Source organism: Parasteatoda tepidariorum, chromosome 11 (assembly GCF_982258835.1).
Source record: "Parasteatoda tepidariorum strain Cologne lab strain chromosome 11, Ptep-v5.0, whole genome shotgun sequence".
Taxonomy (NCBI): Eukaryota; Metazoa; Arthropoda; class Arachnida; order Araneae; family Theridiidae; genus Parasteatoda; species Parasteatoda tepidariorum.
In genome coordinates, this window is record NC_141765.1 from 32,242,007 (window position 1) to 32,459,628 (window position 217,622).

Genomic DNA, 217,622 nt, shown 5'->3' on the forward strand with positions numbered 1-217,622 from the left:
AAACATATTGATATTTTCGAAAAAATGATTGAACTAAACTTCAAATAAATTCCTCCTTGCAAAAAATTATAAAATATTCACTAAGTGCCCGCCATTATGCTAACTATAATAGGTATGCTCTTAACGTAGCATAATTTAGATTAAACAAATGCTTCTTAAAAGTATTGAGTATTTATCTCTTCTAATCTAAGGGTATTTTAGAAGAATTTTACACTTACTGTGTAATCTGAAACAAGTTTTAAATGAATTCCTCGTTAGAAAAATTATTAAAAGAAATTCGCAATTGAACCTCCATTATGTTAACTACATGTATGCTTTTAACGTAGCATGGTTTGGGCTAAGCAAATGCTTCTTGAAAATTTTGGGTATTCATTTCTGCACATCTGTGTGCTTTTTTGAAAAATTTTAAGCTTACTTTGTAATCTGAAATAAGTTTCAAATGAATTCCTCATTTCAAAAAATTATCAAAAATTCGCAAAGTGTCATCCAATATGTTAACTATAAAAAAGCTCTTAAAGTAGTTTTTTTTTTTTTTTTTTTTGGAGTAAACGAATTTTTCTTAAAAATTTTGAGTGCTTATTTCTTGACATATTTGGGTATTTTCGAAAGAATTAGCACTCAGTTTGTAATCTGAAAAAACTTTCAAATGATTTTCTCACTGCAAAAAATTTTTAAACAGTCGCAAAATAAATTCCGTTATATTAACTATTTATATGCTTTTTACGTAGCATAGTTTAGACCAGAGGTCGCCAAAGTGGTCTATATGGACCCCCAGGGGTCTATCTAACATAAGCCATACATAAGCCATACATAATAAGCCATACATGTAACATAACGATCTGAGCCAGGGGGTCGATCTGAACCGGAAGGGTCGATTGGTCGAAGGATTATCAGTATTTTTCAGATATGTGACAATTAGAAATAAAAGAAGACTTGGAAATATATACAGGTAATTTTCAAAAATTGAGCAACGATTTTAAACTGCATTTTGTTGATTTAGAAAACATTGACATCCCTGATTGGATTATGGATGGTGTTTTTTACACTAGGGAACGCTGCAAGCTCGGTACCTCTTAAATTTCAGGGTTACTGTTTCCGTTCTATTTTAAAGCCATTTGGCATCATTGTGCTTTGAGATTCTTGCAAACAATGTATTTGATTACTTATTACTTGTGTTTACAATGCTAAAAGTGTTAGCACTAACGTAAGATGGTGCACAGCTTGCAATAAGAACAAACAGTAATAAACTTATGGTAAGAGGCCATATAAAGACTGCCAAAAATGCGAGTTATTCAAAATCTAGCAACCATGTCACCTTTTTTCAACAATATATCTCTAAAAAAACTAAAACAAATTTTCACTTCAAACTCACCAGAATTACATATTAACATTAATATCTTATGAAATATGGCAGATTTGAGCTCAGAAATTATCTAATTTATTTCTTTTATTGAAAACAAAATTATACGTTTGAAAACATCGCCTATCAGAATAACATGTAATAAGCAGCTGCAAACTTTTTAACCGGAACTAGAGTAGGTGCCGAGCTCGAGATTGTTATTGTTTACATTTCAATTATTGTTTACAAACACCATCCATTGTGCAATTTTCTGCTCAAATTGAAAAGGTGGACATCAACCTGCAAGATGAGCTTGCTGAATTATTATGGGGATTTGAAGCAAAGACGCTTTTTAAAAATTTAACAATAAGCAAATTTTGGACAAATATAAATATAATGCAAAAATATGTAAGACTTTACGAAATAGCTCAGTCATTTATGATAGCATTTCCAAGTTCCTATATGGTTGAAGCCGGTTTCAGTCACGTAAATTCAATCTTAACTAAGAACAGAAATAAATTAAATGTGGAGTTTCGAGAGGATTTAAGATTAAAATTGACCAATTTTGAACCCAATATAACGAACCTTGCAGAAAAAAAACCACCAGGCACACCCATGTCATTGATTAAGAAGCAATAAATCCGTAGTTACTTTACTTATTATTTCTACTTACTTATAATTACTTATTATTTCATAAATATTAAGGTATTTATATTTCAACATTAATATATTTTTCATAAAACTATTGTTACACTGTGTACTATTACTTTAATAAATGTTCAAAATCATAAAATAAATGTACAAACAGAGTATCTAATAGAGTTTTATTTTAATTAACAGAAAATTACTTTTATGGGGGTCGATGGAGATTTCGAAAAATTATGTAGGGGTCAATGATCAAAAAAGTTTGGCAACCCCTGGTTTAGACTAATCAAATGATTCTTAAAAATTTTGAGTATTTATTTCTCTTCTACTATGGGTATTTTTAGAAAAATTGGCACTTACTTTTTATCTGAAACTAGTTTTAAATAAATTTCTCATTGCAAGAAAATTATAAAAAAATTCGAAAAATATCCTCCATTATGTTATCGATAAATATGCTCATACCGAGAGTAAACAAATCTTTCTTATCAATTTTGAGTACTTATTTTTTAAAACATATTGGTATTTTTGAAAAAAGATACGCTCACTTTGAAATCTGAAGCAAGTTTCAAATGAATTATCCTTTGCAAAAAATTCACAAGGTGTCCACCATTATGTTAACTATATAAATGCTCTTAACGTGGCATTTTTTAGAAGGTGGCATGGTCAAGAAAGCGTTCAATATTTACAAAATGCCTACAGATGTGAAGAAATAATTTTTTTAATTTCCCAAATTTTTTAAGAAGCATTAGTTTAGTCCAAACCATGCTATGTAAAGTGCGTATAGTTACAAAAAAAATTGGAGGACATTATGCGAATTTCTTGTAATTTTTTGCTCTGAGGAATTCTTTTAAGACTTTTTTCAAGTTTTTTCAAAAATACCCATATATGTGAAGAATCAATTACTAAAAATTTTTTACGAATTATTTGTTTAGTCTAAACTATGCCACGCTAATACATACGATTTTTTGGAAAGAGGAATTTATTTGAAACTTGTTTCAGATTACAAAGTAAGCGTTTTTTCTCTCAAAAATGCCAATATTGTTCAAGAAGTAAGAACTCAAAATTTTTAAGAGGGGTTTGTTTACTCACGTTAAGAGCATATATGTGTAATTAACGTAATGAAGAACAATTTGCGAATTTTGTTTGATTTTCTGCAATGAGGAAATCATTTTAAACTTGTTTCAGATTATAAAGTGAACGTCGCTTTTTTTTTTTTTTTTTTTCAAAAATACCAATATGAGTCAAGAAATAAGTTCTTAAAATTTTTAGGAAGCCATTTTTAGTCCAAATAATGCTACGTTTTGAGCATGCATATAAAAATAAAGGTGACACTTTGCCAATTTCTTGTAACATTTTCCAATGAGAAATTCTTTGCAACTTGTTTCAAAAATTACAAGGTAAGCCTCAAATTTTTCAAAAATACCCATAGATGGGAAGAAATAAATGCAAAAAAGTTTTTAATAAGCATTTGTTTAGTCAAAACCATGCAAGGTTAAGATCATATATATGGTTAATATTGTGGAGATTATTTTGCTGATTTCATATAGTCATTTGCGATGAAGAATTCAATTGAAACTTGTTTAAAATTTGTTTGAAGCGCAAAGTTTTCAAATATACCCATAGTTGTGAAGAAGTAAATAACCAAAATGTTTAAGAAGCATTTATTTAGTCCAAACATTGCTGCGTAAAGAGCCATGATACTACATTTCTACTAAGTGCTTATCAGTGGAGTTGAATTCATACTGAAGAAGTGGGTAGCGCTCATCCTATAGACGGTCCTATATATCATCGCTCCCATGTGGGGTGAAGCGCTCATCCGTACTTTAGTAAGAGATGTCATCAACTCTAAAAGTGGGATGCTACACTCATTTTCCTCCTTCTTACGCCCGATTCTTGCAATAATCAAAGGAGCTATTTTTTCCGTATAAAGCAGCCATGTAATAACTTAACTATTATTATAATATTAAGCTAAGTATTTAACATTAGGATCCCTTAATGTTATTTATATACTTTGAGTTTAGCATTTTACCAATCCCTAAGATTATTGAAAAACTTCGTGCATAACAATTATCTTTGAAAATAGATTTATTACATGTTTGGCAGAGAAAAACATAGCTGCTTCGATTAATGCAAGAATCAGACACAAATGTGTCTAATTCTTGCACTAATTGAAGCAACAGCATTCTCTCTAATGTGAAAAATAGTGAGGAGCAAACTATATTAAACTATTGGTTGTTCAAATTTCATTTGGCTCTTACCAACAGTTTGCAAATCTGGACTTAACTTGTTATTGCACTAAGTCTTTCAATTGTGCAAATCAAAAAACAAAAGCACAACTTAATTCCCTGAAGATAATTTCAAACAAAAAAAAACTATGATTGCTTATTACTTTTTGTTAATTTAATAATAATCGAAAAAAATTAAATTTCATAGTTAAATTAATTGCCTAATCTAAAACTGCGTGTAGTTATACATCAAAGTTCAAAATTTAAAATTAATCGGTTGGGCAATTCTCCTTAATTTTTTTTTCATTTTACTTTTAATTTAAAAATAAAGTAGATGGACAAAGAAAACTATAAACGAATGAAATTAAATGCGCTCAAAGATTTCAATTTACTGCGTTCCTAAATAAACCTTAGGGGCCTATTTTTTCTAGATTGCTTCTTCTCCTACATTTTGATATTATTTCCCTTTTCTTATATCTTTTTATTCACTTACAGACTTGTTTTTTGGCCAGGTGATAAGAAACTTTAGTAATTAGATTATTCAGAATGATGTAACACGCAAGAACTTTTTTTCAATTTTCTGGTAAGTGAGTTCAGGTGCATAAGTTATCATTCAAATATAGTCAGAGAATAAGCTTTTCTGTGAGTTTTAACATAATTTTTCCGTTCCTATTTATTTTGCACATTTCTTCTGAACTTAGTAAACATATTGTGTTGTTTTCTAAATCAGTACTTGAGTAAACTCCAGAAATTTAATTCGTTAATTGAAAATAATAAAGAAACAGAATTGAAAATTCTGAAGAAAATTATAATGTTTTATTTTGTTATTTAAATATTCTACGATATTGAAATATTTCATCTATGTAAATATCTTGATATTTACTATCGTAAAATAACAATATGACTCAAAAATTAATTTACATACAGATTCAAGTAGCCTTTTTCATTAGATTTGAAACTTAGACCTTCTTTTCAACTATCATAATGTTTTGAATGCATTTTGCTAGACATAAGAACTTTCGAAAGCAGCTAAGAGAAAACTGTATTTTCATGTCAATTTTATTCTAGAAAAACTAACCCGCATATGAGTCCAACGAAATAAAATTCTCAACGAAAAGAAATACTTATCTTCGTGTTATCAGCTTTTTATGTCCGATACACTCTGGAATTATTTAGATTTTGATGAGTTGGAATATTTGTTATTTATACAATTTTTAAGCTCATATTTTGAGTAATGGGATTGCAGATACATATATCTGTAATCAAAAAACTGAATTTAGATAGTAACGAAATTTAGATAGCAAGATGCGCATTCATCATTCTATTATTCGTTTAAAAGATTACATTGTAAATTTGGCCAGAAATGTGTGGGTAGTTCTCAAAATATCGAATTATAAAACAGATTTAAATTTAAGGTTTTGATAACATTTAGGTTTAAATTTAATTAATGGTAAAATCTTGTGAGAAATGGAACGCTATTCCGGAAATTTAATCTGAATATTTCTGAACAGCGCTTTCTGGAAAAAACACCTTTTTATTAAAACAATGAAATTCTTTCGTTAAAGAACGAGTTCTTTTTTCTTTCTTTTTTTTTTTTTTTTTTTGCTCATATTTGCATACTGTATTTACGTTTGAAATAGTGATTATTTTTTAAGATGCTTAAAGAGCAGAGGATTAAAAATGGTGAAAATCAATAACTAAATGAAGAAATAAATAATATGCTACAAGAAAAATATTAATAGGTCATATTTATCAGGTCATATTAGGAGAGATAGATGGAAGGATATTTTAAACAACATTTTAGTTAACTTTTCCAAATCAAATTTAAAATGCAAGTATCAGAAAGCCATTTACAAATGAAAACCCTCAAAAAAATCTTTTTTAAAAACTTTTCAAAATGAAAGAATATTTTACATAACATTCTGTAGGCATATATTTCAGCGTTTTCAAAAAGCAACTTAAAATCTTCAGTCCTCGTGCTCGCCAAAAATATTAAACAAAAGATATAAAAAGTTATGTAAAACTTCGTGGTGTTGTATTATAATTATAAACTTGCATTTGATAAATTAGTTTCGTTACACTTCGTTTATGCCGTGATATTAATTTTCTTAAGCAGATAAACGGCTCACTACCCATTAGAATTTATAAAATACACAATTAATAGTAAATTTGCGTTAAGTTTTAAATGCAGTCTTAATAATTAATCTTCATAAAATATCAAGCCTGTTAATACTTCATCTCGTAAACACAACATGAGCGGAGGGATGCAGTGAATATTTCACGGTTCCGTTTTATTTTAAAATCATGTAATTGTTTTATTTTATAACCATCGTTGAACAGCCGACCCAATTTAAGGTTTGCGACTACCAATGTTCAATTCCGTAGCCTTGTAATTTTGAACTCAATCCAGTAAACAAAGGTAATCCTGGATCAAGTATTGTGAGAGATTTGCTTTCGTGGAGGATATTTTAAAGGGGCTATTTGCGTTACATGGAGAGGAAAATCATGAAAACCTCCCACGGTCAGCCTGACGGCAAGGGGATTCTAACCCATGATCCGTCTACTACTGAGGATATTTTTTGTCAGCACTGTGGTCAGTGCAAGCCGGGTGCGGAATTCGTATCGACCAGCCATCGATGGGATTCAAACCCGGTTCACCTCATTGGAATTAACCATCCATAAAAAAATCTACACTAAACTCTGCTATGGTTAGCCAAACAGCCAAAACCCTCCAATCCCTGATTCGTCTGCAACGAGGAATTCATTCTGTTATCAGTGTGCTTTGTTTACAAGAGGCGATTAAATCAGCATTTCCCGGGATTAAAATCAGCATGAATCTCGTATATGACGTTATTGTTAATAAAATTCCTGGTATAAATAATTTAGAGCGAATTGAACGAAAAAAAAACATTTATTTATTTTCTGAAGCACTGAGAACGAAGAAAAATTTAAATCATTTTTCTTTTTTCTTAATCAACCCAAAACAATTCTTGGTTAACTGGACGATGAAAAGGCAATGACAATCCAACGAAATAGTTAGCACCAGAGTTGTGAGTTTTTTAGACAAACTGTTAATTTGAAAGTTTGGAATGGAATCTGAAGATCTTTAATAAATAAAAAGCAAACGCCATTAATACCATCGCTGAACTCATTTGCGAGACATAATTAAAAAAATATATGAATAAAAAATCCAAAAAACAGCCCACACAGCCGAAGATCGATGATTCCGGAAACGTGCAAAAAATATTATAATTTTGTCATGAATTATAAAAAAAGATATTGAAAGTTCACAAAGCGTTTTATAATAAGTTCATAAAGCGTTTTTATTTGCTCTCAAAAGTAGCTGAGTTATTAATAAAACTTTTCAATTTTATTTCTGATGCATACCAAAAAGGTTAAAAGAACCTATTAAATAACTTTTTTCGATAGTACAAAAATATTTTAACATCATTTACGGATAAATTAATTTTATTTATTAGATTTAGAAAGCAGAAACTAAATAAAGATGAAGGGCTTTAGGCAACATAATGATAAATCACATTTTCAAATCGCTCAAGAGAGTTTTTTTTTGGTGAATAATACAGCTATTACCTCCGGTGGCTGAGTGGTAGCGATTCGCGCTCCCCTGCCACAAGTCTTGGGTTCGATCCTCGGGCCGGGCAAGGCTGACTCAGAATTTCATCCCTTCAGTAGGTCGATAAATGAGTACCAAGCATGCTTGGGAATTAAACACTGGGGGTTCCACTTTCGACTGACCACCTGACCAAAGCATCTGCTCCTGCACCCCAGAGCCCAAGGTCAAGAAAGCTGAGATGGGCACAGTAGACTTAGCCCTCTATGGGCTGGCGCGCCACTGATTTTAGTTTAATACCTTGATTTCTATGTAGGTAATATAATATATGCGTGTATTATGCTGCTTAGTGGAAATTCCGGAAACTTGTGCCTAGTTGGAAACAATAATAAAAACTTAGCGGTGTAGAAATATCACCTTTGGAAAACATGTGGTTTATCACTATATAGCCTAAAGCCCTTCAATTACATATGATGGAGAGATTAAAATTTGATTCATCTTATATTTTATTAATGAAGGGATATCTTTAAGTAATATGTTTTGAGATGATTCAGTCTTCTATCGGAATTAAAAGCTTGTCTCCAAAAGGCGAAATTTTCTGTGTTTTCTTTTCCATTATATTTCGATTGTAACATACCAGAAACAAAATATTTTCGGTAAAATGTCATAAAAACATTTTTGAGAGCATATAGGTGTTATAAAATGCATTTGAAAACTGAAGATAAATAAGAAACGATAGTTTATTTTGGGTGGCAAAAATTTAAATTTTCATGAAATCTGCGTATTGTCCTAGCATTAAAATAATGTGTATAAAAATAAATCTGTCACGTATGCATAAAATAAGTATTTTTTTCTTGCTTTTCAAATGTTAGAACTTGGTAATATTTGTTAAAATAATCTCCAGTTTTCTCCCTGAATTTTCTGTAAAGAATGAAAAAATGAAAAAATAACATAATGCGTATTTACTTCATTTAATACATGTATTATTTTAAAAAATGTTTTTTTTTTTCAAATAGTTTAATGTAATACAAAGCTAGAAGCATTGTTCGAAATTAATTAGAAATTATTCTAAAATGTGAGATGAGAGATTTCGTTTCCCATTCCTATTTTTTTTACTATCATATTATTACTATTATATTATTCCCTTTTGCTATTTATGTATTCCCAAGTCAAATTAAAGTTCATGAAAATATAAATAAATAAGAATAATTCATTATAATATCGGAGTTCGTAATAGCGAGAGAACAAATAATCTGTAATATCTAAACTAAAAGTTCGTCATCAAAATTGTCAAAAAAATGTTTAACAAGTCTTCAACTTGTTTTAATTTACATCAAAAAAATCTTTTAGATCAAAATTTTGAAAACTTTCAAAATAAAACAGTTACAGTTAGTTTCGCCAAAACAGTAACAAACTTTCGATTCTAATAACGAAAACTGATATTCTAAGTCCAATTTCTTACCGAATTCAATTACAATCTTTTTTAGTTTGACCCATTCAGTAACTAAATTCTTCAAGGCCGAAGTTAAATGAGTTTAAGAGAGTCTTATTTTATTTAAATAAAGTTGTTTCCTCGAGTGTTTCCAATTTCTCTAATTTCTCTTTTCCCTAACATAAAGGTTTTCCTCTTTTAAAGAGGCGGCTCTTTCCCATTAGAGTTAACCATTCGACGTTTACAGCTGTTTTTTTTTTCTTCATAATAGTTAAACTGTTGAGTAAACAGATTTTGCCCTTCGTTTAATGTGTTATTCTTTTCTTCCTTTAAAACCCTTACTTCACAAAAATAACACGTCAAGTTTTACGTCGATTTTAGTTTTAAAGCATTACAGTCTTGTTGGCGTTTTTAATAACAGTTCTATTTTTGTGTACTGGAGTAGATAATTATTCTGAAAATAAGTTGAAAGAGTTTGTGTTTTATTTGTTTTTCTTATTGGTTACTTGAATAAATTATGCTACGGATAAAAACATTCTAATTATAGCTATAAACTACACAATTTCTACTTCGTAACCTTCTAATATCTTAGCATCTAAACTTAATATTGAGAAGATAACAAGTTTAGAAATGCAGTTAAAGAATTTCATTAAGTGAACTATATTTAACTTTTAGAAAAAAAATTTAAAAAGGGATTAAAATAAACTATGATATTTTTAATTAAGGATCTGATTAGTTAAAAATTATGAAAAACTTTGCATAAGAGGTAGCTTTAAAATTAAAGTTTATATTTAATCTATTAATAGTATACACTTGCCTGGCAGTCCCAACACTGATATAGTTTTTTTAAAGTTAAAAATTAAAGCTGAAGTTAAAGCTTGAAATATAATGTGTATTGTAGATATTGGCTTCGGGCTTTAACCGATTGGTATTGGTAATTCGAATCGGGTAACTTTAATTGGATTTAATTCTTGGTTTTTGCTTCATTTTTACTTTCTCCGTAATATATAGAAGCTATTCAATTCTTCGGTATAAATTTAAATACAAAGAAGATTATCTATACATTACCACTTCATCGAGTAAATAAATTTACAAACAAAATTTCCGTTAAAATTGTATTTTATAAGAATTTAAACTACGAACGTGGGGGAATAAGATCAAAAACTCATTTCACATTCTTTAAAAGGGAAAGAAAAATGTAATGTCTGCAAGTACTCTTATCCCAAAGCTAAAACTTGGAGATCTGAAGTCAGTAAAATCTCGTTGAACTTATCGACAAAAGTTACAGAACAGTCTGTAAAGACATGAGAAATTTAAATTCTTATATTCAGTGGAGATTTTATTTAAAGTTTTTCTGGTTCCTTTGGACAATGTGAAAAAAGAAATCTATTTTCTTTCTTTTACATGCACTGATTGTAATGCAAAAAATAAACACAATCTACAATCCAAAATACTGCATAAATAAACAGAGAAATCTAAAGAATATATAACATTTTAGAAATACGAAAAAGTTAATAAAAACTTTCTAGTAGCATTTCTATTTACAAAATGAAATGTCGAATAAAAGAACGATTTTATTTTTCAATTTACATTAAAATATTTGATTTATGTTTCTGAATGTCTCATGAATATTGCAAAAACTTTTCAGATGGCTTCAAATACTATTACAAATATCATTATATGGAAGCTAATAACAATCGTCAATATATTTACAGGATGTTTTTTTTCGTATGAAGAAATATTCAAAAACATGCCTACAAAACCATTAAAGAAATACGTGAACAACAAAAAATGAATACTTCATAAAAGCCAGACCCATATGTTTAACTAGTCGACAACAAAAGCATTCCTACTTAATGAATAAAAGCATGTGAAACAAATAACACTTATGTGTGCGTATATAAAGTAAACTTTTATTATTTTAGCTTTCACTTAATAATTGAATATTTATAATTTGATAAATGCAGTACTAAATTAGGGGCTTTAAATTGCTTATCTATCGTAGTGGTCACTCACATTTTGCTTCAACAAGATAAAAGCTAATCCTGAAATAATCTTGCGAGTTAATTTTCAGTAATGATTCTTACGTAAATAGCATAAGGGCAACTCAATCACTTAAGTCCCGCAGTGGACTGATCGTTAAAACACGGTTCCCGGCAGATCACCGAAGTCAAGCATCACTGGCTGCTGTCAGTGTGCGGGTGGGTGACCACTTGGATCAGTCTGCGTAAGGACCGAGAGTGCGCGGTATTGGTCCTCGTTAAACTGTTCTACCGTAAAGTGCTCGACTTCGCGTGCAGGTCGTCGGGCTACCGAAGCGGGGGTGCCATCCCCTCTTCAGAGGATCTAAATTGTGATGGCAGGTCTTCGGATCATACTCAGGGATGCTTCCCAGACCGTCGCCAATAGCCCATTGTGCAGCTCTAGTGCGACGTAAATGAACTACAAACAAACAAACAATCACTCAAATGTATTGATTTCATTTTTTTCGAATCTTTACACGACATTGGCCAAGATAATGTCTTTAAATAATATTAAAACGTTATAAAGCAATTTACTCCCATGGATCAGCAAAACCAAAGTTCCATTTTTGTTTTTTTCTTTTTAACTGTAACTTATTTCTAACTTCCTTCCTATACGCTTTTGTCTGTTTTAAAATATTTCATTGAAGTTATTTAGGTAGTTTATTTATATCAATTCAAGTATATTAACGAATAATAATTTAATTCATGGAATTCATAAACGAATAATAATTTAATCGCATCGAATCAAATTCTCAAAACTTATTTTAGACTTATGAAAATCTTGTTATGTGTAAGAAAAATGTAAGCAATCGTAGTAGGAAATATATAGGCGGCTGAGTTCAGACTGATTTCGGTTTTATTTTAAGCCGGATAAAGATAATTAAATAAAATTAATAATTCCTTCGTAATATTTATTTTATTTTTAATGGATTATTTTCAATAAACGTTCATTCGTCATAAACGGCTTAATTACACTGGTGGACAAAATTAAGACAACATCAGAATTGGACACAGCTTCAATGGGCTAATGTTCTCTTCACCGATGAGTCCAGATTCAGTCTACAACCTGATTCTGGACGGTTATTGATATGGAGGGAACTTGGAACCCGATACCATCCCAACAACATTATCGAAAAGGACCATTATGGTGCTGGATGACTCATGGTTTAGGCAGGGATCATGCAAGAAAACCGCACACCGTTCCATGTGTTTGACAATGGTTCCGTGAATGTCCAGAGATACAGGCAGGAGGTCCTAGAGCCCTATGTGCGTCTTTTCAGGGGCGTTGTTGGCCCTGAGTTCATTTTTATGGACGACAATGCGCGACCACATAGGGCTCTCATGGTTGATGAGTATCTGGAAAGCGAGGATATTCAACGAATGGATTGGCCAGCCAAATCCCCTGACCTGAATCCTATTGAACATGCTTGGGATGCTGTTGGGAGAGCTATTATTGCGATGCGCCAACCTCCCCCCAGAACCATTCTGGAGTTAAAAATTGCTCTGGTGGAAGAATGGGAGGGTCTTCCACAAGTCCTCCTTAACTTCCTTATTAACAGCATGCATACTCGTTGTGCATGCTGTCTGTCTGTCAGGGGTGACCATACACCATACTAGAGGCAAGACACACTGTACAAGCCTCACTTTTATTGTCATCTTTATCCTTAAGTTCAGACTACATTGGATTTATTGGCAATAGGTCTTGCCAGTGAATGTTCATTTTTGTTTTGCATACTTTATTATCATGGAATAAGCTATATCCATACCAAATTTCATTTATTTATATTCAGTAATTTTTGAGATATTTGGGAAAATGTCTTCCATCTCTTAATTTTGTCCACCAGTGTAGTTTAAGTAATGGGGCCATCAATCGTGAGAGCTGAGAATTTGTCATATTTTTCTGCTAAGAAGCTCTGTGCTGCTTCTATCTATGCGTTAATGAGAGTTTCGTGTTCCAATAGACCATGGAATATAATAAAGATTAATAGTTTAATCGAATCGAATAAAACTCTCAAAATTTATTTTAGACATATGAAAATCTTGAAATGTGTAATGAAATTGTAAGCTATCGTAGTATGGAACACATGGGCGGCTGAGTTAAGGCAGATTAAGGCTGCATATTAAGCCAGCTAAAGATTATTGAATAAAATTTATTAATTCCCTTTTAATCTTAATTTTATTTTTAGTGGGTTTTTTTTTCAATAAATATTCATTTTTCATTAACGGTATTGGGTAAAAAACTAAATGTTCTCTGTAGAACAAGAAGAAATTTGTGCTTCATTAAAAGAAACGTAGATTTTAGTTACAATTTAAAAATTGATTACATAACGGAAAAATTATTAAAAATTAAATAAATTAGAAATAAATAAAGCAAACAAAACAAAAGAAGACTGATACGAAAAATAAATAATAAACACTGAGCTTGCGGGGTTTTTTTCTCTTTCAGTGCTTATCTTATTTTTCATGGGTTACTTTTAATAAATGTTCATTTCTTATTTACAGTCTTCTCTAAGACACTAAATGTACTCTATAGAACAAAAAGAAATCTGTGCTTTAGTACAAAAATGTAAGTTTTAAATACAATTTTAAAATTGATTTTATAACAGATAAATTGATTTAAAAAAAAGATGTATCCCCTAACATTGTACTTAGCCGTTTTTATTTTCCTCCTTTTAGTGCTTTTTCACTCTTAATGTATCATTTTTTTTAATAATTCCACATTTCTCATTAATATTATTTATTAAAACTAGATATTTTATGACTGAATATACTCCAAGGAATGTATTCTTCTTTTTAATTCTCTAAAGACGCATCTTTCTTCGTAAGCATAAATTATATTTACTTAATTTTAGCATTTTAGAAAACACTTAGAATTTAAAAATAAAACGCTGGAATAAATTTCCCAGCAATGACAAAATTGATATTTATTTACGAAATAATCGTCTAGCACGAACTGCCATTTATCAATGGTGACGTTTTATAGCCTTCAGATAATTTGTTTAATTTTTTACTCTATTTTTCCTTTTATCTTCTCACACACACACACACAAGTTCACAAGTGATTTTCAGTAAAATGTTTAGAAATAGAACATTTATTTCAACAATAAAGGATACAAAGTACGCGTGTTAAATGGATCTACTTAATTTTATTGCATTTGTCTCTCTTTTTTGTGGTATGCTTGTCACACATAATTTGAGTAAATAAATCTAAATGTTTTAAATAATTTTTTATGTGTGTATTAAAGAGAGTTTCAAATTTTCTTTAACAGTAATATTTTATGAAAATAAATATTTTAAACTCTGTCGTTGTTTAGACATCAAGTTTATTAATAACCTTTCCTTTCATTATTTAATTTACGAATTTCACATGAGACCATTCAAAACATTATTATTTGTTGTGGAAGACATCATAAAATAATATTATGCGCATTTTGAAAGATTTGCGTGTAACTTAGTTAATAGCAGGGCAGAAAAAGTTTCTAACTTTATAAACATTCTCAACATACAAAAACTTTTTTTAAATGTTCGATAAACTCTTTCATATACTCCAGTAAGCGTAGAAATGTTCACTTTTGCAACAACTAAATAATTTCATTTGTTTATGGATCTAAAATATCTCATAAATATTGCGAAATCGTTTAAAATGGTTTCAAGTACTGCGACGTAGAAAATGCTGTGTTGCCTATGTTTATTTTACTCTGTCAGAATTGTAATTTTAAAATTACGATAAAATAGCCGACAGCAATCAGCCAATCCAATTAACCATAAAGTTTATGGTTAGGAACATTTATTTTCCTTTACGGATTTGAAATCCTTTAAAATTAGTATGGTTTAAAAAAAATATTTTAAAAAAAATTTTTAAAAACTTTAATGCACCGTTTTGTAAACATTTACAATTAGCATGATTTCAAAACCGTAAAAAAATTTAACTGTATATTGGCGTTAAGTTATGTTAGGCTTTTTATAGATAATGGTCATTGAAGTTAAGCTGTGACTGACTTTTTTTTAATCAAGCGAACCGTAAAATATGACTTCGTTAGTTCACGTAGTGGGGCCATCTATTGTGAGAAATGAGAAATTCTAGACTTTCTGTGCTAAGCAGTTCTGCGTTGCTTCTATCTATGCGTTAATGAGAGATTCATATTACAATAGTTCGTGGTCACCAATTGAGGAATGCGGACCACTGGAAACTTCTCATGTGTTGAAAAAATGAAGAAAGTAGGTGAAGTGTCAACGGTGGGATTCGAGTCCCTGTTCAGTAGGTCATAAGATAGATTAGCCCACTCGGCTGAAGTGTCTGCCCAGTTGCGAGATACCAGATGGCCTCATAAAGTGCTTCCCACACACTTATTACTATAAAATCATGAGATAACCATTGTTATGTTAAGCATCCGATGATGCTAAAAAATATATATAAATTCGTAATCCTTATCACATGCCTTATCTTCCAGTTTTTGAAGAATGTGAGCTCGGTTCTCAATGATTGGGGGCATAAAATCCTTGTCGCGGAAAAAATACTGGTGAAAACAGTCAATAAACAATTTTTCTCACATTAAACAGTTTGAATACAATCTTTTTTATGGTTATTTAACTGTTGTGATTAAAAATGGCGAACTGACAATTAAATAAATTGTTATTTAACCATTTTTCTAAGAAATTTTTAGCATTGTAAATCAAGCTATTCTGTTTAAAAGAACACCTGTTGGTGCTATATTTTATTTTAATAACGACGAATGATTACACATCAAAACCACTCTTCCTCTTAAATATGAGATTTGACTGCTTCATTCTACCTTGTACACCATATGATAGTTATCTGTGAATTTTTAATACTTTTTATGAAGATTTTTTCAAAATTTTTTTATCCCAATTACTATTATGTCAATAAAAATATGAAATCATTACTTTGTTAATTGTATGGAAAATTTGAACATTTTATGTGCCACGCCAAGTATTCATCAAGATTATGTGCCAAGAATACATCAAGATCAACGCTTTTAGAAGTAGTGCTTATTGAACTCAAGCAAGTTCTTAACATTTAGAGAAAACAAAATATGTTTAAAATTAATATCATCTAATTTTAAATGTTTTTTTTTTCTTTTTAAAATTGAAGTTTCTATTTTTACAGGGAAAACATAAATTTTCAAAGCAATGTTTATCTTAATGAGAACAGGTATAAACTATCTAATCAAGAATTAAAACGATCTAATGAAGGTATTAACATTACTTGCATGGTAATTCAATTAAGATGAATGTTTTAAGACTTCGTAAAGCAGCTTATTAATTTTTCCTTCAATTTCCCGATCACATTGAAAGGCCAACTTATTCCGGAAGTATTTGATGTTGCATATTATGTGAGTAACGCATACGTGGGAGGATTTTAGAACTCAGAAAATAGCTATTGGAGAGGAGGAAGGTATTCAAATCGATTAAATGTAATACACATTACAAACTCTCATTATATCCGTGTTTTTAAATTCTTTATATTGATTATTCGAAACAATATTCTACGATATTTTGAATTAACATATCATTTATCTTACATAGCGTTAAAATATAAAAGATATTCGAATCTCGAATCAACGAATTACTTATTTTGAATAACGTTTAAAGTTATAAGGAGTTCGAATTTCAAATCAGCGTTTAATTTATGTGAAATAACATTTAAAAATGTATAGTTATCACCTTCTCCCTATGTTCTTAATGTATAAGTTGGATTCTTTTAAGTCTGATTACACAAGGGAACAATTTTTTTTTTTTTGTTGCATGAGATTTTTCAACAGATCTTGGATACTTTCGTATCGCTAATTTCAACTTTGCACTCGATTTCTCTCACCAAGCTATGGTTCTTTTAATTACATTTTTATCTATTTTTCTGTCGAAAGTACAAGTTTAAAAACGTTTTATGTAACAGGGGTAAACATAAATGTTGCTACAAACTTCTAGGGGAATTAGGGCTCGTCACAGGATTATTAAAAGGTATCTTATTAAAAGGTATACTTTAGGTATCCATGCCCATGAATGTCGTCATACTCCACTAGGGGCACTTCCCTGTGAACTGTTTCTTCGTGTGTTTCTGAGCAGGTCATAATAAGGAAGAGCTCCTAGCCACGTTCGACAACATTTCCAGGCATGGGTTCCTATGCAGTTTCAAATCTGTTGATATGCCCTAACTCTCCTAGAAATTTATCGCAACATTTAAGAAACCCCATGCTATATACAATGTATTTAAACTTGTACATTTCGTCAGAAATTTGTTAATAATGTCATTTTAAATTTTTTCATTTATTGTCATTTTAAATTCATAATTTGTCCTTTCTTTAGTGTGGTTATTTCTTTGGTCTTTTAATTACAATTACAAAAATGTGTGGCAATTAAATTATAAAGTTATTGCCACAAATGAGCTACATTTTGACCAGTTTCTTTCGAATAAGTAATGATTGTTAAGAATATTTTAAGTTTTTAATTTATTTAAAAAACTGCCGATGTTTTTAAAGAATTTGTACTGCTTTCTATATTAAACTGATTGAGTATATCTTCGAGAAGATTTGAAATATTGTTCCAAGTCTTATAAGGCTGAAACTTCAAACTTTTAAAAACAATCTCTGTCTAAATTGTATCAGATAGAAACTTATTTAACCAACATAGACTAGCGTAAAAGACAATGTGAAAAGACATATAAGTATTGTACATAAATGGACTTATAGTTTGTCTACGGTAAGAACTCCCCCGCCACAAAGTCTGAGGCCGTCTGCTGCTATGGAAACAAGAATAGCGCATTTCAGAGAGGGTAGCTTCAATGATAGCTTATATAGGAAATATATCAGTTTGACTGACTCAGCCGCCAGTGAGAGACTTATTTAATCTGATTCAAGAACTTTTTAAGATTCGTATGGATATTTCTTTTACTTAAAGTAATGCTCTTTACCCAATCGTTTGCTATTTTTTAAATACAAAGAAAAAAAGAGAAAAAATTTAACATATTCTGACATTAAGAGTAGTGCAGGTTTTTTTTATGCTACATTTTAATTTTGCTATTTATTATGAATGCTCACTATTTGCGCTATTTATTATAAATGTACATTGGTTTTTAGATGTTTTAATTTCTGAATTTACACATTTTTTAAAGCAGTTAATTTCTTTTATTAGTTAAATTTTCTGGTAAAAGCGAAACGCTTTAACTTATTAACTCTAAATTTAAAAGGTGATAAAAGTTTTGCTCAAGGTAGAAATAGTTCATGTTATCTATTTTCAACGATTTAATCGATTCATTATAATGTTTTTAAAACTCTTTGTTCGTTTTGATATTGTGTACTCTTAAGTGCAGATATTTTAATCGATAATATTTAGTTTAAATAACTTATTTAGGTAATATAAATGTTAATAACTATGTTTTTTTCCTTTCCATTAAAAATATTTTTTTGGTGTGAAAGGGAGTATTTTATACACAGTTTCTTCGTCGTAAATAATGCGTAAAATAAATAAATAAAAAATAAATAAGTGAAAAATAAATAAAAAAAATAAAATAAATAGGTAATAAGTTGTAGCGCAATGTATTTTTTATTCTTCATTTACTTATTTATTTATTTTCATTGCGGAAAAGAAGTTACCTCAACTAGGATGAAATCAAAAATTATCAACGATAATTTTTTATCAACACTCATTGAACCATCTGAAGCTATCTACGTTTATTTTTAATCACGTTTTCTTATCTTTATTTTAATGAAGCCTGTATAAATTTTCTCACCAATCATTAAAAAAATAATTCTAACTATTTTCGATGAAAAATAGAAAAAGAACTTACACCAAAAAAAAATTTGACAATCTTTTCCGAAATAGAAACTTTTGAAAAAGTGAAAAGATTAAAAAAAGGAATCGAACGCTCTAAGTCAGGGGTGTCAAACTCGCGGCCCGAGATGAACATTTTTGTGGCCCTGTCAATATATCCGAAGCAAAGTAAAAATAAAATAGAAATGTGAATTAGAAACGAAACCAGCATATAAAATTGTAATATACTTTATTTATAAACTATACGGATCATTTTAAATTGTCCGCTCGAAAATGTAAAATTCGAATTGGCTGAAATGGAGTCCGTTTCACACTAAGCTATCAATTAGATAGTGCATAATCAGGTTTATCCTATTATAGCGAGGTAAGTTGGTTATCTTGCTCCAAGGTTCTCAATCAATTCTAGGATTTGAAAGAAAAAATATGTCAGTTTTTACAAACTATAAATCAAGATACAAGCTTGTTCTCCGATCAAATATGGTTGCAAGATTTATCTTTTATAGTTGATATAACCAAACACTTATCCGATTTAAATTTATTGTTACAAGGCAAGGATCAGATCATTACGAACATGCTTCACATAATTAAAAAAGCATTCAAATGTAAGCTATTTCTTTGGGAAAGGCAACTGAAAAATGAAGATTTAAAGCACTTCCCAACGTGCACAAGAACTAGTTTAGATGATACAGTATCGTATCAAAAATACGCAGAAAAAAATTTCAAATCTTAGAACAGAATTTGAAGCAAGGTTTAAAGATTTTAATTCTTTGGAAGACAAATTTTATTTGTTTTCTTCGATTTTCTCAATAAATATAGACTCAGTACCCAGTTATATGAAAATGGAAGTGATTGAGATTCAGTGCGACTCAAATCTGAAGGCAAAATTCATTGAAGTGGGTGTACCTAAATTTCACGAATATTTACCGGCAAGGTTTGAAAATACTCGAAAATTCGCGTATGAAATTATTTCCAAGTTTGGAAGTACTTACCAGTGAGAGCAATTATTTTCTGTTGTGAATGGAAATAAATCTCCTGTCTGAAACCGTATTAATAACGCTCACGTTGGGTCAATTTTGAAAGTAGTCTCGGCCAATAAAATTTCTCCCGAAATAGAAAAGATAATAGCAGAGAAGAGATGTCAAGTATCAGGACGTAAACAATAATTAAACATTATGTATGTTTATTACAATTCAAAATAAAAATATTTGCTTCTATGAACATTAATTTTTTTTTTGCGGCCCACCTGAAGTTAAGCATTGTTTATTTGGCCCAAGTTAGCTTTTGAGTTTGACACCCCTGCTCCAAGTGATGTTTCAGGCGCGAATGCTCATTTTTCTTCACTCTAGGGCTAGCACAATAGACCGAAGAAAAAGATTCCCCTTCCTCTCGCCAACCCGAGCCAAAAACCTGTTCCAAAGAATGACACACACCCCTATTCGAAATAGTTATACTTCATTACAATAGTCACCGCCACAGATCCAGATGAATGGCTAGGGGAGTTCTTACTTTAGACAAACTATACTTTAGCTTCAGTTCCATAAATAAGAACCTTTCTCATCTTCTAAACGTCAAGTGAAGGTAGAGAAGTAAAAGAACAAACACATGTTAAATGGCTTAACTAAAGGGGACAGATAAACAATTTTGAACAAGGAAATAACTAAGGGGAAATAAGAAACAGATATGAGAGGATTTGGCGAGAATCCAAAGGAGCAACAAATTAAATTAAAGACTTTCAAATATTGGGAAATGGTGGAGCTTACTAAACTAAATTATTAGAATTTTTCAAAATGTAGAATAACTTCCAAATGTCAAGTTTGGAAGGTGAATCGCAGTGTTGAATGATTTTAATAAAAGAAAACTCAAACCTGTGATTTGAATTCCAACTGTGTCGAACAATATAAGATCGGTTAATGTCCTGATTTCGGATGTATCTTTCCTGTTCTTTAAGTCGAAGTTTAAGGGTGCGTTTAGTTTGTCCTATCTACACAAGACCACGTTTACACGAAATTAGATAAATACTCCAGCTATTAATACCAGCAATAGGGTCTTTAAGATTGGTGAAATTTACTTTATTAACAAGGAAAAAAATGCCTTTAAACTCAAAAATTTATTCAAAATTTTAGCAATTTGTCAACTGATTTTCGAAAAATAAGGTAAAACAATCAAATTGTTAAAGTTCGATTTGGAAAGTTTAGTAGATTGCGATATTATTTTATAAAGGTGGAATTTATAAAACTACAGCTATAGCTTTAGTTTACTTAGCACAAAATATACCCTATCCTTTGTTGGACAAGACATTAGCGTTAATTCGCACAACAGAAAAGTTGAACTTTTATATAATGTTTAAAAACGTACATCTTAAGTCGTTTCTCATGTTAACAGTTTGTTAATGTTTCCTTTAATATCCAGTGAGAAGTTAAATTCATTCCGGAAATCTCTGATATTGCATATTTTGCGGCTTATTATCATAGGTGTAGGAAGTTATAAAATTTAGGGGAATCATTAAAGAACAGGAAGAATTTGAAGTGCTTAAATGTTACGGACGCTATATGATTGCATCGTGTATTTGCCCTTTATATTAATATTCGAAAAACTCATTTATTTGAAACAAAGTTTAAAATTACTCTCATGGTATTATATTTAGGAAAATTTCGATTCTGATAAGAGTTTCGTTGTTGTGCATTTTATTAAAATTACAAAAATTTACAACAACTTTTATTACAATACAAATGTAATTGACTCAAAAATGTGTGTTTTTCTCTTTGTACTTAGTGATCACATATTTAATTAAACAGATATGTTTATTTTTACAGTGCACTACATGTTTAGAACTACAATCAAATTGGTTAATTAAAAAGCCAGATATTTTGCAGTTTCAAGTAGCCTCTTGCATTCTCCTTTACGTTAGTTCTGCGTAGAGCATTTACCACGAAACAACTTCCGTTTTCCATAAAATTTGCGCAGAACTTACAAACGGGAGTGAGCGGGATAATACGTGAAAGTTCAAAATCTTTCTAATAATTACTAGAAATTAAACGCATCATCCTACAAATATAAGAAATTATTTGCTAGAAGTAGACTTATGATAACTTCTTTCACTTACCAAGCTCTTTCTCCAAGATGCGGATATTTTTAATTACTATTATTTTTTACTTATCTGTATATTTATTATTTCTTTTAGCAAGGGACGATGTTTGAAAATAAGGGTTTATCTTTTAACGAATTAAAACGATAAGCGCATTTCAACCCAATATGCTCCTCTTGCATACGAAGTATTACAGTTTCAAAAAAATATGATGAAAATTTGATGTATCCGTTAGTACAAAACACACGGTTTTGAAAAAGTGCCAATTACACAGGGTTCGTACGGTCCATCAAAAATTTAAATTGTGGTGTCGATTTTCTAAAAAAGTAGCCACAATTTGTTTTTATTAGCTACATCTTAAAAATTGAAATTTCAATGCTTTAGATTCTCCACTAGATATACTGGGTGGTCATAAAACAACTTGGTTTACATGTAGCCCTCTAGCGGCCGGTTTGTTCAAACGATCGAAATTAGATTTTAGATTTAGTTATTCAGAGGTATGAGCTCAAGATTCTAAGAACGGTAGCAAAGTGGTGCACACGGTTACTTTTATAGATCCAAAAACTTAAAATTTTCGAATAGCTACGCCCATTTTTTCGTCGCAAAATGTTTAGCACATGCAGAAACCTTAAACAGTGCTGGAATGGTACGAGCATCACAAAAAACGAACAGACTATACATGATGCACAAAAATCAACTTTGTTCATATCCAAACAAACACACAATCATTGAGCACAGAGAAAATTTGAATATGAGAGAGTTAAGATTACAATAACTGATAACAACACAGATCAAATGAAAGGAGAAGCTTATTTGAATTAGAACTTTTCTCAAATGGTGCCATCACACAAACCTGGCAAAGTTTGTGAATTGCACACGCAATACACTCTAGGTTTGAGATATCTTCCGAACCAGAAATCCACAACAGTGATGTCGGGGGATCACGGAGGCCCCGGAAATGGAAAGTGACTTGAGATGACACGATTGCCAAAATGCTGCTCCGGTCCCTGCGAAAAAAACATTGGGATGCTGACCCTGCGAACAGATATTGAAATAAGTTGATTTGAAAATAAAACAAAGTCTTGTGAAACAGAACCAAACCGTTTGTGAAAATAAAACAAAGACATCGTTTGAATATAATTCTGGATGGAAAAAAAGAATCTTTCGAGAATTTCTGGAGAAAAGAAAATCAATTAACATTGGTAATGAATACGAACTAATTAAAATATATCTTTTTTCTGAATTTTATCACGTCTTTATCTTTTAAAGGGGGAACTTCGTTAATGTCTCCTAAAACTTAATTCATTCAAATAATGAAGGAATTTTTTTTTCTTCATTCTCTTATCAATATTTCCTTCACCAAACTTTTAGGATATAATACTCGAAAAATGTTGACGAAAATGTACGGAAACTAAATGTGTGAAACCTAAAATAGCTATTTCTCTTCTTAAAATAAAATTCTCACAGCCAATGACGAAATTATTGACAAAAATGAGTCATAAATGGATATATTTTTTATACATATAAATGTTATACATATAAATGTTGTATACATTTTCCTTTTTACATTGTCTTAATAATTCATAATATATTTTGTACTGTTACTGGTAAGATACACATTAAATATAATGCATTCAAAAATATTTGAAACAATGACTCTGACATAATAAAAATGCTAAGTTTGAAATTTCTGTGAGCGTTAAAACTCGCTTTGTAAACAACGTGAAAGTAGGCTCATATGTTTGTCTATAAAAACTTAACAGATCTTGAGAAACGTTATAAAAAAATTTTAAAATTCTTTTAAAATGATTTTCAATCAATTTATTTTAAGAAGGTAATTCTGTGATAGTTCTCCCTCTCTCCTTTAAAGTTGTTTTTAACTCATACATTTTTTTCTCTCTATCGATGATGTAAAAAGAAAAAAGGATCCTTTCCTTTTTTTACTTCATTTTATTTTTACTTAAATTTCATTTCTTCCCTCTTTTTTCCTAAACTATACTACCTAAAACTACTCTGAATGTGATAAAAGAAGTTTGAGTAAACAATACAAAATGTAGTTTTTATTAGACTTTAAATGTTTTTATTAATTAATTATTTTATTTACTTATTTTTTAAATTTTTAGTGAAATTCTGTAGAGTTTTTTACTCTATTTGTTTTCAGTAAAACGTTCAAAACTCTAATTATTGTAAAAAAATATCTTTTCCGGGAAAAAAAACTTTAAATAAACGTGTATTATTTTTTAGTGAAAATAATCACATTATATTGTCCTTTACAAACATAATCCTTTACAGGACAATTCGCACTTTTAGCATTTTTCTTTTCTATTTAAAACTCAAACCATTTTATTAAAATATTAAATCGTGCTTAAATTATAACTGCTTAAAGTAAATAATGCATTTAATATTATATGTTTAAATTTAAAGCACTTCTGTTAATACTTATATTAAATATTAAGGTATTTTTTAATTGATTTTCGATAAAGAAATAGTCATTTTCCCCTTCAGTTATATTCCATTGAAAATTGTTTAGGTGAAAATGTTGAACCTTTGGGACCAGTGTGCAATATCTTCGACTAGCAAGTAGCAAATTTCAAGTTTTAAAAAAAAATCTGATTAAAGTTTATAAAAAAAAGTAGTAAAAATCGTCCTTTTTTAAGTGGTTCTCCAAATTCCGATATTTTTAATACGTTGTTATTACGAGAAATAAATTTCAAATTAGAGTTATCATTACTTGATACTTCGATTAACGACGATTCGATCTTAAAACCATGTCTTTTTCCGATCGTTTTATCGGCAGCTATTTAGTGCTTTCTCAGCCATTTCCGCGTTATTTTTGAAACTCTATTTTTGAATTGCGATGCTATTGCAGCATGTGAATTTCAATTTTGAGTAGCAATTTCTTTTTGACTTGATTGGTCTACGACAATTCCTTTGTGAATCCAGGCCGTATTCCAATAATATTTTTTCGATAGTTATTTATCATTTTACCTCTTGGTTTCTCAAACTCTGATATTTTTAGCGCGATGTTAATACGATGCCCGAAGTTCTAATTTGAGTGATACATTGATCCACGTCGTTTTCTGATTGTTATATCGCCCATTCTTTTAGTTACTTTTCGTTTTTACAACCTTTTTCCAATAGTTTTCCAAATTCCAATGATTTAAATAATGTTTTTAATAATGTTATTTTAAATTATGTTATTTTGAATAATATTAATGTTTTTACTACCTCAGAATTTCAAATTTATGTAATCAGTTTTTGAAGCATTCAATTCGCGACGATTCCGTCGCAAATCCATATCGATTTCCATTCGTTTTTCGACGATTCATTTTCTTTTATTTTTTAGCCGTTTCCTCATAGTTTTTCAAATTCTGATTTTTTAATACGATACTATTGCGACACCTAAATTTTGAATTTAAGTAATCACCTTTTAACCCGTGTTTTTTTTTTTTTTTTTTTTTTTTTTTCTTTTTGTCTACATCGCTTAACTGCTATTTTTCTCAACTGCTACATTTCGTTTTTATGATTTTTTTCCCATGGTTTTTCAAATAACAATATTTTTAATGCTATATTATTTCAATACGTAAATTTCAAGTTTAAGAAATCCCCTTTTGACGCTCTCACTTCGCGACGATGCTATCATTCATTTCCCAATTTGTTTCAACAATTATTGTATTTATCTTTTTACGGCTATTTACGCATGGACTTTAAAATTTTGGTATTTTAAATACGGTATTTTACTACCGGCAGAATTGGAACTGCGCATTTGAGTAATAAATTTTTGATTCACCCATTTTGGGACCATTTCTTGTAAATTCATATTGTTCTTAAGCTCTCGATGATTAAAATGCAATATTATTACAATACGCAAAATTTTGATGAAACCGTTAGAATTTCGCACATTTTAAAACAGTCTTGTAAAATGCCTCAAATTCATCACAGTAATAAGTTTTATATTAAAAAATGTTAAAAGCTATTATTGGTCCCTAATGCCATTATGCAATTGTAAAGAATACAATGTGCCATTTATTCTTTCCTAATCAGTTTCGTGCGCTCTGCCATCTTTATGGTTTAAAAAAAAACTCTAGACGGTAATCCATTTTTTTTATGCTGAGGTTGTACTATGAAAAGACAAGAAAAGTCATGTGGTAAGCGTAATTTGGAAAAAACATAAAATTTAGTTTACTGTAATTGGATATGATCTAAATAAAAAATTCTTGTTAAAACTGCAAGAGACTAAATACTTCAAATCTTAAAAGTGGAACAATGCTTCCAGAACTGTGTCGTACTAAAAATGATCTTCTTTTCTTCATCTAGGAATATAGCAGTTATTTCAGCCCAAATCTCATCCATAATAAAACTAAAACTGAATTCCACAAGCAAAAATTTATAAATCTTATATTTTGTTAAATTAGTCAAATCAAGATAATAATTTCGATATAACGAAACTTATATAGACGTCTTGTAGCATGAAAATAGTATAAAACTGTGTTATATGAACTTTTTTGCGAATATAAATATTTAATACTAACTATTCAGTAATCGCTTTATTGCAATATTTCAATCGGTAATGATTATGTTGCATTTTCTGCATAACAAAATTTATTCCGATGACGCATTCAAAAATGCTAGCATAAAACCCTGGTTTTGCCAGTAATATTTTTAACGCTAGCAAACATTGCTACTGGTTTTAAAAAATGAAATCCAACCTTGCTTGGGTCATTTTTCACACTATAATTTTTATGGACCATTATAGTCACATTTACAATCTAAAGACGACATTTAAACAAAATTTTAACGTTTTCCTGTGTAACATATTTTTTCAGTACTATTTGAAAATAAAAATATGTCAGTCATTTAAACAAGAAATGTCAAACTGTTCCAAGAAACAGCAATATGTTATTCCAAGAGACAGCTTTATTTTAACCAATTTTATGCTACAAACATTTATTTTTTTAGAAACTAAATTTTAAGAAAAAATTTATATTGTAGATGCATTACAAAAAAAAAAGTTCTCAGTTTAAGCCTAATATATTAAAACAATGTAGAATCCCATTGTTTGCAGCAAACATGACCAACATACAAAACAGATAATTTCCTACAACCTTTATAGTAACAAGACAGGTAGATGTTACTGTTACGTTAATATACTACGTTCTCCAAGTGCTATGTAATTTTTTTGTTTTTTTAAGAGTGAAGGAAGATTAATGAATATTAACAAATTAGAAACTTTATTAAGAGTTAATTAAACTAAGGAATTTAGTTTGTTTTGAGGAACAGAAGCTAACCGTTTGAGAAAGAGAAGAAAGAAATACTTGAACCCAAAAACATACATGTCACATTGCATGTCATGGAACAAGTTCACTTCTTCCAAATTCATAATATGCAAATTAAAATGAAGTTTATATATATATATATATATATATATATATACTATATATGCTTCAAATCTTTTTGTGTTGTTCCTGTATCTAAATCTTTTTCTTAATTTATTTATTATTCAAAACTAAATGCTTTCTCACACTTTAATATTCACATCCTGTCTTTAATCTATTTTTGACTTCAAGTTATGCATTAATTAACATTTTATAGTTTTCCCTTTAATGACTATGAGAAACAGATTTTTCCCTTGACCTATTTAATAAACCAATTTTATTTTACTTTATAACCGTCGTTGAACAGCCTATCCAATTTTTTATGGGTGTACGACTACTATTGTTCAACTCCGTAGCTTTGTACATTGTTCATTTGCGTTCGTGGAGGACTTTTTGATGGAGCTTTTGATGGAGCATGGAGAGAAAGACCCCGAGAACCTCCCACGGTTAGCCTGACGGCAAGGGGACTCTAACCCAAGATCCGTCTACCACTGAGGATATTTCACGTCAGCACTGTGGTGCGGAATTCGTATCGACTGGGATTCGAACCCGGTTCGCCTCATTGGAAGGCCAAAGCTCTATCCCTGAGCAATCGCTGCTCTTAATAAACCAATTGTGATTACTCAGGTTTTCCTATTTCCGTAAGGCAAAGGATCATAACTGGACTATTTGCAATATTTTCCCTAATTTTTATATGAGAGCACTTATATCACATGGATGATCGCTCTCTGTTAATAATGGATAAATAAATATTTATGTCCTCTTCCCCTGCCTAAGACCTGTTTTTATTCTTTCTCTCGGCAACAGCTTTAGAAGTCGTCATGATAAAGGGGTAGGGTAGAAGAGGCACGAGTATAAATTATGGGGCGGATATAAATTATGATGTATGATGTGGAGCATTCGCACGGGTATCTAGATGATGCACCTAACCAACAATCTCGTGTTCATACAAGAAAGAAACAATATTCTATCAATGTCCTTGGTTTCATCGCAGCTGATTTAAATTAAAGCTCTTCTAATTGTGACGATAGAAATTTGTGCTTCCCTAACTTTGTGAAGTGAAGTGTATGAGGAAGCGTCTGAAGATTCTTGCGTTTATGCTTGAGAGAAGCAATGTTCATGTTGCGAAACGACTTCCTCGCAAAGATTGCTTTAGTGCTTTATAATCGGAAAACGTGATTTCACGGAGAAATAAAATAATAAAGGTATAAATAATAAAAGTATAAATAATAAAAAAATGAATACTCCGTGATTTCATGGAGAAATAAAATAATAAAAGTTCTTTGTGTGTATGCGGAGTTGTTGGAAAAAAGGTACTCAAATAAAATACCAAATCTCAAATAAAAAAATTAATATATAACGTTTTCAGCTGGTTTTGAAAATAGTATAAAACTCGTAAAAGTATGGAAAATGATATTTTTGTGTATTTATTGTTTGCTATAATTTATTTTTGCTTCCATAAGATGGTTGTATGCTAATTTCGGACATATTTCTTTTCAGTTTTAACTATTCATAATTATTGCTTTTTCTTTTAATTTAATACAGTCTAATGCATTTCCTCAGGGAAATTACGTTTGATTATCAGTTTATTCATAATTTTAAATTTTTATTAAAACAAAAGTATCTGATTTATAAGTTTTGATTTTGTTTAATACATATTTAGTTTATTCACATTATTTAGTAAATTTGTTTATTTTTACAATTCGAAAATATTTTAAAAATTTATTACCATTATTGAACTTCTTTTTTCTTCTCAGAAAACTTCTTATCTTGATTAAGTCTAATCCATTATTATAATTAGTATGGAATTATTATCTATTTTATTGTTTTATATGTTACAGTACATATAATTTAATGATTTTATAGTAAATTTTAAATTTTCGTTTTATTATCGTGCCTAAGAAAAATAAGTAATTTAAATATTTGAATTTTTTTCCTTCTAAATGAAATATTTAATAATTGAATTTTTTTTAATATTTGAACGAAGTGGCAGAATTTATAAATTAAATATGAAAGCATCAGAAAATGTTAAAACTAGTACAAATATTTTTTAAGATAAATTGAACAAATGTTTGCAAAATTTAAATTTTAATCAAGATAAACCCGAAGAAAAACCAGACATTTTAAATTTTGAGTCGGACATTAGTGTTCAGTTCACCGCCCGACTTGGACATTTCAATATACAAACCAAATTTCTTTATTGCTGAGAATCAATTTCAGCATAAAGAAAGTGACCAAATACAAAATTGACAATAGTATCCTGATATACTGAAAATACGTTCAATAAAAATGAAAACATTAAAAATGACAAACAGCAGATTTTGATTAATAATACTATTTTTTTTTAACGTCGACACAGTTAGTACTTTAAATATAAGCCCAACGAAAATTTTTGAAAAATTTCATGTCTAAAAAGAAAGTGCAATTAAACTTTACTGTTCTGTAGAGAAGAGTGTCCTTTGTAACCTGGAAGTTATATTTTACTCAGTTAGTCGTCTATAATATTTTATTGACACTTTTTGTACTTGGGACGGTAATTGCACAAAAGCTGGGGACACGCTCAAAATTATGTGTACAAGTGAATATATGAATTATTCTAAAAATACTTGATGTACAATCATACTATACTAGAATATGTATTTATTTGTCTCTGTATTACTTTCATAAGTGATAAATATATCATAATATAATCATAATTCAGAAATGCGTGTTGAGGACATGGAACGGTAACCACATTTTATCTACATTTTATTTATTTAAAAATATATTATGAATACGAAAAGCGTCTGGTGCGTATATTTTTAGACTTCAAGACGGAATAGTTAACGAATTGAGAAAATAACCCCCAGTAGCAACAGTCGTCGAAAGTATTTAAAGTCATGATTATACTTTATCCTGAGACATATCCCAAGGAATGATCACCACATCCTTTAAAAAAATAAACCAATCCTTATTTTCTCATATCTAAAACATTTAAAATCCTTCTCTTCTGTAACCAAATATAATTCAGTTGAATAATTTTAAGCGTAGAAATTTTTGTCTCACCAAGACATTCTTTCAATGCTTCGGAGGTTAACTTTTGCTGTGAGGTCATTTATTGGTTAACATCATACTTCGAATAAAAATCATGCTAATGTTACCTTCAGGTTTTTATAAATTGTCAATATCTCAAAGTACTTTACTCAAACAGAATTAAATTCACATCTAAAATAAACAACTATCTTGCATATAAAAAAACTGACTGCAGAAGACTCTCAGAAAAACCGATTTAAAATTCGAACTAAGATATTGGTATTTCGAGGCATAGTACAGTGCCATTTTACAGCAATCTTAATAAAGTGTTACATTGAATCACGTTGAAGTAGAACGACATTATTATGTAATCAAATTTAGGATGGATTAGTTAACAAGATAAAATGGTTCAACTAGGCATTGGACCGTATTAAGATTTCATCAAACTTGAGCTATACTATCGCTCAATATCCTCCACAGTCCCTAACAATCTACTTATTTTGATTCTAAAGAAATTCGCTATCGAATACTTGTTTCATCTAAACTAACCTAATGCTTATTTCATAATATTTAAATTGCCTCAAGCATCTAAAGTAAAAAAATTTTATCAGCAATTCTAACCTTTCAATAGTTCTTTATAAACAGAAATTTCTTAATTAATCGTTCAGTCAAAAATTGTTTAACAACAATTCGAAATCCTGCGGTTACGAAAGAAACTGTTTGATATCTATTAAGGTGTGCAGAAAAAAAAAAGACACAGAAAATTCTAGTTATCATCGAAAACATAACACGGTTGAAGGCAACTACATCAATACCGATAATGAGCTGTCTCCCAAAATACAACCATTTGATTACAGATTCGATGGAGCGTTCAAAAAGAGTGGGCAGTAGTCAATAACGGCACAATTTCGGCAATAATGTTTGGCAAATGTCCTCAATTAATCTATTTTTGTAAAAGAAGAACTGGGATTCTCATAATCGATTCAGTATTGACAGTCATCAGAATGACTCAATAAACAAGTTTACCCAAACTTTTCGCTCCAAAAAGTAATGTTTTTCTTTGTATAAGTGTTTCTGATAGATTTAAAATCTCTTTGAACTAACTGTATTAAATTCATCAATGATCAATTAATAAAATACAATTTTTTTTTCTCTTCTATATATGAATAAGGAGTTGGTACTTTTTTATCCTTTCAAACGTTAACAGATTACAAACCCTATATATGCCAATTTTTTTTTACTATATGAATTAGGAGAAAGCATAGTTAAAACTTAATTAGACATCTGAAATTTGTCTCTTTCGAAAAGTGAGCTTTAACTAAAGATGGAATGGGTGGAAAAAAACCAGTTTGAATACGAAAAAAAGATGGTTTTGGGGGTAGGAATTTTTGAAAATTGCTGGTTTTATTGCCAATTGTTTAAATCGGCAATCAAAACAGCCCATTTGCATTTTTCAACGAAAAAAGCAGAAGCCTTTCGCAAGAAGCATTATGGTTAAAGGTTGAGTAACTTTTTGTAGTTTTTTAAATTTCTGCTTTATCTCTTATTTTCAAAAAAGCCATTCTGCTTTTTGTCATTTTTTTAATATTTTATGTTAGCAATTTATTAAAATGTTAAACTTTCTTCCGTAATAATAATATATACTTCATAATCTAATATTTTGTGGAAAATGTTTAGTTTCAAAGTTATTATGTTTAGTAGCTTTTTAAAAATTCATAAAATTAAGAATAATAAATTTAAAACTGACTTGTAATAAAGTATTGGACGATTTTTAAAGTGTTTAGTGAAAAAACTACATTGAAAACCATTACTTTTTATTATAATACAGTTGTTACGTTATATATATATATATATATATATATATATATATATATATATATATATATATATATATATATATATATATATATATATATATATATATATATATATATATATATATATATATATATATACAACATATATATATATGTTGTATATATATCCAGAATTAATCACTGAAACATCAGAGTTTTTCTGCTGATTTTTTGCATCACTAACTTTAAATGCCATCTTAAATTTTCAGAAAAAGAGATCAAAATAGTGGTGCGGTTACTTTATTACTTTATTTGCTTACTTTATTTTTGTCTCATTAGAGGTGCACAGTGGGCTATTGGCGACGATCTGGAAAAGAATCCATAAGGATGATTCGAAGACGTCATCAAAATTTTGATTCTCTGCAGAGGGGACGGCTTTCCCGAGTTGGAAACCCAACCAAAATTTCCTGTGCACGAAGTCAAAAACTTTACGATAGAACATTTTGGCCCTTCGCATAGAAACAAGCATCGATATCGCACACTCTCAGTCTCTTAGCAGGCCAGTGATGATCTACTTCGATAATCTACTGGAACAATCAGTCCACTGTGGAACTAAACATAGCTATCTAGAAAAATGAAAAACTGTTCTACGGGTATTTTTTACACTGAATCAAATAAGACCATAACCCAGATAACACAACTAATAGTTTAGAAATTATTAGTGTTTTATGCCTAAAAAGCACAATTTTTGACTTATTGCGATTTAGGCAACCAGGAAATTGCTATTTAAACAAGTAAAGTAATATCTTTTTTTTACGCTAAATTGAATGAAATCAGAACCAAATTTATTGTTTCCCTAATTTAAAAGTATTGAGCATTTTATGAATCAAAAATGTAATTTTACACTTATACTTCCTTACGTATTAAATCATCACAAATTCAAAAATATGTTCAATTGAATGTTGGTTTTGATCTCCATCGATTCAAGGGGGAAAAATAATGTGTAGGAAACAATACATCTTTCGTCTTAGATAATTTTATTTTCTTTACCTTTTGTTCGATTTTCACTCCCCTTTGCCCCTCAATAATCTCAAGATTATTTGAGTGTAGGGCTTTTTCTTTTTGACGTCTCAACTGACCGATTGGGGAAAAGATACTGTAAAAAATGACAGTGTATCTTCACACCAAAAATGGGGGCAACTACTTTACATCAAAGTAGTGTAGTAATATACCACACATAACTTTGGATTCTTTGAGTTTCCTAGAATAGTTCCTACACCGTAAAAATTTTCATCTATCTGAACAACAAAATGGTGGCAACTACTTAAATATCCTTATTACATATCTAAAAACATACATGCATTTTCTTATAAACGAACTTTAGTTTCTTTAGAGGAAAAGCAGCATTGATGACAACCTTAAACACTATCCAACTCATTATCGATTGTAAAGAATTATAAACGAAATCAAAACGCACCAAAATTGGAGTTTTTGGAAGCAAAAATATTTAACGTATGATGTAAAGGCGAGTGATCTTGGTGTAAACTTTTTTGCATATTTTGTTTTTAGTGCTTTCGTACAACCTTTAAATTGTATATGAAAGCTCCATTTGCTGCTAACTTGACAAAAAGTGCTCCTTCTCACAAATTTTAGGGTTGTTTAACTTCAAATTCGGAAAAATACTACACCACTGTTTTTACAATATAGTGTAGTAAAACACCAGCAATGTTTTTTACACTTTTTGGCTTAAAGTGGCTGTCATTATTCTTAATATTCAGTAACATTTAAATTTACAATTACTGTAAGATATGATACACGTAAATGTTAGGTAAGTTATCTTTACGATACAATGTAAAAGAATCATTTATTTAGGAAGCATATACACTGTAAAAACTGTTTTGTAATACCTATCCCCTAATTTGGCGTTAAAAAACTCCACAAATTGTGCAAATGATTTTTATTTCAAGTCAATACCAAATAGAGCTTTCATACATACACACTTCAAAAGGTGTAGTTAAATCTTAACTCCAATAATTAATAACGATTACACCAATCTGCAGCTCGTTGGTCATGATGGTCAATTTGGCAAATAATTACTGTATATTTAAACTATTTAACTAAAATGCTTGAATGGAATTATAGTAGTATAGTGCCCAAAATTAAAAACGGACCATCCTGAATAATTTTTAATTTAATGATTGGATCGCCATGTTCTAGGACTGAATGATTCGAGGGGGTAACCTCAAATATGATAAATAATTAGTGCTGACAAAAATTTAAGTCGCGAAATCAGTTACAAAAAACGCACTTTCTTTAAAAAAACATACCTTTTTTTCTGGTGGATTCGGATTTCTGACACCCAAAATACCAAGTAGTCCCAATGTGGGAAATATGGACCCAATAGGTTGGTCAGGAGAGCTGTCCAATTAAATTATTGTTAATTTTGCTTCTTGGGTATTTTCGCATATCTAAAAAACTTTTTAATCGAATTTTTTTTCTTTTAATTGCACAATTATAAAATTTGTTTATTCGAAGATTATTCCATGCAAAACGTATCTTTTAGTAAGCATTATATACTATTTATTATTTCATTTAAAAAAAGTTTAAAAATTTTTACGTAGACAATTTTTTACATCAATTTAAAAAATTTAATTTTTTATAACAAAACATAAAGTTTGCGCAAAGTCAGTCGAATAATTCTATAGACAGTGAATGTTTTGCAAAGTCAGTCGAATAATTTTATAGACAGTGAATTTTTAGAATGCGATTTTCTTTTTAAATTTGATTTCCCAGGTACTATTCTACCGATTTCTCTCAAATTTCGTATTTTGCCCTGTGAAATTACCTTATTTAAAATGATGTAAAGAAATTTGTACCTTACAATTTAATTTTTTTATTGTTATTAAATAAAATTAAAAGGAATTACGAAAAATTAAATTTTACATTGAATTATCTTTGGATAAACAAATTTTATAATTGTGTGGTAAATTTTTTCAATTCACTTAAAAAGTTCTCGAGGTATAGTGAAATAAAGAAAAAGTAAAATTAACATTAAGGGGTCCAAATTTTGTACTGCTCTCCTGACCAAACTATTGGGACCATATTTCCCAGATTGTGGCTACTCCCCTATATTTTGAGGGTCAGAAATCCGAATCCGTCGAAAAAAGGTATGTTTATTAGGAGAAAGTACGCTTTTGTGTCTGATTTCGTGGATGAAAATATCGTCTACCCTAATTAATTAGAATATTTCAGGTCACCCCCTCGAACCACTAAGATTGAATCCCAGAACGTGAAGATCCGATCATTAGATCAAAAGTTATTTAGGTTGGTCCGTTTATTTTTGTGCGCTCTGTACACGCTTTAAACGTATAATAAATACTTTTGGATTATTAGTAGAAGTTTAAGGGCAAATAACTGTACAATTTCCCAATTTCAAGATTGTTATGTGATGGCGGTTTGCTTACGGGCAATGTGCTGGCGAAATGCAAGTTCCTTTTGTTGGATAGAATTGACAAACTGGTCATAGTATACTTAATATCAAGTAACTTTCAATCCTCTTTGATTGATAAAAAAAAACATTGATTTTCATGCAAAAATATGCCTAACATATTTCCCAACATTTAAGAACCAAATTATTACCTCAATGAATAGAAATCATTAATATAATCGGTAATCCTCTTATATCACAACCTTGAATTGCATGCTGAATAAAATCTAGCTTTAGAGATTCCCTCTTCATCTGCCTAACACATTAGCATCATGTTCTAAAACAGTTACATGGTTGCAAATTGTTCTCAAAATCAGAAGGCGGGAACAAATTTGTGACATTTTGAAAAAGGGCTACTGATTTCAAAACTGAAATTTGTCATTACCATACCATTCATTAAGTTTTAATGTTATGGAAAAATCAATTCGAATTTCGACATTAGTATTATACAGGGTGGCAAAGGGAAACTGAAAAGTTTAAAGTAGCGTAATTTGCACAATTGAACACAGGAAGGCCGGGATAGCCTGATTGGTAGGACGTTGGGGTCATGTTCGTGAGAACATGAGTTCGAATCCCGCTAGGCGAAGAATTTCCGCGTATTAAATGGTGACTGGTACACGTTAAATCTGTCAGAGTCACAAAGACCTCGAAGTTTCCATAACAAATCAATACCTCTGGATGTACTGAATTGGAGATTGATCGTTCTCTGGTTCAGGTGAAAATTACAATCTATGGATGAATGAATGGAGTATGACTGGGTTCTCGCTGTGAAATGGGCTGAGACATGTGTGTGGCTGAAGTCCTATTCTTAGTCATAGATAGCCCTACTGATAAAAAGAGAAGCGCACCCTCTGTCTTAAACATTTGCTTGATTTCCAACACTCTTGCTGGTATTGACAAATAGCATAAGCAGAGCCGCGATGACTCAGTGGATAGAGCGTTCACCTTCCAATGAGGTGAACCTAGTTTGACGATTGCTGGACGATACGAATCCGCATCCGACTTACACCGACCACAGTGCTGACGTGAAATATCCTCAGTAGTAGACGGATCATGGGTTAGAGTCCTTTTGCCATCATGCTAACCATGGCAAGTTCTCGTGGTCTTCCTCTCCATGCAACGCCAATGCGGGTTAGCCCCATCAAAAAGTCCTCCAGGGTGTCGAATTTCTATCAATACTTGATCCAGGAGTTACCTTGTCTTCTCGATTGGGTTCGAAATTACAAGGCTACTGAGTTGAACATTAGTTGTCGTAAACCGAAAAATTGGGTCGGCTGTTCAACGACGTTTATTAAATAAAATAAAATGACATAAGTTACAATAAGAACAACAAACACAATCTAACAATTTTATTGACGAAGTGCATGAACACAATATGCCCTTTATGCTCCCCTACCAAAATGTCACAAAATGTAAATTTCTTTAAGAGGGCAATGGTAAGATATGCTCCCTGCAGCGTTCACATTTCAATAGCCTGTTGCAGAAACTCCAGGAAGTGTCGTGTAACCCATCTTTTCAATGGCTCAGCTCCCTGGCTTGCAGCTTTTGGAGCTCGTTCCAAAATGTGTCGACGATACCGTTAGAAAACTAACAAATGTTTAATTGGTGTTAATTCTAAGAGAAGAATGGTGACATTCCATCATTTTCTTTTTGTACAGAACAAATTATTTTGCGTTGAATTAAAATCTTTTGAAATCAAACTGTTCATTTTTAATACGAAATATTTTCCAACGCTGCAGCGACAGTATTTTATATTAACTTCTTCATCAAAATAAAAATTCAAATAAAATATGCTTGCAAAAATTGAGAATTTCATTGGTGTATTTTAAGAAGAACAATCAAACCAAATTCAGTAAAAATGTTTCCTAAGTATCTAAACTACATGAATTAATTTTATTATTCTTTAAGATTTTAACTATTTTCATTTCAAATTGTTTTTCTGATAGAACCTTTTTATGATATTATTATACAATAATTATTAATATATAATAATTATAATAATTGTTATATTATACATTTTGATTATAGAATTATTGCTAAATAAAAAATAATGACGTCACATTAAAACCATGATCATTCGAAAGGCCAACAATTAAATGATTATTTACTTTCCAAAAGTAGAAGAAATTTTGAGCGAATCTTCATAAGCTCCGTATCACAGTTGAGTGTCTTCAAGAAGTAAATAGAGAGTTTATATTGGATTTTTTTTATTTATATATAATGGTACAATATAAATGGTGTACATGCACTTTCGTCCTTAAAATATTTCCTTTCTGTGTTCATTTTTGCAAATTACGCTACATTACAATTCCCCGTACCTATTCAGAATAATGGAAAATTCATTTTCTGGCTCACGATATCTTAAATTTTGTTAGCATGATTTGTTTGTTTGTTTAGTTTCGTAATCGAGAGAAAAGCAAAACTGATATCCAAATCTAGTGAATCACAACATTGTGGAAGATGGGAATAAAAACATATTTGATTACTGTAAGAAAATTAAAGGTGTCTGTAAAAATTTATGGAAAAAAATTTTAATATATTGAAACCAATATATATATATATATATATATATATATATATATATATGTATATATATTGAACTCCTTGTTAAAAATTAAAACATACCCATAGGCACCTATTAATATTAGGTTTAAACGAGAAAAAAGCTATAACCAAATCTGGCGTATCAAAATTTAGAAAATCCAGAGCAGAAACTTTAAAAACAATTTCATAGTGGAAGAGAAATTTACCGTGTTTCAAAAAAAAATTGTGAATGTTTTTTTTTTTTTAAATTAAGAACATTAATGAGGCAATTTATTTAAAAAATTCAAAATTTTCGTATCAAAAAAATATTATCAAATAAATTTAAAATATTGAAAATGGAGAAGGAGAAATTTTATTTAAACATAGTGTTCATTACAAAAAAGTATTTTTTAAATAGAGTAATTTTAAAAAATATTTTTTTTACAAAACTTAGGAAATTGAATATGGAACGAAAAAAAAATTCACAAAAATGAAAACACCTTTAAAAATAACTTTTAAAGCAGTTTTAAAATATGAGAACGAATATTGGGGTACGGGTAGAAATTTTTTTTAAAAGAGCAGAATTCTCTCCAAGAAGCAAGTGGTGAACAAGAAACAGATATTTCCTCCTCTACTAGTATGAGATAAGAAAATTTAAAGCTCTTAGAACGGATTTTACAAGCATATATTTCTTAAATAGATTAGGAAAATAGATTAGGATTGTCGTGTCTTTACGATCAGTCTACTGCAGGACTAGTAACCAATGATAAGATTCTAGAAACTGGAAAAAATTTTAAAACTTCCGATGTATCCCTTTGCATGTGTTACGTCTGCAAGGCGACGTATGAATAGGTTTAATATTAAAAGAAGTTTGTTGTTGCGATTTGTGATTAAATTTATACATAATTTTACCATTCATATGAATTTTGTGCAGTTTGTAAATTCTAAAATGTCGTGAGCCTTCAATCAGTTAAGGAAAATTAGCGTAGTGATATAAATTCGGCGTAACGTTCGCCGTGTTTCGAGTGCTATCCTTTATTTGGCTGTCTGTGTCGCCTTTGGCTATTTTTTTTTTTTTTACGGTAGTACATTTTTATGCATGTGGAGTTTCTGAATTCCTTTGTTGTTGACTTCTTTGAAAGTTAAAGTGAAAGAACTTGTTATATTGTAATTTACTGGATGGAGCACTTTTTCAAGCTTAGGCGTAAAAATAAATCAGACGTAGTAACCCGGAAGTCTTACGGCGAATTGTAACCCCTAACGCCATCTGTGCCTTAGGTTTTGTTGAAAGAACCATAGAGTTGAAATAGGTGTTTTCTACACTTGCGAACGCTACAAGCTTTGGCTGCCTATACTTCCTGGTTACTGTTGTTGGTGTATTTTGAAGCCATTTGGCTCACAATGTGATCATTGCGTTTTGAGACTCTCTTGAGTAGTATTTCTTGTATACCTGTATCTGTCTGTTACCTGATTTATCATTTGTGCTTGAAAGAAGAATCATTATAAGAATAGTTCTTTGAAGACCTGTCATTTCAAGATGTAAAAATTGTAATTTGAAGAAAAAATTATTATAAAACACTTCTTACCTTGTAAACAATATACCAACTTCGAAATTTAAACCTAAATGATAATTTGTGAAATAAACTTAATCTCGCTGCTCGAACAATATGCTAAAACTAACGTATGATGGTGTACGTTCGGCATCAGGAACAACCAATAATAAACAAACAAAAAGAGGCCAAATTAGAACTGCCAAAAAAGTGAATTCTTTCTAAATCTAGCAGCATGTCACCTTTTTAAATAATACATCAGATAGCTGAATAGCTAAAACAAATTTTCTCTTTAAACGTTCCAGAATTACTTAATATCATTAATATCTTTTAAAATACAGAAGATTTCAGATCAGAAATCATATAACTTATTTGTTTTACTAAAAACAAAATTCTCAGTTTGAAAATATCGCCTCACAGAATAAGCTGTAATAAGCAATTGTATACTTTCTAACCAGAAGTAGAGCAGGTCAAGAGTTCGAGATTGTTGCTGTTTACATTTCAAGAACACAAATACCATTGACAATTGAAATGGGCTACAGATGGAGTAGAGCAGAACTCTCTCCCTACGGCAAAACTTCACATGCTTTCACCATTAGCGTATAGAAAGTCATAGAAGAAGGAAGTGCGTAAGATTCCCTCTTAATTTTCAAGTAGATTAAAAACTTTTAGTTAGGAAACTAAATGGAACTGTGAACTACATTGAACATAGTTCCAAAAGAAAGCGGCGTGGAAATTTCAAAAAATATTTTTGATAATTAAATACGAAAAATATTAAGAAAGGAGAAAATATTGTAGGAGGTGGTGAGGGAAGGAGACAGGATCAAGTCATGGATCCGATCTCTTCCCCAGATGGCGCATTCAAGCGTTGTGATCGCAAATCTATGACAAGGTTTACATCTGAGCTATTTATACGAAAGTTTTCTTAACTTTTGGTCAATTAATCGGTAAAATCATTAAAGAATCAGCTTTGAGTTAAAAACTTTGAAATATGTTGGGATTTTTATAAAAATTACTAAAAAAATGAATAAATTGTAATATTTGAAAATTGTGGCTTATAAGACACATATGTATATAGTGAATATTTAAATTTAAAGAAATAGACAGCTGGAAGCTTCCCTCACAAGCCGTCGCTTTAAATTTGATTGTTTATTTACACTTCTACAAACTGAGTTGGCAAAGCAATGTGCAAGTTATAGATTTTGAAATGCTCTTTCAAAAGTTGTTAAGAATATGAATTTCGCTTTAACTTTATTGCTCTCAGATCACTTATTTGTCTCTAAAATATTTCCTTCTGCACTTTAATATAAAAGCAAGTTTTCAACTTATCATACAACAATGTGGTTTTTATATCTTCTCAGTTGGCTAGGAATTGTCATCCAAATTAGCTTTATAATTCTATCTGTTGGTGAGAGACTTTAATTATTATCACATTAAAGAAGTGTATTTTGTCGGTCATTCTAGAATCCGAAATCAGTTTCGAATTTAGAATCTGATTTCGTTTTTAACTAAAGAGAGTTTCCGTACTAATTATTAAATACCACATTATATAGACATTTATTATAAGAACTGAAAAGTTATGATTTCCTTATAGTAATGTGCGGCAGAATAATCGCCAAGTCTTGATAACTTCCGGGTGGCGGCTCATGAGAAACTGAAAAAAAAAATATCACTGGCATGGTCCAACTTGAAGGATCTAACTCTTAGCCACCCCATTTAAGGGGATGTTTCAGTATCGTGATCTGTCACGCCAACTACAATCACCAAGGTCGCTGTCTGGAAGTTGCCAATACTTTACGACTACTCTGCCACAGATCACAATACAGAACTCTCCCCTGGTTAAAGTTCTACATGTTCTTTTTAAAAAAAAGGAAAAGAAAAATTCAAGTTTGAAACCCATGTGGTGCCTTGACGATGGTAACTGGCGTGACAGATCACGAGACGAAAATATCCCCAACTTAGCTTATTCTTGTAGAAATTTTATAATTCTTAAAACTTTATGCTTCTATTTTAAGTAGCTGAAAATTTAAAATTAAGATAATCTCTTGTGTAACAGGCAAAGATTTTATACCAAAATTCTGTTTGTTTTTAGCAAACTTATTTATGTAACGACTGAAGGTTTTCAAAATAGCTTATAAATTTAGAACTCCCTACTCTTCCCTAAAATTATTAAAAATTAAATATGCATTGGAATAAAGTTACTAAATATTTGCTTATTTTATTTTTTTTAAAAATAAGAAAGAAAGAAAGTCACTGTATTTTTCAAATAGAAAATCAGATCAAATGAATTGAAAATTTAATTTATAAATCTCATTGGAGTTATCATAGAAACATAATTCTGGTTTCATTATAAGTAATTCAGAAAGATGCCAAAAGCAAACATGAAAGGAAAGTGCTGTATTTCGTAACTTAATGTAAAATCAGACAAAAGCATTTTACGCTTGAAATTTATAGCATTGGAAGGTTTATATTTAAAGCTGACATTCGAAGGCTCTTTCAAAATACCATTTGCAGTAAATCCTTATTTTTTTTTTTTTTTTTAGAGAGAACAAAAATTTTTTAAGTTTGTAACTATTATTTATTTGTTTAATTTCAGTTTTAACAATCATGCTCTTGTGAAAAATTATGATTTATTTTGTTTTGATTTTTCTCTATTACATTTTAAAGTAGGGTTTTTCTTTTTTCCACATTAGCATATTCAGAATTTTTTAGATGAATTATCTAACTTAATTTTTTTATGCCTTATATGTTTTGAATAAATTTAATGCATTTATAAAATATTGTTAATTATTTTTTTCTGATGTTTTGAATAGATATTATTTTTTACAGCTGCTGGTCTTTACTATATTGCTGAACTGATTGAAGAATATACAGTCTTCACTTGCAAAGTCATTAGAATACTAATCTTGGTAATAAGAGTGAAATACGTATTTAAAAAAAATTGAATTACTTTCTTTTTAATTGTTCATGCTAAAGGTTTTTATATTTAAAAAACAATGAATGTTTTCATTAAATTTATATGTATAGAGTAAAATTTACAACTCTTAGTTTTAGCTAGTTTTGCCTAACTGGTAAAGTTAATCAGGATATTACAGCAAAGAACCCTCTATATGTTAATGATCGCTATTCATTTAAAGTTAATTAGACAGGGTATTTATGATTACTTATCCTAGTTGAAAATTTTGTGATTATTAATATTCATCATATTCAGGACTTATCATGGAAATATATTTTAACTATAGTTATCAATATTTATGATATATCAAACATATTGCTGCAGTGTATGCCGCACTTCCAATTTTAGCCACTATTAAGGGAAAATCAGGCATTTTAAGCACAAACTAAAAAAAAAAAAATTGGCAGCAGCGTAATATGCCGCACTTCCAATTTTATCCACTATTAAGGGAAAATCAGGCATTTTAAACACAAACTAAAAGAAAACAAAATAAATTTTGGCAGCAGCGTATCACATAGGAAAGCTAGCTTAGTCTTTCTAAGGTAAAACGTGTGAGCTCAAAATCTCTCATACAACTTTAGAGGCAATAACAGCATGGTGTAAAGAAAGAAGTCGGAACTGCTAACTGGCTGCAGTTGAAAGGATAGGAATGAAAGTGAAATGCCTTGCATTAATCACGTGATGCTGGTGACCTCATTAATAAGAACAGCAAGAATTTTTATCTTCTCTTCTCTCGATTAGCATGGTTCACCCACCTATTCACTCATAAGATCAAATCTCAAAAAGGAGATCGAGGCAAAACACAACACACCGATTATGTGGCTCTGATGGCCTCATCAATAAGAACTGGAAAAAAAAAATTCTTTTCATCTTCTCTTCTTGGCGAACGTCCGCCACCCACTCCTAAAAACAAATTTTTGCAGATGTGAGTTTGAACCTCCATTCAAGCTTTGTTTCTTTCGCTCATTGCATGAATTTTTATTTTCTTTATGCAATTGCTTTGACTTGAAATGCATTTTTTTCCATATTCCCAAAACACAGACATTTAATTTTTTTAAAGTTGTAAATTTGAATTTGTTGCACATTCGTAGTTTACATCATACAGTTCATGTCACTCAAAAATTTGTCCTACCCTGCCATATTTTAATTAAAAAATTATTTGTTAAAAATTAGAAAATATATTATTTTCTGAGCAAATTAATATTGGTCCACTAATTTAAAAAAAAATTTGTAAGCATTTATATTTTATTAAATCCACATTCATTGCGTAATTCTCATCCATAGGCTGTGAAAAAAAAATGGAATTGTAAGACAGGCCACACGGATATGCAGCATGTCATGATAATTTGATTTTTAAATGCATCCATCCAACCATGGTGTATCTACTTTAAATTATTGTAATGATTTCACTAAAACTTAATGCATAGCAGGGTGCAAATGAAAAGACATAGAAAAAAGTGTAAATATGTCTATCAAACCTATATAAAAAGAGCCTCTGATACCCTATATGATTTGGTCAAAATTTCATTAAATTTTTTAATCTTTTATTTCATTACATTTATTTTTACAGGTAACTATGGCTGTGTATGGAGGATTATTTTTATTTGAAGATTTCCCAGCTTCCATGATACTTTCTGGTCTTGTTAGTCAAGTGATGCATTTTTGGGTGCTAAGAACATTTCCATTCTTTGATTTAACATCATTGCCATTTATTGGCGCTGTTGGTAAGTACTGTGGAAATAAGTAGTTTCCATTTATAAACTTTAGTGTTTGAGTTTATTTTTCAGATTCGTTTCCAGGAAGGAAGTGAAGGGAATTCAAGAAACAAGCATTCAATCAATGTGACGTACGAAATCGTTATCTATAAAAGAACGAACAATTTCTTCTTTCATGCCGGTGGAGAGGGATGAGCCGCCAACTCATCGTTTGAGTCTTTGGCCGATTGTATGATGATCCGATATTTATATTTGTATATTCAATTAGAATTTTAGATTTAAGTTAACCATTGAAAGTAATAATAAATGTGTTCCAGTTTATTTGTGTACGTCATGATTTTTAGCCAACTCTGCTTTGTGAGTTAAATCCACAAAGGTTATGGGCCTTTGCCCACCTCAACGCTATTTGCCAACGTCAACGCCTTTGCCCACCTCAACGCTATTTGCCAACGTCAACGCTATTTGCAAACGTCAACGCCTTTTCCCACGTCAACGATATAGATTCATAAGAAATTCTATCTGGGAGCTGAAAGATTTATTTTAATAGCAGGAAGAAACCAAGTTTTGAATATGGAAGGAAATTCCGAATCAACGAACTTAGCCTTTCCCAAACTTGGAGCATTCAACTACGATAGTTGGAAGTGTGACATGAGAGTGGCTCTGATGGATCGTGGAAGTTGGGAATTCGTCGGTGGAGCTGAACCCCCACCACCACCTGTAGACACTGCTCCAGAATCAGTTAAACAGAATTTCGAGATAAGGAAAGCTAGAGCTTATTCTACAATATATCAAGGTGTTGAACGTCAATTTTTGAAGTTGATTCAGTCTACGACAGATGGAAGGAAAGCTTGGGACATTCTAAAAGAAAATTTTGAACCTAAATCAAGAGCAAGAATTGCTGGCCTGGTAGATGAATTTTACGAATTGAAATTTCAGCCAAATGAAGAGGTGATTGGAATATTCTGTCAACGAGTTCGAGATAAAAGTGCACAGATTAAAGAAGCTGGATTCGAGATTCCCGAACTATTAGTATGTTTCCAGATAATAAGAAAACTGCCGGAAGAATATGACAATTTAGTACAGATCTTATATCGTTTAAAGGATTCGGAATTTACAATAAATAATATTGAGAGTCAATTGATCAGCGAATCCGGAAGAATCCAACTAAAAGCTCGAGATAGTGGGTTCGATTCAGTTACAAATGCTTACTTAGCTAAAACAGACATAAAATCATCAAGAGAAAGGAATTTGTCGAAGCACGAAGACATTCCACACAGCGGAAGCGGTCTGGGCCGGAGAAGTACACAAGAAACTGGATACAGACGAAACTTGCAGAGCAAAGGATATCGACCTAAAGGTATGGGGCCGTGTTTCAACTGCAATAAACAAGGTCATTATTCAAGAGATTGCAGAGCAAGCAAAACTGCAAATAAGATGCAAGATCGTCAAAGTGTGAGGCAAAATCCCGCTACTGGTCTTTTTTATACGGATATTGAAATTAACGAAGAAGTTGCCTCGGTCGACAGCACGGAACTGGATTTAGAAGAATGGCTTATTGACTCAGCAGCAACATCCCATTTCACGAACAGACGAGAATGGTTCGAGACGTTTAGACCTCTGAAGAAAGCAAAAGTACTCGTCGGGGATAAGAACAGTACATCAGAAGTAGAAGGGGTAGGTGACATAATTTTTTATGTTAAAGATAACGACAGATTCGTAAAGCTTATATTAAAGAACGTATACTATGCTCCAAATCTACGACGCAACTTAATAGCTGGATCTAATATTGATATAGCGGGATATAAAATTGTTTGGCAAAATTCAAAAATGATAATCTACGATAACCGTAGCAGATATTTCTTCAGTGTACCTAGAATAGATAAACTCTACATTGTGAAAGGATTACCTGACAAACGTAAATCTGAAATACTTAAAAATGAAATTAACGCTGCATTAGACGTAACACTGTGTCATAGGAGATTTGCTCACCTGAATGACAGTCTTGTTAAGCACATGAGTAATAACAATGTTGTAAAAGGAATTGAGCAACTTAAAGGTAAATCTGAAACTTGTATTACTTGCAAAGTGACAAAGTCTACCCGAGCATCTTTTAAAAGGAATTATCAACGTCTAACAAATAAAGTACTGGATAAGATGCATATGGATTTGTGGGGACCTTCTCCAACACCTTCAATGGGTGGAAGTCGATATTTTTTGTCGATAATAGATGATTTTTCCAGAAAAGTGGAAGTTTTTACTGTAGAGAAGAAAACAGAAGTTTTTAAATGTTTCAAAACATATCTCGTAAAATCTGAAAGAGAATTAAACTGCAAATTGAAGTCAGTCAGAACAGACAACGGAATGGAATTTTGTCACGCAGAGTTTGAAGATTATTTAAACAATCTGGGAATTCGAATAGAGCGAACTTCAACTTATTCACCAGAACAAAACGGGATTGCAGAAAAATTCAACCGTGACGCAGTTGAAGCTGTTCGAGCATCACTTCACGATAGTGGACTAAATGACCGATTTTGGGCTGAAGCTCTATATATGTACGTTCATGTAAGAAACCGAAGTGAACACAAATTAACAAATGGATTAACACCTTTTGAAATTTGGAATGGATACAAACCATCAGTTCGACATCTAAGAATATTTGGTTCTTTGGCATTTGTTCACGTACCCAAGGTAAAACGCAACAAATTGAACAAGACATCAAAACTAGGAATCTTAGTTGGCTACGCAACAAGAACGAAGGGTTATAGGATCTATATTCCAGAAGAAAGAAGAGTAGTAGAAACTATTCATGCTAGTTTTGACGAAACGAAAAATGGAGTAGAGACATTATTTGGGAAGAATAAGAAGTGTGAATACGTAAGATACAAAGACAGCTACCAAGAACAAGTGTTAGACAATAACGAAGAAACTGTTACAAAGAAAGAAGAAATGCTACCAATAAAAATTGAAGAGTGGAAAAGAGTTGAAGCACCAAGAAAATTAAGTTCAAGAATAGATGTTTACTATTACCCACCTTCTAGCAAAGAGAGACTTCGATCAACTATGGACGTAGAACGATTTTGTGCTAAGAACGGATTAAAGTTCCAACCCGAACTATTTTCATTTAAGTCGACAAGTCCAAAGCAAGAAGATAGCGGAGATTCATCGACGGATTGTGTAGTTCAAGATTTCGAAGATATTTTTGAAGACGAAGTATACAACTTGGAATCGCCTAGAACGTACGAGGAAACCCAAGAATCAGCCGACAAGGATAAGTGGAATAAATCCATGGAAGATGAAATTCAAATGATGAAAAATCGTAAAGTATGGGATTTAGTTGAACCTCCAGAAAATGCAAAAATCATCGGAAGCAGATGGGTGTATAATGTGAAGCGAGATGATAAAAACCAGATAAAGAAGTTCAAGTCCCGGCTGGTAGCTCAAGGATTTAAACAGGTAAAAGGAAAAGACTTTTCTGACATTTTTTCACCTGTAGTAAATTTTTCAATTATACGATTTCTATTCATTTTATTAGTAAGTTGTTTATGCTGGAAATGTGTACAACTGGATATTAAAAGTGCTTATTTATACGGTAATTTAAGTGAAACTTTATATATGTCTCAACCGAAAGGATTTGAAGTTAAAGGTAAAGAATATATGGTTTGTAAATTAAATAAAGCTATATATGGTTTAAAACAAAGTGGACGACAGTGGAATATTGAGTTAGATAATACTTTAGGACAACTAGGTTTTGAAAAACTACTTTGGTGTAATTGTGTTTATAAATTAAAATCTAAAGTTATTCTTTTGGTGTATGTCGACGACATAGTATTATTTGGGGAAGACCAAAACAAAATTGATGAAGCTGTTGATTTACTTAAAAGTAAATTAGAAATTCAAGATTTAGGCAAATTGAAATATTTGTTAGGTGTAAACTTTGAAACCGTAAATGATAGGGTTTATTTACATCAAGTAACTTATATTGAAAAGTTAATGAAGAAATTTGAAGAATTACCTAAAACTTTTGTAAATTTGCCTTTAAAACCTGGAATTAAATTACCACCTAAAGTTAACGAAGAAGAAATTTTTGAAACAGATTTAATGAAAAAATTCCCATATAGAACTTTGATTGGTTGTCTTTCTTTTATAGCTAATAGAAGTAGACCTGATATTGCTTTCTCAGTTAATATTTTATCGCAATATTGTAATGGTTATTCTTATCAACATTGGAATATAGTTGCTGATTTATTAAATTATGTGTTTAATACGAAAGATTTAAAAATTAACTTGTCAAGTGTAAATCAAAATAACTTAGTAGCTTTTTCTGATGCTAATTGGGGATGCCATTTAACCAACAGATATTCATCAAGTGGACATATAATATATTTTGGTGGTGTACCGTTCACTTGGAAAACAAGTAAACAAAAGTGTGTAGCTCTTAGTTCTATGGAATCCGAATTTATCTCACTTATAGAATCTGTTAAAGAAATTATTTGGTTTTCAAGAGTTTTAAATGAATTGAATGTATTAGAAAATATGGAAGTACCAATTCAACTCTGTGACAACAAAGCTGCAATTTATTTCTCCAAAAATTCGATTGAAAATGTGAAAACTAAGCACATAGACGTAAGATATCAGTTTATTAGAAATATGTTAGAAGAAAACTTATTTAAATTGGAGTACATCTGTAGTAAAGACAACTTAGCAGATTTTCTCACGAAACCTTTAAGTAAAGAAAAATTTCAGTATTTTATTGATAAAGTTTATAATGGGGCCGAATGTGGAAATAAGTAGTTTCCATTTATAAACTTTAGTGTTTGAGTTTATTTTTCAGATTCGTTTCCAGGAAGGAAGTGAAGGGAATTCAAGAAACAAGCATTCAATCAATGTGATGTACGAAATCGTTATCTATAAAAGAACGAACAATTTCTTCTTTCATGCCGGTGGAGAGGGATGAGCCGCCAACTCATCGTTTGAGTCTTTGGCCGATTGTATGATGATCCGATATTTATATTTGTATATTCAATTAGAATTTTAGATTTAAGTTAACCATTGAAAGTAATAATAAATGTGTTCCAGTTTATTTGTGTACGTCATGATTTTTAGCCAACTCTGCTTTGTGAGTTAAATCCACAAGTACTTCTTATAATGTTTAAAAATTATCTTCTCTACACTTAATTACAGTTTATTACTTGTGAAATATTCAGGGATGTGCTCAAAGGTTAGGGTGTTTCCCTAAAATGTGATTTTTTTTTAACTGAAATAAATATTAGTTTTTATTATTTTCTGGAGTCTTATTGATGCATATAAGCAAGTTGTATTGGCCCAAATTTCTATTTGAAGGACTTATGTGCATATCAAATTTAAAAATATAAACAGACTCTTAAGGAATTAGAGTCAAACCATTGTTTGTGTAGTTATCTGTTTCATATCAAATCAAATTCTATCCATGCTAATTTCAGTTCAAATTTTGGTGTGAGTACTAAAGAAAGTATTGTGTTATCATTTTTACTTTTGCAATAGATAATTTAATCTGAATTTGCAATATTATCAATTGCAAATTCAGATTAAATTATCTATTGCAAAAATAGAAATGATAACACAATATTTTCTTTTACAAACAAATATCTACTTTTACAAACGAAATTATTGCAGTTAAGGTAATAAAACATTGACAAAAAAGATTAGTAGATTCAACTGAATTATGTGCTAGGCTGTTATTACCCCAGAAAAAATAGTAGAAATACCAGTTCATATCTACATTGTTTTCAGGAAAAGCAAAATATCCTTGACTACCAAGACTTATTATTAGCAGTCATTACATATACACAAGACTATTTCTTTTCTTTGGAAAAATAAAAAGTGGTGTATAGTTAAAAATAGTAAAAGCTTTTGCTATACTTTTTAACAAATCTAGAAATTAAATGCTTTTATTTCCAATTTTTTCTCTTTTCCTGGGATATAAACAGCCCTGTGTGTGGGACCAATAACGTTATTGGTAAAAGATTATATCCATTCAAAAATGGGTATACTAGGAAATTCCAAGATAAAGTGTCAGATATATAATAGTTTATTTTAAAGAAATAGGGACAAATGACACACCGAAATGTTCTAGACAGCTCAAGTGACTTGCAGAAATGTTCTGGGCCCCCCAAAAATGGAAGACTAGCACGTTATTATCATTTGCAAGTAAAGTAAAAGACTTTCAGTAATTGCAATCAAGGAAGAAATAAATGAAATTAGACTCACTCTGGTTTCAGTTGATAGGGTTAAAGGGCGACTACGTAGCACAGACTTAAATGGCCAAATATCTTACAAAAACCACTCTTAAGATGTACAAAAAAATTTAATCATCATGAGTGAGCTAAGAAACATCAAGCAAAATTTTTTAGAAAGCAAGTTTATATTGTTAATTGGTGATTATATGAAAGGGTTGTAGAATGAATGTATGAAAGTTGTTGAAAATGACAGTATAAAAAATGAAGGTGTAATTCTATGATTTGGATAAGTTTTGGGAGAGGTAGGGTAATAATAAAGTCAACTAAGAACAAAAAGATGTACCTCAATATCATAGTTCATCATGCAGTTCCCTCTAAAACAAAAAATATTGGAAGAAGTGTTCATTTGTCAACATGAGGACATTATTTTTAAACCAGGAAATCTAGCATTCGATCATGGATAGTCTATATGAAGGAAAAAAATTAGAGAAAGGTATATTGAAATCAAAAGTGTTAAAAGTAGTTTCTTCAGTTTGAAAGACTAATGAAATGTGTAATTAAAATTATGAAATGTGTAATTTAAAATTATAGACTAATTTTTTTTCCAGGTTTTGTTATTTTTGATCATTATTTAGCCTTTCGATATTTCTCATCTGTGTACTACCCATTTTCACAGGTAAGCTTCTATCATTTCAATTTTGTTATTTTATTTGATTTCAAACTCAATTTCAAAGCTAAATAAATGCATGCATAATATTGATGTTAAAAATAATTGGTTAAAATTTTGATTCAAAATTGGGGATTTTGACTTAATAACAAATATTCTACTGAAATTATTGTATAGAATATTATCTATTTTTCTATAAATTTTAGGAAACTTATAAATTTGGAGTGGGGTTAGAAGTGCCCGAAATTTCATCTCTTTTTTTTATACCAATGGAAAACATAAAGTATTATTTCTATTTTAACATCAAAATGTTTTAACTACTATTGTTGGAAATTCATTTTATCAAAGATTAGATTTCAATATAAAAATGATTTTATAAACTTTTTTAGGCTTAAGTCAATAAATTTAATGCAATCTTAAATCTTGTGGTGAAATGAATCAGGACAAATACATCAATATTTAAACTTAGTTATTTTATTACTTGATTAGTTTTCTAAATGTTCAAATGTCTAGATGTTTTTTTTATTAGGTATTTTGTATTAAATAAAATCAAACCTACTAGTAAAATAACATAGTGTATAATAAAATTTAGGATGATTTTGGAAGAAATGGCATTAGTTTTAATAATCATTGACAGAATATAAATGAATGCAAATCTTTATGCTTGAACCTTATCAGTAAAAAATTAAGATGCCTTGAATTACTATGTCTCTACCTTAAAGTGAGAGAATAATTTTATATTTGTTTTTCAAATTCCATTATTAGGACTTTTTCATAGTGGACATTATCTTAAATTCCTTACAAACGCTAAAAGTCCAACTATTTCCATTAGGGAAAAAATGTGAAAGGGCGTATGTCAAAAGTAAAAAATATGGAAGAAATTCATAACATATTATGATTATTTTTCTTTTAATGAAACATTATTCCATATACTACTAAAAAAATTTTTTAAAAAAAGACTTTTATGTTATTTATATATATATATATATATATATATATATATATATATATATATATATATCAAGGAGTTTTTTTTTTATCTTTACTTATTTTGAAAAAATGAATTAATGTTTTCTAACAAAGAGATAGCAAATTTTACTCAAAAATTAAATAATTGATTGTGAAACCAATAGGGAATGGACTACTATTAAAACTAAAGTTTTCAATGAAGTGAGTGATAAATTATTTGAAATAAAATTAGTCTAAAATAAAGAATAAGTTACAATAAGACTTAGAAGAACCTTTAGGGTTTTTGTCTTCTTTAATTTATAAAATTTCTGATATATTTTGAAAGTACATATAAGATTTTTTTGTCTTCAGATGGTAAATACTTTTTGAATTACTGCTATTTGTGCTAATTAAATTTTTTGTTTATATTTATTTAAAGAAAACCTGATATAGCAAATAGTTACTAATGTGCTGTAATACTTGTAAATAAATTGTATTCATTTTTTTTAAAAAAATATTAAAATCAAAAAATTGGGATTTAAATCCAAAGCAAATTTTATTAAAATCACAATTCTGGTGATGCCATATTTTATGCTTGAACTAACTTAAAATGACTAATTTATATCTAAATAATTCTATGATTTTTATAAAAGACTATCTAAGTATACTGTGTTGTTTTTAAGTGATGAGGAAATTTTAAACACGTTTTCTTACATATTTTTAATTTCACTGCCACTAAAAATATTGTTGAGAGCCAAAACTTCTAGATTGGCGGCTCTGTAAATCTAACAATTTTGACCATCAAAAATCATTAACAAATTTTAATTCCGAAAATCTCTGTGACAGAATCGCGGTGACACTGCGACATTGTCGCTGAATTCTTGCAGAAAGATTTTTCCTGTGGGAAATAAAAAAATTTGGTTTTCTTTTCTGTAGAAATTTTCAAAAGGTTTAATCTTCAGAATTATTTTCCAAAGATGCTATTCTTGTGCATGGGAGTGGAAAAAATGCTTATAATTTTTTTATTCTCATTTGAGAATAATGAAGTAAAAATTTTAGTTTTCTAATTTGTTTTAATTTAATTTTTTTGGCAGTTATTGCTATTGATTTCCACTCAGTTTTTAAAATCCGATATTTTTAATGATATTATTTATTACAACAGCTGAATCTTGAAATGAAAACACTTATTTGTAACCCTCTTTTTAAAGAGTTCGATTTGCATAATTTCGCCATCAATCTTTTTTTCTTTTTTTGGTAGTTACTACTATGGATTTCACTATTTTTTAATTTGATGATGACTTGCAAAAAAAGAATATCTGCAGATTGTTCTTGTAGAATGGAGCTTATCGATACTTATTCAAAGCTGTTTAAAAAAAATTATCTATTTACTTTTAACATAATCTTTCATTTTTAGGTTCTAGCCTACTTCACTATTTGTTTGTGGCTTGTACCATTTGCGTTTTTTGTTTCATTGTCTGCAAATGAAAATATCCTACCCACAATGGCTGAAACTAGACCACTGAATGCAGGTAATGGAACAGTTATGTTGATTCAATTTAAAATATTTTACATTTACTCTCTCAAATGGGGTTACTTTGCCCACTCTCTAAAATAAAATGTGAGTGGCATGAGGCAGTTACTTATTGGTCTTTGAGTGCTCTGTTTATAATCAAGGCTGTTAGTTGTACTGTTGGCAAGATTGAGGCAGGCATGTTTCCATTTAGTGATGGCTTGTCACAGTAAAAATAATTTTGTAACATGACAGTTGAGTAAGCTTAACAACTTTGATCTGTGAAGCTCATAGCTTGTAAGTTATTCATTTCATTGGATGGGTATAACTAAGAAAATTTTTGTATCTTAATTTACATGCAATATTTTTTGAATCAAAATATATTTAAACACCATAACTGAACTCTTATAAGTATTTGTTCCCAAATGGTACTCTTTTTTCTCCCAAAATCCGTCTTTTGGAATGAATTCCATTTTGATGTTTAAATAATGTTAAAATGGTGTTGTAAATGGTTAAAGTATAAGTGTTATACATTTGACAGCTCCAAAGTGTTTTGCTTGGGATTTACTATAACATCATAGATTTAAAGAGAAAAACTAGTTCTTATTTTATTGTTGAACAAATCAACTTTAAAAAAAAAAATCTAAAATTACTAAAAAACACATTTTCCTTAAAATTGCTGTAAAAATTTAATTATCAAAATTTAACTTAGTCTTGATTTGAATCTGTTAAATGTAGTTGAAAATTTGAAACAATAATGCATTATTTTGAAATAATAATATCAATGAATTTCAAATCTAAATGTGACATAAAGTCCCATATTATGAAAAAACTTCGGTCACTTTACACATGTTCCTGTATTAGAAATGACTTTAAGTGTTTGTCCATAAATGATGTTACACTTTTCTTTTTAAATGTTTATGTCCCCCCTTGTCACATGTCTCTTTATATTACTTAAAAATACTCTAGTAGTTCAAAAGCAAAAGCCATGTTGTAAAGCATATTTCAAATCCATATTTAAATATTAACTTTTTGTTTTAATGACATTTGTGAATGTAATGATAATGAATGGTCATTTAATAATTCTGATTATGAAAAATAAAAAAATACCAATTGGAAAAGATTTTAAATGTGTTTTTTTTTTTTAACTAAAGTGTGGGATGCCACATTTCTTGTTACCCCCTCCCACCTGTCATAAGTGGTTAAAACTTCATAAACTTTCTCCGTCATTTATGGATGGCCCATAACTATTATTCTAAATTATATATTTTTGTATTTTACTTTTTTGATATTTTAACTAACTGTGAAATATTATTATAGAATATTTTATTAAATCAGCTGTAGTTTATATGTATAATGTAAGGAAAAATTTTATGTGAGGTCATATTGGATTATATGATAATAAATCATTTGCAAACTGAAATTATAACTGAAACTGATTGAGAATATTTATAAAAAAGCTTAAAATCTGAGTTTGTGCCATGAGAATTTTAAAGTTTTTTTTTCCTTCTCTTGTGTATTGTCATGTAATTACTTATTGTGCCTGACCTGATAGCTTTACTAATTATATCAAATAATATGAAAAATCATTATTATCCATTTTTGTTTTGCGTGTTTGAACAAAATTAAATTCATATATTTAGTTTTTAAAAAATATTTTGCAGATGAAAGTGATGTTGTTACAAATTACTTTTCCCGTCGAAGTAAGCGGTATGGATTGTTGTCTTTCTTCAATTACGCAAAGGAGAGTATTTTACCTCAAAGAGTCAAAAAATCTTTCTAGTCTTTATCAAGATATTTCAGCTATGTAAAATTTAATTTATTCCTGAGATATTTTATTGTTTGCAAATTTAAAGTAACTTTTTTATATGGAAAAAAATTTTTTTTTACTTATTGTAGTAGCTGTTTATGTTTTTTATTGTTTATTTGCTGCCAGATACATTTGTTATTAAAATACTCTGTTTCTAAATGCTCTTTTTTCAGTTAATATTGAAACCCATACATTTGTGATTCTGTTTTGAAACTTGTTCAATTTACTTGGTTTCAAGTGTAAATTTATCCAAGTGTGAAAATGAACATTCTAAATAATCGATTCATGTAAATTTGCCATTTATTTCTTCTGTGATTTTACACAAATCTGTGTAGTGACATACACAAATAACATTTTCAAGAACTCAAAGTTTAGTGATCAGATACTCATTTATTGAAGACTGATGCTCATTATTTCCAAGGTTGTACTTTGATTTAACTTAAATGGTTTTGTTGAATACTGAATGTTAATATTACTTTTTTAAAAGGAACGTGAATTAATGTTCTGTTTTCATTCATTTCTGTATTGTAAAATAAAGAATTAAAACTCTTCTTTGTCTCTTCATTTATTTAATTAAAATGTTAAAAAGGCTATTGTTTTAGTGCAAAATATCGTATTTTATAATTCAATTCGAAAAACTTAAAAATTGGTATCCCTAGGAATATTCATTAAAGGAAGAACTTTTAAGTTTTATATGAAATATTACGCAACTTACTTAAATATTAGGAAACTTAATTTTTGAAACTCTTAATTCATTTTGTTTGTACAATAATTTCCAACAGTATTGAATAAATTTTTTAGTATTGAATAAAAATTAATGCAAGCAATTGTTCTAAAATATTTTATGAGATTCCTGAATCCATGCTCTAAGTTTCTATAAATTGTACAAATCTTCGTAAGTTTATGAATTAACAATGAGAATTTTTTTTTTTGCTTAAATATTCTTGAAAAATCTTCAAATAAAAATTAACAATGAGCTCATAAAAAAAATTTTTTAATTAGAGTTAATAAAATATGTAATGAAGATGATTCTGACTCCTTTTTAAGGATTTATGTAAAATTGGCAATTCTACTATATTTAAATAGTTTGTTTTTTTTTTAGCAGTTAATGAAAGCATGTACTACAGTATAAGTGAGGAAATGCTGCTAACTCTGAGAAATCTCCTTGTCAGTTTTGAACAGCCAGTAGTTTAAGAGTTGGGTGTATTCAGTATTTTTTTTTTCTTTTTTAAATTTGAATTAAGTGTGTTCTCAGTTAAAGGTTTAGTTTTTAAATTTTCAAAAAAGAGAGTTTGAAACTATAATAAATTGGCTTGTGAGAAAAGGAAACTTATGCACACAAATTTTTGTGCTTAATCTTTTTAAATAGATTGGTGGTTTTATAAAAACAGTTAAGATATTGTTTCTATAGTAATTTGAGTAATAATGTGATAAATGTAGTTTGAGAAAAAGCACTTCTTTTTTTAAGCTGAAATATATGTTTTTGGAGAGAAAAAAAAGATTAAATTGTTATAATTTAAAAAACTGATTCTAAAGGTTTCTTTTTTCAAAAGTATTATTCAAAAACTGCTAACTCTGATTTATATCGTATCTTAAAAGAATGTATGTATTTATTGTAATCTGTTTATATATTGCCAATACATAGTAGGAAATTATTAAATTCATTGGTGGTAATACTAATTTTTACTAATAAAATATTAATACTCTCTTTTTGACTTTTAGGAAGAAATTGACAGGACTTAAAGCAAAAATTTAAAAATATTGTTAAATCTCGGTTTTAGAATTTTTCTGATTCAGCAAAGAAAAAACATTTCCTATTTACTCTATGTTCAAAAAAACCTTTTTACAGCATAAATCTATGTCATTGCATGCAACAATATTACTCATACTTCCAAAATTTGATGAAAATTAATAGACTTTGAACTTTTTATTTTAGTGTCAAAATATCAATGATATTGAGAAAAGTAAAAAAATTATGCTATCTATTATATGTTTGCCATAATGGCTCTCACACCTCCACTTTGATTCATACATATAAAGCTATGCGTGGCTATAACTCCTGAAATTTGATCTTAATATATATTGTTTTTCAGTATAAAGAAAGCTATCCATAACCTTTTTAGAAGTAAGTACACTATGCCTACTAAACAGGCTAGATTTGCAATTTTTCTATGAGCAAGTTAACTTCACATAATTTTTGCATTGTTTCAAACTAAATGTAGTCTAAGAAAGCAGAAAGTGTGTACTAACATCTAAAAACTAATTTTTCATTAAATAAAAGTTTTGTCAAATATGAAATTCACTATTAACTGCAATAAAGACAACAGCTAGTATTTTTTTTTTTTTTTAAGTGATAAGTTTTGAACATGTGGTATATAAATTTTCAACAACATACATCAAAGATAGAAGTGTAATCAAGATTGGTGGAAACTTCATAATTTATAATGCTGTATTGTTTTGTTCAATTTAGCACGCATATTTTAAAATGACTTATTTTTAATTAATTATAAGTTGACAAGAGATAATAATCACCTGGAACAAAGAAGCTGGGTTAGGAAACTTGTTACCTCATCTGCCACAAGGGTGTAACAAGATTTAAGGTTAATGGTACATTGTAGTTTAAATTATCCAACATCATGCAAGTCAAAGCCGGTAGTGTATATCTAATACACAACCCCTCTGAAACCAAGCTTCAAAAGCACATCTTATGTTAGTCATATAGGTAAGTCAGAAAATTGCTGTAAAAAATTCTAGTCTAAAATAAGGCTTGGATGTTGCCCATGTAAATGAATGTAAACTTAATGGCCAGAAAAAAATAAAAATATCTAAAGTATGAAAAGCCTTTGGTTCTATGCCATACAGATTTCTGAGAGACTACTTATAAAAATTTACTACATGTAAGAGGAAATACTATTTAAAATTTTTCAAAAAAAAATTTAACTTGTACACATGCAAAGGAACGTTAAAATTATTTTTTGAAATTGTTCCGGTTCCTCATGAGAGAATGGGTGTTGTAATAAACAAAAAATACCTATGTATAACTAGTAAAATTTAACGAACTTTTTTAAGTTAAGAACATGAGCTCTAGCAAGAATAATTTTCCCTTGGGAAGTAAAAAATTTTGGGGTTTTTTTCAGTAGAAATTTTCAAAATATTTTTTTTTCTCTCGAATCATATTTATAAAATGCCTATCTTGCCATCAGAGGTGAAAGAAATACTCGCGATTTTTCTTCTCTCTTTTATAAATAATAAAGTAAAAAATTTTGGTTTTTTTTTCTGTAGAAATTTTTGAAAGATTTTTTTGCAGAATTACTTTCAAAAGATGCCTTTTTTGTGTATTGAGAAAGAAATACTCATTGAAGAGAAAGAAATACTCATGAGTGTGTGACTAATATGTTTCTTGCGATTTTTCTACTCTCCAACTTATTTGGCCGGTATCTGAAATTTCTAAATTTCATATGAAATTGGAGGCTCTTTTTCCTACTATAGTGACTAATTATAATGACCCCAAAATTTTCAATACAGTTTTTTTTTTCTTCTTCTTTAAACAAAAGTTAAAGAGCTCAAGTGTCAAAACACCGAATTTTCGAAGAAACTTTCGTTTTTAGAAAATGTTTACGCTAAAACACACAAGATATTTTTTAAACCTATAGATTACGAATAAGAATAATGCGCTTTTTTCCCTTTTGTTTAAGTTTAAATATCTAAATTCAAGAAAACAGCGCATGAATGTGTGACTAATATGTTTCTCGCGATTTTTCTACTCTCATTTATGAATAATGAAGTAAAAAATTTTGGTTTTCTTTTCTGTAGAAATTTTTGAAAGATTTTTTTATTTTTCTGTAGAATTTCAAAAAATGCCTTTTTTGTGTATTGGAAGAGAAAGAAATACTCGTAATTTTTCTAATTATTGATGGTAATGAAAAATAAAAAGTAATTAAATAAAATATTTCGATTTTCTTATCTGTAGAAATTTTCGAAAGATTTTTTTTCTCAGAGAATTAGTTTTTTTTTTTTTTCTGCAGAATTAGTTTCTAAAGATGCCTAATAATAAAAAAATTTGGTTTTCTTTTCTGTAGAAATTTTCTGCAGAATTAGTTTCTATTTTACTAAAGATGCCTTTCTCACGCATCCATCTGAGCGAAAAGAAATTCTTGTGATTTTTCTATTCTCATTTGAAAAATTCGACATTGACTGGCTTCAACTATAATTTCAATTAGATAATATCTATAAATAAAAAAATCAATACATATATTGGATAAATATATAATTATAATAATAAATATATAATATATTATTATAATTATATATTTATTAAATTTATATTTGTAATTAAATACATATTATAATTATAATAAATATATAATCCAATATATATTGGTTCGCAATATAGCGAACGTTTCTAAATAGTTCTAGAAATCGTTCCTTCCTTCCTTTTTTTTTTTTTTAAGAACACCATTTACATTTTTATAAAATTTGACTGTGAGTGAGGATTTTGTTACGAATTCAAATTTGTAGCAAAATAATGTCCCTCTTTATTTTTATTTTGGTTTAAATAAAATGGATTCAATATTTTTAAATCACGCATTTGAGTCTTCACTTTATAGATACTTCCTATTAAAAAAAATTTTATTAGAATAGATATTTGCCAACTTATTTAGTCGCTATCTGAAATTTCTGAATTCTACGTGAAATTGGAGGCTCTTTTCCGACTTTTTCCTACTATAGTGACTAATTATAATGACCCCAAAATTTTCAATGCAAATTTTTATTCTTCTTCTTTAAACAAAAGTAAAAGAGCTCAAGCGTCAAAACATCGAATTTTCGAAGAAATTTTCTTTTTTAGGAAATGCTAACGCTAAAACACACAAGATATTTTTTAAAGCTATAGATTACGAATAAGAATAATGCGCTTTTTTCGCCTTATGTTTAAGTTTAAATATCGAAATTTCAAAAAACAGCTCATGAATGTGTGACTAATATGTTTCTTTCTTTTCATAGAAATGCAAATGCAGTCATGAATGCTTCTTTGAAAGTTTAGCTCACTTTTCCCTTGGCCGGAAAAGAAAATCTCTGATGTAAAGCTTGTTGTGCACTAGAAATAGTTTTGCCTTTTTTTTATTTTTATGAGGTGAAAGAGGAATTTACGGGCACATTCAGTTCCAGTTTAGAGAAGAATATATATATATACAGTAGGGAACCGATTATCCGGAACGATCGGGACCATCGCTATTCCGGATAACTGATTTTTCTGGTTTTCAGAATCGCTACAAAAAGCCGTTTTTTTTATTGCTAAACCCAACTAAAAAAAATTTTTTTCGGAAATAATCTTAAAAAGAAGAAAAAATGGTGAAGTAATACACTAATGATTATTTCCAAAATTATGGTAAGGTAAACATCTTTCAAAAAAGAAAAAAAAATCCTAAAATCTCATGAGGAAAAAAAAAAAATTTTTTTTTTTAAATGGCGGGAAAATTTATCGAATTTCGTTCCGGTTTTTTGGTTTTCCGGTTTTCTGATTTCCGGATAACGGGTTCTGTACTGTATATATATAAATATATATATATATATATATATATACGTATATATATATATATATATATATATATATATATATATATATATATATATATATATATATATATATATATGTATGTATATATATATATATATATATATATATATATATATATATATATATATATATATATATATATATATATATATATATATATATATATATATATATATATATATACATAATAAACAAATAAACTTTCTTTCATAGTAAAATCAACTAATAATTCGTAATCAAATACTTTTAAAGTGAACACTAGGACTGGGTGATATTAGAAATTATATATCGTGATGCATCGTCAGTTTTGCATCACGATATAGTATTTTTAAATTTCATTTACTTGTAAGGCTGCAGATTTCTATCAAAACTTCATACTCAGATTGATTTAAATCAATTTATAAATTTGAAGATATATATGTTTTGCTTAAGAAAGATATTAAATAAATTGACTACAATGTACAAATCTTACTTAAAATATTTATTGAAATGTTTGTTTAGAAATTCATAATACGAGTAAAACAAAGAGTTAAAAACTTTTTTTAAAGCGTTTTTTACAAATTAATATTTTCTTGTACTATTATGCATAAATAATTACATATTTATTAAGTTCGATCGTAATGTTCAATTTCTAAATGAAACGTTGAAAATTATTTGTATGTTTAAAAAAAAGTGCTAAATAAATTTTAGAAAAAAAAAAACGCTTTTAAAACATTATTTTTTATTATTATCATTTCAGTTATTATAGTTCTATTATAGTTCATTTACGTCACACTAGAGCTGCACAATGGGCTATTGGCGACGGTCTGGGAAACATCCCTGAGGATGATCCGAAGACATGCCATCACAATTTTGATCCTCTGCAGATGGGATGGCACGCCCGCTTCGGTAGCTCGACGACCTGCACGCGAAGTCGAGCACTTTACGGTAGAACGGTTTAACGAGGACATACCGCACACCCTCGGTCCCTACGCAGACTGATCCAAGTGGTCACTCACCCGCACACTGACCGCAGCCAATGATGCTTGACTTCGGTGATCTGCAGGGAACCGTGTCTTACCGTCAGTCCACTACGGGACCTTATCATTTCAGATAAATAATTAAATTAAATTAAATAACGACCGAATTATGATCGAAAAACAAAGTAAGATTGAATTTCTTAAAAATAAAAAAATTGTGATATTCGATAATATATTTAGCTAATTAACAAATAATATGAAAAGAATATTTTAAAAAAAAAATTATTATACTCTCTAATAAAACAAAGTGCTAAACGATTTAAAAAAATGAATAAAATACGCAAACCTTTCAAATTTTTTTGTATAAACAAAGTTGATTGACTTATCTCCAAATCCAAATGACAAAAATAAATTTTGTTTTAACTTTATTTCTAAAAATAAAAACAACAAGATTTATAAAATTAAAATCAGTAATAAAAACTCATTAAATTATTAGAAGTTTCATGCAAAAAGTTTTTAATAAATTAAAAGAAAGTAAAAAAATAACCTAACAAATTCAATTCTTTATAGGCGCCTAAATTAGATTGCCGATAATTTTCACATTTAAAAATAAAAAGAACTTTTTTTTAAATAAAACTTATCTAGTTAATGAAGAAACTCTTCTTTATATATTCTTTTCAATAATAGATTGCCTTCAGTACAAGGTAACATCGGCGATCACGAAGTTAGTCCCACTGAAAATAATCTACAAGAAAAATCGCGACAAAGAAAAGAAAAGTTAAGAGGTGCGAAAAGGAACATGCGATCTAACGATATGTGTTCTCAAAACTCTGATTCTACAGCTCACCAATCAAGGCCATTTCAACATAACGAAGCGAACATCGTTTTCCACAGCGCGAGTTGACATCGGAACGTAAGAGAAGAGTCTTATATCGCTATATCGTTATCTTATAACCTTGCGTGTCTTATATCGCTATATCGTTTTGCGCTCGTTGTGTTTACTCGACGGCTTAAATCAGATATCTGATGCATCGCCTTAAATGAAATTCGCTGTATCGTCTTGCCGATATATGCGTTAAATCGATATGTCTCGATACATCGATTTATAGCCCAGTCCTAGGAATTTTTTATACAAAAATAATCTTCGTTTTAAAGTTTATTAAAAAAAAGAAAACATTATTTAAATTGTATAAATTTCATTTCCTTCAATTTCCTTTCCTTTCGGAATTATTTGCTCGTTCGAATATATTAGCAATTGTTTCCAAACTTTTCAAAATTCATTTTATTTTTTAGAATACCTAGAAATCACTGGTAATTTTAATTTGAAAAGCAATGTTTTAAATTCTAGCAAATTCTTAAGCGACGCGACAAATTCTTAATTTTAAAGGACACAAAAATTCATCCCTCTTAAAATTAAATTTACTTTTATATTATGGTACTCTATATTTCTGTAGGGACCTACTATTTCTCGCACTAGATGGCAGCTCTACATAAAAGTAGACTGTAGTAAAGTAATTCTAATAATTCAAATTAATTTTTCAAATAATTATTTTAAAACAATTTTCTAAATTAAGTAAAAAGTTTTATTAACTTTAAAAGTGAAAATACAATTTATTATCCATTTTTATATTTTATAATATTCTATATCAGAACTATTTCAAATAAACACTTACTATAAAAAATGTGTAATAAAAATATTTTTTTACGCCAATAATAAGATAAACCACGAAAATAAGGTAAACCTTAAAACCGTATTTTTGATGCCACCGGGAAGTAAGACCTTCTTTTCCTCTTAGAAGTTCCTTATATCTACAGTTGCCAAACGAAAATAAATATTTTTTTTTATTGAAGACGAGTTGAGTGGTCCTACTTTCAAAATTATATAATATAAATTTTTTCTTGCCAAATTTTTTCTCTATAAATAAATTTTCGCATTTAAAAGTAACACTTTTCCTCTATAATTATTAACAATACGAGGTTCATCAATATAATAATTATCAAATTATTCATTTTTTTTATAATCGTTATCGGTAATTGATATAGATCACATGATGTTTCCTCTAAAAAATTTATTATTTATTTCTGATTGAAGTTTCTTGTTGTAATTTTTATTTTCGTATTACATTTGATACTATCATGGTAAATTATTTGCTGTTCTATCTAAATGTATTGTTTCATTTAATATAAAATATTCTATTATATATTTATTTCTAATTTCTTTTGCATAATAATAGGATTACAGATAATTTTATTTCTTGTTTACATTCTTTTTTACAATAAATTTTTAGTTCGTTTACATTTTAATAAAATGTAAATGCTATTTATTATCTAAGATTCACACAATATTTAACGCAGTTAAAATTTGTTTAGTTGTCAATTAGAATATCTCCTTTTTAAAAGTACACTTAAGTCAGATCTTCTGACAAATTAATTTATATTTTCGATTTCGTCTATTTTACTCATACCACTACAAACTTGCGTTTCAATTTAAAATGGTAAATATCAAGTAATAGTAATTTCTTGTAGAAATAGTAAATCTTTTTTTGGAAACAGTTCAGTTTGTTTCATTTAAGGGATTATTAAAACTTTGTGACCTTGTGCTGTTATAGAATTAAGATTACTATTAAGAAACTTACATTCTAAGGAATTCAAAGCCTTCATTTTTTATATTTTATCAACTGCCCTGCCGTATAATGAAAATTGTTTCAGAATCTTAAAAGCAACATTGCAACCAACAAAATAATTCTCATTGTTTATGTTCACTTCAATACACATAATAATTAAAAACATCAGAATGCAATATCAATTCATCGCAATATCAAATTTTAACTACGATGAAACTCAACTCTTAGCTTTGAGGAAACTGTACCCTAAGTTTAGAAAAGCGTAGGTAAGATTTCATTTTTATTGTAAACTAAACAGAACATTGAAAAAAGTTTGTATGTGTTGATTGTTTTGTGGGGATAATTTCTGTTTAGGAACCTGTGCCAACACTGTCGCCAATTCATTTGGCAACAATTTTGCAATTTTATGCAAGGAGGCATAATTGCCAAAACTTCTAGGCATATGTGCCGTGAAAAACTCAAAAAGAATTAGAGATGGGGACCGACTCAAGAAGTATAACTTATAGCACCGGAGCAAACCTATACATGCTTTTTTTTTCCCCCTTTAATTTTTGCGAATTCTAAACTATTTTGACGGTTACAGTTGATACAAATAGATAGTGATACAAAAATATTACCTTATATTTAGAAACTAGAAATGACACCACAGAATAGGATAAATTAATAGCCACTATTAAAAATTTTAATTTTTTGCAAATGGATGAATGGGGGTAATATCTTAGATTTATGGGTAGCTTTAATGTACAGGATATTCTCAATTATCCAGTCTTCGTACTGTCCAAAATGTAGAATGAAAAATAGTAGGGAATGTTAAAATGGTCATCTATACACATTGACTCTTCTTTGTCGTAACTTTTTATTTTATAATATGTTGTGTTTTTAATTATATGAGAGAAGGGATGGGTTGTTGAACATTTCTATACATTTTATTAACCAGTCTGCCTTTCGCCACATTTGACAGGATACTCATAAGCTTACTGTAACTTCAATAACAGATGAGAAAGTTTATTAGTGTATTTTGTTCCTGCTTATGTAAATGAAGTAGATTTGGAAAATGATAAGATGTAACATGAAATTCGAAAAACTAGGTAAATTTTGCTCTTATGAAATTCTAAAAGAAAACCCTTGATAGTTTCATTTTTAATTCTTTTCCACCACATTGATGCTCGTTTGTAATCACATGTAGTATTATGTTTGATTTTAATATATTGTCCCATATTTCATCTCTCTAGTCTTATGAAGAAGAGAGTGCTGCTTATAACTCTAATTATGTAGTTGGATCATATAATAAAGATTTTGAATATGGATCTGATGAACCTGATGCTGAATTTCATGGTTCTGATTCTGAAGATCAGAAACCCAGGATTTTGCTCATGGGTCTAAGAAGGTACATCTTCTTTGAGATTTATTTATACTTATATTTTTATGTGTTATTCTTAAACTCATGGCAGTTTAAATTCTTGATTTTTTAGGAGTGGCAAATCATCGATTCAGAAAGTAGTATTTCATAAAATGTCGCCAAATGAGACATTATTCCTAGAGAGTACAAACAAAATTGTAAAAGATGGTAAATTTTATTTATTAAAATTATTATATCTTTAACTAAGAAAATACTATCCTCTGATTTATTTCAAATTTTTTTCTTTTAAAAATAGGTAGGTTATGGCATTTATTTTTTTGTATTAAATTTTAATTTTTCGGTAATTTTTATTTTATGAATTGATAAATTGCAATTTAAATAGAGAATTATTAGCTCATATTTTTTAATATTGCATTAAACATCACATTAACTTTGGTTTCTAAATGAAGTAAATTTATTATTATTTTTTACTCTTTTGTTAAAATTCATGTCTTTACTACTATTTGTTAATGATCTTTTTATTTTTTATGACTTTTGTGCTGTAAATTTAATACACTTATTCCATTATCATGATTTGCTATAATTTATAATTTCCTGTGGTGGTATTAAATTATGACCTCCTTCTAACTTTCACTCTTTCCGAGGAAGTATTTCCCAAGCGGTAGTGACAGACTAATATAAGTGCAATTGTAGATAAAGTAAACATTTCACAATTGCCATTTTCATCTCATTAAATTAAATTTGCAAATCCAAGAATTAAAAAAAATACATACAATTCATTACTACTTTAAATCTAAATGTGAAATACTGTGGAGAATCCGTACAGAGAGATATGAAATACTACGGAGACTCCGTAGATGGTTGTTAGCAGCTACGGTTATATGTTAAATATTTTCTTAGAGCATTGTTGTATTTCATAAAAAAAACTTAGTTAAGAAATAATTATTTAGATTTACTTTTGATCCTTTCTAAAGGGACTATCAAATTTTTTAAACATAAACAGTTCTACGGTTCGAAGGTGATTTTAAACTTTAAATATGTCCCTAGAGTTTTAATACTTTTATGCCAGTAACTTTAGAATCATATTGTTCGATTAAATAAGGACATTATCAATGAATATTTAGGTTTCAGGGTAACTTTTACTTAATGTCTAGAGTTTGATCATATTCTACTATTATTTAAAACAATAATGAGAAAAAAATTTTATTTTAATTTTGCAAAACTTTTAATTCTGCTTATACTTTTTAGATGTTTCCAATAGTTCATTTGTCCAATTCCAAATTTGGGATTTCCCTGGTCAAATAGATTTTTTTGACCAAACATTTGATTCAGATATGATATTTGGTGGGAGTGGAGCACTTGTGTTTGTTATAGATGCTCAGGTAAATCTTTTTTTTTTTTCCCCCTGATTAAAAATGCATGAGATATGTTTCTTTTTATGCTTAATTCATTTTAAGCTTCATATTTATTTCTTATTTGTGCAAAGTTATTGAGTTATATCAATCACATTTGAAAATATTCAAAAAGCTCTTCTTTTGACTTTTATTTGCTTGTTTTCCTGTTAATTGTTATTTATTCTTCTTGTAGAAACTAATATTAAATTGCAGTCTAATAAACAACTAGTTTTGTGCTATATTTAATCTTTATTAATTTTGCTTTTATGTGTGGTATTTATGAAATGGTATAATATTTAAGTATGTGTAAGTAAGGAAATCTGTGTAAGTGATTCTGTGTAAATATTTTTTTGTTTAAGTAAGAAAACTGTTCCCAAAATTGAGCAAAAGCTCTATTATTAAATAACATTTTATGTAGATCATCCAGACTAAATTACTTACATGATATTTTAAAAACTAATGCTATTTTATTGATCTAAGGATGAATACATGGAAGCCTTGGATAGGCTGAAAATGACAGTTGCTCGTGCTCAGAAGGTGAATCCAGAAATAAAATTTGAAGTTTTCATTCACAAAGTTGACGGACTCTCTGATGACCATAAAATAGAAACCCAAAGAGATATTCATCAACGAGCCCACGATGATTTAATTGATGCTGGGTTAGATAATGTTAATTTAAGGTAAATAAGTTTAGAGCATTTTTAAGTTGATCTATCACAATTGTAAAATATTTCATTTGTATGATTCAGAATCTCCTTATTAAATTACATAGTTAGATAATATAAGCGCCCGCTGTGCACGGGTACATTGGTGGTGATTCTCCAATTTTGCAGATATTTTTTGATATTTATTGTAATATATAAAAATAAGTATCCGCGCGCTCAAAGAATAAAAACTGGAACGGGGGTAGGGGTGGAGAAAATACGAGCAGACAATCAATCATGATTTAGGCAAGGTAGAAGAAAATCATTGTTCAGTTGTATGCATACTGCTCCCAAAGAAAAAAGATGAAACAGCCACTTCAGCCCAAAGATTGGCGATCCCATAGTTGTCGGTTGAACCTACGATCAGCTAGTTTTTACAACTCAACTTGGCGCAACTATCGTTTTACAACGAGAATAAATGATTGCGGTAGCAATAACAAATCCTTTAATGAAATTTCGCTTGGAGCAAAATTTCTAATATTACTTAATATGATAATTACTTTATATGAATGCAGTTCTGAAATTTCCTATTTATGTTAAAAACTATTAATTAATATTAATTCTTGTTAAATGTTCTTAATGTTAATGTGCATCTATATATAGATTTTTTTTTTTGTCAGGAATAAATCAAAAATTTTAATGGTTCACTGTTTTTGTATATTTTAAAAAATTATTTATCATTATTTTTTTCTTTCTTTTAGTTTCTACCTTACAAGTATATATGATCATTCAATATTTGAAGCTTTTAGCAAAGTTGTCCAGAAATTAATCCCACAGTTACCTGCTTTAGAAAATCTCCTTAACATATTTATTACTGTAAGTATTTCTTTTTTCTAATGTAAACTCTTGAATGTAAAATGCTTGTACTACTAAAAGATGTCAATTAAAAAATAATTTTTTTCTTTATGATAATTGTTAAATCTTTATATTTTAATTTTTTTTCCGACTGTTTGAAGAATGTTTTTAATTACTAATCAATTTTTATTGTTAAATTATTTTGGATTATATATTAGATCTTTTTCTTTATTTTTTTTTATATTGAAGTTGAAAAGTAAGAAAAAGTGGAACAGATTTATCAGGCATCTGCACCCTATGTTTTTCTTACTAACCACTTTTGACACATTCCTATTGAATCCACTTTTGTCACATGCCAAAACCAATCAAATATTCCAACCCTAATAAATTCGAGGTTCACTTTTCTTAGTCATTTTTTTAGTATAAAACATGCATTGTATAAATAATTTCAGATCTATAACAAATATTAGCCCCCAGGCAACTGTTTCATTGTGTGTCTGTTCCCAGTGTCAAAAACTGAATAAAATATAGCAACCCTTTAAAATTAGAAAGTTCGCTTGTCTTGCTGTCAGTTTTAAGCAGCGTAGGGTATACCAGGCAAAGGCACTTTTCCTTAAAAAAAAACCCATCTATGTAGGGTATACAAGGCAGTGATACTTAACCTTAAAAAAATCTTCAGCACTCAACCGTAAAAAAGCAGCATAACTAAACAACTTAAAAACATCAACCTTTAGTCTAAAACATCGGCACTTAGCCTTAAAAAAAAGTAATGATTTTTACCTTTCATAAATTAAAAGTACGGCAGGTCTATAACAAATTACTGTCCTGAAGTAAAAGATTAATAAAGTATCTGCTTAAAATTAATTAAAAATTACAATATAAAATCCTCCAAAATATAAATATAAACTCATCTCACTTCTTGAGAGTAATCCAATTTCTAGAAATCTTATTCACATAATTATTTATAAGAGCAATTCACAAATATTAAAAATCTTCTATTTGATAATATCATAATTGATCAAACCAATCCACAACGCACAAGACTTTGAAAAAAACTACTAACCATAACAAACTTCAATTTCTGCATCAAAATATCCGGAAAACTACTAACCTCATCCCTATCTTTAAAAAAAAAACCTAAATACATTTAAAAAAATCCTTCATTCAAACTCACAAAATGAGACTCAAAATCACTTCAATAAACCAAAATGTCTACCAAAACAATCAGTCCGCAAAAACCTAACGTCACGCAAAATTTAATCCTAAAACTATAATTTGTTAATTAAATAAATTCCTGCTGGAAATGTTATGTAAGTTAACAAACAGCAATGAAACACTCATTATGTCAATCATCTTCTCCCACCTGCGCTGTCCATCAAATCCCTCCGTGCACTATGTCAAATGTTCACCTCCAATACAATCTCTTTTCTCCGATCTGCATTATTTCAAAGCTGTTATAAACATTAACAAAACTTCAATTCTCCAATTCAGTCTCACCTACACCATTCTATGCGTAGGATTCTCCTATGATTCCGTTTACATCTCCGTGATGACTATGTTCTAACTAACACCAGATTATTATCTGTTGTCAAACTTGGCAATGAAAAAAAATCCTGAAAACAGGTACAGAGGTCTCCCAAATCAGTACCGAAAAATATGTAAATAAGTAATTCAAATTGGCTAATTAAAATCTTAACATTATCATAAGTTTTAAAAGTTACGTTAAGTTTTGCATACTTCAAAGGGGAAAAAATTTTGTTTCATGTATCTATGTATTTTCAATTTTCTTTCTGATGTAAAAGCAAATGTTTTACGACCCTTTATTTATTTATTTATATATATATATATATATATATATATATATATATATATATATATATATATATATAATATTACTTATTTTCGTTTTATTTACTAAAAGTCTACTACTTTGTCAGACCTACCTTTAAGCGTGTGTATGGTAATTGTTAAATTTTTTAACTTTGTTATAAACATAATGATAATATCTGGGTAGTACCAAATAGATGAATGGTGCAAGTTGTAAGCATCTTTATGCATCAGTAATCTCACTAAAATTTTATTGAATAGTTTATTTTTACTATTCACTACTTTAATATGCATCACTAGGTTTTTCTGTTGTATGCAATGACAAAAAAAATTAGAATTTTTATTAAAAAAAAGGTAGTAAAGGGAAATCTAATGATGAAAAATATATTGTTACAGTAAAGCCTTGCTAAATTTTTTCTCATGGGTCCATTCATTGAAAATGATTGATGCAGAAAAATGACTAACACAAATAATATAAGATTTTGAATAATAACTTGAAAATGAATGGAAGATAATGAAGTAATGAACTTGAAAATTAATAAATTTTCAATATGTATGATTAGCACCAGGAGTAACTGTTTTTAAGAAAAGCTTTTGTGGCAAGACCGTTAAAGCAAAACGATACATAAAGGAAACAATGGATCAAGGTTTGACTCAGCTGCTGTGTTTTAAAAGACTTAAAATTTCTCATGCTTTCTAGCTACATATGTGTTTTCTTAATATAATAGGATTATACTTAAATTTTAAATATGAAGTACACAAAATGAAATAACTTTTATAACTCTTATCTTTAATTTATTTTGATTATACTTCTCCTGAAGGTTTGTTGTCATTGTGAGTATTTAGAAATTTAATAAGTGTAATAAATTTCATTATTAGAATTAATTTTTAGGTTAAATCCAGCAATTTTATTTTTCATTTCTAGTATTTTTATTTGCATTGTGTAAAATTATTCAAACATACCAAAACAAAAATTCTAATTGATTTCTAGAATAGTGCTATTGAGAAGGCATTTTTGTTTGATGTTATCAGTAAAATCTACATAGCTACTGACAGTACTCCTGTAGATATGCAGTCATATGAGCTCTGTTGTGACATGATTGATGTTGTAATAGATATTTCATGTATCTATGGGTAAGTTATTTCTAATCAGATCATGTTTATAAATATTTTTTACAACAAGAAATATGCTAATAACTGTTTGACTTTCTATTATTTTAAATACAAATTGGATAAAAAAAATAATTTATCTTAATGTGACATGTAAAAATCATTTGGCATAGGTCTATTTTGATAGTTAAGATCTTCTCAAATGATAACAATATAATGTGTTGCTATATTTTGTTTAAATATGTATCTAAAAAAATTTAAAAAGAAATTTGAAAATTTTCTTATTGGTGTGATTAAAGACTAAATAATAATAATAAATCTAATTAGATATTTCAAATTAAGAATTTGATACTTAAAAATGTGCCTCAGAGCTTTGAATCTGTAGAAAGTTTTGACAATTTTAGTCTTGATGGGATTTTTTTTTTTTTTTTTTTACCCTCTTGACTTGTAATTCAGATTTCAAATTAGTTTTCCAACTTTTCAATCTTACAGCTATTAGTGTCACTTCTTTGGGAGTGTAAGTTATAGGTCCAAATATTTATTATAGAAGCAAATTATCGTTTAAATTTAAAAATCAAAAGAAAATGTTTATACATGTTGTAAGTTGTTGTAAACATGTTATAAGTTTTTAAAAAAAAAATTTATCTCATTTATTTAAAGTTTCATGGATTCCTTTTTTTTTTTTAAAGGGATTTAAATTTTGACGAAAAAAAAGAAAGAAAATATGTTTATTCTACCTAAATAAATTATTAAAAAAAATACATTTAATTTTTTTTCTCAATGAAGTATTTTATGGTCTATATTATTGTAAGGTCGAATGGTAATTAAATATGTATGTATGCTTGTAAAGAATTGTGTATTTTATGTAATATTTTCAACTTGTAAAACAAGTTAAAGTTTCTTGTTTTAATATTTTCAAATAAAGTAAATTTTAACTCTAAAATTCAATCCTTATTTATTATTACAAAAAATATTTGTATCATTATACAGTCAAATTATTTATATAGAGAATAAAGAGTACCTAGAAAATTCCCTCATTAAATCAAGGTGCTTGTTACACCCAACTTTACAAAAAGTTAAGTTTATAGTGTGTAAACATAATGGCTTACTTTTATTGATTTTGATTTACTTTGAAGGGGGGGGGGGAGAAATTGGGAATTTTATTTTTGATGTTTCTTGTTGTCTTTATTTTGCATTGTTTGATGTACAATTTCCTCTTATTCGAAGATATACTTTGATAAAAAAAAATATATTAACTTTCAAAAGCAATAAAATGTCTAGGAATGTCTGATTCTTTTTTTCTGTCTATGTCAATGAAAATAATTTTCGAAAATTTTATAAAAAAATTCTGTATTAAATCAAAGTAATATTAATGTTTTATGTAAGTTCTTTAACACAAAATCAACCAATTAAAAAAAAGGAGGGAATTCCCATGTATAATGGGATTTTGTTTAATCAGAGCTCGTTATAAATAAGTTTGACTTCAACAGCCATTGTTAGCTATAAAACCAATACTTATTGTCATTTTTACTGAAATATTTTCCTTGTAGCTTAAAAGAAGATGAAAGTAGTGCATTCAACTCAAAGTCTTCGAATATAATAAAACTAAATAACAGTACAGTTCTATATCTAAGAGAAGTAAACAGATTTTTAGCATTAGTGTGTATTTTAAGGGAAGACAACTTTAATAGACAAGGTAAAGATTATTTTGTTACTGATTTTATGAATCATATTTAACTTCAATTTATTAAAATTTTGTTGTTTTATTAAAGGTTATTAATTTTGTTTCATTTGTGCTAAACTTTTATATTCTTTGGATAGATGCTTCATTTATTATATTTCTGTACACCTTTCACTAGTAATAATTTTTTTTTTTTCGAACCCTGGACTTCCATATTTCTGAGTACCTCTTTACTAAAAATGGATCTCTATTTAAATTATGAATTCTCAACCTCTATCCTTCTATTAATATGCACATTCATATTATTTTATCTATTGATAGACGAAACGAAAAATTTCAAATCAAGAAGAGTTATATTTGAACTATCATGGCTCATAATTAGAACTGATCAAACACCTGCATCAAGGAAAAGCAATCGTGTAATTTGATACTCAGAATAATTCTAATTTTCTCCTTCAACTACTAATAACAAGAGAAAATAATTTTTTAAATTTAGTCTACATAAATCTGCTGGCGTGCTATTGTTTTTTATTTTTCTTTCTGCACTGGAGAATTATGTGCCCTATAGGTCCAGTCATAACTTATTTTTCTCATCTTCTCTACAATTTTTGGCAAATTTGTGTTATAGTGCTAGGCTAGTGATTACAGGATGCCCTTTTAATATCAGTACTGTAATTCTAATATAAACACTGTTATTTGGTTTTTAGGGAATGCATGCACTTTCCTGAAATGATCATGTGATAAAATTCACAAATTGGAATGATTGCACTAATAAAAATTAGTCAATTGAGTATATTTTATTGATATACTTCGAACTCTTTTGAGAGCGAAGCTCTGAGACAAGTTTGTGTATAACATTTTGTGAACTGTGTGTTATCCAGAAAACAGCTAAATAAAATAGTAAAAACTTCTGAGTTGAAAGAAAGAATACTTATTATCATTTTTTAATTACTACTGCATTTATATTATTACAAAGGCTTATGTTAAGTAAATATTTAATTTCTTTAGTTTGAATCTTCTTTTTTAAGAGTAGGGAATTTAAATATAGATATGTTGGTGTTTAAAAAAAAATTGCTCTTGTAATAAAAATTCAATTTTAAATACCTTTAAAAGATAGCATTTATGTAAAATTTATCTGCAGGAACTTTTTTTTTATATTGGTTGTTAATGTAGTAATAGAAGCTTTTTACTAGTAGACTATTGGAAAGTCTGAGATTGATTTGTAACAATAATCTAAAAACAATAATGGATTAGAATAAATTTCCTAATTGCATGTTATTTCATTCTTATGTTATACAGTACAGAACCTCTTATCTTGAAATCAGAAAACCAGAACGAAATTCGATGCATTTTCTCGCCAATTTTTAAAGAAATAAATTTTTTTTTCTCATAAGATTATAGGATTTTTCCTTCTTTTTTAAAATATGTTTACTTTACCATCATTTTAGAAATAATCATTGGTTCCTTACACTGTCAAGAGAAATAGTTCTGTACTAAATATCATCAATTATTCCTTTCCTCACCCCCAACATAGTTGGGTTTTTTTTTCAATCATAGCTCATTGAGAAAGGGTCTCATTGAGCACCTGTTTTCTTATCTGGCCCTTAAGCAAGGGGAGTCATCATGTCTGTTGATTGCTTAGTCAAGGAGAGTTGAAACAAAGAATTTTATTTGTCTTTGATTCTTAGAAATCTCTGAAAGTACTCCTTACAGGGGCTGCAGAACTCCTATTTTTCCTATTATCTCTGTGCCCCTAATTTTTTTCCTGTAATTTCCTACTTTTTCTTATTTCTTTAAAAATCATCTGTCATTTCTGCTATTCCCACTTAGCGCATTGGAGAGGAAAGAAATGCTTGCGATTTTTCTCTTCTCATTTGAGAATAATGAAGTAAAAAATTGAGTATTTCTTCTCCAGAAATTTTCAAATGATTTTTTTTTCTTCCCCAATCCAGAATTATATTTGAACGTTGTCTCTCTCGTGCATAGGAGGGAAAAGAAACGCTCTTCTCATTTGAGAATAATAAAAAAGAAAGAATAATGAAGTAAAAATTATTGTTTTCTTTTCTGCAGAAATTTGTTAAAGAATTTTTTTTTCTATTCGTAATTATATTCACACCTTGTAAATGTTTGTGATTTTCCCATTTTCATAGTGAAGTAAAAAATGGAGTGGGTGGTTTTGAGTCCTGACGCAGACAATGACGAAGTAGAAGAAAGCGACGAGGGAGATGGAGGCCATCTCCCCCCCTTCCATTTTACCTTTTTTATTCATATTATATTAAGCCTGTATATATTTTTATTTCATTATTTTATTTTCTTTTTATTTTATTAAGCTTATGTGTATTACTTGATCGTTTTCTCTTCTTTTTAAAATTTTTTCTAAATATATATATATATATATTTTTTAGTTGGGTTTGACAATAAAAAAAACTACGTTTTGTAGCAGTTCAAAAAACCGGAAAAATCAGTTATCCGGAATAGCGATGGTCCAAATCTTTCCAGATTATCGATTCTCTACTGTAATAGTTTTTATAATTATTATGTTATAATAGTTTAGTAGGTCAACATTCTAGTCTACACAGCTGAAAATCAATTGAAAGAACAGTTTCAAATTTCGGTCTTATTCATACAAAACTGAAAAATGAACTTGAAGTACAGAGGGTTTCAAAACTATTTTTTTTGTAATCGCTTGCTTTGGGGAAAAGAAAAGTTAGAATGGAAATAAATTAAAACTGATTTTACATATAAAGAATTAGATGATTGTTAAGTGTTTTTTTTTTATATAAGATTTCTTTTGTAATTTTATTTTTAATAAATAAACAAATTAACAGATTGGATAAATTGCAGTTTGGCACATTTTTATTTATGATTATTTAATATTTTCCACACCAAAATTCGGGTTTTTGACAGTAATGTTAAAATAATTCAAGAACATAATTGATGGAACACTTGTAATTTTACATGTATGTTAATTTAAAAATACTTAATATTTATAATTGGCAATAATTATTCCTACTCAAAAATTTTGGGGTTTTGACAATTGTCAAAAGGTTTTTTTTTTTTTTTTTTTTTTTTTTTTTTTTTTTTTTTTTTTTGACATGACGGTTAAAACTGTCAATTGTCAAAAATTTGCCAGCCCTGCCTCATTATGATATTTAAAGTGCTTAAAAATATTTTTTGAGTGCTTGAAAAGTGCTTTATTTTTTGTTGAAAAATTTGGCTATGCAAAGTACCTTTCTTGTGGCAATTTATTTTTTTATTATATTTAAGAATTTACAGCATGAGTAAATCTTACATAATACAGGGTGCTTAGCATTTTTAAAAAGTGCTTAAAGGTGCTTATTTTCGTTTTTTAAAAGCCCTTAAAGGTGTATTTTTTGTAGGGTGCTTTTTAAAGAACTTAATTTTTCCTATTCCAAAATGAGATTTTTTCTTTACTGTATCATTTTTTGCCACAAATAACTTCATTGTTCTATTCAACGTTTTCACAATTCATTCAACTACAATCCTTTTCGGCATATCAACGGTCCTCTGCGTTTGAAAGCACCAATCATTTTAAATGTTTGATGAAATACTTGCGGGTGCGCACACTGAGCTGGATTCAGTGGGAAGGATTCGTGCATTCTCATGAGCAACTCTGTTGCATTTTCAATCCATTCTCAATTTCAGGCTTCATTTTCTGCCCCCTGAAATTGAACTTAAAAATCTATCTAATTTTTGCTAATCGCGGGGACCAACTAAACATTGCCATTCCCCCCCCTAAAAGCAGAAGAAAATTTTATTTCACTTGTCAATTTCATTGTTGGTGACGCACCATCGTCTTCGTCACTGGCAAGCTAATGACCTTCTCATGCTCTTCTATTTATAGATGAGTACCATAATCCTTGAACCTAACTTTGGGTTTATTCAATAACTACATATTCCATATGGATCCCCAGAGTAGTAAAGAATAACTTAAATTTCATCTCAAAATTTCCTTCTCCCTTTTATTAATTTAATTAAATAAAGATAAGAATTGAGATTTTAATTTGTAAGAGTTTCACTTGAGGAACCATCCACCAATGGCATAAAAATTTTGTAAACTTCTGTTGTACTTAATTGTTTTTTTTTACTTATTACTTTTTTTTGAATTATTATTTTTTATCATTGTAGTATTACTTTAAAATTTTCAGTACTTTTAAGTTGTTTTAGAAACTACATTGTATTTAAAGGCAAGATTTTAAAAAAGTATCAAGTGAGGGACTTTCGCCTCTTTAAAAGTGCCAAAAATCTTATGTTATTCAGATTTGTCATTCCAAAAAACTTTAATTCATCTCTTAATGATTTCATTTAAAACTAATTGAAATGAAAAATCCATTATCTTAGATTTGTTAAATATTATAAGTGTAGGGACTGTTTAATAATTTACTTCCAACAAAAATATTTAGCTTCAATATTCATTATATTTACATATCAAAATTATTTGAATTTTTTTAAAGCATTTCATTAACGAAATACTGAACCAAGTAAAAAATTTTAGTAGAAATTTATGGCCATTCTCTAATTTACATTTGTGATAAGAATTTAAGTTTTCTTAGTTTGCTTAATCCTTTACATATCTTTATAAATTCGGTATGATCAATAATAGTAATCTTGTTAATGTTTTGTTGACTATACTTTTATAAATAACTTTTATTCAAATCTAAAAAATACACTTGATAACCATTTTATGCAATAGTTAAATTAATTATAATTTTGAATATTTTTTTACATAATTGTGTAAAGTAATTTGTAATTTAAAAAATAGAATGATTTACTCAATATTGAATATATTTAAAATTGTACATAAATTGTTTTTATGGTAGCTACTATAATCAAGAAAAGAATTCTTTGTCAGAAACTAGTTATTTTATCATGATCATGCAACTTTGAAAATTATTTTGCATTTTGTAATATATATATGAAGAACTTTTAACAATATGAAAGGAAGAAATTTATTAGTGTGCATATCCCAATTATGATATTTTTTTGAAGTGCTTAAAAATATTTTTATCACTTAAAAAGGACTTAAAAGATGCTTATTTTTTGTTGAAAAATTTAGCTACGCACCCTGTAATAGTAATTGGAAGAAACAAAGTCACTGATCCAGCTAATGAAATTGAACATTTTAATTGTGAATAAGACTATGAAATTTATCTTAGAAATTCACAATTAGTGACATATTTACTCACAATTTAATTCACTCACTGACTGGTTCTAAAATGAAACTTTTGCTTGCTTTTCAAACAAAACATACTTACTTGGAAGGATTTTGTACAAAAGATGCAGGAGTATTTTTACTACTTCTCAATAAAAAAACCACCTGGATTATAACACTTGAATACTGTGGGGTAAGTTTCTGTCATCCACTATTCTAGAAGTTTGCCTCTTGACCTGTGGTTTTTATGTTGAAATGCGGCTGAGATATTGCTGTATTTTTTGAAGAAATCTTTCTTAGTGATTATGTTTTGTTAGTCTTAAAACTGATAAAAGAAAATTAGCAGTTTTTTCTTAAAAATTTGGTTTTTAAATGCAGTTTGTTTTTTTATGTTTATAAATATCTCCTTTATAAGCTAATTTTGCCCCTTGGGACTTCATGAATTATTCAGTGTAGCTTTTAGGCTAGAAAGTTGAAGGTTCTCTGTAATATCTGTCCTTTCATTTAGTTAAAAGGATTTTTAAATAAGTTATTAGGGAAAAAATAATTCATTATCATTGCAGGATTCTTAAGAATGCTCTGTACTTTTTATTTAAACATTGTGAAGGGTAACATGCTTGTTTTTAAATATATTGTTGTCACTTTTTTAAACAGTATATGAAGTTTTTATATTTCTAACATTTTTGTTTTTTTTTCAGCACTTATAGATTATAATTTTCATTGCTTTAGACAAGCTATACAAGATGTTTTTGATGTACGTTTTAAGACTCCAAAATCATCAGGTACAATGTCTCGTACACACTCTACTGTGGAAAGTGTATTAACTAATGGTTATGGAGACCAACAATAAAGAGTGCCATATTATTGTATTAGTTAATGTGAATGAATTATGATTTAAGTATTTATAAGACATATTTTGGACCTTAAATATTATCAAAATTTAATCACATTCTAGTCTTCTGTTATCGACTTATCATATCCTATTTTATGTATCTGTTATTCTATCTGGTAAAAGTTGAGAAGTTACTTATTTTTCATTTGATTTACAGTACGAAAATTAAATTAGTTCATGTCCGTTCTTTTTTATATGGTTGACAGAATTGTGTATGTTTGAGACTAATTTTATTGTTTATAATTATTTTTAAATATATTTGTTAATGATTATTGCAGTAATGTTTTTCTTTCTTTTTTTTTTGGCATTTTGCCATTAGTGGCTTTGTATATAGACAAATCTGCATGTGTATAATTTCCTTCTGTAAAATTGTCCTATTGATCAATGCTAATTGCAAACCTAATTGAATGTCACAATTTACGCTCATGTATAAAGATTCTGTATCAATTGTGCATATCTGTGTCAAACTTTGTTATATTTTTGTGCGCTCTGATCTTGTATAAAATGTTTTTAACTTATGACTTGTATATAACATTACTTTCTCATAAAAAGGCAAAATATTATATTAAGCAAACAATAAATAAATTTATATTGTTCGTTTTGTTTTATATATATAAGATAAAGTACTTTTCATCTGTCCTGATAACTCCTCCAGGCATCAGACTCACATGTTGGCAGTTATGATATAAAGTCACTCCAGTTAGAAGTATGGTGTTAGTAATTATGCTGTTTTGGTGTTAAATTGTCTTAATCATATCATTTCTGACATTCTCCTCCGTTTGAAATAGTTTTACTCCTGTTTCTATTGTAGCAGATAACCTTAAACTTCTTCAGATAACCTTAAACAGATTACTACTCATAGATATGAGAAGATGTCTTTTGTAATAGCTGTGCAATAATGTCTTTTGTAATAGCTAAATTTCTCTCATCTATACTGACATAAATTGTTGACAGTTTTTCGGAAAAGTAAGGAAACATGTCAATATCAAATGCAGTTTTCTAATCAGGTGTAAGAAAGAGTTATGAAAACACTGTAATTATAGTACTTTCTTTCACATTGCATATTCAACCTTTGTATTTCATATTTTTATGCATTTAATTATTTTTATCAGGGTAGACTTTTTTTTAATAGAAAAAAAAGCCTGTCTAAAAAAATAGTATTATGCTAACTTAGTTTTATAAATTCTTGTTTATGCATTTAAATTCAAGTCTTGTGTAAAATCAGCTTCTTCTTTTTTTTTTCCCCTTCCTCTTGGTACTTTTAATCTGATTTTCAACAAAATTTGAGAGAGCTCTAAAATGTATTTCTGGTTAAAGGTTAAATATTTACTTGCCTGGTGGGCAGGGAAGAGTGGAAAATACATCAATAAATAGAATTTTAACGACCCTGGCCATGTCGGGCAATATGGTTTTTAAGCCCTGATATGCAATTTTTCAAACGATCATTTGAATAATTATTGAAAGGTGTAAAACGGGGGACCAAAGTGGTAATATTATTAGGTACCAATATTATTTAGAGGTCGAATGAGTACCAATGCTATTCGGGCTCAAAGATTTTGAAAATTAAACTAGGATTTTAAATTTTGTTTTGAGACATTGAAATGTTCCAGAATAAATTATTGCACCACTTTTTGCTAAGTTGAAAAGATGAAGTCATTGAAATATTTGTTAATCTTGAAGCAAAGATGGTTAAGGCTTTAATAATTTAACTGAGAGTGCATTTTAGATGAATATTACCCAAAAATATTCAAAACTTTGTTGTGTAGCATTTCTCTTTTAAATTGCTTTCCCAAGCTCATATATGGTTTAATTAGGTTAATTCTCTTTTAACAAAGCAGAAAAACGAATTGAATGTAATGCTCTGAAACGATGTAAAACTGAAACTAACAAATTTCAAACAAAACATTGCTAATGTGGCAAATAGTCATCAAGAACATCCTTCTCATTTACTAATGAAAAAAAATTTGATTTTATGAAAATAAAAGAATTAGTAAGTTTTTGCGGTCGATGATGAAAAAAAATTTCGCTGCCCCTGGTGTTAACAAATGCATAATTTCAACATACCTTAAGTTACAGAACAATCTGCATCTTTTTTAGAAGATTAAGAAGGGATCAATATTCCTAACAATAACTTAATTTTATTCTTAGAATTTTTTTTTTTTTTTCAGAAAGGAATTTCCTTCTTAGAAATTTTTAAGTTCTGTTCTCAGTAAAGTCAGATGTCCAGGCTTATTAAATTTTTGAAACTGTCCTTTAAAAATTGTCTTCTAGAATTTGAAAAACAAAACGTTAAAAGAATTAAACCATAACCAAAGAATAAGCTGAATTTAACATTTAATTCACTATAGTCTAATGTTACTATATATGTGATATTTACTGAAAACACCCATATATGATTAAAAACATTTATAAAAAAGGTTGAAAAAATTACACCCAATTCAAACTATGTGTAGGGTAAAGTGATCGTCCTTAAGTCTTGAGCACAGTCCTCAGTTCTTATCCTTAATAACTTTCAAACTCTGAGGACAGAAATCCCTCAAATCTTAACTTATGTTCTAAAATGTCGCCGAATTTCTCCGAAAACGCCTCATCTTTTTGTATGCAGTAAAAAATCAAAAATGCCCTTTAATTTTTTTTTCTTCCTCGTTTTGTCTTGCTAAGAATACAAGCGAAAAGCACCAGGCTAAAACTAACTGATGAAAACTCCATACTTCTTTGAAAATACCTTTATCAGAAAAATAAACAAATTTGAACAAGCATGTTCTCTTTCATTTTATATGTGTTAAACCAGGGGTGTCAAACACAAATGCAAACTTGGGCCAAATAAACAATGCTAAACTATAGGTAGGCCGCAAAAAAAAGGTAAAAAAAAATCAGTGTTTACAGAAACAAATATTTTTATTTTGAATAGTACATTGTAATAAGCATATATAAAGTAAAATTATTGTTTGATATTTGACATCTCTTCTCTGCTACTATCTTTCCTATTTCGGGAGAAATTTTATTGGCCGAGACTACTTTCAAAATTGACCCAACGAGAGCTATTAATCAGACAGGAGATTTATTTCATTCATATCAGTGCGAGCAATTTTTTTTCTGTTAAGTACTTCCAAACATGGAAATAATTTCATATGCGAATTTTCGAGTATTTTCAAACCTTGCCGGTAAATATTTGTAAAATTCAGACACACCCACTTCAATGAATTTTGTCTTCAAATTTGAGTCGCACTGAATCTCAACGACTTCCATTTGCATATTACTGGGTACTGAGTCTATATTTATTGAGAAAATCGAAGAAAACAAACAAGATTTGTCTTCCAAAGAATTAAAATAAACCTTGTTTCAAATTCTGTTCTAAGATTTTAAATTTTTTCTGCGTATTTTTGATAAGATGCAGTATCCTTAGAATGGCAGGTGCCGCAAGTCAATTAGAATTTTACATTTTCGAAAGTACAATTTAAAATGATCCGTATAGTTTATAAATAAAGTATATTATTTTATATGCTAGTTTCCTTTCTAATTCACATTTCTATTTTATTTAACCTTGGCGTTGGATATATTGACTGGGCCGCAAAAATGTTCATCTCTGGCCGCATGCGGGCCGCGAGTTTGACACCCCTGTGTTAAACGAATGAAAAATATCTTATGATATGCCGGAACTGCTTAGTAATGAAATCAAGTTTGATGAAGATGTATTAATAAAAGAATTATTATGAAATGAATAATGCCGTCACGTGAAAAATATGAATTGAAACAATCGAAAAATCAGCTGTCAAACGATTATCTTCTAAAAAGTGGAAAAAATTGGAGCGGGCTCCAAAAGCAACGTACCGCGGAACTGGCCCAGTCATTCAGATGCAAAATGTTCATCTGCTACAACAAATAATTTCAAACACGTAAATACATATATCCATCATTCTCTTAAATGAAGTAGTAGCTTTATTTAAAGTGAAATTTTTTTACCTCGATTCCTAATAGAATTTGGTATTTACCGAAAACACTCAAATATAAATAGAAATATTTATAAAAAATAATAAGGTTGAACCATATTTGGTTGAATATTCTCTATATTCGTAAAAGTCGTGAATATATTTAAAGTATTAACAAAAGAATTATTATGAAATGAATAATGCCGTCACGTGAAAAATGTGAATTGAAACAATCGGAAAAATCAACTGTCAAACGATTAACTTCTCAAAAGTAGAAAAATTTGGAGCTGGCTCCAAAAGCAACGTACCGCGGAACTGACCCACTCATTCACATGCAAAATGTTCATCTGCTACAAAAAATTATTTCAAACACGTAAATACATATATCCATCATTCTCTTAAATGAAGTAGCTTTATTTTAATTCCTAATAGATTTTTCTTATACGTAGTCACATTTCATGATAGCTGCAAAGTTATCAGATGACCTTTCTTTATTTGTTTTGTTGGCAAAAAATTAACTTAGGGTGATGAAGCTGATTAGGTAAGACAGATTTAGGAGTGCGTAACCATTTACCTAAGAATTCTGAAGGGTAAGTTCTTTGTTTTTAATTTAGAAAATTGAATATTATTGGCTGAGTACACTACCATAACAGTGCATACTTTTATTACGTTAGATTCAGTATATTCCATAATTACTAACAGCAAGAACACGCAAAATTAATGTAAAATTATACATAGATTTATTTTTGTCATTACATTTATGTATTTATATATTAATTTATAGTATGCATTTTTATACTTATTCAATTTTTTAAACAATATTTCCCTCGATTTTCTATTTCGACACTGTAATTTTCATTTTAAAAGTGATAACTGTTATTTTAGCATTAAAGTAATGTATTTGAGAATTTACATTTTAAAAGGTATATCCTCTTTTTTTCGTATTTATTTATTTGCCATTCGTAATCACTTGTTTTACTTAAAAAAAATCAATCACTACTTTACCACATTATTATGTAATTACAAGATTTAATTGTACACATAAATAAATCAGTGATCTCATATTTTATTCGAAATTTTTCACATTTCATCCTAATTTTGTACTTGTAATTAAAGCTATTTAAATAAATGATTCGTCATGATCTATAAAAATAATATGTACCTAATATTTCAAATAACGAATTAAATCCTACACCTTAAATTATGAAAACCTAGGTGTCAAGAAATGTTTTTCGTTACGTATTTGATATTAACGAAGGTAGGAATGGGTTTATGTATTAAGGAAGGGTATATTGTACACTTAACCGAATTATAGCTCTCCCAACTCCTTAGAATTACGTGAAACTAAAGGTGTTGAAAAAGGTCATTAATAATTTTTATATTTTTTGATAAAAGTATGCTAGGTTTTAGATTGATACTTGTTAATGGTATATTTGTATTTTTCGATCCATTCGAGTCAAGTCCCCTAAAAACCAGATTGCTTTAAATCACTATCATTATTAGATTTTAACCACGATAATCTCGAAAACTGTAATTTATGAACCTTATTCATTTCAGATCTGAACGCCTCTATTACTATCTCTCTCTCTCTCTCTATATATATATATATATATATATATGTATATATATATATATATATATATATATATATATATATATGTATATATATTTGGGACACCCTGTATATATATATATATATACAGGGTGTCCCAAAACGACCGCATAAACCCTGTACAGCTAGATTCCTCGTTGGGGGTACATAAAAACTGCCCAAAGAAGCGTTCCTGTACGATCCATAGTTTACGAGAAAAATACGAAAAACAGTATGACGTCACTGCCGGTGAAAGAAAAAACACTTTATTGAACATATCAACAGCAGTATACTATGCACAATTTACAGCAGAATATGCGCGGCGAACGTTTTAAACATTATCGTCTTGAAAGGTATGCAAATCTTGTTGTTGATATGTCCAATAAAGTGTTTTTTTCTCCCTAGCACCGGCAGTGACGTCATACTTTGTTTTTCGCATTTTTCTCGTAAACTATGGATTGAACAGGAGCGCTTCTTTGGGCAGTTTTTATGTAGTCTCAACGAGGAATCAAGCTGTGCAGAGTTTATGCTGTCGTTTTGGGATACCCTGTATATATATAACTACTACGTTGACATAGCTTCAGTGACGGTTATAAAGCCTTCACAAGGCCCATGGTAGGGGAAACGAAAGGGTCAAAATTATTAAAAATGGCTAAACAGAGAGGGAATGAAGACCTTTTTAATTCAAACGTGAAAAATAAAAATTGCCTGCAGCATAAGACGTAAATTTTAACATATCTGGTAATTTAACTGACTAAAGAACGACAAAAAATTTTATTATGTCAGCATGGAGTGCTCAAAATGTAAATGTCAATTTATTTACTGTGCATTTTAGTAAATTTTTCGTTCTAACTTTAAATTTAAAGTAGTATTCGCGATCGCAACACTCGAATACGCCATCTGGGGAGAGACCGGTTTGCGACTTTACACATTGTCGACTCCCGGGCACTTCTTTGGCACCGTATTTTGAAATTCGCCAATCTTACATTCGCCAAGTCGGGTTTCAAATTTTCTCGCGAAAATCTTCGAATATTAATTCGCGCATGTTTCACTTGCGACATACGATTTAAAAAACGCATGAGTGAACATGAGGTGTGAATAAATTTAGCTGCTTTAAAAAATTTTGTGTATTATCATTCTCTTTTTATTCGGACTTCCTGAAACACATATTTATTTCTTACTTTTTCATTTCCTTTTTAGGATAAAGTTTTGTTGTGGGTGTAGGATATATGAGTAGGGTATAGCTTTTTAATTATTTTTATAAAATTATAGCAAATAATTTATGGTGTCTTTACTAAGTATGTGGACACAATATTCTATAATGCAGCAGGGTTTTGTACCTTATTGTTTAGTTTTTAGAACCTTTAATTTAAGTAACTACACAATTTATGAGTTTTAAGCATTTTCTTTTTATATACGTGTAATGATGAGGAGATTGTTGCTGTCAGCTTTATGCATGAATTTATTCTTTTTTACTTTTCTGACATTGATATCTATGATTAAATTTGATGTAATGATTCCCATTTGCAGTGCCAACAATATTTGCGTCCAAACAATTGTACTTAGATTTGACACTTTTTTGTAAATGTTATGTCCCAAACGATAAATTCCTTCATACGTATTAGCCAACTCCACAGCTTTGGTAGCAAAGACTGAAAAATTTGTAGCAGTTAAAGTATATTTATGAGGTGAACACAATTTTGATTAAAGAAAACTTTTTATGATTTGTAAAATAAAAATATAATGTAAACAGTAAGCATCAACTTTGACATTCTCATATCATAACTGTATAACAATATAAGGACAATCTGTTTATTTATTTCTGATTCATTAAAGACAAGATATTGAGTCAAAAAAGAGAATCTTAACAATTTTTAAATTTAATAATTTTCTTTAAATAAAGAAAGTAGTTTTAAAGCAATTGGGTTGAAAGGCTGAGGACTTACACTTTTCTCAAAAAAATTAATCGATGTTATGATAATAAAACAAAACTCCTGCGATCAGTTATCTCAGCAATAGTAAGATTTTTATTATCAAATAAGAAACAATTATTACCATTCTGCAAGGAACAAATAAAATAAAATAGGTCATACAGTTTTCAGACACACAGACTGCATGACAATCCAAGAATAAATATTTGAACTTTTAAAGCAAATTGCATACAATAAAAGCTATTGTGTAAAAAAAAATTAAAAAACAATTTGTTACAAATGAGACTATTATATAATTCCAGCAACTGAAAAATTCTTTCGGAATTTTAAAGACTAATGAAGACTATTAAATAATAACAGAAAAGTTTTCTGTGTCTCTTTTGTCTCATTTTTGAAGCAGAATATAAATTAAAATACACATCTCACTTTTTCTGATCCTGCTTTTCTCTGAATCTTTCTTATTAAAATAGATGAATCGTGTTAAATTACGTTACCTTAAGTTAGTAAATGTGTTTTCGCACTTAGGAGGAAAAAAAGGCCGAATTTTAGATTGATAATAAATGTAATAATTTTCATAGTATTTTTTCCATATCTTATTTAGAAGCCCAAAAATTGAATAAAAAAAATTATAAAATATATAGACCAATTGTTGAGTTATAGAATCTAATAAGCTGAAGTTGTTATAAAATTATGAATAAAAAGTTACAAGATGGATATGTTATGAAATTAATGAAGCATAGAATGAAAGGATAAATATATATAGCAAAATATATGATAAAATTAATTAGGAAACAATTAAAACGAAGGTGAGTAATTTCAGATATATACAAATAATAGTGATAGAAGCAAGAAAAATGGAAAATATCGGAATTTTCCCTGACGAATTTAAAAAACATTAAAAAAAGTTAAGCAGCCACAACTTTAAGTTTCAATAAATATGATTTGATGTTATAAAAAATAAATTAACTATACGAAAATAGTAGTGAATATGTCATAGATTTGTTTCTTTATGTCATGGCTTCACTAAAAATATTTTTTCTCCTTGTTTTCCTAATAGCACGCATTTTACAGAAAATATTAGAACAAATTTAATGAAAATATTTTCAAATTTTTTTAAAGACTCTCTTATGAAGAAAATACTGTCAATCAAAAGTTGTTCAGTATAAAATATATGCAATTTTTTTAAGATATTGTAAGCATTTTGAAGAATACATATTTTTTCCAAAATAGAAATAATTGATAAAACCTGGTAAAAATGAAGGAAATGAAAATAATTATTTTTCAAACTGAGTAAAATTTTTTTTAATACTTTTATCTTTAAAAATATGTACACTTAATAATGTGATGATTTATATAGGGAATTATTTTTTTAAACTTTGTTTATTAAGATATTCAAAAGAAATTGATTATTCTGAATAATTGACTATTTTATTACTCCAGATTTTTATTTAATTTACAAGAATAGTTTCTATTTGAAATTTTTTTTAATCGAAATATGTATGTAATTAACTGAAATAATTGTGTGTATGTAAATTTTTCTTCCTCTTTCTTTTAAGAAGAACGAAGTATTTTGTTCTCGTTATTTGAATTTTTCTAGTCTTAAACGAGGATAAAATTTTAACTTAATTCAACAAGCAACTTTTAAAAATATCCATGAGCGCGAAGATTCATTTATGACTTTTGCGAGTGCTGTATTGAGGCGAGCGTAGGGTTGCCTCTGAGTGAGGGTTACTAGATAAGGCGGTGAAACAGTTGACAAATAAAACCGCGGCGAGTGGAGGTGCCCGGGAGTCGACAATGTGTAAAGTCGCGCCCGGGAGTCGACAATGTGTAAAGTCGCGACCGGTTTCATGCCTTTAGCCCTTCTCCCTTCTCTCTCCTCCTCTTTTCAGTTATATAGGAATGTACTACGATATTTTCCCTTTTCTTAATATTTTTCCTTTTTACTTAATAAAAATATTTTCTAAAATTTTCGTGATACTTTTCTTTAGAACTATGTTTAATGTAGTTTTCAGTTCCATATAGTTTTTCAAGTTAAAAGATTTTAATCTATATGAAAATCAAGAGAGAAACTAACGTACTTCCTTCCTCTATGACTTTCCACACGCTAATGGGGAAAGCATGTGAAGTTGCCATAGGAAAAGAGTTCTGCTCTACGCCACCTGCAGCCCATTTCGATCGCCAATCAAACGTTTCTCACATAATTGTAATTTTTTTCTTAAATGATAAATTTACATTTCGATACATTATATTCGTTCGATAAAAAGCTGGAAGTGAACTACGAGTGTGAGTCAAATGAAAGTGATAGCCACTGCAAATCTATGATAAATATAATTTTTTTTTTCTAAAGTAGTCTTCATTAGCATTTAGACTTTTGTCTCACTAACGGTAATAAGTCACGTGATTCCCTTTTTATAAAACTCCTTGGGTTGCTGATTCAAAATATCTATAACTGATTCCTTCACGTCATCGTCCAACACGAATCTGGTTCCTTTAAGCTGTTTCTTCTCTTGACCGAAAATGTGGAAGTCGCTAAGTGACAGGTATAGGCTGTATGGGGGATGCTATAACGTAAATCTTGTCCGTTTTTTTTTTTTTTTAAACCACATCAACGACGTGGGAACGGTCACAGTCATACTGTAGGATGTCAATTTTCCAGGTCATTTATTCTTGATTGATCTGACCACCCCAAGCTTTTCATCTTTTGGAGCACCCATTTTATCACGCAACCGTGTTCAATCTAACTTATGGCAGCATTAAAAAACTTTTATTCTCCTCCTATGTGCCACTTTCGTAAAGATACCTGTATGTTATGAGCATGAGTAGCAAATGATGGACCGAACCATGAATACGCTGGGTGAGTTTTCTTACTTTCATTTGACTCGCGCTTTTAAAAACATCCCCTTACTGAAGGCCTAATGGGGAATCCAGCTACCGTTACTGCACCCCGTTGGTGAAAGTGTTCTTTATTTGTTTCATCGTTGCCTAAAATTGAATTTTCATTCCAGTGATGAAGAAGGCTTAGGGTATAAAAAATTAAAAAGAATATTAGAATTTTATAGTTGTTGTTGTTGTTGTTAATTTACGTCGCACTAGAGCTGCACAATGGGCTATTGGCGACGGTCTGGGAAACATCCCGGAGGATGATCCGAAGACATGCCATCACAATTTTGATCCTCTGCGGAGGGGATGGCACCCCCGCTTCGGTAGCCCGACGACCTGCGCGCGAAGTCGAGCACTTTACGGTAGAACAGTTTAACGAGGACCAATACCGCACACCCTCGGTAGAATTTTATAGAAAGAATTTGGCTTTGCCACTGCGTCTGCAGTGGACTGAAAGTGAACGAGCTGAATCCTCCATTAGGAGTTCAGAAAAGACCTCATCAAGAAAAGAGAGTTAAGACTAAATTGAGCAAACAGATTATTCAACTCACACGGTTGCGGTTACGATTTTTAAAATGACACAGTAAAAAAAACTGCCGTTATTTAAGCGGCATAGTTGGAGTGACGTTTTCAGGGGCGCCGGAATGGGAAGTCGCTGTGACTTCCCAAACATATAAATTTCTAATTTATTTGGAGCAATTTATTGTAAAGCTTCTAGGATTAGAGAGAATTAAATAGAAAATGGTTTAGCCTTTAATGTAATTAAAATAAACTATAAAAAAATATCAAGGCTTGAAATTTGGGGTACTGAACAAATCTTGAGGAAAAGAGTGTGAAGTTGCACGAGAGGAACTAAGTCAGAATTTTCGGAGTTTAGCTAGCGTGAAGCGAAACCTCTTGTGAAATTAAAAGAAAAAATTAAGAACCAATAGAAATCAGTTCTTAATGCTTTATTTTAATTTCACAAGATAGCCAATAAAAATTATGTATCTATTAAATTGGTGGGAGGCTTTTTCAAAATCCCTTCCATGCTATGAGAAAAAAAGACACAGATTTATTCAAACTGCGAATTATCAATAGTAATTTTAAAGTAATAATTTGTATTTCCCCCGTTTATATACTGATTTTATTTTATTTATTAACTGGAAAAATTAGGCATAAAGTCACGTTTTCTAAATCTGTACCTATTACTTTATAATCATCCATTTTTTAAATTCAATCCATAAATTAATTCAGCAAATTTTAAATTTATAGTTAATTTTTTTCAAAATTTTTAACCACTTAAACTATATTGTCATTTTAAAATACGATTATCAGAATACCTATTTTATATCTATCCAATATTCGATCCGACTATTCAGATTTACCGATTACTAAATTATTTTCTATTCGATTCGTCGGATAGTGAAAAATTATACCTTTATGTTAGCTGCAAATTATTTTCTTTCTTTTAATATTTATTTATCAAATGATTCATTTTATTTTTATTCTTTCATAGACTAAAATAAAAGTAAAGCATTTTCTCAACAGCTCATTGCTCTTGAAGGGTAAAGCTTTATAATGTAGCAATTGCTAATTGTGTCAATATGGTGAGCATTGCGCACACGCATCCTTTACTTCCAAGACAAACTGGTACTCGCCGATCTGAAGTGGGTTAGCTTCAGACCGCCGTTGGGAATCGAACCCAGTTCTTCACAATACTTCAATGTTTTACCTATTGACTAATTGCAACTCATTGATTGGAATAATTAAGCATAAAGTAGTAAAATCGATAATATATAATGGTGGAAAAATTAACATATTGTGAAATTATTTGCAACAAAATTATTTTTCATGAAAACTAATGAATTACCTATTTATTAATCCAGTGAAAAAAAGGGTAATACTTTGTACTATGTAGACAAAAAACAGAAAAAAAGGGATAATGCATGAAAGAGCATTAATTGACAAACTACATAAGACTAGCGTGACGGGGGAAAAAAATTCTCTTTTTTTATGGGGGGGGGGGAAGAATTTGTTTTTAAAATCTTCTATATTTTTTTAAAAAAAGCTGATATTAATAGGTCGTCACTTGATTTCCATGACATTTTTATTTCAAAATGATTAATTTATATATAAAAAAAGCTTAAAACACAAAATAAAGTTTGAAAATTTTCCATTTCTTATTAAAATTTTATTATGAATTACGAAATGAATCAGAAAATATTATAATTAATTAATCTATTTTTTCTTTTTAATTAAGGTAATATACTAATTATATTATCACATTTATAATACTCACTCGAAAGAACTGACATCATTTAAAAAAATATTTACAAAATCAAATGAAAATAATCTAAATGTATATTTATTGAACTTTTAGAACAAAAATATTTCTTACTGCAAAGTTGGCAGAAAAAACTACTAAAAATGTCTTATAACTTAAATGAAAGTAACAACTGAAACTATAGTCAATAGGTGAACACAATTATTTTCACTGAAACCAAAATGTATAAAATTGTATTTGCATTAAAATTACTAAATTGTACCAAGAATTTACCCCCTCGAGAGCATTTTGCAAACTTTTAATATCATGACAAAAAAGCACAATTTCTTCTCAATTCCCTTGAAATAGGAAAGAATAAATTTTTTCTGAAAAAATAAAGTGAATCCTTCTTTAATACGATTTCCGAAGTCATATTTCGTTGTAATTTCAAATATAAAACAATTGATAATTCAAATATAAAATATTCTGAATCAACAAGAAAGGCATTTTAATACGAAAGTATTTATTTAGAAATAAATATAAAAAAGAAGGCAATTATTTACTCTGATTTTTAGACAGTTATGACAACTGATATTTATGCGCATACAAATCAAATTATTTAAAAAATTGTCAAATACTTTAACAGAAGGCACTGAATGTGTGCATTTGAATTAAATAACTATAAACTTTCTTTAAAAATAAAACTAAGCTTTACTAGAGAAATAAAAAAATTTAAAACTTTGTTTAATGAATTCATATTTAGATAATTAAATTCAATAATATTTAGATCTTATGAAACATAATCGATTTCATTTTTTAATTTCCTTCTGTGCCATTGATTCGCAGCTTCCAAGGATTTCTTCAAAATTTGAGGGGAGATTAATTGGTATTTTACGACATCGCTGAATATTTACTTGCTTGGCCGGGTATTAGGGTAAAAAATTCATGTCACGAGCACGTCGGGCACTTTAATTTTCAAGCCGTGCTCATAACAGTATTTCCCAAATGTAATTTTAATTTTATACTTTCATACTTAAGGTATACACTACATTAATAAATATGAACTTTAAAAGGCGAAATATAAACAACTGAATTAAACAAATGTCGAATAAACAAAACCCTTATCACAAAAAAAAGTCGAAATTGAAATTACTAGGAACACAGAGAAATTTTGCACGCTATTCCTTATTTTAATTCAAATATTTGGCTAGATTAGTGACAGTTTAGATTGAATTATAAATATTCATAGTTTATTATACCCTTTTATTTCTCCCTTAAGTATAAATGATTGTATGAGTATGTATTGTATTAAGTTTCTCTCATAAAAGCATTAACTTTTAAAGAATTTAATATAAATAAATTATTTTTTCATGGCGATATATATTTAATTTGAAGGAAGGAATTTATTTCTTCCCTTACATCTGCAGGGTTATTCATTCCGCAATTATTATTATTATTTATGCTCTGTTTTGTTTTGATTCAACTTCTGAACTCAGAATATCTATTAACTAATTTTTTATCCAGATAAAATTAGCAAGTATACCTGTAAAAATGACTAGTTAAAAAAAGCTATAAATTTGTAAAATAAAATTATGTTTTATTGCTAGAAAATAATGTAGTTATTACAATAGTAAATAATTTTTCTGTAATCATAAAATAAAAATACTTCACTTTCCTTAAGAGAAATGCAACTTTTTTTAATGGATAAGGGCACATTTTTAAAGGGACTTTTTTTTCCTTACTAGTCTTAAATACCAGCACCCACGAGTTAATACATAAAGCGAAAATACCTAAAAAGCTTCCTGAAGCAGACGATTATTAAGTCAATAATTTAAAATCTCTTTCACTTTTTAAAAGTGATCTTTTATCTTTGATGAATCCAAACTAAGTAATAAAATATAATAATAATAATAAGTGGGAGAAGATTTGAATAGAAAAAATGGATTAGTGGATGTAATAATCTTAATTTTTGTTCAGCAAATAAAATTTTTTTTTAGTTATGCAATCAATTCAAGAAAAATTTGCATTTTTGCTAAATATTGACCCTCCTTGCCCCCCCCCCACGCTACCCCTGTGATACTAGTTTCAGTTCTATAAACAAAAAACTTCCTCAGTGTCATGACGTCAAAAATGATGTTACGGCGCTGACATTTTGACGTTATGACACTAAGAAAGGTTCTTGTTCATCGAATTGAAACTATCGTATGTCAATTTATGCACTTTCATTTGTGCTTTATTCATGTTGTTTTTTTTTAATTATTAATGATTCAGTTAAATTAGAAATTTCTTTCTGCAAAATGGGAATTTCCCCCCCTCCTAAAAATATAAGTTCGCCGCTCCTCTGAATATATTTAATACGATTAATGAGGACGTTAGACATAAATGAATTGAGCAAAATGCAGCAAAAAAATATATGTATTTTCTTCTACTTTTCCATTTAAATAAAAACGCGTTAAGTTGAACGAACTGAATACGTTGAAAATTTATAACATTCTTTTTTATTCATCTCTACCAAGCACTGCTTTTTTCTATGCTATAAATATCGTTACAATTGTATTTTAAGTTTTTTTTACAGCGAGGATCTCATTTTGGTTTTGAAAAAAGTGTTGCCATTTGAAAATTTTGTAATTCTGTTTTAAGTTATTTTATAATTACCCTGTATTTAATAATTAAGTTTTAATGATTAGTTTATTTATCCATAGTCAATTATTAAAATAATTTATTGCTGCTCGTTTTATTTTAAAGTACTGAAATATACCTCTCCGAGATTTGTCTGATCTGTGAAATCTGAAGTCATGAAAAACTGCCAAATTAATCAGAAATTACTTCCTGTAAAATTTCATTATTTCGTTATCAACGCAGGTGAGACTTTCACTTTTACTTTTCATTATTGGTCTTTCATCTAATTTTACAAATTATTATTTTTAGAAAAATGTAGCTTTGTTTTGCATTAAACTATATTTACCTTTTAATTTATTTAATAAAATCTTATTCTTTAGGAGTTTTTTTTTTTTGTGTGTTTTCGTTAGGTAATCTAAAATCTTGAACCATCATTAAAGAAATTTTTTCCCCATTTTCTCTTTCACTTATGAAACTTTCCAAGTTTCCAACCTTTATTGATAAATTTTTTGCATTTACAAACAATTAAAATAAGTGGATTCTAGTTTTCTAGTGTCTTACGACGAAGTTAAACTGCGACGAATTGTGCTCACTACGAATTGTCACTCCGTCCCCTTGTAACCAACAATAAGCAAATTACAAACTTTTTCGAATTATTTTTTCCCCGTAAATATATGTATTTCATCGAAAGTGCAAAAAATTGTGCTTACGACAAATTGTAGCTGATACGAATTATGCTAGCGACAAATTGTCCCTGCGACAAATTGTGGAAGGCGAATTTTTGCCACTACGAACTGCTCGTGACGAATTGATGCAGTACTATTAATTTGTGATCTTAAGGTTTGTATTTTTTTTTTCAATTTTAGCAAGAAATCTTAAAATATACGCTAAGGGATGATGCTAAAAATATGCGTTACGTGATTACAAAACATTTTATATACTCAGTAAATGACCGATGACTCCACACTAAAGCGAATGATCGGGAAGGTCAGATGAAGACGAGTTGGAAGAAAAATTGCTCGGTCTGTTAAGTCAAAATGCTTGAAACTTCTAGACTGATTTTGGTATTTTTAAAGTACAGTTGTAATTATGAGTGTGCTGAGCACTATTAATGTTAGAATTTAATGTTGAACCTCTTTCATTTTAGGTATGGCGGGGGTGATGCCATTTCTTGCTGTTTATGCAATGAACTTAGAAATTCAAGCCGTTGTTGTAGGATACGTGTTTGCCATCTTAAGCTGTGTGACGTTTTTTTCTCGTCCTTTAATTGGAGGCTGCGTGGATTACTTTCAAAACCTCAAAATCTGTGTTGCAATCCTTTTATTTTCTGCTATGGTAACAACGATGGGCTTAAATGCAATTCCACAACCAACTAATGTCAAAAGCTTGAATTCAGATTTTCTTTGTTTTGAAAACAGAACTTACGCTAGCAATTTAAGTCTGTGCGAGAAGTCAAGTTGTACAGAAAATTGTTATTTTCAGTGTTCAAACAACGAAGTCGTTTTAACTAAGTATAATGAATTCACTAATTTATCGAACTGTTATCTTCTTAAAGACTGTGCAATTAATACCTCTCATTTAACTGCAGGGGATTGTTCAGGCGTTTTAAAATCGAATACTTCTTTTTTAGAAAATAATTTGCAAATAATTATGTGGAGCATTTTTACAGCTTTACTATATATTTCGTATGGTTCCATAACTTCGCTATCCGATGCAGCCTGTTTTTCTCTTTTGGAATCAAAGCCCTTTTTATATGGAAAACAACGCTTATGGGGTACTATAGGTTGGGGAACATTTGCCCTTCTGAGTGGGCTTTTAAATCAATTATTCTCGTCAAAAAATTCAAAATATAATTTTTCTCCAGGATTTTATATGCTAGTTATTCTCTATTTAATTGATGTAATTGTCATTAAACGGTTTGATATAAAAGAAATAAAAGTGACGAAAAATATTTTCCATGATGTATCTCGATTAATTATTAAACCAAAAATTTTTATATTTATCACTGAAGTTTATTTTGTCGGCGTATTCATTGGCTTGTCTAGATCATATATATTTTGGTATTTGAGGCTATTGAATGCTGACCAGCTATTATTAGGGTGTATTTCTTTAACTCAGTGTTTTTTAGGAGAACTGCCGTTTTTCTTTTTTGCTGGTTGGTTCATTTCTAAAGTTGGACATTTAAATACTTTTACTGTATCATTTATAGCAAATGCTGCAAGGTTTATACTTTACTCCTTTATAAAAAATCCTTACTTGGGACTTCCAATTGAACTCTTGCAAGGACCAGCATTTGGAAGTTTTTATTCTTCCATGACATCTTATGCCAAATCAATAGCACCAGAAGGCACAGAAGCAACAGTCCAAGGAATAGCAAGTGGAGCCTTTGAAGGATTGGGTAAGTAAAATTTTAAAATATTCACAGTTGTCGCCAATAGTGCAGCACTGTTACCCTGCCCCTTCTCATGTATAAGAGATTATGTATGAAGACTATTTCTTTCAATCCTTGATGCTTCATCAACTATGAAAGGACAAATGTAAAGAGTAATATGAATTTATGCATTAGAGTTATCATAACTCTAATGCATAAATTCATATTACTCTTTGCATTTAGTTATGTTATAACAGAGAGTAAGAGTTATGTACAGGGTGATTATAAATAAAATATAAGTTTCAAAAAGCTCTGAAAAAGAACCACCGATAAAAATGACACAGTGGACCTTTACAGAATAACTACAGTACTAGTTGATTTGAGAGTGGATTTTCTGTTGCCGATATTCAGCAATTCTGTGTCAGCATATTCTTTCAAATGTAAATTGGCTTCTGTTTGTTGCCCACAAAATATTCCATCGCCATTCATGGTCTTCTCCCATGCGAGCTAGAAATTTTAAAGCAAGTTAATATCTTGCTGGTGGTGTCAGCAAGAATCAATTCCTGCACGTAAGTAATTTTGTTTGGATAGCAATGTAGACTATTGCGAAGAATTACATGCACTCTGCTCACATATATGTACAATGTTCAGTCAATTTCTCGTGCTTTACACAGTTGCACAACATCACTCGACTCATTCCGCACTGCTGTGGCCATTTCTTCACTGACTTCGAATCAATTGAAAAAATTATTTTCCGCCTTCTACCAAAATGCACATCAGAACCTGTCTTTTTGAATTTTTTGAATCACTTTCTTCAAACCCACGACAGTTATCTGACCAACGCCTTTTTTCATACTCTTGAGTGTCCGGAACTTTTGCGGAGCTACTGGTGCACAGTCATTGCTCCTGTAAAAAGCTTTACAAGCAAAGCGCAATCTTTCACTGAGACAGTCATGACGAACGTCTCAGACGTGAAATGAGGAAAAGCCGTGTATCCACAACACCTTATGATAAATGTAGTAACCAATTTAGTAGTCCGACGCAATGAACATAAATTGCGCAGTGGGGTGAAATAAGAAAGATGTCATAACGTCCGGACTATTAACTGAACACTCGAATCGTGTATCTAAATGTGTGCTTTGTTTAAGCCGATTTCATCGCAAATCTAAGAGATTTTTATATCGTTTTTTAACAGATATTGTTAGTTTTTTACGCAGGTTTTCAATAATCCTGGCATTTTTAATCCGGTATTATTACGACTTGCTATTTTCAAATAAGGCATTTTAATTATCATATTTGACGTGCTTTTCTGTGCTGACTTAATCATTAGTCCATGTTATTTTTGAATCCTTTTTTCTTTTTTTTTTCTTTTCTTTTTTATGAAAAAAAAACTCGATATTTTTAATACAATATTGCTACAAAATGCGAAATGCGAAAGGGGGGTATTTAGACTGTTTACTGATCTTGAACTTTGTCTCTAACTTTTTGCAGCTTAAAAAGTTGCTGAAAATACCGTTTTAATATTTAACAATTATAAAATCTAATATATTTCACTAAATATAAATTTAGTAAAGTTAAAAATATACTGAACTGAATCCCAGTTGAATGCTGAATCATACTTTGAGGTATCACGCGTTTTCGTTTTAGTTTAAATTATTTTTGACCTCATACAATTTCTTTAATTAAAATATTTAATTTGCATTTATCTTGCTCAATAAAATATTTATCTATTTTTTATTTTTTACTTTCATTCAAGAATATTACAGTTAATTTATTTTAAAATAGACTTTTGCTCGTACAATGACGTTATAAAAAAACCATCATATTTTTCAAATCTTTGTTTTTTTAGATGCATCTATTTTCGATTTTAAAAAAAAGTGAACATTTTTATTTTGAAAATTTTCAGTTTGGTATTCCTCAGTTTTGAAAGAATTTCAACTAATTAATTTAACTTTAATTTAATGAATTTTAACTAAATTGACTGATAAATAAATAGAATAAAAAGAATTAAGATCATAAAAAAATTATAATTATTTAAACGAGTTTTATTTCATGCAGATATATTACTAAATTGACTTATAAAAACAATTTTGTCTGAAGCACTGATTTTTATATTAAAATCATCTATCATAATTACCGTCAACATGTATAAATGCTTGGCACGCAGAGTTTCATTCTAAAAGATAGTGCACTCTAAATTCCGCTTTCCCATCGCAATTATTAATTCCTTATAAATAATTATTAAAATAATTTAAATCAAAATATATCAATTAGTATAAATTAAAATAAAATGCTTTTTATTAAAAGGAGCTTGCACAGTGTTTCTATTCGATATTGTAATTTTTTTAAAAATTGTGCTTAGTCTAGGATAGGGCGCATTTATAAATCTTGCAGGGGGCACATATAAGTCTATTAGTACACCACTGCAACAGCAATTTTCATGGCTTTCCTCTCCATGTAATGCAATTTCGTGTTAGTTTAGAAAAATAGCTGATCCATTTAGAAATTATCTCACCTTCTTAATATAAAATTAGAATTATAAGACTGTGGGAATGAACTTAAGTACTGGTTACACGCTTTGGTATATATATATATATATATATATATATATATATATATATATATATATATATATATATATATATATATATATATATATATATATATATATATATATATATATATATATATATATATATATATATATGTATATATATATATATATATATATATATATATATATATATATATATATGTATATATATATATGTAACATAAAAAGCTTCAATTAATCTTTTTATGTTAGTTTCTTCGTTATAAAACAACTCCTAATTTATTACTACTTAATTCTTCAAATCGAAGCACTTTATGATACTTTTAAAAAACCACATCCTGTTTCTAAATCTATTTTTAGCCAACTATACATAAATTTAAATAAAGATATTTTTCCTTTTAAGCTTCGTGAGAATCGCGTGATCTATTTAATTAACCAATAGTAATTTCTGAGAAGTCCCTCTTTTCCCTAAATAGAGGCATTTTAGGATTTTTTGCAAGATTTTCCCTACCAGAAAGACTGTTTGCTGATGGAGTAAACTTCACTTTTTCGCTCCCACTCAACTAAGAATGATCAAATAAAAGTTACTCTGATTTAATTAAAATCCTGTGTCTGTTTTCCTGCTCGGTCCGACTGCATCATTTTACAAGCCGAGCAGGATTATAAGAACTGATGAAACGGGCGCAGGATAATATTAAATACTTCTTCAAAAAATAAAAAATTAACTAAAAGAACACACTTCTACTATGGAAGATTTGAGCCTATTAACGAACGGATCGAAGACTTCACAGCGAAATCTCTAACTTCAATCTTCCTTTAGAATGCTTAGCAGTTTATTGCCAATGCTTCGAAATTAATTGGATTTGGATGAACCCTGGCTGGCGACACTTTCCCCTTCTACCCAGAAATCGAAAGCATAGTCTGCAAATTTATCAATTTCGGCGTTAGTCAGTGACTCATCTTAACGAAGAAGATGGTTTATTCCCCTTTTCAACTAACTCTTCTCGTGTTTACTCTTGGAATGGTGCGACTATGGAGAAAACTAGAGAGCCTAGAGTAAAAGAGAGTGGACAAGGGAGAAACGATTCCTGATTGGTGGACAGAAAAACTTTACCGCCGGAGGCGAGAGTGGAAAATTCGCCATTGGAATTACATGGAGTGAAAATTATCTGACTCAAAAAAATTATGTTCTGTATCAATAAATGCATGTAATAAGTTCATTACTTACTTTTTTTCAATAAGAAACTTCACAGTTACAGTAAATGTTAAAATTATGGCTGAAAATTTGGATAGTTGTTAGTTATTAGAATTTATCCTTATTATCACTTACTTGCGTGCATATAAAGTTATGTTTATCTCATTGTAAAGAGAACAAGGTGATGAAATAACTAATGGTTAGATAAGAATAAATGTATTTACTTTTAATGCACATAATTTCTATCTAAATTAATTATAAATTTTAAGATTTGAGCATCTTTTTATCAAAACTTCAGAAGTGCAGAGTTTGGCGATATTACTTTGACATGTTGGCGCGTTACAATGTTACAATGCGCGTTACAAAGTAGCATTTGTTTACTTTTCGTTACCAACTGTATAAAATGCTAGTTTGTTTTAAATTTCAACTAATTATGGAAATTTTTGTTTACAATTTGTTGAAATAAACAATACCTTTTCAGGTGAATATGCGAAAATTTTTTCCTGAAAAAGTAATAAATAATAATAAATTATATAATTTGTATTATTAATTATTATTTCTGAAATAAATGGCATGATCATTATTAATTTTTATATTTTATTTAAGGCATTTATTAAAAGCTGAAGTCTTTTCATTAGTCTTTTTTTTTTTCATTGACGTTAATTTTTTAACAATTTCAGATGCTAGACAATGTTTCTTAAAAAATCTGTAATATCATGTGCTTTCCAATCTTAAAGTTTATATTATTGGTACTTTAGTATATACTCTTAGAATAACAGAACCTTTAGAATAACACCAAATGAGCGAGTGGCGCCAATTTCGGTGTATCATCTGGCAACCCCCTTGGACAAAAATCCGTCGGCAGCGCATGCGCTCTTGGATATTGTCATCACTCTTTTCAATACAGGCACTCTAGAGAAAACATTAAGAAAGAAAAAAAAATGTTTCGTTTGCTTCACCTTTTCGAGAATTCCATGCCTCTAAAGACCTGTTCCATATTTTTGATTTCCTGTCTATTTCAAAGTGACAGCGATTCTACATTTCCAGAAGTTCATCTTGGTGGCTACGATTCTGTTCGCGTGTGCAGTTTAGTGATAATGCAGTGATTCGCGCAGTGATTCCCAGTGTTTAGTGATAATCCTCGATAGAAATTTCTTCAATGGTATTTATATAATGAAAATTTACTTCGATCCGTGCTTTTGTTTTGATAATAATTTTGAAATATTTTTTGATTATCAAAATATTTGGTGTTTGAACAGCAAAAATAATAATAGATTTTGGTTATATTCCGAATTTTTTTTTCTCATTCTTGATATTTCATTGTGATGATTATTAATTTTTATGATTATGAATTTTTCATGATTATTAATTTTTATTCATTGTTCTTATTTTGATTGTTTATTTATGCATTTTCAAAAACTTATTGTTATTGAAATTTACTTATTCTTTGAGGAATTTTATTTTATTAAATTGATTTAATATGATTAGCATAAAAATGTTATAGGATATTTAGTTTCGTTTTAATTATATTATATGTTATGAAATAGGATCAATTGAATATTTTTGTAAAATTTAAATTCTGTGTTAGTGTTTATCGTAAGGTGAGGATAAATAAGCAACTATGACATTTAATTTACTTCTAAATGCTATATTTATTGTTAAATTTTATTTTGATTATTATTTAAATGCCCTTACGGAGTGGCAAAAACTACAATTTTAACATGGATGAAAATGCCAAAAGCAATACAGATAATTCTGAAAAAGAATTAAGTGATAATTTACAAAAATTAAGTATGGATCAAAGTGCACAGGATAAACCAGACATACTAGTCTTTGAGCCTGACATTGGTGTTCAATTCACATCCTGGCTCAAACATTTCGAAAAACAAACTCTAGATGCTAAATGTAATGATGAATGGAAAGTTAGAAATTTTCAAAAATTCATTAAGGGTTCAGCTTTGAAATTGTATATTAATAACTGTCTTAATTGTAATTCATATCAAGAAATAGTTGAAATTTTTAGAGAGCATTATTTTTCACCTCCCTTTGGCTTTAATGATTTTCAAAATTTAAAATTTTCTGGCCAAGCTAAAGACCTAAATTCATATTTTACCGAAAAGGTAGAGTTGGGTCGAAAAATAAATTTAAGTAATGATCATATCATTGAAGGTCTATCTATTGGTTTGCCCCACCAAATTAAAACACTTTTGGTTTTAAAGGAACCCAAAACCCCGATTGAATGGCTCACTATTGTTTCGAAAATAATTCATGATGTACCTACGGTCTTACCCCAAACTGAAAAATTACCAGAGTCTAAATTTAATGGGTATAGACCACAATATCAAGGGTGGGTACCAAGGCGGCCATTCTTTAACAACTCTAGTAATCCAAATTATAATCCTCGACAAAATCAAAATTTTTCCCGGCCTAGTCAAAGTTATAACCAACAATCCCAATTTAGACCCAGAATTCAAAATGAAAAGTTTCAAAGAAATAAACAACAAACTAGTCATTTCGCCCAGGCTTCCCAGGAGTTGCCTCCTAAGCCATGTAAATACTGTGATAAGCTCGGTATAACCAATGCTTATCATTGGGGCCAAAATTGTGTAAACAAACCTAATTCTTTTATGGCTGAGAATCAAACTCAGCATAAACAAGAAAGTGACCAACCACAAAATTGACAACTAATAGTATCCGGATACATACAAAATACTTATGACGACTATGAAAGTGACAAATACCCGATTTTGACAAATAAAACTATCCTGTTAAATATTGATACAGGTAGTACTTTAAATATCATCCCTACTAAACTTTTTGAAAAACTTAATGTCCAAAAAGAAAGGAAAAACTTTGTTAATGTAAAACAAACAAAAGGTATTTTGCAACTTGACCAAACTTGTACTTTAAATTTAAAAATTGGAAAAATAGCTAGGTCAGTGGAATTTTATATTTTAAATACTGATCTACCTTATGCCATATTGGGTTTAAAGGAATGTAATGGGTTTAAATTTGTGATAGATTGTGTTGAACGAGTTGTAATGCAAAATCAGAGAAAACTGATCACTTTTTCGGATTATAAAAGCAACTTGTCTTTACACATTTCTCCTGAAATCCAGGTTAATGATTGCAACAAAAATACCAATAGAGAAAATAAAGCTAAGAATAAAAATAAGAAAAGTAGAAATAAGAGAAAAAATGTTAAATCAAATAATAATAAACAAAAGGAAGAATTTGTTATGGAAAATAAAATTTTGGACGTGAGAATAAACAAAGATAAAAATGTAAACAAAGTGAATTTAAGGAAAAATAAGAAAAATGGGATAAGAAATAAAGATTTAAATAGCAAAACTGAAAATAATCTTGAATTTTCAAATGTTCTTGAGACTAAATGTGATAATGGTGCGCAACATTGTCAAAATCATGTTGATGGGATTATGCAAATTCAAGATGATGAAAAAAATTCCCAACTTCAGGAAATTTTAGAAGATTTTTCAGATATTTTTGCTAAAGATATATATGATGTAGGGACAATAAGAATTGAACCTCAAAGGGTAAGATTAACATCAGACTTACCAGTATCCTTACGAGCATACAAAACTTCCCCAAAACAACAAGGGGAAATAGATAAACAAATTGAAGAATTGTTAAAGCATAATATAATTAAAGAAAGCTCTTCTCCCTATTCTGCTCCAGTAACTCTAGCTTATAAAAAAGATGAAAATAAAAAAAGTAGATTGTGTATAGACTTCAGAAAATTAAATCAAATTACTAAATCGGATGCAGAACCATTACCTCTTATAGAAACTCTCATAGATAAATTAGGGAACAGTGTTTATTTTAGTAGGCTAGATATGGTAAGTGGTTATTGGCAAATTCCAATCAACCCTGAGGACACTGAAAAACTTGCTTTTGTCACCAATAGTGGGTTAAACGAATGGTTAAGATTGCCATTTGGGTGGAAGAATGCCCCTAGTATTTTTCAAAGAACAATACGTAGAATACTCACTAAATATAAAGTTTCATTTGCTACTAATTATTTTGATGATATCATAATTTATTCTAATAAATTTGAAGAACATTTAAATCATCTAAAGGAAATTTTTGAAATATGTAGATTTGAAAACTTAAAATTAAAAGCTTCTAAATGTTCTTTTTTGCAAACTAAAATTCAATTTTTGGGATATGAAATATCTAATGGTGTAGTAACTCCTGATAACAACAACATTGAAGCAATTAAAAACTTGAAACCTCCAACTAATGTTAAATGTCTTCAACGATTTTTAGGTTCAATAAATGCGTATAATAAATTTATAAATAATTATGCTAAAATTAGAGCACCATTAAATAATCTCTTAAAAAAAAATACACCCTGGTGTTGGACTCCCAAATGTCAAGAAGCATTCGAATTTTTAAAAAATGCTTTAGTTTGTAAACCAATTTTGAAAATATTTAACCCTAAGTTACCATGTCATATTTTTGTTGATGCAAGTCAAAGTGGTGTTGGAGCAATTTTGAAACAACCAGATGTTTCAGGTGTCTTACATCCAATAGCATTCCATTCTCGTTCTCTTAGAGACTATGAGAAAAATTATGCAATCACAGAACTGGAATGTCTTGCTATTGTTGATGCATTAAACAAATTTTATCATTATTTATTTGGAAATAAATTTACCATACATACAGATCATGCGGCTTTAGTTTGGTTAAAAAATGTTAAAATTCTCAAAGGTAGATTGTTCCGATGGTCTTTACTATTAAGTGTGTATGATTATGATATAAAATACACAAAAGGCACCTTAAACTTTGAGGCAGACATGTTATCCCGTGATATTCCTGACAATATTGAACACAAAAGTAATGTTGATTTAAATAATGTAAGCCATTTTTCACATCTATTGCAATTAGATGAAATTCGCGAAGCCCAACAAAATGATAATTTAACTGGAAATTTTATTAAAATGGATAATGTTTTGTGTATACGTAAAAAGGGTTTTACCAAAATTGTTGTTCCATTTTCTTTGAGGCATAAATTACTTGAAATTACTCATAAAAAATTTGGCCATCCCGGAATTCAAAAAACTATTAATTTACTTACTCCTGTTTACTATTGGGAAAATATTACTTTGGGCATAGCAAATTTTAACAAACATTGTCATACTTGTCAAATTAATAAAAAACCTAGACAGAAAAGATTTGGGTTACTTCAGGAAATGCCCCCAGTTGACAAACCATTTGAAATAATTGCAATCGATAGTGTAGGTGGTTTTAATTATTACAACTCTACCAAAAAATATTTAACTTTAGTAATTGATCATCACACTCGATATATGTGGTCTTTTGCATCGAAATCAATAACTACAGAAACCTATGTTAATTTTTTGCACCAAATTTTTCAAATTCAAACCCCTAAAAGTATTTTGAGTGATAGAAATGCCGCGTTTACTTCTTCCCACTTTAAAAAATTTCTTAAACATAGCAAAATCAAACAATTGTTAACTACAGCCCATAGACCTGAAACTAATGGAAAAGTTGAACGTTTAGGACAAACCATTGTAACACGTTTAAAATGTAAAATTAATGATTCTTCTAAAAAAATTCCTTGGCCTAAATTATTAAAAGAAGTAACTGAAGAATATAATTTAACTCCACATTCAGTAACTAAATTCCCACCAGCTTATTTAATGTTTGGCACTCTCCCATTTAATCATCCTTTATCTGAAGAAATTTTTCCACCAATAGAAGAAGCAAGGAAAATTGCAGTTGAAAGAACTAAACAATATCATGAAAAAAATAAAATTTATTATGATGCAAGATTCACTCATATTGAATTTTCCCCAAATGATACTGTAATGTATGAAGATTTTAAATACCCCAATACTAGGAAACTTACCCCAACTTTTTCCGGTCCATATATAATTCTTGAAAAAATTTCTGATGTTAATTATAAAATAAATAAAAAGAATATTCATAATAAAGAAAATACAGAAATAGTTCATGTATCAAAATTGCGAAGGTACCACCCACCTGACAAACTTAAATTATGTCACGAATAAAAAACATGTAATTATTTAAAAGGAATTGACTATATTTTATATTAAATTTAATGATTTTTCATTGTTAAAATAAAATTAAAAACACCGAATATGACAACATTACACATGGTTCAATGAACATGTGGTCCCCTTTTTTCTGGAAAATCCGACCTTTCAAATTTTCTTCTTCAAGTTCAATGTTTACCCAATCTAAAAGGATATGGGGCGATGGTAGTTTCTCTCTGTGGTGAAAACCAAAAAAATTTAAACTTAAGCATCTATTGAAACTAGGATCTTCCAGCACATCATTGTTGAGACTAGGGACTGTTTTCCTCCATTTGGGGAATACAGCCCCTAATCCAGCAAAAATTTTCCCCTAACAACACTGAAATCCTAAATTTCAGATTAAAGACCATTGTGTCAAATTTTTTTTATACATTTTATTTTCAAGATGTACAAATCCTGAAGAAAAATTTTTTTGGAAAAAGTGTCAATTTGTATTTGTATATCTCATATCACTTGTATTTTCATGTTTTTGAATATTTACATTTTAAAGAAAGTTTTTATAAATTTTTTTATAGTGAAAGTTTATTTTAATTGTGTTAGTATGAGTAATAACTTTATTTACAGTGATTTTCAAAAAGGACTGAAAAAACTTAAATCACAAAAAACTATTGAAAATGAAGATCTAACACTTCATTTTGATGGTAGCGCTACTTCAATTTTTTTCCTCGAGACTTTCATGAAATTTTTTTTATATTGTGTACTTATATGTATTTTTTATAATTCCTATTACTTTGAAATCTTGTTAAAAATACAATTTGATTTTTTTTTATTTTAATTGTGTCATCATAGGGAAAGTTTTCCAAAAAGATAAATTTTAAAATTTTTGATAGTAGTTAAAAATTTTTCGGCGAGGGGGGATGTAACATAAAAAGCTTCAATTAATCTTTTTATGTTAGTTTCTTCGTTATAAAACAACTCCTAATTTATTACTACTTAATTCTTCAAATCGAAGCACTTTATGATACTTTTAAAAAACCACATCCTGTTTCTAAATCTATTTTTAGCCAACTATACATAAATTTAAATAAAGATATTTTTCTTTTTAAGCTTCGTGAGAATCGCGTGATCTATTTAATTAACTAATAGTAATTTCTGAGAAGTCCCTCTTTTCCCTAAATAGAGGCATTTTAGGATTTTTTGCAAGATTTTCCCTACCAGAAAGACTGTTTGCTGATGGAGTAAACATCACTTTTTCGCTCCCACTCAACTAAGAATGATCAAATAAAAGTTACTCTGATTTAATTAAAATCCTGTGTCTGTTTTCCTGCTCGGTCCGACTGCATTATTTTACATATATATATATATATATATATATATATATATATATATATATATATATATATATATATATATATATATATATATATATATATATATATATATATATATATATATATATATATATATATATATATATATATATATATATATATATATATATATATATAGTTTTTGACCTATGATTTTCCTTTAGTGTTTCAATCTTCATCATTCAACTGTTTTTAGCAAAAAATTCAAGTATTTATCAATTTAAGAAAATTACATCTTTAAAAATATTGTTAACCAACAACCTAGAACAATTACGATTTAATAATCATGATAAATTATAAAATTTTTATTGCAAAAATTCTATGAATAGATAAAATATGAAATAAAAATTCTTAGTAAATATAAAATATGAGTGACTGTTTATTAAGAATACTTGTGTTCGCTATTTTTGATAATATTATATTATTTTTCAAGGATTTATGTAAAACAAATCGTCACGGGTCATAGATTGTTCGATATTGCATTTCTTTCTGACATTTTTTTTCATTGTTTTTAAAAATAAAACATGAACCTATAACAATCCTTTTCCACATTTTGCCAATTGCTAGAGATAATTGAACCTTCAAACTGTCGCTCTTGATATTCGTGAGTGGTAATTGAATTTACTCATTCCGGTGTGTTCTGTTTTTGACCACAGCACTTACAACTATGGGAATAAGGTTTATCGTAGTTTTTCATTGATGTTCTTACTTATGTTACTCGCCAATACCAGCAAACCTGCTTAAAATCACGCGAACTTTTAAGGCAGATAGTTCGTTTCTCTTTTTTCTGGGCCTCCATCTATAGCCAATAATACGACTTTTGCCACACACACGTCATAGCCCGTTTTACAAGGCGTATCCAATCATATTCCATTCATTCATCCACATATCGTAATTTCGACCTAAACCAGAGAACGATGAATTTCCAATTCAGTACTCCCAGAGGTATTGGTTTGTTACGAGAACTTGGAGGTCTTTGAGACACTGACAGATTTAACGTGCACCAGTCACCCTTTAATGAACGGATATTCTTCTGCCTGCGAAATTCGAACTTTTGTTCTCACGAGCACGAACTCAACGTCCTACTAAACAAGCTATCCCGGCGTTTTCCATTCAGCTGTCATTAAGCAAAAATCGAAGGAAAAATTTAACTTATTTCCACAAAAACTACGAATTGATGTGCATGTCTACATGCTCTCCAGTATTGAATACTAGGTTTAGTCATTAGTCGGCCACCTCCTCTTGTCATACGCATCCACTAATCAACTAGGTTTTTCGAGGTTTTTATTTCCAAATTATATTTTTATAGAACTTTATTTAATGTACATACCTCCACATTAAATAAACTTACCATATAAAACTACCAAAACGTTATGCTTGGAAAATAGTTTTTATTACCATTACAATTTCTCTGCAGGAGAACCGCACAATCATTGAAAAAAGTTACTTGTTATTTATTTATATGCTGAAACTCAGAGTAATCTATATATGTTCTTCGGAGTTGTCACTGTATCTAAAATGTTAAAATTTTATTATGCTCCTTAATGCAATTTTGTAAAGAAAACCTAAATATCGTTTGCCATTTTTGAACATAATAGCGAAAATTATTTAGTTTATATATATATATATATATATGTGTGTGTGTGTGTGTGTGTGTGTGTGTGTGTGCGTGTGTGCGTGCGTGCGTGCGTGCGTGTGTGGTGCTCCTCCTCTATTTTCCTCGTAAACTCTTTAGCCGTCGCTTTCATTCATGAATCATTATTTTGTTGATTCCAATTTTCGCAGTCATATTTTAATATTTTTAATATCCTTTATATAAGGACGACAACATAATGCATTTTCTATGCTTTTATTGAGATTAAGAATAAGGAATCTATTTACAATTTATATACAATTGGAGCAAAGCTCCGAGACACATCTTTATCCTTCCATTTCTAAAATATAAGTGTACACTTTTTTACGTGTTACATATAATTTCCTTCATGTCATGTGACCCAAATAATCCAGACCATTTTTTATATCTTCTTTGTTAGGACCGGCGTTCTGTAACATCTGAAGACCAGATGGAGATGAATTAATATCTCAACATAGTCTTGATTTTCATGGGAATTTGGCTTCTTATTGTGCGGGGTGGATTCATTTTATAAATAAAGATTTCATCGCTATTCAACGGGACTAAATGTATACGCGAAGAGCCAAGTTAAGTATGTGAAAGCGAAATTTAATGTTCTCAGAGACCAGATAAGCTTATCTGCAGATAGATATATTTCTGTTTGAGTTTAGTCTCAAAAGATCCTTTTAATTTTATTAAGCTAGTATTGTAGATACTACATATATATATATATATATATATATATATGTGTGTGTGTGTGTAATAACAGGGCTCCAACCCTGTTATTAGTGTTGTATTTAGCTTGAAATAATTGCAGTCATAAGCCATCAGACGTTCTAAACAGGTTTATTAAATGTAGGCTGGTATTGCTAACAGTTGCCGTCCAAGCTCCCTACGGGAGGGGAATGGACAAGACTCCGGACAATTCCGGCACAGCTTCTCAGGATCACAATATGATGAAAAGGACACGCAAAACAATGCGTTCTTAGGTTTTATACCAACACTAGATTTGAAGTAAAAAGGCACATTCGTACATTCCTTGTATCCTTACGCATTAAGGAAAATCATTTCTGCTTCCTTATATGGTAGTGAAAAAGGACACGATTCTATAAATAACTCTTCCTTTGAAATATAAATCTATTTATATTTCAATGGTATGTTTTCAGCCTTGAATTCCCAAAATAGAATCTCTTTACCTTATTCTTTAACAAAGACATTTTATGAAACCGAAAGAGTTTTAATTCTTTTATTAATACAAAAGTATTTATTATTTTTGTATTACATATATATATATATATATATATATATATATATATATATATATATATATATATATATAACCTAAATAGTTTTCGCTATTTTTCAAACATTGTAGGATAAATTGCAATTTGAAATATAATTAGGATGGTATAATATGCAAAACACTTTCTGTCAGTAATTTTTTTTTATATTTATTTTTACGAACCCTTATGCAGGTTTGTATACTCATTATAAAGTGCACCCTTGTCAAGTTGGTGAACAGATTGTACAAATTAGTGAAGAATATTACACAGAGGCATCCAGAGTTGTATCGGATTGCAAACTAGCATCCTTACGCTTTCAGCTTTTGGCGAAACAGCTCGGTCTGCTGGGAGGTCCCCAAAATTTTACTAATTACTATATTTAATTTTACTAATTACTTATATATTCACAATTTTTCAGGAGTTGCAACAGGGAGTTTACTGGGAGGTATTGGTATCCGGTATTTTGGAGCAAGTACAACATTTTTGTCAGCTGGAATTCTGTCTATTCTATGTAGTTTAGTTAGTCTTATTGTAAATAATTTAAAAACTGTAAATCAATAAAAACAATTTAAAATTTTTCTATTTTCTTAGATCACCAAAGTGCAAAAGCTTAGCAACATTCATTAAATTCACTTACATAAATTATTTTAAATATATACAGCAACGCTGTATTTGTAGTAACAAATTTCCTCAATGGACGAACGTTAAAATTTCCCATATTTTATAATTTTTTTAAAAATATTAAAATATTAAATTGACGTCTTTATTTTGAAAGGAAAAGAGTGATTCAGGGTGCTGATCCTTGGCAGCTATTAATTACTGTAAGAAGATCACCATCATACAGCCAAACATGATCTTGAAAATTTTTGAATAATTAAAAATGAAAAGAGCCTGATTTTAGTAAAACTCTTTCTTGCAGACAGATTCAAGTAGAAAGTAAAAACTAAGAGGTTGTCGCTTGTTTAAGGAGATTCCACAGTTTGATCCAAGATATGATTTCATATATAAGTGAGGAAGAAAGAAAACCAGAAAATATAGATATTTAAGAACGTGCAGACTTCTTGTTGCGACGTCGTCGGTCCACATTTACTGTCTTACTAATAGAGGAATGGAAGAGAGGAAATTTGAGAACTTGTCAAATTTTCATTTTATTTCAGTTTTCTGTAATTTATAAATTCTAACAGGTTGTGAGCCTAAAATAAATTTAAGAAAATGAATATCACAACATGAATAAAGTGTAGGGTTTGCCATGTTTTGAGTGTTATCCCTTATTTGGCTATATTTGAGTGAAATATCGCCGTTACAACAAATGAATTCGGAATACTCCGGAAGCATCCGGAGTATTCCGAATTCATTTGTTGTTTGCTTCGCTGAAATTTAAATTGAAAGAAAGTGTTACATTGTTAACACTACAAGTATAATAATGATGACATATGTCGAGTTAACTGTTCCTAAAATATTATTTTATTTATTATTTTATTAAAACTTTATTATTTAGTTTGTAAAAAATATAACAATGTAATGGCTTTTATTTTAACTGTTCTGTTCTGTTGATTTTACTATTATACTTATTACTTATTAAAAATAATTATATTGATAATTTTTTTTTCTCATAGAGAATTTTATGATAAAACGCACATTTAGTAATTCCCACAAAACACAAATTTTTGTTTAAAAATAAATAAATAACACATTAAGCTTATAAAGTACTTAATTTCTTAATCCTTATTTGAAATTCTTATTGTAAAACGTTAAAAATTCTCAAAACAAGACTGCACGAGATTATTTTTGCCGTGCGATTGAATTTTCAACATAAGTACTTCAAGAAAGATTTCGTGAAAAATGACTTAGCAGCTATTTGTCTTGCTGCTTCAATACTATCGACTCAAAATATTTCAAATTTGTTATACACTTATCGTGATATTACATTAATAGTATTGTGAGAAAAAAAATTCTAATCTATTATACAGTTTTAAACAAATTAGGAGTTACAATGATTTTCTTCAACCGATTATACTTCGACGCTGCTTAATATAAATTAAAAATTAACGTAACTCTCGCATATGTTTCACCTTTTTATGAGTTGCGCGTGAGCTGCAGGTTTTTGTAAGGACGTGATAATATTTTTTCCATTATTTATTTATATCCATAATTTTTCATTATTTGCATTACTTTTTTTGATTATATTTTAAAGATTTTTATCCTCAATGTTTCAAAAATAAATAAATAAAAAGATAAATAAATAAAAATTTCATTCAATTATACTTATAATATTGCATATATTTACATAAAGTTACTTGATCAGTCATCAATTAAATCTGTAGATGTTTCTGATGCTTTTAAATTGTTCCAAATAATAACTGTGTATTTATGAACTTCCAAGATTTCTTATATGATTTCTTTTTTTCCCTCATCTGTGTGAGGAGTGACTCGTGCAGGAAGTTTTACTAACGATTTCATCTTTGCTACAGACTATTTTTAAGAACTCAACACCTGTCCAGTTGTCATCTTTGAAAGAATTCTTCGAAAATTTGTATCCCTCTTTGGAATATCATCTTCACTATGTTATTCAAAATGAAGCTAAAGTAAAAAATCGATTAAAATTTATCTCATTTACAGGTTATTATTAATAATTGCAATAATTACATATGAAATTTGACTAGTGTAATAATTTTTTAATGTATTTGGCTAGAGTTTCTAATACTCATGTTAATTTCCTGTGCAACCGGCTAGACAATGTCAGTTTCTTGTCTACTTTAGATGCGGACGTCCGCACTGCTCATAAGTTATATGAATACTTGTGTGCTTTAATTATTTCCTCTTATTTTTACTTGTTTGTTTTTTAAAGCACTTAACATAAAGAAACGCATTAGTGTAGGATATACTGTGACAAAGTATACCGGACAGTGGCCCTTAACTTAAAAAAAGAAGGAAAAAAACATTAGTGCTGGGATATAACGGGCAGTGGCACTTAACCTTACAAAACATCAGTGTAGGTTAACCGTACAATGACAACTTCGACTGATCTGATTGTTAATAATAACCATTTTCTACACGCTAATATTTTTATTTATCTTTTTTAATGACATTAAAATTTGTGAACTGAAAATTTCAAAAATTATCCATTATCAATAGACATGATAATAAGATTGAATTTTTAAAAATTTCTTTTTTAATTTAAACTTAAGTGAAAATACGCATTTCATGTAGTCCTTTTTTTAACTCTACAAAGCAGGTTTATAATCATCGCACATAGGCATATAAAAATTACGTTTGAGTTGAAGTTTTACTAAATTATGCCTAATTAATTTCACTTACCAAACTTCAATGAGAATTGTTAATAATAACCACTTAGTGTGATTAATGTGCATAGCCGCAAGACATTTGCTAAAATACTTGTTTATTATTAATAGCAGCCGGTTATTATTAATAAACATGTTCGTAACATTTATATTTAAAAAATCGTACGTTTTTCGCCGGAACACATACTCGAAAACGATGCTCTGTAATCTTTATAAAGTTTTCGCAAAATTCTCAGAGAGTATTAAATTATTTGATACACGATACATTTGAAAAAAATTATATTTCTGAGTAAAACATAAATTTTTTAAATCAGTATGTGCTCAATTAGTGGAAGATGCTATTATTTATTTATTTTAAAATTATTTTTTTCTTTTATTGAAAAATCACTGCGCGCATATATAGTAAAACAAAATGCTGTGAGAACGATCCCTATGAAAGCAAAATACTTTTAGTAATTATTGAAGGACCATATCAGCTAAAAAAAAAAATCGCAAATGTCAGCAAGAATCTGATTGATGAGTTTTTCGTGAGTAAATACGCTAATGAAAAAAGAAAATTCCCAACAGAAAAGAAGTTGTGCTAGATAAACTAAATTTGGTTAAGCTAGTTCTTGTTGTAGATGGTTGTCTGAAACGATGACAAACTCCCCCAAACCGGATGACGTTTAGAAAAGTTCGAGTGTATCCCTCCGCTTATGTTATGCTTACGAGGAGTTGTGTGAACAATTGTTATAGCTTAAGCGAGGCGATGTAAGAACAAGCTTAAGCTTAAATATTCCAGGAAGTTTTATTATTGTGATTTTTGTTCAAATTTGCGCAAAATTTCACCATTCATAAAGGTTTTCTGCAATTTATAAATTCTAACAGATCGTGAGCTTAAGACAAATTTAAGAAAATTAATATAAATAAAGTGTAAGATTTGCTACATTTTGGGTGTTATCCTTTATTTGGCTAGAATTGGGAAAAATATTGCCAGATATTATTCTGAGCAGCACCATAGCATGCTTGTGGGGTCTTCTGAATCCATTTGTTATTTGTTTCGTTGAAAATTAAATAGAAACAACGCGTAATATTGCGAATACTACAAGTATAATATTATTGAATGGCGTGTTTTACCAAGCTTAGGGATAAAAATCAATCGGAAGTAGTAACCCTGAAATCTTACTGCGAATTTTAATGCTTAGTGCTATCTGTGATTAACCTTACTCGACCAACCATCACTTCAAATTTCGCTCTTGTCACATAAGTTTGGCGCTAGTAACGCCACTGTGAACAAGCAAATCAGGGTTGCTTTAAATATGTGTTCTACAGTTTGTGAGCGTTATTTTCCGTTAGATTTCAGCATAGTGAGTTGCTGTTAGTCAAGAAAGCCCTTAAAAATCCGAAGAAACTATTATCAACATCTCACTGACTTTGAACGTGGTCGTGTAATAGGACTACGAGAAGGTGTATTTTTCCCCAAGATATTGCAGAAAGGCTGGGGAGAAAGCTATCCACTGTGAATAATTTTATTTAATTTTATATTTTATTACTGTCGTTGAACCGCCGACCCAATTTAGGGTTGACGACTGTAAAACTCCGTAGCCTTGTAATTTTGAACCCACTCCAGAAGACAAGGGAGCTCCTGGATCAAGTATTGGGGGAAATTTGCCTTCTTGGAGGACTTTTTGATGGAATTAACCCTCATTTGCGTTACTTAGAGAGGAAAGCCACGAAGACCTCCCACGGTTAGACTGACAGCAAGGGCAGTCTAACCCATGATCCATCTACCACTGAGGATATTTTACGTCAGCACTGTGGTCAGCAGTGGTCAAACGAAGCTACTGCATCAAGATGACTGAGTTCTGAACAGCCACGCGGCATTAGTGAGAGGGAAAACCACCGTGTAGAGCGTATGGCTTTGGCTCTCCGTATTGCATCTGCATCAGAATTTCAAGCTGCAGCTGGCACTGCAGTGACACAACAAACTGTTACAAATCGGCTACTTTGAAGTACAGCTCCGCGAGCGAGAGGTCCTCCCTTATGAAAAAATCGAGGTATAAATGAGGTATAAACAAGGTATATTTTAAGGGTATAAAGGAGGTTGTTATTTAAATACGTCGATAAGGTTGAAAAGGGAGCAAATGAATACCTCAAAATCAACCTCAAATATACCTTAAATATATCTCCAGAGGTATATATGTTTCAACCTGAGGTGTTTATTATTACATCTGTGGAGAGGTAGATATTTATTACTTTAAAGTGTTTCATTTTCAACCTTAGGCTATTACTTATCAGCCTGAAGTATATTTTTTTACACTTGTGGAAGTATTTATTCAACAACCTAAGGTGTGTCATTTTACACTTCAGGTTATTATAAATCAACCTCAGGTGTATTTTGTTCTACCTCAGGTAATTATTTTTCAACCTCAGGTATCTAATTTTATGTTTGTAGAGGTATATATTTTTCAACCTATGGTGTGTCATTTTACACTTCAGGTTATTTTAAATCAACCTCAGATGCATTTTGTTCTACCTCAGGTAATTATTTTTCAACCTCAGGTATATAATTTTATGCTTGTAGTGTAGAGGTATATATTTTTCAACCTAAGGAGTGCCATTTTACAATTCTGGTTGTTATAAATCAACCTGAAGTGTATTTTCAGCACTTGGAAAGGTTATTTTTTATTAACGCCATGTGTTCCATGTTCTACCTTAAGTGATTATTTCGTAACCTCAAGTTTATATTTTTGTATTTTTAGAAGTATTAATTTATCAACCAAAGATGCGACATTTTGCACTTCAGGCTTATGTAGTTCAACCTAAAAATTTTTTAGCACTTACGAAGGTGAGGTGTTACACGGACCACCTAGTTTATTAATTTTTGGAATCACTATATAAAAAATTTAATATATATAAAGATATTATATATATTATATGAAGAATAATGTATATCATTAAATTTTTTCACTAGTAGAGATCATTTATCAACCTGAAGTTCTTAATATTAAACCTTCGGCAGTAATTGCTTTTTTTGTTAAGTTACAAAAGAAAGTTTCAAATGCATAATTCTTCTATAATTTTAATAGATTGAATTATATCATCTTAAAATAACACTTATCCAAATTCTACTGTTAGTAAAAATTATTTATGGGAACTCATACTCGTATTTTTAGAAGATAGTTGCCTAAGGTGCTTGAATTTTTAAAGCTATAAAACTACAAATTTAAACAATTAGTCAGCTGCAATTCAAATTGCTTTTATTTAAAGCTAAAATTTTATTTTTTTTACAAACCAACAAAATTATTTTAAATACTGTTTCAGTCTACATGTTGAAACTTGTAATTATTGGAACCTAAAAGAAAAAAATATACGAATTAGTAAGAAAGTTATATTTACAATAATCGTGGCAGGTTTTGAAATATTAAAATATTAGAAATTGTTTTTTTTATTATTTAAATTAACTGGATGAAAGTACTTTTCTTTTTCAGATAAATAGTATTACTCTTCTGCCATTTCAATTCAATCCTCGTAGCTACCACTGGGTAACGAAAAGAGAGTTAGCAGTTCTGGCACTTTCTGTGGCCAATGGACAATAGTTCCAAGTGCCCGCATTTAAAAAAAAAATTATATATATATATATATATATATATATATATATATATATATATATATATATATATATATATATATATATATATATATATATATATATATATATATATATATATATATATATATATATATATATATATATATATATATATATATATATAAAGTTTATATTTTGTATATATATAAACAATATAAACTTTGCAACAGATATCAAAGCGATTATCATACACTATAATAGAATTTCAAAGCAAAATTGCTATTTTAAAAATCTTTCAATTTTCAATGATTTATTTACAAGAGAAATTATGAACATTTTACTCAATTAATCAGCTTGCATACTGCTACGTTAAAACATATACATTTAAGCACAATAAAAAGAATAGTTCTATTTGAATAAATTACAAACAATAAAATATACTGTGCATAACCTGCTGTAACGATTCACCAGTAACGTTACCCTAAACAATGACGAGAAATATTTCGATTGTTCTCTCTTATTGTTAAGCCTACAACGATAGCCTCTAAGAATATCCTCCAACTTAAATTATTTAAGGTCAGGACGTGTATTTAAAACAAAAATAATAAAATTTAAGTTTGAAAATAGAAGCTTATTTGATTAAAAGTGATAAAACTAAATTAATAAATGTCAAGCCCACCTACAGAATTTCGAATAGACTTTCGATTGTCAGCACACACGGCATTTGCCTGCTCGCATGGAACTCTGGGAATTGAGCTAGTTAATATGAAGTGTACTTTAAACAACCTTAAAACAAGCTTAGGTATAAATAAAATGACTTCATACACCTCAATAAATACTTCACTCTCGTTAGTTGAAATAAGGTTGTTTTTTTATACCTCATAAAATACCTCTTTTGTTACAAGTGTAAGAAAAACAACCTCGTATACCTTAAAAATCACCTTATCAGTCTGGTTGATTTGAAGTGAATTTAAAACACCCTCAAAATAAGCTTAGGTATAAATAAAATGACTTCATATACCTCAATAAATACCTCACTCTCTTCAGTTGAAATAAGGTAAAAAATTTCATACCTTAAAAATACCTCTTCTCTTACAAGTGTCAGAAAATCAACCTGGTATACTTTGAAAATCCCCTCATCAGCCTGGTTGATTTGAAGTTGATTTTAAACAATCTGAAAATAAGCTGAAGTATATATAAAACAACCTCGTACACCTTAATTACAACCTTTACGAGGTATAATTTTTATTGCTGTTTTCTCAGCAACCTAAAATATACCTCAAATGTACCTCAAATCAATCTTGATACCTCAAAAATACCTCAAATCTACCTTAAATATACCTTAAATTTCCGTAAGGGCAGTATCTTGCTTTCTACTCACTCCAAACCACTGTAGTTTACGGCATGAGTTGTGTCTAGTTAGATGTCAATGGATAACAGAGTGGCGTTTTCTGATGAAAGTCGGCTCTGCCTTGGCGCCAGTGATAGCCGTATATTGGTTAGAAGGAGACCAGGTGAGTGCCTAATACCGACCTGTCTCCGACCTAGACACGCTGGACCTACACCTGGATTTATGGTTTGAGGATCAATTTGCTATGACAGCAGGAGTACTATCGTGATAATTCAATGCAACTGACAGAAAATTGGTACGTCAACCTGGTGATTGAATTTGTTTTGATGTCATTTATGAGCAGCATTCAACTGGGTATTATCCAACAGGATAATGCTCGCCATCACACTGCTGTTCTAATCCAACATGCTCTACAGAATGTCGACATATTGCCTTGGCCTTCAAAATCAGCATATCTTTTACCAATTTAGCACGTATGAGACATCATGGGACGACTTCAGCGACATCCACAACCAGCACCAGCTATCCCCGTACTGAATGACATGACCAAGTGCAGTAGGCATAGAACTCCATCCCACAAAATGACATACGGCATATGCATGACATAATGCATGCCCGTTTGCAAGCTTGTATTCAAAAATCAGATGGTTACACTGGTGACTAATGTATTTCATTTTTGAAATGGTTTTTCTCTTAATTGCATTAGCCTGTGATCTTGAATTTTTAATCAATTAAATTTGATACTCAGACAAACGAATTCCCGAAATATCAATATTTAGTGTGTGCTGGGTTTTTTTTCCATCAGTGCATATTTCAAAAATCAGTTTCTCAATTACATCTCTGAATTTGCACTCGCGAGTGTGTGGTATACAGAGTGATCGGTCTTCAATTTTAGAAAACGCGTGTCAAAAATAATTTTTATGGATGGTGTTTTCAGTAGAAATGTAAACGATAACAATCTCGAGCTGTATGCCTGCTCTAGTTCCGGTTAGAAAGCTTGCAGCTGCTTGCTACATGTTATTCTGCGAGGCGATATTTTCAAACGGATAATTTTGTGTTCAATAAAAGAAATAAATTAGATGATTTCTGAGCTCAAATTTGCAGTATTTCATAAGATATTAATGTTATTATGTAAATCTGGTGAGTTTGAAGTGAAAATTTGTTTTAGTTATTTAGAAATATATTGTTGAAAAGGTGGCATGGTTGCTAGATTTTGAATAACTCGCTTTTTTGACAGTCTTGATTTGGACTCTTTCCATTTGTTTATTACTGTTTGTTCGTGTTGCAAGCTGTGCACCCTCTTACTTTAGTGTTAGCATATTGTTCGAAGGGCAAGATTAAGTTTAGTAATAAGTATTAAAATACCACGTTTGCAAGAATCTTAAAACACAATGAACACGTTGTGATCCAAATGGCTTTAAAATACACCGGAAACAGTAACCCGGAAGTATAAGTGGCATACAGCTTGCAGCGCTCCCTAGTGGCGAAAGCATCATCCTGCTTTAGTAAAACCAATTCATAAATCTGTTAAAGTTTAATGTTTCTTATGCCTGATGAGTTTCAGAAAGTGCAAAAATAGGCAGCAGGAAGCCTTATTTCTTAAACAAATAAAGAAATAATTAAAGATGGCAACATAACATCGTGATGGTATTACGGTGTTATTGACAAATAAAGGGAGGATTGTCTACGGGATGTAGCAGAAAACGAGAATGAAATGACGTGGTTGAACGTGCACGATCCTCGTGAAATCGCTAAGCATATAAATTCTAGAAATGCGAAGTTTTTGGCTTTATTTATTGTCACTGGTTTCATAGCTTATCATGGTATACTTCATTTGACATCAGGTAAAAATTTATTTTTTTTTGTATTCCTAGGTAAATTTTTGTTTTTATAGTTGTCGCCAGGTTCTTGCGATTTTCGAGCACACATCAAACCAAAATAAGCATCACAGAATGAGACCAACTCGAAGGGTATAACACGTAGCCGGGTAGTCTGTTTTTGAAAGTGGTCCTTAGATTATCACGCAGTTGGTAACCGAGATGGACTACGTTGTTTTATATGCGGCAACTCGACCCTTTTAGAAAGGTCGCCAAGAGGTTGGCCTTGCCGTAGTTAAGATAAAACTCCCCAGCGCAGATCACTATAAGTAAATCTTCCTGATATACAAATAAAAAAAAAATTCTGAGAAAGATAAGGCATGTATTTAAGCTCTGATTTTAATTTGAACTGATCAAATACTTGCATCGAAGAAAAGCAGCAATATAATTTACTCAGTTTAATGTACTGAGAACTAATCAAGTTTTCTCCTTTATCTATACATTAAAGAACTGAAATTTATATGTATACATGCAAAATTTTGTTGATATAAATCTGTTAATTTTTTTTTACGTTGAAGATTTACATCAAACAGAAAATGCATAATTGGCGATCGAAATGGGCTTAAAGTAGCGCGTAGCAGAACTCTTTACCTATGTCAACACCACTAGGCATGCTTTCACCATTACATATTATTTATACCTCTTGTTTAAAAAATTAAGAACTGCCAAGAATTTTTATTTCCAATGTCAGCTTCTAAATTCATTCAAGTTTACATTTAAATTACAAATAAATTTGCAGAGTTTAGAAAATTTATAAATGAATAATAATTTTTTGCTTTTGTGTGATTTACGTCCAACACCAACAATTTAATCCATTTAATTTGAACTTATTTTAAGTTTTTATGAAACTATTTTGTGATAGATCATGATGTACCAAATATTTGCTTTAAAAATTTTATAATTTTAAACTTAACTTATATTTTATGGGATAATTTTTCAAAGAAGTTTATTCTAATTTTTTTATACCCTACACCATAGATTTACCCAAAAGAGTTAATTTAAATAATTTATTTATAATTGTTTTTAATCTGAATTGTAAAGGCCTTCAAATGATGCATCTGAAATTGCATGAATATGAATTGAGGTGTTCTAGTTAAAAATTGCATCAATACAAATCGCGATGATTGATTTTAAAATTGCACAAATAGGAATCTCAATGTTTGATTTTAACATCCCGTGAATACAAATTGCAATGTTTGATATTTGAAATCGAATTGTTGTATATTAATTGTTGTATAATGTATATTGTTGATTTTAAAATCACATGAACATAAATTATGATGTTTGATTTTCAAATATCCAGAATGCAAATTGCAATATTGAATTTCAAAAATGTATGAAGAGTGAATACGAATCGTGATATTGAATTTAAAAATGTGTGAATACAAATCATGTACATTGATGTTTGATATTAAAATCATGCAAACATGAATCACTGTATTGGATTCTAAAAATGCAATTGTGTGAATGCAAATTGCAATACGTAATCTTTTTTCCATGTCAAAACAAATCACAAAGTTAAATTTTTAAATCACTTAAATTTTAATAGTGTCTTATTTTCAACCCATGGGGTTGCTATATCATGATAGTTGATTTTTTAAATTATATGAAAATTCCTGTTAATTTTTAAAAAGTGCCCTCAAAATGTAAAAATTTCTGCTAGTGTATTACGTCGATATTATCTATATCTATGCTTCTATATCTATGCTTCTATATTATCTCTAGAATGGGGCTTCTTTAGTTTTGATTGTTGTTCAAGATTCAAATGAATTTATGGGTTTGGGGGCTTAATCGAATCTGAAGACTTGTTAATATTTATGCTATGCATGTTTCATTTTCAGTGATTTGCTTTGAACTTACAGCACGAAATCAGGGTTGCTTTTATGTGTGTAGGATGCACTGTATTTTTTCCAACACATTGATTTTCTTAATTCTATGCTCTAGAAATTTTTTTTCTTCTTCTTGTATGTTTAAAAATGCCTTTATTTTTATTATTCAAAGAATTTATTTTTCTTGCTAGGGATAGATTCCTGTAAATGGCTGCTTAGTGATGGCCGTTTCCAAGGGTTCAGTGTTTGGCAACCATATGGATGTATGATGCACTCCTATTCCTCTGGGTAATGTTTTTTTTATTACTTATTGATCTAAATAATATTTTTATTACCTGATTTCAAAAAATTTTATTAAAATTTCCATTTCTGTGGAAGTTTCAAAATATGTTTTCTTTTTATCAATGTAAGTGCATAAGCTTAAATTTTTTCTAATGAGCCATGGCTGCAGTTTTTTTCACTTACTGATTAATATTCTTTCAGGGTGTCCAGCAACAGGGAAATTCTTGAAATTATTAGGGAATTTATTGATTCTGGAAATATCAGGGACTTTCTAAAATTTTTTAGTAAAGTAGGGAAAAGTTTTAAGGCAACAAGCTATCGATGCTTCCGTGAGCAGCGCTTCACTAAGAATGACACAACAAGTTTTCTCTCATATTTCTTCCAAGTGGTCTTGAAGTTTCAGATTGTTCTTTCAGCTGTAATTCATAATTTTTCCTGTCGTTCAAAATTTATACCTTTGGGGAGGAGGAGAAAGCACCCCCTTCAAGAAGCAGTAACTTAGGGGTGCACTACCTGTGGCTCCCGACTATTGATGTGCGTCCTGCGAGAGCTTCTGAACATAATTTGTTTTGTTTTTTTGAAAAATGAAAAATTTTAAATTGCAAATTTTTTATAACTTTTTGATGCTCTGAATTTGCACAGATTTTATTATAAATCTTGACTTATTGTTTAACTTATGTCTCGATCACTTTTTCAGCTGTTATTGCTACGAAATTCTATATGATTTCAAAAACCCAAAATATTTTTTATACCATATTACGATGTGCGAGTTTAGAATTTGAATAATAACTTTTTCACTCGCATTATTTTTGCCAATTTTATTATAAATCCAAGTGATGTTTCAAGTGTTTTTTGGCATTTATAACTACCAATTTCTATGCTGTTTTTAATATCCTGATATATTTATTTTTAATAAAATATGAAACTTATAAACTATTAACCATTAATGTATTATTTAAAAAATTTTGGATACCTGGAATTATACATTTAACAGGGGTGATTATATTGCAGGGTTTTCGTATCATCCTTCTAGGTCTAAAAGCTAGGAGTAGGGTGTGTGATTTTTCTGTGAATTTCGTGGAATTCTGTGTATCTTAAGACTCTTGATTCATGAACTTCTGCTAATTAAGAATTGTACTCCAATTAAATTTTGGCAAAGTATTGAAATATAAAATTTACATTTTGAAACTTTGGCTAAATCACATTAATTGGACATTTTCATACATGTAATTCTTCTGCCAATTTCATTTATTTTGGTTTGTCAGATTTTCACGACTTTTAATATTTGAAACTACGCTGGAATCTTCTAATATTGCACTTCATATTCACGTGATTTTAGTATCAAACATCGATTTTTGTAATTACCTGATTTAAAAGTTACACATGGGGAATCGTATTCACATGATTTAGAAATTGGATTTGTAAGATCTGAATCTAAGTACTATTACAAATAATTGATCGCCTCTAATGAATGACATTTTATCCAACTATTATACATATATCTTTATAACTTGCATCATATTTAAAACTCATTGCTTGATTTTATTGACAGGCGAATGTCTTTTTATTCTATGAGATTTCTTCTTTCTACTTTAGGGATTCCCGCATGTGTTTACAATACATAGCTTACTGGGGTGGAAAAACATATATTGTATTTATTGGAGATTCTAGAGTTCGTCAACTATTTTATAGTTTCGTGTCACTGATTGATCCAAAGTATGTGGTTGAAAATAAATATGTGCATCATGACTTACAGTTTAGTGATGAAGAATTAAAAGTTAATGTTGTAAGTTTTTATTTACATTTATTGTTTTATATTATTAAAATTTTCAGTTAATTGTATTTATATTAATGCATAGTTTCAGCTTCTATATTTTTTTGCAGTCAAGATTATTTTAATATATGAATATATATACAATGTAATGAAACATTAGCTACTGTATTATTTAAATTATAACTAGTCAATCTATTAAAAATGTTTATCACTTAAAAGAAAACTTTTCAGTTTCTTTTATTTTTTCATTTACAATATTTTTCTTATGCTTCTTTAATTTTAGGAATTTATCTGGAGCCCCATGGTAAATGAAACAATGTACGATATTTATAAGCCTTGGCAAGAGGATTTCAGTACTCGACCCTCTTTGATTGTTACAGGAAGTGGTCTGTGGGCTATTAAATTAAGTAATGCTAGTATAGATATGTTTTATGGTTATGAAAGAAATTTAACATATTTAGTTCCAATCCTTAATAGTTTAACACCTGCTACAAAAATTCTTTGGGTTTTACAAGATCCTGTACAAACAGAAAAGCTCGATCCTTCTAAAAAGATGATCACAAATGAACAAATTGACATGTACAATAAAGCTGCTATGGATGTATTGTAAGTTTAAAGTTTCTTTTAATTCTTAAGTTAAATTTCTATTTTCCTACCAATTTTTTACTGGGTTGTTTGGAAAATAGTTTTGATTTTTTACCAACTAGGACTTAATTATATTTTTTCACAGCCAACTTTACATTTAAGCCTCCTAATCATCATGTAATTTGACAGCTGATATAGCAAAACTTTCTTGTGAAAAAGTTAGTTCATTGCTACGCTGTAATTTTTGGTTGGTTCCTTTTCAACTATAGATAGTGAAAAGCTGCATTTTCAGCATGTATTTTTCTTACTGTCAATAAGGTAAAAATGCTGTTTAAGCAAGAAAAAATTTATTTGATGTGTATGGAGAAGATGTATTGACTATAAGCCAGGGCTAAAACTGGTTCTCAAAATTTTAGTGTGATAATTAAGATTCGCCGTGTCAGGTGAAGCTGATGAGACACAATAAAAGCTGAACTTGTGAGATCACTAAAAGACTGATTTATTGCCTGCTCCGAAATACCGTTTTTTCTTTCAAAATTTTACCAAACTGCTCCAAAACTCTAATAGTATTAGTTAAGCAAAATTTTCAACTTTAGAGCAATTTAGCATCAAATTTGTATGCAAAAAGAAGACAATTATAGCATAGAACTAAGCACATCAGAATTTAAAAAACTGTTTCATTGACAGTCTGACGATACCAAGATTATATCTGAGTGATTCTTAGCATTTTTTCAACTTAACAAAAATTGGAATTAGAAATATCTTAAATGAAATATATGTTTCTTGATTTTGGCATTATGTCCTGAACTATACTTAAGTTCTTTTCTTCTGAGACTGATAGTGTCTGAAAAATTATTTGCCAATCAAACTCATTTTTTTTATACAGATATATACACAATAGGGCTTTTAGAGTTAAGAATGAAGATAATTTTGATTCATTTTCTTTTTTATGGAAATATTAACTTCTTAAAAACAAATATAAATCTTAAACTTAACAACAATTGACATAGTTTTAAAAGATAGCTCCCCTTATACCATTCAAAAACACACAGAGCAACTCTTTGTGTTATAAAAATGTTGTTAAAAAAGATGTTATAAAATATGTTATAAAAATGAAGCCTGTGAAAATTCTACTTTTTTTAATGAACAGTGTCTGTCCTAATTAGGGTTTAACATACTTTGCCTCAAAAATGAAGAAATTAAAAAAATTGTTTTGTCTTTTGTGGTAGTGTAAAAATTTAGTGAAAGATGAATTTATTATGCTTCATATAAAATTTAATCTTTTGAACATCTTAAAATAATTTTATTTTATTTTGAAATTAAATTCATTTACTTATTGTATATCTTTAAAGAATTGAAAAAAATTGCATCTAACGTTTGTAAAATATGTGAATTTTAGATTTTTTTGACGTAGAAGCAGAGCTAGACTGTTGTTAATTGTTATTAATTACTTTAATTAAAAAAAATTGAATAAAGAGAACAAATTAAATGAGTTAAAACAGCTGCTTTGATGCTATAAAGAAACAATGATCTTCAATGAAGTTTTGTTTAGATATGACAATGATGAATGTATATGTTAGTTAAATGAAGGAAGAATATTGATACATAGTTTATTTTTGTATTGAAGATATTCATATTCCTTTTCTTTTAATATACATAGTTTTTTTTTTTTTTTAAATATTTTGAAGTATTATTTTTAAACCTCTAGCAAACTATTTTGATAGGCAAGCTTTTATTACTTGAAATCTATAAAATTCTGATTTTCTTGGCAGAGTTTCATAATGAGACTTGTTATCAAAGTATGTATTAATCGACAACTAATACATATATTTTAAAAAAAATTACAAAGTTTTAAAAAATATGTTTCAATCATTGTTTTACGTTTTTTTTTCTGCCACTATGTTTTTATCCATATTTTTTATTTATTTAACTTATAAATTAAGCAGAAGTGTTAAATTTAAGAGAATTGAAAAAAATATTTAAAAGACAGAGATGATTATCCCCCTCTTTTCCACTAATTTCTGCTTTAATATGATTTTTACCCGACTTCCAACTTTTGCTTGATACTTATCTGATTTCTCCTATAAAATGATACAAAGAATTTGATATCAGGAAATGAAATCTGGAGTTATGCAATTACAATAGTATCTCACTACAGCATGAAAAAAATAAAAAATTTTCTTTTGTTTTGTGTAAAAAGGTTACTACTGCCAAAAGAATGACACACTTCAGGGTAGCACAAAACTGTTGTATCTTGAAAAATTGTGGATTTTAAATGAAATAGTTACCACTAGAAGGCATCATTAAGTGATTATTCAAAAGTGCAATACCAAATTTGCAGATTGTAAACATTTTTCAAAACAGAAATCAAAATTTTATAAACTATGTGGAAATCCCATGCAATAACTTTTGAAAATGTAATTGACAAAACTGTTGAACATTCAAACGATCAAAAATAGAGTCCATCAAACAGTGATTCTTCCGGTATAAAGCAATGTGGCATTGAAAAATAAAAATTTTAAAAACCATGAAAATCCGTGGCAATAACTGGCAAAAATGTGAAAGTAAAACCTAGTGGGTTTATAGGGAATCATCAAAAATCGAGTGTGTCAGAAAGTGATCCTTCAAATATGTGAGTTTTCCGAACTCCTTATAATCGATAACAGTTGTAATCATGACTAGAAAATCAGTTCAAATCATAAGTAAAATTTCTGTTTAAATCAAAAATTGAAAATCATTTGAACCCTGATATAGAAAGTCTGGTCATACCAAAAGTAAAAAAATAATAACATTTCAAGGTTGAAATATAAGTAGAAAAGGTTATAAATCTAAGTAGAAATTAGTTTAAAGTGAAATTCGTAAGTTAAAACATACTGAAAAAACTGTATTGTAAATGCTGTGTAACTGATGAAGAAATTGGAAGGTAATATAGTTTAATGATGTTCAGGAAATATTGTAAAGTTATATTGCTATTTATAAAATGACTTGATTTATTACTAGAGGGGCCCTTCTATGTACACATGTATAATACACAGAAATTTCCTTTTTAAAACATTGCACCCTGATGACAGCTTTTGCTTTCGATTTCAGACAAATTCTTTTTTACATTTGTTATATATATGAAACATAACTTACTTATTAATCATATCAGTTCAGTCCAGTGTTTTAATTTGAACTTTATTGTTCTATTATCTAATAATTTTTAATATATTTTAGGCATGGCAGTAAAGTTTTAATTTGGAGCTCTTCACGTTTAGTGAGTCAAGTCCTTTATCAAGACCAGGTTGATGGTTTGCATATGGGCAAGAATGCTCTAAACTATGTAAGCAAATATGAACAAATGATATTTTAAAAAATTTATTTCAGTTTATATGTTCTGCACTTATCTGTTTGGTACATGTTTTCCCTTAACTTTTGACTACAAGGTGTCCATGCATCAAAGAAAAACCAAAACCTTGCATAAATTACTGCTAACATTATGGAAAGTTTCTGTTTTGAGTTAGAGATGCTTAAAAATACTTTATTTTAACTAATTTTCTGGTAAGCAATTTTCTTCTCCAAAGCATTCCCTTTGATGCATTAGAGAAAGATCATAGTTGAGACAATAAAAAAGTGACTTAAAGAAATGTTTGAGAAATAACCTTATATAAGTATCAAATTCCAAGTAAAGTAACATTCATGCATACTTTGCCACAGGGTCAGTACAAGCTGATTTTGAAATGTAAGTAAAAATATTTTTGGTGCCCTTTCCATTAAGGATAATATTAATAAATATATACAAAGTAAAATAACTTTTATTGATTTTAAATCTACAGTATTTATTAATTTTCAGGGTGCCTCACAGCAGGGAAAATAGAAAAAACCTGGAATTATCAGGGAATTTATTGATTCTGGAAATTTTTAAATAGTCCTGAAGTTTCGAATTGTTTATTCAGCAGTAATTCATCATTTTTTTCTGTTGTTTTCCAAATATGACTTGCAAAATGATATATTTAATGCATGATAATGGTGTGTGAATTTCAAATTTGGACTATCACTTTTTTTGAGGCGTTTGATTTGTGTTGATTCCATTGTAATTTCTCATCTTTTGATGATAGTTTTTTGAAAATTGTTTATAATTTTCAGCCCTCTTCACATGGTTTTTCAAATTCCGATATTTTTATACAATGCTAATAAGATTTGCAATTTGAGTCATTCGATTCAAGCGATTTCACCGTAATTTCAATTTGTTATATGATAGATTTTCGGCAATTATTCCTCCTTTTTTCACATAGTTTTTCAAATTATGATATTTTGATTTCTATGAATATTACGACATGCGAATTTGAGTTTTTGAGTTTACTTGGCATGTTTGATTAGTGGCAATTCCTTCGTAATTTCACATCATTTGATGATTGTTCCTTCACAACTTATTTACCAATTTTTTGGTTATTCAAATTCATATATTTTTAAAACGATGTCATTACAATGTAAGAATTTCAAATTTGAGTTACCGCTTTTTGATGTGTTCGATTCCATAGAAACTTCATGTCGATGAATGCACTGTTTTTCAGCTGTTATTTATAATTTTTTCCCCAGCTCTTTCCACGTGTTTTTTTTTTTAAAGTCTGATCTTCTATATACAATGCTATTTTAACATGCGTGCCTTTTGAACTTAATGAGTCACCTTTTGACTCTCTCTCAGTTCGCAGCAATTTTATTGTTAATATACGTCATTTAGTTATCGTTTTTTCAGCAGACGTATTGTCTCTTTTTTTTTAGTTTATTTCAGTGTGAGTTTTTTCTATTCCGATAGTTTTAATACCATATAATGGTTAGCGAATTTTGAATTTATAACCACTTTCTTACAGACTTGAGTCGCGAAGATTCAATCTCAAATCCACATAAAATTCCAATGTCCTTTTCGGCAGTTGTAACAGTTACTTATTGTTTTTTCAGCCATTTTATCATTATTTTTAAAATCTGGATTTTTTAAATATGTTATTATGACAAGCAACATTTTCAAAATACGAGAATCGTGCTAATTTAAAAACCAGTTTATTGAATGTGCTAATTTATTTGCAGAATTATTTTTAAGTTGCCCTTTGAAAAAAATGGGTTTTTTTAATAATACAATTATGGACTTCGTATATTTTGGGTTTCCTAAAAGCATTGCAAATTTATGTGAAATGCAATGCTTCTTTTTGTGACTAATGTTCTTTTTTAGGGAAATAGAATGCTTTATTTTTTTAGATATAGAATGAAACCTGCCTTTTTTTCAAATGCACAGTGTTTATTTTATAATATTAAACTGTCCATCGATATTATTTTTTGATTTTACTCTGATTAATTATATATTTTAAGTATTTATTTAATAAAATTCAATATTAAATATTATCAGCGTGATAGATGAAAAATCTTGGATTTGCAGGGAATTTGAAAATGTCTTCTCACTGGGCACCCTGATTTTTTTTCATAAAAATGTGATGCAAATTTCTTATATAATGTGCTTCTATTTTAAATTCTATTGAGCCAAAAAAGAATATCCTACCCATTAGTAATTTCAGAAGAACAATCAAAATATTGGACACCTATATTATAATCAAATTTTTGTTGATTTATCATTTATGCCATGTTTTCTCCGATGAAAAAAAATTATTTTTGTATACAATTATAAATTTTACCCTTTTTATATTTTTAAATTATTTAATTTTAATATGCCAAAATGCAAAACATGAATGAATCAATGTATACACATTGGATTATTCAGATGTGTACAGATATTTCCTTCAAAAGTTTCTTACTTGATTATGTGAATTCACAGCAATATATTTAATATAAATAATAGACTTTCTTTATTCCATTCATCTTAGAGTAATTTTCCTGTGTTTTATTTTTGAAAATTCTTTAAGAATAGCATCTGTGTCCAATTCGTTTAAAGTTTTCTATAGCCATGGTAGCTAAGCTATTTAAACGCTATTGAGATATTGTTGATCTCAAGCAAATTTTTATTGATCTCGGTTTTGAGAAACTTGCTACAGAAATAGGCTGAGTCAATATTGAAACAAGTCATAATACAAGATATAACTTTAAAGTTAGGCAGGTTTTTTGCTACGCCTGATGCAACACTGGTACCAAACGCATCGTACACTTCTTCAATGTTTTATTGAAAAGATATCAATGCTTGCTTCTATTCTACTATCCTAACCAGTGCTGCTAAGTGGTTTTAGCGTTTGTATTTTTGCATTTTTAGTAAAGACTTTCCACTGACAAACTAATACTGATTAAAAGTCTTTGTACTATCTGAATCATATCAACAGCTATTGGACAGGGCAAAGCAGCATCATTTGCGACAGGATTTAATGAGAGGTTTAAAATACCTGAGGCACTCCAACATGTTTTCCTTTAATATTTGAGTCATTTTCATAACCCTTCCCCTCATGTTTTAAGTTGAAAATTCATCCAAAAAGCATTCTGTTAATCCTTCTCCTGTAGTGCCTGTTACTGGAACAAATCCTAAAACACCTTCAATTGACATTTCTTCTTTATTATACATATCTCACTCTTAACGAGCAAGATTGGCAGACGTCACTTGGCGACTAAATGAAATAAAGTGTCTACCAAAACAGTTACCATCATTCCACTGCCTCTTTTTATCATTTGACACCCCATCCTCACCACCCCTTTGTTTCTGGAAATGCACCCACTTAATGGGCATTAGAATGTTTATTTTTAGTAATTTCTTTTTTTTATTTTATTTAAATGTTTGACAAGTTGTATGGTAATGAATTTTTTTTAAGGAATTTTTAAATAGGCTAAATTCAAACACAATAAAATTCAATCCTAACTTTTTTTCTATCTATTAAATGAAAGGATTTTATTTCTTAATTATTGTCTGATATATTCTTTAATGACTTTTTTATTGATAGTTTGTTTCAACATCCTTAAGATACCAAGTGATAATGAAGCATATCAAATGACAATGAAACGGGAATGACAAAAATAGTAAATAAACTCCTAAAAGTTATATTTGAAAAAAAAAAGTTGAACAATAAAATAAAATACGAAAAGGGAGTGATTAAAGGATATGATTTATCTGAGAAAATAGAAAAATTGAAAAAGTCAAATCAAATGCAAAAGATAAAATTAAAAATTAAACAATAAAATGAATGAAGAAAGAATGAACAATGAAAGAATACAGAGATAAATAAAACTGAGAGCAGAGACCTTAATACTTAATATGTTCAGCTCTCTTTTTCTCTAGTAAGCTTTATTGTCTTATTATTTATGTATTTTATTTCCTAATTTGCATGCTAATGTTTTAGTAGTTGCCATTAAATGGTTAAACTCCCTTTAACTCAGAAAGTCAGTTTGTTATTGTATGTAATTCCTCTTCTGCATTTTTGTCACTTTTGCAATTATTGTGATTTTTTTCCTCCTTTGGTTTTCCAAACTTGAGAAAAAAATTTACTGACTATTTTTTCTATTTACATAAAAGACATAGTTGTTTTTTTTTAACTTGCGTAACTATAATGAATTCTGTGAGTAACTGACTGACATTCGTGAAACAAAATATTAAATGTTTTGTACTACCAAAAATATACATCTTTTAAACTGATTTTATCCCACAGTATATTATCTTTTTTAGCTCAATCCACTGGTATAATTAAGTTTCCAAAATACTTGAAAATAATAGGATAATAAGGATAATTTAAAAATAGTTAAAAACTTGATAACTTACTATGTATGAAAAGTTGTAGTTTTATTCAATTAGAATTTTTTTTTGAAATTCAGATAAATTTTAAATAAAGTTACATTAGATCTCACTGAACAACATATATGTTATCAGTATGTCGCATTTTTGTTCCTAAATATTTCTGGAATAACGAATGACAGTAATTGCAACAAATTGATTACTGACTGATGGCCTGGTAACTGACAGATACTTCATATTTTCGTCAATATCCTTATGAAATAAACTTAAGTTGTGTAGTAAAATTTAATACATTTGTGTTGTTTTAAGCTAATTTTTAAAAATGAAGTTAAAAGGAATATAACTGAGTTCATTAAACTCTGAAATATTTAGTGGCATGCAGTCATGCAGTTGTGTCTGAATAACCTGGGGGCAAACTCCTCTCTTAAATACCTTTAAAATTAGGAGTATAATCACCGGAATACACTATTTCACGAAGAAAAAAAAACATTATAAAATATGTACTTTGTGATGTATCGCTGATAGTAACTCGCTGATCAATTTGATAAAACTTTGATTTATTGATAAATTTTATCATTATAGGCAATGCCTATTTAAATTATTTAAGAATTTTCATATTTCATACTTACCCTAAAAAGAGCCAGGCATAACGTTGTATCTCACAGCTATTCGTATTTTCAGTCTAAAAGAATCGCATGTTTTTGTAAACTTAGGCTATCTTGTGACAATTTGTTGTTTTCAACTGAACTCTGGGAAATATTACTTATTTTGAATTTTTAGTGTATTAATTTTGAAAAGTAAAGGAAGCACAATTTTTCAAGTAGTTACAAAAAATAAATAAAAAATTAAGTAGTATTTTTTTAAGGAGATATGTGTAAAAGTATGTTAATTTTTCTTGAACATATTTTTTACATTCAAAAGAAATTTATTAGATTTCTAGTATTGACCTTCTCATTTTTTAAAAGTATCATTTCCTTTAAATCAAATATAAAAAATAATGTATGTTTGTTTTAGATAAATTACCTATTTTGCTCATTTTGATTGAAATTTTGTGCATTAAATTGTTTTTGTTTATTTGAGTGGATTTAAAGTAAAAAGTATAACTAATTACCAAATTGCTAAATTGGCACAGGATGTCCTTTCTTTTTTTCACTTTTTTTTATCTTGTGCAAATGATGGTACTGATGTGTAAATCATTGATACTTTAAAATTTTTCAGGCAATTCAAATACTTCTTAATATGTATTGTAATGATCACATGAATTACAATGATGGTACTTGTTGTAGTAGTCCTGAGCCCATCACTGTGCTACAACTTATTACTTTTTCTTTTCTTGGTGTTAGGTAATTATACATATTTTAATTTATGTTAGTAAATCACTTTTTACACTCTTTCCCCTCTTATGAGTTTTTTTAAATTTCATTTTATAACCGTCACACACTGAACAGCCGACCCAATTTTTTGGGTTTACAACTACTAATGTTCAACTTTGTAGCCTTGATAGTAATATCGTCCATTTTTTTTAGCCAAAACCTGAAAAGTAAGCAATCTTTAAATTCACAGTGGTAATGAGTAACTAGTGAAATTTAAAAAAAAATAGATCTCATGTATATTACAATTATTTCAGGTAAGGATTTTAATGCAAAATGGTTAAATTTTCTTAGATTTATTAAATTCAGAATAGAAATTATTCAAAATACTCTTTAACTATTTATTGTTTCAAATTTTTTCTTTTATCTGACCAAATTGGCTGTTCAGCTGTAATATTCAGCCAGCTCGTAATAATGTTTTTTAAAAATTTAGTTTTAGTTAATGTTTGTTCTATGTTATCTTTTTCAAAATTGAAATATGTATTAACTATATAGCTGCTGTGTCTTAATTAATAAATTATATTTCTTTGTAAGTTTTTAAAATTTGCAGTGCAAAATAACGTTTCTTTTTATGGTTTTTAGACTAGTCTAATCGTATAATCTGCACTTTAAAGCCTTGTTTAATTTAATTTTATTTCTTATAAAACATATTTTACACATTTTTTTTACCATCAAAAACTAGATTTTGTTGCTATTCAATAGAAAATTATGGGTATCACCTGAAATATAGCCAAAATGTGGCCTGTATTTTCTTTCTTTCTTTTTTTTCCCTGGAAGAGCGAGAAAATTTATTTCTACAAATAAGTTGGAATCATATTAAAAAGTAATTATAAAAATAAATAAATTATTTATTTCTTCTCACAAGAATTTAATGTGCTAGTTAAAAATAATTTTATCAGTTGAATGCTTCTTTAGTGTTAAATAAAAACTATTAGTAAATACATATTAATTTTGTTTAAACCCTGTAACTTGATTGCTTCTTAAAGGAAATCAAAATGTTTTAATTGCCTGTAAATAATGTCATATTCTGATGAAGTTTTTATGCTTATTTCAAGATCAAAGCCATCAGAGTAAAACTTCATTTAAAGTGGCATTATAAGGAGTATTTGAACAATGTTTGAGCATTTTAATATCATTTGAACTACTAAATAATGAAGGAAAAAAATATATAATGAATGATTCAACAGTACAGAAAATCTATGCGAAAGGTAGCTTTTACTTTTTTGAGAAAGGTATTCAAACAAATAATACTTGATTTTTTTTCTTCCATCCCCCTTTCGAAATGTTAAACCCTTCCCTCTCGCTCTTGTCAAAATCACGGGTGTGCTTTCGTCTCCTATTTCTCGTACCCATGACATTTCTGGGCTAGAGCCTTTAAAAGTAATACATCAATGAAGATATAAATATATCCATCTCTTGTGCCCGGAATTTTTTAATTTCTTATTTTACACACTAATTGTCTGTATCAGACTATTTTTTAAAGTAACTGCAGATAGTTCATTTTAAACTTGCATCTCCTGCTTTTAAATTTATCATAAGTTTATCGTAAGTTTTATGCATTTCTGATTTAATGTTTAAAACGCTCATTTTTTAATTTTCCTTGCTTATTGGAAGACCAACATTCATTCTCAATAACATAAAAATGAATGTTGACTTCACCTAAAAAATTACATTTTTTAAGTTTCAAGCTAAAAAAAGTTCTAAAAATTAATGCATATAATGTATATCTTTTTCTTAATATAATTTCCTTGAATAAAAAATAGCACTTTCGTGACCCTTTTTTTGAAAATAATAAGATTGTTAAGGGGTTTAATAAAAGATAGAATAATGCTAGTTGCGTCAATCCACAAAGCAATCGTTGTTATTAGGTTTCAGTTATGGGAGGCTCAAATGATAGCAATTTTTGTCATCAATGACAGACTGAATATTTTTTGTGTGGCAGGGATGAATGACTTCCTCTAAAAAAACTGAAATCCGCTTTTTTCTCCTAATTTTTAAAACTGACCATGTTCAAAAAACTGGAATTTTTGGGGAGTCCAATTATTAGAGAAACACCCTTCCCCACGATTGCCATATCCCAAGCCGCCTGAGCGATAACCGTACGTGTAAAAAAATTTTCCCCCTTACAGTAGCCTCCTGAGAAAGAATGATTGTTGGGAGAAAATGGGTGGAGCTTCGGCAGGTGCGCTGTTGTCTTGACATTCACGACTTCCGCTGTAGCGAAAAAGATGAGGTTCTTAGTTGTAGAGTTCTCTGAGTTTTAAGCGGTTTCTTCTCGACAGCCAAAGAGCGATGCATATTGAATTTGCACATACATTCATTATAGTTCTCTCTGTTCCGCTCCTTGATTTTGGTCGTTCAGGTTTTTCTTTCTTTTCTTGTGTATTTTTCAAGTTGTGCATTGTAGATAGCTGCCAACTTTTAGTATGAAATCTTATTTGTTCCGAAAATATGATTTTAGGTCAAAATGTTCTAGTTTTTTAATATTCTAGCTCCTTTTCATGCCTAATCCCAATTTTCTTTCAACCAAGGACGGGTCTAAGAATGAGGAGCAGAGCATCTGATTTTTCCGTAAACATCGCAAAATTCTACGCATCTCAAGACCTATTCACGCACTTTTAAAATCCAATATTACAATTCATAATCATGGGGTTGTATTATCAAACATCGATTTTTCGTATTAATACCCGATTTAAAAACTACTCATTACGATTCTTATTCGCGTGATTTAAAAATTTTGCATCATGATTCATATTCACGCAATTTTAAAATCCAATATCGCGATTCTTGGAAGAAGCTTTTTTTTTTTTTTGAATCAGTTACTATAAAGATGTGATATTCTTCATTAGTAAGTAATTTAATTAAAACTGTTAGATCAAAAAATTATATTAAGTATCAAATGTGTATGGTTTGTAAATATATGGATATTTTGATAGTGATATTTAAATTTTTGATATTTTAATTTTCACTTTGTGTCATAATTACCCCTGATTAACTTATTATGCTTCGTATTCCTATTTTGTTTTTAGCAAGATGGCAGCTATGAGTAAGATAAATGTATTTTAACAATGGTAATCCTTTTGAAAGGCAAATACAGTGTGTATATTGAGGCGAAAGTTGGCGATTGTTTTAGTGTAAAATTATTGACTGGTTTAAACTTAAAATGCTGAATATTTAGCCGTAACTTCCTATAATTGCTTAATTTTCTTTAATATAGTAGTGGTCAAAGAATTTTTAAATTATATTTACATTTCACTGCCTAAATGCTCCTGCCACTTTTATATAAAATAAAAATCGGCAAAGTTATAAAAGCTATGCTTTTATATATCTCATTGATATCACAGTGTCATAATAGAACACTGCTCCTCCCAGTGACTGCATTGTTAAAGTTCAGCTTTTTTTTTTTATCCACTTTCATACCTGGTTTAGTTTTTAGTTATCTAGCTTCATTAACAATGTACATTGTACATTTAAATGGTCCTTGCTAATTTTCTTAGGAAAAAAAAGCAAATAATTTCTTCCACAAAGAGCACTCCTTCAGAATTAAAATCTAATTCATATGTTATGAATGCATAAACAAGCGCCTCAAAGGGACTGAAAGGTACACAGGTGAAGATAAAACAGGAAAAAATTTGCTGATGGATAGAAGTAAGGAAAAATAAAATAAAACAAAAAGTCTGTGAAGAAGAAAAGTATAATTCAGATAAGATATTTTTGTAATTTTCAAACTACAGAATCATTAAAGAGTAACAGAACTAAGATCATTAAAGAGTAAATGTGAATAAAATATACTTCATAGATGCCAAATTAAGAAAAGAATTCATACTAATTAAAGCAATTAAAAACAATACTTCCAGTGGAACAACGCGTTAAGCAGCTGAAAATCCGAAAGGAATTGAAACAAAAGAAACAATGAAAAATGAATAAATATGACAACTGAAGCTGACGTCTTCTGGGGATACCAGCTCCGGAAGCCATAAATGAAAAACCTTTTCTATTGAAAGAGCACGACAAATGTCTAAATTGCTCCCTCTGTACCCCAAAGGTTTTGCCAATGTCCAGGAAGAGATTACAATACAAAATATAAAATACAAATGTATAAAATCAAGACAAATACATAAGAATAACATGCACAAAAACTTACTTGAAACATAAATCCAATAACCAAATTACACTACTGACTGCCAGACAACAGCTAAATTAAAATAAACGAAAAAACTGCAACCCCTAATTTGCGCATAAGGAAGAAAAAAAGGATAGACCTTTGCGGTGCAGATAGATCAATCTAGACATTTGTTGTGCTCTCTTGATAGAAAAGGTTTTGCATTTATGGGTTCCGGAGCTGGTACCGCCTGAAGACGTCAGCTTCGGTTGTCGTATTTATTCATTGTTTCATAGATACCAAAGTATGCTCTGATGCCAAGAATAAAAAGGATAATTTGGAAATGAATGGAGAATGTGGAAGTTTCAACAGTAGACTGTAGGCAATAACTAGAGGATATCCTGATATTGCTCATATCTGTCATCTTCTTTAAATCTATGTTTTAAATCACATCTAATCTGACTACATAATTTGAAATTTTCAGACTTCAATATTGAGAGTAATATTTAAGTTTAAATATTAGTTTGAAACCCAATATGGGAAAAGAGGTCAGCATTTTAATAAAGGAAAAAGAGATGGCTGATAGGGTTATAATATTTATTGACAAAAATGCTGAATATGACTAATAAACAGCATTAAAGAGGCAGAAAAAAAAGAAAATCAATCATACTTGATAAAACATAAATTCCATTAAATTTAATTGCAATTATTTACTAAAACAAGAATTTATTTAACAAAATTTTATTCTTTATTTTCCTAGTCATGCTAAATTTTATTTAAAAAAAAATTTTTAATCCTAATTGTTGTGGATAAAAAAATTAATTATATAAAAGATTATTACATTGTTTATAAGTAACATATAGAAGGGAATGTACTTGCTGATAATATGTCGCGTGCAAAATAAAATAGATCATCTTTAAAGACTTTTTGTTCATATTTCAATAAGCTAAGGGCCAACCTTAGTCAGTGCCGGATTAAGTGTACGCGGGGCCCTTGGCCATTCAAATTATGGGGGCCCTTAGATTAATTTTTTTTCTCATATATTTTTTATTTATTCAAATATAAAAGTATTTATATATCTTTTAATTCAAGAAAGCATATTTAAAATTAAAATAAATAATAATAAATTGAATTTTACTTTATTTTCTTATATTAGAACTAAAAAATATTCCTAACATTTTATAATCATAACATATATATTTGAAATTGACTTTTTTTAAAAATGTTTTTCTTAATTTTTTTAATTTTATTTTCAGAAAATCCATTTTAAGGAGGCCCCTAATCATTGGGGGACCCAGGCCATGGCCTAGTCTGGCCTATTGGGTAATCCGGCACTGACCTTAGTAGTTCAAAGGGAGACCTGAAATATGCTAATTAATTAGTGTCAACTGTCAATTAAGTTATGGAATTGGATGCAAAAATGTACTTTCTTTGAATAAACCTACCTTTTGACAAATTTGGATTTTTTACTATCTAAATATGGGGGGTACTCACAAACTTTCAACCGTTCTCACAACTGAACCGTTAGGACCATATTTTGAGAATGTCACTACTTCCCATATTCTGATTGTCTAAAATCCAAATACATTAGGAATAGGTAATTTTTCTGAGAAAGTATACTTTTGTAACTGATTCCATAACTTAATTTAATAGTTAGGATTAATTTGGATATTACCCTACTTTTGTAACTGATTCCATAACTTAATTTAATAGTTAGGATTAATTTGGATATTTGATAACAAATATGCTAATTAGTATTATGCCCCTTAAAATTATTAAGATTGGCACTTAGTTTGTAAAATCCAATGATTTGGACCAAAGTTATTTACGGTGATATCTTTATTTTTCACACTGTTTAGTGCGTAAAAGTTCATCACCCAGTACAACTTTTGATCAATTGGTTGGCTTAGTACGTACGAGACTTAATGGTGTGAGGGCCTAACCCTAAAAATGGGGGGGAGGGCGCAATTTGGGAAATATGGTCCCAATAATTTAGATAGATCAGTTGAAAGCTCTATCGTATGCCTTTTAAGACAGAGGGGTGCCATCTATGGCCAAGAATTCTAATTCTGCCGCACCCTACATCACACCCATTTATTAGGCGGACCCATCCAGTCATTCATCCACAGATCGTAATTCTAACCTGAGTCAGGGAACGATCAATCTCCAATTCAGTACCCCCAGATGTATTCATTTGTTATGGGAACATGGAGGACTATGCGACTTAACAGATTTTACATGCATCAGTCACCATTTACTACACGGGAGGTCTTGAAAGCTTTGACCCCTTAATGTTAATTTTATTTTTTGCATATTTCACGATATCTCAAAAAACTTTGTAAGTAAATTAAAATATTTACACACAATTATTAAATTTGTTTGTCCAAAGATAGCGAGTTCTATATAAGAAATTATTTCGAATAATTTATTATTAAATGATGTTAATAGTTGAAAAAAATTTTAATTGTCGGATATACCAATTTTTATATTATTTTAAAGTATGTAAATTTAAATACTAATTACAACATTTGAATGAAATCAATTTAATAGTTTCCGAGTTAGCCAATTTTGAAAAATGGTATATTTAAAATTTGATTTCTCTCATTTATATGTTGGATTTTTTTACTTGAAATGTCCTCTACTGTTTAATTTAAAATTTTCTATTGTATTTTTTAATATCTTATGTATAAGTATCCTATTTTGTAACTTAAATTATCTTATTTTAACAGTTCTGTGATTCATTTAATTACATATTTAAGGTTAGGCCCTCAAACAACTAAGATGAATCTTAATAAATGTTACTGTGGTGTCCTTTTCTTTGTATTTGTGCATTCTATTTTCATTAATATGCAATCAAAAACGTTTTTCGAGTTATTAAAGTTTTATTCAGAATTTTGAGATTTTTATACCCTTTTAAGTACAATACTCTTACTATATTCAGTTTCTAAAACACTATTTCTTATTTAACTTTTTTTTAAAATTCTTTTAAGTACATGATGCAGAAAAAAAATTTTATAAAATTAAAACTTGCATTTTTAAAAAGAAAATTGTGTTTTTTCAAATATTTATTTTAAATTTTTTTTCCTTAAAAAATAGAGCTTGATTGAATTAGATGTTTAAAAAATATAATTGAAAGAAAAAAATGATTTTTTTTTATTTTTATCAGAATCTCATGGAGGTTAAAGTTTGAAAAAAAAGTAGATAAAAGCAAAAAAAGTGTCATAACTTAATGCAAAAATTTAAATCATAATCTGATTGTTTAGTTTTCGATTATGATTACCAGATATGTTTGAGTTTGATTGTTATAGCTCTGGTTAGCAAAATATAAATTTTCATACACCAACCATTGAACAGCTAGATTATGATTTTGATTTATCAATAATGTGAGCTTTCATGACAAAAAATTTTAAGATTTTGTTATAAAAAGAGCTTACAAAGTTGTTTTGGTCTAGAATTCATATTATTTGTACTATTTTTGTTTAATATCTTTAGCTCAGAGCAATTGCACTTTTAATTTTTTTTCTTTCACTTTTACCTAATTCTTCCATGGGTGACTTAAAATTGAAGGTTATGCAAAACTTCTAATTCTATTAATTTTTGTATCATTAAAATTTTTAAATTTGATTGTTAATATATTTACAATTTGAAGGCATTTTATATAAATGTGATGAAAAATGTTAAGTACATGGAGATGAAGACCTGCCAGCATAGTTCTGCTTCATTCTAAGCATTTATGTTTAAAAAGTTTTGATAAAAGTTTGAAAAAATTTTCAATCAAAAAATTAGTGGCACACCATTGAATTTTCATAGATATGTATAGTAACTTTGTTTTATATAATTTCCAAAACAAAATGTATATGTTCACAAAAATATAGGTGCTCAATTTTTCTTTGATGACAAAAAAAAATCTTTTTTTTTTCTAGTGTATTGATTGGTTTCAAAATAATATTTAAAAAATAAATTGAAGGTTATGCTAACAATGCTACATTCTAGAAATTCAAATACACAATTTTCTCTATTAAAGTACCAATTTTTATATTGTTCGCATTCCAGTTATTACACATAGTTATACAATGACATAAAAATGACATGCTATTTCTAGAAATGTCCATACATAATTTTTTTTATTTTAAAAAACTTAATTTGCTGGAAGTTACCAACATAGAGAACCATTCTTATTTTTGATTTTTTTTAAAGTAGTTTTAGTAATAAATAGTTATATTATAATTATGAAATGAAGTTAATTTCTGAAATGAAATAATTTTGCAGCTGTTGTATAGCTTTAGCCATGGTGGTTCATTATAGATGGATTTACAGAAAAATTGTTCCTGCCAATGATCAAATTTTACCCAGCCAAGTTGGCAATGGTAAGAAGACTAAAAAATTTCATATTTTCTTCTTTGGTATGACTTTTTTTTTTATGAAATTAAAAATAATTTGGAATGGTTGAATTCATTCTGTTTTCTTTACTGCTTTACTTTATTAAGCAATGAAGCCTCTAAAAATTCATTCTTAAATTAATAGATACCTATTTTTTTTTTCAATTTTCCATTAAATAAAGAAAGGAAACTATGTTAAAAAATTGCTCTAGTTAATATAAAAAATATCTTCATATGAATGATATGATCACTTATTTTGCAAACTTTATAAGTTATCTTCTTACCACAACTTTTGATATACTTGTGGACTAGATCTATTACATTCAACCCAGTCAATAGCAGATTTAAGTTGGAACAAGTTAGAGACAAGCTGAAATTTTATCATTCATCAGTACCTAATGAGAGAAATATTTCTTTAAAAGTCCCTACCCTTCCCCTGTTTTTTCCCTGCCCCTCTTAAATGATTGTTTTACATATACTAAGAATTATGATCTGCCACTATTCTCTCTTAATTTATAAAATATATATAATTTTATTCCTAAAATTCTTTTTTTTTTTTTTTAAATGAGTGTTCCAATTTTTCAAAGAATATGTCTTTGCAAATGATTGCTTAAATAGGAATGATTTATAATTTTATTTTTTATTGCTTTAAGAGAACAGTATTTCAGTTTTGATAATATCTCTAAAAAATCGATAAAAAAAGTTGTAGACCACTTTCAAAAGATTTGTATACTTTTACATACTAAACTCACCCTCCTGTCAATAATCATTCAAATATTATTGTGTGTGCATTTTCATTTTTATGTCCTTTTTTTTAGGAAGCCAAGAAACTACTCTCTTTGAATTATGCACAGCTCTTGGTCGTTTAGGAATTGTGATGTCCTACTTTTTTCTATGTGACAGGTAATAACAAATCAGCAATGTACCACAATAATAAAATCTTATAAAGCTAAGAAGTAAATCTGCCTGTTTTTGGTTCACAATTATCTATGTTCTTTAGAGAGAGACAATTTTTTCATGATTTGTTTTAAAGTTCTGCTGCATGTGATGAAAGTTACGAAAGTAAGTACAAATTGTATCCAGTTTTGGTTAGTTATTTTAATGTAGATCTTAAACATATTAAAAATACCCTATTGGCAATCCCAAAATTGGAAGAAAACTCCACAGGTGAAAATATAAGCACTCTTTTTTTTTTTAAATGTATTTACAATGCGGATAATGCTTCTGTTATTCAGGGAAATGAAAAGGGTGTTTCATTTTTAGAGAAAAAGAAAGGAGAACATTATATCTATTAAATGCTACTGTGCCATTTAATACACTTGGTGTCCGAAAAAGCAGTTGCAACTCTCCCTGTGAAGATAGAGGAGGTTTTGATTGATATTTTGTACTATTTAAAAAAGAATGTTAATTTTAATGACTCTCTTAAATAATTTCAAGAACTGTATGGTAAAGAAGCCCTAAAAGTGCTGAAATATGTGTTAACAACTAATTGTCACTAGGACGAAGCATGATATTATTGGTTAATCAATGGGATCCACTTATGAGTTTTTTTAGAGCTGAAGTTTCTTCTTGCAATGTGCCTTCTACTTTGTAGATGTACAAAATCCCTGAGGTTATTGATGGAGAAATAAAGCACAGAAGATAAATCAATAGTTAAACCTGTAGTGCCAAAGAAGAAAAATTTTGCAGCAAAAAATGTGGTTCCAATCAAAAAACATAAAACTAAATTTAGTTCAAATTTATCCAAGAAAGAGAAAATTTTTGTTTTTTAGCTTCAGAAATAGATGTAAATAAAAGTTACAGTTTATTTATTTTGAGTACTATTTTTACTTTTGAATAGATTAATGTGATTTTGCAGTCAGATTCCCCACAAATTCTTCGGTTAAGAACTTTCCTTTTAGAGCTGTTGAAAGAACTTTTTCTAAGTTTGTGAAACCTTCTGAAGGTAAAGGAAAAGAACTGACAGATGTCAGTTTTAATTTTTCATCTAGCCATAAGGATAGCTGATCAGAATCAGCATCCTCTAGACATAAGGATCAGCATAGTATAATCATAGATAGCGCTACTCAGGAACTAATTTCAAAATGTCCAGAAGAAGAGAAAATATTTATGCAGCAGTAATAAGATATTACTACCTGCGAGTATATAATTAAAAAATTTTCCTTAAATAATGAAATGTTAAAACATTCTTGACTTAAATAAAATTGAATATTCCAGTTTTGGTAAGCATAAGATATCTTGTAGATTTGTTCCATTTTCTGTTAACAGCAAAAAAGAGGGGGAAACTAAGCTTGCAACAATGGATGAATCAAAAGCAATTTTACCAACTTTAGTTAGAGGATCTCAGTGAAATAACTGTTCCAGGTAAACCAGCTCATGAGTGAGAGCAGTGATAAATGAAAGGTGCTGATGGCATGTTTAAATATGATAAATTGGCAAATATTGTTTTGTCTATTCTGCTTATTCCTGATTCCAATACAAAATGTGAGAGAGTTTTTACTTTAGTGAGGAAGAACCGTACTAAATCTAGAACAATTATGTCAATCAAAACTTTAGAAAGCCTGTTGTTATTAAAAGCCAGATTTTTTAAAATGAGTCATGAGCAAGTGTTTGAAGATGATTTTTTGATTAAGGCAACAAAAAAAAAAAAAGCCACTGCAGTTTCTTTAAATTCAACTTCCTTAAGTGCTGATTTAAAAGAAAACTTTTGAAGAAACATTCTTTTGTTTTGTAAATAGCATATTATGAAAAGTAAACCCTGTTGCATCTTTAAATTCATCTCTATCTTCTTCATACGATGGTGATTTTTTTTAAAGAAGACTTTTAATGAAGCATTTTTTTTATTTTGTATATAGAATTTATTTTAAGTCTCATCATTATGATAGTTTTTTTTTTAGAAAAGGATTATTAATGCATTAATTTATAATTTTAATATTAATTGGAAATATGATATAACAAATTTCTACTCTTAGCTTTTGTGACTATTGAAAAAGTTCTTTTTGTTCCAAAGAAATTATATCTTGGTAAGTCTTAGTTATCTGCTAAATATTGTTAGTAAATTAGATTTTATTATGTGCAAATAAGATATATAAAAAAAATTGTGTAACCAAAATTTAAATTATTGAGATGCTTTTTGATGATTCTGTTTTTTTTCCTAAATAACCAAACAAATAAAATAGAATTTGCTTTTTATTTTAATAACGTTCTTATTTGAATAGCATTGCAATGAGTTGTATTTATAATTAATTTGTAATGTAATGTTACTTTTCAATTAGTTCTCATAAAAAGTTTAACTGATTCTAGTTTTTATAAGTTGGCAAGTATGCCTATCTTCCCTGATGTTTAGGACTGAGATCTTAAAGCCTTATATAAGATTCTTTAGAGGCACTGCTGATTTCCAGTTCATTTTGATTGACATGCATCCACAGGGGTCTGGTATGGTTGAGGAATATTTTGAAGTTGGAGTTATTCAGAGGATATTGTGACCTGACATATTTCCTTACCTGAATTCCATAAAGCTTTTCTGAGATACTCTTAGCAGAACAATTGCAGCTCGTCACATCCTTCCCTGTGACCTCTTGGTACTTAGAATTTTTTTAAAGGAGGAGTAGGATGTATTGTCCCAAAACTTTTGTCAATCTTGTAAATAGTATTAAAGTTCATTATATCAACTTGCATTGCTGTCAATGAGGATCAAACTCTATGAAACCTTCCGAAAGTGCCATTTAGCTACATCATTCTGTGATGCCCATTAATTTAAGCAATTACCCTATTCCTATTGTTAGAGGTCATGCTATTACCTTATTCCTATTGTTTTCATACTTTGATCTAATTTCATGTTAAATTTAATTTGATTAGGTTCCCTATTATTGAGTACTCCCCAAAAATAGTGTTTTTTTCCCCTTAACTTTTAAGCATATACAGTCGGACCTCAATGTAACGAAGTCGCTAAATCCCGATAATTTTTTTTTTCTTTGTGTCTATGACATAGCCCAATCAAATGTTTCCATGCGTCTTGATTACTGCTTCTGCGATTTGCTTGATGTTGTCGTCATAAAGGTCTATCAATGACGGCAAGACTCTAATTTCTCTCAGATTAGCACTCATTGCTGGACACTCAAAGATGTGGCATGGTGTCAGCTGCGTATCTAGGCAATTTCCGCAATTCCTATATACTTTCTTGCCCTCTCTAATCCTGATAATAAGTTCGATAAATGGAAAATTCGTTAAATAGAAAATCATCCTTTGAAATACTTAAATGACACAAATTTGGTTTCAAATTCATAAACGCTAGAAATAATTAAAATAGCAATGGATGCACCTTTATATTGTAAAGTAGTATCTACTATTTATTTTATAAATCTTAATCATAAAAGAAATCTGCATGGAAAGCAAGAATAGAGCAAAACATTATCCAGTGTTACACAATCATGCTATATACATTTTCAACTAAAAAAAAATTTAAAAAAGCTAAATTTATGCATAAAATTATAGCTGCATTTATTATAAAAGTAATTTTAAACATATATTACCACATGCGTTCTAAAGTTTAATTGCTACTGATAAAATCCGTTAATTTTGTCGTTTATGTTTGAGTTTTTTGTTTGAACTCTGAACAAAAAGAGAAAAAGTGATTTTACTGCTTTCTCTAAAAGTTAAGTTGCTTTGAAATTCAATTCAAGGTTATTTCCCCCATTAAATGCGTTAACAAGTTTAAAATGTTCTGAAATATTTTGGGAAATAGGGAAAGTGGATCTCAAAGAAAAGTTCGTTAAATAGAAAATTCACTTTGCTATTTGGAAGTTATTTTACAAAGAAATTTCCAAAATGCTCTTGGTTCCTTGAAATAATTTGCAAAGTAGAGAAATTCGCAAAAGGGAAGTTTGTTATATAGAAGTCCGACTGTATATTATATATGATTAATTCTATCTATTTAATAAATATATATATTAAATTATGAATAAAGCTACTTGTGAACAATATACATTGTTTATTTATAAGTATTAATATACTTATTCAAGAATCATATTTATACTTTTGTTTCACTACATACCTCTTTTATATGACTTTGAATATCAGGCTAACTATACTTTATAGGTTGATATTAATTTATGCATAACAAAATGAAATACACTACTAATTATACTATGAATTTCTATTTTTAGGACTAATTTTTTCATGAAAGAAAACAAGTATTTCTCATATACTAACTTTTTCCTTCCATTGGGATATCTCTTTGTTCTCGGAATATTTTTTACTGAAGAAAGCCAATATGTAAGTGTCTCTTATGTTTTCCTTTTTAATGATTGGGTTTCAGATTTTCCTGTCAATCAACACCTGACAACTAATTAACCTTTTAACTGTTATGCATTCTAACAGGAATGTATAAGAATAAATGTGTCATATTTGCTTGACAGTCATTCAATTAACTCTCATGTATCATTATATACTTATGCTAGTGAGAAATAGTTAGTTAGAAAATACTCTGAGAGAAATATTACTAATATCATATCTTAATTATGTTATTTGTGGTTAAATTACTATTTGTCCGAAGTACAAAGTTTGTCCAAAGGACCATGTTTGCTTTTCCAAGATATTGATAAAGCTGTGATAACAGTGAACTTTAACTTTGTATAAATTGACCACTTGTGCTTTTACTCATTAACATTAATTTATTGAATGTAAAATTTTTAAAAGCTTCACTAACTTTAAAGCAAAAGCTCAATCAACCAGAATTTTCAATGAGTGAAAAAAGTTTTGTTTCTTTTTTTCAATTTATCTTCTGTAAATATGTATATAGTAACAAAAGATTAATTGGAACAGATGAAAATCTACCATAATATATGAACACTTGTTCTTAATGGAATAAATGCCCCCTTTAATTTCACTAAAATATAAACAAGCAGTTAGCACTGAAAGAGCGCTAACCTCTAAACTGCATAGCTGCATCAGGATCAAGCTACGAGAAAGATACAAAGAATCCGTCGCCTCAGTAAAGAAGTGGGAAGTGAAGGGAAATAGCAGCAAAAAAACTGGTGATTTAGTATGAATAGCAGAAAAATTGCAGGTAATTTAGTGTGAATAGCAGAAAAGGTGAAATTATTTGAATTGGGATTTAGTTTGTACCTTATTAAAATTCCTTTAAATTAAACTCATTACTACTCTATCAATGATAATTTACTGAAAAATAAAACAACAGCAAGAATAATAAGTTCTGAGTAGATTGCACCAAATGCAGATAATTTTTCTTTCTGTCTCTCTTTTCTTCCTTTTTGCAGTTTCAGTCTATTTGCAATTTTTGCAGTCTCCTACTCTGAAGCTTCCAGAAGTTTTCTATATTTCCGCAGTTCAGATCCAGATAATTCACTTTTAGAATATATCTTTTTTCCTAAATAAAATTACAAAACTTAAGATCAATAGTAACCTTTCAGTGCCGTAACTTCACCCCTCGGGGCCCTGGGGTAAAAATTTTTGGCGGGGGCCCTTTCAAAAACTTTCAGTACTCCATCGCTATAACGGTCATTTTAGCTATTTATGTATTATGTTAGCGAATATGTTTATGAAAACAAGTTATTTGTTCGCATATAAATTGAATAATCATTGTAAGTTTTCCACATGGCAAAATACGAAATTTCAGCGAAATTGATTAATCCTGAGAAATTAAATTTTAAAAAGTCGTACTTATAAAACTCAATTTCTCAAAAACTATTCAACCAATTTCGCTCAAATTTTGAATTTTCCATGTGGAATTAGATACTTTAAAATGATACCAAAAAAAAAAAACTACTATATGCCTTACGATTCAAAAGTTTTCAGACTATTATTGTCCCGTAGTAGACTGATCGTTAAGACACGGTTTCCCAGCAGATCACCGAAGTCAAGCATCGCTGGCTGCTGTCAGTGTGCGAGTGGGTGACCACTTGCTTGGATCAGTCTGCGTAGGGACCGAGGGTGTGCGGTATGGGTTCTCGTTAAACTGTTGTACCGTAAAGTGCTCGACTTCGCGTGCAGATCACCGAGCTACCGAAGCGGGGGTGCCATATTCTCTGCAGAGGATCAAACCTCAAGGGTTGTTTCCCAGACCGTCGCCTATAGTCTACTGTGTAGCACAAGTGTGATGTAAATGATCAACAGCATCAGACTATTATTAAATAAAAAATAATAAATATTTACTAAAAGTTATTTTTTGCATGGAATTATTTTTAGATATAAGAATTTTATAATAGTGTGCAAAAAATTTTCAATTCCCTTAACATTTGGGGGTCCAAACTTTGGATAGCTCACCCGACTCAACTATTGGGACCATATTCCCCAGATTGAATCTGTTGAACAAAAGTTATGTTTATTCAGGGAAAGTATGCTATTGTGTCTAATTGCGGAACTTAAACTAAAATATCGGGCACTAATTAATTTGCATATTTGAAGTCACACCCTCGGATTATTAAGATGGAGTCCTAGAACGTGAAGATCTGATCATTAGGTAAATCAAAAGTTATGCAGGGTGGTACTTTTTTGGTTCACTGAACGTAAATGTTACCAATTTACGACATCTCACCAAGGAAATATGATTGGGGGTGAAAAAAGCTATTCATGTTGCCTACTCTTGTCCCCCATGTCCACAGTAGCCTCCTTTTCCTCTAAATATAATGCTAATCATAAAATACCAATTTTATAAACCTGATGAATCCGGTTACTATACCGTTGGGAAGGTCTTTTCAAGACAAAACCATTATAAAAATTAAAATTATTTTTTAGTTTCAAATCTAAAAGTTTTTGATCGCGTTATGGAAACTGAAGGAAATTATAAATTTTTTTTCTATCTGCACATATATCCACATTTTAAAAAGTCCTAATTGAAAAAATATACAGAATTTTTTTTCTCTATATGCATCGATTAACAAAAACAAAGTTGCCCTACTCCAAGATGGACAGGTCCCTAGAAAATATAGCTATATTTTGAAAAGAATTAGTTATTGAATATTTGGCCTATGTATTCATGACGCCATGTAATCATATCGCTGGTTCAAAACTGAAACGACACCACTCACTTCTAATTCAAATAACATGAGAAGATAGTGCAGAAGTGTCGTTTTAGTTTTGAACCAACGATATGAATGGCAAAATTATGACAAAGAGTTATAGTTTTTTTTTTATGAAAGAAAAATGAGAAAAAGTCAAAGCATATTTGCTAATTAAAAAAAAATTTCTTTTTAATGGTTTGTCATGGCAATGAATTTTAATTGCTAAGCTGACGTTCTAAGCTGATTTGATTTCTAAGCTGATGTTCATAGCTTTCGTATTCAATTAAATGAGTTTTTTTATTAAATTAAATATGATTTTTTTTAATATAATAAAGATTAATTTTATATAATAAAGATATGATTTTTTACATAATAAAATAAAGATTGCATTTCATTTTTTAATGAAAACCAAGTTGTTAAAAACCCTAAAAATTTGAAGTTCCAATTAAGAAATTTAAAGGTCTTAATTTAAAAAATATAAAATAAGAACAAAATCCATGCACACAATAAATGGTAAAATTATCAATTAAAGTACTATACAAATTAAGTTTTATATACGAACATAAAAAAAAGCAATTTTTATGTCACCATTCTTATAAAAGAATTCTAACAGTATATAAATATAAAATTTAAATGAGTTGATGCAAGCATTTACTTACCTCCTTATAAATAAATTTACATTTTGTTTTCTTGTTTTCCAAAGAAAATTTTTATTAAGAATGAGAATTATTGATATCACGATTCATGTTTGAAAAAATGAAGTTGCAAATAATTTTAATAATTCTTAATTAAAGCTAAATTTCAATTTCAGAAATTGAACAAAACAAAAGGTAACAGAAAATTTATAACTGAATTAAAAATGGTTAAATTAAATGAAGCAATTAAATGAGTTAAAAACTGGAATTTAAATGCAACGTTTAACGTTTGACTCAGAAAAAATCTCTTGACAAAATGACCTAAGTAAATGTTAACAAGAGTCATCCCCTTGGATCCCTTAAAAGCTTACATCTGCTTTCCTAGAACATCTAGATAATTGCTAATTTAAGACAACTTAAGGGTCCTATAGATGGTACTGTAAACATATGACATTTTAGAAAAGCACAAAAGAGCCCATGGTCATAAAAATGATTAAGGCAATTTAAAGAAGGAAAAGGTCATTTTCCCATGGTGTAAAAGGAGATGGCTATTTTTTGAGGAGTCAAATAACTGTGGGTCAACTCTGTGGGAGTATGAAGGTTTTAACACCTTCCTACCACCCACAGTCAAAAGATGCTTTCAAATATATTTATTAGTCTGAGTGTAGCTCCCCTTACTTTATATCAGAAGAAAATAAAGTTTTCTATAATTTAAGAAGAAAATGAAGTTTTCTATTTGGAAAATATCGTCGAAGTTATGAAACAAAACAATTTTTTTCTTCTAAAATTTCCAACTTTACCTGATTTTATTCTATTAATGTCTAAATTTTAGAAAATGAGAAGCAAATTTTTCTCCCCCTCACTTTCATTTCAGAAGAAAATGAAGCTTTCTATTTGGAAAATAGATTCAAAGATGACATTTTTTTTTTTAGTTACCAATTTTTATTTTTTTGAGCACTTTGAAATTTCAGAAGGGGCGAAACACCATGTTCGTCCCTTCATTACCATTTCGGAAGAAAATATAGTAAAAATTGGAAATAAAATACTTTTTCTACTTTTACTTTACTTTTCCAAAAGTCAAAAAACATATTAATCGCCCATAACAGAATAGCTTGATGTATATCTTCAAAGCTGAGAAAGAATAGCTTTTTTTCCCCTCTAAAATTACCTATTTTACTGGACTTCGTCTTGGCGAATAACTAATAGCAGAAGAGGCAAGGCACATAAATGTTGGAGGAATATAAAGTTTTCTATTTCAAAAATAGCTTCAAAATAAAAAAATATTTTTTTTTTAAATTACTGATTTTATTTGACTTTATTTTTGTGAGTGTCTAAATTTCAGGAGGGGCGAAACGTATCGTTTGCCCCATCATCTAAATTTTAGAGGGGCCTCTACCTCCCCCTGGTTGGCACGCCACTGGTCTGACGCAATTAACTACATGCAGCTGTAGCCGTTCCCCTTCTCTGCAAAGCGTGTTTGTTCTTTTAAAAAAGATAAATTATTTGCGAAACGGCTTTTTACCCTTCCCTTTATGTTATAGTAGGTACGCAATTACAAAAAAGAAAATTTTCATCAACTCTATCTTAACACAATTTCTTTCCCACATATATAAAATTAGAGTGCTTTATTTGGAAGGAAAAGAAAAGAAAAAAAAACATGATGTGGTCTTTTCATATGGGGCCCCCTTGACCGTCGGGGCCCCGGGGCGGTGCCCCGACTGCCCCGGCGTAGTTACGGCCCTGTAACCTTTAGTTTCTTTATCTTTCTATCAGTGTTGAAAAGATGCAAATTGACAAAATGGAGTTTCTTGGAAGAGGATATGTGATTAGAGAAAAGGGTTGGTGTATACAAGAGACAAAGAGTTCTAAAAAGTGAATAGAAACTTGATCTTCCTTGTGTGTTTTTGAAAGTGGTAAACTGTTGATGATTGATGCAGGGTGGCCACTCACTCTGGAAACCGGGAATTCTCAGGGAATTTTGAAATACCACTGGAAAACCGGGAATTCTCAGGGAATTTCACGTCGATTCTGGAAAATAATTTTGTCGCGCGTCACCGCTCTTTTCTTCCCATTCCGTTATGTTTAGTTTTTCGGAGCGAAACGCACCTGCTTCATTGCGATCAAGCATCACGTGATTATTCTTCAATGAACGCTTCGTGTTCCCGCGAAAAAGCAGAAATCCGCTTTTTTTTCTCCCAATTTTGAAAATTTCCGACCATGTTCCAAAAACTAACATTTTTGGGAAGTCCTATTCGAGAAACCCAAGCCGCCCGAACGATAGTCGGATTACTGCGACTTCCGCTATAGAGTGGAAAGGAGTCTAAGCGTTTCGTTTCTACCGCCGATATTTGATTTTTTTGTTTGACTGATTTTCGGAATTTTAAATATTAGGAACTGCATCGGAATCTGCTAAAATCGCGATATTTAATCAGACGATTTTAATATCAATCATCGTCTTTCGTATTTAACTGATTTAAATCTTACGTGTTGCAATTTTTTTACGCGATTTAAAAATCGTACTAGCAATTCTATTCACTCAATTTAAAAATCAATATCGCGATTTGTATTTAAGCGTTTTTAATACCCAATATTGCGATTTGTATTCTTGTGAGTTTAAAATCCAACGTCGCGATTCGTATTCACGCATTTTTAAATCCAATTTTGCGATTTGTTATCACTCAGTTGTAATATCAGATATCGGTTTTCGTATTTGTACGCTATTTAAAAATTACTCACTGTGATTCGTATTCACGTGATCTAAAAATTATGCATCGTGATTCTTATTTACGCGATTTAAAAATTCAATATCGCAATTTGTATTTTCGTGTTTGTAAAATCCAACTGCACGATTCATATTCACGCGATTTTAAAATCCAACAGCACGATTCATATTCACGCGATTTTAAAATCCAATATCGTGATTCATATTCACGCGAATTTAAAACCAAAATCGCGATTCATATTCACGCGATTTTAAAATCCAACAGCCCGATTCATATTCACGCGATTTTGAAATTCAAAAACGCGATTCATATTCACGCGATTTTAAAATCCAAAATCGCGATTCATATTCACGCGATTTTGAAATCCAAAATCGCGATTCATATTCACACTATTTTGAAATCCAAAATCGCGATTCATATTCATGCTATTTTAAAATCCAATATCAAGATTCTTGAAAGAAGTAGAAGTAAGTTTTCTCTTGAATTAGTTACTGTAAAGATGTGATATATTTTTCATTAGTAAGTAATTTAATAGTCGTGCCTTCCTATGACTGCTCAATTTTTTTTAATATATTAGTGGTCAAAATTTTAGAATTATATTTAAGAAAAATTTAAAGTTAACTGTCTAAATGCTTCTGCCACTTTAAATATTGAATAAAAATCTCCCAGCATAGTTAAAAGTTGCTTTTATAAATCTCAGTATCATTTAGAGCACTCCCTCCCTTCCTCCCAGTGACCCGCATTGTAAAAGTTCAGCTTTTTTTATTTTTGTCCACTTTCATGTCTGATTATAGGGAACAATTACAAAAAACCATAGCTAGCTGTGATTATTTAGTTATGGGCTTTGATGAAAGTCTAAATAAAATCGCTCGGAAACAACAAATGGACGTTAGGCCTGGGCAATATACCGTAATACCGTCATTTACCGGTATTTCTTTGATACCGCGGTAATGATATTCGGAAGTATATTCTTCGGCAATACCGAGTTATTGAACTTCGGTATGCCTGCACCTCTCGGTACTCACCGCTAGCCAATATCTTCGGCCGACCGGCGGCGAGGAAGTGGCGGTATGGTATGGTATCTAGGAGGTATTGGTATGGCACGTGATTGATTTAGGGGTGAAGAACTCGAAGGCTTGTGCGTAATATTTACGATACCTCCTCTCGGCAGCTAGAAATTTCTCCTACAATATATTGTGGTATCATTTGACTTTAAAGCGCATGCGTCATATCCGTGGTATTGGCGATATCGGATTTCAAACACCCGCGCGTTATATCAACCCTCCATGGTATACTTAGTTACTGATTTTGGTTTCATTTTGAGAATAGCGTGCTTCTGATTTTAAAAATATCCGAGATTGTCGGATCTCCTTGTGATGTTTATAATTGTGTTGATATTTATAATTGTTGATGTTTATAATTGTGTTGATGTTTATAACTGTTTTGATGTTTATAATTGTGTTGATGTTTATATTAGTAATTGATGTTTATATTAATAAAATTTTTCTGTTTTAAAATAATGATGCTTTATAATTAGTTGATTCCATGGGATAATTATGCTGCGAGCTAATATAGGATAAGTACCCCATTTTTTTTAAATGATGCTCTTTAAACACATTAATTTTTAATTGCAAAATAGTCTTAGCATTTATAATATACATAACAATTTAATTACCGCGGTATATCATAATATCGTGATATGAAGCTCACAATATACCACAATATCGAAATTCTGACATTGCCCAGCCCTAATGGACGTAAGTGTTCGACTTTGGAATAAAGATACAAATAAAGTCCAGACACGATATTTGACATCAGTATTTCTTGGTCATTCAACAGCAATGGATTTGTTGGATAATTTCAAAGAAGCCCTTACCCAATTTTCCATCAATAAAAATAAAATAATTCAAATATTTATGGATGGACCTAATGTCAACCATAAATTTCTTAATGATCTTAAAAAAAGAACTTGAGGAAATGCCGCAAGATCCTGTGCTGTTAGATATAGGTAGCTGTGGACTGCATACAATCCATTGTGGGTTTAAACATGCAATAAAGTCTACAAGGGGGAATGTAGTGGACTTTTTATAGGCGCTATACTACAGTTTTAAAGATGTACCATCACATAGAGCTGATTTCATATATTTCACTGGATGTGAAAAATTTCCAAAGAAATTTTTCTGCAATCCGATGGGTTCAAAATGTAGAAGTTGCTGAGAGGGCATTAGAAATGTTGCCTCATATTTTCGAATTTGTAAAAGCAGCAAAGAAGGAGAAAAAAATCTATGTTGGCTCAAAAAATTTCAGTGTACTCTCGGAGTGTATCAAAGACAGTTTCTTTGCTGCATAATTGGCATTTTTCCAGTCATTAGCTGCTTTTATTGAAACATTTCTCACAGAATTTCAGAGTGATGCTCTATTAGCTCCTTTACTTTTCTCTAATTTAACATAAATTTTAAGATCTCTTGATAAATTTGTAAAAGCCGATATTTTAGTGGAGAACTCTTCAAAGTTAGGAAAAATGGATTTGTTATTGGCAGATAATCTGCTTCCAATCAACGAAGTTGCTCTCAATTTTGCAGTTACGGATGAAATAAGGAAAATAAAAGATTCTTCACCTTCTGAAGAATTTTCATTTAGCAAAGAATGTGCAATTGATTATAAAAAATTCTGTGAAAAGATTTTAGAAAGATCACCTTTAAAATTCCAGTTAACAAGGGGGCTATCTTGTCTTGATCCTGGTGTAATTTTAAATACAGCAATTGCTGAAAAAAGACTTTCATCTTGCCTTTCAATGTTGGTATCTAGCAATTGGATATCAGGTATCAAGGCTGACAGTGTGAAAGATAGTTACAAAACGTCCATTCGGAATCCTCTAGTTATGAGAGAAATGGAGCAATTTGAGAAGAGGGAAAAACGACTGGATAATGTTTTCTTCTCTCTATTTGAAGTTTGCAATGCACCAAAAGATTTACGTTCCTTTGTTAAGTTTCTCCTCATATTGTCACATGGAAGTGCTTTTATAGAAAGTGGCTTTTCTATTAATTCAGATTGTTTAATAGAAAATCAACATGAAGTTAGTTTAGTTGCTCTAAGGCAAATTCATGATGGTGTTGTGGATGCTGGTGATGTTGACAATATAACTGTGACGAAATCCATGATAAACTACGGAAAGCAGTCTCACACTCGTTATATCGAAGTATTAGAAAAAAGGAAGGAGACAACAGAAGAAAAAAAGAAAGTTATGTTAGAAAAAAGGCAAAATGAAAAATTAAAAGAAGAATTGCATGCTAAAAAACAAAAATTAACGGCTGATTTTTATTTAGAAACTTCTTTAATTGATGAACAATTAAAAGCTATAAGAAATTAATTTTTAAAAGCTTTCAATTATTCACTTGTTGAGCTATTTATACTGTACAATTTGATTAACTCCACTTTTTAAAACATCTCAAACTTATGTGTCAAAGAATATATTAATATATATATAGGTATATTTTTTATTTTTATATTTAAAATAAGTTTCCTATATAATATAAATGAACAACATTATATGACTAAATATTTTTGGCTTTTCATTTATTGATAATTTATTTCACAACTAATTTCGATCTCAATTCTAAATTTTTAGTTTGATGGAGTTGATCAATTTGTGTAATAAGCTATTTATATAACAACTTTTTATTTTATACAAAATAAAGTTTCTAAAATTCCTTGAAATGTAGATTTTTATTTTTATAAACTATTATTAATTTTTAAGTTTATTTTTATGGTTGAGTATGCAGAAGTTATTTTTTTATATGTAAATTTTATGGCTGCTATTTCAATAATTATATTTTTAGCAGAAATATGTGTATTAATATATAATTTTTGGTGCTAGAAATGCCTAACTTTTTGCACTTGTTTTATCAGAGAACATTTACACTTTTTTCCTCATTTTAATATGTCATCAGATCTTATAAATGTGTATCCACATTTGTGAAAGAAATTCATACAACACATTTTAAATGCAACACAGCTGTATATATATATATATATATATATATATATATATATATATATATATATATATATTTTATTTACTGTATATTGTTGTATAGCTAATAAATTTATGAAGTCTCGTTAATGTTGCGTTGTGGTATCTGGAATTTTAGAAATTTGTAAAAAAATGTCTGTAATGAGATTGTTATTCAGAAATTTTATTTTTAATTATTGTGAATAGTTATAAATTATTGTAATGCTGAACCAAAAGTAATCCATTAATTATAGGTGCACATTCTTAGTCTTTGAATGATTCATAAGTAATTGCAACTTTTATCCAAAAATTCCATTTTAGAATTTAAGAATTTGCAAAATAAAATTTCAGTTTTTTTCTTTCCATTTTCATAAAATGGAAAATGCTTTAATGATAGAGAAACACCTGAATGCTAAAGTGCCAATCGGATATAAGATTTTTGAAAAGCTTTATTTTATCTTTAAAATCAATTGATATTGTTCTTTTTTCTATTTTTTAAAATATTTAAATATTTATCAGTTGACCTAAAAAAAAGTCATGCTTCAATACTTCTTTCTCTGAAATGATCTATTATTATTCAAAATCATTAGCATACTTAATGTTCAACTGCTTTTTAGTTGTTTATTTTGTTTTCAATACTGATATTTAAGTTTTCGATATAAAACTGAGTTAAGTCAGTAATTTAACAATTTCATATTAATATCCTGTCTCAAGTTCAGCATTTCTAGTTTCTAGCAAAGACAGAAAGTAACATAACTTACTGCTTCAATGAAGTAACTTGAAAGATGTTTGTTATTCTAAATGTAACATTATTTGACTATAACTGAAGTGCAGGTTATCCAAACTTGCAAGAAAAGCAAATTTTAAAAAGATTCTGTTTTGAAAAAATCTTTTTATTTCCCAGAAAAATGTTTAGATTTTTAGGGTTTAAACTGGTTAAGTTTTACGAAAATGATAGAGGTTAATTATATTTTAGGTGCCATTAAAGCTAGGCACCCGGGAATTGCGAGACGCTGTTAAAAAAATAACAAATTCTTTCAGTGTAGTTTTTATACGATTGACACTGTTAAAACTTTTATTTTGTAGACTCAAGTTCTTCATCGTGATCAAACAAATGAATGGAAGGGATGGATGCAACTTCTTATTTTAATTTACCATATGACAGGTGCTAGCAGAGTAAGTATATTTTCACAAAACTAATATTAATTTACCATAATTTTTGTTACAGCAAATATTTTTTCATTTTAATTAAGCTGAATTTTAAAACTAAACACATTTCAGTTTTATTTTCCTCATTTAATCTCATTTTCTCAAAAACTGATTTCTAATTTCTTTTATAGGTTTTACCGATATATATGCATATACGAGTTCTTGTGACTTCTTACCTCTTCCTCAGTGGATATGGCCACTTTACTTATTTTTATCAATATGGAGACTTCGGGTTTTATAGATTATGGCAGGTAAAATATATTTTATTCTTAGCTATATCTTTAAACAGTAGGAAAAGTAGCATCTGCCCAGTTATCTTGGATTTAGCTCTAGCTCAGTTGTGCTAGTTGCTTACTTAGGTAACTCTACACTATGAAGTTATCTGAACTATATAGCATGGATTTTATTCAGAATCTTGTAACTTTTTCTATATGCAATGTATTTCATAAATTCTTTGGAATTTTAAAGTCCTAGCACTTTCTCAATTTTGTGACTCATTCTCGCTTTCTCACTATAATTGAATGGGTTGCATGGACAGACAACCATTCCAACTCTACATCATATCATCATTGGTTGAAATTTGATCCAACATAAGAGTTATAGTTTTTGGTTAGTCGAGCATACTCTGTAATGATCTGCTTTTGTCCTCACTTTAAATTATTGTTTTAAATGGCAGAATAAATTTTCATCAAAATTGACGGAATAGGTGAAATTTTATATTAGTCATAATTTTTTAATATTTTCATTCCTGAGGATTGATGAAAATTTTAGACTTTTTCTTTAAAGTTACACATTGTAAAGAAATTATGAAAAAATAAATAATAATAAATTCATACCGTACAGTTCAACATTTTCTCAACTCTTATTAATTAAAATAATAAGTGAAAAAAGTGTTACTTTGCATGAAGTTATTTTTGATAAACGAGTTTTATAATTTTGTGCCAAAATTTTTTATTTACTTAAATAAGATTTAAAGACATGATGAAATACACAATAAGTAAACTTTACTTTAAAGGGGTGAAATCTTTTCATTACTTCCCTGACTTAACTATTGGGATCATATTTTCTTGATTGTGGCCAGGGGCGGATCTACTTAAGGGCTTTTTGGGCTGCAGCCCAGGGCCCCGTGGATACAAAGGGCCCCAGTCCCCACTGAAAACAATAGGTGATATTTTGAATTTAAAAAAAAAATCGAATATTTAAGAAAAAAAACTGTTATAAGGTTGGCAACCCTGAGAACAATCAATCCATGCATGTGCGCGTCTATCGAACGGAACAGGGAATTCCCCGTCGCTTGTTTTTGGTCAGTGTATTCTGCACTTCTGTTCGCGTCGTCAAAGTGACAAATTGTTTAGTTTACTAATAAATGATAATTTAAAAGTTATAAAGACCGGACCTTTCTCTTATTTTACTTATAATTGAAAGTATATAATCAGTATAAGAAAAGATTTCCTGCTCTTAGTTGGTAAGTAAAAAGAATTATAAATCATGTTTTTTTTGTTTTTAATGTATTTTGTCAACTTTCAAGTGGTCAAACTTTTGTAAATATTAAAGAAAACAGGCTTTTAATAGGGGTTTCGGAATCGCTATTTATCCCTCTTTAAAGCTGTGAAATCGATTTTAGAAAATATTAACAGTTACGCCGTTACTGTATATTTTTATAGAACTGCTGACAAATCTCTCGTATGGGGCGAGTCTACCCATTCTAGTAAAATGAATGTTAACATTGTAAATAATCAAATTTTACTATTAAATTGTTATTTTAGTTACTATATAGGATATTTATGAAGTAAAATTCATAACTTGATGATATATTCCATTTTTTTTATTCATAAAATAACACAAATTGAGTATTTGATCGATTATCACATTTTGATCTCAGTTTTGTTTTTATAATCATTAACATTATAAAATAACATTTTTTTCTGATTATTGTTGATAAAAATAAATTAAAATTAATATAAATTTACAATTAAATAATTAATAAATAATAATAATTAAAGATTATTGGCATTTTTTTGTAACATTTGTTTTGCGAATATAATTTCGAACCATCTATAATAATAAATAATAATTTAATTAACTTGCATTAAATAAAAAAAGTTAATTTTGTAATATAAAAATTGAAAAAATAGGTAAAATAAACATATTTTATATTTACATTTATATTTACATTACCTATAAATTTTCTTATTAATGATAAATTTATCAATGCAGAATTAAAATAATATACTCAAATTCATTTAAAATGACTTAATTTTAATATAAACAAAGTTCTAAATTATATTATTATGCTTTATTAAAACTAAATACGAATGGGTAGACTCGCCCCGCGAATTCTGGCTTTTTGTTTACAACAGCAAAACTTACATTCTTTTTGTTGTTTTTTTCTTATAAAATTAATGTAATCTTAGTCTTAGATAAGTTTATCACTTAACCAAAGGGAAAATAGTAATAATAATAATATACTTACGGAGCACCAACTAAAAGTTTGCTGATTTTCAATACAAATCTCTCAAAAGATGTTTGAACAGGTCGGTTAAAAAGACACCAAATAAATAAAAATGGATCAAACTACTACAGCGCCATCTTCCTTAGAGTCTGAACTAAGTTCTCCGTCGGTAATTTTTTTTTTATTTGCAATTTAAAATAGTGAAAATTAAATAAAACTAAAATGAGTAGACTCGCCTCTGGATGGGTAGACTCGCCCCGGTTTACGGTACGCGTATTGACAAAACATACCGTAGATTGTAAAAGGGTTGGCGAAAATTCTAGCGGTGTTGAAGGAGCGTCTCGCAAATCGCCAAACAGCTGTGTGCTTATGTTTTTGTTTTGTTTTTGGTATCAAGTATCTATCATTCACCAAGTTACATATGGGTGTGACATTTCAGAGTTTCAAATAAGCTGATCTTAATTAGATTCTACTGCATTAAATGAAATATAAAGCGTATTTTTTTGTTATAGCTCCGACATAATCGTTTGTATTTGTTAACATAATTGAGTTTATTAGCGTTTTTTAGAAGGTCGTAATAAAACTAAGATAAAAAAATTGTATATTATTACCACCATAGCCCCTTCTGTATTTTATAACTTTCATTAAATACATTTCGTGTAGTGAACTTCTTTACCTAGTCATCCACAAATTAATATTAATAATTTCATAATAACCTCTAATCCTTAATAATGAAATGATTATTACAATAAAGTTTGTTTACTTAAAAGATTAAAAAAAATTTATTGATCAGCAGGGACTTTGTTACTAATTCTATATTCATTAATTAAACTTAATGGTTCTGCTCGATAACCATTTACAATTTTTTTTAAATTTTATTTAATTTTCAGTTATTATGGAATTCCTTAAATATTTTTTCGACGTAGAGATTATTTAGCAATAATGCGAAAAGCTGAAATTTATAAATGTATAATATTTATAAATGTTTAAAAGAATTTTTAGCAGCTATTTTGTACTAATTATTTTTGTTGAAATGTTCATTATACACAGTTTTGTAAAAATAATTTTATAAAAAAAATGCATTTTGCTCCGGAAAAAAAATTACTTGAATTTGTCAATAGAAATTCCCTAATTGTTGCAGCAAGAACTTTTAAATTTCTAATCAAACTTTCCTTTATTATAATTTTGTGCAAATAATTATTATTATTAATAATATAAATGACTATTAAAAGGAATTAATTGAAAATGTTCAATTTTAATAAATTAACTGTTTTCGCAATCAGATTAATAACTTTTTTCATAATTTACAAATGGAAAAAAAGTTGACAGTTTAAAAGTGAAAAGAAAAATAAAGTTGAGATTAAATTTATAAAGTAAGCATAACTTGAAGGAGGTTGAAGTAAGGGCATTGAAATCAAAATTTCAAAAGAAAAATCAATTTTTCAAGAATTGAATCAATTTTTCAAGTTTAAGATCTCATCTCATTGCAAAAAAAAAGTTATTTAATAAAATTATGCAAAAAAAAGTAATTTAATATATATTTTTTTTATAAAGAATGCTTCTAGTAATGAAACAAACTCTTTCAAACTTTATTTTAAAAATATTGATTATTTCGTTTACAAAAAACTATTACTTTAAAGCATGATAACATTTTTGAATACTTAATTTTTTTTCTAGTAAATAATATGTCTTTGTTAATTTCTAAAAAAAGAATCTTTATAAAAAAGCTTACATTATTCTTTTATAGAGAATATTGATTTAATAGAAAATATCACTAAAATAAAACAGGTTATGTTTTCTTACAATAAAAGTTAAATAGAATTAATTCTTCAAAATAGCGTTTCAATAAAACATAGCATTAAAATGTTATGTTATTTTTTGTGATTGGTTCAGTAGTAGTAAATTATTTTTATTTCTTCGCAAACACAATTCTTGTAAAAAAATTGAATCTGTTATATCAAAAAACTAGATCGTTTTATAAAATATAAATTATAGCGTTTAATAAAATATGAATACAGTGTATTTGTAAAGTGATCCTGATAATAAAAAGGTTATTTTCTTTTTTAATTCTCTTTTAAAAAGAATTAATTAGTTATTTTTATTCATTATGGCTAGACGAGGAGGAGAAAAAGAATATCGAATTACACTGTTTAGGTTAATGTAATTTCGTTCTCCCACCACATTTACGCGTAATCCATCGCCAATTCCACCTGCAATTGCCGCGTTTACAATCTACGGTATGTTTTGTCAATACGCTTACGGTACATCGATTATCTCGTTCCCTGTTTATTACCAGATAATTATCAAGTTCATTGTTTATTTTCAGAAAAATATCAAAGTCTTATTTTAAAATATGTCTGGTAGAAAATATAAAAGTGGAGCTGAGAAACGGAAATTACAGCTAGATCGAGAAAAAGAAAGAAAGAAATGTGCAAAAATTGAAACTTTTTTCAAATTAGAACATAAAAACGAGAATGAAATAGCTGCAAATTTATTAAAAAGCGAAGAGGAAGGGATCTTATTCGAAGATAATCTATTTGAAGGGAACAAAAAAGGAAACCAGGAAAAAAATACAAGTGATGAAAATGTACAAAGTCTTGACTACCAGCAACCCTCTGATCCCACTGAAAACTACATTGGTGTTCAGCAAGAGGACGGTAATACCGAGGCGGAAAGAAATTTAGAGAATATTAAGTTTGAGTTTGAGAAATATGTTGACGTGGGCTTGTGGCCAGAACTGCTAAATAATGATTTTATTAATGACATCCTCTCACATGAAATGACTGACTTTCAAAATAAAGATCCGAGAAATATATATTCAGCTTCAATAAAGAAATACAAAGAACAAAACAGAACATTTTCAAATAGGTATTTCATTAAGAAAATGAAAAATGGTCAATCACTGGAAAGATCTTGGTTATGTTATTCAACCAGGGTTGGTACTGTTTTTTGTTTGACTTGCAAACTTTTCTCTAAAATCCCTTCTCAATACACAACCGGATTTTCTGATTGGAAACACATAGGAACTTGTTTAGAAAATCATGAAAATTCTAATGAACATAAGAAATCAATGTTAGTGTGGTTGACACGAAAAGAAAATAGATCTGTTTTAGACAAGCAGCTTCAGAAGCAATTAAAAAAAGATACAGAATATTATCACAATGTCCTAAAAAGGGTTATTGCAGTGGTCAAATTTTTAAGTATAAGGGGCTTAGCATTTAGAGGTTCCGAGGAAGTATTTGGTTCTCCACATAATGGTAATTTTATGGGTGTTCTGGAGCTATTGGCAGAGTTCGATCCATTCATTCGTGAACACATTGAACAACGAGAGCTGCGACCAAAACCGATTATATCGTACTTATCAAAAACAGTATATGAGGAAATAATTGAGATTATGGGCCGACAGATAATTAAACAAATTATAACTCAAATAAATGACGACGACACAAAGTATTATTCAATTGTGATGGATTCTACTCCAGATCTATCTCACAATGATCAACTTGCTATTGTATTACGATACTGTTTTCGGGGAAAAGTGTATGAAAGATGTGTATCCTTCATTAAAATTAGTAGTCATACTGGCTTACATTTATTTAATATTCTACAAGACTTTTTAGAAACAAATGGACTACAACTGGATAATTGTAGGGGACAATCTTATGACAACGCTGCTAATATGGCGGGTCACTACAATGGGGTACAAGCACTACTAAAACAAAAAAATAAATCTGCGGATTATGTGCCATGTGCTGCGCATTCCCTTAACCTTGTTGGTGAAGAATCTGTTAAGGTTGCAACCGAAATTGTGAACTTTTTTGGTGTAGTGCAAAAAATATATGTTTTCTTTTCTAATTCGACCCATAGGTGGGAACTGTTAAATCGTGAAACAAAACTCAAATTTACGTTAAAAAGTTTAAGCCAAACCAGATGGTCTTGTCACTATGATGCTGTCAAAGCTTTGAAAAATAATTATGATGACATTATGAATGTTTTCGAAAGTTTCAGCGAAAATGAAGATGAGAAAGTTGATTTCCGGAAAGAGGCACGAAATTTATTCAATAAAATGACGAAACTCGATACTGCAATTTTGGTTATTTTTTGGGAAGAAATTTTGGGGAGATTTAATTTAGTTAATAAAAAAATACAGAGCCCTGGTTTAGATATTTGTGAAGGCAGCAAGTTAATTGTGTCATTAAAAGACTTCGTGAACAACATAAGGCACCAATCAGATCAGAAGCTAAAGGAATACGAAGAAAAAGCAAAAAAATTAAGTACTAGTGTGGGAATAGACTACAATGACATAAATAAGAGACGCCTTACTCCAAAATTTTCAGATAAGTCTACAGATAAATTCTCAGTATACGGCGCAGAAAAATTAAAAAGAGACACGCTAATCGTTGCATTGGATAAGCTGATTATGGATTTAAATAAAAGGAGTCAAGTCTATGAGATGTATAGCAAGAAATTCAAATTTTTAATGGATTTGCAAGACAAAAATATGGAAAACATAGATCTGGAAAGTGTACGTAATATTGTTGATTATTATCCAGATGACGTAGATGAGCATTTAGTGAATGAGTGCATTCAGTTAAAATCTTATTTACTTCAGTCTAAGCCAGAGTCTTACACCTCTTGCAGTGAAATTTTTATGCTAATTTATGAAAAGAAACTTGTTGATGTTTTCCCAAATTGCTATACTATCCTAAAGATTTTTTTAACTTTGCCAATCACTAGCTGTGAAGCGGAGCGCTCTTTCTCCAGGATGTCATATATAGAAAACAAGTATAGGACAGCAATGTCAAACCATCGACTAAATCACTTATCAGTCCTTTCCATAAATTGTGATTTAACGAAGGACTTACAATGTGATGAGCAAATAAAGGAATTTGCTGCACAAAAATGCAGAAAGGTTATTTTATAATTAATATAATATAACATGTCAATTTCTTTTTTAATAATGTAGTACAGTTGCTGTTTGGATACACAAATGAAAATAAATAAATAAAATTATTTTATTGTCCTATTTTTTTCTATATACTTATCTACATCACTATAGAAAACAGTTTTCTGACAAAATGGCTATTAGGGCCCCTAAGTAGTTTTAGCCCAGGGCCCCACAAATTCAAGATCCGTCCATGATTGTGGCTACCCCCATGTAATGAAAAATCCATATCTGTTCAAAACAAAAGTTAAGTTTGTAGCACTTTCAATAGTTATTGATTAATGGACAGAATAGGTTTTAACATTGTTTTTAAAATTTATATGCCTATTTTTTTATAATGCTATTAGGATTCTCGAATTTTGAATAGCGGTTTCAAATAACCATCTTTATAAATATACTCTAGTCATGATGATTTCATATCAAATTCACATTTTTTATGTGGATGATAAAAATGCTGCAACAATTCTATATGTACTATAAAATTGTTGCAAATGGAGTGCCTCAAAAAGTAATTCTTCAAATGCTGGATTTGAAATTTCCCAAGCTGAAAAAAAACATTTTAAAAACCATGCCCAAAGAGTCACTAATAACTAAAGGAAATGTGATCAAAAATATTACGCAAGTGTACGGGTGAACCGTTAATAATCCAGTGCTTAAAAAAGTAATTCTTCAACTGTGAAATTTAAATTTCTAGTACAAAACAATATAGCCCTATATAAAATGAAGATTTTTGAAACTATGGATATTCATGTCAAAACTGACAAAAATGCGATTGGTAAAACCATGTTGGTTTGCCGTCAATCCTAAATAGAAATTGTTTCTTCTGAATAGAGTGCATAAAAAATTGATATTAAAACATTGTGATTTTAAAAAACGTGGTAATCTGTAGCAAGAATTTCCAAAATAGCAATTTGAAAACCATGTGGATTTATGGTGGAATATACACTTCTTGAGTGTATCAAAATGAAAAGTTATTACTCGTGCGTGATTTGAGCTTCACTGTACACTATAAAGCCGTATTAAACCGTTTAAATTTTATGGGGAAATCTAGCTGTAACTTCCAAAGATGCTATTGTCTTAAAAAGTGGGTAAAATTAATACATTTATCAGAAAATTAATGGAAATTGCCTCAGCTTAATACCGTACATTAGGTTAAACATTACCAGTATGTTTAAGTAAAATTTCACAAATTTAAAAAATCGTAATAAAATTTAATTTAAAACAGTTAAAATTTCACATTAAATTAATCAGTCATATGATTCTTCCACAAATCCGCAAATCGCAAGACCGTTGATTCACAGATTTCCGCAAATTAATAATTTATATTCCAACAAAATTTTCTCGAAGTTCCGCCAATCTAAAATTTTAATTCTGTTACTTAGGCAATATCTTGTTATCGAGACATTTATTCTGCCCTTACGAGCACCCTCTTTTTTCCCCTTCTCTTTCACGTGCAATAATTACTTTTTTATGCAGATTTGTTCGAGAAAAGCGCACCTTCGGATGAACTTCGAGAACTGAAGGAAAAAATTTCACTATATCTTTGCATGGAATTAATGAACTACAGTGATCCCTCGTTTTTTGCGATTAATGGGGACCAAAACCTTCCGCGATAACTGAGAAACTGCAAAGTAGAATTTGCCAATAGGAATTTTTGCGTATGCGGGTACATGAATGTTTTAAATATGTAAGCAGTATTTATACTTTACACATTTAAGACAAACATTACAACAGTATACGTATTTACTTAAACATGTCAGTGCTAATTAATAAGGTTAATTACAAAACCGAGTGTAGAGTGCTTTAAAGGCACGGATGACACCTTGATCCATCCGCTGAATTAGAAGTGTAATGTTCGGCGGCAGAAACTCTATCTGTATACCATCATATTGCAGGTCCATTGCATGGCCTCCTGCACAGTCCATCAGGAGAAGGACCTCAAAGGGGAGGCCCTTTTCAGCCAGATACAGCTTCACCTGGGTAATGAAGCAATGGAGGTACCATTCAAGGGTGAGAGCTTTCGTTATCCAGGCCATGGAGTTACGCAGCCAGAACACGAGCAACAGAGCCATATTTTTGTTTTTTAATGCTCGTGGATATTTTAGCTTTATAAATAAAGCCTGGCTTTAGCATAAAACCTGCAGCATTGCCGGCCGTGATGATAGTCACACGATCTTTGTGAGCCTTGAAGCCTGGCTTTTATGAGAGCTCGTAGTTAATGTACTCTGAGTCAACTCATCTCTTTGTTTGACATGCAGGGATCCTTCTCTCTCGCGCATCAACATGAAACAACGCTCCTTTCTGCAATGTGGCTGCCGACATGGTTGTATTTTTTCATTTTTCAATGAATATTTTGGAAAAACCTGCGAAGCACTGAAGCCGCAAAACATGAAGCGCGAAGTGGCGAGGGAACACTGTTCTGCTTAATCTAGACAATAATTACCAATCACTTTTTGATGCTCTCAATTTGCACTAAATCTATGCCGTGTTTTGATCGGTTTATTTTTTTCTTGGCAGTTATCGTTACTGATTTTCGAATATTTTTTTAAAATCTCGATATTTTAAAAACATTTTTGATAAACAAGAATCTCGAAATAAACAGTTTTAATCTCTTTTAAACGGGTCCGATTTCAACAATCTTTTTTTAGTTATTGCCATAGATTTCATGTTTTTATTTATTTATTTTTTTATGCGATGGCGACTCGCAAAGTGAGAAAAAGAACAAATATGTAATTATTTTAAATGTATATATTCTTTTATGCTTTAATGAGAAAAAAATTGATTAATATTTTTTTTCTTTTAAATAAAACTTTTTAATTTTATAATTGCTACTTTTCAGCATAAAAATTACAGTCTTTTATTTCTCTTCTATGTACAAAAGAAGAAAAAATATTTAGTACTTATAAAAAAAAAAGCTGCATATTAAGTGGAAACAATTAGGTAATTTCTTCGTCCAGCACTCACGTCTGATTAATTTTTATTTCCTGCAAGGGGTGTATAATGTAAAAATCATTAATTTCTAATTCCAAATTTTTTTACCTTTTTTTGAAATTGTTATGTTCTTATGCCTGAATGAATGTTTGGCTATTACTGGTGTATAAGTCAACTCTCTAATTTTTGTTAAATTTTGGGAATTTGAATAGTCACGATATATGATAATTAGTTTGAGATCATTGCCTCAAACCATAAGATTTTATGCTATTACTCAGAAATTCATTCATTGGTTCAAAAGATAAGTGTTTCATTTTTTATTTTGTGCATTGCTCATATTAAGTAACAAAATTAATCAACAGATAAAGTTAGTTAAATGTTTTGAAGTTATCTCTGCTTACAGATAAAAAGATTCTGTACTGCACTGCATCATCAACTATTTCTATATATATCCAAAAAAAATGTGATGAAAAATTGTAATAGGTTAGAAAAATGTTATTAATTTAGTTGAATTTCTTTATATTTATTTTAAGTTCTAAATTATTTTTCCGTTTATATGAATTGATTGATACTTCTCCTTTTGATTTAATTGTAGATTTTCTAGATTAGGAGTTTTACATTCATTCAAAAATTCTTGCTTTTATATTAACAATATTAACCTTTATCTTTTATTTTTCATTTAATTTAGTTAAGTATAAAAGTTTTAACTTTTCTCTCATCAATGTTTTTAACTTTTATTCTAGGTCTTATTCCGCCTTAACTTCCTTGTAGTTGTGCTTTGCCTATGCATGAACCGTCCTTATCAATTCTACTACTTTGTGCCTTTAGTGTCTTTTTGGTTTGTTGTAATGTTTATTACTGTCAAGTCTGTACCTCAAGTCACTGCTCCTGCTGCCGAAGGTTTGAATTTCTGTCATGTGACAAATAATTCGTATAAATTTTGTTTAATACTTGCTAAATTTGTGTTACATCTGTCAATTAAAAATTTTAACTACCATATTTTCCAATGTAAAAGTTCATTCATTGTTTAAGTTGAACCACTACTTTTAACACAGAAAATGTGTTGATTATAGTTTATATGTTGATGCCTGAGTTCGTACTTAATAAAATTGAATTTTTATTTCTAGAAGGTAAAATAATCTATGTGTACAAAGTTTTTCCAAGTTAAAAGTTTTTCACAAAAATCAATATTCCAGGACATATATCATTTTGTAAACTTTTCATATAAAGAATATCTGCTTCAGTGCTGGGACGGGGGAAATTTAGGACTTGAATATGAACAAAAAATAGACTGAAGAACTGATGAAAGAAAAGGGGTTTTTCAAAGTAGACCAACTTTTTAGGTAAAAAAATAACTACTATCAAGGAATGATATCTGCTTAAAAAAAGATTATAGTTCTTGAATATCAAAAAATGGACTAGGGAGCTGGTAAAAAAGTGATATTGTTGATAATAGTCAAATGATTACTAGCATAATACAGAACTGCTAACCTTTTAGCAGAATATTTTGTAGATAGGTAAAAAGCTATTAACTAATGCTTTCAGAATTTTGTTTATTACATATTCCGGTATGTAAACCTACTCTTTTTTTTAATTACGGGATAGTAATATCTGAAATATCAGGTGTATGAGTTGACCCCTAAAAAAACAATTATGAAAATTGCTATAATTAAAAAAACTTAATAACCCCCCTTTCACGATAATTTCAAAATTATCAAGCTCACAAAATTTTTACAAGTTAATATTTTTTATTATTCTCTCTGAATATGATGCATCTACCCTCAAATAAAGATGTTATGATGTGCTCCTCAATAAAGATGCATTGACAAATACTGTGAGGCTGAAAACGGTAAACTTAAAACATTATTGAATGCGACACAAAGGATGCTCTAGTATCTTTTCATTTATAGCTTTTTGTTTGAAAAGTTTTTACTGTGTTATAGCTTTTGGAATTCTCTTGAATAAATTATTTTTGATTTTGTTAGTCATAACTTTTTCTTCTGACCATAATTTAAAGTATTGTTTCTAAAAAGTACATTTTACATGTAAAGAAAATATGATGATATAATTTAAAATTAATTGTATATTTGTATGTGATGCTATGGTAAATAAGTTTAAATCAAATTAACTGAAATAAAAATCATTCATTAAAATATAAAATTTACTGTCACTAAGAGTAATTTTCTCACAAAGTATAGAACTTGTCCTCCCTACTATACCCCCAAATTGCAAAGTAATGTGTTGGGAAGAAATAATTCAGTTTGGAGCTATCTTATAAAACTTACTTATTCAATGTATTAAATATGCTAATTATTATGAATTAAAACTAGTTGCATTTGTTTAAGAAATAAATGTATTATCCTAAATATATTAGAGAAAGATTCAACTGATTATCATTGAGATTAGTCTTAATTATTTTACTGCATTGACTTTTCAATTGCAGTGGGTATATGTCAGATATTTTTTACTAACATAAAGTCGGTTCTCCCTTTTTCACTGTAATTTAGGGGTTACCCTGAAGACTAAGGCACCATTGAATCCTATAGATTTATGTTTTTACTTTTAAATATATTAATCTAATTTCATGAAGCAGACTAAAATAATTGTTCAATGCCCAATTTCTCATGCAAGATTTATATTCGTAATATATATTTTCCATAAAATAACTTAATTAAAACCTTTTTTAAATCTAACCATAACTATCTTATATTTAAGGCTCACATTTTAATAATATCAATGTTTTGAACGTTAAATTGATTATGCTAATGACATAATTTTCCACTAAATAGTTTAGAAAAGTAATTTAGTAATAATAAGCTTTTGTGCAAAGTCAATCCTTCATATCACGAATTATTATAAAACACTAAACACTAGCTACATATAAAACACTTAAAATTTCCTAGAATCACAAATTTATGATGTCAAAAATTGAGCAGATTAGTCAAAATAATAAATGTGCTAGCATTTTAAAACTTGTATATTATGTATTTACTTTAAAAAGCAGTTACTTCAAACAAAGTCAATATCTTTGCTTCTTCCTTTTTAATTTAACATTTGGCTGAAATTCTGTTTATCTGATGCTGCATATCTCCCAATGCTATATCCTATTTATTTGTAGTTTTTTTTTCTTCTCAATCACTACATACAAGCCGCGATGACTTTGGGGATAGATCGCTCACCTCCCAATGAAGTTACCCTGGTTTAAATTCCAACTTTAGCTGGTCATTACTAATTCCGCTTCTAGCTTGCACTGCCCATGGTGCTGACTTAAAATATCCTCAGTGATAAATAAGTCATTTGTTAAAATCCCCTTACAGTTTTGCTAACCGTGGAAGGTTTTCCTTATGTAATACAAATGCAGGTTAGTCCTACACAAAGGCTAGTTTGTCTCAAAGCTTGATCCAGGAGTTCCCTTGTCTTCTGGTTTGTGTTCCCTTGCCTTCTGGATTAGATTCAGAATTTCCAAGACTCTGAAAATGAACATTGATTGTTATGAACTGAGAATTGGGTTGGCTGTTCAATGCTAATTATAAAATAAAATTTTACAAAATCACAACGTACTGAAATATCATTGTTCACGGACACTTCTTCCAGATAAGAGCATTTTATTTTGGAATCATTGAACTGGCAAGTTCTTTCCAATCTTATTCATGGATATTATTATTTATGTGCAACATGCATTTCTATTTTGAGAATTTATTATTCAATCAACTTCTTTTTAAATAGAGCAACTCTTTCTCTTTCTAATTATGATTTCAAGAAATGATTTAAGATTCTTTAAAAATTGAAGTTCAAGAATGCACTTCAAATCAATTATTAAGAAATTAAAAAAATTTTCGTGATAAAAAATATCTTATTAAAATAATGACCACGGAGAAATATATTCCGCTTTAAGAGTTTCTTTCACAGTATCAAAAAATTTGTGTTCTTGAGGTTTGTGAGTTGCTCACTTGCTCAAGGGTTTGATTGTATAATTTTGCTTTGAGAAGTCTTTGTTATTGTTGTTAAACTTAATATTGTTTAATGTTGGTATTTAAGTTTTTTATGAGTTAAAAATAACAATTGTTTCATGTTGTATTAATGATTTTTTAATGCACATATTCATTGTAAAATTTTAAGTTATATACTATTTCATATGCTCATATATTTAAGGGCTATGTTTAATAAATTTAGCAAATCCTCTTCTTTACTTCTACATGGTTTTAAAGTTTGTTGCTCTGTTTGGTATCGTCACAGTCCTGTATATGTCTGAAGTGAGTATTATATTTTTTTGTGCTTAACACTCTAACTTGAAAATAAAATGTAATTAAATCTAATAAAATTTAATGAAAAAAATTTACAATTTTCTAAAAATGTAATGTAATAATGTAAATAAATGATTAATGTAATGTAAAAATGTGATGAATAAGTGTATAAAACACAGTTATGAAATGAGTTAGAACAAAAATTCTTTTTACATGGTATATGGTTTGAAAGACACATTCTAAACAGGCTAACTATTTAGTGTAACTAATTGTTAATTTTCTATATTAAATTCAAAAATGCCACTGTTCTCACATAAATAAACATATTTGCATTTATAGAGATTCAGCTTCTTTTCGAAATATAGGATTTTTAAGTATCCCAAATCCTTGAAAAATTACACAATGTGAAGAAAATTACTTTTAACTTAGGAAAAAAACATTATGCAAAAAATATTTCGACCTCTAAAGAATAGCCATTTTTGGAGAATCAGAAAGAATCTGGAAATTAAGAAATTATATAAAGGCAAGTATATAATCAGCAATATTTTTTAAAGTCTTTGGTGATTTGGTCATTTAATAAGAATGAATGAGAACCAAGGTTTAAAAAAGGTCTTTTTTGGGAAAAATAACAAGGAAAAGTGTTCCAAGACCCAGAAAATGGTGGCTTAAGGATGTTGAGGAAGATCTAAAATCTTGATATTGAAAAACTGTAAAAAGAAAGCTTAGACTCGAAAAGTATGGAGTATGAAGGTCAAGATCCGTTTTGGGTTGTAGCACCAAGGAGTAAGTTGGTAAGTAGCTGAAATAAGATATCTCAAAGATAAGCCAATATGTAACATATTTATTAGAGCAGCGGTGGCTCAGAGGATAAAGCATTTGCCTCTCAATAAGGTTACCCAGGTTCGAATCCCGCAGTGGCTGGTTGATACAAATTCTGCTTCTAGCTTGCACCGACCACAGTGCTGATGTAAAATATTCTCAGTGGTATATGTTTAATGGGTTAAAATTCCCTTGCCAATGGGCTGACCTGGGAGGTTTTTGTGGTTTTCCTTTACATGTAAAGCAAATGCATCTTACCTCCATCAAAAAAGACCTCACAAACACTAATTTGTCCCAATGCTTGATCCAAGAGTTCCATTATTTTCTGTGTTAAGTTTAAAAAAATCAGGGATGTGGAGTTGAGCGTTGATAGTCATGGGCTCAAAGTTGGGTTGGCTGTTCACTGCCGGTTATGAAATAGAATAATATTTATGAACTGTTAAATCTTTTATAAAAATTACACTAAAACTTCCATTACTAAATGTATCTTACTCTATCTTTTTTAAATCTATTTTTTTCTTTATGTGCCTTCTTTAAATCTGAGGCTATCCTTTTTAAAATTATTTTTTGACTTTCTCCTATATTAATAAAATAATAAATGAATAAACCAGATAAGTAATAAAGAAAATATGAAAAAAAATATTTATTTAAAATTTAAATTGAATAATTTGAAAAATCAAACATAATAATTCTGCTCATGAAATAATTCATAATTTAAGATAATTTAACATAATAATCCATGTATTTGTAATCAAATTTGCATTATTCTAAATTTTATAAAAAGGTTCCATTACTTTTAATTCCAACCAAACTTAGATATCTTGACATTGAAGGTAGAGAAAAAAAAATTCAAGTTATCAAAAATCACATGTTGTTAATAGTAGAATAGAGATAAGTTTTAAGTATACCTTTTTCTGAAAAAAATCTTTTTTTATAGCAAACATTATGCAGAAGAAAATATTATTTTTAAAAAAAAATTAGTCTATAGTTGGTTACTTGAGAAAAAGAATTAGATATTTTTTCGATTACTGTTCCTAAATGGATAACGCTTTAAATTACATATTTCAAATTACAGTAAATGTATTCAATTTTCATTTGTCAGCCATTTTAAACACATGACTCAGAAAATCTCATTTCCTACCAATGTTCTTTTAGAATGATTTATAACTTTTTCAAGAGCAGCACTGGATAGCTTAAATATGAGACAGTGCAAGCATGCTTTTGTTTGTTATTTCATTCACATCTTGTTGAAGCAATTCAGATTAGAAATTATGCATTCTTTTTCAAAGCCACCCACTCAGCAGGATCAATATCTTTTAACTAACATTTTTCAAACAATTCAAAACCACAGCAACCCCTCTAGCATCTTAGGAACATCTTGTGACAATAGAAAGAATGGGTTGTCACTGCATATGCATTGCAACTGACTGAAAAGAAAGAAATGAGGAAACAATAAACCGGAATTTTAAACAGGTTAATAACAGTTTCGTTCTCATTGTGTTGTTTGTAGTCATTACATCTCATAATTTTAAAGACTATACAGGGTTTTCCTAGCGTATTTTTGGAAAGCTTTTCTATTTTTTAAAAATTTGTGTTCTTGATTTTTTTTAAATTGTATTTGTTGTCAAAAAGTCAAGTTATCAAAAGAAAAGTAAAAAAGTTTCGTTAAAACAAAGTATTTTTCACCATTAAGTACTTAGGAAATTTTAAGAGAATTTTTTTTCTTCTAATTTTTTAAACATTTGTGAAACTGAGATTCAAGCTAGCAAGATTTGACAACATTTTAGCAAAACTTTTTTAGAAACTTTAAAACAAATTGTATCAAGAAATTAAAGTATTTCTTTAGTGTCTCTCTCTCTGAACCCCGAAATTTTTTAAAAAATAGAATTATTTATCTAAATTTCTTATATTTCTGCGGTACATGACAAGGTGATAACTTTTAAAAAAATATTAGTGTACTAACTCTTAATATTGCTTGCTTTTAGCAATAAAATTTTTTATCTATTTTACTCTTTGTGCATGTTTAAGGTTATTTGTGCCAAAAGCAGGTCTGAAAGTGAGATGGAAAAGACTGATTGAGCCAAAAATAACTGATGCAGTAGAGAACCATTTATCTGGTATCCAGATAACCGGGAAACCAGAAAGCCGGGAAGAATTTTGATTGGTTTTCCCGCTATTTTAAAGTACTATAACGATTATAAAAATTAAAAAAGCAGAAATTTGACTCATCCTTAAAGTTGAGTAAAGAGAAAGGGGGGAATTCTTCTCCTCATTTTGCCCAGAGGAACTTCAATTCTTCCCCTGACCTTGAAGATCCTTAGATCCAGAGGGGGCAGGGAAGGGACAAATGTTTTATTTTCTCCTGTGTTTATTTTCTTTTTCTGATAAGCTGCCATCAATCAAACTTTAAGGAGTGGCAAGCTGATTTCGTTTTCTCTTTGATTTACGAGGGGGTGGGGAAAATGCATTGCACAAGCATAGCAATGAATGTTTGAGTTAAGGAACTTGAAACATCTGGCTAAGAGTATTGATTTTAAAGGTGAAATGTGAGATTTATTTTAAATCATCCACTTCAGTTACTCAGTTTTGTTATTTATTATGGTGAATTGTTTTATTATTTCGGATAATGCATTATTTAATCACCAGTTATATTCATATATTTGACATCAATTAGCAAAACAATATTTTTTTGTTGAATAAATTCTGATTTCTTAGAAATGCGATATCATTAACAAGTTTTTCTTGATGTGCAATCACATCTGCTTTCGTTAAAAATAGCCTTTTAATAAAAAAATAAAATAAAAGGAGAAGATTGTTTATTAATTTAAGCATATAATTATTTGTTAATAAACGCAGGCGATTATTTTATAAAGATAGTAGGTTTTTTTTTTTTTTTTTTTAATTTTGATTCTGTTTTTCTGATTCCACTCCGCTGTTTTTTTTTTTTTTTTTTCTTTTAGGATAAATTTCGTAATTAATAAATTAATTCTTTTTATTCATAAATTTTATCACTAAGTTTTTTTTTTTTTTAATTCCGTTTATCTTATAATATCCTGTCTCTTCCAGGTTTTAATACTTATGTTAGTGCCTTTTTAAAATATTGTTTCCATTCTGATTAACGGCACTTTTGGCCGATCCAGAAAACCGGGAAATTCAGACATCCGGGATAGCAATGGTCCCGAGCATCCCGATTAATTGGTTCTCTACTGTATTAAGTTTTTTAAAAAAAAACTGGTTATATATCTATTTCAATTCTTGAAGGTTTTCTGGAGGAGTAAAATAAGCTCTTACTATTCTTAATTATAACTATTCATCACTATTTATTTTTTCTCAGGTAAGAAATCATGATAGTAATAGATATTTTACTTTTTCCTAAAAACATATTTGAATGAATTTTTTTTCCTGTTTTTGCTTAGTTTTTCTAGGTTTTGTGGTCTTAGAATGTATAAACTTTCAGTCCTGGTCAAAAATTGCACTAATAGTTGGCCTTCTTTTTCAGAAAGAATCAATTGGATAGTTTGAAGAAACTTATATTTCTGTTTCTATTTTAGGTTTTCTTTGAAAAAATATTTGTTACACGCCCTTGGAAAGCTTTGTTTGTAACAACTGATGACTCCATTAAGGAATGGTGGTTTAGATGGAAAATTGATCGTTATGTTAGTTGATAATTGTTTCATAAATCAGTATTTTATTTCCTCTTTTTTTTCCATTTCTCTAATTAGCTTTTCTTTTCTAGAGCGTTGCTGCTGGAATGTTATTTGCATTTGGTCTACATTCTTTGAAACAAAACCATATAATTGATGACAAAAACCGTGGAAACCTGTTTTCGAGAGGCATTTCTTTGTCAGCTGCTTCTGCAGCACTCCTTGGCATTTCAGTATGAGAATCATTCTTCTCTTGCTTTTAATATAAAAAAACTTTGCAAAAGAAATATATTTACTTCTTCAGAATTATTTTAAGTGTTTTAATAAAAATAATTTTGAAAACTATTTAGTAAAATTGAGCATTGTATTTTGTTTTCCAAGTTATTAATTTTAATACATATCTATAACTTAGATTTATGCCATGTTTGCTTTTCTTTGCCGAAACAAAATGGAATGTAATGAAATTCACCCTTACATATCATTTGTACCTGTAAGTATTATTTAGTATTATTAAATATAGTTCTGATTATTTGTTAATTATGTAATTTTACAAGCATTGTGTAATGTAGTTCAGTAAAAGCCCGACTATCCGAAATTCGACTAATCAAAAAGCTCAAATGATCGAAACTTACAGATAATTATTTATTTATGTTTTCTTTTTTTTTTGCATATGACCAGTTGATGTGTTTGAAAATCTATTAATGTATCAATTGGTCATATTCAAATACTGATCAATTATCATTGAATGAACTCTTTAATTTTATTCAAAAATCCCCATTTCTGACATGAAGAATTATGTACGACAGTTTACTATGTCTTTGTGGCAGCAACACTGGGATTTACAAATTGAAAACAAACTGCACACAATTAAATCCACGCTAGAGCCTTGGCCGGTGTTGCAATTGCGCAGAGCAGATGTCAAGCTCACCTGCCTACGTATAGGACATACTCGGCTGACTAAGGCCGGGATAGCCTGGTCGGTAGGGTGCTTTGCCCATGTCCAAGAGATCGTGGGTTCGATCCTCGCCGGCCGAAGACTCCCCGTGTAGTAAATGGTGACTGATGCACGTTAAATCTGTCGAGTCTCAAAGTCCTCCATGTTCCCATAACAAATCAATACCTCTGGGGGTACTGATCCAGGAGTTTCCTTGTCTTCTGGATTGGTTCAAAATTACAAGGCTACGGAGTTGAACATTAGTAGTCGTAAACCCATGAAATTGGGTCGGCTGTTCAACGACGGTTATAAAATAAAATAAAATACTCAGCTGACTCATCTTCACTTGCTGTCCAGAGAACCGCCTCCTCGATGCGATAATTGTGACGTTTCTCTTTCAATTCATCATATTTTAATCGCATGCCCATGTTTTAACCAACAACGCCTTACCTTTTCTGGAAGCACGATTTTATATGCAAAAGACTTGTTAGATAAAAATCACCATCCTAACATCTTTGCATTTTTACGTGCTACTGGAATTTTAAGTTGTATATAACAACATGAACATTTCGCACTAAATATGCACCTGATCGGCGACTTCGAACAATCATTCTCCAAACTGAAGTGAAGAAAGCCAAGTTAACAATGTTTCCTTATTATACACAAACTCTAAAGACTTTCCAAAAATTAAATTGGAGTTAGAAATTTTGTGCTATCAGGTGATTGGAAAATTCCCAAGTAACTGAAAAATACTTGAGAATCTTTCCACATATAAAAGTTATTGTTCAGTTGGCAGAGAAAAAGAAATATGCTCTTACAAGCCAGAGCTGCAAAACTATTTAAAGAGTTATTAATTAATTTTTCACTCTATTGCAAATGAATTTGAAAATTTCTTACATAAATACCAGACTCATTTGCCCCTCATCCTATTTCTTTTGTATAGTTTAACAAATCTGACATCGAAACTTTTGAAAAGTTTTGTGGGTAAAAAGGCATTAAAAGAAGAGAATGTTTTGAATGTGTACGTTGAAAATACTAAAAGTTTTCTTTCATCTAAAAAAAATTATATTGGTGTCTCTGCTTTGTGCTCAGATTGTCCTTCAGATGCTTTGTTCCAAAGCATCTGAAGGACAATTTTTTAAACATACATGAAAAATTTCTCATTGAGTATATTAAAAAGTTACAAGTGCAATCTTCTGTGACCTTTGTTTTGATAAAATCAGTTTCTTTTTTCAACCCTGTAGTAACTTTGTTAGAAAATATATTTAATCTAAGACTGATAAAATTGCTACTAATCTTTTGTCAGAAAAACTGGAGATCTTCAATTACTGCAGAATGGGTGAAAAGCCAGCTAAAAGATGAGTGTGCTGAGACCCAAAATGTATCAAAACTGAAGTGTACTAAACAACAGAGAATTAATAATTTTTGGCTCAACATGTTCTCAAATTGCATAAAAACTTGCAATTATGCTTTATTGTTGATAAAGATTATTATGATGCTCACCCATAGCTGCAATTAAGTTATGAGGGGATTTTTCAATCAATTATTATAGGATTTTTTGATGGAATTATCACTCATTTCAAGGCAAATTGTTTATGATAACAATCAAGCAAATGGTGGTATGAATAATTTTAAAATATCAAAGCAAATTATTTTAAATGTACGAAATTCAAGAGGCAGATTTAAAGAGTGTAAAGATAAGTGAAATGAAGGATAGGAATTGAATGAAAATTTGAAGAAAAAAAAAGTGATTCAGAATCGGAAGCCAAAGAACTTAGAATTCATGAAACTTTTCCACTTTTTCATGAAAATGTTGTAACTGAAAAACAGATTTCCAGAGTTAAGTTTTGTTTCGAGAATTAACTATTGTTTTTTTTTATGAGCTTGTTTTATCAACATATTTATTCTGTAATAATAATAAGCTTTTTTATCATCATGGTAATGAGGAAAAAATGAAATTTTCTGCTTTGAAGCTTTTTAAGAATTGAGAAAAAAATTTTATCCTTTCCTATTTTTAAATTTTTGTTTCTATTGACATTTTTACTATGGTGCTGCGTTTTAAAGAGCACTTCTGATACACTTTTTCCTTAAAATACAATAATATGGGAAAATGATATTTTTCAGCTTTAATATTTTGTTTAAGGAATGATCTATTTATTCTGTTTCTCTTTTGTTTTTTTATTCCTCTTAATTAAGACTTATTTATATATCTTTATTTTGTATAAGCAGCAATTCTGATATACCTTTTTTCTTTAGTTTCCTTTTGTGTTTCTTTCAGTTTAAGTTTTTTTTTCTTTTGTTATTAACCTTTAAGAAACAAAGATGTAAAGCACTGAGTATTACGGAATTAAATAATAAAAAGAGGTGCTAATTAAGTTTTTTTATGTTCCTCTGTTGCGTTTTTCAATTTATTTATTTTTAATTTTTATGGACAACTATTTTATTTTATCCTCTTTTATCTTTGTTATATTTTTACAAGTATTTTTTTATTTATTTGGAAACAACAATTTTACCTGAAAATGGGGCAATACTTTATAAATTCAGATTTTCAGTGCTTAAGTATCCAGAATTTTCATATATTCAGAATTAGCTTAATTCCTGCACATTCTGGATTGTCGAACTTTTACTGTATTTATAAATAATATTTTAACTAGACTTTTCCTGTTTATAATTAAGTATTGTAAAAGCAGAACAATTGCTTTTAGTATCTACTTGTGTAACAAAATTTTTTATGTAATCCATTTTTTCTCATTGGCTACTGATTTTTTTACCAATACTGATAATAAAATAATTTCTTCTTTATATTTTCAGATACTATCTTATCTCACTTTAAGAAATGTTGGCGGCTACTTGCGTACAAAATACAGTACGTTTTTTGCCTGGTTTGGAAATATTTCCCTTGAAGTATGTATTGACAATTTATTTTAATTACACATTGTTTTATGAGGGAAATTTCATATTAATATTTTACTGGGTGACAGTTATAATGGAGTATCATGTTAATTCTTCCTTTTGCTAAAACTTTCCCTTTATATGTTGTAGATCTATAAAATTTCCATTTTTAATATGAATAAATTTTGAAATATTATGATCCAAGCATTCGAACAATGAGCCTTTTGTGCCCTTGTGAAATTTTCATAAATTTTGGGAAGCAAATTTGAAGGTTGAAAACTTTACTTTTACAACAATTCTTCAGGGTTTGCATACACCGGGAAATCGGTGATTGTCAGGAGAATGAGATTTGAAAAAAAAGTCTGGAAATTGTCAGCGAAAAATGTATTTTACCACAAAACAGGGAATTGGCAGGGAAGAGAATTGAACACCCTGTCAGATTACAGGATTTCACTGTTTCGTTTTCAAAACCGTAATTTGTGCAAAAGAGGATTAAAAAAATATGATCAGATTTTTTTTTTTACGGACCGACTGTCATGTAGATCTTTAAAATTCTGCTATTCTTAAGCATCTCTGGAGTGTTTTCAATTGGATGTCGAGTTAAGGAACTTGAAACTTCTGCCTTGAGAGTATTGACATGTTAAGTTTTTTAAAATTTATTTTTATTCTCTTTTGTTGCACTAAAGTTCGAAGTTCAAAATTGGCAACACTCTTCTATAGTTTCAACAGTTTTTCTCAAGCAATCTTCATTTTTCTACATGGGCTTAAGTTTTTGATCATTTGAATTGTAAATTAGTTCGTTGTGTTAACTTTATTATTACAGCATGTTATTTTTGTTATCTTCAATATTAACCTATTCCTTACATTACTTTTATTAATGAGAAGTATTATTTCTTTACTGCTTGTACTTAAATTAAACATACATAGCACAAATTTACTTAGTTAATTTTACTATAGTTTTTGTGACTAATAGGCAAAATTTATTGACTTAACTAAACCTACCTGAATGCTAATAGTTAGTGAATTAAATGTGAGTTTAAGTGCAGTAGTTATTTAACCATATTGGCATAAGGGACAAAAACAAGAAACATAAATGTTACTAGTTAGTACACGTTTTTTTATCTTATGAAAATTTCTCGGAGCTTATCAAATATTACATATGCATGTTTTTATCAATTTTAACTCCCCTTCACGTCCTTTTCAAGCTCTCAAGAAAGTGGAGTTTGAGTTAAATATTTCATCTGACTCCACAGCTCTGCGTAAATAAGAGATCTAGCCTGTGTAAAATAATTGTATAATTCATCTACACTTTAGTTTATTTTCTCTGTTTTGATTTGAAAGTAAGATTTTTAAATTTTTCCATTTTAGTTATTCATTGCCCAATATCACATATGGCTCTCTGCTGACACACATGGAATTTTAGTGTTAGTTCCTGGGTACCCTGTATTGAATGCTTTAGTAACATCTTTTATTTTTGTTTGTGTAGCTCATGAAATCCATTGTTTAACTGACATTTTAGTGAAATATGCTGTGCCTAATGACTGGAAATATTTAACTAGAAATGTAACTTTTTTTTGTTTACTTCTTGTACCTATAGGAATACATGATGGAATGTTTTAGTGAGCTTAATATTCCATTCTTCTACCATCGGACTTTCATACATTTATAAGAACTCAATGTTCCTCATTGTAAATTTATTGTATGAATAAGCTTAGTAGTACTTATCATATAAGTGTATGATCAAATATGGTTTGTTTTATCTTGTAAAATATATTATTTTCCCAATCGACTAATTAGAAGAAAAAAAAATATTTTTTACTACTAGTTGACATTATACCTTAGATTCTGCTTAGTATTTATTTCTTTGTATTCCATAATCAAAAACTTACTTGTATATTCTAAAATTATTTCTCTTTCAATTTAATTAGGAAAGTATTATATAACTATTTATCAAATATTAATATTTTATTGTAAAATTATTTTGTTAGTTATCAGATGTTATTTTAACTATAATTTTTTGGAAGTTATGCAGGGCAATTCAAATAGAGATGTTCCACTTTTTTTGGAAAATAAAAGTATATAATTCCCATGCTGTGTTTAAAATGTTGCGAAACAGTAAATATGGGCTAAAAATAAAAATTATTTTATAATTTTTCATTAGTTAATTATTAAAAAAAATTGCTTTGTAAATTATTACTTTGTGAGTCTTTCCGTCATGTTCTGTGTTATAACAGAAGTGTTAAACTGCACCACATGAAAACAAATTAAAACTAATTTCTGAATGTCAAGTAACAATTTTAGAGAATTGTAGCATTAAAGAATATTTAAAAAGAAAAAACAATAACTTCAATTACTTTATAAGTAATAAGATTATTGTTTGACATTTTACTAATAATTACTAATTAAGCTTTTCTTTTGGAGACTAGTTTTTAAAACATTTCATTCTTTAATGCTTGATATTAAATAAAAATAGATATGAAACATTCTGAATGAAAGATCTAGTAATTGTAAACCTAAAGAAAAAAAACATGATTTTATAAGAATTTTTGGTAAGGTTAAAAAGTTTTTGAAAAAATTGTAGACTTCCTAAAATTCATGCATTATGATTTTACCAAGACACATATTGATAGCTCATTTATTTGCCTGCATCTAGGATGTAAATTTGGTCAAATTCTATTAGTAATTAATAAAACTAAGGAGTGTCATCTCTACTGGAGTTATTCTATTTGTTTATCATTCTATGTTAAATTTTAAGCTTAACATAATAGTCTGGTTTTGTAAAATTAAAAATATTTTTAGTAAGGCACATTATCATGCAAAACTTGTATCACTCTATTCCTCTATTTTTTAACTCGGCCATAAATTAGCACTATTAAGGTAGAACAATAATCGAAACAATTTCGTTTGATGCTTGCAATTATGTTTTAAAATAGTATTATTTGCATTTGTAAGAGCATTGAAAAAGGCTTTACAACTGATTATATCCAATACTTTTTTTCTAAATGTTTCAGTTTGCTAAAATATTTGAAAATTATATTTTTAAGTAAAGGAAAAATTTATTTAGATTTTCATTTATGTTGTAATATACAATATAATCATGCTAAACCTTTAAGCTAAAAATCTTAACAATTCTTTTTTTCTTTTTTTAATTATTATTTGGAGAGAAACAATTCTGTGATAATTAAAAATTTACTCTAAAAATGACATATTGATATGATTTAATGAATTTAAATGTGTATATAGTATACAAAATCATCATTTGTTTTTAATCCAATTGTTTATAAATAATTTTAATCTGATTATTTATAAAAAAAATAGATATAAAATTGCTAAAGTGTAAACTATTTTATACTGCTTTTAGGCTCTCTTACTGTTTATAATTATTTTTAGTAGTCAATTTAAACAAAGTACAACAAAAATTTTATTGTAGTTCGTGTCACTTCAGTGCTATGTAAGATTTATAAAGAAATTTTTTTTTTCAAAATGGCAGCTATTTGTGCAAAATAATATTTCGGTCACATCACTGAATACTGAATATTTAGGAATTCTCCTTTTCAGGGTTGCCAACTTCTCCACATTGAGCAGTGTTTCTCCGCAAATTTTGAAATTCCACCCAATACACTGAATGTATAATTTTCTCTGCTAATTTGGATATGTTTCTTTAAAATAACTTGTTGACATTTGAGGTGAAAAATAAAAGCATTGTTTTTATAAAAAGATATCTAAAGAGTAAAACGAAATTATTGAAAACAAAAAAAAAATCCAAGTTTTAAGGATGATACAGCTGCGACAAAGTGTGAACCAACATACTTCTTGCAACTTTCAGTGAAAAAAATCCATATTTTAATGAAAAACTAAATTTTCCTCCGAATGGCAAAGCTGTCTAAAATGGAACTAGCTTAGCTCTAGAAATTCTGTACAATGCTCCCCGTTGTAAGGAGAGTGTCATGCATGATTTGATCTCATTGCTTGATTTACCACTGATGAAATTTTTTAGAAAAAAACTTAAAATGGGGCCTCTTCAAAGAAATTTCAGCTTTCTCTTATCTATGACCACCCCATTTTGATGAGTTAATAAAAACAAATTTTTATCTTTAGGTTTGCACAATATAATCGGTCTTCACTTGGAAGATTTTAATTTGCTGTGCTAAAGATCTTCCATGGCAAAAGTTCTTTCTGATTATCTTAATTTTTGTATATTCATTTCATTTTTGATATGGATATCTCAAACTTTTTCAAATCGCTGTGTGTGTTTCTCGTGATATTATATTGTTTTGTTTTCTTACATTTTTAATAGTAAAGCAATATGCTTTGAACTAATGAGATTTTAAAATCCAACAACACTGTGATTTTAGTAATTTAAAAATTGAATATTGTGATTCTCATCTACACAATTTTGAAATCAAACATTGCTTATTGTATTTCTGATGTTCAACAGTTAAAGTCATCACTATTCGTATTTTTGTGATTCATATTGACATAATTTAAAAATCTCCTTTCGAAATTGCTTTGAGTGTCACTTAATGCATAATTATTTTGCTACTTAATTATTCCGCTTGAGTTTAAAAAGTGCTCCAAAAAATGAACGAAATGCTGCTCTTATTGTTGTTTAAATGTTGGCAACCCTGCTGTTCAATACCAGAACAGAGCGTTTGATAAAATTTTTTTATTTTCCGTATTTATCAAGGTGCAGCACTTATATAGTGTGTCGCTTCTGCCCGATAATATGATAATGATGCGAAAATGATACATGCTTATTAAAAATTATTGAATATTTCTTTTAAATATTGAATTGAATTTTTTGTTTTAAAAAAAAAAAAATATTTTTTTAATACATTTATAATTTTGGACAATCACTGAAAGCATCATTTGAAGGTCAAAAACTGACCTTGTATTAGAATGTTCTTATTTATATATTTTTAAATTTATCTTTGTAAATCACTCAGATGTAAATAATGAACTTGGAATTAGCAGATTTTAATTCTTATAGTTTTCTCACTAATGCATTAACAGTTTCTTTTGAAAATATGTGAAAAACTCCTTATTTTTTTTATTTATTTATCAAATTATTTACTATATTGTTTAAGATATATTTTTAAACTGTCATTAATGTAATTTATATTTTAATTTTAAATTATTTATTTCTATACTAATATTTTTATACTATCAGATTTAAAGTGTATCAATTGTAATGCAGTTGTATTATTGTATTGATTTTTATCATTAATTTTGTCAAATAAATTGTATTCATGGAATTGGACAAATTGTTCAATGAATATTTTTATCAATATAGTATAATATTACTTTTAGTTTAAATCACATGTTATTGATTATTAAGTTTTTATAGATTTATTATTTTTGACTTGTGTTTTTTTTAATCATTTCATTTGCATATATTAATGATTATAAAAATATTTATCTTTTATACGAGAAATAGTAATACTTTATGTTGGCCAGCAAAATGTTGGCAATTTAATTCTAAAACTTTTGTCCTGCTAAGCAGCGTTTAAAGTTTTATACAGTGAAACTGTTTAAACATCTGTATACCTATCAATTCTTCCAGATTTTCAGGAAGATTTTGTATTTATATTTAAAGTGATAAAAAAACTTATGCTTTTCTGTGCTATTGTTGGATATATAAATTTACTTTAGAATGATTTTAGCCACCATTACATATGAATAAATAAACATACACATAAATACACGATAATTGTTTTATAGTGTGTTTAAATTCTGGCATAATATAAAAGTATTTCTGAACGCAGTTAATTTTTCAGTCACCATTTCTCTACCACTTGGAGAAAATCATTCTTGGAAAGAATAAAAGTTGGTGGGTATGCAATGCGAAGATCATAAATGAAATTAAAGTTTAAGTAAATAAAATATTTGTGTTTAGTTCAATCTACCCTATGTAAATTTGATTTTATAAAACAAACACAAAATGATAGTATTTGTATATACAGAATTTTTAGTAACCGTTATAAATTGAAGAATTCAAAATGAGACGAAAAAAAATTTGATAAATGACATTTGAAGTGTAAAATTATTTTTATATACTTTAATCAATAATTAATTTTTTTTATTATTTAGAGCTGGTAGTTGAACTTACTTTAAAACTGCTTCTTTTTAATTATAGTTATGATAGACTAATACTAACCTTATCAACAATTTCCTAACTTGTCATAGATAATTGTGATTTGACTGTTCAAAAGTATGGTACTTTTTTAATAAAATATTTAATCAAATTTTATTTATTCTATAGATATAATAATTTTTTGTACTATTCTAACATTCTTACAATATATATAGCATGAAAAAAATATTGTGAAAACAATATTTTTTGTTTCCATGAAACTCATATTAATTTTGTTGCAGTCATCACTGTATTTAATTCTTTTAATCAGATGTATTTTTATCTAATTTTTTTTACATTATTATAAAAGATTTTTTTACAACTGGATGATCTATCATATTTCATATAGCTTTTTTTCTTTTATCCACATTAGTTTAATCTTCAAATATTTTTTTTTTTTTTTTAAATTTTATTTAGACTCTAGAGCTTAGTTTTTAAAGAAAGCTCTCATTTTATTTAATAAATACCAATGTATTGAACAATTAACTGAAAAACAAATTACCTTACTACCTAAGGACATTTTAATATGAAACTCAATGTAAAATTTGGTTTTTCAAATATATATTTATTTCTAGAATTATAGTTCAGTTACCTTGATGTTAATTTTTTATTTGATTTCCATCGAGATAATTTCTTAGACCTATGCCCCTTTTGCTGGCTTTTCTAATGGAATATATCTTTTTAGACTCCATTAAGTAGACTTACTATGTCCTTCAACAAGGAATAATCTAAAACTGGTTCATATGTTTTGTCTTTTAGCATTTATTAATATTAAAAAAATTGATAACAGAGTTACTTATTTTATTTACAAATACAGTTTTAAATATTTAGGAGAAAACTAGAATTAGAATATAATTTAGCTATTTTTGGATAATTTAAGTTCACTTTGGACATTGATCATTTTCTCATGTACATTATGCAAAATTAAAAATGTTTCATCATGATTTTCCTTTTAACACTGGCATGACGCATTTGATTAAATAATCAGATTCATGGCTCAAAAGAAAAAGAAAAAATAGGATATGCTTATTACAATTTTTAATAGTTAAAGATGTCAATCTGTATTTGTAAAAAAGGTATGTATATTTATTACAAATGCAGTTTTGTATTTTTTTTTATTGTAAGCACAAATTTAATTATCTATATGTGCTCTTTGAATCATTTAAGATTGCAAGTTAGTTTGCAAAAATTAAACCTCTAGATCAATCATTTTTCAGAATAATGCAATTTTTGTTAATGCCCTAATGGTTTAAAAATTATTATTTTCTAGTATGTGAAGTCATATAATATATTTTCCTAGTCATGTTACTTAACTCATAATAAAGCTGTTCTTGTTACTCATAATAAAGCTGCTGTAGTGTGTTTAAGTTGATATTGTGCAACTTATTACCTCTTATTTACTTTGAAATTTATTAAAATGCAAATACTTCTTGTATTTGAAGTAAGTTTCTTTTTTATTTTTGTGTGTGTGCTTTTGTGCAAAGTTAATTGTATAAATTTTTTGTGCCAACTGTAATGAAAATTAATATTACTTTAAAGACTGTTTATGTGGCGAATACCAAAAATGCATCTTCTAGAGAAAAAAAAAGTCGAGACTAATGTTACTTTTTAATAATTGAGTGAACTTGTGATTATTTTGAATTTTTAAGTAGAAAAATATATTGGTTGCTGTTGGCAACAGATTTTATCTCATGTTTGTTTTATTAATCTAAAGCTTAAAAAGCTTCAAGAAAGTACATACAGTAGAACTTCACCTTAAAAACAGTTTTGTAAGGTAAAACATTACAGTCAATTTTAATGTCCCCCATCAGACTTCCTAAAGTATACTATCAAACATGAGTATTCTTTTTTCAAAATTAATACCGCATGTTTTTATATACCATTTTTTTCAGTAATTTCTTACTAAGATTGTATTTAAACACCCTCCAACAATTATGTAGTTTCAAAAATTCTTTTTCCTAGTGTAAAAGTATTGTATTAATATTTTAATAAATTAGAATCAAAAGAATTTTGTCCACCACTACATTGAAAAAAGTTTTTAAGAATTTAAATTAGAGAATTCTTCTGGAAAACACATTTTAAATTCTTCAAAAATTAGGGAAAACATTTTTTGGTAATCAAAAATGTTTTGTGAAAGGGTTATCAAGAAATGTATTCAGCTGAAAGAGGATCTTTCTATTAGCAGCACTACTAATGCCTAAGAAATTAAGATTTTTTATGATATTGAAAATTCTTTTAATTGGAGTTCTGCTGTAATTAGTGCGGACAATAATTTAAGTTAAAAAATCAGAATAAAAGTACTTTCTCTGAATTAAAATAGTTTTTTTTCAATGGAATTGAATTCGTGACCCTTAAAATATGGGACAGCAATCTAGAAAATATTATCTCAGTAGTTTATGCCAGAAAGCAGTTAAAAGTTTGGACCTATAAGTGTTGATTTCACTTTTTATGCATTCCATCATCTTAAAGATATTGTATTTTTTTTAATTTGATTTCTCAAAGCTAATTGACCAATTCTCATCAAATTTTGGATTTTACCATTTAAATTTACGTAGAATGGAATGGTATAATAAAAATTTAATTTTAAATTTTCTTTTCGGGCCATTATTAAATTAGCAAAAGCTTTTTCAATCCCTTAGTTAGTTCCGAGATATGACCAAATAATACACAAAAGGGGAAGTTAACATTGAGAGGTCCATACTTTTGACCGTTCTGCTTAATAAACTGTTGGGAACATACTTTGAGGATCAAAAATCTAAATCCTTGTTAGAAAGGTATGTTTATTAAGAAAAAAGTATGCTTTTTTTTCTGATTTCATGCTTTAATTAACATATTTAAGGTTAGGTTCCTGGGCCATTAAGAATGAGTCATGATTAAAGAAAATCTAATCATTAGATCAAAAGTTATTAAATTGTTCATTTTTGTGAGTGTGTATTTTGCATTATATAAAATTTTTAAACCATTGCTATAAACTCTCATTCATAAACATTTCTAACAACATTCAAATGAAAATTTTAAAGTTTTTTGAAAATATAAAATCTAGCAATATTAAATGTTGCTAGATTTCTTATCAATAAGGACTTTATGTAAGGTATAAAGGGATTCATTCATATCTGATTAAAAGGAAAAAACTGTTTCTTTTTTATTTATTTATTATTATTTTTTTAAGAATTCTACTAAGAAATAAGAGCTAAGAGTTTTTTCTTTTAGTTTTTAAGATCGCGCTGAAGGATGAGTGTTTATTCTACTTACATTTTTTTCTTCATTATCTGTAACATCTATAAACATAACAAATGTAAAAGATTAGAACATCCAAAATCAGCTGTGTACATGCTATTAATGTACTTTTTAAAAGAAGCAGAATTCATGTTCATGTTATTTTTTTCCCTTTGCGTCATTGATTGTAAAAAAATGTGTAATATGTGAAAACAGTTAAGCCCTTTTTGTATTAAATACCCTTTGGAAAGGAAGTGGGATTTAAATTTTCAATGATAAAATTTATTGAAAGTTTCTTAAATATTTATAATTGTGTGTAAACTTCAATTTCAAGAGCAACAAGACAAAATTTCTGTTGATAAAATTTCTATGACTACTTTTATGATTAAATAAATGAAGATAGTAAATCAAGATAATAATTCAATAATATCAATTCCTTTTAATTAAAAATTATTCATAATAGCATTTTAATTTAAATAATTTACCTGAGATTTCTCTATATATACTCTACTTATAATATACAATTTTCTTTGTCTGGATATGCCTCTTTTACCAAGGTTTCACTGTATATATATGCAAACTATCAATGGAAAGCCCATAAGCCTGTTTTTTTTTATTTATTATTTTTTTAATGCTGCTCAGTTTAGTCATAAAATTCCTAATAAAAAAATTTGTCCTGATTTTTTGCTTTTTGTTCTGGTCTTAGTGTGTTTTCTTCCATCTATTTTTATCCTATTTTCTTTGAAAAAAAATGTGGTTTTTCAAAAACCAGATGTGAAAAATTTAGAATTTTGATCCAATAGCTTTAGATTTTAATTTATAATGCTAGTAGAAATCTAAAAATTTAAAGCTCAGGCATCACATACATAGTTCGGGCATATAGTCTTATTTACAGAATTCATTGTTTAAATTTTTTGTGGAATCCAATCATTAACAAAAAGAAACTCAACAATTTTATATTATCAAATTTTTATGGTGGTGCATTCAAGGGACATAGGCTTATTTATTATTTTAAGCAAACAATGCTGGGTGGACTTATGTAGTTTTTTAATTGCCGATTCGCCTCTTTCATTTGATTTTAGAAACTAAATTCCTATCATTAAATAAAATTATGTGATTAAAGAAATCCTGAACTCTCTTATTAATTTTTAATTATATTTTTCTATTAGAGAACATTACTAATTGATAATTTTTTTTTAATGCAACAATAGTAAAAAAAAATTCCATGCATTTGTTTGAAGTTATTTGTTGTTCAATATTGATAAAATTATACTGCAAACCATTAAAATTTTTTGTTCTAAACAAAGTGATTCAGAAATTAAAAATAGTGTATTTTATTATTTTTTTTTGTGATAAAATTTGCTTTTAACTCGCTTAAGTAGAGCAAATTATCCTTTTTTAGTTTGCTGTTTGCCTTCTTTTGAAAGTAGTCTGATGTATGTGTATTGTTCCAAAAAATGTCCTGATTATTTTTGAAAATGTTGTCTTGATTCTTTCTTTGACTCATTAGGAAGCCTGTGTGTTCTAAACACATTATTTTTTATTGAAACAAAATAAATCTTCAAAATTGCAATACTTAAAAATTTTAAAAATCAAAATTTTTTTTCTAAAAATAAGCTTTAAAAAAATCTACAATGAAAGTAAACATTTTAAAAAAGAGAATATTTCTGAGATTTCAAAAATTTTTGCATAAAGAGTTAAATCTTGATAAATAAGCTGCTCTTCAAAACATTGGAAATATTAATAACTAAGTGATTTGCTTGAGATAATACAATTATTTTTTTAAGTAAGGCTTTAAGCTCTTTTTTTAACAAGTGTTTTTGTTAAAGTGTGTGTGTATATTTAATTAAATTTGAATAACACTAGTCTTGTGAAATGTGTTTCTATTGATTCTTTCTTTTAAAATTATTTATTGATTGTTTAGGCTTATGTTTCAAAATTATGTAGATGTTTATTATTATGCATATTATGTGCATACATATGTAATAACCACCAAAATTTATAAGTATTCCTTAATTATTGTATTAGAATCTTGCAAGTTAACTTTAAGTATTATATTCTTGTGTGTATTTTGAAAAAAAAATGTTTTATCTTTTTTATTGGTATGTAGAGTATTTAATTTTTACAAAAAGATATATGTGTGTGTATTTTTAGTCTTATGAAATAAAAAATTTTAAATTACTTTTAATTCAATTTTTTGTTTTTTAAATTTTAAAACTTATCCCAGAATTTATTATTATACATATTACTTTTATTAACAATGTTTTTCATTTTAATTTAATAATAAAAGCATGGGGTACTGCTGAATTCTAGAATATGAAAAATTAATTTTTGGGGGGAATGGGGAAATTTTATCTAAATGCATTAAATGTTACACCGGATGTTTTATATCCAGTTATTATATATGCTTCAACTAAAAATTAGAATATGATTCACCAAAATCATGTGGAAATTTATCATATTTCAAGTCATGTGCTAAAATTTATCGCAATTTGTGTAACCTTACATGTTTTTCTCATGATAAAGATTAGCTATTTGTCTTATTGGTTTTCTGATAATAAGATAAAGTAAAACCTATACCTTTTATATTTAAGAATATCCTTTTATTTATTGAAGGTTTAGACATTAAAGAAATTAAATGAAGTGGTCTTTCTTTGTGGAAAAGAAATTTTATTGAAATAATTCTAATTGACAGAATAGCTATAAACGTTTGTATTCCTTATATTGCATTCTTGTGTTTTATGTATATATATTTGTGTTAAAGTTTGAGAGAATAATCAGATTTTGTTGATTTTCTTCAGAACAACTAAACAAATTTTAATAAAATTTGATTTCAGCATTAATTATTGAAGTAAAAAAAACGGTCTTTCAATATTTATAGTTCATGATTCTCACTTGAGTCAGTGGTTACAGAATCGAACAAGCAAATGGTTTACCAAGAAATATGAGCTCATCTTAAGACTTAGTCACTGCACTGTGATTTCATATTTGAAATGGGGTACATAAGAATGGTATTAGCCTGCTGAAACTAGTTTTACTCAATTAGAAACACCGTTTCCAGAGGATGGTTGTAGGGGAGGTCACAGGGCTCGAAAAACTGCCCGTCCGCCGTCCTCGGCTGTCAAAAATTCCCCGCAGACAACGAATTTCTCGAATCTGACGTCCGCGCGGACGGCCATTTTCCCGTTAATGTTTGTGATACATTTTCAATTTCTGTTATCTTACAAGAGTCTAGCGCCTCACTTCTAAAATGACCCTCTAATCCAGAAAAACAGCAACATACTGCGCATGATGGAATTGATGTTTGCTCTGTGTGGAAGTATTGCAGCCGTTGAAAAAGGCTTTTCAGCAATGAACTTACAAAAAAACACATTACGTACTGGTATTAAACAAGAAGCGTTAAACGCAATTATGAACATCTACCTAAATGGAAAACCCCTTTCAGATTTCTGTGCAGAAACCTCTGTAAATCATTGTCTTGATTGTGGAACTGGCAAACGTAATATTCGATTCATTTAAAAAATGCAGTACCGGATAAATTGACACTCCAGACCAGATAACTTGACCTTTGTCATTTAAATTATTTCATGAAAGAAATACTAGGTTACTATTAGTAACCTAGTATTTCTTTTATTACTGTATAATGTAATCCTAGTAACTACTAATTCATTGTGCAATTTATATAAATGCTTGTAATAAATTTAGAAGCTACGGGTTAGTTTCAAAGGAGGACGGGTGCATTATTGGACAAGCCGTCCTCGGGGATGGGTAAAATTTCTGAGGTTTTTCGAGCCCTGCTCTCTCACTAGAGCTTCACAGGCTTCTTCAGGGTAACCATAAAACAAAAAAACAGGGAACTTTATCAATCTGAAATATCAGGAAATTTATTAAAATACCCCAAAAATCAGGGGAAATGAATTTGGTTTTTAGGCATCTAAAAGTCCCATGATTTTTTTAAAACATTGATCTTGTAACAATTTTTTTTTAAATTATCTTCTAACAGTTTTTAAAAGTATTTTGTAATATATTTTGTGCATAAGAATAAGGCATAACTGTAGAATTAATAATAAAATTCATGTGACTTGCTACTTAAATCAGGGAAATTTGATAAAATCATTCTCGAATAATCAGGGAAATGTAAGAGAATTTTCTTTTACTGAGGGTTATTCTACAGTGTTGTGGCCTGGAAATCTGGCTGGGAGGGAGGTACCAGATATTTTAGCTGTTCACTGCATAATTCGCTGACAGCATTTAGTTGGAAAAATCTCAACGATTGATAATTCAGAAGCTGTGTAAAAAAACGATGAATTCAATCACTTGCTACTACACACTTGAGATTTGCTGGCTTTCCTAAAGCGCCTGTCTGAATAGGTTTCAGAATATTTTCTACTCTGCTTGAGTTCCTCGAAGACAGAGATATAACTCTGAGAGACAGATTGCTTGAATTTAGGATAGACGTTGCATACATGATGGATTTTTTTGCAAAATTTAATGATGTTAATTGAAAACTTCAAGGTGACGAGCTCAATTTGATCACTACAAAATCAGCTATTTCTGCCTTTCTAAAAAAAACTCATTTTGTGGAAGCGGAAGTTTGGTCGAAATGAGTTCAGCCAATTTCCAATCTTATGGGATCTTAAATAGAATGCTAAAATTTCCTCTGATGCTAAAGAATATTGTCAACACCTTGAGTCTTTACGCATGGACTTTTCTGACCGTTTTAAAGATGTTTTGTCCCTGGAAGTCTCTCAATTGATTAAGAACCCTTTTGTGAATATTGAAACAACAGAGGTTCAGATTCAGGATTAATTCGTCGAACTTTCAACTAATGAAACTTTGAAATGGTAATCGACTAGCAGAATTTTGGCTTCAAGGTAACATCAGAAGCCTCTACCGGTGGACTATCATAAAAAAAAATTTAATTGCCTTCCTTTCCTCCTACCATGTCGAATTCAGTGCTGTGACGGGTCTAGTCACAAAAAAAGGAAAGCGAGGAGACTTGCATCTTCACCTCACGATAAAAGTTGAACCGATTGTTAAGAATCTGGCTCTGAACCTTCAGGCAAAATCACCTCACTGATATAGTTACTTGATTGTTTCGTTGATACTGCTTTTTAGAGTAAAAAAATTATTTTGGGGTGATTTTTAATTATCTAATTAAAAAATAAATGACACTTTTTAACCATAGGTTTCTTTGTTGTAGTTTTTTTCATTACCGTATTTATTTTAATTATAACAAATAGACTGCGATTACCTGCCAGGAGAAAAGTATCCAGTTAACATGCACAATAATTTTTAAAAAAAAAAAAAAGACTAAACAAATTTAGCGAGTAAGAAAATTGCTTTAAAATGTTGCCTCTTATAATTAATTTTAGTGTATTTTCTGCAATTTTCCAATCTATATTCGGAGGACCAGTTATTTCTTAAAAATTATTCCAGAAACTTACGTGAAACTGATATTAATCAAAGAAGTGTGAACCAAAAGAAACAATATTTATCAGTTATTTTAAAATTTCGACTTAGGAAAAAGAATGAAGACACTGGAAAGAGTAGGAATTGAGAGCCATCTTATATGAACGGTGATTTTATGCATTTAGTGTAAATTTATCTTATACAGTACAGAACCCGTTATCCGGAAATCAGAAAACCAAAAAACCGGAACGAAATTCGATAAATTTTCCCGCCATTTTAAAAAATTTTTTCCTCATAAGATTTAAGGATTTTTCTTTCTTTTTTGAAAGATGCTCACCTTACCATCATTTTGGAAATAATCATTAGTGTATTACTTCATCGTTTTTTCTTCTTTTTAAGATTATTTCCAATTTTTTTTTTTTTTTAGTTGGGTTTAACAATAAAAAAACGGCTTTTTGTAGCGATTCCGAAAACCGGAAAAATCAGTTATCCGGAATAGTGATGGTCCCTATCGTTCCGGATAATCGGTTCCCTACTGTAATAATTAAATTATTGAATCTCTTAAAATGAAAAGCCAAACCTAAAGTTTCACTTGTTCATGCGGTACCCTGACAATTTTGAAAAAGCTTAAATGAAATTATTAATTGTAATAATTCATTTACAAGAGATAAACAAAAATTCATAGCTAACGTTGACACCCAATCTTTGAACAAAGTTTATTACATTGTCCAATTTTATAGAGAATCATTGAAGTGATTTTTGATTTTCTATTTAGCAGTGATTTATATTTAGTTTTCCTTTTGCGTCATTTTTTTTTTCTTACTATAAAAATAATTAAAGGAATATTAAAGAAAACTGTTGCCTTTTCACAATCTAATGGGTCAGTTAAACGTAAAATTTTACAGAACAAGTACGGAAAACGACCAAGCTGTGCCAAAAAAAAAATATTGTACCAACTTAAACGTTATTTCGTTGTTAGAGAGATTGAACACTTCCTGGTAGCATCCCGCACTTACGATTTGCATTTATAATCTCGGTTCTTTACGAAACTTCCACTTTGCGCATTGACATGAACTTGTAGAAGGCTACGTAAACATGCTAAAGCTTTCTATTTCGTAACGAAAACAAACTAGGTATAGAGTGCAAATAAATAAATAAGACACATGTGACAACAATCCTGTTTCCTGGCTAGCATAAGAGCAGGCACGCTTTTCTTCTGCATCTAGTTTGTGTTTCTTAGCTCATTTTAAGGTTATTTTTTATCTTTATATTAGTACATATTTGATTGTACTAATATAAGTTATTGAAGTTATTATATCAATAATGTATGCAAAATTAGTTAATTTATTTTTTAATTTTGTCCACTCATTTTTATTTCTAAATCTTAATTATCTAATCTTTTTATCGAAAGAAAATGCATTTTTTTCTGTTTAATTTTTTTTCTTCCGGAATAGCATGTATTTTTACTTTTTAAAAAAATATTTATGAATGAAATATTTAATAATTAAAAAAAAGCTTTAAACAGTGGAGAACTGAAATTATTTTACACTATTCTATCAAAAGTCTTGTTGGGAAAAATAATCAAAACGTTGTGTTTAGAGTATTACAAATATACTAAATTTGCAACTTTACATTTTGTATAGAAGTAATAATAAGAATTTTATTTTCTTATACAAATGCCTCAATATAGTTTTTTTTTTCTTACATTTGCAAGTTGATAGGAATTTATCTGATTAATAGTTCACACGACAGAATTTCTAAGTGTTGCACAACCTTCACCTTTTAATATTTTGTGACCCTTTAATCTATGACCATGACAGCCTTCTAATCTTATAGAAACACTTCACACTTACCAGCTTTTTATTTTTTCGCGGAACATTTTATTTTTATCTTAATTTATATAAAAAGAATTAATTTACGCAGTTTGATATTTCATTGAATGTCAATTTAAGTTCAGGCTAATTTCTTCTAAAAAGTCTGTGTACAATTGACTATTAATATTCATTTCACTACCACTAATGAATATCCGCAATGAAGAGCAAAAAAAGTAAACTGCTTCGAATATCTTCTAAGTTCTGTTCATATGTCAATGAATAATTAAAAATGTGTAAAATAAATTCATTGAAGAAAGCATTTATGCAACTAGCTTTCAGCAATTAATTCAAAACATTTTTAGAGAATTAAATAAAAGTGTCTATCAATGCATTTTTCACAACTAACAAAACGCACTAAGAAATGGAATTTATAAAGCTAGAAACACTGTTTCTAAATAAATACCTAAGAATATATATTTTTAAAGATTTTTAATCAAAATGATTTTAAAAATTTATGTTATATTCTATACGTTTAAAAAAAATTAGAACTAAGATTTATATAAATAAGAAAATCTGAAATACATTTTTGTAATAAAAATGCTTTTTGTTATGTATATGTCAAAAAATGTCTTTCAAATGTAGTCAAATATTTATATTAAAATGAGTTACTATCTTCTGAATGTTGCAAACATTAAAATCATGTGAGATTTTACCGTTTTCTCCCCTTGAGAATAGAAATATAAAGGAATCGGATTGAGCCTGCAACAGCGACAAAAATTTAACACCATTCAGTTCTGAAAACCAGTGCGACGGCATTGCAATCGGTATGAAGGCCCCTTTAGTTCCTAATAATCGAATTTTCACGCACTAGGACTCAATCGTAATGGTTCGAAAGCCTAACTTTAAATATGAGGTTTAATTTGTGCAGACGATATTTTAATTCACGAAATTAGACATAAAAAAGCACTTCTAAAAAAAATTTTCGACGGATTCAGATTCTTGACCTTAATGTGAGATAGCCGCAATCCGGAAGAAATGGTCCCAATAGTTCTCAGTCAGAAAAACAGTCTAAAACCCTTTATGTTTATTTCACTTCATCTCGAGAACTTTTGTAATCCTGTGACACATCATGACATACATTCCATTCGCTTGAAAGTTATTAAGATATAGCTGTATATGCAAAAAGTGAAATCAAAATTATCGATCTCCTGACTATTTTGCCTGAATTTGGGACCATATTTCCAAATTGCAACCCCTTCGTAATTCCTGCCGGCAGCCTACGAACATCTCTCTCGGAAATTTCTCTCTCGACATCATTTTTAAGACCATGCATTTTGCTAAAATATAAGTGAATGCTACTTCAATTTTGATCAATTTGTTTCAAATTCGACAATTGTTTGTTTTGGAACTATTTTGCTCACTTTTGAGAAACCCCTTTTTACAGTTTATGCGTGAATCAAAATGTAGAACATAAATTATCCCCAGATCAAAATGTAAGTCACAAATTATGCCTAAATAAATTGTTTTTGAGGAGCGAAAAACCATTTCATGTCATTTATGATCAATGTCAATAAAATGTATTGCTCAGTTTTAACAAACTTAAAGGAGTAAAGTTATAATATTCTTTAATTTAATTATCACATTTAAATTTTCTTTTTAATTTGTTTCCGATTCATAAATTAATTTTGTGCACTGTTTTGATCGTGTTAATGTAATAATTAAATCATAATCACTCAAAATATTTTATGCAACTATAACACATAAAATTTAAATGCAAGAACACAAAAAATGTAGTGTTTACTAATTAGTCAATTTTATTAAGCAAATCGTTAATAAAGGAATAACTATTGCATTTTAAACCATATTTTTATTTATAAACAACAATCTTAGTTTATTGTAAGTAATGATTTTCTAAATATTTAAATAAATGCATTATACTTAAATTATTAGTTAGCGTTATATTTTGTAGAAATGGTGTCGATTTGCAGAGATCCCAACTGCTAAGATTTCTCCAAAATATTTCATTAAGTGGCAGAAAATTAAAAACCAAAACCAATTTTAGATAATTTTGGTAAAATTTAAAATGCTTACCGCGAGATAATTGGAATTGTGTTTCACACGAAATTTCAAAATACGGAGTGGCGGAAATTTTTTTTTTTATATCAAATTTATACAAACCATGAATTAAAACATGTATTTTGCTACAATTCGAAAAAAATTTCTCATTAAGCAGAGCTAGTTGGCATCTCTGTTTAAGTAGATCGAGAGGGACATTTGCTCGTCCTCCTTATAAGGTTATAAATTAGAATTTATAATATTTAGTTGTTTTTATTATTACTGTTTTATGACAAACATTTAATATGCACATTGATTTCTTGGAAACAAAAAAGTGAATATTGTATAATTAAATACTCGTTAATGCATTATTATTAAAATTAATATGTAGTAAAAAAATCAACGAATGTTTAAATTTCAAATGTTATAGGGAACATAGCTTTTAAGTTTCCTGAAAAATAATTGAGATAAGTAAATAATTTTGTGTATATTACGTGACATTCATTACGTTCAGCAAATAGCGCCAACTACCGAGAAATGTTTTTCTTTCTATTTATTAATAGATAGATTTTGAGTTAAAACTACTTATAAGAGCTCGATTCTTTTTCGCTTTTCTTCGAAGGGTTGGATTAAGGACATCATCTGTTGTTGACATTGCTTTTTTGAACTCTAAGCCACAGACATTTTTGATATTTATAAAACTATCTTCGAGGAATGAAGCACTCTTCCATAGCATCTCGGGCGCACAATTTTGTAATCTTTCTCCTATACCTTTTCTTTTATTTCAGATCGCCATTTTCTTCCTTTCTGTTAGAAAATTTTTTTGATTAAATAATTACTATTTTTTAAATTTTATAAGTCTTTTACAATATATATCACTCACATTACTCCTATAACACTACCATATTATTTTAAAATAATTGTTATACTGTTTTTAAAAGGGTTCATAAAGTGTCTTTTATTTATATATTATATTTGTTTCTTATAATCAAAGTAAAATGGTTACAAAATATTATTAAGGCTATAATATGTAGTTTATAACCAACCAATGCAAAAGTTTAGTTTCTCAAAAAAAGTAGTTTCCTTAAAGTGACAATAACAGTAATTTTTCTCATTAAATAATTTTCTTTATTTTAAGAATATAAAAAACCACAATAGGCATCTCATGTATAGAAATATTAGAGCTTGTTTAATTTTGAAGCATACGCACTCTTATAATGTATTTTCATAAATATACAAAAAGCTCTCTTTTCCCCAAATATTCCAATGATTTGTATTCATCCTATTCCTTAAAAACAACTTCTAAAACTAATTCAATTTAATTACTTTTAAAAAGTTTTTTTTTTTTTTTTTTTTTTTTTTTGAAAAAGAGAAAAAAAAACTTGTTATGCAGGTTGGTCTAAATCCATATAGTTCGAATACGGAGTTCAGATTCCTGAAAAATCGAATTTTAAGAAAGTTGTATAGTTAAAATTTGATTTCTCAGGAACTACTCGATCAATTACTAATTTTGTATTTTATGTTAAATAGCCTTCTTTTAAAACGATATAATTATGTATGACTTACAATTCAAATAATGTCATAAAACATTAAAATAATAAATATTTACTAAAAAGTTATTTTTAGACAATTTACACAATTATAAGCGACCTGTATAATTGTGCGCAAAATTTTTTCAATCCGCTTGAAAAGCTCTCCAGTTATTTGTCAGATTGAGGCTACTCCCTATATTTTGGAGTTAAGAAATCCGAATCCGTTGAAAAACTGGCATGTTTATTCAGAGAAAGTACGTTTTAGTGTCCGATTTGGTAGCTTAAAATATCGGCTCTGCACTTATTAATTAACATCACCCCTTTGAGCCATTAAGAATGAGTCCTAGAATGTGAAGATGTAATCATTAGATCAAAAGTTATCAGGATGGTCCGTTTATTTATTTATTTATTATCTTTGCTCACTGAACGTCTAAAAATTTAAAATTCAAATCTGTTTATTTTTTTTATTTATTTGTTTATTTATTCATTTTCTATTTTTTGCTTTATCTCTAATTTATTCCATTATGATACGAAGACGGTTTTTCCTAATTTGATTTTATTAAATAGACCAGAATGTATTCTGATCTATTTCTTTACTCTTTGCCTTTTTTTTCACTGTTAGCAAATTAATTATTCCCAGATATTCTTAAAATAAAACGTCAACTTCCTTTAATTTATTTCTCATTAAAGAATGTATTTTTCTCACTATTTAGTCCAGAGTTTTATATGAATTATCTGTATATTTTTTCTTATCTGTTATTATATAATGTTTGTAAAACTTAATTATATTAAGATCTTCGATTTTTTTTATTGAGCAGTAAATAAGCTAACCAAAATATATTATTTGATTGTAGCTATTTTATTTGTAATTGCCATAACGAATCGTAATTATTTACACTATGATCTTTAATGAATTTATTATATCGTGATGATTTTATTGTTTTGATGTTAGTGAAGCATGATTATTTTTAAAAAATCAATTTCCTTCAGTTTTGATTTTAAAAATATTGGGTAATTATTCTGTTATTTTGTAGTTCTTCTTTAAACCAGGGCTACATTTGTTGTGTGTGAACTTTAAACGTAAAAGTAAAGTTGTATGTCCGTAATTTTTTGTTCATTTAAGAAACGAAGCAAACTGTTGGATTTTTTGCTGTGCACACAACGCATACGCATTTACTTTTCATTACTCAAATAAATAAGAAACAATAAAAAAGACAATCAATAATTTATCTTCATTTTTCGGGGAAAAAAATAATATGTTTAGTAAAGAGTCAGCTGTTCAGCATCGAATATTTTGACCAGCAGAATATTTTTAATTTCTTAACAAGATTTAATTCTCAGCTAGCTGGCAAAAAAAAGACTTGACAATAATTTAAAAAGAAATTTTACTATAAAAGAAAAAATAAATTAAAGTACTAAAACAATTGATTAGTATATTAATGGAAAAATAATATACGTGGTAGCGTAAAGAATAAGATTTTGAGAAATGTTAAAATTTAATTAAATAGTAGTTGGTAAAATAGTTCTGCGAAGCACGCGAGGACTGGTAATTAACCAATTTATTTTAAAATCAAGACGATATAAAAGATGTTGAGAAATTTTAAGATGCTTAAAAATGTCGAATACGTATTAATATTCCTAGTATATTCCTATTAATAATTATAAAATATATATTAAAGAAATTGATAAACATATTATTCCAAATCTATGCATACGTTTGTATATAATTGAAATTGTGTCAGTTAGTGAAAGAACAAACTAAAAAATAAAATTAAAAAAAAGTTGATGCGTGATCCCATTCTATCAGAAACATGCTTTTATAAAACTCAACATTCGTTGAATAAAATGTTTTTATTCAATAAAATTTTTTATTCAAATCTCTTTATTAAATTGCGAATAAGTTTTTAGACGACTTAAAAAGAAACATCATATTTTACAATTTAAAAAAAAAAATATTAGTTATCGGTTATTAGCGAAAAAAAAACATTAATGATATTTTGCTCTACACACGCGTAAGTCGATTCCTCGTAAGTTAACCACATTTAAATATTAATCGCCCATTTAAATATTTCTTCATTGTCGCCAAATAATTTTTTTTAAATAATTCATTTTAATTTTTCTCGGCTTCTACCGAATAAAAACTGCTCAAACTTTAGATTTTGCCGTAGAAAAATACGTAGATTAATATAGTATAAAAAGATTTATACCTCATGAATCAAAATTTTTTCATCCACAATTAAATTAAATAATAAAAAATAATAAATAATTATTAAAAATTATTTTTTGCATGAAATTATCTTTGGGTAAATAGGTTTTATAAGTGGGTGTGATTATTATTTTTTTTGAATTGCTTAGTTAGTTTAAAAAATATGACTAAAAGTGCAAAAAGTGAAATTAACATTAAGGGGCAGTGGCGTAGCGAGGGGGGAGCAAGAGGGGGCATCATGCCCCGGGCGCTACTCACAAAGGGGCGCCAAATGGTCAACAAAAACAAATCGTTGGATAATTTTTATTTTTATTATAATTTATTTCTGGAAAATATATTTTAAATTTAGTGCCAGTGAAATATAATAAATGTTAATTCGTAAATAAAAAGGAACACTAATCAAACTGTAGTAATATATTAATAATAGAAATGACATGTCTTTTCTAATGGCAGGGCTGACTCGACCTGCGTCTGTCAGCACTTCCTTATGGCATCTACGCTGTGTGGTTACATATATTATCTCCAAATATTTGCAGGGTGCTCCAATTCTGTTGCGAAATATACTAACTTTTAGTTTCATAACTTCAGTTCATTTCTGATATGAAATCTTAGGGAGGAATGATCGTGTGCAGCTCAGATTACAAGATCCTAGAATGAATTTTAGAGAAGCGTTCCATGATCTTGTATCATTAGCGACTGAACTAGCCGAAATTCAAGACAAGCTCTGTGAAGAGGCAATAGAAAAAGCGAAGTCTCTTTGTGAAAAATGGGATATTGATGCAACAATACGTGTAAGAAGACGCCGCAAAATGCCCGGAGAATTGGCTAGAGATGTTAGTCTTTCCGCAGAAAGAGAAATTTCTCGCGTTATGAAAAGCGTTCTTGATCATCTCCAACAAGAAATATATACAGGATTTACACGATTAAGTGACCTTAATTTCAAATTTGGATTTCTACTAGGCGTTGAAAATTTATTAAACAAAGATAATGTTGATAACGACCTTGAAATTTTTTTTTAAAAATTTGGGGGAATTTTATAATACAGATTTCAATGGAATAGAACTCTTTATCGAAATATGTGACTGCAAAATGTTACTCCGCAGTAGAAAAGAAATTGACCTTAAAACTCCATTAGAATCTCTTACTTTTATAATCCCGTATGGAGAAGATGTTTTTCCAAACCTGAGAGTGGCACTTCAAATACTCCTGACTCTCTCAGTATCAATTGCTAGCTGCGAATGGCCATTCAGCAAATTAAAATTAATTTTGACATATCTACGATCAACGATGGGACAAGATCACCTAAGTGACTTAGCATTTTTAAGTGTGGAAAGAGAAAAATTTGAAATGATCAACTTTGATGATATTATTGATAAATTTGCTTCATCAAAAGCGGAAAATTTATACATAGTAATTAGTTTTATTAATGTATTATAATCATATTATTAAATATATGTATCTCCTTAGAGATAATAAATATTTACTTTTTTATTGTTTTAAAACTGCGTGTTTTTAAAATATTTCTTTATAAATATGTAAAATAAATGATGGGTATCTTTTGAACTAATTCTAGATGATCATATACATTTCAAAATCTAGTCTTGTTTTCTCAACTACATTTTTTGTCTCAAATTTAATACCCAGCTTGAGCCTATGACTTTATTTATTTTACTTAATTTATTTATTACTTTGCGAGTATATTTTACTTATAATATTAGATGGTTTTCGAGTGAGGGGGGGGGCGCTAAAAGGGTATTGTGCCCCGGGCGCGAGTTCAGCTCGCTACGGCACTGTTAAGGGGTTCGAACTTTGTATCACTCGCCTAATCAAACTATGGGGACCATATTTTCTAGATTGCGGCTACCCCTTATATTTTGAAGGTTAAGAATCCAAATATGTAAAAAACCAATATATGTTTATTCAGAGAAAGTACGTTTTAGTGTCCAATTTCGTAACTTAATTAAAAGTTAGCACGCCATTAAGATTGACACTTAATACTTGAAGATCTGATCATTAGAACGAAATTTATTCAGGGATATATGTTTTTTTTTTTTTTTTTTTTTTTTTTTGTCGACTGTACACCAAAACAAGGTGTAAATTTCTGTAGGAATGCCTGCATGAAAATTAAAAAATCTTTTTTAAAGGATTTTTTTAGTGAACCACGAGGAAAAAAAGCAATTGGACCAGAATTTTAGTATGAAATTTTACTGTTACTTCGTTAATAATTTAAGCATGAGACTAACCAATAAAAATAAATAAAAGTATTCGCGCATCCTGTCCTATTTAGAAAATAATAAATCCACTTTTGATTTTGTTTGCGTGCCAATTTGTAAACATTTCAGAGCTACGAAATTTAGTTTGATTTTAAATTCCCACACGAATTTGTTAACTTCATAGATAAATTTTTAAAATTTTAATCAGATTTCATTTTACAGTGATTTTTAGATTTCCAAATATTTTCATAGGATTATCGTTTAACTGCTGCTGAAATTTATATGCAGCCATTTTTCATTTTTAATTCTTTCAAAATAATAGTTGTTGTTGGTGAAGTTCATTTACGTCGCACTAGAGCTGCACAATGGGCTATTGGCGACGGTGTGGAAAACATCCCTGCGGATGATCCGAAGACATGCCATCACAATTTTGATCCTCTGCAGAGAGGATGGCATCCCCGCTTCGGTAGCCCGACGATCTGCACGCGAAGTCGAGCACTTTACGGTAGAACAGTTTAACGAGGACTAATACCGCACACCCTCGGTCCCTACGCAGACTGATCCAAGTGGTCACCCACCCACGCACTGACCGCAGCAGCGATGCTTGACTTCGGTGATCTGCTGGGAACCGTGTCTTAACGATCGGTCCACTGCCGTATTCAAAATAATAGTATCAAAGAAAGTAGTGAGTTGGAGTGTTTTTAAATTGCTTATTATTTTTTTTACTTGTTTAAAAGTGACTGCGAGAACATTTATAAATGCTAAATAATGGTTGAAAAATTTTGTACAATGGTTTTATTTATGAAATGACTGTTTAAGGGGACTTTAGAGCTTCTTCCCATTTCTCCATTGGCAAGTACATTTGAGAGATTTTTGGCATACGAGTTCGAAATACTCAGAAAATATGCTGCATAAAACAGTATCAACTTCTTTTGAAAGGCATACTCGTTGTGCATGCTGTCTGTCTGTCAGGCGTGACCATACACCCTACTAGAGGCAACACACACAGTACAAGCCTCACTTTTATTAGTCATCTTTTATCCTTAAGTTCAGACTACATTGGATTTATTGGCAATAGGTCTTGCCAGTGAATGGCACTTTCATTTTTGTTTTGCATATTTTATTATCATGGAATAAGCTATATCTATACCAAATTTCATTTATTTATATACAGTATTTTTTGAGATATTTGGGAAAATGTCTTCCATCTCTTAATTTTGTCGACCAGTGTCCGTATATATATATATATATATATATATATATATATATATATATATATATATATATATATATATATATATATATATATATATATATATATATATATATATATATATTTATATATATATAAATAAATAAATAAGAATTACCTCTAATCATCTTGTAAATGTCAAGTCAGTCTTTTCAAAAGAGCTTTTGAATTGGCTATTTTTACTTTTCCCAGTTAAACCGTAGCAGATGGTCACTTCATCTGTTATTAACCTTAATAAGAAGATTTGTCGCTAAGGCCTCACAGTCTTTACTGTGGCGGCGTAGCATGAAATCTTTCTAAGAAATATAAAACATTTTCAGTTCTTTCATTTTCTGATGGGAATCCAATTTTTTTCTTCCTTACTCAATGAAAAAGTTGTGTATTGAGTTGAAATTTCAATACAAAATTTCGAAAATGTGAAACTCTCAGTTAGATTAAGAAAATTTTTAAAGTATCAAATTAATAATGTATAGAAAACCAAGCAATTTTTCAAACAAAATTACTTTAGTAAATAGGGTTGGGTGAAGGAAAAGTGTGAAATAGGCAGTAGGAAGTAGTTGTATAGCAGTAATAACTTTAACATTTCAGATTCTAGTTATATTTTATATCAATACAGTACATTTTAAAAAATATTTACCAATTACTAAAACAGATAGAAATTTTCCCAAACTTTCTTTGGAATTTTTAAACTGATACTTATTGCTACAAAATTTGCTTTCATATTTTAAAAAAAATTTAAATCGTAGAAGAAACGAGATATTTCAAACCAAAAGTAAAACAAAACGAACATAAAATAGTAATTGCAATTTGTTGCTTTAATGTCTTGTTTGTCTTAAAATTTTCATTTAACTTTGTAAAATCACTAACGCCAAAAGGCATCAAACCCAGCAATAAACTGCTAGTGTTCTCTTCTTTGTTGTTCCTATCAGAGTACAGAAGAATTCGATCAATCTTCCTTTCCATTCTTAAAATCGCGGTACTTTGATCATTAATTATTTGAAGCATAGTTTTGTGTACCTCCTCTGAGTCAAAATTCCCTGAAATGTTAAAAATGTAAAGTTTTAACAGGTTTAAAAACAAAAACGAAAACATAAGTTCAAAAGTACTTTAAATCTTGTTTTAAACAGATATTTTATCTAGAAAAGTTATAGCAAATCAAATAGGTATTCGGAAAAATTTATAACCAAGATATTTTTGGACAGAAAGCATCGTTATAATATTTTTCATAAATTGCCCGAAATCTCCGTTACTCTCTTAAGGCATGCTTCCTCTTTTTTGAAGAAAGATGTATGATTTGAGATGGGAAATTAAGTTATTTCTTGACAAGAAAATTATGCATTGCTTTTCGATGTATTTTTCTCACTGATTTGAATAGACCTACCTTGAATACAATTAAAAGAAATAAAAGTATAATTTTGTACCGTTTACCTTAGATTACTATCGAAACATACGAGGCATTGTTTACTGCGTAGTTCTTTTCTTTTACGTTTAATAGACTGAGACAAATAGCGAGTTAATAAAATGAATGGTTCAAAATTTACAAGCATTTTAATGTATAAAAAGTACTAATTTTGACGTATAGTAAGTAACATTTGTCAAAGAGCTGTCTGAACATGTAAAGTACATTTTCCAGTGTAATTTTTTTGTGCTTAATTGAATGAGATAGAATTCGAGGAATTCGCATAAATAGTTTTAAAGTTATACGCATGCTTCATAATAAGTACATTTCAAAAATAGTACTCTTTATGCAAAAAATCATTTAAACTTATAAAATATTAGTTTTTTTTTTTACCTTTCTTTTTAACGCTTTATTTTTCTTTTTAACAAATTAAATTAAACTCAGGGGCTCGAGCCCATAGAGGGCCGAAGCCTATTATGCTCAATTCATTTTGGGCTCTTGGGGTTCATGATCCGGTTCGGTGGTTATCCGAAAGCGGAATCCTCCAGTGTTTAGCCCCCAAGCATGATTAGTAAATATTTCATCACCCATTGAAAGGATGAATGGCTGAGTTAACCTTGCTCGAACAGAGGGTTTAACCCAGGACCTGTGGCAGGAGAGCGCGAAGCGCTACCACTCAGCCACCTTGTTTCTCTTAGCAATGTAAGACTCAAAAATTAGCTCGTAAAGTACAAAATTGCAATTTTCGTAAACAAAATTCATAACTTTTTAGCTATGTATCTTACCGATTTCTGTTTTGTGTCATTAATTTCAGCATGATAAAAACACATAGAAAAAAATTCTATCGTCTCACGGTTAGTCTTATTCAATACAGCGTGAAAGAAATTCATCGAAATCAGTGCCTCACTTACCTGTCTAAAAGAAAATCAATCGTCCCCTCCTCAAATCACTCTTCATTTCTTTCAAAAAAAAAAAAAAAAAAAAAGTAGAAGAGTACAGATGAGAATAAGGAAGCTTTGAGGTATCTTTTAGAAGAACATAAAGCTTTCTGTGAAACCTTGAGTATTATTATTTCAAAAAAAAAAAAGTCTAATTTTACTGGAATAATGCTAAAACAAACTGTTTCATCAGGTTAATACAAAATTATGGAAGTTTCTGTGCATATTAAATATTTTCATCTAATTATTCGGAAGAAAATAGATTATTTCTAATTTATTACCAGAGGAAATCGTAGCGTTTGGAACATTTTGAATCCTTGAATCTTCATTTTGGTTCAAATATATATTTTCGTCTAAAAATTTTTTTTTAAATGTTCATTAAAGATTCAATCTCATAATATGAAGTTTTCATTAAACGTGCTAATAATCATATGTTTAAAATTTACTACTCAAAGCACTAGCTAGTCGGGAAGGGGGTAACATTTCGATTTATAATAATTTCCTATCAGTCAATAATATGGTAATAAATTCTACTTATAGTGGACAGAAAGTGATTAAAACATGTATCGACATTAGCACAGAGTTCCAATTTTAATTTGAGCATTCCAGCTACTAAGGAAAAAGTCTAATTTTCGATAGAAGAATTATTCCTATTACATTGTATATATGTCACGGGCAATGTAAATAATTGGGCATTGTTTATAATGCCCGGGCAATTTAAAAAGTGCCCAAAAGGATATGACAAAATGATAAATTATATTGCAATTATTACATTGTCCGGTCATTATGTATAATGCTAAAAGTCAAATGAGCAATTTGTGTTACACACAGCCACAGGGTGTCTTGGGATATTCATCCACTTTTAGATGCACCTGGATAATTATTTTCTTTAATTTTTTCCCGCACATGCGCTGTATAAAGCAACTACTTCAATTACTCTTATCTGGTGCAGTTTTTATTATATTTTTTTAATTTTAAAGCAATAATTTCGGTATTAGTTTAAAATTGATTCAAACGCTTTGTTTAATTTTTTTTTAAATATTTAAGCTGTAGCAAAAGTGGCACTAGACCTAGTATATATTTCGGACATTTACCAAAGGTCTAGTCATACTAGGTCTGGTTAAGTGCCATTGCCCGGTATACATTTGCCCGGTATACCCTACACTGATGTTTTTTAAGGTTCAGTGCCACTGCCCGGTATACATTTGCCCGGTATACCCTACACTGATGTTTTTTGAAGGTCAAGTGCCACTGCCCGGTATACATTTGCCCGGTATACCCCACACTGATGTTTTTTTAAGGTCAAGTGCCACTGCCCGGTATACATTTGCCCGGTATACCCTACACTGATATTTTTTTAATGTCAAGTGCCATTGCCAGGTATATATTTGCCCGATACTCCAAACACTGATGTTTGTTCTAATCTATCGTCAGTAAGTATTAAAATATCGAATAAATGTAATTATATTCACGAATAAATTAGTATCAAATTGGATGTAATAAATATTTCCGAGATACACCAAGGCGACTAATTTGATTGTTAACATTCACCGGTGAACATTGGCCAGCCAGAATCACACCACACGTACGTGGTTGTCTCATTGCTGTCAATTAATCAAATTGCCCAAAGAAATAATAGCGGTATTTATAATGACCGGGCAATGTGAGAAATTATCGTAAAGTAATTCAAATTTATCAAATTGCCCAACTTTAATGGTCATTATTCATAATAACTAAGCATTATGAATACTGACCTAAATAATTACATTGCCCGTAACATAAACTAAACTAAAACTCAGCGGCGCGACAGCCCTAGAGGGCCAAGGCCTACTGTTCCCATCTCAGTTTTCTTGACCTTGGGCTTTGAGGTGCAGAAGCAGATGTTCCGGTCAGGTGGTCAGCCGAACGCGGAACCTCCAGTGTTTAGTTCACAAGCATGCTTGGTACTCATTTATCGACCCACTGAAGGGATGAAAGGCAGCGCGAAGCGCTATCGCTCAACCACCAGGCGTCAATGTGAAATAGTAATAACAATAAAAAATTAAAATATTGATAATTAAATTTAAATTATAGTTTCAATGTTTACTTAAAATTTATTGAAATTAAGAAGGGGGCATAATAACCATTTAATGTCCCTTAGGTTGTGCCGTCCCAAGTATAAATTTCATGAAATCAGAAGTTATCGGTTCTAAGTTTGTTGATAATGTAAAGGAAAAAAATATTAAGTAATTGTTCGTCAAATTTTGGGAGCTTTCTGTTTCCGAATGATTTACCAATGTTCCGGATCATCTTTTCAAGTCCTTCTGTGTTTTCCTTTGGGAAATTTTGCTTCTTATTCGCTGCTAAAAAAAGCGTTCTACTCTACTAATGATCAAGAACGTAGGTAAAACTTTTTCATGGGGGATGTTGAGAAATTCAAAATTGAAGTGAGGTTAAATTAAGTGTTATTGTCCTGTTGTCTAATACTTATGTTTTATGGATTTTTAAATGGAAATTGGTAATACTTTTAGAATCAAAATTTAGTATGTATTAATAAATTTAAAACTAAATCAATATCAATAACAAAATAGAGCAACAGAACAAACAAAACAAAATAGAGTCAATACAACAAAAAGTTAAAAAGTTGAAAGAATTATAAACAATACTTCTTTTAGCACATACTGATGTATGTACTTCATATTGCTAAACAGAAACTATCTGAACATGTAATGTAAATTTTCCGATGCAATTTTTCACGCAATTGTATGATACCAATCCTAAGATAATCGGACTAATAGTTTATAGGTTGTAAGCGTTTCATGTACAAAAAATTAAATATTGCACCTGATCTTATTTACATATTTTACATTGCTATACGGACAAATGAAATACTGTTTCCAATGCATTTTTTTCTCGTTTAATCGAGTGAGTCAATACACGACTCATCATATTTCAAAAGTTGAAATTATTTTTTATTAAAAATATAATGTATTGGGAGTACAATTAGTTCGATCCGTTTTTTTGTGGTCAAAAATGCATTTATTTCAGAACAAAATGAATAAACAGATAAATCAAAGTATTGTCCATCGCTGGCTACTACTTTTTCCCACCTCTCAGGCAATTTTCGAAATCCATCTCGAAAAAATGTCTCGTCTTTTGAGGCGATCCAAGCTTGGAGTCAATTTTCGATTTTTGTGAAAGAAGTGAACTGGTGACCTGCCAAATCGTAATGAATCCGTCGGAACAACCAGTAATCAGAAGGAGCAATGTCCAGCGAATACAGCGGGTGTGGTAAAATATCCCACTTGAGCGTTTCCAAATAATTTTTTACGACTTTTCAGACATCAGGCCGACCGTTATTATGCAGAAGAATAATCTTGTCATGTCTTTGCTCGTATTTTGGCCGTTTTTCTCGTAATGCACGGCGCAAACGAATCAATTGTAGCCTATACCGATCGCCCGTAATGGAATCACCAGGTTGTAGCTGCTCATAGTATACAACACTATTCACCATTCATCATTCTTGAAACGTCGAAACCATTCCCTACATGATTTGTCAGTTGGAGTATTGTCACCATAAACTTCTACAAGCATTCGATGCGCTTCAGCTGCACTTTTCTTCCAATTAAAGCCGAAACATAAAACCTCCCGCAAAAGGCGCTTCGTTACCACAAAATTTGATCTATTCAACAAAGTAAAAAACAGAGTTTTTGTATGAAACTCAAAGCGATTTAAACTGAATATTATTGACAGATGTTTAACCTCTCTGAAACCACCGAAACCAGCTGTCACTATATAACATTCATAACAGCAGAGCTATCTTTTAAAAACGGACCGAACTAATTTGTAATCCCAATATTATTTTTGAATAGCATTTATTATGGAGAAACCCTTTGTAATTTCAAAACTATTTATTCCATCAACTAAAGTTTTACCTCATTAATTTCTGTATAAAAAATTTCATTGAAAAATGTGTCTCACATGTTCAAATTGCCCCTAGATAGCAAAGTAACAAATTTACTAAATCATGTAAAAAATAGTACTTTTTATGCATGAAACCGCTTGAAGCTTTTAAACTGACCATTCTATTGGCTTGTGTATAGTCTCATTCAATTTAGTATAAAAAAGGTACAATGTTTCACTGGTTAGATACCAATATCAGATGTATAAATAGGTACAAGAGCAAATTTGTATTTTTTTGTACATAAAATCCTTAGAATTTCAAAAACTATTAGTCCGATCGTCTCGAGACTGATATCATTCAATTTAGCATGAAAAAATAAATTTTAATAAATGCCTCACTTTGCCTGTTTAGAAAAAATGCAGTTCTCCCTCTAAAATCACCCACATTTCACTTAAAGAAGGGAAAAACATGCAGAAGAGAGTTGGGTAGTGTACATGTATAATTTATATAACAGTATATTTCAAAAAATATCTTGAGTATTACTTTTTGATGAAAACATCTTTTTTTTCCCTCTATAATTACTGGAACCCTAACGTTATAACAAATTTCTGATAAATGAAATAACGTGTAAAATCAATGTTTGAGAAAGACAACATCTGATTAAAAGTATCCCAGAACAAAAATTTTAACACATTAGTTTTAAAACTTTGTATTTAAACTATTTTCATTAGATATTGATATTACTAAAATTAATTAAATACTACACACGTTACCCTGCTCTAAAATCGTAATGGGATTAATTATGAGAAATATATATATGATATTCATATGATATATATATATAAGATAAAAATATTAAAAAAACATGGAAAATAATAAAGATTAATGTAAAGAAATAAAAAGATTATTAAAATAAAATATTTTTTAAATATATTTAAAAAATTTTAAAAAAAATACATATTAAAAATTTGGAAAACAAAGAAATGGAAATATATAATCTCTTCATCAGCTCAAACGATTGTAACCGCAAAAAGGAGTGCTTTCTAATCTTGTATCAATATAGCAAAAGCATGATGTGTTGTTTCTCCTGTAAAATGAAATTTGAATTCGTCGATAGAAAGTCATCGGTCGCCCTCGTTTTCTTATTACTATATTTTATAATTTTTGTGTGTTTTGTTTCAAAAATTATATTAATTTTTGAGCATTTTTATTGCTCTTCAGAAATATGCTTATAGCCACAGAGTTAAAACTTTAATCCTATCAACTTCCTTTTTCTTTCGTTCCTATTTTTTCTTTCTTTTTTTCTGTGACAAAATTTTTTAAAAGAATACGCCGATTTCAAAAATAAAAAATTGTTTCACCATATATTAATATATTCATGCTGGAAATTTATTCAGAACCTGTTTACTCGAGCTTCTGTCGCCAGTCAATTGCTAACATAATGGAGAGTTTTTTTTTAAATTTTTGCTAATGTTGCATTTTTCTAATTTTTAAGCCACCTTTGTTAAGAAAAGGGAAAAATTTACGAAATGGACATAAAATACTCAATAATAATGAAAAAAAAAAGTCTCAATTTTATTTGTTATCTATCTAAATATTTTTGTCCGCCGTAGAGTTCTATTTCTTCAGTTAAATATTCGTCCCACGACCATTAAGAATGCAAAATTAATTATTTTCCCCTTTCATTAAGTTTGCTTTCTCAGTTATTTTAACACTGGACTTAGATTTAACTCTATTTGATTGTTTTTTCATTGAGTAAGCAATAACATTCACTTTTAGAGCCACTTTAATCTCTTGTGATTTTCTGTACTTATAGTCAAATCATGATTTTTGAAATATCTATGTAGAAGTATGAAGGTTTTATGAGAATTTTAAAGAGAAGAATATAATATATTGCGAGTCTCAGATTTGCATAGCGCTCTCTCTTTCTCTTTAGTTAAAGATTTAATTTATCCAACATGCATAATATCTAGAAAAGACACTATTGATAAATATTTGTTTTGAAATATTGGATTTTTCAAAAAATAATTTTTGCACTATTTCTTTTAAAGTGATTACCTTATTAGAAATAGAAAAAAAAATAATTTACGATTAATTAAATTCTTTTTACTGTCATTACGCATGTTTCTTCAAATCAAAACTTTTGAGCAATTGCTGTTGTTTAATTTCAAATTTAAGAGCTTAAAGTGTAAAGCAGGATCAATATAGCGAAACACACCTTACTTTTAAAATTTATCTTAAAGTAAAATTTCTTTGTAACCCGATTTCAATGAAGATATTACTGACTTCAAAATAACTTATTTCCTTTTATGTATTTAATGAGTTCATTTTTAATTATTTTAAATAACTTAAATATTTTAATTTTTTATTATATATTACACTGAAGTATTTAAATTGGAGCAGATTTTCAGTTGTCAACCAGCAACTTTACTTAGTTATTGAATATTATTACTTTGTTGATCGAAAACAAATTTTTTCACTTCCTTCAGTTTATATATTTAGATTTATTACTTATGTAACAGTTAATATCTTTTTATTTTTTATAATAGCTTTTTAGTAATAAATATAACAATGTGACAATTATATAAAACCATAGCGAAAA

General features: G+C 29.0%; 4 protein-coding genes across 9 annotated transcripts; all 4 read left to right on the plus strand.

The window, feature by feature from the left end:
- The first annotated feature begins 40,768 nt into the window (after positions 1–40,768).
- LOC107448952 (protein TEX261) lies at positions 40,769–56,224 on the plus strand. Its single transcript, XM_016064328.5, has 6 exons — positions 40,769–41,260; positions 42,682–42,761; positions 44,379–44,532; positions 51,347–51,414; positions 53,768–53,882; positions 55,528–56,224. Exons 1-6 carry the CDS (start codon positions 41,191–41,193, stop codon positions 55,644–55,646), a joined length of 606 nt encoding a protein of 201 aa, XP_015919814.1. The 5' UTR covers positions 40,769–41,190; the 3' UTR covers positions 55,647–56,224.
- A 7,841-nt stretch (positions 56,225–64,065) lies between these two features.
- LOC107436978 (ras-related GTP-binding protein C) lies at positions 64,066–80,363 on the plus strand. Of its 2 annotated transcripts, none has more exons than XM_016048825.4 (9): positions 64,066–64,346; positions 66,064–66,218; positions 66,304–66,398; positions 67,440–67,573; positions 68,066–68,265; positions 68,991–69,105; positions 71,903–72,045; positions 73,572–73,717; positions 79,574–80,363. In XM_016048825.4, the coding sequence occupies exons 1-9, from the start codon at positions 64,344–64,346 to the stop codon at positions 79,723–79,725; spliced, it is 1,143 nt and encodes a 380-aa protein (XP_015904311.1). In that variant the 5' UTR covers positions 64,066–64,343; the 3' UTR covers positions 79,726–80,363. The 2 variants fall into 2 exon arrangements, with proteins under 2 accessions (XP_015904311.1, XP_087011313.1); XM_087155187.1 differs by having other exon boundaries at positions 64,139–65,097.
- A 3,592-nt stretch (positions 80,364–83,955) lies between these two features.
- Positions 83,956–112,644, plus strand: LOC107436979 (major facilitator superfamily domain-containing protein 6-B). 4 transcript variants are annotated; one of them, XM_016048827.5, is made up of 4 exons: positions 83,956–84,286; positions 95,092–95,208; positions 96,113–97,363; positions 112,311–112,644. In XM_016048827.5, the coding sequence occupies exons 2-4, from the start codon at positions 95,142–95,144 to the stop codon at positions 112,322–112,324; spliced, it is 1,332 nt and encodes a 443-aa protein (XP_015904313.2). In that variant the 5' UTR covers positions 83,956–84,286; positions 95,092–95,141; the 3' UTR covers positions 112,325–112,644. The 4 variants fall into 4 exon arrangements, with proteins under 4 accessions (XP_015904313.2, XP_015904314.2, XP_015904312.3 ...); XM_016048828.4 differs by lacking the exon at positions 112,311–112,644 and adding an exon at positions 111,810–111,965 and having other exon boundaries at positions 97,175–97,363; XM_016048826.4 differs by lacking the exon at positions 112,311–112,644 and adding an exon at positions 111,810–111,965 and having other exon boundaries at positions 83,962–84,286.
- Positions 112,645–121,204: 8,560 nt separating this feature from the next.
- Positions 121,205–184,902, plus strand: LOC107436980 (N-acetylneuraminate (7)9-O-acetyltransferase). 2 transcript variants are annotated; one of them, XM_016048829.5, is made up of 18 exons: positions 121,206–121,459; positions 123,513–123,609; positions 125,200–125,389; positions 125,661–125,983; positions 129,179–129,284; positions 134,874–134,998; positions 143,397–143,494; positions 144,325–144,409; positions 148,672–148,780; positions 159,984–160,073; positions 160,238–160,357; positions 171,178–171,334; positions 174,608–174,687; positions 179,049–179,153; positions 179,234–179,374; positions 179,554–179,631; positions 182,887–182,979; positions 184,336–184,902. In XM_016048829.5, the coding sequence occupies exons 1-18, from the start codon at positions 121,330–121,332 to the stop codon at positions 184,585–184,587; spliced, it is 2,379 nt and encodes a 792-aa protein (XP_015904315.1). In that variant the 5' UTR covers positions 121,206–121,329; the 3' UTR covers positions 184,588–184,902. The 2 variants fall into 2 exon arrangements, with proteins under 2 accessions (XP_042898076.1, XP_015904315.1); XM_043042142.3 differs by lacking the exon at positions 179,049–179,153 and having other exon boundaries at positions 121,205–121,459; positions 184,336–184,752.
- The last annotated feature ends 32,720 nt before the right edge of the window (positions 184,903–217,622 follow it).

Coding starts and splice junctions, on each gene's coding strand:
- LOC107448952 (XM_016064328.5), top strand. CDS start 41,191: ATGTGGTTTTTATATCTTCTCAGTTGGCTAGGAATTGTCATCCAAATT. Junction 41,261..42,681: donor CTTTATAATTCTATCTGTTG/GTGAGAGACTTT, acceptor TATTTTTTACAG/CTGCTGGTCTTTACTATATT. Junction 53,883..55,527: donor AACTAGACCACTGAATGCAG/GTAATGGAACAG, acceptor AATATTTTGCAG/ATGAAAGTGATGTTGTTACA.
- LOC107436979 (XM_016048826.4), top strand. CDS start 95,142: ATGAAAAACTGCCAAATTAATCAGAAATTACTTCCTGTAAAATTTCAT. Junction 95,209..96,112: donor TTATTTCGTTATCAACGCAG/GTGAGACTTTCA, acceptor CTTTCATTTTAG/GTATGGCGGGGGTGATGCCA. Junction 97,364..111,809: donor TGGAGCCTTTGAAGGATTGG/GTAAGTAAAATT, acceptor ACAATTTTTCAG/GAGTTGCAACAGGGAGTTTA.
- LOC107436980 (XM_016048829.5), top strand. CDS start 121,330: ATGACGTGGTTGAACGTGCACGATCCTCGTGAAATCGCTAAGCATATA. Junction 125,984..129,178: donor AAAGCTGCTATGGATGTATT/GTAAGTTTAAAG, acceptor AATATATTTTAG/GCATGGCAGTAAAGTTTTAA. Junction 129,285..134,873: donor GCAAGAATGCTCTAAACTAT/GTAAGCAAATAT, acceptor AAAATTTTTCAG/GCAATTCAAATACTTCTTAA.
- LOC107436978 (XM_016048825.4), top strand. Junction 66,219..66,303: donor TTGCTCATGGGTCTAAGAAG/GTACATCTTCTT, acceptor TTGATTTTTTAG/GAGTGGCAAATCATCGATTC. Junction 68,266..68,990: donor TTAGATAATGTTAATTTAAG/GTAAATAAGTTT, acceptor TCTTTCTTTTAG/TTTCTACCTTACAAGTATAT.